The 287,213-nt window shown below is 47.7% G+C and overlaps 5 protein-coding genes across 7 annotated transcripts; 2 read left to right on the top strand and 3 right to left on the bottom strand.

Moving 5' to 3' along the window:
• Positions 1–19,511: 19,511 nt before the first annotated feature.
• Ezr (ezrin) lies at positions 19,512–59,283 on the top strand. Its single transcript, XM_048354378.1, has 13 exons — positions 19,512–19,652; positions 40,580–40,663; positions 44,582–44,677; positions 45,538–45,812; positions 46,101–46,184; positions 46,496–46,642; positions 51,362–51,458; positions 55,812–55,975; positions 56,106–56,236; positions 57,252–57,412; positions 57,740–57,832; positions 58,362–58,625; positions 58,741–59,283. Exons 1-13 carry the CDS (start codon positions 19,641–19,643, stop codon positions 58,903–58,905), a joined length of 1,773 nt encoding a protein of 590 aa, XP_048210335.1. The 5' UTR covers positions 19,512–19,640; the 3' UTR covers positions 58,906–59,283.
• Positions 59,284–60,376: 1,093 nt separating this feature from the next.
• On the bottom strand, positions 60,377–97,631 carry Sytl3 (synaptotagmin like 3). Its single transcript, XM_048354384.1, is given in 16 exon segments — positions 60,377–60,570; positions 61,276–61,410; positions 61,413–61,480; positions 62,450–62,546; positions 63,382–63,478; positions 64,313–64,483; positions 67,926–68,028; positions 70,676–70,854; positions 74,800–74,934; positions 75,540–75,664; positions 78,706–78,784; positions 80,677–80,746; positions 82,149–82,200; positions 89,561–89,625; positions 94,878–95,096; positions 97,144–97,631. Coding segments are annotated over 16 exon segments (1,818 nt in total). The 5' UTR covers positions 97,254–97,631; the 3' UTR covers positions 60,377–60,457.
• A 7,206-nt stretch (positions 97,632–104,837) lies between these two features.
• On the top strand, positions 104,838–109,119 carry Dynlt1 (dynein light chain Tctex-type 1). The gene is made up of 5 exons (XM_048354381.1): positions 104,838–104,933; positions 106,438–106,479; positions 107,930–108,053; positions 108,370–108,447; positions 108,692–109,119. The coding sequence occupies exons 1-5, from the start codon at positions 104,907–104,909 to the stop codon at positions 108,760–108,762; spliced, it is 342 nt and encodes a 113-aa protein (XP_048210338.1). The 5' UTR covers positions 104,838–104,906; the 3' UTR covers positions 108,763–109,119.
• Positions 105,358–146,209, bottom strand: Tmem181 (transmembrane protein 181). 2 transcript variants are annotated; one of them, XM_048354380.1, is made up of 18 exons: positions 146,156–146,209; positions 137,528–137,631; positions 135,770–135,825; positions 133,563–133,649; positions 131,882–132,013; positions 130,634–130,744; positions 123,687–123,767; positions 121,852–121,951; positions 121,223–121,353; positions 120,923–121,014; positions 119,541–119,598; positions 118,349–118,451; positions 117,976–118,027; positions 117,462–117,544; positions 115,470–115,559; positions 114,489–114,555; positions 114,033–114,128; positions 105,358–105,374 (listed from the first exon to the last, which is right to left on the bottom strand). In XM_048354380.1, exons 1-17 carry the CDS (start codon positions 146,161–146,163, stop codon positions 114,050–114,052), a joined length of 1,434 nt encoding a protein of 477 aa, XP_048210337.1. In that variant the 5' UTR covers positions 146,164–146,209; the 3' UTR covers positions 105,358–105,374; positions 114,033–114,049. The 2 variants fall into 2 exon arrangements, with proteins under 2 accessions (XP_048210337.1, XP_048210336.1); XM_048354379.1 differs by lacking the exon at positions 105,358–105,374 and having other exon boundaries at positions 113,644–114,128.
• Positions 146,210–162,113: 15,904 nt separating this feature from the next.
• On the bottom strand, positions 162,114–286,136 carry Tulp4 (TUB like protein 4). 2 transcript variants are annotated; one of them, XM_048354377.1, is made up of 15 exons: positions 286,086–286,136; positions 262,718–264,904; positions 219,059–219,187; positions 212,948–213,109; positions 201,651–201,831; positions 199,142–199,276; positions 193,176–193,342; positions 186,948–187,172; positions 185,127–185,361; positions 182,179–182,323; positions 175,838–175,982; positions 174,105–174,198; positions 170,849–170,992; positions 165,753–168,262; positions 162,114–163,863 (listed from the first exon to the last, which is right to left on the bottom strand). In XM_048354377.1, exons 2-15 carry the CDS (start codon positions 262,967–262,969, stop codon positions 163,747–163,749), a joined length of 4,641 nt encoding a protein of 1,546 aa, XP_048210334.1. In that variant the 5' UTR covers positions 262,970–264,904; positions 286,086–286,136; the 3' UTR covers positions 162,114–163,746. The 2 variants fall into 2 exon arrangements, with proteins under 2 accessions (XP_048210334.1, XP_048210333.1); XM_048354376.1 differs by lacking the exon at positions 286,086–286,136 and adding an exon at positions 271,176–272,635 and having other exon boundaries at positions 165,753–168,289.
• Between the last annotated feature and the right edge of the window lie 1,077 nt (positions 286,137–287,213).

Genomic DNA, 287,213 nt, shown 5'->3' with positions numbered 1-287,213 from the left:
CTCACCACTTTGAGCAAGAGCTCCACTACTGTTTTCTGGTGGTCAGCTGGAGATGAGAGACTCACAGACTTTCCTGCCCAGGTTGGCTTTGAACTGCAGTGCTCAGATCTCAGCCTCCTGAGTAGCTAGGATGACATGTGTGAGCCACCAGCACCTGGCACGCTTTCTTTTCAGGGTCGAAACTCATTGGTAAAACCCCAAGTTCTCTTCAAGGCCAGATCCATTTGGTGTCTCCACACCAAATGAGTTACCCCCCTCACTTTTAAATGTTGTGTGTAACAGAACCATTGGACACTGTGTTTGGAAGAGAGTTGCTAACCAACATTCTATAGAACAGAGTGTATTCAGAGATATGACTCACAGATAAATTGCTTCACCCTGCGGACCTCAAACTGGGTGTGCCATTTGCTGCCGATTGACTCAGGAATTAACCCTTCCAGGTATGGGAAATTCCACTTACCTCTCTCTCCACAAAGTCTCAAACACTTCTTAGTTGCCACAGGGTAACCCCGGAGAAGGAAAGCACCAGCCAGGAAAGAGGGCACTACACAGGCTGACTGTCCTATCTCAGGACATCATTCACTTGCTTTAACGAGTTTCAGCTAGCAAGAACACTGTGGCAAGTATTGGCAGTTCAGCAGTTAGACCTAAAGCCAGGAGTCACTCTACCCTCTCTAGTGATCTAGACACTTTTATATTCAACAAGAGCTCAATACCCCTTGATATTAAGCATGTCCTCCCATTCTACGCCATTTATTACTTTTTTTTTATGGTGCTGAAGATGGAGCCCAGGGCTTTACACATGCTAAGCAAGCACTTTACTATGAGTCTTCACTTCCAGTTCCTGCTACCCTTGTAAAAATACTCAACATGTGACTCTCCTTGTTAGCTTTCCAAGGTCTCAAAGCCCTCATGTTAAACAAAGGGCTGAATAAGAGGGAGAGATCTGTAGGCCCCGATCTGTGTATGTACATATTCCCACTAAGTGTGTATAAATATCTTCTTGTGCAAATGAGCAGTGACATCAATATAAATGCACTGAGCCTCAGTCATAAGGACACACTCCCCTAACTGCTTTGTGATTTGATGATGTGTCATTTTCTTCCACTCTTCTTTTCCTTTTGTTCAGATCACTTTTAGTTGGAGTGCAGTGACTCACCACAATAGTAAAGTCAAAAATATTCCAGCGAGGCTCTGAAATGTCGGTAGAGTATGAATGCTCCTCCCTGAGGGCTGATGATTTCTGTAAGAATTAGGAAGAATGTGGAGTCAAAGGCCAGCCTGAGAGATGAGGAGAGGCCTAAGGGTCAGTTCACACCCCACGACGGAGTGAGACTCCACCCCCTAGGACAGGTCCCCAGGCAGGGCGGAGGGGCTCAGGGCTAATAGGAGACCTGGCCTTGAAGATCTCCTGTGCTGTACCTTTCCTATCTATTGGCTTTTGGGCCAGTTACTTCGTATCAGTCATTCCCAGGTTTCTTTTCAATAAAGTGTAAAACCCTTAACAATCCCTACCTCTAAGGGCTGGGGATATAGCTTAGTGGTAGAGTAGTTGCCTGAGTAATTGCCTCTTATATAGAGAGGTCCTGGGTTCAATCCCCAGCACCACAAAAAAAAAATCATATTTACAATGCTTTTAGTACATGGCTTGTACTCAGAAATAATGGCTTGTTATTAATTAGTCATCCACAGCTTGAAATGATCAAGTAAACTCTTAACTTTCTGAATAGAAATGTTGGCCAACTTGGCTAGTATTTTAATCTGCTAGAGCCACTGTAACAAAAGACCACACACTGGGTAGCTGACACGATGGTTTTCTCATTGTTCTGCTACATAGAAGTCTGAGGTCAAGGTGTCAGCCAGGTTGGTGTCTTCCTGGGTCTCTGCGGGGCTTGTCCATGGCCAGCTTTCCCGCTGTGCGGTCACAGGTCTGCTCTCTTCCACAATCTGTGTCCACATGCTCTCTTCTTAGATGCGCACTAGCTAGACTAGAACACAGCCTGCCCTGAGGACCCCATGATAACTTCATCCCCAGTTTTCTGGCCTTATTTCCTAGATATAGTCACATCTGGAGCTTCAATGTACAACTCCCCCACCTCACCCCTGGCCCCGGGTGAGAGACATACTTCAACCTATAACAATGGGGAAACCCTATCAACGTTGGTTAGACCTCTTTTCCAGAAAACGAGATCATCTCTGAGACAATCTCAAATCTGCCACTCCATTTTCCAGGGAACTCGCTGGCACCTAGCACAGTTGCCTCGTGATTAAGCAAAGTCCTCTACCTCCCTCCAGATGCTGCCAAAGTGCACAGTGCACTGTGGTATCAGCTGAGCTATGCTCCCGAAATTCGTAAGTCAAAGCCCCAATACTTCTGGGTATGATCTATTTGGAGACAGTCTTCACAGAGGTAACAAAGTTCAACATGAGGTGGTTGGGGTGGGCTCCAGTCCCAAGGCTCACGTCAGAAAAGGGCAAATGCAGGCCCAGAAACACTCTTAGAAGAACTGCAAGTAAAAACACAGTAAGATGTCCAGAATCTGTAAGGCAAAAAAAAAAAAAAAAGGCCTGGAAAAGTCCCTTTTTCTCAGCTCTCAGGAAGCAAGGCTATCTGCACACTATCTGCACTCTTCCAGCCTCTTAAATGGTAAGAAGATTAATTTCTGTTATTGCAGCTATCCAGTCTGTGGTGCTTTGTGACAGTATCCCCAGAAAACGAATATTTGTTTATTTGTTTGTTTATTTGACAACCATTTAATCAGCAACTAGAGAGAGAGAGGAATAAGATATATCTCCTACCTTTAGGAAGATTAGAGGCTTTTGGAATGAGTTCTTTGGAGGGCACAATTACATTAAAAGTTGTTGGAGTTCAATGCGGCTGTTGTGTAATTGGTTCGAAGGCAGGAAACACGCTGTCAGCTTTTATGTGTAATGTGTGGCAAAGTACTGGATCTTGCTGAGAAGGAACCCTTCTTCTCAGGTTTGGGGGTGCTTTTAAGCCTCTCTCCTAGCTCTCCCACCTGACTACCTGGGTCCTCTAATTCTCCATCCCGTCCAGTGCCACCCCCCACGCCCTCTTAGATGAGAGAGCTGGCTGGTAGACTGATCAGCTCTCTACCACGCCCAATCCACGCTCAGCCCTCTCAGGCCCAGAGACAGCGTCCTGTTTCCTGAGGAGAAGGCAAACTCCTCCAGGGACTCCCGCCCGGCGTTCACCTGCCTCCTCCACACCAGCCTTCTCCCACCACGCTAGACTTCGGAGCTCCTCTTCCCTGCTTCCTTCACCTGCTTCCTCCACCACCCTCCAGACTTCATTACTCACCATCCTTTCCAGAGAGCCTTCCTTAGGGCAAATCCCCCTCCAGCCCTCACACGGCATATACGCCTTAGGGCGTCCCAAAGTTCTCATGCATTTATTTCATCTCTTAGTAACTTTAGGCTCCATGAAGGCAGGCTTATATTCATTCACTACAATAACAGGAAAAGTTGAGTGTTTGAATCAATGGATAAAAACATGAATGGAGCGACTCTGAGCCCAAGAAATTCCACCCTGAAAAACAGTTACAGTATTTGGGACACAGTAATGTATCAGTGAGTGCACACAAGGCCAACACATACTTGTTAGGTTTTTAAAGTAGGTAGCCAGTAAAGGAGAATGCCATGTGGTATTCAGGCAGAAGAGAAAGTTTATTACCAAACTGCTGGCCTGTGGCTGAGATGATCCATGGCCAGAGAGAAGGGAGAGAGAGAGAGACCCCCCACCCAGCCCCGCCTTATATCTAGGGCAGGGGCAAGGGGTGTGTCCAGGTGGATTAGGATGTGACCTCAGGGAAAAGAGAGGTAACTGCCTCCAGGTCTGCAGGTTACCCAGGTAACTGGGTGGAGACTTAATGAGGTGGGGGCATCTACATGGAGCCCTCAGGGAGAGGACCTAACATTACTTGAGTACAATTATAGAAGAAAAAACCCTTTCTGTATAGTTGCTTATCATTTATGAAGATCTCTTCATAAAAAATTAAATTTCTCTATCGCTCTCTAAATACATGTCTTGAATGTTTACTTTCAACTTTTTATCACTACAAAACCTCTCATTTGAGATCTTTAAGTAACTCTCATTCCCCCTTTTTCTTTAATAGCCAGAAACTAATCAGGCAGTGATACACTGTCAGATGTCATTGCTAGACTAAGGATTTTCTAGACTTTCCAGACTCGAGTTAAACTAATTGAATACTGAATAAAGATGAAGGATCTGTAGGACAAAGGTATCCTTTCCATGAGGTCCCTAATTGACCTATCAAACGTTCAGTGTGCTGAACTGGTGTAAAGAGGATTATGGGTCCAGAGGCCCAGCCCCGGAGGAGGCTGCAATCTGCCCAGGCACAGGTAAGTGCAAACAAATACTAACAGGGCAGCGAGATAAGTTAGCAGAGGAATGTGCAAAATGCTATCAGCTTCCCACAGCCAAAGGAAAACAGAAGACTTACACAAGTATCTCAGCCTCCCACCTTCTAGTAAGAACTAACACTCGGAGAAGGAAATAGACCAGATAGAGCCAGACCTAAGCCCAACAGCTCTCCATTAGCAGAACAACTAATTTCATTGAGATTTTGCTTGACATTTTAGACACAATAAGCTAGCCAGCTTCTACGCTGTCGTCTTTGGAGAGAAAAAGCACTTCTTTTTTCCTTATTTCTCTTCCGTTTTACATGCACTTTCATGGGTCTTCCATGATGGCTGTTTCATACGTGTATAGATGTACTTGGATCATACTCATCCCGCAACGGCCCTCCCTGGCTCCCTACACACCTGTCTAGTTCCGCTTCCCTTGTCCTTTCTCTTTCCACTCTGGGAAAACCCCCAAAATTTGTCTTTTTCCATTTGATTTCTTCCACTTCACCTGATGATCTCCAGTTCCATCCACTCTCCTGACAAGGATGTCATTTTATTCTTCTGTATGGGCAGACATAGCACAGTGTCTCCGTCCATTCATTGGTGTTGGGCGTTTAGACTGACTCCCTCGCGAGGCTGCGCGGTGAATTGTGCTGCCCTGGACATGGCTGTGCAGGTGTCTCCCAGCTCCTCCTTCAGGTGTGGCCCATCATCTCCTCCGCTCTTGCCAGCACCTTCCTTGTGCTCATCTCCACTCTGCCTCCTCCAAGGGTCTAATTCTTGTTTCACTTTATGGTTGGTCTTCTGGCACTACGTTTGAATGGCTACTCTTATTGTTTTTTCAGGCCAGTCCTAGGGCCTGAACTCTGGCCTGGGCGCTGTCCCTGAGCTTCTTGTGCTCGAGGCTAGTGCTCTACCCCACCTACCTCAGTTTCACTTTGAATTTTTCTGTAAGTGGAGATAAAGCCTCATGGACTTCCCTACCTGGCCTGGCTTTGAACTGTGATCCTCAGATCTTGGTCTTCTGGGTAGCTAATATTATAGGCGTGAGCCACCAGCACCTGGCTGATTCCAATTCTTTAAATTACAAAAAAAAAAAAAAAAATTAAGAAATTGTAGTGATAAGTGGGGCAGTCAGCACCCTAAGAGGAAAGCTCAACTTTTCACTTACATTTGGGGCATATATGATATAGTGATGATGTAAGCAACAAAGAAATCCAGGTCGGAAATATAAATGTTAATGCACTGCATGTTGATGCTCTTTGAGGTAAAAGTCTGAGGCTTTATTAACTGCTTTTCTTCTGAACTCATTTGGGAAAATTGACCTGTGGCGTCAAAACTCTTTTCTGCTAAAATCCCTTTTTTAAAATTCATCAATTAATTTCTGAAACAAGAGGTAAACTAAAGTATCAACTTCCATCCTTTCGGAGAAAGTAGAGTTTCTTGTTATGTTATTACTTTTAAAAATCACTTCTAAAAATCACAGCTATGCAAGTGTTCCAAAGGAACACACACTGTGACCAGAGACACTCCCTTTCTCAAGAGGAAGGTCGCTTGAGTCTGACAGATTGAGACCGGCTTGGGCAAAATAGGGACACTCCATCTCAAGGGAGAAGGAGTGGCTGGGGATATGGCCTAGTGGCAAGAGTGTTTGCCTTGTATACATGAGGCCCTGGGTTTGATTCCCCAGCACCACATATACAGAAAACGGCCAGAAGTGGCGCTGTGGCTCAAGTGGCAGAGTGCTAGCCTTGAGCAAGAAGAAGCCAGGGAAAGTGCTCAGGCCCTGAGTCCGAGGCCCAGGATTGGCCAAAAAAAACCAAAAAAAACAAAAATCAAGGGAGAAGGAGAGGGAGGGAGGGATGGAGGGGAGGAGGGAGGGAGGGGAGGAAGGAAGCAGAGGTTTGGAACCATGGAGATTTTTATAATATTACCTCTTAAGATCCCAGACTGGAAAGTCCCTCATCAAATGCACCTGTGTGACTCAAATGGCACCCTAACTTCCACAGCTTGAAGCAGTTACACTGTACAATGAGAGAATTTATGAGTGATTTTTTTTTCTTTTTAGTTTACTTCAGGCCACAGTGTTCTAACGAAGCCTAAAGGCTTGCTGTTGAAAATACATCAAGGTGGTTTTCTAATGATAATGTGGGGCTTCCTAAAATATCACTGTGGTATTTTACAAGTTTTATGGTGTGGGCAACTCCCAGCAGTAAGCGCTCGCCCTCGGCTGCCACCCAAACTATTACAGGTGCAGTATGAGGTGCTTTCTACTTCAAATTCAATGCTCTCCGTAGTCCCTACATTTCCCATATAGAATGTTGGTGAAATTATGGGATTGCTTTTGCCAATAATTATCTGAGTCTCTGAACTTAGATTTCGGCAGTTTTACATCATGTTCAAGTTGCATAGTTCATAGATCATTCCGTGTCATGCATTGCGGTTACCATGCCTGAATAAATGCAAAAGCAATAAATAAATAAATACAGTGCAAGAATGGAAACTTTTTTTTAAAAAAAAACAAAATTTTGCAACGTTGGCCAAGCTAGTAGTTGTTTTTATTTATAGAGCACTTGTTTAGGTAGGTTATGGGAATTGAACTCTGGGCCTAAGTGCTATCCCTGAGCTTTTCCACTCAAGTCTAGAGCTCTACCACTTTGAGCCACAGCACCACTTCCAGTTTCATGGTGGTTAATTGGAGGTAAGAATTTCACAGACTTTCCTGCTTAGGCTGGCTTTGAATTGTGATCCTCAGATCTCAGCCTCCAGAGTAGCTACAACTACAGGCGTGAGCCACTGGAACTCAGGCCAAGCTAGTCTTAACCTCCTGGTTTCAAAAAGATCCTCCTGTCTGAGCCTCCAAATATCCATGGAAAGTGAAGTAGCAATGAATCCATGAATTGGGGCCCTGCTCACTAGTTGGAGCTTGGTTACCACACGTTTCTTCTGTTCTTATTCCGCCCCCACAGCATGAGAACTTCTGGTACTCTCCTTACTGCCTCCAAGAATGTGAGTTCTTTATTCTTTGACCTCACACTTTCTACCACTCTCGAGTTATCTATGTGCATCTACTTCTGAGCTTTCACTGCTAGAGAAGAAGACTTAGATTCAACAGGAAACTGCCCGTGTTTGGCTGTGGGTCTCCATGACCACTGACGCCGTCTGTTTCTTATGCGTGTGGTTCCTGGATGAAATTCCATCACCATCTTGGAACTCGGCTTCCTCCTTTGGTATGTCTCCTTGAAAAACAGTTTCCCAGTACACCTCAAGGGGTTGAATGGTTTCTAGGGTAGAAGAATTCATCTTGCTCAAGGCCTAAGGAGAATATATGCCAAGTCAGACAAAGGAAAGGCAAAGAAAAGAAAGTCCTCAAAACAAAGGACTGTAACTGGGGAAGTTAGGAAATGTGGAAAGGATAATTTAAAGGCAGAGTTCTGTTTCAGAGCCAGGTCTCTAATTCCAGCTGCTGGAATTCCAACTGCAGTACCTTGGTCTCCACATAGAACAGGAAGCTACAGAACTGGAGGTCATGTTCCCGTGGCCATTATTTTTTTTTCAGTCTAGCCTAAGATTCATTGAGTCAGACGGATTCCTGGTTCCTCTGCCTCAGTCTTCCAGGCATGTATGCCTGTACATGCATTCACATACATGTGCAAGTGCACACACACACACACACACACACACACTTGGCCTCAGAGCATAGACACTAGGGCCTAAAATCCCTGCTTGCTCCGCTTTCCATTCCCACAGCGCCAGCCAGCAGCCAGACTCTCCCTGTGGGCAGGGCGGGGATGGGCCGGTCACACAGTGACTTCTGCAAGTCCCACGATCCTGGGGACAGGACAGGTTGTTTAGGAGTCCTCAGCCTCTGCTCAACAGCTCAGGGGTTTGCACTTGACAATTATAGAGGAATTTCTCCTGTGTTAGAGTGGCACTGACACATACTTATTCATTGAGTACCTGCTGTGCTCAACAGACAGCATAATAATAACCACAGTTTCCTGAGCACTCGTTGTATGGCTTGAAGGGACCCCAATAAACATTACAATAATTCTGGGTACTGTAGTAACCGACAGATTGCTTAGGGGTCTTGCTCAGGTAGATACAACAAAGGGATGCAAACCCACATGTACCTCGGTCTGAACCTCCAAGGTGTTGGTATCGTGAGAGATAAAACATTACATACAGCTAACTCTGAAGCCAGAGGCTGTGGGTTTCGTTATGCTGGAGTCCTAACCCCCAGTTGCTCAGAACACGCCTGTGGCAGCAATCAGGCCATGGCAAGTGGAATTGGTTAAGGTGAGATGAGGTTGCACCGGCGTGCGATGGGTCCTCAACCCAATGGGACTGGCATCCTTATAAAAGGAGAAGAGGGGGATGGGGGAAGATGTAACACAGGGAATTGAGGGATGCCCGTATAGGACCTGGGGCCACAGGAAGCCAAGAAGGCTATTCCTCCATAGTTTTCAGAGGGAACCTAGCCCGCTCTCATCCTTAGGCCCAGAATTTTAGCTTCTGGCACTGTGAACTCTTATGTTTCTGTTGCCTTTCCCGCCGTGGCCCTAGAGCCAGACAGGGGGTGAAATGAGCCGCGTCTCAGTAGAGGCCCCAGCCAGGGGAAGGAGGCTCAAGTAGATGGGAAAAGCTGCCAAAGGAGAAAGTTCTTGGTCTTCCAGGGACAGCAGCATTGGAGAAGTGAAGAGTCCAAATCTCAGGGGCTGGAGCGGCCGTGAGGGCGGGGTAATGGGCAGCAGCAGCAGGAGTGTCCACTCCGGCCTGGGAAAGGAAGAGGCAGGGTCTGCGGTGGGGAGTGTGAGAGAAAGAAGCAGTGCTGGCCCGGACACAGACGTGAACTCTCCCCGGAGAGTCCAGCAGGACTTGGGAGCTGGGTGGTTGTCAGGCTGCGTGCTCCTCAGCCTGGTTCAAGGGAGAAACCTTCCATTCATCCTGCCAGTCCTTCCCCTGGCCTAGACCTCGTGTCCTGGAGGGCCTGGGCCCAGGGCCAGCTCTCTGCTATCTTGTGCCCTGCACAGAATTGGCATTGAGTAAGAATGAAGAAGGCCTGCTTGAGAAAACAATGACCATGTTATTCTGCCATGAATGGCCAGGTCTAGGCTACTAGATGAAAACAAGAAGTGAAACATGAAGCTAAAAGAGACAGCTAGAGAATGGGCACAAACCTTTGCCAGCTTTGCATCTGACAAGGGCTTCATATCCACAATATACAAGGAGCTTAAAGAATGAAACCTCCAAAGAATCAATAACCCAATTAATAAACAAGCAAAGGTGTTAAATGGAGACTTTAGAAGTAAATGAAGAAATGTTCAACAGCTCTGTCCATAAAAGACGCAAATTAAGGGGCTGGGGATATGGCCTAGTGGCAAGAGAGCTTGCTTCGTATACATGAGGCCCTGGGTTCGATTCCCCAGCACCACATATACAGAAAACGGCCAGAAGTGGCGCTGTGGCTCAAGTGGCAGAGTGCTAGCCTTGAGCAAAAGGAAGCCAGGGACAGTGATCAGGCCCTGAGTCCAAGGCCCAGGACTGGCCAAAAAAAAACGCAAATTAAAACAACACCGAGATTCCATTTCGCCCCAGTAAGAATGGCCATCTTCAAGAAAACACACAATAACCAACCCTGATGAGGATATGAGAACACTGCTGGGGAAATATAAACGAGTGCAGCCATATGGAAGGAAAGCAGTGGTGAGTCTCTCACCCTTCCAGGGAATCCTTCAGCTGACCGTTCCAAAAGGTGATGGCCCGGCCTTCCGGGCCACAAAGGCAAAGGAAGGAGCACAGATGAGGTGGTGAGAATGACAGTCCTGAGCTCCGGAGATTCCTCAGACCCAGTCGGTCAACATTCCTGTGGACTTCGCCCCCTCCTCCGCCAGCCCATCCCCGCCCCCGCCTCAAGGAAGCCGAGAAAACCACTGCGCGGTGTGAAATGGTTAGAAGTGAGCTGCTTTTACCATAGCTTTCTTCAAGAGAATTGCCAAAGGGAGGCTCTGGAGAAGGGCTTGCTTGGGCCGGGGGTCCCCGCTTTGCTACAGGTAGAGGCAGGAAGAGAAACACACTGGCCCACAGGTAGGTGGGCCTTGCAAGGCAGCCAGGGGCCCAGCGTGGTGGGCGCTTGGCTCATGCTGTCATCCACCAGCTCGGAGCACGTTTTGCAGAGGACGCTAGGGCAGGTGGATGGGGTGCTGGGTGCTCAGTGCCCTGCACGGCTGTCTGGAGGCAGAATCCGGCTCTCCCAGCACGGAAGCGTGCAGAAAGACGGAGAAAGGCAGAGGACAGGGTTTGGACACCCAGCCCAGAGGGGGCCTGCTAGGAAGGAAGAGCCCTGGCTCGCCGTCCAGGGCTCTCTACAGCACAAACGAGGGGAAACTCCTTCCTCCACCATCCCTCACGACCAAGGCCTTCCCTTAGCAGCCGTGACAATCCCCCAAATAGAAAGTGCAACCACAGACCTGCCTTTGTGTGTGCAGAGAACAGGAGCGATGGGGCGGCCAGGCCTTCAGCCAGCACACGTGGCTCCTGCCGGCGCCCCATGCACACGCGGGCAGCCCCACCAAGCAAGCCAGGGGCTACACCGCACCCCACGCACAACAGATGCAAAAGCATGAGGTATGTGGCAGGCTGGGGGGGGGGCATATTCCAGTTTGAAGGCAGCCCTCCCCGCCACCCCAACTCTCCAGGATCCATGTGTCCTTTCGCGTGCCTGGGTCTGCCGTGATTGCCAGTCCTCACAGTTCATGGTGGAGCTGGGCCCGGAACCCCATCTTAAAGCCGCCGCCACCACCGGCCAATCACTCACGCATTTGTGCACTGCTTCATTCTCGGGGTCACCTGAGGACTTCATTTGAGGAATTGGCTTGGAACTGTGCATTGGCAAAGAGGCCACACTGACCCCATACAAATGCAAGGGATGTCCGCTACACCCCAGCCAGCCAAAGGCCAAATTTCTTTTCTTTTTTTTTTTTTTTTGTAATTTATTAATTAAAGAAATTTTTTTGACAAGGTGTTGTGCAAAAAGGGTACAGTTACATAGTAGGGCAGTGTGTACATTTCTTGTGATATCTTACGCCCTGTTTTTCTTTCCCTTCCCTAGGTTGGTAGACATATATACAATATACAATGTATCAAGATCATATACAGTAGCCACGTGGCCAAGGCCAGATTTCAATGAAGTGCAGACTGAGGGGCTCCTCAGAGGTCGCCTCCTGAGGAAGTCGATGCTCAAGGTGCAGAAGGAAGGATGCAGTGTACATTTCTGCAGAGGGTAAAGAACTGCCCAAGATGTCACATAGACGCATTTATCCTGGTGCAGGTCCTTTTGATATTCAGCTAAGATTCAACCAGGTCACAGACCATTCAGTGTATGCTACGGAAATGTTTTTACCTGGGTATTAAAAAAAATGTTTACTTTTGCCAGGCACATGTGGCTCACACCTATAATCCTAGCTTCTCAAAAGAGACTGAGCACTGAGGATCAAGGTTCAAAGGCAGCCCTGGCAGATAAGCCCAGGAGACTGTTATCTCCAGTTAAACAGGAAAAAAAAAGCCATAGGGGCTGGGAATATGGCCTAGTGGCAAGAGGGCTTGCCTCGTATACATGAAGCCCTGGGTTCGATTCCCCAGCACCACATATATAGAAAATGGCCAGAAGTGGCGCCGTGGCTCAAGTGGCAGAGTGCTAGCCTTGAGCAGGAAGAAGCCAGGGACAGCGCTAAGACCCAGGACTGGCAAAAAAACAAAACAAAACAAAAAGCCATAAATGACAGTGTGGCTCAAGTGACAGAGCACGCACACATGCACACAAAATATATGAAGATAAGCCAGGTATGGTGATGCATAGCGCTAATCCTAGCACTTAGAAGTTGATGCAAGAGGATTGAGAAACCCAGGCAAGACCCTATCTCGAAAACACCCAAGCAAACAAACAAAAATAACACCGAAGATAATGGCACCTACCACGTGTTAAATTAAGATGGTAGCTACCTAGTTGTCTGCTGAATTACGGCTGAAGACTGAAAACATCCTTTCCTTTTTTTTAATTACAGGGCAATGCGTTTGTGGCAGTGACAGCAGCCATCCATCTTTTCCGGAAGACACTATCTCTAGGAGGTCAGTCCACTCCCTGAGCTGTACCTTGCTCCCTCAGGCTCCTGAGGAATGCGCTGAGCGTACGTGACCCCAAGTCAGCCATTGCTTCTCACTGCCGGATCGTGCAGCCCCTCTTCCGCCAACCCCCAGCTGTTGAGTCACAGGAGAACGGCTCGTCACACTTGACAGAACTGCACGGAAAACTGCAATGCATGTCCTTTCATGAATGAGCCGAGACATAATACAGACACCAATGGTCATTACTAGGACTACTGCCATTGCTATTTGGGGTGTAGATGGTATTTCAGAAGGCTGGGGTTGCTAAATGAAAGACATCTTCCACTGAACCCCCGGTGGCTCACAGTGGGGGTCCTAGCTACTCAGGAGGCTGAGCCCCTGGGAGGGTGACAGTTTGAGATCAGTGTGGACAGAAAAGTCTGCTAGACTCCATTTGAACCAGACTTCCAGCCTGACTTTTGCAAATTCTTTTGGAGATGGAGTGCCCGCTAAGTAAGCAAGCCCAAACCTAAGATCCTGAGTTCAAACCCCGCTGCCAGCTTCTTTCAATGTCTTCATTATCATCCCCTGGACAGCAGTACAAAGTACAGAGCAGAAAACCAACCTGAGGGCCCAGCTCTGGTACCAACTGGTAGTGTTCATTCATCTGCTTGCTCAAGAAATACTGCTTTTCTTTTGGCTTGTGGTTTTGGTTTTTTTTGAGACAGGGTATTACTCTGTAGCCCCAGCTGGCCCCAAATTAGCCTTGAGCCCAGGCTGGCCCTGAACTTGTTCCTTCTCCCTCTGTTTCCTACGTGTTTGAGACTATAGGAGTGTATTGCCATGCTCGGCCAAGAAATATTTCTTGACTATGTACCGTACACAAGGCATGGTTTCAGTTGCGAGCCCAGAAGTGAGTAAGATAGCTAGGAGCTTCGATCCTTGTGGCGGAAGAGCAAAAAAGGAATAGGGAAATAATTAGAGAGATGGATGAGATCTAAAGTGGCGAATGAGGCGGGGTACGATGGGGAAAAGAGGTACTTCGGGTGGACAGCCCCAAAGTCTGTGGAAGGAGGAGGCCCATGGGCAGAGACCTGGAAGATAAGAAAGGGCCCGGCTGACCGAGCTGGGGCCGTGCCTTCTAGGCTGAGGGGTCATCAAACATGAGCTCTTGGGGCAGGCTTGGGGCTGATGTGTTCACCAAAGGGAACCTCGGGCCACGGGAGCTGAGTGGCCGAGTTGGGGATGGGTTGATGGGGTGACGAAGAGTAGATGCAGCTGGGGAAGGAAGTCGCTCTCAGGGCCAAGGAAGTTGGATTCCAAATTCCCGGCAGTGTGAGAAAGACTCAATCTGCTCTGTGAATTCAGGAAAGGAGGCTCTGAGATCGGCTACACAGAATACCTGGGGTAAGGGCAAAGTCGGGGGGGGGGGGGTCACAGGAAAGAGAACTTAAGGTTGACTCTGGAGTTAAACCACAGGACCTAGAGCAGGGCTGTGAAGGCCAGGACGGAGCCGCTTTCAAAGCAAGGAGCAGAGGTCAGGGCTGGGTGGGGAATGGAGCCTTGGGTAGGGATGAGGTGATACGGAAGGGAGAAGACAAAGGTAAAGGGCCCCAAACCTGGGCTGAGCGGGGGGGGGGGGGGGGGGCAGAGACTGGGCAGGAGAAACGGGAGGCCAGAGGCCGGAACACAGCCGTGCTAAGGGCAGAATGTGCCAAGGGGTCCGGGAGATGCCCTCGACTGTTTAGGAGAACAGATGGAGCAGGGAGTTTGGTCTCTGCATTCTGCAGAGCAGAGGGAATAGAAATATTGATGAGGGAATTCTGGATACAGGAATGAGACCAATCTACCTAATCACTTTCTCCATAAAATGAGGATAGCAAAACCCATGAGGCTTAAGATTCTGTCTACTACCTCATTCCGCCACATTGTTAAGCTAGAAAAAAAATTTTTTTCTACAAAAAAAAAGAAAAGTAAGGGATTAAAAAAAAAATCTAACCGAGGAAGCTATGCTATTTTGGAGCTGTTAGTCAAACACGTTGAGGGGTCACTAGTACTCTTTTACACACAAGAAAATAGTAACAATAGTTATGTAAACTGCTAAATAAGCCAAGGAAACAATTAGGACAGAAGATCCAGGACCCATATCCTTTGTAGCATGTCCCAGTTGTACCACGATATGCCCACGTGGCACACTGCCGAATGCCTAAAGCCACACGTACCATCTAAGGAAAAACAAGGGACTCTCCCTAGCTTGCTGCCCTGGAGAATCTCTTAACAATCATTTCTAGACACAGTGCATACCTGCAGACAGCTGAGTGGCAGCTACCAGGCTGTCTGAGACCTCCGTGTTTATACGCCTTCTCACCCCTTCCACAGTCACAGAAAAACCAACCAAAGACGGCAGGAATGTGCACACTGAGCGCACAGAACTCCCGAAGCGTCCATGAACTAGGTGTTTCTTGGGAACTCTGTCAAGAAAAGCTGACCCTAGCTTAAAATAAGTGTTTTAGACAGGTGCTGGACTCACACATGTCATCCTAGCTACTCAGGAGGCTGAGATCTGAGGATCATGGTTCAAAGCTAATATGGGAAACCTTATGTCCAACCTGAGAAACGCTTACGTCCAGCTAGAAAAAAAAAATGCCAGAAGTAGAGGTAGGACTCAAGTGGTAGAGCATCAGCTTTAGTCAAAGAGCTAAAAGGCCCTGAATTTAAGCTCCAGTACACACACACACACACACACACACACACACACACACAATCAATGAGCCTACCACTACAGATTGCTACAGACCACCACTTTGCTAAGTGTCACCCAGGCTGGTGGACGTTACCAGCCCGTGAGCCTTTCCGGCTGCCCCCGTCTCTGTCCCTAGATTCAGGCCTGTGTTGACTCTTCTTCCAAGGTCAAATGCTTACGTGTGACTAAGACCCTGGTCTTGCCAAGGGCACTTCACTCGCCTACGGTTCCCTACTGCATATTGACTGTTCTTTCAAAGCCAGGGAGGCTGGAGATTGTCACGCTATTTGTGGACTTTTTGTCACTGCTTGAGATTACCCTGGCACCGGTGTGGAGTCAGGCCGGGAGCTGATGTGATAGAGAGATTAGACTGTATCAGCAGATGTCACTGTCCCGTGAAATCGGGACACTGCTCCTAAAGCTGCCTGTCAGAAGGGTGGCCCCTCTCTATTTGCTTTAACCTTGCTGCAGGAACTCCGAGCAAGGTGCCAAGGGCCCTTTGTGTGGTCTACAAGGTAGATGTCGTTGCCCTCACGGAAAACCTGAAACTCTGAAAGGTGTCAGCCAAGGTCAGCAGTTAGGTTCACGGAGAGGAGGGTGGCCGCCAGCTCCCAGGCCTCCACTCTTCCTTCCAAGCCATTCAGCATCCTGCATTAGCAAAACCGTGACATGCAATTCAGGGAAAAGCTTTGCCAAGGAAGGGTGAGGAAAGCCCCAAGGTATGGACTGGGGGGAGGGGGGTCGCATCGCCTTCCCAAGTCATAAGTTCTCAGTCTGGTGTACATCTGCGGTTCCTAGGAACACAGATTGCAGGGGCTACTCCCCAGGACTCCTTGAGCCTTAATGTCTGGCGGGGGTGGGGGAGGGGCCTGTATGAGAGCTTAAGCTTCACGGCCCGTGTCTTAGACTCTCATAGACTTCCTTGAAATCTAGGCCTCTTCCGGTGCTGGGCAGAAGGGTTTAGCTTCTAAAGGCAGGTAAAAATAAACAATCCTTGGAGCACCCCCTACCACATCTATTTGCAGGGGCATGTGTATGCCCTGCTTAGTAACATAATTATAACATCTAGTGCTTATGAAAAATATGATAGAACACATACGTATATACGTGTGGGTGTATATATCTATGTATAGATTACATGACTCAGTGACACACGAATACAGTGAAACACGTATGGTCATCTCCTCTTCGCAGATGAAGCACAGGGGACAAAAGTGACATGCTTGCCCAAAGTGGCCAACTAGAAAATGCTGGAACCAGAATGCAGCCTTTGTCCAGTTTGCCTCTAACTGTGCCATCTTTTAATCTTAACTACACAGGGTAAAATGACCATAGATCATTTAGAATTCTCCTGCAGGGTAAAGTCCAAAAAATGCTCTAAAGTCTGGGGTCACTTGTATTTGAGAAGAGAATATACTCTAAACTGGGCAGGATTTTTTTTTTTTTAATGTATTACAGACAGGTGCTGCTGCCTCGTGCCTATGATCTTAGCTACTCACGAGGCTGAGATCTGAGGACCATGGTTCCCAACCAGCCCAGGCAGGAAAATCCCTGATACGCTTATCTCCAATTAACCACACACACACACACACACACACACACACACACACACACAGCTAGAAGCGGAGCTGTAGCACACAAGCGGTAGAGCACTAGCTTTGAGCACAAAAGCTCAGGGGCAGGGCTCAGCCCAGAGTTCAAGCCCCAAGACTGCCCCCCCTCCCAAAAAAAGATTAGCAATGTGCTCTATCAGCGGAGCTGAAAAGCCAACAAGTGGTGATAAAACAGTGGCGTGGGTGTGTCAGGAGGAATAAATCCAATCTGAAATGTTTTCTTCGTTGCAGGTCGCTTAAATATCTCCCATAGTTCCCTCCTGTTGTACTTAAATAAACATCTACATGGAGGTGGGAGGGCAGTTTAATACACTTTACTTCAGACATGAGAACACAACTACCAGACGTATCATTAGCTTACATATGGAACCGCAACTCCTCGGTACATCACCTTTACAATTAAAAAAGTACACAACTGTGAACGTGTGTGTCTGTGTCTGTGTGTGTGTGTGTGTGTGTGTGTGTGTGTGTGTGTGTGCTGGAGCTTGAAATCAGGACCAGCGCAATATCCCTCAGCTTTTTCAATCAAGGCTGGCATTCTACCACTTGAACAACAATCTCTCTTTCTGGCTTTTTTGCTGGCTAGTTGGAGATAAGAATCTTGCAGACTTTCCTGCCTGAGCTGGCTTCAAACCCTGGTCCTCAGATCTGAGACTCTTGAGTAGCTAGGATGACAGGTGTGAGCCACCAGCTCCTGTTAACTGTGAACCTTTCTTAGCCACTCACCACTTGCAAGAGCAAAAGGAGCAAATCTGTCCAATCAAATGACCGTTTATTCCATGGGATTTCTACATGATTCAACACCAAGTACCTTTTGTTCTGTTTTGTCATTTTAACCAGGTGATGGGAACACAAGCCGTCTACACACCATGCATTACAGGAGTCCTTTGGGGCAGGAAGGCAAATACTCAAGCTTTCTACAAACATGGTTCAAATTCAACTAAGCCCATGATGTCTGGATATTTTGAAGACCTTGAGAGTTATCCTGGACACAAGTAGAAAAACAAGCAGTAATATTTGTGACTAAGGAGAATGATCATTCACAGATGACGTTTAATTGTTATAGAAAAATTAATATATACTAATTATACTGACATATTAATGGTGCAAGGAGGGTTGTTATGACAATCCCATAGCTGGACATAATGTGCTTTGACTAAGTTCACTTTTCTGTTAAATTCCCTCTAACACCATTTCCTCCCATTCCTCATTTCCTTTCCAGTACTTGGCTAGTTTCATTAAACTAACTTTATAATATCCTTTAATACCATCTCTCCCCCCTCCAAATAAAATTCCCCCTTTTAGCCTAGGTCTCATTACTATTCCTCCTCCTCCTCCTCTTCATCATTTTAGATCTGGATTCCACTTGTGAGTAAACACACAACGTTTGCTTTTTCCTTTTGTGGGTCCTGGGGCTTGAACTCGGGGCCTGGGTGCTGTCCCTGGGCCTCTTTTTTTGCTCCAGGCTATAGCACGCTACCTGTGTCTCCATCTCACAGATTGGGAAAGCGAGACGGGGTTTCGAACTTTGCCAGAAATCACTGGAAATGTTCTGTCCCGGGGCAGCCGTGAGTACAGGCGTCTTACTCATCTAATCCTGGTGACAAGTCTAGGAGGCAGGGGCCATAAAACGAGTCAGTTTTACAGCCGAGGAAACTAAGAGCGCCAAAGGAATGGACGCACCCAGCTCCCACCAGGGGCCTGGCGGGGGGGGGGGCGGGGTCCGGCCTCAACCTTCACCCACCATCACCGTCGCCCGGCGCGGGTGGGGACCCCGGAGCCCCTCAGTGGAGGACTCTCCGCCACACCAGCACCCGTTTCAGGGACTCCGGAGCCGGGCCCCGTGGACGCCGCGCTCGGCGGGTCGCACGAGGCCGCGCGCGGAGCCCCCGCGCCAGGCCCGGCGGCCCCAGCTCTGCGCCGAGCGCGCGGGGACACCGCGGCCAGGCACGGCTTCCCCGGGCCGGGTTCGCGGTCCCGGCCCCAGGACGAGCCGGCAGCCACACCCCAAAACGTCCCAGCCGCAGCCGGACGTCCGCCCGTTGGGCCAGACTCATTTACATTTCCCCCGATCTCCCCCGGGCCGAGCTGGTGCGCTCGGGCCTCGACGCCCGGGCTCGGGGCAGACCCCCCTCCCCCCCCACATTGGGCAGTGCCCCTGTCGGGGGGGGCGGGGGCGCAGGGGGACCCGGGGTGCGGCCGTCTCGCGCGGGGCGCACTTCGCAGACCGGGCCGGGCGGGAAGGGGCGCGGCCCGGGATCCCAGCCCGCCGGGGGCCCGCGGGGCGCCCGGGGCGGGGGCGCTCGCTTGGACCCGGCGGCGGGGCCGAGGGGCGGGCGGGCTGTGCACGAGCCCGCGGGGGTGGGCTCGGGGTCCCGGGGTCCCGGGGCTCCGCGTGGCCCCGGTTCCGGGGCCGGTGCGCCCTGCCCTGCCCCTCGGCGCAGGTTTCTCCGGGGCTCGCGGTTCCAGCGCTGGGGCCGCGGTGGCCACGCAGAGCACATCGGGCCGCGGGCCGGCGGGGACCCCGGCGGACGCCCTCCCGCCCGGCCGGCCGGCCCCGCCCCGCCCCGCCCCGCGGCCCCGCGGCCCCGCCCCGCCGCCCCCGCGGGGTGGGCGGCGTCTGGCGCGGCGCCGCCCGGCCGCTTCTTAAGGCGGCGCGCAGAGCTCGGCGGGGCGCGCTGCGGGCTTCGCTCTGCCTCCGTCCGGGTCGGCCCCGTCCGAGCGCCTGCTGTTGCTGCGGATCCCAGCTTCCGGCGCGTCGAGGCCGCCCCCCCCCACCCCGGGAACCGAAGATGCCGAAGCCAGTAAGTGACCCCGGGCCGGGCCGCGCCGTCCGGCCGGAGCCACCTGCGCCCGGGGCGGGGCGACGCTCGGCCCCGCTCGGATCTCTTCCGAGGGGAGAGCCGCGCGGGAGCCCAGGCCGCGGGCTGGCGATCTGGTGGTGACGCCCCCCCCCCCCGGGTCCCCCTTCCCCACCATCGAGCGTGAAAAGCGGCGGAGTAAAGTGCCTGCGAGCGCAGCGCTCAAGTTCTGTTTCCGAGCGGAGCGCCGGGCGCCGGCGAGCGAGCGAGCGCCGAAACCACCGGCCGCCCGCACCTCCCCGGCGCCTCGACGGGCGCGGAGGGGCCCGCGGCCCGGGGCTCGGCCCCGCTCTCGGCCCCCCTGGCCGGGGCGGCCCGGCCCTGCCCGGCCCTGCCCGGCCCTGCCCTGCCCTGCTCGCCGGGGGAATTTGCTGTCCGCAGCAGGATCGCTATCTCGGGGAGGAGGAGTGGCCGCCGGGTCCGCCGGGGCAGCTCGATGGGGGGCACGGCGAGCCCCGCACCCCGTCCCCGGGGCCTCTCCGGGTCCAGATTGCGGGCCGGGGAGTCCGATCGGGAAGTGGCACGGCTTAGAAAGTTGCGCGCGCCCCATCGACGCCTGGGACGGGACGGGGGGGGGGGGGGAGGCTGCTGAAGGGGAGGGGAGGGGGGGTGTCGCTTCGAATCGAGGTTGTGCTCTCCAGGGCGCCCTTCACCCCAGGCCTTGCGATAGATAGGCAAGGTGAAAGCAGCACCCGGTCGGTAGGCTCACCGAGAACCCGTGGAGTTGGGGGGATCCGTCGTATCGTCGCCGGAACGCCTAGGCAGACTCGTTGGGCCCTACCCGAAAGTTCCTCCTGTCCGTGCCAAAGGTTCCTCCCAACTCAGCAACGCCCCTGGTGTCAAACCACCCTAGGAAGCCCGGCCCTGGCCGGTGCCCGGGGTACCCGGGGTGCCCGGGGTAGAGAATCGTTTCCTGCGTGCGCACCTTTCGTGGTTTCACCGGAAACGGCAGAGCTCCGCTGTTAAGACAAAACCCAGAAGCAGGGGAAAAAAACCCATCATGAGCCTGCGTGCCCTCCCGGCCTTTTCTTCTCCCTTCTTCCATCAACTGCAATCTTTATTATTATTATTATTATTATTCCTTTTCCTATGCTAGTAAAGTATAACTAACGTTAGCCATTTTAGGGGAACAGGTCAGTGATGTTACCTAGGGCAGAGTTAAACACCCATCCCCGCCAAGCCTCCCCTCCGTGGACCCGCACCCCTAGTCCACACCAGCTTCCCATACTCCGCCTTGTGGATGGAGCTCCTGCGCCTGAATCGCACAGGATTTATCCATCTAACTTGACAGGACTTGACTTAGTCTCGTTTGCCTTACAGCAGGTAATGTCTTCAGGGTTCATTCGTGTTTTCCCGTGTGGCCCTGTGTGTCAGAATTTCCGTTGCACTTTTAAGGCTCTTAGGGTGTGTGACAGCTATGTCTGAATGTAGTTGGTTGGTTAATTTTGTTCATTTCGATAACCCAGTAAGCATCCAGGAGTTGTTTTCTGCAAATGTCTGGAAGGTAAAGGCAGTTGTTCCCTTGAGGAAGGAGAGCCCTTGGCCATGTGTGGCTCAGTACCTTGGTAGCCAAGGTTACTTTTTGAAAGACTGTGTTATGTATAGCATTGCAAATCAGTTGTTGCAGATAGTTACAATTTGGAGACTTTGTTGAGAGTTCCCCTCTTAGGTAAGCCATGCCTGTGTCCTGCCCCAGGGCTGGCATGGGAGGGTGATGGTGTCTGAACCCCTCCACAGAGAGCAGCCCGGCTAGACAGTCCAAGGCGGCGAAGAGAGGCCAGTTTGCTGACTCGGTGTGGGCAGTTTGGGCTGGTTGGTTTTCCTGCCTCAATAAATGTCAAGTGGCTTCCGCCCAACAAGCCCTAAAGACGTGTCCTTTAAGCAAAGTGTTAGTGATTCCCATGAAGCCCAAACGAACCGTTTCATCGGGTGCTTCTGTGAGACTGGACATTTCACAGAGTGGAGGGCCAATCACAAGTGCAGCCCACTGGTCGGGGCTTTTGAGCTTCTGCCTGGTGACCGAGTTTCCTAAGCCGAACCTGTAGATGGCTTTATTCACAGACTAGTATACATGGAATAAACTCCGTCTTCTTGTAGTGCCACTTGTTAAGTAGATCTGCATTGATTCCTTCAGGAGGCTGGAGGGCGGCGGGCCCTGGCCTGGGGGTGGTGTCGGCGGGCCCTGGCCTGGGGGGGGGGGGGTCGGCGGGCCCTGGCCTGGGACGGCGGGCCCTGGCCTGGGGGGGGGCTTCCAGTCTGGAGGGAGGCAAGCAGTGCCCCCAGGAGCACAGCCAGGAGGGGCCAGGAAGGGCCCTGGGGGGGGGGGTCCTGCCCCTGAAGGGCCAGCTGTGGTCTGGTGTCTTGGGCCCCTCTGCAGCGGGGCTGGTGGACTTCTCAGGAGGCCAGTCTGGTGCTTTCTCAGCTCCTCTCCAGGGTGGGGTGCAGTAGGACCAGCTCTGGAGATGGAGGTGGGGCTGAACACCCGCCCCCCCCCAGGTGGTTCAGGAAGCCGATCTTGCCCCACCCCTTTTGGGCTGGGTGTTTTTGAAGCTCCGCCCTCTTCCCCCCTCCAGCCGGAAGTGAAAGGTGTTCCCTCACCAGCCAGTTCTCTGACCTGTGGACCCTGCACTGTGCTCCTCTACAGTGGTGTGTTTCTGATGTAAAAAGGAGGCTTCTCTTTCATTAGGAAAACACTGAATATGTGGTCTACCCCCTTGCCAAATGGGAAGGCATTCTTTTTCCTTTAGCTGTCATGGGGGTGAGGGTGGTACTGGAGACCAAGCCCAGGGACCCCCCCCCCCCCCACAAACACACCCTAGACCAGTGCTCCACCACGGAGCCAGTGTCATTTCTGAGATAACCTTGCCTCTTCGGGAGTAAGTACCCTTCCACGAAATACGTTCATGGGGACAGCGTGGACTGAATGCACTGATCCGCTTTAAGGCCCGCCCCTTCATTGAGGAGGGCTCCTGGGACGCCTTTCCACCCCACCCCTCCTTCCCCAAGGGCAGATGGTGAATTAAGTAGCTAAGATTTTGGCTGGCAGAGGGTGAGACACGCTGGCTAGGGTTACTGATCTGCCGTCACCCTGCTGTAAGGCATAATGAATATTCATAGCTCACCCATTCGTTCCAGCAGCGTTGGGGCACCCAAGTAGCCCTGGCATCGTGGATCTCGGCCTGGTTGTGGCACACACGTGAGTGAGGCCTGGTAAAAGCAGCCCTCTGGCTCTGGTAGTTGACAGGAGGTGGTGGGGGGCTGTTGGCAGGAGAGATTGCCAACCCCCTAAAGCATGAAGGGAAATGAAGTAGTGGGAGAGAGCAAGTCCAAGTGAGGGCACAGCAGGCTCGGCGGTAGGAGGAGTCAGGGTTCTACACCCGTGTGGCTGTAGAGAAAATCAGGTCAGGCCCAGCCATACTGGCATTTTTATCTTAACTCAGAGTCTGCCCTTCCAGAAAGCAAATCAGATTTGCCTTTTTGCAAACCTGACTGTCTTCTGTAATGTGAGAAGGCACCGGAGCAGGAGGTGGCGAGACTGCGGCCGGCCGTGGCCATGGCTTGGGCCAGCTTGGGCCAGCGGAGGTAAAACTGAGCAGGCCTGGTGGTTGATCGGATGCCCGGGACTGAGGGCCGTGTCCTTCTGCTTCCCGTTTCTGGCTTGCATAAGTGACTGAATGGTGGAGTCCTGGAAAAGGCCCGCTGTCAGGGACAGGGGAGTCCAGTTCTGTACGTAGTGATAAATGTGTGTCTGGTGAATGGAAGAAGGGCCCGTCTTCTTAAATGTCCAGCTTCGGCCCTAGGGTGCAGTTTACTGGTAGGTGGATTGGGATGAGATGGCAAAGGAAGACACAGCAGGGTCCTCAGAAACACAAGGCCCCAGATGGAAGGGGCCGCCATCTCTGGCTGGGGTTTCTTCTGCAGGGAGTGCCCTGGCTTTGATCAGCATGTCAAATGTTGGCTCTTTGGCTTTGTCTCTTGGTTTGGCTTTGGTTGGTGTTACTGCTTATGCCACGCTAAGGCTCACACTCAGGGCCTTACATTCTCGTCTGTTTTTGGTTGTTGTTGTTTTTCCCCAAGGCTTGTTTTCTACCACTTTCAGCTTCTTGGTTGCAAACTGGAGATCCAAGTCTCCTGGGCTTCTCATGCCTGGGCTTGCTTGGAACCACGATCCTCAGGTCTCAGCCTCCTGAGTCGCTAGGATGACAGGCGTGAACCACCGACACCTGATTCCCCTCTGTTTTTAAAGGGGAGAAATGACACCATTCCTCATTCCCCTCCTCTCTCCTGCCCTGTTCCGTCCACACCAGTCTTCTTGTTAGTCACTGCTCTAAGTAAGAATGCTGCCATTTCTAACCAAATTTTCAGTAGCTTGATTAATATCTGTAGTTTAGTGGGGTATAATTCTTCTTTCATTTTCCCTGGTTCTGGGGATTGAATCCGTGACCTCGTTTTTGTTAGGCAAGTGCTTCACCACTTGAGCCACTTCCTTGGCCCTCTTTAAAAACTATATTTTTTTTAACTTAAGCTTTTGTGTATTTTTGAAAAATTGGAGATTCGTAAGATGGTTCATTATTCCTACTTTCTTTTATTATTTACATGAGTCCACTCTGTAATTGGAGACAGTAAAATTCAGGTCTTCTCTCAAAATCAGGAATGCATATGAAGTTAGACCTTATGTTTTATTTCACTTGGTAGTAACTACGTTGGGACTCCTCAGCTACTCTAATTAATTTTTAATGCAAACATTATATGTCTGTGTGCTACCACAAATTAACTACACTGGGAGGTAGCATTATTTCCCTCCTAATATATGTATCATCCATGCCTGTTGACATAAGGAATGAAGATGTTATTCCAGGATTTTGTTTTGTTTTGCTAAAGAATCAAAGAAGCCAGGCACTGGTGACTCACTTCTATAATCCTAGATCTACTCAGGAGGCTGAGATCAGAAGGTTTCAATTTAAAGCCAACTTGGGCAGAAAAGTTTGTGAGACTCTTATCTCCAATTACCCAGCAAAAAAGCCAGAAGTAGAGGTGTCGTTTGTGTGGTAAGGCAACAGCTTTATGGAAGCAAAAAAGCTAAGGGTAAATGGGAGGCTTTGAGTTCAAGCCCAGTTCCTCCGGGGTGGGGGAGGGGAGGAACTGTTGTGCTATAATGTGACTTAGAAACTTTACTGAAATAAAATGTTTACTTGTAATGTACATTTTTCCAACTAAAACCACTAAGGACCCTAAAAGAGTAATTTCATAATGTACTGCGTGCGCCTGAGCAAGCCTTGTAGTATCTGTGAGTAGCAATTTGGGAAGTCAAAATGCTGAGTAAAAAGGACATCACAGGAACTAGGTGGAGGCGGTGCTCAGTTCTGTGAAGCCCGGCTTCTCTTCCATGCTGTGAGCGCTGTTGTCTGCATGCTTTTCCCCTACAGACTTCTCACTGTGACTTGTAGCACACACTTGAGTTTCTCTATAGCTATGTGAAGTTTATCCGTGGCCTTCACGGGAAAGAACATAATGACCGTATCTCTGTGGATCCTCGGCGTGTTCGAGCCATCACAATGCCTTTGTCACTCCCGGGCTTGATTCTCCTGAGTCAGAGCTGGGTCCCACCCTGTAGACTCATTCCTTGACCATCAGTACAAATGGCTTCCCCTTTAAGAAGTTCTCCGTCTAATGGAGGAGGTGAACGTGTAATCAAAGAACAGCAGTACAGCAAGAGGGACAGAAGCAGATGGAGTCCGCTGGACGGCCTGTTGCCAGAGAGCAGGTGAGACTTGCAATGGGCTTCCCAGGGCCAGAGGGCATCCCGGGCAGAAGTCTGCTCCATTTTCCTTTATTCCTGAAGCCCTTTTTATTACCTGCAGATACAATGGTAGTACTGTTTCAAAGAGAGAGGAAAACCTCATTAATATAGCTACCCTTTTAATCGAACAAACCTTAGAAGCAAAATACAAACGTTCTGACTTTGGCCCAACTTTTATTGATAAAAGTAAGAGAGAAGCCAGCATTGATGGCTCCTGCCTGAAATCCTTAGCAACGTGGGAGGCTGAGTTCTGACTGAGGATTGCAGTTCAAAGCTAGCTCGGGCAGGAAAGATGAGACGCTTACATCTAATTAACCAGCAAAAAAGCCAGAAGTGGTCAGGCACCAGTGGCTCACGCCGGTCATCCTAGCTACTCAGGAGACGGGGGTCTGTGGATACCCGTGAAGCCAGCCTGGGCAGGGAAGCCCATGAGGCTCTTACCTCCAGTTAATCACTAAAAAGCTCAGGTGGTAGAACACTGAGCAGAAAAGCTGAGACAGTGCGCAGGCCCTGAGTTCAAGCCCCAGAACGAACACAAAGCACGGAGGTGAGAACGGGACAGGTTACCCTCTGTGGGCAGACTGGGCGAGTCAGTATGGGGGTGTCAGACAACTCGGAAGTCACTTTGGGCCTAGCTAACTTCGTTTTGCATTTTTGCCCCGGAGAAGATCAGTTTGGCATCGGCCTGTCTGAGAGTGTAAATAACTGTTTTCCCTCATTGAAGGGGCAGGCAGCTAACTAACCTTGGGGCTCCCGTGGTGGTGGGCTTGTCTAGCAAGCACAAGCTCTGAGTTCAAACCCCAGTAATACCCAAAGGGCAAGAAAAAGACGTAGAGGAGGAGCAGGGACACTGTTACCAGCCAGGGTGACCCGGCTGTGACCCGCTTTTCTAATGTCTACTTGATAAGAGTATCATTTACGTTTTCAACGGATTGTTTTAAGGCCATACAACACAACAGACTTTAAGTTGGGGCTGGAAATATCTACTCTCTACTTCTTTACAGAATTTTTTTTTTTTTTTTTGCCAGACCCTGCTTTGAAAGTAAAGCAACTCTTGTTAAACCTTCATAGTAACCGCCTGTGTATTTTATAGGTAGGCTACTATTTGGAAGGAAAGTCACCCCATTTATTCCAGGATTTTGTTGTTTTGTTTTTTTCACCTGTTATCAAAGAACAAAGAATCTGTTTTGCTAGCCAGGGAGCTCCGTGCCTCCGAGTCCTGTCCTAAAATGTCTGTTGCACAAATTGTCACCTCGCAGCAGACATGGCTGACGCAGAGGTGATGTGTCTGACGAGGCTGCTGTCTGTGGCTCTTCTTTGTTACGTGGTGAAAGTGACAGTATCCTGTGTCACGCTTGCTAAGCCATCATCTGATGACAGATTTCTGGCATGTGCTAAATGCAATTTGTACCTGTATTGAGCAGAGAAGAGAGTGTTACACGAATGAGTTGCATTTTAATCACTGAAAGTGTAGAGTTATATTTTGATGTACTAATATATAAAGTATAATTAATATAACATAGTATATGAGTTTCTGGGTGCTTTGTAACTCAATCTTACGTTTTAGACAATCCATCTATTATCAAGCTCCGTCACTCTCTACCCTTTGCCCTTTCCGTTAACTTTACCTAACTTCTCTCTGCCTGTAGTAAAGTTTCATGCTTGTGTTTATTGGTACCCTGGCTTTCCTGGCTGCAAAGCAAGAGACCAGGTGGTTTTTGAAACATACGAGAAAAAAATGAAGGAAAGCTGGGTGTTTGTGGCTCCCTCCTGTCATCAGCTACTCAAGAGGCTGAGGTCTGAGGCGATCAAGGTTTGAAGCCAACCTGGGCAGACACATCGGAGAGACTCTTATCTCCAGTGAACTGGGCATGCCAGCCTTGATTTAAAAATCCCCACAAAACCACCAGGCCAAGAGCAGGAGGCCCTGAGTTCAAGCCACCATATTGACATAAAAAATTGTATTATCTGCTCCTAGAACAAACTTTGAACACTCCCCGCCTCTCCGGGTGATCGCCATGAGTTTCTGCCACACCGTCTGCCCCGCACCAGGCACCAGGGCTTGGCCTTGTGTCTGGCCATGGTGTTTTACTTGCCGCTACTGAGTTCTAATCTGATTAAGGGCTTTGCCATCCCATGCTAGTCATTCTTGGCCTCCAACTTAAGACAGCTTAACAAAGTAATGCAGGAAGTAGGTTGTGCCTCACTTTGTGTCCTCTGGCGCTGACACCCCTCCAGTGTATAGAGCACCCCTTTGCTGGTTTATAGGGCCTGGCGTTCACCAGTGAACTTTAGAGCCTATGAAGAGATTCCTACCCCCTTACACAGTCGTCTCAAGTGACAGCAGAACAGTTTCCAGCGTCCAGACTTACTTCACACCTCGATGATCAGGTCTCAGCCTCCTGAGTAGATAGGATCACAGGCGGAGCCACAGGTGCCTATGGTCAATGAGTTTAAATGCGCCAGCACAAACACTGTTGTGTTGACGAATGGTTTTCCTCCTTGAACTTGCTTGTACGTAGATTCGGCAGGCAAGGTAAGTTCCCACCCACCAGGCGCCCCGGTCGCTTGCATGGTTTTGTCGATGCTGCCAGGCACGGGCATTGACAGGGTTGTAGTCCGCCCATTGCTCCATTGCCGCACAGAATGTTTTAGAAGGAAAACCAAACCCAGACCAGAACTTGGGAGCATAAATGTTAGATTGACACCTGCCTTTCTGAAACACATGGCCATGTCTATTAGCTTTCTCATTAGGGTGCTGTATCGTCTTTGTTACATAAGGAAGGGCGTTCCAGCCTGCGTATTGACTTAGGCGATACATAGCTCTTTAAATGAGACTCTTTAATGGGGCTCAGACGGGGAGATATGGTGGGAAGATCTTACGAAGAATCTGGCTGCTCAGGGCACTATGCAAGCCTTACGATATAGGATCTGAAGAGATCATCTGTGAAAGGAAATTTTGGGTCAGGGGGAAGTGAATGAATATTGGCTGAGTTGTAAGCGTTAAGGAAATCGTCGTGTTGGCTGGGACAGTGGCATTAGATTAGGGCTGTTGGTGCCTAGCCCTGTTTGTGCCACCTACATGCTCACATTTTCACAAGGGAGATGTTAAAGCACAGCCTGAAAACATGTAAGCAAAGGAAGGTTTTGCAGACTGTAAAAAGGGCTAGAATAAGAAGAATGTGGGAGAAGCAGGCAGCTCAGGTACCTGGAGAGTCACTGTCGCGTTCTCCCTTGGTTTGTATGAGTTCTTCAAATGTCGTACAGTAGAGTGTGCTCGTTGAAAGCATTTTATAGGCCAGCTGGGTGTCCAGGGCTCATGTCTGTAATCCTACCTTACTTAGGAGGCTGAGATCTAATGGATGGTGGTTCGAAGCCAGCCCAAACAGTAAGTAAAGTCTGCAAGACTCCATCTCCAGTTAACCAACAAAATGCCAGACTGGAGGTGTGGCTCAAGTGGTAGAGCACCAGCTGTGATCAAGAGTGAGAGGCCATGAGTTTCTGCCTCCGTACTGCTGTGTACACACACACACACACACACACACACACACACACACACAGAATAAAACATATTAGAGGCGTACAAACACAAACTTGTTTTGTGCTTTATGAACTACACAGGGGCTCAGCAGGATGGAGTCCTTGATCTAAGGAGCCAGTGCCCTCTCTGGGGAATAGTGAGGGGTTCTCCTTGGGTCCCAGAATACTGGCACTAGAGAAGAATGTTTTCTGAGCAAAGGAGGAGCTGATCTAATCCCACCTGGGCCATCTCTCTCTCTCCTCTCTCTCTACACACACACACACACACACACACACACACACACACACACACACACACTTCTACTGAGTGGGATTTTAGGCAGCCATTTTGGGAGCCCCCCCACCCCCAGTGGGGGTCAGGGGAGAAGGAAGGGGAAGTGCTGTAGACCAGGCCGGCGGTGGGGGGGGGGGAGGGGGGTCATACCACCAAGTAGCTATGGACGTAATTGCAATCTCATCACCCATGAAACATAGAGCACTCGACTGGAACAAAGCATAAACAGAAGAGTTCTTTTTTTAAAATAATAGAACCAGCAACGGTGGTTTCCAAGTCATCTCGCTGGAGTTTGCTTATTCAAGCGAGTTTTGTAAGCTTATGAATTTAGTTTGGATTTAAACAAAATATAATAAAGCTATTGTGGCCTAACTCTCTAATTATTTTTGGTAGATGGCACAAGAAAGGACCACGAGCAAATTCAAATCAATCTTGTCTAAGCTCCTTGTAGGAGAAATGTTCTTTATTTAATATCACAGAATAACCCTGCTCACATGATCTTCACCGGATTTATCTCCGAAATAGCACTAGATTTAAGTCTGACTTATTTTCTGTGTGGCTGACACAACAGGTTAGCCATGGAATTCGGTGATGCTGACGTTGCCATTGTTTCTCAAGCTCCCTGCATCTCACTAGCCTGGACAAGAAAGTCTGCACAGACTTCTTAATTTACAAAGAAAACAGTGCACTGTGGGTGGGTGCTGAATTCAGTCTGCCTCCTCTACTTCCCTGTGTTTTGTGAGCCCGGAATGAAAAGCCATCATGGCGTGTAATAGCCGTCTTTGCCTTGCCCTTCATTTTTTTCTTGACAAGATCCTGAGTTTTGTGTATATAATCCACTCCACGTTTCAGTGCACCGAGTTGGCGTGAACCTTGTGTGGTACCCCCAGTAAAGCCGCCATCCAAGGTCACAGGGCCAAGATCACGTGACCTGGAGGCGGGGAGAGGAAGGTGTAGGTTGTGGATGTTTCTGGAAAGAGTAGCTTCTTTTGCAGGCCACAGTGTCCTTCATTTTCTTTCCCCTTTCCCTACGAACGATTCAAGGGAAGCTTCCGTGTCGGGTGTGCAAAGACGACGAATGTCGTTTCTAACGTGGAGGGAGTTAGACCAGAAAAGAGGGTTGGAAGTTAGCAGGCCTAAGTAGAGGGCAGCTCTGCAGCGCAGAACTGGGGGGTGCACTTGGGGTGCGCTCGGGGTGCAGCTTGCTTCTGGCAGCAGTGTCTGGCCCGGGACGGGGCAGCTCGCACCCCGGGATCAGCACCCGTTGCTCCCTGCCCGGCTGTGAGGAGGAGAGGATCTGACTCTGACGCGAATGCTCAGGAAGTTCCCTTCCGGGCCCAAGGTGGTGATTTTCTCTCATCCTAACGAGTACAAACAGGACTGGTTTGGTCGCGTTTTTGGGGTGTTAAGCCGCCGTGGTCGACAGGAAGAAGTGGGTCTGGGGGCAAGAAGCAGCTTATGGTCAGGGGCAGAAAGGAGCTGTGGAGGAGGACTTGAGGTCCCCTTGCACGTGCCTGAGTTCAGGCGATAGTGTTAGTCCGTTTGGACTCACAGACACACGTATGGAAGAGAAGTTCCCGTCATTTTCACTCTGCAATGTAGAAATGCCGACTTTCAGTTCAGACGTTCAGAACCGCTAAAGCTAAAACCTTAGGAATAGCACTAAGAGCTACACCAATGTTCAGTACTTTTGAGTGCCAGAAATTGAGACCGTTGTGCAACCCTTCCGGGCCCTCAGTTTCCTCATCCATTAAAAAGTGGGTTTCCCAGGTGCCTGTGGCAAACCCTACTGCTGCTGGGGAAGCTGAGAGCTGAGGATCGAGGTTCAAAGCCAGCCTGGGTAGAACAATCCATGAATCTATCTCAGCCTCGCCCAGTGCTGGGGGCTGGAGTGGCCAGCAGAGGTGGGGAAAGGAAGTGGTTGGAGCCTAGTGTCCGTTTCCATAGGTGAAGTTTCTCAAGGTACTTGTAGGCTTCCTATAACACGAAATGAATACCACTGTGATTCCCCAGGAAACTGTACCGGACGGGCCACCCCGTCATAGATTTTATTATTTTTTTTCGTTTTATTTACTTCATAATTAAATTGTTTATTAAATTAATTAGTTATTTTCTTTGTAATGGGAGAGAAGAACCTCATGAGGTTTTCACCCGGGCTGGCTTCGAACTGCGATCCTCAGATCTCAGCCTCCTTGAATAGCTTGGATGACAGGCCCAGGTTGCTGTGCTTTAGACCAAGGAGGAAAACAGGAAACGAGCTCGCCAGTTCACCAGTGTTCAGAGTGCATTTATAAATAACTGGATGTAAATGTGAATCCTGCAGAAATGCATTCCCCAGAACACCTTCCAGCAAACATTTGTGGAATTCAGTGACCTCCCGTTTTGCCAGACCTGCTGGCATTTAACAATTTGAGACAATGATTGTTCAGAGTTCCTTTTCGATTAAAGTTTATACTCACTATTTCCTAAAACTGCAGAAAGGACTCTGCTCCAGGGGACCTGAGAGGGTCTAGTTACAGCCGAGTAGCTTTTCAGGGAGTTAAGTTGGAGAAATGGCTTTTCATTAGTGATTAGCACCTGAGCAAATACAAATCACAGTGCTTCTAAATGCCTTCCTCTCAAGAAGAGGGGCATGGGGGTCAGTATAATAGGTGGGAGGATTGGTTTTTAATCCAGAAGGCTCTAAGCTGTGTTGAGTTGATTTAGTTTTGTGTGTGTGTACCCAGGCCGACTTTGAACCACCATCCTCAGATCTCAACCTCCTGAGTAGTTAGGATTGTAGGTTTGAGCCTCAATTGTTTGGAGATGTTGCTCCACTTAATGGAAAAGATGGATGGATTTCTTTGTTCCTCATCTTTTCTGTGTGATTTCCATCAACATCTTCAGCACAGCAGTTCCTACTTTGGCTCTTTCTAGAAAGAATAACATACAGCCAGAGGTATTAAAAGTGAATATTTAGGCCTAAACTTACTAGAAACCTTAATAATGTGAAACTTGGTCGGTGGTGTTCAAGTACCACTGGTTTATGTAATTTAGTTTCTTATATAAACAGCCATTACTGGTCGTAATCTTTCACATGTAACTTTTGAAAGACACCGTTTATTTGGGGGTAGTAGATAAAAAGTGGTTATCTTTTAAGAATTAAACCATTGCTCTTACATCCTCAAAAGGGAGGGGTGGTAATATGGAAGAAGAAGAGCAACAAAAATAAAGCAGCCCACAAACAGTCCACCTGCCAGCCACCAGGGTCTTCGGGCTCTTTGTTGACTGAATTCAAGGGTCTGCATTTCTGGACTGGGCCGGTTATGGTTTGCTGGGTTATTGGTAATGTTTCACAGAAGCTGGTTATTTGTTAGCCAGCCTTTGTGGAGAAAGACCACTGTGTGTTGTAAGAAGCCCTGATGACTGGTACATTGTTTGTAGAGATGGGGTTTCTGTCTTCCTTCAAGATTACCAGGAAATTAGGCTATAGAAGGCACTAGAATTGCCTGTCCGTTGTGGGTTTGGTGACAGAAAATGGTCTTTTAGAGCAATGCGTGGAAATTCAGGACACGCATGTCATTTTCCAGTGGTGGACCTTAAGGGTCAGCCATGAGCACTGGCCCACACAGCCGGAGTTGTGGCTTTTTCCAACCAGTCGCTTTCCCTCCAGCACTGGACTCGGTAGGTGTGAAGTTACAGCCCTTTTCCAACCGCTGCTCTTGAGCTGGGCCCAGGAAACAGTTTTAATGCGCCCTCCGTGCTCCAGTTTGAGCCCCAGAGGCCTGGAGGAGCACTGAGAGCTAGAGCCCGCCAGGTGTACGTGGTGGGGAGGGGGTGTGGCTGCCTCCTAACGCCCAGCTTTATCAAACACTTCGGGGGGTGGGGAGCGGGAACGTGGCCTAGCAGTAGAGTGCTTGCCTAGCATGCATGAAGCCCTGGGTTCAATTCCTCAGTACCACATACACAGATAAAGCTGGAAGTTGCACTGTGGCTCAAGTAGTGGTAGAGTCTGGAGCAAAAAGAAACCAGGGACAGTGCTCTGGCCCCAAGTTCAAGCCCCCCCCCCCAAGACTGGCAAAAAGAAATGAAAAGAAAACATGTCCCGGATGACACATGTCCTCTAGCAGCAGGAGCAAGGGCGCGTCTCTCTCTCTCTCTCTCTCTCTCTCTCTCTCTCTCTCTCTCTCTCTCTCTCTCTCTCTCTCTCTCTCTCTCTCTCTCTCTCCCTCCCTCCCTCCCTCCCTCTCCCTCTCTCTCAGTGTGATTGTTAGAGGAGAGGGTAGGGGTTGAGCCAAACAAGTGTAAGATATGAAGGAGGTGTTCAGATCAAAACAGCTTGTTAATTCAGTTGGGTGCTGCGGTGGAGTGCGGGCATGGCCGTGGTTCCGTGCGGAGTGCAGACCCTGGGTCCCCTCTGCTCTCTGGGGAGGGGTGGGGGCCGCAGGGAGGGTACTGAGAGTTCCTGGCCATCACCCCTGCTCTGGGCAGAGCTGCCCATTCAGGGTCACGACTGCTGCCCCCTCTCCCGCCTGGTAGCATGAGATGGGGGCCCCTGGGTTCAGCCAGCTTGTGCTCGTGTTGTTCATTCAAACAAGGCTATGGAAGCTCATGATTTTCAGCGGTATCTGTTTGCACCAAAGCAACAGGGAGCAAGTGAATAAACTGTGTAGCCCAGCATCCCTGAAGTGGCAGTGGATAGACAAGGCGGCTCTATCCACGCAGCCAAATCGTGTTTGGAAGAGAAAGGAGTCAAGAGCTGGTACAGGCTTTGAACATGGGTGGGCTTTGAAAATGTACTAAATGACAGAAGCCAGTCCATGAAAGACAACATATTGTAAGATTCCATTTATGTGAAACTCTTCATATTGGCAAATCCATGGAGCCAGAAAGTAGTAGGTGATTGGTTGCCAGGGCTTGGAGAATTATGAGTAATGGGGAAATGGCTGCCAGGGAGTGCCACATTTCCTTTGGGGGGTGACGAAATGTTCTAAAACTTGCAAGATATGGTGGCATATGCTTATAATCCTGGCACAAAGAAGACAGAGACAAGAGGACCAGGAATGCAAGGTCAGCCCGAGCTCCCTGGGAAGACCCTGCTGCAAAAGCAATAAAGCGAAGCAACACCAACAACCCAAACTACTCTAAGACTGGATAGTACTTTTGATTGCATAATCCTGTGATTTTTACCAAAAACCTCTGAGTTGTGCATTTGCAAGTGGGCAAATTTTATGATAGGTAAATTTTATTTCCACAAAGCCGTTGTACAGCAGAGTACGAATAACTCAGCATGAAAATGAAATGTCAGCATTGCCTCTAGTCTGTTGAGAGAGCCAAAACAGTATCTGGAAAAAGCTTTTTGTGATTGTGTAGTACTCCCTTTTGTGGGAGAACATTAATACATCGGCTTCCTAGTCAGAGCAGGTCTTAGCATTCGGATGACCTTATCTAAATATTTGAAAGCTGTTAAAAGTTGCTGAAGTGGCACCCGCGGAAGAAGGCTGGAACGTCGGAAAACAGCATTGACGTTTCACATGATAAAAGAAGGTCATGCTCCTGGTGTAATCTCAGCTGATTGGATAGTTCTACACAGACCAATTTTTGTGTGAATGCAGGTGTGATAAAGCAGGTGTGATAACATACGAGTGAACCTCTTATCACCGAATCCACTGCCTGAAATTCAAACATTCAAATGCTGCCATTCATATTTCCCTTTCTATTCCTGGTCCTTGAGTATGTGAGAAAGTCACTCCAACTCTTGTTTTTTAAGCTACTGAAGTTAAACCAGGTTCTCTGTGAGTCTGTGTCACTTCCTATAAGTTTGGGTCTTGGATTTGTCCCTTTCTCTCTGATCTTTTACTAAACTTTGCATTTATTCTGTCAAAATGTGGATGTAAAGAAGTCTTAAATGGAGTTCAAAGTCTTTCAGGAGGAAAAAAAATGACATTTCGAGAGGAAAACCTTAATGACTAGATTTATTTACCAAACATGAAAAAAAAATAAAGACAAAAACTTGAAGTTAACTTGACAGAGCCAAAATATAGCAGTGACACGGGCAGTATAATAGTTCATTTGTCAGGTTAGTCTCAGACCTTTGTGTCTCAGATTCTTAGAACCGTCTTAGTCACTTCACCCGAAGACTCAGCACTGCCGCTCACCAGCGTGGCTTCCGAGAAGTCCTGCTTCTGGGCTGTTCCGTGGAGAGCCCTCCGTGGGCCGCAGAGCCTGTGACGCCCATGCTGGCCCGCCCCTGCTGTCGGCCAGTGTCCCCCCCCCCCCCCCCCATGCAGCAGACCCAGGAGGAGAAGAGTCAAGAAAACCGGCACGGGAGGTGTGGCTCAGTTGGTAGATAGAGCGCTAGCCAGTGCGTGAGCGTGCGTGGTGCAAGTTTGAGGAGAAAACCCGGCCACAGATCTCCTGTCCCCGTGAAGGCCCCGTGGTCCTCTTTAGAACTTGTCACCGGGGAGACCCTCATTGCCCAGGTGGTTTCTGGCTGCTTCCTTTGTGCCTGGGGGTGGGGGGGGTGGGATGGGGTAGGAGGAGAAGGGGGGAGGGCCTTCCTTCCTCAACACCCCTTTGGCCTGGCCACAGGGGAAGCTGGGTTGATGTGGCTTTAACAGGACAAACAGTTACTCAGTTTATTAAAAAAAAAAAAAAAAACAGAATCGGATTGGGGTTTAAATGCAAGACCTCCGTTCTGGCAGTGTTCAGGTAGCTCGGCCTCCGCCGTCTTCATCTGTACCTGGAGATGCCTCCTTCTGGAAAATGGAGAACAGGCCTGGGCTCTTCTTTGTCCAGAACCCTGGCTGGCACCGACCTGCCCCCCCTTGCCCCCCAGCACAGTCCCCCATCTCGCACCTAGCTTCTCGAGACCCTCTTGTTTGCAGATCAGGTGGTGGAGGCCAGAGGCGGGGAGTGTCGTCTGCTTGGGGTCTCTAGTAGATTACACACCCTGCTTTTTACCCACCCAGGCCTTCGGGCCGCCATGTTCTTGCCACCGTTCCAGTCGCCCTTAAAGGTGACGTGCGCAGGAGCACTTGATGACTAAGAAATACGGATTCCTGGACGGAGGCCACACACCCCAGCGTCTGCAGAGCCGCCCCAGGGTACCGTGGTACCCTGTTGCGTGGTAGCTGTTGAAGCCCGTCCGCCTTTGTTCGTGGGTAACCTCTGGGCAGGGCAGGTCTAACTTCCCGGGGTGCCCCTCGCCCCGATGGGTTTGCCTGACGGAGCCCCAGGCCTTGGCCACCCCGCTTAGCAGGGCTTGGGCGGAGCTTTAGGGAGCAGGAATTACACGGTCTTCAGTGTAAAGCACTAGAGCTCTGTGCTCAGCAAAGCTAGAATAAGAACGACAGGTAACCTGTTTCTAAGATTAAGAAAGGGGTGGGTAGAGTATCATCAGATTCCCATCGACTTCATTAAGTAAGGCAAAGGCAGGTGTATGTGTTAAATCCTAAATAATATATGCTTTTATATATGCTTATGTTGCCGGGTGCAAATACCTATGGAAATTAGTCATTTTCAGTTTAGTTTTGTGTGTGTGTCCGCAAATTTGCTTAAGTTTTACATTAAAAAATGTTTACATTTTTTGTCTTAGAACTAAAATCTAAGCTTGTCTCTATTTTTGTTCATAGACTTTTCTTTAAAACATAGACCAGTAGCATACTCTTTTTTTAAAAAAAATATATTATTATTACTATTTTTTTAACATGAGAAACTCACCTTTCCTTCTGAAACAAAAAAATAACTAAGCTAGACTGCTATCTCGAGCCAGAAAAAAAAAATAGAAGCCTTTTTTGAGTTAAATATGGTCAATATAAAAAATGCACATGAGCTCATTAGAACCTCACTTTTTTACTTTTGAGGGGTTCAGGCATCTCCAGTTTTCCTGGCTTGGATCCAAGGCCAGCCGTTCTAAAATTCCAATCATAGATAGCTGTAGAAAGACTGCATCACATCTAGTTCCTCACGTATTTTCACACTATCACTCCAGCTGTGACCTGGCGTCTTAGCCTCAAACGGGACAGGGATTGGAAGGGAGACAAGAATCATTAAATTATCCTTAAGCGCCCTCCCAAGTATAGTTTTGGGATGGGGGTTGGGGGAGAACATGAGCAGAATGAAACTGTAATCATCACTATGACTTTCCCCAAACAGAGGTGTTCCCCAGTATTTTGGGGCAGCCCTGAGAGGTAGACTACCGTTTTTAGGGTAGGGTTCCAGTGACCGACTGCATACCATATGCTCAAACCCTAGTGTGTTGTGCTGCTTTCAGAACGGGCAGCTTGGTAACGGGAAATTGCCGAGATGATAAGCACTGGGGGCCTGGCGTTCTTGTCCAGTCTTGGCTTGTGGCTTGGATCTGTGGGCTGGTATTCGTTAAGCTGGTGGGCTTGCGTCCCTCGTGGGACCACCCTTACGTGTCAGAAACATAGTCTCGTTTTACTCGTGCCACTGTTTTACGTTTGTTTTTAACGGTCTTAGGGTTTAAAATCAGGTCCTCGCACCTGCCAGGAAGATGCTCTACCACTTGAGCCGTGGTCTCAGCCCAGTTTGTGACATTGGTCCAAGGGCAAGTGCCAGCTTGCATGCAGGTCCTCTGGGTTCTTTCTTTCCTTTTTTTAATTGCTGACCACGGAAACGGAATGCCAAAATACTAAAAAAGAGAGTTGAGATTTAGATGTGTTTCCTTGCTAAAACCTAATTTAACCCTCGTGCTGTGGTGTGTGTGTGTGTGTGTGTGTGCGTGTACGTGTGTGTGTATTAGGAAATGAGTAAATTGTGGAATGATCAGCCCCACTAAATAAAACTTGGCAAACATCACTCAAGATGTTATTGCTGCATTAAGTTCTTGCAGTAAAAGTGGATTTTTACACACTTCTATGCAGACGTCAGCAAGCTCAATTTTTAAGAAGTCCACTTTCTGGGTGGCTGCAGTCAACCTCAGTAAAAGCATCCTTTGTGTTCTTGCTTGCTTGCTTGTTTTTTTGTTTGTTTTAAGTTGTGTGAACTTTGCTTTCGCATCTCTCGGGGTTCAGCTCAGGGGCCTACGCTTGCTAGGTAAATGCTCTTCCGCTTAAGTCCTTTGGGTTTGCATTTTCAAACAAGGGGTCTGGCACGTTTGCCCGGGCAGTCCTCAGACCTCAATCCTCCTACCGTTGTTCTACCTCCCTGTGGCTGGAATTACAGGTGTGAACCCCCCTCCCCCCATCTTGGTGAGTTGGTTGTTTGGTTTGGTTTTTTATTGGTACTGGCGTTTGAACTCAAGGCTTCATGAGTACGCACTCTGCCACCTGAGCCATGCTCTCAGTCCTTCTTGCTTTCTTCGTTTGTCAGATAGGGTCTTGAGTTTGGGCCCAGGGCTGGCCTCTGACCAGAATCCTACTTCACTAGCTTGGATTACAGCTAGGTGCCACCATGCCTGGCCAAGTGTGTGAACTTGGAGTCAGATATGAACCCAATTCAGAACCTTCAGCTAATATATTTTATATCTCACTCTTCTTTTTTCTTTCTTCCCCCCCCCCCCCCCCGTGGGCATGGGGCTTGAACTCTGGGCCTGGGTGCTGTCCTGAGCACAAGGCTAGTGCTCTACCACTAATAGAGTTTCCTTCCTTATTAATGTGCTTGAGTTTGGAAAATGTTTGCTATTTGTCTTCTTAGGATAATTACCAGCTTTGGTTTTAGGAGATGATATTTGATCGCTGTCCTAAATTTGGCAGTGATGGAGATACAGTCTAAACTCTTTGTTTTAACCAGGCAGTGGCTTGTAGGTCAGTTGATGAGGTAGCCCTCTTTCTCAATGAGTGGAGAAAGACACGCACATTTGCCTGGCCTTCACGTCCCTCCCTCCTTGCGTGCTTGGTGCTTTCTCCTTGTTGGTTTCTGTACGCATGTGATTGGAGCTGGACGACTTGTTACTAAAATACTTGGCTGACACTGGCTGGCTTTCCCATTGAATGCATACCTCTGGAGACATCATGAAAACACGTCTAATCTGATTTTTCAGTAAACCTCAGTTGTTTACCATGGGAACTTGGGGAAAAGACTTTTTGTTTATAAAATACCTGGAAAATATTGCCTTTGCTCTCAATAGTGGTAATGCTAGAGAGTAAGCTGTTAAGGTACCTGGAAGTAGCTCTGTTCCTGAAATCGTTTTTTCTTTTGTGCCAGTACTGGGGCTTGAACTCATGGCCTGGGCACTGTCCCTTACCTGTACTGCGAGCTAAATACTCTACCACTTGAGCCACAGCTCCACTACTAGCTTTTTTGCTTGTTCATTAGTGATCAGAATTCCGCATACTTTTCCTGGGCTGACTTCCAGCTGCAGTCCCAGCCTCCTGAGTAGGAAAGACTGCAGGCATTGATGTCTTTCCAGCTCTGGCCTTCCCCCTGCTTGGCGGTGGAAGCACGCATCTCTTGATTTTAAGTGTGGCAGAACCCTGGTGTTCCCTTGGTTTGAGTGGTTTGCATTTGCTCAAAACAGTTCTGGGTTTTCTCAAGTGGGAAATTCAAACACTGCCTTGAAATCAGTTTTGCCTGTGGTTGTTGTAAGCGTTGAGGGGGTTGTTTGTGTTTTTTTATTTGGGACGTAAGAACCGTTTTGAAGGACCTCCTGCATGCTAGGATCGTGCCCTGCTTCCCTGCGATCTTTCCACCCCATGCTACTTCCGCTGTACATTCTCTCGTCGGGATGGATCGTGCATGTTTGCATTGCTAGAACGTGCACCATTTTGCTTTTTACTTCTTTTCATTTTAGAAGCAATTTTCCTCCCTTCCATTGTCCGTAACTACCATTTAAAAGAATACCTTTAATATATCTATAATAACGTAGCTGTACCTAATGATAGCCCGTATTGCCCATATCATACCATTTCCATCATGTCTCCTCCCCTTTGTGTCTGAGGCCTTGGGGACATTCCCCCCTGGACATTCCGGCGGTTTCTGAGGTTGTCCAAACTGGAGCACTCGCCAACTCCCCTCTCCTCCACTTCCCGCCTCCGTGTAAACGACACCCATGTGTCTCACTTCATATTGTGACGTTCGGGAAGTGGTGTGTGGAAAAACACATGGGCACATATCAAAGATGTCTTCCCAAGACCTAAGTGTGAGGGTGCTTTATTGTGCATTTGAACTTGACGCCCCCAGCCCGGGCCTGTGGCAGGGACCGCCCGGGTGGGGCGTGGAAGGGGAACGTCCACTTGCCACGCGGCTTTGAGCCCCTGCGGAAGTTCAGGTCGTCAGGGAAACGAGCGTGATGTGTTCTGTTCTGTCTTGCAGATCAACGTTCGCGTGACCACCATGGACGCCGAGCTGGAGTTTGCCATCCAGCCAAATACCACCGGGAAGCAGCTTTTCGACCAGGTTGGTCTCTAGCCTGGAGAGAGGGAAAACTTTGTGCCACCTCCAAATCGTTTGAGTTTGCTGAGTGACCCCTTGATTTGCTCACTTGATGCGATAGATGAAAAAAAAAAAAGCTGGAAAGGAAAAAGTGCTATTCTGTACTATATAGCATTACAGAACACCTTTAAAGGCCAGATACTTTTGCTCAATATTAAGATACTTGGTTTGTTTCCTAGCAGCAGCTGCTCCAAATGCAGTCATTTCGAATGGGCTCAGTCTTCCTGAAACCAAGTGGGTCAGAAAGCCACGATTCGTGCTTGTTTTTACAGCTTTGGGACACAAATCGGCAAACTTTTTTTCTGTAAAAGGCCAGACAGTCAAAATTTTTAGGCTCGCGGGCCATGGAGTGTCTGTCGGTTGTAACTGTTTAATCTTGCCATTGTAGTACTGAAAGCGGCCAGACGCTTGTGAATGAACGTGCGTGGCCGTGTTCCAGTAACCGGAGAGAGGGACACTGAATTTTAATGACCTCCCTCCTCCTCCCCCACCCTCTGCCATCGGAAAAATAGAAACCCATTCTTATCTCGCAAATAGTCAGCAGACCAGATTGGGCCCACACGCCCTTCCTGGCTGCCTCTGCTTTATTTAAAAACCGTCCATGTGGTTCAGCTCTGCTCGCACAGCACCGTGCGGTGGGCGGGCTCCAGGGGGGCACTGAGCCCTCGGGTCTCTCCTGTCCCTACGTTTGTTTGTTTCTGCTGATGCCAGGGCTTGAATTCAGGGCCTGGGCACCGTCCTTAAGCTTTGGTGCTCGAGGCTGGCACTCTGCCGCTTGAGTGATAGATAGCTCCACTTGTGGCTTGTTGGTGATTAATTGGAGCTCAGTCATCAACCCTGGATCCTCAGATCTCAGCCGCCGAAGCAGCCGGGTTGATAGGCACGCACCACCAGCATCTGGCTCCTGTTCCTCTCGCGAGACTCCGTTGTCTTTTCTGTGGTCTCTCTCAACCCCACCCTGGACATGGCCGGCTGTCCTGTGTCCTGCAGTGTGCTACGGAGCACCGGCCTGTGTTCAAGGAGCCCTCGCAGGGAGTGGTGCCGTGGCTCTCGCCGCAGAGTCGGTTTTAGGAACCCCAAACTTCCCTCCTGCCCTTTTGCCCCTTGCTCACCTTCCTGGAGTCAGAGACTGCAGACAGTGGCGAGGGAAATGCCACCGTGCTCTGCGCTGGCCAGGCAGCAGCTGGGGTCACGGGCGGACGCCAGCGCCAGGCACCTGCTCGGGTCCGCGTGGCCGGCGCCGCCTCCTCCCCGCCCCTCCCCTCCCCGAGCGAGCGGCAGAGTTTGAATAAGGACTGGGCCACCCGGAAGCCTCCGATGCTTTTCCACGCAGCTTCCCAGGCTCTGAGCGGCACCTGTTTTCCTAGGATAAGTCAGTTCTGCTCAGGGGCAAGAGTCCAGGGGGCAGCGGGCCAGAGGCGGCGGTGTCAAAGCCCGCTTCCCGGAGGGTCCTGCCGGCGGCCGCCACGCCTGCCTTCAGCCCCCAAACCGCCTGCGAAGGACTGGAAGCGGGAGAGCGGGGGCAGGAGTAATGTCAGCAGCATGTGCAGGGGCTCCAGGTGCCTGCATCCCTTCTCCACCCCATCTCCATCCCCTCCAGACAGGGAGCTCCTGGCTTCAGGGCAGCAGTTGCGGCTCCCATCGCTGCTGCTTCCAGGTTGCCCCCGGGTCTGCCTCCCCGAGCTGCTCCCCGGAGGCTGGATTCAGGGTAAACACCGCAGGTCTTTGCGGAAAGGCGATGCCAGACGCGTGGAGTGGAGCCTGCCGGGTGGAGGGGTGCGGGCCTGGCTTCCGGCCCCGGCTCTGACCCCCCCCACCCCACCCCCGGCCGGCAGGTCCCTGGACCATCCTCCCAGACAGCACTGCCGTTGTCTGTGAGTGAGTGAGTGAGTTGGGGGGACCCCCGAGGAGGAATGTTCCCCCAAAGCAGACAAGGAAACCGTAGGACACGAGGAAGGGCTAGGCCATAGTCACGGAGAAATGTGGTGGGCCAGGCTCCCCCAGGCTGCCTTGATAGAGCCGGGGGGGGGGTGGGGGTGGGGGTGGGGAAGCAGAGATTCTGGAAGTCATTCCCCTGCCCCCACCCCACCCACCCTCTTAGCACCCTGCACCAGGCCCTCCCTCCCCACCCAGCTTGAGCCCCCAGAGAGGCAGCCACCAGGTAGGACTCCAGGTTCCTTGTCCACTCAAAGGCCACGCAGGGGCCTAAACGGCCACCGGGCCTCCTGCCAAGCCAGGTGCGGCTGCTGCCCAGGTCACGTAGAGCCGGCGACCCCTGCCTTCCTCCTCTGATCCGTCCCCTAGACCTCTTGAGATGGAGCTGAGTGTTTCGCACCCCCCTCCCTGCCGTTGGAATGCTGGAAGGCAATGATAAAGGGGCGTTGTGTGGCCAGGTGGGGTCTCCCCTAAGGGAGGACCTCTGAGATGGTTTTTTAGGATGCATTGAAGAAAGGGCGGTTTTAATTTCCGCATGTCACTTTGAGGTTACCATGGTGATAGACTAGGGCTTAGGAACAGATAAGGAGGATAATTTCATGGGAAATAGGCGTGTGCTAGGGTAGAGGCGGGAGTTGGCTTTCCACCAGGAGGGTGAGATTTGTTCCGTCTTAGAGAACCCAATGGGCAGTAGGCGCTCCAAGGGCGATGGAGGGGTGACCAGATGGACGAGAGTTCTTCCCAGCTCCTTTGGGACGAGGCTGAGGCTTTGGGTGGATGCAAAGGAAGGACGATTCGAGCGGGCACCTGCTCGTGCAGGTGTTTGCAGGACTTGATTGTGCACGACGCGACGGCCTCCGATGACAAGGAGAGGGTTGGCAGGGAACAGGAAATATAAATACGCAGGATCAGGTAGGCCCGGTCTTTGCTCTCTCCCAGCTCGGCTGCCATGAACGCCAACAGCCTGGGAGCAGAGCGCTGCGGGTCTGGATTTCCTTCACATCACCCGAGGTGGAAGAATCCTGGGTGTAGTCCATCTCCCTGGAGGGGTGGGGGGGGGGTGAGTGGAAGGAGAGGTTGAACAAATCAACCCTTGGCATTGAATAAGAAGGCACTCACTCTAGGTCATGCGCTCACATCTGCCCCTGTGGATGGTGAAATAGGCCAGGCCAGGTGTTCGTTGAAGATTGCAGGGTTTACCGTAAGCAAATACCTCAAGTGTGGTTTCCTGTGTTCAGCCCTGTCGCTCCTTAAACGTCATATGTGAAGGATAGTCACGGTTAAACATTTTCTAGAGGATTTGCGTTATATGCCTTGGGATTTAAAATGGTGTGTGTGTCCGAGCGGGAGGACTCAACTTTCTGGTCTTCATTCCCAACTGTTGCTGTTTATTTCCAAGACACTCATGAGCACGACCAACAGCCGGTGGTCTCTGGAGTGTTCCACGGGACACTTTCCCGTGTATGGGGGGTGTAATGTAGGCCTGGGATCCACCACAGCTCTCCGGAGCTCCGTGGTCTCTGGTGTACATGCAGCCAAGCCGACCTCCCGCTTCCTGCCTTCCTTCCCCACTCCCAAGTCCAGTTCCTGTGGCCTGGGAGGCCCTAGCAGCCGCACAGGCTCAAGTGGGACACCGCTCCCTTCTGACCACTTCCCCTGTGGGCCTTTCTGGTGCGTGACGCGCCCTGCGCACACCGATGGCAGATGGGCCCCGTCCCAGGGTTCTGCGTGCCCGGCCACAGCTCACCCTGTGCTGTGCACGCCCAGGTTTGGAGGAGTAGACGTGAGAGTTAGCACGAGGGCCTTCACATCCATGATACCTCCGTGCGGCCAGTAGGCCGCGTGGGGTGGGGCGGGGTGGGGCGTGGCCAGCGGGTGCGGGCCTGCTCTTCTGGGGACTGCACGGTGGTGGTGGTGGCTCTCATGAGGGGCCTCTGTCTCCCACAGGTGGTTAAGACCATCGGCCTCCGGGAAGTGTGGTACTTTGGCCTCCAGTATACAGACAATAAGGGATTTCCTACCTGGTTGAAACTTGATAAAAAGGTAAGGTGGAGTTAACTATTTACAGGCTATTAATTGGAGTCGGGCTGCTCTGTGGACATGAAGACTGGAGCACCTTAACTCTTTTGTCTTTTGATTCCTCTTTATTTGCGTAAAAGTTTTTATAGACAGAAGGGCTGCAGGTTTCCCGTAAGCCAGGATAAGGGCTGGAAATTAGATCCGGGCCTTCCTCCTGGCTACACACACACACAGACACACACACACCCTCGGTCGATGGTTAACTGCCTCCCTTTTCGTTGACCTTAGGTTGGTTGTTTTTTCTCTTTTTCCAGTGAGATTAATCTTAGAAACCGTGAATCACCCTCTGTGTTGTAAGAACCTGTTATTGCTTTGCTTGAACCTGTGATAGATTATCTTCCAATTCCGAAGATTGAGTAATTCCGCTAACAATTATAAAGAGATGCCATCAGACAAAGCTATGCTCTTCATATGCTTTTGAAAACTGCTTTCTCTCAGCCCCCCCCACTCCCCCTCCACCCCTCGTGTCTCGAGAGGATCTGGAGGAAGTGTGGGTCAGTCCCAGAGTTCAAGGCCAGGCTGGCAGGTGGGCCGTTCCGGGACTCCAGACATCGAGAGGGGAGAGCTGCAGATCCGCGCTCTGCGGGACTGATAGGCCGGCCGGGAACCGGGGCTGGGAAGGACAGCCTGGCCCGCAGAGGTGTAGCCTTCCCATGGGAGGTGGCTGCCGGGTAGTACTGCTGTGTGCTAAAACGATGAATTTCAGCACAAATCCTATGAACCTGGGAAGCGGCACTGTCTCCTGAACACCGCGCCCAGGGCCCCTCGCGGTCGCGGTCGCTCCCTGGCCGTGTGTAACGAGAGCCGGCTTGTGTGTTGCACAGGTGTCTGCTCAGGAGGTCAGGAAGGAGAACCCTGTCCAGTTCAAGTTCAGGGCCAAGTTCTACCCCGAGGACGTGTCTGAGGAACTCATCCAGGACATCACCCAGAAGCTGTTCTTCCTCCAAGTGAAGGAGGGGATTCTCAGCGACGAGATCTACTGCCCCCCGGAGACGGCCGTGCTCCTGGGCTCCTACGCGGTGCAGGCCAAGTTCGGCGACTACAACAAAGAAATGCACAAGTCCGGGTATCTCAACTCAGAGCGGCTGATCCCGCAGAGGTGAGCGGAGGCGGCCTGGCCGGAGTGAGCGCCCGCCTCTCACCCCGGGGAGAGGGCTGTGGGGTTGAGAGCGTGACCGGAAGTGGAGGACTCTCAAGGTCACGAGCTCCTGTAGGCTGGGGCTTCCATTCATCTCCTAAGGGCTCTGGGCCTCGGAAGTACTGAGCCCCGGGCTCCTCCACGCGCTGATTATTCCACAGAGGGGACCCCCACCCCCCGCAGGTGACTCAGTCATCCGGCTTCTCACAGCCTGCCTGCTTAGCTCCGTGTCTTCCTCTTGCGATCCAGAGTCATGGACCAGCACAAGCTCACCAGGGACCAGTGGGAAGACCGGATCCAGGTGTGGCACGCGGAACACCGCGGGATGCTCAAGTGAGTGATGGCCGGAGAAGGCCCCCATGGCTCTTCGCAGAGCACTCCAGAGAGTACTTCCACAGAGGCCAGCCAGGGCCTGGACGGCAGGCAGGCAGGCAGGCCTAGTGTCTGCGGAGGTGCCCAGCCTGGCCACAGTTGGGGGGGGGGGCGGGGACAGCGACTTTGCCAGCGGGGAGGAAGTTGGTTTTGGTTTGGTTTGGTTTGGCTGGAAGCAGGTGAACGTCCAGGTTGGCGATTGGCGGAGGTTTAACTGTTTGGGGGCTGGAACGCGGCTCGCTGCTGCACTGTGTTTCCTCTTCCTTCCCTAGGGATAACGCGATGCTGGAGTACTTGAAGATCGCTCAGGACCTGGAGATGTACGGAATCAACTACTTTGAGATCAAAAACAAGAAAGGGACCGACCTCTGGCTGGGTGTTGACGCCCTTGGGCTGAATATTTATGAGAAAGATGACAAGTGAGTTGAAGTTTCTGTACCTGGTGGGGCAGCAGGCGGGGACACGGGATGCAGGTGGCCGAGATTGCTGGGGGGCGGAGGTGATTAATAGTTAATTGTAATTAGTTTATTTTCTGTTGGTCATGAGACTTGAACTCAGGGCTTGGGCACTGGGCCTGAGTTGTTTTTTTTTTTTTTCCCACTCAAGGATAGTGCTTTACGACTTGGGGCCACAGCGCCACATCTGGGTTTCTGGTGGGGTTCATTGGAGAGAAGAGTCTCCCGGACTTTGCTGCCCAGGCTGGCTTCGAAACACGATCCTCAGATCTCAGCCTCCTGAGTAGCTAGGATGGCAGGCCTGAGCCACGGGCACCCAGCTAGATATTTTATTCAGTGTTTTTTTTTTATTGTTATTGTAAAGGTGATATACAGAAGGGTTAGCGTTTCAGAAGTCAGGTGATGAGTTGCTTTCCTTTTGGACAGGGTCATCCCTGCCTTCACACTCTCCCAGTTAAAGGTGTCTATATATATTATATATTTTAAGGCTTTTAGACTGTGCCGCAGCCATTTTGGTGGGAGACCCAGAATTTTCCATCTGCCTCCTGACACAGAGTCTGCCTAGGCGCAGGAACCCTGGAGGATGGGCAGGACAGACCTAGGGATCCTTAGAGAAGAGAAGGGGGGAGAATCCATCGGGAGCAGACTCCCTCCCCTCCCCCCCCCCAGCTGCCGTAGGGCTCCGCGCATACCTGGCTCCTCCCCAAGCAGCTGGGCAAGGCCGACCCCTGGCTGCAGGCTAACCAACCAACCAAGACGTCTAGTGGGACCCGTAGCCCGGCTCGTGTGAGCTAGGCGCTCGGGCTCTGGGGCTTGCAGAAGGTGTCTGATTGCCTTGCCAAGCTATACCTTTGTCTGTCACGGTCAGCCGAGTGCAGAGCGGTTTGTGGAGGAGCCTCTGGCGCCGGGAGCCGCCCGCGCCGTGGCCACCGAGTCGGTGCCCGCGTCTTCCGTCTGCCAGGAAGCCCGTCCGCCTCCACGAGGACAAGTTTCCTCAGAGCAAAAGCCCGGATGAGCTCCCTGATTTACGCAGTAGGCACCAGGGTGGCCCTGCTGGCCTGAAATCCCAGCATTCAGGAGCCCGAGGCAGGAGGATAGCAAGTCCCAGGCCCGTGTGGTCCACAGGGCGAGAACCTGGCTCAAACCAACCAGACCGGGCAGCGGGACACTACCTCTTAGGAAGGACAAGGAGCCCCGGGGTCCCTGCTGTGAGTGTCTCTGTGAGCTTCCTCACCCCTCCACCCCTTCCCGGTTCCCTGACAGCCCCACGGTGGCTTAGGGACTGACAGGCAGCAGCAACCAATTAGGGTCTCAGCCCTGTGTCCTGGGATGTTCTGGAGCCTGTGACAGGCGGGCATCTCCTGTGTGTGTGTGTGTGTGTGTGTGTGTGTGTGTGTGTGTGTGTGTGTTGCTCTACCTCTTCAGCCACAGCTCCACGTCTAGCTTTTTTTTGGTGGTTCACTGGAAGTAAGAGTCTCACAGACTTTCCTGCCCCAGCTGGCTTCGAACCCGGCTCCCCACATCTCAGCCTCCCCAGTGGCCGGGGCTGTGACGCACATCCTGCTTCCCAGCCCAGCCTGTGCTGTCTCTTTGAGTGGCACTCCTCGGTCCCTCACGGTTCCAGATGTCTCTTCTCTCCTCCCCACACCTCGCATTCCCCATAAAACCTCCTCTGGGCAGTTACAGCTGGGGCTGGGGGGGGGGGCTGCCTCTGACGCAGCAGATCCGCGTGAAGAATGTGGGCGGGGGGTGGACGTGGCGGACGCAGGTGGCGAGGGAACCGCCGGCCCCCATCCTTCCTCGGGACCCCGATGGGGAGGAGGGGTGGGGGGGGCGGCCCGGGTGTCCTCTCGTCCTCTCGGGGGACGGGTGTGGGAAACTGCCTCGTCTTTGAACTCTGGCATGGCCAGCTTTTGTAACTGAGCCCGGCTGGCACTGTCCAAACAGGTTTTTCCAGCTGCGGGAGCGGCCGCTGGCAGGGCCCTGCTGAAGTCAGCCCGCAGCCGCCCCAGCCCCACAGAACCGGGAAACCTGAGCCCCTGGCTCCCGCCACCCCCACCCAGCTCGCCGCTGGCCGCCCCCCCATCCCCCACCGATCTTCACCCCACCGACAGACAGTGCTGGGCCCTGGGCAGCCCGCTCGCTCCAGGTCTGCCTCCCGCTCGCCCACCCCACCCTCTCTTCAGAGGAAAAGCCCTCAGGCCGACATGTAACCAGCCGTCAGCCCCCCTCCTCTCTGCACAGCCAGGCGTAAGCAGGAGAGTGTTCTAGAGGGCCCCAGAGCGCTCTGAACGCTCTGTCTGGGTGTTAAGTTGCTCTTGTTGCCAGTAGAGCTAATGGTGAGAATTAGACCGTCCTGTACATTGTTCACGGAGGAAATCGGATGCGTGGAGTGTGTATATTGAGCTATAAGACACGCCGTGCTCGCCGCAAATAAACCACTACGTCTTGATCGTGTCCTCTGTGGGATTCACCGGAGTGACTGGAAAATTCTCCTGGGGTCCTCCCTTCATGAAGTGTGTTCCCGTTCCTCCATAGTACGCAGGCCTCAGAGCGAGCATTTCCCCCTCCCCCCTCCCCCTCTAATCCCCCTCCCGGAGTGGACAGGTGCGCATACAGCGCCAGGAGAGGAAGTCCAGCTGGGCTGCATTGCAACTCTACCTGACACTCTCGCCCAAACAAGAACTGAAAGAACCGGATCCTGCCCCCGGGTTCACCAGTCCTCGGAACATTTTCCCCTCCGCCTGTCCTTCCTCAGGTTCACTCCCTCATCAAGTACTTGAAGTACTCGTGTAGGCGGCCATTCCTGAAGCCAGCCGGGGTTATGGGCTCTACAGACCCTTCGAGAGAGAGGGTGCTGGGATCTTGGGGTCAATGGGGACTAAGCTCCTAGCAGGTAGACAGGGAGGTACTCAGACTAGTACTCAGGCAAGTACTCAGCACAGTACTTAACTCCACATCACTGTAGCTCTCCCAACTTCTTATTAACACACCTCAGAGTAAATTGTGGCATCTGTGTGTGTTCCCCAAAAGGAGAACACAGAGCTTGCTCAGTAACTGTTGATGTAAAATTTAAACATGATGAAATACGATTTTAAGTATTTCTGTCCCCGGGCAAGTTACAGGGATTCCCTCTTTGGTTTATGGGTAGCCTCCCAAGGACCCTTAAAGAATAAATCCTAGGCAGACCATGTACATGTGGTATACATTGAATCTCTTAAAAAAGAAGAGGGAACCCTTGTGTTTCACCTATGGCTTAAGAATTAGTGGAAGTTTTAGTTACTGAGGAGGCGGAGATCGGAGGATCGCCGTTTGAAGCCAGCCCAGGCAGGAAAAGTCCCCAGGATGCTCTTACCTCCAATTAACCACTCAAAAACCAGGAGTGGCGCTGTGGCTCAAATGGTAGAGCACTAACCTAGAGCACAAGAAGGCTCAAGGACAGCACCCAGGTCCTAAGTTCAAGCTCTACTACTAACACGAAAGGAAGGGAGAGAAGGAAGGGAGGGAGGGAAGGAGGGAGGTAGGGAGGGAAGATTGATCAGTGGAAGTTCTCTAATCAGAAGTGAGTCCTAGCTGTCACGTTTAGCTCTCATCTTTTGCTACCGCAGCTGTGCGTGTGTGTGGCTGCCGGTTATTAGACGGGGTTTGAGAGACAGCCGGCTCACTTGTGCAATCCGTCCTGGCGACTACGCACAAAGCTGAGATCTAGAGGATCACAGTTCAAAGTTAACTTGGGCAGAAAAGCCCTCCATACACCGTCTCCAAAATAACCAGCCAGAATCCAGGCTGGGGGCATGGCGCGAGTGGTAGAAGACAAGCCACAAGCCAAGCCAGTGCAAGGCCCTGAGTTCAAACCCTGGTAATGGGGCGGGGGGGGGGGTCGCACTTTGCAGACCTCCTGGCGCGGTGGGAGTTGCAGTTGGCGTGGCCGTGTGTGTGTGTGGCCGTGGACTGGGCAGCAGTGGCTTGGTCCTCGGCTCCTCTGCGAGCAGAGCGTCGCCCTTGGAGTGCGCCAGGAAGCAGCTGCCTCCCGTGCTCCTCCTCCAGCCTTTCTGTGTGAGGCAGACATGGGCCTGAGAGCTAACTCGCTGTGCGCTCGTCGGACAGGGCCGCACGAGAGGCCTTGAGGGGTGAACCGGCCTGGCCCGCGCCCCGCGGGAGGCTGAGGCGGCCGGGCCCTCCAGGAACCACCTGCAGGCTGACGCGGCCTTCTGCGGCCTGGTTGTTACCTAGCCAGACCTGCCCGGCCCGTCGGCTTTCCTGCAACCCGTGGTTGGCCGGCGCCAGGCCCCTGCGCGCCCTGCTCTGTCCCGTGGCATGGCTTGTGGTGGTGTGGGCGTCTCTCCGTGCTGCTTCCCTGGTGACGCGCGCGTGTGTGCGTGTGTGTGCGCGTGTGTGTGTGTGTGTGTGTGTGAGACTGATTAGCAAGAGGTCAGCAGAGCCACGTGGCGGACCCCACATAAAGGGGAGACATTCCACGGTCACAGCCCCGAGGCAGCTGGGACTCTCCAGTTATAGTTTATCGTTTATTCTTCTTGGACTAGCTTTGTCTTTCTACAAATCGAGTTGATGGAAATGTGCGAGCCTTGCTTAGTCCGAACACACGTAGTACCTGTATCCATAGAAATCTAACCGTCCCACCCTTCCCCTCTCCACACTCTTCCTGTTTTTTTTTAACCTCAGGTTGACCCCAAAGATTGGCTTTCCCTGGAGTGAAATCAGGAACATCTCCTTCAACGACAAGAAGTTCGTCATTAAGCCCATCGACAAGAAGGCACCTGTGAGTCCACGCGGGTTCCCCACGGGGACTCCGGGGGGGGGCCGGGCTGGTGGTTCGTACAGCTGGAGTGGAAGAACAGTCAGATTCCTCTGTGCTGAGTGCTACCCAGAGTCCCCTGCGGCTGAGGGCCGGCTCCCCGGCCGCGGCCCCAGGAGGTCATGGGGGGGGAGGGGACAGCAAGGTGCAGTCACTGGAGACTCCAGGGGGAGAGGAGGGTTCTGAGTCACCGGCCTTTGCCGGTGGTGGTCATCCCACGCGGCTGAGGAAACGTCTGTGTGGGGAGCCGCCCCGCCCCTCCCCACGCCCCACTGGAGAACAGTGGGGACCCGCAAGTCTGGAGGAGCAGACTTGGACTCCGCGTGTACGTGTTTCATTTTGGGGCCGATACTGGGGCTTGAGACCCGAGCCGCAGCTCCGCTTCCAGCTTCCGCCAGTTCCTTGGGAGTGAGAGCCTCACAGACGTCCCTGCCCTGGCTGGCTTTGAACTTGAGCTCCTCAGATCGCAGTTTCCTGAGGAGCTCTGGGAGGACGGGTGGGGTCGTGGGTGCGTGGCTCAGAATGTGACTTTGAACTTGCCCGAGCGAAGAGACGTCCCACGCGTGACTGGCCCCCGGGGCTCCCTCTGTACCCCCACCCCTACTTTTCCTCTGTGGCCGCTGTGCCCTGTCACGCCATCCCCTGGCCGTCCACAAGGGAAGGGGCGTCTCGCTCACCCGAGACGGGCGGGAAGATTGCGAGGTGAGAGCTGCGCACACGCCAGGGCGTTCTGGAAGTCGGTTTCCCTTTTCTTCTGTCGGCACGCGAGCCGTTAGCCGTGGCAGCTGTGCGTGTAGGGTGTACGGATGAATGACTGGCACATGGTCAGAGGCAAAACCGGGCCTTAGAGCCTGCCCTGAAGTTTACCACAATTCGCTTCCCGGTGGTGACCCCGTGGATCGTCTGGCTTTCTCTCTCTCTCTCTCTCTCTCTCTCTCTCATGAAAGCATTGTCTTCTTTATTGAAATGTTGCCTGCTGTTGGTAAACGCCAGACGGCTCCTCCACCTGCGGCCGCGCAGTTCTTGAAGATTAACCTCGTACGTAGCACAGGCCCTGCAGCTCCATGGAAACGGCTCCCCAGAACCTGCAGCCCCCCCGGCTGGCGGGGGAGGGGGAGGGCATTGCGGGCTCGGATACCACCCCAGGCCGGGAGGCTGGCACGGGGGCCGAGGCAAGAGCACGCTGAAGCCGGTGGGCACGGCTCCCCGCTTTCCAGTGTGACGCTCCTCCGAACTTCAGTGTGTTAGAAAGGCAGCTGACGGGGGGATCCAGTTCTTTCTGGGGGAAACTGAGGGACAAGAGAAAGGGCCACCGGCTGCTGCCTCCCGGTGCCCGGCCGTGAGAACTGCCTACGAGGCCCAGACAGCCCCAGGCTTTCATGCCGGTGGAGGCAGAGAGTGAGAGGCCGGCGGATAGGAAGCTTCCTGCGGTCAACCTCACTGTACCTGCGGCAGGAGACGCACAGAATCTCACATTTCAACTGTGTGTGTGTGTGTGTGTGTGTGTACGTGCGTGCACATGATTGTGCCTTGAACTCAGGATCTGGGCACTGTCCCTTCGCTGTTTGACTCGGGCCTGGTGCTCTACCATTTGAACCACACCTCCATCACACCTTCCAGCTTCTTTTTTTTAGTAGTTAATCGGAGATAAGAGTCTTACAGACTTTCCTGCCCAGGCTGGTTTTGAACCAGGACCCTCAAGTCTCACTGGGATTACAGGTGTGAGCCGCCATCTCCGGGCAAGTTTAAACTCTTACATAACAGAGGGAGGAGGAGACCCCGACGGCGGAGGAGGGGGTCCCTTATCCGGTGCAGCCTCGCGGGGGGCAGCAGGTGTCCCGGCCAGCGCCCTCCTCTTGGAAAGGCAGCCTCTCTCTCCTATCACACAGCAGGCAGCGGGGGGCCGTTTTGTGACCTCCAGTTCCCCGGCCCTCCCTCCCAGCCTGCCCGCTGGCCTGCTGGACGCGGAGGCGGCCCCCCACCCCGGCCTTCGGGATGGGGCGGGCTCGCAGGCCGCTGCGTCCCTCACGTCTGAAGCGTTGGAACGCGGCTGGCCAGCCTTCTGCCCAGCTAGTTCCTCCAGAGCGGCCTTCTCCGGGCCCATCTCCCAGGGCTCCTGCCTGGACGCCGAGACAGGCCCTGTGGGGAAACTTCTAGAAGTTCCCCGCCCAGGTGGCAGAGAGCACGGCTTTCTTTGCACCTTCCCTGGTTTCCATGTGTAGGACGCAGGTTGCCAGCCAGTCTGGGAAGCCTGCCTGGCCTCTTCCTTTGCATTAGGAGGCGTAGTTTAGGACTTGGACTAAGAAGTCTTCGTGAGGTTGTTGGTTTGGGTTGGTTTTTTTTTGGGGGGGGGTGGAGAGGTTGTTTTCATTTTGTGCCATCCCTGGGGCTTGAATTCAAGGTCTGAGCACTGTCCCTGCACTTTTGTGCTCAAGACCAGCACTCTACCACTTTAACCAGAGCTCCACGTTTTGGTTTTCTGATTTCCCTGACCAGGCTGGCTTTGAACGGCAGTGGTCAAGATCTCAGCTTTGAACCGGCTGAGTGAGTGGCATTACCGGCGTGAGATCTCAGCCCCCTGAGTAGCTGGCATTACCGGCGTGAGATCTCAGCCCCGAGTAGCTGGCATTACAGGCGTGAGATCTCAGCCCCCTGAGTAGCTGGCATTACAGGCGTGAGATCTCCACCCCCCTGAGTAGCTGGCATTACAGGCACGAGATCTCAGCCCCCTGAGTAGCTGGCATTACAGGCGTGAGATCTCAGCCCCCCGAGTAGCTGGCATTACAGGCGTGAGATCTCAGCTCCGAGTAGCTGGCGTTACAGGCGCGAGATCTCAGCCCCCCGAGTAGCTGGCATTACAGGCGTGAGCCACAGCGCCCGGCCTCTTTGAGGGTTTTTATTTTGCCGTGAAGTCAGAAGCGGGGCTCCCTCCAAGGCCTCGGTCGCGGTGGCCCCCTCCACCGCCCAGCGGCTTTCCAGCAGTGTACAGGGAGGACGTGTCTCTCAGGCAGAGGAGGCAGGAAGCGTCTCAAGCTACCTTGCACTTCCAACCCTTGGCTCTTTCTGATTGATTTTTTTTTTTCCACCCTCCAAAAGAGGAGTGGGTGCGAATCAGCATTCCTCTGCACATCCCTGTGAGTCACCGGGGAACCGCACTGGGCCCTGCGCCTCTGAGGCCGGGAGACGAGGTGATTTTCTCTTGTGTAATGAGATAGGCGGGTCATAAAAACTCCTGTTTCTCCCAGCCCTGCAGACCCCTCCCTGGGAAACCTGATGACTTAATAACCAGTGTGTGAAACCAGAGGGGAGCCCCACCCAGGAAGTCCAGGGGTTCCAGCCTTGGCCTGGCCTCCCACCTCGGGCCTCTGGCGCTGATGAAAGGTTGGGGCGCTTCGTGGGCGCCCCTGGGGTGTGACCGGTCGAGCAGGCTCGGCTCTGGAGGCGACGGACGCTGCTGCTTTGCTCCGGCCCCTTTCCCCCCAGTCCACGTGGTTCCGCGCCGCTCCGCCTCCTCAGGAGGAAGCCCAGAGGCGTCTCGAACCCCAGGGAGCGCTTCTGCACCCTCATTGTCCTCCTGCCCCTTCACGGCGGCCAGGACGGGGCGCTGGGACCCTGACGGGGCCCAGTTCCTGCGCTGAACGGCGGTGACCGAGTTCCCGAGTGCCGTGTCCAGTCTCCCGTGGGGAGGACTCCTCCGGTAGAGGCTCACGGGGCCACTCTGGGCCCAGAAGAGTACGGCTGATAAAGCACGGCAGGAGCGGACCGTCTCACGGAGCGAGACGGCAGGTGGCGGCGGTGTAGGGACATGGCGGCACACAGTAGCAGCCGCCTGAGCCGGGAGAGCAGGCCCCAGGCGGGCCGCCGGGGGGCAGGGTTGGGGCAGGGACACCCCCAGGCGAGGCTGGGGAATCCAGAGCATTGGGCGTCAGCGTGGTGACTGGGCCCTGCCGGGGCTCACCGCAGTGCAGGAGGGGGAGGTTCCAGCAGAGGAGAGGAATGGGTGTGCGGGGCGGGAGCACTGAGCCCGAGAGGGCAAACACCAAACACCAGGCCCAGGAAGCCAGGAAGCCAGGCCGCAGCCAGTCACCCCGCCCCAGGCTTCCCAAGGCAGATGGAGCGTGTGTGTGCGCAACACAAAGGCCGTACACCACCCACCAGGCTGGCACGCCCTGCCACACCCGGACACACTCCCTCCCAGGTCATGAGAACGGGTATTTCTCGCCAGGGGGCCCCCTCGGCCATGTATGTCTGTTTAGAAAGGTCTAGAACCTGCCCGGGAAGGCGGCTGGGTCTGAGGCGCCCCGCTCTCTTCGGCAGGACTTCGTGTTCTACGCGCCCCGCCTGCGGATCAACAAGCGCATCCTGCAGCTGTGCATGGGGAACCACGAGCTGTACATGCGCCGCCGGAAGCCCGACACCATCGAGGTGCAGCAGATGAAGGCGCAGGCGCGGGAGGAGAAGCACCAGAAGCAGCTGGAGCGGTGAGCGGGGGGGGGGGGGGGGGGGGGGGCTTTCTGTGCCGCGTCTGGTGGGGTCAGAGGTCACCCCGTGGGCCCGCCGGGCCCGCCAGAGCCTAACCCCGCCCGTGCCTCGCTCTCCTCCCCGTACCAGGCAACAGCTGGAAACGGAGAAGAAGAGGAGGGAAACGGTGGAGAGGGAGAAGGAGCAGATGCTGCGGGAGAAGGAGGAGCTGATGCTGCGGCTGCAGGACTACGAGCAGAAGACCAAGAAGGCCGAGAAGGGTCAGGAGCTGTCCTGTCCTGTCACCGCACCCTGGGGCTGCTGTGGGGTCGGCGATCTGTCCCACCCAAGACCAGGCCGGCAGGCAGGCAGGGCCCAGACACAGCTGGGAGGGCGCTTCTTGAAGAGTGCATGCGTGTGCTTAACACGGCACCCCCAAACAAAGGCGTAGGACCGAGAAACAGTAAGGGGACATGGCCAGTGATTTGGGTTGGAAAGTGGTTCTGAGCCTGGCACCCGTGGCTCATACCTCGAATCCTAGCAGCTCGAGGGGCAGAGCACGGAGGACCTTGGTTCAGAGTCAGCCTGAGCGGTTAAGTCCGTGAGACAATCTCCAGTGAACCAAGTAAAGACAGGAAGTGGAGCTGTGGCTCAGGTGGTAGGGCACGAGCCCGGAGCAGAGAAGCTAAGGGGACAGCTGAGTTTGAGTCCCAGGAATGGTATGCGTGCACACGTACACAGACACACACATAGCAGTTGTGCACTTTATTCACTTCTGTGCAAGTTATTTGTAATTTTCCCACCTTTTGAAATGAGTACCGAATTGCCATCATTATCCCAATGAGAACATCAATAGGGCGCTGCCCAGCTATGTCTGCAATCAGCTAGGCTGAACCCCCTGGCCAGACCTCACCGCCCATTTACAGCTGCCCACGACCCAGCTGTGCCAGTCCAGGTCATGTGATCAGCCTGCCCCCAGGGGGCTTTCAGTGCGGCTGACTGCTGTCTGCTAGAGCCTGGCAAGGCCTGTGCTCGAACCAGTGTCCCAGTGATGTGGGAGCCCCGGGCAGACCTGGCCGGTGAAAGGGTGTCGGACCAGTTTCCAACCGTGTTGAGGAAGTTGTCATGGAAACATACAAGGACTCAGGTGTCCCTCCGGGAGGCTCACGACCCAGTGTCTCAGTCCAGTGATGGTGGTTCTCCAACCCTTCCCCCGTCCCGGGTGGGCATGGAAAGCCAGGCCTGTGAGTCCCTGGCCCGGGGGCCTGAGCAGTTCCGGCCTCCCCTTCTGCGCAGAACTCTCGGACCAGATCGAGAGAGCCCTGCAGCTGGAGGAGGAGAGGAAGCGCGCGCAGGAGGACGCGGAGCGGCTGGAGGCCGACCGGGTGGCCGCGCTGCGTGCCAAGGAGGAGCTGGAGAGACAGGCGCAGGATCAGATAAAGAGCCAGGAGCAGCTGGTGAGGACCGCCCGGGTTTCGGGGTGCTGAATTATGGAGAGGCCGGCGCTGGGATGGAAAAGGCGACACCTGCCTCGCCACGGCCTTGCTCCGCCACCGAAAGCAGATCTGCCGGGGCGGGGGGGGGGTGGGGGGGCGGGCGAAGGCACGGCCGCCGAGGACCCTCGGGGACCGAGAGTAGCCCGGATGGAACCCCATGGCTCCCCGTGGGGGCGAAGGGAGAGCGGCGTGTCCCAGGGAGGCCGTTCGCTGAGAATTCTCACTCGCAAATAGGCCCTGCCCCCAAGGATTCTGGAAAACACTTTGGCTTCTGCTTTTCCTTCCCAGGCCGCAGAACTCGCAGAGTACACGGCCAAGATCGCGCTCCTGGAGGAGGCGCGGCGGCGCAAGGAGGACGAGGTGGAGGAGTGGCAGCACCGGGTGAGCACCGGGCCGCGCACCGGGCCGCGCATGCGCCCTCGCACACGCCCCCTCGGGGCGTCTGGGCCTCCGCCCGGGCCAGGGCCGGAGGGCCGGGCTCCTTCCTGGCTAGGCAGGTCCCATCGGAGCCGCCACACCCCCAGCCCCCTTTGGCTAGGGTCTCGCGCTTTCGCACTGCCCGGCCTCAAACCCCACTCCTCCTCCCGTCACCTCGCGCCCAGCTCGGCTGTTGAGATCCAGGCTTGTGAACGTCTCGCCCAGCGGGCCGCGCGTGGCCACCCTCCCGAGTGGCTGAGGTTCCAGGCATCGGCCCTGACAGCCAGCTGTCCCCCCGCCATTCTTAGCCTACGCGGGCCTCATGAGCAGATGCAAGGGGAGAGGCGGCCTGACGAGATGCCCGGTCTTTGCCACGTCGCCTCTGAACCCCTCGGTCCTCCCAGGGGACCCCACTTCTCAGGGGAACCCCCCCTCACCCCGTGCCATGGCTGTGGAGAGGAGCTCACCTGTTGTGTCATTTGCTCCCCCAAAGGCCAAAGAAGCCCAGGACGACCTGGTGAAGACCAAGGAGGAGCTGCACCTGGTGATGACGGCGCCGCCGCCGCCGCCGCCGCCGGTGTACGAGCCGGTCAGCTACGCCGTGAGCTACCACGTGCAGGAGAGCCCGCAGGAGGAGGGCGCCGAGCCCACCGGCTACAGCGCCGAGCTGTCCAGCGAGGGCATCCGGGACGACCGCAACGAGGAGAAGCGCGTCACCGAGGCCGAGAAGAACGAGCGCGTGCAGCGCCAGCTGCTGGTGAGCGAGGCGGCCCAGCCTGGCCGCGGCCCGCCCCCGCCCCCGCCCCGGCCCACCCCCCCCCCCCCCCCCGCATCCCTGACCCCCTCGCCGCTCCCCTCCCCCCACCCCGCAGACCCTGAGCAACGAGCTGTCCCAGGCCAGAGATGAGAACAAGAGAACCCACAACGACCTCATCCACAACGAGAACATGCGGCAGGGCCGGGACAAGTACAAGACCCTGCGGCAGATCCGGCAGGGCAACACCAAGCAGCGCATCGACGAGTTCGAGGCCATGTAACGGCCGGGAACTGAGGGCGGAGGCCGCCGCGGGCTCCGCCGGGCGCCCCGGGCTTTAGGATCATTCAATCTAGAAACCCCTCCGTGTGGTCCAGGTCCCTGGCGGGCGGGCAGGCGGGCGGGCGGCGGAAGTGCTCCGGGCCGGAGCCTGTGGAAGGTTCCAGGCTTGCTCTCCCCACTTGTATCATAGTGCCAAATATAGGCCTGATTTTTCTGTTTGGAATTTTTTTTTTGAGTTATTGAATCCTTTCCTGCTTTCTGCTTGGGGCAGGACACACGGAATTGCGGTGCCTGTAAAAGTCTGAGTCACCTTTGCCGGCCCGCGCGGCCCGAGGTTCCGTATCATTAAAGAAAACCACGCGGTGCGTCCGTCTGTGCCCTCCTGCCTCTAGTTCTGAGACGAGCCGGAGCCCCTGAGCTCTGGATTCCTAGGAAGGCCCCCTCTGCCTGTTTCTGCTGTGAGGGGTGCAAATTATTTTGGAAATCTGAGCCTAACCCACTCTTCCACACGACGATTCCCTTCTTCCCACATCCGGTTCAGCAGTTCGAGTCTGCAGTGGCCTTTCACAGTGAACAGCGCAGGACTCAGACACTGCGCTGTTCATCTTGTTGGGCTTCTATACCCAACTCATTCATGATCAGCTCTAGGACATAGTATTTATATACGAGGGTTTGTAACATTAGTTTTTAAAAGGGAAAATTTTGTTCTGTATATTTTGTTACCTTTTACAGAATAAAAGAATTACATATTGAAAAAAAAAAACAAAACAAAACATGTAACCACGGCACTCCCTCTGAAATAAGGGCAGAACAGTACGCCAGTGCCTGAAGAAATCACAGCTGTACAAATTTTGTTTTTTCTACCGTCCTTTGTACATATAAACCAGACGCATCCATCTCCTAAGCTTCTTGTTCAGAACAGACGCACGCCGTTAGCTCATCCCGACTCCGGCTCTGAAGGGACTGTGACCTGCGTCCATTCGTCCACACGCCTGGGGGGCCGTGCAGCTGCTCCCCCGAGCCGCCGGCCGGTCCCCCTCGCCACCCACACGCCGCCTTGTCGGTCGTGATGTCCCGAGCAGATGCGCGCCACCCTGCGGCGGGTGTGCACAATAAACGCTCTCCTAGGCACTGCAGCAGTGGCTGTCTGCTTGTGTGGCGGGTGGGTGGGGGTGTCGGGGCCTTTCCGGGGTTCTATGCAGGGTCCCCAAGTCCTCTGGACCACCAGAGCTGACCGACCAGAAAGGGGAAGCCCGCCCCCCGCCTGGGCAGTTGGTGGGGGGGGAGGGGGAGGGGGGTCCGGAGGAGAGATGGAGCGCTCCTTTTTTTTTCTTTTTATCCCTCTGACGTGCACACGACAGAGCCATGATTTTCACTAGCGACGCGTGTGGCGATGGGGTAACTGCTGAACGTTTATTGAAATCTGGCCGCGTGATTGCTCTGGTCCTCCTTAAAAGTGCACCCTAGGTCCGTGACCCCTCGGGTCTTGTTCAGCGATACACCCCCCCCATGCCACCCACCTGCACCCCGGCAGGGCGGCCTGGAGCTTCGCCTCAGTGCAGGGGGAGTGTCAGGTCTGTCCATAAATTGGGGCTGGAAAGAACTCTGTGCCACTGAAGCGCTGACTGCGAGCGTGATGATCCCGGGTCTCCGGCGGCGCCTGCCTCTGCAATGAGACAAACCGGCGGTGGGGGGGAGGTGGGGGATGAAGACGCGGAGAATGACCCCCACGGCAGCCCCGCGGGTGGGAATGAGGAGGAGCACACGGGCATGGCTGAGAGGCCCCTGAGGCCTTGCCCGGCCTCCTCCGGGGGCGGGGAGTCAGCACCCAGCTGGGACCCACTCTGTGGGTGGAGGGGAGGAGGAGGAAGGGGCTGTGCTTGGCCAGGGTTCAGTGGTTCTCAGCGGGGGGTCAGCGGCCCCGCGTGCAGGTGTCTGGGATGTGGAGCGTGGGGGGCAGACGGCTACCCCCACAATGCCAGCCCGCCCCTGTGAGCGACACCCAACCGTCTGGCCTGCCCTCCAGGCCGTCCTTTCTAGTTGGTCGCCGGCTTGGGGTGCGGTATTTTCCTTTAAGGAACTAATCCTCTTAAGGTCGGCACCAGCCACCAAAGTACATTCTGTGCTTCCACAGATCTAAATCTGATTTAAATTGCCCAAATACTTGGCTGTGTTATAGCTCCGTGGCAGAGTTAAACCTGGACCTGGGAAGTCCCACTTAGGGCAGGTTAGGCAGCTTCAAAGCTAATTACGTCGCTGCCACCGTAGACTTGATTTTGTCCTCGTGGTGTTCGCCTAAGATGTCGGCTACGGACCGCAAAGCCGCGGCTCCTGTCGTTGGACCAGCACTGTGAACTCAACACGCACTTACTTGAGCCCAGTCTGGCTCCGCCCAGGAGGCGGTCATTCATCCCGAACACGGCCTGGTCCCAGACGGTGAGCTCCAAGCTGGACCGCCGTAGCTGGGACCGGGTCACGCCATCGAACACAAAGGAGTGTTTCCACTGGGGCAGGCTTGCTTCTTCAGCACTGGAGACCTCAGGCGCAGTTTTTGTTGGTCTGGCAGAGTGAGACAGCTGGAGATGGAACCCAAGAGCCCTTGAGATCAATGTCCAACAGCCTCCTTCCCCAGGGAGACCCAGGACCCGGCACGGACACGTCTAACGCAAAGTGGACGTTGCAAACCAGCCTGGAAAGTTCAAGGCCTGGCCTCCAGCCCTTACAGAATCCCTCTGGATTGAGATCAGCAGTTAAGGCCATTGGGATTCTGAGGCATTCCTTCTCATTCTCTCCTCAGCACCCGTTCAGTGGTGACACAGCCCGTGCGATGGGCACTGCCTGGGGAGACTTGTGGTTGCATTGTGTTCCCTTCTCCTTAGGCAAATACATTCAGGAAGGCTAAGGCTTAACACAGCAGCAACAAGGTTGGGACACATGCCTCTGTCGCATTACTTGCCGTTCTGACAGCACTTCAGCTACTGGTGCTTCCTTCTCCTTCAGAGAAGCCAGCAGGCCTGTCCCTACAGCAACCGAGAACGGAATGTAGAAGCCTGCGCTGGAGGCTTCCACCTGTAACCCTAGCTACACAGGGGGCTGAGATCTGAGGATGGAGGCTCAAAGCTAGCCCAGCCAGACAAGTGTGAGGTTCTCGTCTACAATAAGGGACCCAAAAAAGCCCAAGTGGGGCTGTGGCTCAAGCGGTAGAGCAAAAGAAGCTCAAGGACGGCACCCAAGCACTAAGTTCAAACCCCAGGACTAGGAAAAAAAATAAAAAGAAATGTGGATCCATCATAAAGCAGTTAATCCAAGAGAAAGCATTAAATAGGGAAATAGTGACTTGGACCCACTATTTTTCATACTTGATTTCAAAACTGATTACAAAAAGGATCTGAGTTTCTGGTTAAAATGTAATGGTGGATTTTCATAGGAGAGCTAAAGCAAGATGAAATTTAGAAATGCCCTATGCTTTCTGGTATTTTCTACAGGTTCTAGGGCTGGAGTAGATAATCGTCAGCAAGCCGTGTGTTACCTCTACTAACACTCACCCCTTAACGAATGAGTTTAAGGTCCCATCTGAGCGCACAGGTAAATTCTTGGCTCCCAGAACCACCAGACAGAGTTGACCATCAGGTGCCAGCTGATCTGTCCCCGGAAGGAAAGACCAGAACGTTCAGCCAGTGCGTTTCTCCTGACCCCTTGAGCAGGCAGTATCTGCTCCTCAAAGCTGGCTACTCTACCAGACGATTGCCCAGCCTCCACCCCAAGAGCAGGGGGAAGAGGCGCAGGTTTCGGGCAGGCTGGTGGGTCCTGCCTGCTCAGTGGCCGGGGCGATAAGAGGACAGAGGTTTCTAAAGCCCCGGGAGAGCAGGCGCTAGAGAGAGGGCTGGGACCCCATGGGGAGGAGAAGATGGGGAGGCTCTAGTCTGGCGGTAGCCAGCAGTCCTGCAAACTGAGCGCCGCAGGCTGCTTTCCGTGGGTCGGCCTGTGAGATCCGAAGCCGGCAGCGAGTCACCGAGCTGCGCAGGGGAGCCGCGCGCTCCCCGTCCTCCCGCTCGGTCCTCGTTCTCGGCTACGTCTCCGCAAGGTCCTGGAGCCCGGATCCCGCGTGCACTCGGCCCGCTGGCTTCCGCTCAGCCCTGGCGTCCCAGACCCTTGAAAACCCCCCTTGATGGCTGGAGAGCCAGCACCCCCACGTGTGGCCTTTCACTCCTGGCTGCCCCATCTGCCCCCCTTGGGGTCGGGGGGGGGACGGGGGGGGGCAGAAGCTCTCAGGCCTGCAAGAGCTCGCTCAGCCACGCCCCCTCACGCACTGGTTCTGGGGAGCCTCTCCCGGCTGCTCCCGGGGCATGCGGGGCGGGGGGGGGGGGGGGGGAACGCCTGCAAGCCCCACAAGCCTCGGCCCACCTCTACGCCCGCCGGGCTTTGGGAACTGAACCCGCGGCGGGGACGAGGGCTCCGCGGGCCTGAGGCCGCCTACCTCCCCCAGCCTCCCGGGGCCCCGCGGGGAGGACCAGCTTCGCCCGGACAGCAAGTTCTCCATTACTCCCAGGAGCACCGTCTTCGCATTTCTCGCCCTGTGGGAATGAGACGGACTTCAGAGCCTCCTGGCTGTTCCGGTTGTCCGTACCCCCCCTCCCCCCCCCCCCCCCCGCACACCAGGGATGCGGCGGGCAAGGAGGGGCACGGGGCGGGCTCTTTCTCCCTCTGTGGGCTCAGCCCCGCCATGCTCGCCACCCCCTGCAAGCCACGGCAGGCAGGTCTGAAGACAGCGAGTAAGATCTGGCTCCCCCTCCCCCTCCCCCCTCCACCCCCCCTCCCCCAGCGGTCCCCCTCCAGGTCATCAAGAACTCATGCCAAGGCTCCCCGTGAGCACTGCGGTCCGCGGAGGTCACGCTGTGCCCCAGCCCAGGACTGGGCCCACCGTTCCCCCGGCCATGGGTGTCTGGCAGTACCGTGTCCTGCCCCCCTACTGAGATCTGCCCCCACCCCACCCCCACCTTCTATTGAGGCGGCTTCTCTGGCCATGAGTCATTTTGCTCACAAGTAGAGAAGAAGAGCCCGGGAAGAGATGGCCCTGGGCCCAAGCAGTCCTCCCCCCTGGGGTGGGCACTGCGTGCTGAGGAGGACCTGGTAACCGGGGGTGGGGGGCCTGGTTCCCCGGGGGCCGTGGGGGTGGCCTGTGTCTGCACTGAAGCATCTCGGCCTGGTCTGAGATGCCAACTGAGACGCAGCCTCCGCTACCCTCAGTGTGGAGAGCTGGCACAGGGAAGGACGCGGAGGAGATCGGCACCCTCTGCTTCCGGCCTGCTGGCCAGAGGAGGCCCAGCCGGCCCTCCAGGCACGAGGGGAAGGAGGAGAGCGACTTGCGAAGGGAGCCACGGGGCCGCCCAGCCTCGCCCCCACCTCACCTTGGCCCGGAGGGAGTACCAGCAGAAAGCCCGCATGGCGCTGTCCTCGAAGTCCCACGCGGCCAGCGGCACGATCACCTCGCCCAGGAACGCCCGGCGGCCCAGCGCGCCCAGGTGCCACACGGACACCTGCAGCTTCCGGCTGGCCAGCTGGGGAAGGTCGATGCGATACTGCGGGGACAGGGCCGGAGGGAGGGCTGAGGGGCTGGGCCCCCACCCCCACCCCCACCCCGCCCCAAGAGCCCGCTGCCACCTGTGGGGGAGGGCGGGGGGGGAAGGGCACCCCCTCTGCCCAGTTCCCAAGTGTCCCAGGCTCCGCAGTCACCTGACGCCCTGCCCCAGGACCCACTTCTACAACAAGGATGGAAGCCACCACCCAGCCCTAAGATCTGAACTCGAACCTGGACCAAACCATACCCCACCAGGGCCGTCCTAAGGTAGTAAAAGCTAGATTTAAAAAAAAAAGATGTTTGTTGGAATCTGTGTGTTGGATTGTTTGTTTTGCTGGTGCTTGGGCTTGAACTCCTCAGCGCGTGAGCTCTGTCCCCTAGCTTTTTGCTCGAGGCTGACCCTCTACCACTTGAGCCACAGCTTCACTTCTGGATTTGGGGTGGTTAATCACCGACGAGTCTCACAGACTTTTCCTTCCCCGAGCTGGTTCTGAACCTTGGTCTTCAGATCTCGGCCGCCTGGGCGGTAGGCTGGGTAGCACCAGCGTGAGCCACGGGACCTGGGTATTCTGTTGGCGTCTTGAGGCCATCTCTGCCTGAGGCTGGCCTGGAACCTCCATCCTTCCAAACTCAGCTCCCGCAGTAGCGAGGGTTACAGGCAGGGGCCGACGGGGCCCCGCTCAGAGAGCTTTGGACGATCACTTCCGCCAGCTTCAACTTTCTCCCGCACCGTTCTCAGAACTGACTGGGCACCAGCGTCACCCAGCTAATGCCCACCTCAGACTGTACCAACATCCTGGGTGCCAAAGCCCGGGGAACTGGGAACTGCTGGCTTCTGCAAGGCCTTCAAATGATCCACTGGTTCCCTCATCCCTCAGCTTGTCCATCCTTTGTGAGTTCAAGTCTGACCTGTGTAGGGATGCTAGACTAGAGCCGTGATTCTTTCAAACTTCCTTGGCAAGTTTTCCAGGACTCCCAACTATTCACAACAGGCTGGATAAAACCCATGGGCAGAAAAGCGAAGCAAAACCAATTGTGGGGTGAACAAATGCAGCAGTAGTACTCACTAAACACTATGCTGAAAATGAACTTACAACCTGTAGGAGAGCATGGGAGGGAAAAACTGGGAGAGAGCAAGGGAAAGGGTGACACTGTTCCAAAAGAAATGTGCCCGTGACCAGACTTACACGACTCTACCTGTACACCCCCTTTATAAGAGTAAAAACACGTTAAATTGCGAGCTCCTTGGGCTTCCGTGTGCAACTGAAACAGGCTAGCTGGGGGTGAGGCTCGAGGGCCGGAGCATCTGCCGCCCAAGTGCAAAGCCCTGGTTCCAAACCACAGCAGTCAAAGGAAAAACTTACTCAGAAATACGTGCATGTAATACGAAACAAACCTCATGAAACTATGTCATTAAGTTCGTCTAAAATAGCCTTTGGAAACCTCTGTCTAGCATTTTAAAAATACCTCATTAAATGTTTAATGGTGGGACTGCAGACCGTGAGTGAAAACGCTGGCCGAGCCCCGGCCCCCCCAAATGTCTGACGAGTAATTGTAGGTAGCAGCTTCAAACGTGTGCGGTGACCTAGGCTGAGCGCGTTCCTCGCAGGCCATGGACGCGTGCAAAGCGGGCAGCAGAGCGGCCCGGACCCCGCCCGCAGCCGCTGAGCCGGGGCCCATCGCGGAAAGAACCTCCGAGGGGCTCGGGGGGGGGGCCCCAGCGAGGCCTCCACGCACCCGGGGTCCCGGCTCTGGGTGGCAAGCGAGCATTCCAATGGCTGCCTCCGTCTAGAGACAGCACTTGGCAACCGCAGGGACCCAGGAAGCAAACAATGGCCATTATTATTGCATGAACGCGGGCTCTGGGCCAGCCGCCCAGATGGTCCCTGGTTGCCGGTTCACAGCACCAAGGAGGACCGACAAAGGCCTCTCTTCTTGCCAGCTTCGGGCGGCAGGACTTGTGGGATGCCCAGCTCTGGCTGCGGCCCCGGGGCCGGGCTTCCCGTCTGGCTGGGGTTCCCACAGCCAGTCCTGTGCCCCGGCCCAGCCTCTGCGCCAGCCCCCCCCCCCCGCCCCCCCCCACCCCGGAGGAGCAGGAGGCCCTGGCTCCGCTCTAAACCTAATCAGATTTCTTAGCATCAAAGATGAAAAAGTCCTTTATAATTAAAAAACAAAAAAGTTTTCCCTCCTAGGTGGATGTTAGCTCTAAACGATAAGCTTATATGAAACCATATGCAGAGTCATAACAAAATGAAAAGCAAGAGGCTCGCGAACACACGCTGTTGGCGGAGGAGGTCAGGAGGAAGGGGGCACAGGAAGGGAGAGGCGGGGTAGGTAAATGCAGGCATAATATTCAGTGCACATATGTGAAAATGGAACCAGCTAAATTCAGGAGATAGGCTTGGGAGAGATGGCAAAAAGACAAGCGCAAAGACATTGGCCAAGATGCACTGAACTGGAATGTTAAATTGGAGCCACTTTGTACAACTAAAGATAATTAAAAAAAATTTTAAGCCGGGGCTGGGGATATAGCCTAGTGGGCAAGAGTGCCTGCCTCGGATACATGAGGCCCTAGGTTCGATTCCCCAGCACCACATATACAGAAAACGGCCAGAAGCGGCGCTGGGGCTCAAGTGGCAGAGTGCTAGCCTTGAGCGGGAAGAAGCCAGGGACAGTGCTCAGGCCCTGAGTCCAAGGCCCAGGACTGGCCCAAAAAAAAAAAAAAATTTAAGCCAGGTATTAATGGGTCACGCCTATAATCCTAACTACTCAGGAGGCTGAGATCTGAGGATCGCGGTTCAAAGCCAGCCCAGGCAGGAAAGCCCTTGACACTTTCATCCATAATTAATTTTAAAAATATATATATATATATCTCAGGAAGAGGAGTTGTGACTCAAGTGGTAGAGCAACAACAGCCTTGAACAAAAATCCAAATGAGAACATAAGACCTAGTGTTCAAGCCCCAGGATTGGCACCCCCCAAAATATATATATATATATATATATATATATATATATATAATTACTACAAGAGTTTTTCCAATATTGCAATCATGAAGCACTCGTGCTGAGACGGAAAGTCAGTGGTTTCATTTCTGGGGATCCCCACCTGACAGTGACTCAAATACTTAGACTTCTGACCCTTGTATGCAACAAGACAAACCAACTCTTGAGCCGCTCTGTTTCCGGGTGTTAGCTTGCGACTCAGAGGCAAGCAGCTTCCTTTTGGCCGTTTCCACGCGCTCAGTCATCGAAAGCCATTCTCCCCCCGGCAGAGCCCGCCTATCCCCGCACGGAGGCTGACCCCTGCTTGCTGGCAGCCGCCGCCACCTGACGGGGCCACGGAGGAACGCATCGGGTGTGAACTGAGCCTCGTGGGACTCTGACCCCGTGCCCAGCCCGGGCTGGGAGGACTCCGCTCAGGAATGTGTGCCCAGCAAGTACCTTCAAGGTCTCCTCGAAGGTTGGGTCTGTGGTGTTCCTTTGGACTCCAGTCTTGCGTTTTCCCCGGGCAGATCGGTCGGGCAGTAGGTAGGTTTTTACATACCTAGGGGCCAAATGCAGGGCAAATTCAGGGCTCAGCCCGGGACAGACAAAGGGTCGAGGGGCGCCCAGGGCGGGCGCACACCAGTGTTTGCTGCACTCTGCTTCCTGCTGGAGTTGGAGCGGCTGTACAATAGGACCCGGTGACCGCGGACGGCACGAGCTTCTGAGTCACATAGCTCGGCCAAAGGTTGGCTATGTGATCTTCTGGAATATTCCCTCCTCTCCTGCCATTCAGTGAAAACTAGGGGACAGAGTCTTCAATCTGTCTGGATGGTGGGCCCAAGGCACCAGCTCCCCTTCTCCCACCTCCAGCCCCCCAAAATGAAGAGGGGATGGAAGGCTCCTCAGGGAGCCCCCCAGCAGCCCCGCATATACTCCTCCTGACTACGGAGGGGCCTGAGCTTTGCCGGAGTTCTCTTTTGTTCCAGCATTAAGGTTTGAACTCGGGGCTTTCACTCGAGCCACGCCTCAAAATCACTCACGCGCATTCTTCTGTAACCTTTTTTCCTCAGTATAATACTGACATTCATTCCCAATGCTGTGTGTGGCTCCACTCATTTATAGTCCTATATATTATTCTGTGACGTGAGTATCACAATTCATTACCCTCCCCTGAGCCTTTTTGTCTGTGAGATGTTAAGTTTTTGCAATTACAAGCAAAGTCCTACATTCTAGTTATACCTGAACCAGAGTTTCTCCACGCACAAACCCAAGAATGAGAGGGCGCGTGCTTTCTGATTACATGGACAGTTCTGGGGACCTTGAACTCAGGACCTTGCGCACGCTGCGCAAGCCCCTGACCACTAAGCTACACCCCCAGCCCCTACCTGCACTTTCAACTCTGCTGGATCATGCCAAGTTACTAGTACAGCACAAGGCTCCATTTCACCTCCTATCAGCTCAGTTCATTTATTTATTTATAAGTGCCCATTTGCAGAACTGGAGTGAAAAGGGGTCCAGAGCCAAAAGAAAAAAAAGTTGCTTAGAGCAACAACCTATTGCTCTACCCACTGTCACTCTTTAGCTGGTAATTTAAAAAAGACAGGCAACGATGAGGTCCTTGCCTTAAAGCTGAAAGCAGAAAAATCCAATATGAAGGGAGCTCAATGTTTGTTTGCTTGGTGGTGGTACTGGGGTTTTGAACTCAGGGCCTCCCATGTAATAGGTAGACATTCCAAACTTCAGCCATTCTCTCGGCCTAAAAACAACAAAACTATCTTAGGAGAAAATAAGAGAACATATTCATCACCTTCTGGTGGCACTGCAATTCTATAGACACACACAAAAAAAGAGGTTGTCTTGTGTTAATTTTTGCTTTTTCGAAATGCAAGCTTCAACCCTCAAGCCTTGCACACAGTCGGCTTCTGGGGAAAAGGCCAGCAGGAATGGATTGTAAAGAAGAATGCTTGTAAATATGCTATTGTCAGATTCTCTGTAAGAAAAGTGATCATAAATAAGGAGTAGCTGGGATGGAGAGCCAATGAAGAAAATTTTTAAATCTATTTAAAGGGTTTTTAAAACATCTTCCTCAGTGGGGAGACAGGCATTGTCTGAATTTTCCTGAAAGTAAATGACAAACTAACTTAGAAAATGGAGCCAAACTCACAAAGGGGAACTTAAATGGTTGAAACACGGATGTAAAATGTTTGGTCCGGTGCTCATGGTTCATGGCTGTCATTCTAGCTACTCAGGAGGCTGAGATCTGAGGATTACAGTTCAAAGCCAGCTTGGGAAGGGAAGTCCATGACATTCTTCTCTCCAGTAAACTACTTAGAAAAGTCTGGGAGTGGCACAGTGGCTCAAGTGATAGAGCACTAGCTTTGAGCAAAAGAAATGCTCAGGGACAAAGCCCAGGCCCTGAGTTCAAGCCCCAGGACAAGCATCAAAAAAAAAAGTATGTCTGTGTTACTGATCAGGGAAATGGATATTTAAGTAGTAGTAGTATTTCATATTAGTTGGGGAACTATTTAGTGTATTTATGAATCATACATGAGGCAAGATTTTAATTTTGTTACTCTTGTATGGAAGTCTTTCAACTTTCCAACACCATTTTCCCGAAGCCCACCTTCTCCCCTCACCGGCTAGTAATAGCCCCTTGCTAGACTAAATGTTTATGTTCCCCTGAAGTTCACAAGTTGATGTTGAAGGCCCAGTGTGAAGGTCTTCAGCTCTGGGGTGATTGAGCCTTCAGGAATGGGATGAGGTCCTTTGTCAAAGAGTCCTCCAGTGAGGACAGAAACCAATGGCCCCTCGGAAACCAGGACCAGCCCGCAACCAACACCCAATCTGCCAGCACCTCAAACGTGCCAGCATCCACGACGGTGAGAAATAAACTCCTCTTATTTAAACCCACCCGGCCTGCAGACTTAGGTTACAATAAGCAAATGGTCTAAGACAACCCTCGGCCAATCCGCTCCCATGCAACCAAATCTGTAGCTGGATTCCTGATTCCCTTCTGCCTCCCTCTCCGTGTGTGGAGAACACAGAATGACTCGCTTTATTGAGACTGCCTTAAAGCAAGTCTTTTCTATTTTTGTTCTCTTATTATCATGTTAGATATTCTTGGACGTTCACTTTTCCATATAAACTTGAGCATCTGTTCATATATCACCTTGAACAAAACTTTCTGAAAAAGAGACAAAACTTACGGATTGCATTTTCTCTTCTTTTCCTCCCCATAAGCGAGATTCTTGCAGGTCCTGATGCATATTTCCAAAGAGTGGGTTTTAAAGCAGTAACGCATGGCAAATTCTATTTCTCCGGTGACATTAGCGTTGTCAAAAATACTCATCTCTGTACACGTGCTGCTGAGGCTAATTAAGCTTCCCTAGGATCAAAATGACAGATATAATAATGAGTACTTCACAGTTAGTGCAGTTTTTTGCAGTTCTGATTTCAAGATACCAAATACATCCCAAGTCACACAGAGCAAGCAATCTCACCAAAAGGCACCAGCTTGTACTTCGCCTAAGTGGCCACTTATTCTAACCTGAAGAGATGAGGTCTCCCTCGAGACGGCCTTTGCCTAGCAAAGTTGTACAAGCCCACTTGTTCACATGAATCCCTAGAGATCAGTCAGACCATCCTGTGCAGTTCTACACAAATGACCTCAGGACCAGACAGCATCCGTGGCAGGGCGTGGGACGGAACCGCTCGTGGAGCTACCGGCCGACACTGGGAACCACACAGACCGCAGTTCCAATGCCGGCTCATTAGCTGGGCCAGAGTCTTACTGGGAAAATTTATCCTCATCTCTCAGGGCGACGGTAAAGGATGGAGTGAGGTTTATACAATGTGCAGAGGTCACAATCAATTGTGTCTCAACTTTTATGGGGACCCAAAAATAAACCAGCAAAACTGCCACTGTAAATTGAGGCCCTTTAGGCTTAGGTGATAGGGTGGAGATAAGCAACACCAGATGTCTGTGCTTAAAAGATCAAATAAACCATCTTGTCACTAGTAAGTTTGCTTTAGCAACTGCGACCATTTGCGTGAGATCAATCTCAGTGCTGATCTTACAGGAGCAGAGAAGCCTAATTGGTTTCAAATGCCTAACCAGAGCCGCCACACTAGAAAACACCAAGGGAATAAACTGAGAAAGTCTCTGGCCAAGTGTCAAAACTGCTAAAGACAGACAGAGAAAGACAGAGAGGGGCGGGGGGGCAGGCAGAGGCGTGAAGAGAAAATACATGGAAAATATCTACATGGGAGAACAAGGAGAATAGAAAAGTGTGAGAAATATACTAGACATAAAAAGTGTGAAGAATCTGTGTGAAGATCTGAAGAATCACAAAGAATAAAAATGGGGCCATGATCTATTTAAAGAGATCATAGCTAAGAATTTTACAAAAACTAACAAGTGACAATGAGCCACAGGTTGAAAAATAAAAAATACGTTTTATAAAATGGAATGACACATAGGCCATCAGAGTAAGCGCACAGAAAATCAAAGACAGAGGAAATACTAATGGCAGAGTGGGGGAAAGATACATTACCTTTGACAGAAGAAGGCATATTACCTACTGCCCAAGAGAAATGGCAGAAACCAGAGAGATCGGACAAATCCCAAAGCAATCACTCGAAGAGGAAATGGAGACAGACCACAGATCAGGAGAAAAACAGATAAGAGGAAAAGTCAAAAGCAAGTAGGTAAGACAGATTTAATCCAGAATATATCAGTAGTTATTACAAAAAGACAAGTATTTCATAATAATAAAGGAGTCAACCTCCGTGAAAGCATTGACAAAACATATACAAACACAGGAAAAACTGACAAAGGAGAAATAGCTATTTTTAATACACTATTCTTATAGGTAAAATAGATAAAATTTGTTAGTCAAAGTATAATTGACTTTAAAAAAATACAATGCACCTTGACCTCATGTCCATTATAATATGTTCCTCACAGCAAATGAAGACTTATAGGTTCTCATAAACAAGTGTCATCGGGGTTTACATGGACTGAAACAATAATGTAGATGAAATTCTAAGCACAGCACCTACCTGACTCTGAAGCATTCTAATGAGGTCACTACTATCAGGACTTTGTTTTTATTGTTTGTTTTGCCAGTCCTGGGGCTTGAACTCAGAGCCTCGGCACTGCTCCTGAATACCCTGGGGGACTGGGCTAAGCTCCCACCACCCTAGGGCAGACTCCCACGGGGACAGGAGCCCCCCTCGTGGGGCAAGGTGGCCAGTGACCCAACCAGATGCTGAGACTCCCCCAAAGACTGTAAACTAGCCTCAAGCACTGTAAGGGGGTCCCACTTCCCGCTTTCTGACCCTGAAGAGTCTGCCTCCGGCTCCTCCCCTTCCTCTTCCTCTTTCTGCTGCTCCTCTTCACCCTCCTGTTCCCCTCCTCTCCCCTGCCCCACAAGCACGTGGACAAGCCCCTAGACGGCATGGGCCCGCCTCCCAGCTTGGAGAGCCGGGTGGGGGCTTGTACCAATCCACCACTAGCAAGAGGCTTTCTCTCCTCACGCTCCGTCTCCTTATGCTTCCAAATGAACTTTGCCTCCGTCCCCACGTCCCCGGCCTCAGAATTCTTTGCTTGGTGGAACGAAAGAAGCCTAGACGACATCAAGGTAGATTCTGAACTTAGGAGGATAAGGAACTGCAGCCTGCTGTTTCCCCCCCTCCTCTCTCTCGTGTTCCCTTTGCTCCCTGCAGTGGACGGTGAAGGGCAAGGCTGACACGGTGCTGGGGCGTGGAAAACGGGTTAACCAGAGGAACACATCGGGACATGCGCAGCACGGGGCGCATCTGGAGCCGGGACAGAGGAGGACAGACCTGCCCCCCCTCCCCACCACCACAAATGGAGGCCTCTGAGGACCTGGCCTGCCCTGCTGGGTGCCTTGCTCCCGGGGTGCACCGTGGTGAAGGTGCACGGCTGGGCTCCTCCACGTTGGCGCCCAGAATCCTCGAGCTTCCAGGAATCATCGCAGAGACTCACGGCGCCTCCACGAGTGGATGAACAGAGGTCAGGCCGGCCTGAAACACACCCAGCCGGCATGGCCGGACACAGCTGACTGGGCCGCGGGGGGAACCTCTGCTCCCACCCTTCCAGCCATGCCTCCGGGGCCCAGAGCGGGGAAGGGCTCTGCCCTCAGAGAAGGGGAGATGAGCAGGGTCAACTGAATTCCCTCTGAGAGAGCTAACAGTTCTCCCAGCAGGACCCCGCCAGCATTTCCGGCTCCCACCACCCAGAGCCAGCTCAGAATACTGGAGCAAACTGAGAATACACAACAGCCAACCGAGCCGATCCGGAGACTGGCCAGGAAGACCCGCAGGGAGCTCCGCCTGGTGGACTCCTGCCGGGGCCAGGGCCACGCTCTGTGTGTGCAGCCCCCGGGGCAGGCTGGGCACTGCACCCCGAGCTGAAGGTTGCAGGGCCCTTTCCTTTCAACGCTCGCAAAGCCCCGTGCCCTTTCACCTCACCAAAGCAGAAAACTGGAGCCAACTGGAACCACAGCTACATTTGCAAATAATAATGGAGACGAGTGGAGGTGGGAAAACACAGTCATTGTCCTCGGTGCACATATGTGTAAAAGCTATGAAACTTGAGGGTATGGTAGGGCTGGGGAAGATGAAGAATGATGGAGGGAGTAACATTGAGCAAGATGCACTGTGCTTACAGACACATGTGTTGAATTAAAACTCCTTGATACAACTGAAGATAGCTTAAAACGTTTTAAGAAATAAGAAAAATTAACAGTAAGGTGTGCACCGGTGGCTCACGCCTGTGTTCTTAGCTACTCAGAAGGCTGAGATCTGAAAACCGTGGTTTGTGGTTCGAAGCCAACCCAGGCAGAAAAGTCTCCATAGGAATCTTCTCTCCAACTAACCACTCAAAAACCTGATGTGGAACTGTGGCTCCATGTGGTAGAGCACCGGCCTTCAGCCAAAGAGCCCAAGGATAGCACCAGGCCCTGAGTTCAAGCCCCACAATCAACAAAGAATAAATGAATACATAACAATAAATCTTGAGAAGAACACATGAAAAAGTGTTCACAACAAAGTGTGTCAAAACCAGCCTGAAAGAAATACTACCAGTCTAAAAGAAATACGACATCTAAACTCCACGATCGTGTCCTAATTTCTCTCACAAGGCGACTGTTTATCCCTGTCCTTGCCTTTCAACCAAGTTTAATGCTTCTGGGCGTCAGACCCAGGGCCTTGGATGCTAGACCCATGCCCTAACTCTGAGCCGTGGCCCCGGCCTGTCCGACGTCCGCATGACCCATCATGGCGAGAGTATCAGGACAAGACTCACGTGTCTCGAGCCTCCAGAAAATAAAGTGTGGCGTGTTGGACTGGACGGAGGAGTCTTCTGCTTCAAAACGGGGCCCGTGGCGCATTTCGGATCTTCTTGATGGAGAGGTTTCAGAATGTCTGGCGAGCTGACCTTCTGCAGAGGAAAGGGCAGCATTTCTGTGACGGTGTGCCGTCATTCAACTATGGCAACTGCAGCAGGTACAGCCGGCGTGTGTGAGCGGACCTTACTGAGATGTAGAAAAGGAGGTGTGAACCCCACACCCCTGGGGCCTGGAGGCAGACATCAACCAAACGTGGGGCTGTTCATGAACTGGATGGGTCAGGTGAGTGATCTCTTAGTACAAGTCCTAAGGATCACACTTTAGCCTCAACCATGATACTGGCCAGTTCCTCACGTGAAGGAGCATATCCAGCCCAATGGATGGTTTGAGCTCAAATTTAAATGGCTGGAATACAATAAAACTCAGCTCCTCGGCTGCCCCCCCCCCCACCCGCGGGGTCTCACGGGATGCTTCCCAGCGCGCCGGCGGGCCGGGAACGCCCAGTGGCTTGGTTTTGCCGAAGTGTATCCTGGCTCGGGCGGCACGGGCGGGCCACAGAGGGGGACTGGACGCGGCCAGAGCGTGTGCGCAGGCGCAGAGGAGGCGGAAGGGCAGTGCGGGTCACGGGTGGAGCCCGTGGAAAGCTGTGGAAAGGCGTGAAGGTGGTTGGGGCAGAGGCCCAGAGGCCCCGGGGTACCCTGGAGGTGACGTGGACGGCAGTGTCTGACTGGCTCCGCCTCTCCGTCTGGCTCCCATCTTGCCCGGGGTTCGTGGCTAGAAGCTGCTTCTCAGAAGTCACATCATTCTGGGACTTGGAGAGTTCTAGAAGAAAAATCAGGGGATGGCAGCTGGGAGGTGAGTACGGCTGAGCCGTGGCGGGCCCGGCGTTCCTGACAAAGACCGGGCGCCTACGCGCCATTTCCCGGGACTCCAAGAAGGGGGGTGTCCCGCGAGCGTGCGAGCAAGCGCACCCCGAGGAGGGGATCTGTGTGCTTTGCTCCTGCATCCTCGCAGCGGTCTGGAGTAAAGAGGAAGGTGGACGGGCAGCAGAGGCCGCCGCCTCCGCACACGGCTTCTCCCCCCTCCCCAGGGTTTACACAGCCCTGCCGTCGACCCAGAGGCCGGATCAAGCCGCGCACCCGTGAGATTCGACCAGCCACGCGAGGAGAAGAGCCGGGCGGCCGCCTGCTGCTTCACGTAACACAACAGACTCTAAATACTATTCAAGCAAGTGCTCAGTACCAGAGTAACTGATATCACAGCCAAGTTGTTTGTTTTACACAAAGCCTCTGAAATCCGGCATGCATATAACCCAGAGATACCACATCTTCGGGGGGGCAAGGGAGCCCCAGTATTGGGGCTTAAATTCAAGGCCTCGTGCTTATGCTTAACTTTTTTTTTTTTTAACATAACTGGAGATAAAAGGTCTCATGGACTTTCCTGCTCGGGTTGGCTTTGAACCCTGATCCTCATATACTTCAGCCTCCTGAGAGGGTTATAAGTGTGAGCCACCAGTGCCCGGCGAAAACCCCACATCTGGCTGCTAGATTTCCGGAGTCCAGGAGGCTTCCGTGGGGGGCAGCGTGGCTCCCGGGCAGCCCTGCGTCTGGCTGAGGTTTCACCGCGTCCGTCTCTGGGTGGTTGTGGGCTCTCAGGCCTGCCCAGCCCCAAGAGGGGGGCCCTGTGCCTCTCTTCCTAGAGATCCCCACAGGGAGGCTACGGGCCTCTTCCCAGAAATGCTGACATGCCCCCCTCCCCCAAGCCTGCAGCCTCTCACCCCTGAAAGTCACACAGCCCTGCCCCTCAAGACCACCATCTGGAAGCCTCTCCAGAACCCTTCTCTGACTGCAGCTAGAAAGGACGCACATCTTCTTGTTCTCCAAATGACAACCCGAATGGCCCCTCTGTCAGGCCGGCCCGGGATGGGCTGGGCTGGGCTCTGGGCACCTCGCGCCCCGGCTTCGGTGGACTCCCCTTGTCCGAGAAGAGGCGCCGCTCCGCCTCTGGGGCTCCCCGGCCTCATTCCACCCGGGGAGGAGGGCTGGCCGTCCACGCCGGCACTGAGCGGGCAAGCCTCTGACACGGGGGCCCGTGTGCAGGAGAGGCTGCGGGCTCGCCGCGGCGTGCACCTGTGTGCACACCCGTGTGTGTGTGTGCGTGTGTGTGTGTGTGTGCAGGGCCAGAGGCCCAGGAAGGCGGGGTGCAGCGCCACCCCCAGCCGCCCCTGCCTCTCTGACCTCAGTGGCTGCGAATCCCAGGGGAGGGGTCGCTGCAGGGCACTGGCGCCACAGGGGCAGTGCAAGGGGGGCGGGTCACACAGGCACTGGATTGGGGGAGGATGCAGACAAGCCCCCCCCCCCACCATGGCAAGGCTGTGGTGGGAAGAGGCAACGGCCAGGACCCTGACGGGCGCCCCAGGGCGGGCCTGCCCGCGGCCTGTGGGGCTCCCCCTTCTGGGGAAAGGGACGGGCTGCTCATGGCTGCTGCTTCTCGCAAGAGTGGGGCTTTGATTTCAGTTGTCCTCTTGTGACAGGGCTTGAGTGGAATACAGATTGACTAACGGAAATCAGACCTTGAGATTGTCTCAGAGCCAGTACAACGAGAAGGCCACCCACAGACAGCTGCAGAGAAGAGGGTGAGAGGCCAAAGGGGGGCCCAGGACCAGGGCCATTTTATATATATATTATATGCATTCTACGTATATGTGTATTATATAAAAAATTACACAAAATTAACACTTAAATTAACAATGAAGAACAGCACTAAATTAAAACACTCTATTTTGTTTAGCTTTGGTAGAGATGGCTTTCAAATAACATTTATTTAGGATAAGGCTAGTTGCTTATTTAATTTTTTGCCCGTTTTGGGACATGGACTCAGGGCCTGAGCACTGTCCCTGGCTTCTTATTGCTCAAGGCCAGCACTCTGCCACTTGAGCCACAGCACCACCTCTGGCCGCTTCCTATATATGTGGCTCTGAGGAATCGAACCCAGGGCTTCATGCATGCTAGGCAAGCACGAGGCCATATTCCCAGCCCCAGGCTAGTTGTTTAAACTCCAGCAATCATCTATCTAATAGGTATGCTTTTTTTAGCTAACAAAATCTCTGCAATTTAAATCATCTTTTGCCATTTGGAACAAGACTTCACAAATGATTGCAAAAACTTTAGTGATGGGCCTGCTACAGGGACACATGCCTAGAATCTTCCCATTTGGGAGGCTGAGGCAGGAGGACCTTAAATTAGAGGTCAGCCTTGGCTACATAATGAGGTCCTGGAGAGAGAGAGACAGAGACAAGAGACAGAGGCAAAGAGCGTAGTGGTGATGCATGCTAGGCCTTTTGTTCTATAAAATCTAAGATACATAAATTAAGCTCCTCTGTAAGGACATTCTTCTAAACACCTAGCCAGCCTGGTGTCTTAGGAAGCGCAAGAGAAATCTGTCCTCTGGGATTTGCATAGTAACATAGACGGAGGGGGGAAAGGACACTGCAGCAAGCGCTGTGATTAGTTACAGGTGCAGAAGTACACGGTACCAGGGAGGAGAAGGAAATGCTCACAGACACTGGGCTCCTCGGGCTTGAACTGCGCTGACTGGGGATTCGCCGCAGCGAGTCTTTCTTTATGTTTCTTTGTGGGGCCTCTGGAGTGTGAATCTGCCAAGCTCCTTTGTGTCTGCTGCTGAGCTGGGCAGGTACAGGCGAGAAGGGGAGGAAGCCAGCCAGCTGCTGGGCTGAACCCACAGCCTCCCTCCCCACAAGGAGCCACAGGCTCTGAGGGTCCAGAGAGAAAGGCCTGGGTGCTGTCCGCGCTGCCCCTGGGGCCCCGGGGTGGCCCGCTGGAGCCGGGCAGAACTTCACTTACTTTTCATGTGGGTGGTGACAGACAGAAACAGATTTTCCACCGACTTATGAAATGCTTTAAACTGACCAAGGTCATGCAACTGAAACAGAAACAGGAGAGTGAGTTGAACAACCTGCATTTGTCCCCCAGTCCCCAGGCGCCCCCCCCCCAATCACTGCAGGTGCGTGGGGTGCTCAGGTGCGTATGAGTGAAAACAGGCATCTCTGCAGGTGGAGACAGCACAGCCCCTCCCCCCACCCCACCCCCCGCAAGGCGGGCATCCTCTTCCTTCCTCTCTGTATTTTGGCATCTTCATCAAAGGAAGAGCATTACCAAGGGGCTGTTCACAGATGACAGCTATGTCTTAGAGGTGAAAGGTTATGCTCACATAAACGACTTGCTTAACCTCCTTTTTTGTATGGCCACATCCCAACGCCACAGACAAGGGGCGCCCACGTGGGCAGGTGACATGAGAGCAGAGGGTGGGATACGACCCAAGATGACCAGGGTAGAGATCAGAAATTCCACCTCCCTCAGCAGGAGAGGAAACAGCAGAAAGATGCCCTCTTGCTCCAGATCTCAATCGACCGTGCATCCACTTGCCATCCATCCACCCATCCACTGTCCGTCCATCCAACCTCACGCTGACCACCCAACCACCCACCCACCCACAGCCAATCCACCTACCCAGTGTCCTCTACCGTCCATCATGCACCACGCATCATCCATTCACCCATAACCAACGCTCTACCCTCCCCAGTCACCTATCTCCTCCCACCCACCCATATACAATGACCCCCCAGCTACTCACCCACCCACACATCCACTGCCCATCCACTGTCCATTCACCCATCCACAGTCACCCTGACCATCCAACTATCCATCCATCATCCATTCTCCCCTGTACTATCCGTCCATCCAGTATCCATCCCACCATCCACCTATCCCTCATTCTCAGCCAGCCAGACACTCTCCATCCATCTACTCAGTGTGTCTCACACGCACAACCAGCTTTAGAGAATTTAAAACACGGGCTGGGAATATGGCCTAGTGGCAAGAGTGCTTGCCTTGTATACATGAGGCCCTGGGTTCGATTCCTCAGCACCACATATACAGAAAATGGCCAGAAGTGGCGCTGTGGCTCAAGTGGCAGAGTGCTAGCCTTGAGCAAAAAAGAAGCCAGGGACAGTGCTCAAGCTCTGAGTTCACAGCCCAGGACTGGCCAAAAACAAAAAAAAAAAAAAGAGAATTTAAAACACCAAGGAGAAACGAGAGCGACTGTGGAGGTCACCCCTCCCCCCAAGACTCAGTTGGAAATTAGAAAAGAATGTACACAATTTTCCCCCTCTTGCTGTTAGATAGGTACACTCTCCCATATGTGGGTGTAGGCAGTCCTTTCAATGACAGAATAATGAAAACAATTAACACCATCTGTTTTCCCGGCACTTTACGGCTTCCCAGTACCGCGGGGACAGTGTTGTTTGACTTCTTACAGCAGCCCTGAGAGACCAGGCAGGCAGGATGAACTCTTTCTGCCTTTCAGGTTAGTTACCCAGGTGACTCTTCCAAGATTTCAGGGCTAGTTTCTTTGGACAGGAACGGTGGTGATGCACTTTACACAAGGGCCCACAACCACGCAGGAGGCACACCGCCCTCTCCACAAGCACTCACACTCATGCACACCGGTACACAACCTGCAAGGTTCTGCATCCCAGCCAGCCAAGCCAGACATCCGAGGCACAGAGCTGATGACAGGAGTGGGCGGGGGGGGGGAGGGCGGAGGGCAGAGGAGGACCAGCTGACAATCGCCGTCACGCGTGGTCACAGACCAGGAGTGGAAGCGCTTCCCCGTCTCCAGCTGCACCTTTGCTTTCCTCCTCCCAGGGAGTCAAAGTCAGATTCCTGGGCTCCAAGGCTGTTAGGCCAACTCTGCACCGCCCTTCCCCCCTTCCCTGCCTGCTTCCCACGGGGACCCGCACACAGACACGTTACCCTGCTAGGGCTGCCACCGCAATGGTTCTCGCTGAGAGGTGGTGGAGTTGGAGGAACCACAGAAATTTTACTGCCAAGGAGAAACAGAGGGATAAGAAGTGGGAACCTGGGCAAGTTACTAGTTTATAAACACACAGATGTGCCGTTATTATAAATGAATCCAAATGTGCAGCCTTTGTCTGCTTATTTTTTTTTTAATTTTTTTATTTTTTGGCCAGTCCTGGGCCTTGGACTCAGGGCCTGAGCACTGTCCCTGGCTTCCTTTTGCTCAAGGCAAGCACTCTGCCACTTGAGCCACAGCGCCACTTCTGACCATTTTCTATATATGTGATGCTGGGGAATCGAACCCAGGGCCTCATGTATACAAGGCAAGCTCTCTTGCCACTAGGCCACCCCAGCCCCTTTGTCTGCTTATTTTAACTACTTCACTTTTTTTTTAAAAGAAAACTCCTAGGTGTGGGCCTGGTGGGCATCATTTCCCGGTGTTTAAGTGTGGGAGTGGGGACCCCCCCCCCACCCCAGCCACTCCAGCCGTGTTCTGAAACTGCGGGAAATCTGATGCCAGCCTCCTCACTAGGTTGGGGCCCCAGCTGGACCCCTGTGTTCTTTTATTACATACCACACCAGAGGAAGGATCAAGCATACTGTAGGTTTTTTTTTTTTTTAAATCAGGGAGGGGGTGGGGAAAGTGAGACAGTTCTAAGATAAGTTTCATCACATGTGGAAAAAACAGCACCCGGAAGAAGCTATCAGTAATACTTTCATAAGCTCAAGGCAATCCGATATGTGAATTATTGCCAGCTTCAGGGCTGGTGGGCTCCAGCATTTTGTGCAGAGAGACGTCCACATCTCCCAGACCAGTGTTCAACACCAGCAATGTAGACCCCACAAATACCTAAGGTATTGAACACTGGGTAAGGTGTCAGAGATACAAATGATTCATCAATGCTTGATTTAGCACATCATAGAATGTGCAAACAAAAATGATGTTTCCCCTGGTGCCAGTGGCTCACACCTGCCATCCTAGCTACTCAGGAGGCTGAGATCTGAGGATCAAGGTTCAAAGTCAGCCTGGGCAGAAACGTGTGTGAGAGACTCATCTCCAATTAATCACCAAAAACAAACAAACAAAAAACACCAAAAGTGGAGCTGTGGTTCAAGTAGTAGAGTTCCAGCCTTGAAGGAAAAGCTAAGGGACAGCACCCAAACCCTAGCACAAAGAAAATTCCATTTCCTTCGGCTATTTCAGGAAGTTTTGAGAAACTAAATAGAACATGGGGTGTGAAAGACAGTGGTGAGCAGAACGTTTCTCATGAGAATCTGCAGCCACCTCTGAATCTCCTCCAGGTGAGGTAGCATTAAAAAAAAAAGTTGCATTCCAACGCAGGGCCCTCTGAGCCGGGATCCGTGGGTTCTTTCGGGGCATCTGGCCCTGGCAGCCCAGAGGACGCCCTGTCCCGGCTAACACTCACCTCAGCCTCTGATAAGATTGCAGGAGCGCTGCCCCGACCGTCTCCCGGCTGCCTGCGGGAGAGATGGACGATCAAGGTCATTTCCCAGTGAGCACCAACCTGAGGTGACTCAAAGACAGGAAGCAGTCAGTTACAACTATTTTTTTCATATCACTTCTCATGATTAAAATGGAGATCCTTCGGGGATGATAGAAATACTCAAAACTAAGGTGCTGGGCTCTCAGTTTCATGAAAATCACTGGCTTGTGCATGTAATTAAATGATAAGTTATGGACAAATTCCACAAATTCCCTGTTGTTAATGTAATACAAAACACACACACACACACACACACACACACACACAGGTGGCAAGGGTTGGGAATGACTATTAGGCTTTATTTTTAATCATTGATGTGAAATTAGATGTTCTAAACCTGAGTAATTTGAACAAGTCTCCAAGCTTTGATTCATCCTTCGGAAACATTTCATAGTTTGAATGAATATGTTCTTCTCAATGTTCCTTGTGATGAAGATTAAAACAATCTCTTTTAAAAATGTAATCAGCTTATTTCTACTTGGAGTGGCTAATAATTTCCTAAAGCACACAGTACCTGACACATGACCCTTTGTTTCAAGGAAAGAGGTTTGTTTGCAGTAGCACTAAGACCTTGGGAATCAAACCCTGCCTGTCCTCAATTCTTGAGACCACAGGGTTTTTCCTGGCCTGCACACAGCAAGCCGGAGCTCCTGCTCAGAGAGGTTTCCAGAAGCCCAGACTCTGCCCTGGACACAGCCTGACATAGTAGGCCAGCAGGCTAGCTCTGCCCTCATCTGCCTAAGAGGTTTCCCTTCGTTCCAAAGAATGATCTAGTATTCGCACCATGTCCAAAGGACACAGGCAGGAAGAGCATGGGAATGAGCGGCACAGGGGGGCCTGTGGGGGAGAGGGAAGGCACACGTAGCGGGGAGCCCCTGAGACCAGCCGGGGCCCCACAGCACAGGGGAGCCCTAAGCAAGCCCTCCCCGCGCTGGAAACCCGGCCTGGAGAGGCATTTTCAGGGCTTCACGAGGGGTCTCCTTGATTCTGAAGCCTCCGCACCCCTTTACACACACACACACACACACACACACACCCCAGAATACTTCTCCCAGGCAGAAAAAGGCCTCGCCCCAAAGTGAGAGCTAAAGGAGTAGAACCAGCTGAGAGGCAGCACAGTCAAGAGCCGCCGCCCTGGGGTGAGGACAGAGGGAGGACAGTGGATTCCACGCGCCTGCCCGCCTGCGTGTCCGGCTCTCCACGGGCCTAGCGGGGCCTTGTTGTCCTGGATGGCTCTGGAAGTGTCCCCCGAGGCACGACCACTGAACACTGAACCCCCTCCCCCCCGCTGCGGCACCCCCCCACCGAGGCTCCCTCCCCACGGCCGCCTCGGGCCCCACGTGGCCCGGCATTGCCCCGGCCCTCCCCGCCCGCCCGGCAGGCTCTGCCCTCCCCACTCCAGCGATGCCAACTTGCTGCTTCTGATGGGTGTCCCCTGGCCTCTGCTCCAGACTTCACACCCTCCCCACCCCTCCTCCCCCTTGGACCGCTCTCCCGGGGAGTTCCTACCCCAGACCCCCCAGCTCACACCCTCCCCTAGAAAACCCCCACCTGGTGCCCCCCCTCCCTCCTCCCTCCCCGGCTCCGACCCCTACAGGTGACCTTGCCGTCGTGTGGCTCTCTGCTGCCCCCTTCTGGCTGTGGCAGGCTCTGTGTGAAAAGGCCGAACAGGAGGCGCGGTGGCACCCGCCTGCAGCCCGCGCTCCTCACGCTCCTCACGAGGCTGAGCTGGGAGGATGGGGCCCCAGGCCAGCCCAGGCAGGGAAGCCCACAGGCCTTTCCTCGAACCCACCACCCAGGAGCTGGACGTGGCAGCGTGCTAGCCTGGAGCAGAAAGGCCAAGCAAGAGCGCGAAGAGGCCCCGAGTCCCAGCCCCCGCCCGAGTGCACCAAAAGACGGGAGGACGGGAAGGAGGGACTTGGCGGCCCCCAGGACTGCGTTTAGCCGAGAGGCACCGGAGACCCTGGTCCCGCGGACCTGCCGAGCGCCGTGGCCTCCACCACACCCCCTGCCTGGCCTCTCCTCGGGGGCTGTGCACAGGGACACGGCACCCGTCCTCTCGTGTGTGGCGGCTGCACACACTTGCACTGAGCTTCCCCACCGGGCTGGACCACGCTCTGCCGTGCGTGTGTCTGTCTCCCGTCTGCCCCGCTCCCTGGATGTGATACCGCTGAGGTTGGGGGCCACATCTATGTGTCACAGTGTTCCCCCTACCCAGAAGGGGGGGCTTGGCAGGAGCCGGTGGCCGAAAATATACCCATAGTAATCGATACTATGTTTGTGTTGGTGCCATGAACTGAACTCAGGGCCTCGCACTCTTGCTCCGCTTTTGCACTTAGGAGTGGCACGTCACCACTTGAGGCACCCCTCCAGTCTGGCATTTTGCTGACGAACGGAGATAGAGTCTCTCACAGTTTTCTACTTGGGCTGGCTTTGAACTGCAATCCTCAGATCTCAGCCTCCTGAGGAGCTAGGCTTACAGGCGAGAGCCACTTGTGCCAGGCTAGCAACCAACAACAGTAAGCACCACCTCATTTAAGCCATTCAGCCAAGGCCGGATTCTCCACAGCTTAGTTCCTATGCCACTTCATCCGTTCACACGAACTGACTGTAATACACACGGGCTCTTCAACAGAGATAAGAATACGTGAGGCACAAGCTCTGCGCAAAGCAGGAGCTGGTGATGGTGGTGGAAGTCTCCACCCAAAGCAGTGGAGTACGCAGAGCAATCCACAGCTGGGGCTTTGTGTTCAAACCCAGCCCAAATCACTAGACAGCTACATGCCATTTTTCCATCTAAAGACACAGGCATAGATCTAGCACCGTGGCTCCAGCCTCTATCACCAGTGATGTAAGAAGCATAGGTAGGAAGACTGTGGTCCAAATTCAGAGGACTGTTTTTCTTTAAAATATTTTTGTTCTCCTATTCTATTTCATTTTATTTGATTATTTTTGGTACCCAAATGATGATCCCCTTCTCCTTCTTGTCCACCTCCCTTCTCTCCTTCCCTCCACTCCTCCCTCCCTCTCTTTTTTTCTTTTTCCTTGGCACTGGAGCTAGAACTCAGAGCCTTACACTCTTGCTCAGCTCTCTTGCTCAAGACTGGCGGTCTACCACCTGAACCAAGCCTCCATTTCTGGAATTTTGCTGGCTGAGTTGAGGGAGATAAGTCTTGGTTTGCCTTCCGGGCTGGTTCTGACCTGAGATGCTATCTCAGCCTCCTAAGTAGGCAGGAGACACCAGTGCCCAGCTCAGAGTAAGTTTCCAGCCTATTTTGGTCCTGGGAGAAGTTTTGTGCTACCACGGCACTGAGGCTGAGCCTGACGACAAGAGTGCTAGCTCCACTCAGAATCAGAAATTTGCTTTCAGGAGAGCAAAAGTGAACAAAGACAGATTTATAGCCTGTGGGTACACAGTATTCTTCATTCCCTGGCCCACTGGCACCAGGAATTCCCGGCTGCAGCGTGGAAAAGCACTGCTAACTAATTTTAATAGTGTCACCAAGAATATATGTCAGAGAAAAAGCCTCTTTAATAAATGGTACTGGGAAACCCATGTACACAAGAGGAAACTAGTCTCCTTTCTCTCACCAAATGAGAAAAATGAATCCAATATGGATCAATAACTTAAATGTAAAACCTGAAACTGAGAAATTACTAGAAGAAAACAGAGAAAAATACTTCCAAATAGTGGTCTGGACAGAGATTTTTTTTTTTTTGCATATGACCCCTAAAACACAGGCAACAAAAGCAAAAGCAAAAAATTAAATAAAAAGACAAGTGGGATCTTATCCAGTTAAAAAGCTTCTTCATAGCATAAGAAATACTCAGCAGAGTTCAGATACAACCTACAGAACCTACACACACACCGCAACTTGACTTCGTTTCTTTCACAAGGCTGAGTGTCCTCAAAATTCCTGGGACTCGATGGGTTATACCACGCTGCTCACGGAAGAAGATGGAACTGAAAAAATGGTCCTGGAAGGGGGAAAAGTTATTTTCCTTCATAATAATAGATAACCATCCTAGTTAGTTAGACCACTGGTAACTGAGAGAGCAGGGGCTATGTTAAGATTCGACCTTCCTAAGTTGGTTTATTTCCCCCCTTGTTCCTGGTAGAGTGAAAGCCTGAGTAGGTGGCTGGCATGCTACATTTAACCACGTTTAAACTTGAAAGGTATTAGTAGTAAATGTGTTACTATCATCATCTGTCTGACTTTTAAGCTTGAACAGTAGGAAATAAAATGTCAAAATTGTAAAAGAAAAAGACAGGAAGGAAGGAAAGAAAAAATAAACTATGTGCATTTGCTGCAACAAGCCAACAGAGGGCGCGATTCTATATGCTTAAGCAGGTGCCAAAAATAAAAAACATTTCTAGTTCCAGTTTTCTAGTTATTAAAAACCTAAAAAAAAAACAAACCGCAGCATAACTGCTTGTTAATTTGGCTTCCTCGCCAGTAGTTCTCAAATTTAGAGTGCATCAAAACAATTTCCTTGAGGGACCTGCTAGACATTCCCTCTTGAGTCAAGGCCTCGAACTGCAAGTCCAGGAAATTCTGGGGTTCCCTAGCACTGTGGGGTCCCGTAAAGTCCAATGCAGCACAGAGAAACTCCCACTGCAGCATATAAAGAATTGTCTTAAGGTCACAAACTTGAATGCATGATTAAAGCTCTTAGGAAAAACTCCAGTATATAACCAGTAAAAGAAACTTCTGCAAACTAACATATTTAAATGATTTTGTGCCCTCTCCCTGCAACATGGAAAATCAGGGCTCATTTTTGCTCATTCTCAAATGTTTATAATGGCTGGGAAATTAGCACAATAAATAATGCCACAATGAAGCTGGATGTCAGTGGTTCATACCTGTAATCCTAGCTATTCTGGAGTCTGAGATCTAAGGATCAACACTCAAAGTCAGCCTGGGCAGGAAAGTCTATGAGACTCTTATCTCCAGTTATCCAGCAAAAGGCCAGAATTGGAGGTGTGGTTCAAGTGGTAGAGTTCCAATCTTGAGCAGAAAAAAGCCAAGCAAGAGTACAAGACCCTGGATTCAAGCCCTAGTACCGACACATACACAGAAAAACACTGCCACAATTAATGTCTGTGATTTTTTTTTAACTGAACTATTACTTATCTCTGATCTCTGTCTACTTTCAGGGAAATTCTGGCAACATTTACCTACAACGGCACATCTCTAAGAGGACTATTAAAAGAGAAGTAGGAGAAACAATGAAAAGAGCAGAATGGTTCCCGGGATTACTTCAATCGACATTAAACTTAGCTCCAGCAAAAGGACTCTGGCCTGACATTTGTAGCGTACTCACTCAGTGCAAAGCTGACAAGTGGCCTCCTGCAGGGAACATCCTCTAAAGCACCAAATGTTCCCCCCGACACTTCAATCTCCTTCGGGATTAAATCAAGTCCGATTGCAACGGAAGAAAATGATTTTGGAGTACCGGGTGTGGTTTGACCAAGTTGACAAACTGGGGGGGGGGGGGAGTGTTTGTTTGTTTTTCGGGACATCACACTCGTTAAGGAATAGCCAGCCCCCCTGATGTGCTCCCGCTCTGGGGTGTGAACCTGGGTGTGAGCCAGGCCTTCACCAACCTGGAGCAGCCACTCCTCCCCGTGAGTAGCACACGCAGCTCACACTTCTCAACTTCCAAACGCATACAGGTTACTTGAGATTCCAAACAAAATCACAGCCCAGGAGTGGGGGGAGGAGGCAAAGTGGGGAAAGAAGGGAGAGAGGGGGAGAGAGAGAGGGAAAGGGAGAGGGAGGGGGAGGGAGGGAGGAGGACTCAGCAGCTGTAGGGAAGGTGGACAGGGCACGGGTGAACTAGTGGGGGGGAGGGAGGGGGAGGGGGTGTGGGTGAGCTAGTGGGAAGGAGCAAGGGTGGGTGGAGGGGGCTGTGGTGAGCTAGTGGGGGGAGGGGGGATGGGCAGGGCGTGGGTGAGCTAGTGGGAGGGAGCAAGGGTGGGTGGAGGGGGCTGTGGTGAGCTAGTGGGGGGGAGGGAGGGGAGAGGGGGTGTGGTGAGCTAGTGGAAGGGAGGGAGGGTGGGCAGGGCGTGGGTGAGCTAGTGGGAGGGAGGGAGGGTGGAGGGGGCGTGAGTGAGCTAGTGGGAGGGAGGGAGGGTGGAGGGGGCGTGGTGATCTAGTGGGAGGGAGGGAGGGGAGAGGGGGTGTGGTGAGCTAGTGGAAGGGAGGGAGGGTGGGCAGGGCGTGGGTGAGCTAGTGAGAGGTAGGGAGGGAGGGTGGAGGGGGCGTGGGTGATCTAGTGGGAGGGAGGTAGGGTAGAGGGGGCATGGGTGAGCTAGTGGGAGGGAGGGAGGGCGGGTCGTGGGTGAGCTAGTGGCGGGGAGGGGGGGAGGGCGCCCTCCGTGGGCTCAGTGGCGGGCGCGGTGCAGGGCGGGATTCCACGGTGTGCCTCCTCTGAACACCACGTGAATTCCAGGTCGCCGGAGGAGCCCGTGTGTGGAAGGGGGAGTCAGGGAGGGGGGCGGTGGGGCAGACAAATGGGGGAGGAGGGCTGGCGCATGCCTTCCTAACCGTCCATGGGCCTAGGTGACTATGGAGCTGTACACCGAGGGCGGAGGGGTGGAAGAGGCGGAGGGCGCGTGGGGTGGGGTGGGGGGCACCGATCGGGACGCTGTGCTCAGAAACGGCCGGGCTGCGCTGAACCCTGCGCGACGCCCTCGCGAGACCAGGTAGCGAGGACAGGCGGGTCAGTAAGAAGCCGGGGCCACCGGACAGCAGGCCTTCCTCCCCGCCGGCAGGCTGGGGGGCGGGAGCTGGACGGCCGAGTTCCCCGTCGCTCCCGCTGTGGGCGAGGAGAGCCGCCACGGGCCACGCGGCCCCCTCGGGAGCGCACCCTGGCCGTGTCCGGGCGGGGGCCACGCGTGCACACGGGCATCCGGCCGGCCAGAGCGCAGCCTGCTCTCTCCGTGGCTCGTCTCGACCTCTGAGCACTCATCACGCCGCGCTCACAGATCATTTATCAAGCTTATGATGCCAAGATCTCCGTGGCCTTCAATCATGACCGGAAAACGAGCTTCCGGAAGGGACCAGGTGTTAGCCAGCCGGCTTGCCTCCGACAACAGCGCTCTTCCCGTCTCCGCCTTACAACGCCCACTGTCCTGCTCTTCTGGGGGGGGGGCTACCCCAGTTCCCAAATCACAGTGAAAGCCAGCTGAGCCTGTAACTAAATGTGTTGTCTGAGTTTGCCTCTTGACAACTCGAAGCCCATAAAGTGTTTTCAAAATAATGTCTTAGCACCAAATACATTACAACTAGGAACCGTGCCGCTCGAGTCAAGGTTTGGAGGGCGCTCACCTTCCGTTGGAAATTTCTTGGCCCGTTCCTCAAAGAACCATTCTCCGGTTTTTATTTTCACATTTCTGAAAAGCAAGCGGAAAGGAAGCTTCAGACAGAGGAAACAGAAATTGCACTGTCTTTGGCTTCAAGAAATAGGGAGGTTATGTCACCAACTACGAGTCTTACATAGGACCAAAACCTTTCTGCATAGATTCCCCCAAGTCCCAGAGTCTCCGCTACTGGCCTAGTTTACCCCACACACAACACATGCTTGTGAATGCAAGCCTAGGGGTATATGCTTCTGCCTAAAGTAGCAAGTCTTGATATTTATGTGTCTATTTATTTTTGGCAGTACTAGGATTTGAACTCAAGGCCCATGCACTTGCTAGACAGGTGCTCTACCACTTGAGCCATGCTCCCAGCCCTTTTTCTTCATTTTTCAAGTAGGGCTTGGCTTTTCACACGACATAATGAAGACTAGGAGATGTGGCATCTAATAGAAAAACATTTTGGCCTCATTACTGTGACCAAGCAGTAAGCATGCTGGAATGCATTTGTGCATTGTTTTGCGTCCAGTGTATTTGTATCTGTAAGTGGCTGAGCTCGGTGCATCTGTACTTGGAGCCCTGAGAACAGTGAACATAATATTCCCACCATTCAACTGAGGAGAGGTAGACTATCAGTCTGACTAGTCAGGATTCCTCCTGTGCCTAAAGGACCATGTCTTTACAGACTCCAAAACCAACCAGGGTCCCAGGACATCTCCAGACCAGCTAAAGAGGGTCGAGGTGGCTCGTCAGACACAAGCTGCAAAAACACCAGACAACGCAGCGTGGAAAGCTGAGCGCAACACGCCTTCTTGGCTCTCGTTTGCCCAGCTGCTGGGTAAGTCGCAGTCAAAAGTCCTCCTCTGCTGGCTCCTGCCTGTAATTCTAGCTAATCAGGAGGCTGCAATCGGAGGCTCGAGATTCACGGTCAGCCCAGGCAGAAAGCTCTATGAGACTCAGATCTCCAGTTAACCAGCCAAGAGCCAGAAGCGGGCGTGTGGCTCAAGTGACAGGGCACCAACCAGCCTTGAGTGAAAAAGCCAAGTGAGAGCTAGAGGCCCTGAGTTCAAGCCCCATCACCAGCACAAAATAGACAAGTCCTGTGCACGGTACAGTTGAAACCATCACCCCTTCAGATAACCCTGCAGTGACGACAGCTAGCTGCTGGCGAGAGCAGCTTCCAGAATAAAATGGTGGGTTTTGTCACAAGAGCAGCTGACCCGATTTCAATGTTCTCACAGGAAAAGAAGACTGATCACTGAGATTAGATCCCCGGCGGCCGGGAGAGGAAGGGGGGATCAAGATGAAGATGAATGTTTATCAAGCTCCGGCCAGCGCGTCTTGCGAAACACTAACCGTCCCCCGCCACACACCTCGGAAAGAGAGCGCGCCCAAACGATCCCGATAAAACCTCGCAGGGGACAGAACGCCCAGGCCCCGGGGCCATCGGCAACCTGGTGGTCACTGGGCAGGCTGCGACGCTCAGTGTGTAACTGGGCAGTGAGAGCCAAGACATTTCGATGCAGCCTTGTGTAACGCCTCGACTCAGGAAACAAACAGGGTGAGAAGGAGTCAGGTGAGACGCTTTCCCAGAACGGGAGAAGAGAAACGACTGGAAACACGAAGGGGGCGGGCAGTGCCAACGGCGCCCAAGGCCGGCCTATCCGTCAGTAGTTCTTCTCTAAGCAGCCAGGACAGGTGGCACGCAAGAGTAACTGGAGGGAACGGAAGAAAACGGCAGGCAAACTCAAGGGGCCGAATGATCAGCTCCAAGTAATTTTCCTCATTTCATAAAAGTCGGTGTGGCGTAACTTCTCCCACACAAATATTAGACAGTGCTGTGTTTTTTTTAAACAACAATACACATTTCTAGTGCACAAAATCCAGGTGATTAAGAAAATTAAAAATAGTTTTAGGTGACTCTGGGTAATACCAAATTTCAAACGACAAGGATGTATTTGTTGAATGTCTTGTCTTTTTGGAAATACTGGAATTTGAACTCAGAGCCTTGAGCTTGCTAGGCTGGTGCTTTGCCACGCAAGCCATTCCTCCAGCCCTGTTTTTACCCGTTATTCTCAAGACAAGATCACATGGTCTTTTCTGCCTGAGCTGGCCTTCACCCACAATCCCTCCTTGGCTCTCAGCTAAGACTACCAGCATGAGTCACGGGATGGGCTGATTAAAGGCTGGGACCTAGGACTAAAACAAACCCAGTGAGGTTGTTACACCAGGGAAAGCCACTGGAAAGGGCTCCCAAGTGACACCGCGGCTTTGAAAGCGTGGCATTCCCATGGCCTTATCAGGAAACTATCCTGAGCCAGGTACGTTCATTCATTGAGAAATAAATTGCAGTAAAGACTTTATAAGCTGGGAAACCTTGGATGGGCAATAAGCCCTGGAGTTGGCTGAAAAGTAGAGTTGGTTTAGTACAATTAATTTATATTAGTAAACATAAAACGGGCATGAACACGCGGAAGGAGATGCTCTATAACACGGCAGGTGCACAGGGTGAGACTGGAAAACGGACACTGCGAGGTATCAAATGCTGCCTCTCAGTAAACCCCCTCCAAGGGCCACGTGGGCACTGTTCGTGTTTTCCCAGGGGTCCAGAACCCCACGCAGGTCCCCACGCAGCCAATCACCATTCACGAACTGCTTCTAACATCCAGTCAAGATCCGCTTCTAACATCGGCTCAGCTGTCTCCTTCCTACGAAGCAGCCCGCCATCTCCGTCTGACATTTGCCATTGACGTAGCGCTCCCGACCTGCCGTGCGCTCTCAGATCACCCCCACCCCCGCCCCCCGAAACCTTTGCGGGTTCTTCCTTGCCAGACCCTTGCTCGACTCTACCCATTCGCTGGGTGAAAGATCTCCTCACATCATCCGCTGCTCTAGCATGTAAAGAGCTCTAGAGCCGAGTATCCTCATCGTGCTTTTCCTTCGCTAAACACACTCCCTGCCTCGCCCCTAGCTCAGAATGGAGGTGAAGAAGCTTCTTCCTCTCAGTAGCCTCCCGGCCTGACCAGGCCCAACCGCACCCAAGGTTTCAGCCACCTCTTTGCAAATCAGATAGGAAGCCCCAGCGGGGGTAAGGCTCAAGTGGGAGGATGCCAGCCTTGAGCAAAATAGTCAAGTGAATGTTCAACGTCCCGAGTTCAAGTCCCAGTATCTGCCCCAAACCAACTAAAACAAAAGCCTTACGTCCCGTACTTTACTCAGGAAGAAGCTGGGGTATCGCAGACAGCATCAATATCCTTCCCTAGGTCCCAGAATGTAAGAGGGAAGAAAGCCTAAGCTTCTTTGTTGGGTTCTAAAATTGTATGGTGGCCTAGAAGGAACAAAGCTGGAGAGAAGACAGGGTCTGGGAAGCACGGGGAAGAGACAGAAAGCGTGTGGTTATAGGTGAGCTCTCCCCACTCAGCTTCCTGTGTTCATTCACTCGCAGTAGCCATGCAAATACCTGAAGCATTTTGAAAAGCATCCTTATTTCCAAATAAGGAAGCTGGGGCTTTAAAGACGACACTTGGGGTGCTTAGAAGGTGGAGTCGCACGGCTCGGGCACCGCGCCCTCCAGGTAGAGATTGCCACACGCCCCGCTTCCTGGGAGATTGCCACAGCCCATTCTCCTGCTCTGATTTTCAGTTCACAGTTAACTAACAGGAGAAGAAAACCGCGGAGGAATAACTTAATGCCTTTGTGGTAGGGTTTCTCCTTAGATCTCAAGTCGAGGCAGTTGAGAGAGAAGAAAGTCTTAAGACCTTTCTAGAAATGGTATGGAATCAGGATCCGCTTTCTGGAGAGTTCCGACCTGCATCAACACTCTGTGGTCAGGGCAGCTCACAGTTCTGCTTTGGGTTTTGCTTTCCAGCTAAGAAAGGTCTGAAGGGAACGGGCTCCAGAAAACCAGAGAAGCAAAGGCAACTGATTCGTCAGCGCAGCACGGAGCTGTTGCAGGCATGGGGCAGAGGGCGCAGGTAGAACCGCTTTTCTGGCTGAACGACTGAACTGGACTAAACTGCCGTAAGCCCTCCAAAGGGTCAGGAACCTAGGCGGATTAACGCCAAGCAGCCCTGGAGGTTTTGTGGGGAGAGAAGCTAACAGCCAACCTGCCTCTCCCTTTCTGCCCCTGAGCCTGACATGGCTCCAGCCACACTGAGAAGCTGCTTTCAGGCCTCAGAGTCTCTATTCCCAAGTCACGCTTGCCTTGTCTTCTTCCTCCCTTCTCTAAGCTGTGAGGTTCTCCTTTTTGTAGACCCCCTAACCAACAGAAATCCACCAGCAGCCCATTCTTGCTTTGCACAACGGGAGTGCAGGTCAAACGTGCTCCTTCGTTTAACACGGACGTCAGCGGGGCGTGCGGAAGGCGTCATTTCCGCGCGGGCGTCCCGAGTGGCCCAGCTGAACGTGGCCTCTCGCCTCCCTGGCCATCGGCCCCCGAGGCAGGTAAACTAAGTTCTAAGACAACAAAGGCACTCGTTGAGAGAGCCAAATGAGCCCACAGCCCAGAGTGAAGGGCATCACGACCATTACAAACCGGGAAGCTTAAAAATGTATTTACAGAATAAAACGTATTAGGGGGCTCGGGAAGGTGGCTTAGTGGTGGAGTGCTTGCCTAGCATGCATGAAGCCCTGGGTTCGATTCCTCGGCACCACATACACAGAAAGGGCCAGAAGTGGCGCTGTGGCTCAAGTGGTAGAGTGCTAGCCTTGAGCACAGAGGGGCTCAGGGACAGAGCCCAGGCCCCGAGTTCAAGCCCTAGAACACACACACACACACACACACACACACACACACACACACGCCATCTGTTTTCTAACAGATACCTAGAAACTGCTTTCGCTGGAAACCACTGACTTCTTTACTTGGACCCGTGAATTAGATAAATATAAACAGGATTAGAAAGAAACTTATCATCCAGCCTTTGCAATGAGGTTCATTCTCTCTCACCTCTTCCCCAACCTCCCTCCCTCCCTCTCTCCCTCCCTCCCTCCCTCTCTCCCTTCTTCCCACCCCCTCACCCCTGTTCCCACTCTGGGCTCCGGGAAGAAGAGGACCACCTGGTAACACCTTCACAAGGAAAGGAAGGGGAGCCCTGCAGGGCACCCCCGTGCCAGGCGGCAGTGGTTCTCCCCAGGAGCGAGGCCCTGACCCCCGACTCTCCCCACCGAGTGTCTGTGCTAGGGACTGATCGATACCCACCCCTCTCCCCCCCCAGATCTGCCCCCACCTCTCCCTTCCGATGAAGGCCGTGTGGGCGAGTGGAGCCCCGGCCCCCGGGGCAGCTCACCTGTCCTCGAAGCACACGGTGCACCTCCAGGCCCGCGCCCCCGGCGGGCACACGCGGCACGCGGTGCACACGCGGTGGCTGCAGCCCTGGCACACCGCCCCGCGGTGCCGCAGCAGCCCCAGCGGCAGCTGGCAGCGCGCGCAGCGCTGCTCCCGGGCCTCGGGGCTCCGGCGCGTCGCCCCTTTCCACCGGAGGTGCTGCAGCTGGGTGTTCAGCTTCCTGCGGCCGTGGAGGTGAAGGAGACACGAGTGGATGGGGTGCCAGCCTGCGGGGGGAAGCCTCACCAGGGACACCGCGGCCAGGGCTCCCCGCCCGCCTCTCGGGGCTTCTCTCGGGGGTGGAGGGGGGCTGCCTGCCCTGGGGGAGGCCCAGGACGGCCTGGGAAGGCAGGAGATTCTGACAGCGTTCTGCTGCTAAGATCCAAACCCAAACCGTCCCACTGGGTTTGCGTGTCGTTGGGCGCTGGCTGAGCCCAGGGCCTTTCGAGCCCCGCACCGGTGAGCTGCAGCCTCGGCCTTTGACTGGCTCCTTGCAGCTCATCTTGTCTATAAGCATCGGGATTTAAAGATGGGTCCTAGCAGGTGCTGGTGGCTCACATCTGTAATCCTCGTTCCTCAGGAGGCTGAGAGCTGAGCAGCAATCAAGTCCAGCTTGGGCAGAAAAGCCCACGAGACTCTTATCTCCAAGAAACCACCAAGAAAATGCTGGAAGGAGAGCTGTGGCTCTAGTGGTAAAGAGTTAGCCTTGAGCAAAGAAAGCTAAGCAAGCGCACGAGGCCCTGAAAACAGCTCATAGGAAACTAGGAGAGCAACCAAGATGCATTGTACTTAAAAAGTGACATGTGAATAGCAGCCTCTTCGTACAACTAAAGATAATTCTAAAAAATACAATAAATAAAATTAACAACAACAAAAAAATTGTGTGAGTTCATGCCCCAGAACCAGTATGAACAAAAATGAAAATAAGGGTCTTGCCAGCGAACCACAGTTAAATCTAGCACTGATTCCAAGTGTTCACACACCAGCAAGCTGCGGGCAAGAAAGAAGCGCCCTGTTCACACAGCAGTTAGAGAACAGGCTGAGCAGGTTCACAGTTTATGTTTTTCCTTAATGCCAAGGGGGAAGGAAAAAATGAACAAAGAAGGAAGACAGCCATGGACTCCATCAGATTTGCTGTTCTAAGCCTCCTTCTCTATGCCCTGATATGCCCTCAAAGGCAGGGCAGAAAAATTCAGAGCCTCCGGTCTTTCCCTTGTTGTTTTGGGGTGTTTTTTTTGGGGGGGTGGCTACCAGAAGCCTGAGGGTTTCCCTTCCATTCTTCCCCAAAGTAAGCAAATAGATAAACACACAAACGCTGCCAATTAAAGCAAATGACAAGGGCGGGCTCCCTTCCCCCAGTCTTCTGAGTTTCGTTCAACTGCAGAAACAATCTCCACCCGAAAGCCTTCATCCAGACCCTTCTCAGTCAGAAGCTAGCAGTGGGCGGTGGGCAGCCAGCAAGCAGGTAAGAAGCCAAGATGTAGCAGCTCCAGAGAAAAAGTCAGAGCCTGTGGACCTGCACCTCGAGAACAGCTCACCCCACTGAGGACAGCTCACTCCACCGAGGACAGCTCACCCCACTGAGGACCCCGCCACGGGCAGCTCACCCCACTGAGGAAAGCCCACCCCACTGAGGACAGCTCAGCCCGCTGAGGACAGCCCACCCCACTGAGGACAGCTCACCCCACTGAGGACACCGCCACAGGCAGCTCACCCCACTGAGGAAAGCCCACCCCACTGAGGACAGCTCAGCCTGCTGAGGACAGCCCACCCTATTGGGAACAGCTCACTCCACCGCGGACAGCTCACCCCACTGAGGACCCCATTGTGGACGGCCCACCCCACTGGGAACAGCTCACCCCACTGAGGATGGCCTGCCCACCCGAAGGCAGCTCACCCCACTGAGGACCCTGTGGACGGCCCGCCCCACTGAGGACAGCTCACCCCCGCTGCAGACAGCCCACCCCACTGCGGACAGCTCAGCCCACTGAGGACAGCCCACCCCACTGAGGACAGCCCACCCCACTGCGGACAGCCCACCCCGCTGAGGACAACCCTCCCCATTGTGGACAGCACACTCCACTGAGGACAGGGCGCCCTACCAGTGCAAGCACCTCGCTGAGGACAGCACACCCCACTGAGGACAGCCCACCCCTCTGAAGACAGCGTGCCTCACTGAGGACAGCGTGCCTCACTGAGGATCGCACACCCCACTGAGGACAGCTTACCGTATCCGTTCCTCCTCTATGCTCCGCAAAGCCCGGTCTCGGTACAGGACTTGAAGAACAACCTCGCGTTCTAACTCCTTAAGGGACTCCAGATCCACCTGGTGGGCCATTTTTTTCCACCCGAGTTGGAAGGCTCTCACTGCCCTGCAGACGAGCCCCAGACCAGCTGTAACCCTGTGCTCTTGAAGGAGCCCCTCTCCGATTTCACGGTGTGTTTGCGTGTGGTTCTTTTTTCCTTTCTGACTGTGTCATACTGCTCTGGAGAACGCGCCTAGTGGCTGCTCGTCTGTGGGAGTCACTGTCATCTGAAGAGCATTTTCACCAGCCTCCGCCACGGCCTCTGACATCTGCCTGAGACAAGAGCAGATCTTTTGCCAGAGATTGTTATAAATTATGCATGGCTTCTAGCAGATAATTTCTGTGAAGCAGAAGTAATCGCCACATTGAAGAAATTTGTAAGTAGCAGAAAGAAGAGTGCCGATTGCTAAGGGAAGTAACCCTTCCTCGAAGCCTAACCTGCTTAATACCTGTAGGAGAAAAATAAAATAGCATCAGTTTTCCCAGCTTGAGATCTTCACAGCTTTATAGACATTAAACCAGATAGACAAAGTGACCTACATAGTTAAATCTTTACCTTATCTGTGGTGATGATTACGTAAGTTGTTAAATTTCACAAAGTAAGGTTTGTTATATTCAAAATTTCCTAAAACATCCAAACTTAGATTTTCGTTCTTGTTGTTTGTTTTGTGCCAGGACTGGGGCTTGAACTCCACCTGTGTACTCTTTCTGAGCTTTTAAGGATAGCATTCTACCACTTACAACACAGCTACACTTCTGGCTTTTTACTGGTTACTTGGAGGTAAAAGTTTCACGAACCTTTCCTGCCTGAGCTGGCTTCAAATCATGATCTTCAAATTTCAGCCTCTAGAGCAGCTATGATACAGGCATAATCCAAAAGATTACAGTATTACCTCCAATTAGACAGCCTTGAGCAAAAAGATAAATGAGAGTGAGAGGTAATAAGTTCAAACCCCAGTGCTGGCACACACACACACACACACACACACACACACACACAATTCTGTGTGATCACCGATGTACGAAATAAAATCTAGACGTGATCTAAAGATGTCTATGGTTTCAAAATGGTATCAGTGTGAGCAGTATTTTGAGATACACGCAACACACAATGTGGTGTGCAAACACATATGCCTTCTATTGTGGACAAAATTACAAGTCCTGCTCATTCTACTATGGGTTTTGCCATAATTTAAGGAAATGCCAGGTTCTAGTTAAAAGCTAATTCAAATAATGTACTATTTCCCCACCTAAATTCACGGACCTGCCTCCTAAGGACCGGTGGCTTATGCGATTCCATCTTTGTTGTTTTCTCTATCATAAAATAAAGTTGAACTATATTGCTCACCCCAATTACAGAGGTTCTATGAACAGGAAAACCCAGAGTTCTGAAAAGAGATGATGTGTCTCCGGTATAATGCGCTGAAGTACCTTCTCTCCAAAGACTTCCTGCATAGACAGCAAGGAACCATGAGGTTGAGCTCTGACCAGACGGCCAGCACCTCTTGGTGGCCCAGAGGCAAAGCCTGGTGCCCCGGCTGAACATGCAGATGGGCAGGTCTTAGTTTCCTGAGGCTCTAAAGTTCTGGAAAAGCAGGAAGCAATCAAAGAGGAGCCAACGGCCAGGTGGTCAGGGGCACGTTATCCATCTTTTCACTGCCTTTTAAACTTGACTCTCAGCTCTTCTCGTTCTCTTATTTCTCCTCTCCTAAATATAGTTCTTGGTCATTTAAAGACTCGGGTACTCCAGACATTGGGTGCGAGCCCTGTGCTTTCTCTTCCTGGGGCGGTTGGAATTCTCTCTGCTCTCCAGCTCTTCACGAAGCCGGATACAGTAAGTGAGGTCCAACCTGGGAATCCTCCAAAGCTTCCTCCTCCGACGTCCAGCTCTTCTGCATTCCCAACACACAGGATCCAACAGCCACTGAGCACCCCACCTCCAACAGCCAGTACAAAACAAACACCGCTGAGCACCCCACCTCCAACAGCCAGTACAAAACACCCCTGAGCACCCCACCTCCAACAGCCAGTACAAAACACCCCTGAGCACCCCACCTCCAACAGCCAGTACAAAACACCGCTGAGCACCCCACCGCTCCAAGCCGATGGCCAAGGAAGGGCTCTCTCTATACGGATCGGGGAGCTCATGCTCCCCCTTGTGGACATCAACGTCTACTTACAGAAGAGAGATGAGTTTCTTTTCCAGATTACCATTTACAGACTGGGGGAGCCGGACCAAGGGGAGCTTCCTAGAGCAGAGGCGGCAACTTTGCCAGGAGATAGAAACCATCACCGTGGGCTGGGGATATGACCTAGTGGCAAGAGTGCTTGCCTCCTACACATGAAGCTCTCGGTTCGATTCCCCAGCACCACATATATGGAAAACGGCCAGAAGGGGCGCTGTGGCTCAGGGGGCAGAGTGCTAGCCTTGAGCGGGAAGAAGCCAGGGAAGGTGCTCAGGCCCTGAGTCCAAGGCCCAGGACTGGCAACAACAACAAAAAAATAATAATAATAAAAAAGAAACCATCCCCGTGTGTCTGTCAACACACTGCCAATCCAATGGTGCGGTCCCCCATACCCCCAGGGGTGAGCCCAAGCCCCTCTGTGTAAACACACTCAAACGTGTGCACAATGACGGTGTTCAGCGCCGCCCCGCTCAGCACACCTCCCTGAGGTGGTGTAACGACCCTGCTCTCCTCCGCCCGCCGGCTGAGAAGGAGAGGAGGACAGAGGTGGGCGAGAAGGGAGAGCTTCTCTCTCTCTCTCTCTCTCTCTCTCTCTCTCTCTCTTTGTTGTCAGTCCTGGGCCTTGGACTCAGGGCCTGAGCACTGTCCCTGGCTTCTTTTTGCTCAAGGCTAGCACTCTGCCACATGAGCCACAGCACCACTTCCGGCCGTTTTCTGTATATGTGGTGCTGGGGAATCGAACCCAGGGCTTCATGTGTACGAGGCGAGCTCGCTTGCCACTAGGCCATATCCCCAGCCCGGAGAGCTTCTCTTTCTGCAGATAATAATGTCCTCGCTGAGACTCAGCCAGGTGTGCGCTGTCTGTGCGCGGGCAGCCCCGTGAGCGAGGGGCAGGCCCTCCCCCCCTCCCCGTGCTGAGGGGCCCCACCGCGGGAGCCAGCAGCACCCCACGTTCACAGGAAACCCCGCACGCCCCCCCATCGCAGCGTCAGCGGCGCCCCCCGTGTGGCTCTCACCACAGCCGCTTCCTCCAGAAGCTTCTCCGTGGTAGGAGCCGCAGGCTTCTGCTTCCCACACAGAGGAGCCGAGCGACCCAACCTTTACCCCCAAAGGTCATCAGGTAGATTCTCGATGGAAACCTGTGACACCCCCAGAAAGTAGGGGCCCGCCACAGACAGGTGACAGAGAGCCACCCCCGCCTCTCCTTCCCACCCACCCGGGGCCCGGGCTTCGAAGATTCGTTTTACAACGCGGCACTAAAAGCAGACGGATTTTCTAAAAAGCCTGTGGGATCCGAGCTGTGCGTCCTCCAGGGACCAAGGCCCAGCCCCGCGGTGTGTTGGCTTCTGAGGTGTCCACATGCAATGTGCACGCATAGACACGCGTGTGAGCTGATCCACCCGGCCTCGGCGGGGATGGAGAGTCTGCACTCGGCGGAAGCCGGTGGCCCTTGTTGCCTGGGGAGACTCTTGACAGGAGCCCTGCTCCCCTTCCTCCCCGCCCCGCCCCCCCGTGCTATTTTAGAATCAAAGGAAAAAGTGACATAGAAAAAACAGTTATCGGGCTGGGAACATGGCCTAGGGGTGGAGTGCTCGCCTCGTATACATGAAGCCCTGGGTTTGATTCCTCGACATCACAGAAAAAGCCAGAAGCGGCGCCGTGGCGCAAGAGGTAGAGTGCTAGCCTTGAGCAAAGGAAACTCAGGGACAGCGCTCAGGCCCTGAGTTCAGGCCCCAGGACTGGCAAAAGAAAAAAGAGGGGGTTGGGGCTGGGGATATGGCCTAGTGGCAAGAGTGCTTGCCTCATATACATGAAGCCCTGGGTTCGATTCCCCAGCACCACATATATAGAAAACGACCAGAAGTGGCGCTGTGGCTCAAGTGGCAGAGTGCTAGCCTTGAGCAAAAAGAAGCCAGGGACAGTGCTCAGGCCCTGAGTCCAAGGCCCAGGACTGGCAAAAAAAATAAAAATAAAAAAAGAGGGGGTTATCTAGATCAAGGTGCATTGTGCTTCTAAATTGACATGAATGGTAACTCCTTTGCACAACTACTTAAAGATAATATTAAAAATCTAATTTTTTAAAAAGCAAAAGAGAAATCCATGATTCTCACAGGACTTCTTATAGAGGGCAAAATGATCGTTGATATTAACAGGAACTACTCATAGCTGCTATTACTAAAACATTCATGCCAGCAGGGCCTGGAGGTACACTGCTGTCATCCCAGCATCTAGAGGCTAAGTCAGAAGGTTTATAGGCTTGAGGCCAACTAGTTACTGAGAATAACTGTTTCAAATAAATAACTGGAGGTGGTGCTGTGGCTCACGCAGTAGAGCACTAGGCTCAAGTACAGTGTCCAGGCCCTGAGTTCAAGCCCCAGGACCAGCAAAAACAAAAACAAACTAATCAAGTAATCAGATAGCTCTTAAGTAGTGTTTTCAGTTTTCTTTTTCTAATGAATTCTGAAGTAGCCTCCTCATATCATTTAAATTATTATGACTGGTTTGGGGAAGGGGGGGTGTTTCATTTTGGTTTTGTAGGTATTGGGGTCTGAAACAAAGCCTCAGGCTTGTCAGGCTTACTTGCTGCCTTACTACTTCAGGTGCAACTCCAGCCCAGGTTTTTGCAGGTGAGAGATGGAATTTCTCAGAACTTTCTGTCCGGTCAAGCTTCAAACCTTGATCCTTCAGATCTCAGTCTCTTTATTGGCTAGAATTATCATTGGGAGCCAATTTTTAATGTATTTATTCTGTAAACTGACAAGTCTAATTTATTATTAGTTTTACTCCCTACCTTTTCAAAATTTCCAGTTTAAGGAAACTTAAAATAGCTACCCATCTTAGCCAGGTTCCGGTGGCTCACACCTGTAATCCTAGCTACTCAGGAGGGGGAGATCTGAGGATCATAGTTCAAAGCCCGTCAAGGCAGGAAAATCTGTGAGGCTCATCTCCAATTAACCGCCAGAAAACCAGAAGTGGTGCTGTGGCTCAAACTGGTAGAGTGCCAGCCTTGAGAGAAAAAGTTCAGGGACAGTGCTCAGGCCCTAGGTTCAAGCCCCAGGACTGACCACAAAAACAAAACAACTTATTTCGACCTGCCCCATCCCATCGGACCCTTCTCGGTCCGCGTCCTACCTTCACGTGCTCCCAGAGGCGGGAGGCTGCTCAGAGCCGCCGCTCCTCTCCACGGCAGAACCGGCCGGCCTCTCCTTCCTTCCTTCCTTCCTGTCAGGCGCTGGCAGAAGCGGGGCCTGTGGCCACGGGCTGCGTCACCGAGGACGGGGCAGCAGATCCACCCCCAAACCGCACCGGGAGCCCGGGGCGGCCAGCGGAAAGGCAGCTCATCTGACGACACCCTGTCCCGGTGAAGCTGTGCGCGCTGCGTCCCTGGACAGCCGCGCTGCTCACCACCAAGCAAGGGGTCCGATGGAATGTTTCATCCCCTGCCCAAGACACCCCCAGACCAGAGCGCCCCCCAAGGGGCCGCACACCGACCACCAGTGTCATGACAGCTCAGAGCATCTGCTCACTCACTGTTTGGCATACAGCACGCACACAGAATGTTATAGAAATCATAAGCACCGGGCTGTGGTTCGACTCCCAAGTCCTGGTTACAATGGGATCGCCTCTGTCGTAGCGTTGTATGAGGTGAGATCGTTCAGAGATGGTTAGACTAGGAGGTGGCACACCATGACATGACGGTGGAAAGGATGAGTTAGGTACCTCTCTCTCTCCTCTCCCTCCCTCCCCCTTCCTCTCTGCCCTCCCCCTCTTCCCTCCCAGATGCCTTGGACTTCCCAGTTTCAGGACAGTGAGAAATAGATGTTTATTCTTAATTTCGCTGTCTGTGTTTCCTGCTAGAGAAACACAAAATGGACAATAATATCCAGCTTAGCAAAGGCCTTCAGGTGTCCCCACCACAGCCCCTCAAGAAACAGGACACACACGAATAGCATCCCAGTAACCCCTCCCTTCTCCCAGCCCATCTTCCTCCCCAGGGGCAACTGTTACCATGACAACATCCCTTCTATGCTCTGTGTTTATGCTTTATCTCAATGGAATCACAGGATACAGACTCTCCCAGGCCTGGCCTTGGCTCGGCATTGTCTGTGAACACAGCGTGGTGTGTAGTTGCCATTCGTCCTCATTTCCACCTTGTTTTTCATTGGACTCACCTATAAAGTATTTCTCTGTGGTGCTGTGAAGGGCTGCTCCTGTGGTGACTTTGGAATTGCTCAGGATGGATATCTGCCCCCATTGGGGGTGTGTGGAGCGGAAGCCCCGGGTCCCAGGCTGTCCCCAAGAGCAGATGCCACCAAGCAGTCTGCCAAAGTGACTGCTCTCATTCACACCCCGGCCAGAGGCTGTCTGCCTTCCTGGCGGGTGCAGAACGGCCCACATTACAGTTTTAATACGCATTCCCCTAATGTTTACCGAAACTGAGCCTTTTGGACATCATTTTATAGTGAAACACCTAACCTAACAGCCGAGGGCCCCCTGGAGGTTTACCATGAGGGCCACCAGGAGTTTAGGAACGGAGAAGATACACTCCAGAAGCAAACTGTTAAATGGCGACACCCTGCTTTACAACCTACCCAGGTCCTGAACCCCCTGACTTTCACTTTGTTGAAATGAAGAGATAGGCCGCACATCTCCTGGTGGCTTGAGTTGTCTTCTCACCTGGCCGGTACCTAACCTCCTCATACGAACTAAGCATATGTAAAATTTGCAGTGTTTGCCTTTAAAACCCCGTTTAACTTCCCCTCAGGGCCAAGAGATGTCTTGGTGACAGCCACACGGCCCCTGACCTCCTCTGAAGGAAGGTTCCAGTCTTTGACCTGTCTTTATTCGGTGGGGTATCAGCCTCTGTACCACTGGTTTGCAGAAGTTCTTTAGGTAGTCAGAGTTCGAGTCCTTCTCGGGTGCCTATGTTACAGATGCGTTTATTCTGTGCTTTCTCATTCCCTAATGGGCCCTGGGGCGTGTGTGTGTGTGTGTGTGTGTGTGTGTGTCTCAGACTCACTCCTGGGGGTGAGCGCGTGCGTGCTCTCATCATGCCCAGTCCCCGATGGCTGGCACTAAGGTGCGCGGTGCGGATCTCGCGGCTTCTTCTCTCAGAGCCCACCCAGCCTCGGCGTCCTCATCTCCCCTCCAGGTCACTGGTGTTTAAACTCCTTCGCCCCGCCACGCCGCCGCACCGCGGGCGCTGCGGGGCGGGGCCGGCCCTGGGAAGAGGCGGGGCCACGGAGGCAGGGCCGGGGCTACGGCGGTGGCGGGCGGAGCCGTAGGTCGGCAGGGGCGGGGCCACGGCGGAGGTGGGCGGGGCCGTGCGGGCGTCAGGGGCGGGGCCGCAGAGGCGGTGGGCGGGGCCGTGCGGGAGGCAGGGGCGGGGCCGCAGAGGCGGTGGGCGGGGCCGTGCGGGAGGCAGGGGCGGGGCCTGGGCGCGCCTGCGCAGTCCGCTGTGCTCGCTTGGGGCGGCGGAAGCGACGCGCCGGGGTGAAGATGGAAGACTTCCAGGCTTCAGAGGAGGTAACTGCCGGGCGGGAGGGCGCGGACAGCCCCAGGCGTGGAGGCGCGGCCCTGCTCCGGGAGCGCCGACGGCCCTAGTCCCGGGCCGGAAGCTCGGAGGACAGCCCGTGCTGTGCCCGCCCCGGGCCGCGGGGGGCTGCGGCAGCTGCCCGCGGAGAGGGCGGAGGCCCGGGCTCGGCTCCTTGGCCCGGGCTGGCTGACATCACCCGCCCCTTGTTCCGTCGCGCCGACCGCAGCCCGCCCGGCCCGGCGGGAGGAGCCCGGGGCCCCGGAGCCGGCGTCCCGCCCGGGGTCTCCTCCCGCCGGTCCCGCACGCGCGCGCGCCCGCGCCCGCACCCGCCTTTGTCTCGGCCCGCGGCTCGGTCCCCACCCACCGGGCCCGCCGGCCGGGTGCTTGGGCGCGGGCGGGGGTGGGCACTGGCTCTCCCGGCCCCCGGCCCGGGAACGGGGAGGTGGGAGGGGGCCCCAGATCCCCACACCCTCCCCCCAGTCATCTCATCCGCTGTCACTGCGGGTGGGAGCCCGGGTACCACATCACAAATAACCCCACCCCACCCCCGATGCATCCCATAAAACTCAGAAGACCGGTCCCAGAGTTTCCGCTGTGACCTGGCCGGTGGCCTAACACAGCCTAACACAGAGTCAGGTCTCCTCGGCAACCCCTGGTGACCGCGTGTGCAAAGCCCAGGTTCGGGAGCCGCCCCCCCCACACACACACACCGCGGGCCAACTGTGTAACAGGGGGAGATGGCTAGGGTTAAAGTCACAACCAGTGAAACTTTAAATGGAGAAAAAAAAACAAAAGAAAAGCCATAACAAAGCAAAACAGAGGCGCCTTGGAAGAGGAAGGCCTCCCTGCTCATGTTCAGTGTTCCAGACCGCAGCGCGCACCTGACCGGCACCAAGGGGCCAGAGCTGTGCTGTGTTGGGTTTGAAGCCCCCGCTTAGAGCGCCCACCCAGCAGTCTCCATCCTCTCACTTGGTGGGGGGTTCTCCATCTTTATTGTGGGAGCGGGGACTGTCCCCCGCGTCCAGCAGAACTGCTCCTGTCCTGGGTCAGGGCCCCTGCTTTATTCGTGTATGACGGCACGGAATGCCACGCGGGGACTCTTCTTTATCCCCAGGATCATTACCTTCACCTGATGAATCCTTTTAACTTCCAGGAACGATACAACCTCTGATAGTGTGCATTTGGTTGTTTTTTTACAAATGTGTGTGTGTGCTGCCAGTTCTGGGGCTTGAACTTGGTGTCTGGTGCTATCCCTGAACTTTTGTGGCCAAAGCTAGCACTCTACCACTTGGGCAACAGCTCCACTTCCGCACGTTGGGTTCTGTCTGCGAGTGTGTGCCTTCCTGTGGCTGAGGAGGTGGCTTTGGGCAGAGCACGCCAGGGCCGCCGGGCAGAGAGAGCAGCCTGGCAGGAAGGAAGACCTGTTTGCTTTTCTTCTCGCCATGGAAGCAGTTCTAAACAAACGGCTTACCTCCTTTCCTTCCTTCCTTGCAGACTTCTTTTGTGGTTGACGAAGTGAGCAACATTGTCAAAGAGGTAAGAGGCAGCGTGCTTGCTGGTCTGTGTTGACAGCCCATGGGGGTGAGACCGCAGTGGGACTGAAATGTGTCTTCAGTTAACCTGGCAACTTGTTTTAACTGCGCAAGCTCTTTGTTATTGGGTCATAAAGTATCTTATGTGGTGCTGGGTTCAGGATTTGGCTGTTCTTCAGTTATCTGAAATCTGAAAAATCGAGGAATGTGTACAGAAAAAAGTAATTCATATTCTTAAAAACTGCCTCAGATTAGTTCCAGCAGTTATTGAGCCCTGTGTTTCAGCACTTCAGATAGCATTTTTACTTCGTGACTGTGTAGGTAAGAATGACTCCCATACTATATAAATAATGGGAAGTCAGGAAATTTCATGTGGCATTATTACCAGAAGTTCCCATGGTAGATTCCGTAACTGGCACAGAAGAAGAGCACGCGGACAGCTGTACACCTCGTAGGATCTGGTGGTCCACTTGACTTTTCAGTTACCCGTGCCAGCGACTCACCTAGCTGAAAGGCCACAGGGAGATAGATGTCTTCTTCATGGGTTCAGAAGGTACTCGATGAGCAGGGTGTGGTAGCTCATTTAAAGAATGCCAGCTATCTAGGAGAGGGAGGCCGAGGCAGGAGGATGGTGAGTTTGAGGCCAGCCTAGATTCTCCCTCAGAAACAAGACACAAAATATGAACAGTCGTGGCTCCAGTGGTAGAGTGCCTGGTGTGCCAGAGGCCCAGGGTTTATTCCCCAGATGAGGGAAGTGTGCTTAAGAGAGCACCGTGGGGTGCTGGCCTTCCTGGAGGTGATACAGTGTGTGTGTGGGGGGGGGGGGCGGGGGACAGATCACACACTCACTGGAATCTTAGCCTGCCCTTGCTGGGTGGTCAGCCCTGAAGGGGGAACACGGCCCCAGGTGGAATTAATAGCAGGCAAGGAGACCACTGTGGGTTATAGATGGCACGTGCAAAGGCGTGTAATACTCTCAGCTCCAATTCACCATCAGAAAGCTAGAAGTGGAGCTGTGGCTCAAGTGGTAGAGCACTAGCCTTGAACACAAACACCTAGGGACAGTATCCGGGCCCTTGGCTCAAGCCCTAGGAGTGGCACACACATACAAAATAAAATGGGGTTGGGGGCACATGGTAAAGTATAATATTTTCTGGTCTCAGTAAAAGAGTGTTGCTTATCTCTAGATTAAAATAGCAGTGAACATTAAGATCCAGCTGTTAGGTCGAAATATTAAACACATTTGACAGGCCCTTACATAAACTCCAGATCTTTTAGCCAGTATGGAGCTTACTCAAGTGCAATGTACACTGTTTAGAGATCTGCGAAAGAGTTCGTGATGGAGCATAAGCTCACACCATCCATGTTCCCGTTGTCAGCTCCTCGGGTGGGCGGTGGGGTTTGAGCTGGAAGGGGCCACGCGCCCCTGGGACCCCGTGTGCTTTCTTTTCTAGGCCATTGAAAGCGCCATTGGTGGTAATGCCTACCAGCACAGCAAGGTCAACCAGTGGACCACAAATGTCGTAGAGCAAACCTTAAGCCAACTCACCAAGCTGGGGAAGCCATTCAAGTACATCGGTAATGGGGCTTTGTTTCTGGCGGTTCCTTAAATACTATCCCCACACTTAGGAATTGGGTAGCCTCTGGGAGGTCCCTAGGTGGTGTGCGTTCCCGCACGCCGGGCCCGCGTGGCTGCAGGGTGCACGCCAGGCAGCACTGTCGGGCGTCTGCCGAGACGCTGTGTGAAGGAGGGTGGACTTGTCAGTAGGTAGGGAGTCCCCACCGCAGCGATTTTATTAGGAACGGCAGCCTTGCGGTTTATAGACATGCCCTAGATGCGAGCAGTGTGATTTGCTACTTAGATTCCTCTAATTACTGTTTGTTTTAATTGAAGTGACCTGTGTAATTATGCAAAAGAATGGCGCTGGGTTACACACAGCAAGCTCCTGCTTCTGGGACAGCTCCACTGACGGTATGCCTTCCCTGCTTCCCCCCGCGGCCCCCCGCCCTCGTGTTGCGGGGGTGCATCCTGTTGGGGCGCCTTCAGTGGCCTTCCTGGGCCACGCTGAGAGCGAGCGCTTTGTGCAACAGGGGCTTGGATGCGTTGCATCTTCAGATGTACTTCCCCAAAATTACGTCTTTCTTAGCGTGCGTTGGCTTGGTGTAGAAGCGGGGCTCCTTATTTCAGTGCTGACCTGTCTCCCCTGCACCCCCAGGGAGCTGCACCGTGCGATGGGAGAACAAGACCATGTACTGCATCGTCAGTGCCTTTGGGCTGTCCATCTGACCCCCACGCCCAGCCGTAGGCCTCCTATGTCACGTTTCTACCCCGCCTTCTAACCGCCAGGTGCGATTCAGCGAACACCTTCCTCCTCTTTGTGTGTGTCGTGGCACTCTTCAAACCTGTAGAGAAATAAACCAAATGACTGTCCTGCTATACACACCGCACCGTCCAGTCAGTCAGTAGTTCTCTGTAGTCGCCAGCAGCCTGTATTGCCACGTCTTAACTCTGTATTTCTTTTCAAAGGTGCTAAAAACCGAAATCTGCTAGTGGGAAACTTTCTCTCCTTTCTGAAATGATTCAAATACACTAATTTTCCATACTTTATACTTTTGTTAGAATAATAAATTATTCAAATTTAAACTTTGTGTGGGTCTTCAAAGCCTATAGAGTATCCTAACTCAATTCTGTCCAGTTGCTTCTGAATCTATAAACACAGCCAGTCAAACTCCGTTCTTCCGTGCTGCCTCCTTGCCCTAAGGAAGCATGGAACCCGTGGCCCCCAGTCCCTGGAGCATCAACAAGACAGAGGAGGGTGGCCAGGCCAGCCCTCGCTAGGCCTGCTTCTCGCAGTGACAGGAGAGCAGCCGTGCTCGTGAGCCTCATGGGTTCGAAGTGTGGAGACCTCATCTCCCATCCCAAACCACAGGTGTGGTTTTCCTGTACTGACGCCCTGGCTGGCACCGTGGAGTAAGAAGTAGAGAGAAACAAGAGGGAAGAGCCTAGAACCTCGTAGGGATGTGATACAAACAAATCAGTGCCTTCGTGGAAAAGAGTTTCACTGCTGCTGCGTCCTGTCCAGCAGGATGACTTGCTGACTGCCCCGTGGGGTAGAGCCTACCTCTTAGCTGAGCACCCTACCCTTCATTTCCTCCTGGAAGCTTAAGGGATAGCAAGTGAGCAAGCCGGAAGCTCTTAACACACACTTGGCCCAAGGCAGTGACTCTGTTTAGTCCTCTGTTACCTTTGAGACACAGTCACACATCATTTTGGTACTCTATGATATATAAGATGCTTTCACAATTGTTCACTTTATGTGTATATAAACCATAATTGCTTGAAAAAAAAAACGGGCTGGGAATACGGCCTAGTGGTAAAAGTACTTGCCTTGTATACATGAAGCCCTGGGTTCGATTCCTGAGCACCACATATATAGAAAAAAGCCGGAAGTGGCGCTGTGGCTCAAGTGGTAGAGTGCAAGCTTTGAGTAAAAAGAAGCCAGGGATAGTGCTCAGGCCCTAAGTTCAAGCCCCAAGACTGGCAAAAAAACAAGAAAAAAATCAGTAACATCTGCCCTGCCCTGCACCCCTCAGTGAGACCCTGCATTTGTGGTGTGCCCCTGGATTTCCCACGGGACTCATCCTGCTCCACAGTGAGTCTATGCATGCCCTATGCAGCTGAAAGTCACGGGAGCAGTCCTGGGTGCCAGGGGTGACATGCCCAGGTCCCACCTAAGTCCACAGGCCTCCAGGGACTGCCCAACTGAGCCCAGGCCTCACCCGGATGGCCTGGCAAGGTCAAGTTCAGGTAGACAAGGGGCAAATAATAGGAAGGGCTTTGAGGATGGCCACACGGAGAAGAGGCCGCTCTGCGGAGCTCATCGGGTCACCCAGTCAGAGCTGCGCAGAGCCCTGGGGCCAGACCATAACACATCAGACTCCCTGACTGCCTGTCCACTTACCTTACCAGGGAGATATCAACCGTCACTGTGAAGAACAAATGTGTTGATAGGCATAAAGTGCCATGCCTCAAAAAACAAGATACCACCAGGTGAAGGTCACCAATCCCCCTGGGTCAGTGGAGAGGGGGAGGCAGAGGCTGGTTCTGTGGTCCCCGTGGGTCTTCCCCGTGGGTCTTCCCCGTGCTGCTGTATACCTGCCGAATGCACAGCCCGCTTGCCTCCACGGCCATTTCCAAAGCACTGGCGAGGCCGCGAGAATGCCGCGGGCAAAGGGCAAACAAGTGAGCATGCGTACCAGAGTCGACATGTTGACACTTACTGGAAAGGAAGTGAAAGAATGAAGTAACGTTCTTGGTTCGCGTCTCACGGTGCTATGTGGGAAGAGGTGGCAGGTGCAGGAGGAGAGACCAACTGGGAGTCCCTAGGTCACTGGAGGTGCGCTTGGGAGGCGGCTCCTGCCCTGGCCCCTTTCTGGCCACCATGAGATGAGCAACTTTGTTCCACTGCTACCCTTGCTGCCAGCACACCCCACCTCCTCGAGGCCCACAGCACGAACCGCTTCCTGACACCTCGGACAAGCTGCCATCCTTCACAAGGTCCTCTCGGGCTTGGGTCATGGAGACGATGCTCTGACACAGAAGCCATGGTTTGCTACAAACATTTATTTACTTCCTCCTGATTGATTACAACAGCCCCCTTCAAGTGGTGCTGTCCTGTAGTGGCAGACTAATTCATAATGCCAGCTTTCCCTCTGGGCAGAAAGCTTATTTTACAAAGATTTACAGTCTTTTTGTAAAAAGGTAGTTTTCAGTAGCAGAAAATCCCTCTATTTCATAGGACAGTATTACATTTCCCAGTACATCCAAACCGCATCAAGATAAATTATTTAACAAGATGTCACAGATAAAGTTATTTCCTTTTGGCCTGGGGAGCAGATTTCTGCCCCCTCCCAATCTAACCTGTAAGGCAACTGGCTTCTAACCCACCCTCAAACACAGAAATATACTTCATTGTTTTTAGTCTACTCTTTAGTGTTCATTTTCCCTTTTATGAGTGCTTGTTTTTCCTGTGAGAAAGATTCAGGAAATAAGTTGCTGGCTAAACTGTAACTTATTTATCATAGCTGTGCCTTTAATAAATAGTTCAGAAAATACTTTACAGGGGACACTTGTCTTACAACCTTTCCATTTAGTGCATTGAGTTTACATAATGTGTCTGAATTTACTGCAATCTGTATGTACAATGACCATCTTCCAAGCCTTGAAAACAGTATATATATATATATGTATATACATATATGTACACACATATATGTATGTATATGTGTGTATATATCCATACACACATACATATCCATCCTCTAGACTTTTAGATGGGGCTTAAAGGCACCACTTCACTGTTGTAATGATTTAATAATAAATCAAGCGGACCAATTATCCACATGGATAATGAAGCACTCCCTAGGGAAGCTATGAAATGTCTCCAGGTCCTCCATGACTGGACCGATATTAAAATTATCCCAAAGGTGATGCTAATCAAGCCTTTACCAGAAAGAACTAAAGCCAGCCCTTCGAACTTACAATTTAAGGTTGCAAAATTTAGACTCAAAGCAAAACAATTTTCTTGTTTTGGTAGACTTTCTGCCAGCTTCTGGCAGACATTAGTGTTTTTACCTACTACCTGTGGCACATATTCTACAGCTAAACGCTATGTACTGTAAGCAAATTTTTACATGGAGTATATATTATGTTTCTGCATGAAACAAGACAAATTAAAAACATGATTAAATAAAGAATTATTTCCCCTTAAGTACTTTCATTGAAATATTTTTGTTTCCGACAAAAAAATACTCCTATACTTTTCATTTCATTGGTGCCATAAAGAATCAAAGTATAAAGACTCTAGTGATCAGTTTATGAGTATATTATTCGGGACAGACAGGTGTTCAAAAGTTCTAGTCTATGGCTAATGCCCCACCTATCTTACACTTAGTGATAAATAACAGCATCTGAATCATAGGCAACTCTTTCATGATGATTAAAACATATAAACTATATTACATATTAGAATGTTTTTCAGCACAAGCCAGTCTTTATCAGTGTATACATAAAACTACGTTGGAGTAGTCTTATTAGAAGTTGAAAATTTTGGTAACAAAACCTTTTTCAATATCTCAATGTCGCTGAGTGCATGAAATCAGTCATCACAGCATTGCAAATGTAAAATTCATGTAAACTTGAGTTACCCTTGCAGTCTCCTGGTTTTCATCCAGTCGCTCGTATGTACAGGGTTTCTAAGCGAATGGAATGGAATCCATACTGAAGCCCGCTGTAAGTCATGGTGACTCCCGAAGCATCGCTGGGTCTCGGTGGGTACCAGGCGAGGGGCGGGACCAGCAGCTCTAAGGAGTCGTCCGAGCACTGGTGCGGAGATGAGGAGGCCGCAGGCACTGCCTGAAAGTGGGACCGCCTCACCGAGATGGCAGCAGAGAGGAGGACGGGCTACCACACGTTAACCGGCAGGGCTGCAGGCGGCTGGGCGCAGAGGACGCATCCACCCGGACGCCGTCCACAACGCTGGCGGAGGAACGGGGCTCGGAGCAATGCGTCTGGCTCACCCGACCACGGCGGGGCGTGCCAGCAACGGGGAGTGACCCCCCACGAGCTACCTGGACCTCCGGCAAGGTTTCCCTCACTTTACACGCCTTACTTTCTCTTCAAATAGTTCCCAAATCTGAAACTGAAAACCTTTTTGGCTACAAAGGCATCCATCATAGAGCAGTCTTTGGGGGGGCTTCCGTGGGGCTCCTGTTAAGCCGAGTTGAGGACCTACTACTGACTGAGGCGAGGCACACGGACGCCCGGACAGCACCACGGCTCGAGGCCTCTCCAGGGCTGGCAATGGACAAAGCCGCCTTTCTGCCTCGCCAGCTCCCCACCCCTCGGAACTCGCAGCCCCCGCTTCCGCTCCGGTGCTGGGGGCAGGCTGGCTCCAGAGGCCTGCTCGCCAGCCCTGGACAGCCCTGGGGGGACGCCACCCGGCCACAGACACGCTGCCTGCAGGGCCGCCGCAGGGAAGGGAGGGGTGCAAGGGAGAATTTTTTTTTTTATGCCAGTCCTGGGGCTTGAACTCCGGGCCTGGGCACTGTCTCTGAGCTTCTTTTGCTCAAAGCTAGTGCTCTGCCACTTGTATCACAGTGGCACTTCCAGCCTTTTCTGTTTATGTGGTGCTGGGGACTTGAACCCGGGGCTTCGCGCATGCTGGGCAAGCACTCTACCACTGAGCCATGTTCCCAGCCAGGAGAACTTTTTAAAAAGAAAATACATAATTCTTTCTCCTAAAAATAAAGGTACCTTCTCACCATTAAAAACATTCTGTCATTTGACATCTTTGTAAAGCGGATTTGGCCTCTTCTCTCCTCAGGTAATGCGGCCACCCTGATGATGTTTCTTGGCTCCACACTGAAATCTGCTCTCAGTTTTGGTTTTTCTTTTAACAATATGTAAACAAATAAGGAACAGGAAACCTTTGCTTACGAGAAACGAGTGGACATAGGCAGGTAGCAGGCCAGGCCGCGCCCCCGGCCTCCAGACCGCTGCCCAAGGCCAGGGCTCAGTCGCTGTCAGACTCCTCCTTGTACTTGGCCCGAATGGCCTGGCCGTTCTGCAGGGGCATTTCTTCACAGTCGCTCCTGTGGTGATGAGATGGCGCTGGCGACTCCTTCCCACGCCCCACCCTCCCAGCTCCCCGGGAGGCCCACCCCGCCCATTCCCAAGACGTCAGCCCAGGGAGAACCACGGCATCCTGCACGACAGAGTACCACTACACCTAGCCACTACACGCCATAGGTGATCTGCACAACCAAGTATCACTACCTGGTCACTACGTGCTGCTGGTGTTCTGCACACTAGAGTACCACCACATCTAGGCCTGAACCATGGGAAAGTGAATGCTGTGGAACTCCAGGGCGTCCCTGCACCCAGCCCAGAGAATGGTCTTTACAGAACATGGTCTTCCAGCGGGCCACAGTGCTCCTGGGGACATGACTTACCCATAGATCACTTCGTCGTCAGAGTCATTCAGCATAGAAAATGCAGGATTATCCTTCAGCTGGGACTCTGAAAACCAACAGAGAAGCCTTTCTAACGTTGTGAGCCCATGCAGAATCCCACAAACTATGTGTTTGTCTGTATGCACCTGAAAGGGCCGCCTCCTGCATCGACTGTCTCAGTTGTGACCTGGGCCACTGTGCACGACTGTAGGAACGAGCAGGGAGCCACAGCCAAGTCCCCAGAGCAACAAGGCAGAAACAGAGCCCCCAGAGGTCCAGCTCACCCCGTTTTTCCCTCTCTATAATGGGGTTGTGCCTTTGTCATAGGCCAAAGGTGCGCAGAAAAGGAAGGCTGAGGCACTGTTTCCTGTCAGACACACTTTGCCCCCCTCAATCCCATTCCCCTTGTGAGCCTCTTGTTTTGGAGGGGCTGTTTTTACAGTGTGAGCTCCCCTTTGCATGGCTATGACATTTTTTTTTTTTTTTTTTTTTGGCCAGTCCTGGGCCTTGGACTCAGGGCCTGAGCACTGTCCCTGGCTTCTTCCCGCTAAGGCTAGCACTCTGCCACTTGAGCCACAGCGCCGCTTCTGGCCGTTTTCTGTATATGTGGTGCTGGGGAATCGAACCTAGGGCCTCGTGTATCTGAGGCAGGCACTCTTGCCACTAGGCTATATCCCCAGCCCCGGCTATGACATTTTACTTCATAGGGCTGGCAGGCACAGAGCTTGTGGCAGGACCCACTAACCAACTAAGCTTGGTTAGCATGTGCTGCGATGCATGGCACAATGCATGACACGATGTAGCGCTGCGGTGCTGTAAGGTTCCCCGGTCTTGGATTAACTCTCTGGTATCTCTGTGCCCCAAGAGAAGCCACTGAAAGCACAGTGCCCAGCATCTGTGGAGAACCCGCCAGTGGGCTCTGAACCAACAGGCTTCTGTTTCAGCTGCCTGGCCAGCAACCTGGAGCCCAGGGTGACTTACCATACAGCGCATTCTTTGATGGAGAATACACAAAGGCCAAAGTGTAGAGATAAAAGTTCAGCAGGCCATAGAACGACAAGAACTCAGCTGGTGATGCCAGTCAAGGGAGGAATGAGGGTTCTGACACATCGGCTGGTGCCTCTGCCTCCCCCCAACCACCAGCAGCCCTTTCGAGTGCTAGCCCAGACTGGCAAGGATCCAAACCCTGGACACAGGATGCCAGGGTTCAAGCTCACTGCCTGAGGCCACAGTAACCTTTCCGGCTCACAGGGAGTAACAGGTGACTTGTGACCTTTCCTCCCAGGGGGAAGTGGCAGACTTCACCGCACAGCAAAGGGAGCTAGGGGCGGGAGGCTCACGAGTTAGAGGACAGCATGGGCTACACAGGGAGACCCTGTCTCAAAAAACAAAACAAAACAAAACAAAAAAATAAACAACAATGACAAAAAAAAAAACCTGAAATAAGCTCAAAGCAGTCCTAATCTCTGGATTGCAAACATCTGTGAGGATCTGACAAAAAAAAAAAAAAAAGCTTGGTATGCAATTCAGCCACAAAAACTGAGAAATTGTGCATGAGTTCTGAGGACACAGAGGCTCCAAATTCAAGATTAACTCCCCAGGCAGGCAGGCCCACGCGAGGAGCGTGGGAGGAGCAGGCGGCTGACCCACACCACCAGGATGGAGGCCGGCCCTTCTAACATCCACAGACCAGACAACGCCCGGGCGCATTCGGTGACGCTAAGATGGCCGCTACCCACAATTCACAATAGCCAAAATATGGAAACAACCCAGATGCCCCTCCACAGACGAATGGATCCAAAAAATATGGTACCTATACACAATGGAATACTACATAGCGATTAGGAATGGTGAAATATTGTTATTCGCAGGGAAATGGTCAGAACTCGAACAAATAATGTTGAGCGAGACAAGCCTAGAACACAGAAAACAAAGGGGCATGATCTCCCTGATATATGACTGTTAAGAAAGGGAGACGGAGAGACAGTAGAGACCAGGTCTGTGAAACCAAAAACTGCTTGTCAAATAGTATTTCCCACAGGATTGGGGCAGCGGCCCAACAGTATGTAACTAAAACCAAACAATTACTCAACACATAAAGGTCAAAAATTGACCTCTCAGTGGAATACAATATAGCTCAAAAGCTATGTATGTACGTTCATATAAGACTATTGTCGACATATTGTCTAATGTCGACATTACATTTAAAGCCCTAGGCGAATTTTCTTGGGCTTGGCCACGTGGCTACTGTATATGTTCTTGATACATTGTATATTGTATATATGTCTACCTAACCTAGAGAAGGGAAAGAAAAACAGGGCGTAAGATATCACAAGAAATGTACACACTGCCCTACTATGTAACTGTACCCTTTTTGCACAACACCTTGTCAAAAAAATTTGTGTTCAATTAATAAATAAATTAAAAAAAAAAAAAGATGGCCGCTGCCAGGAGAGGGCACACGGACCAGCCTGTGGGCTCCTCGGTGCTCTGCTGGGTGGGAGAGGGCACACGGACCAGCCCATGGGCTCCTTGGTGCTCTGCTGGGTGGGAGAGGGCACACGGACCAGCCCGTGGGCTCCTTGGTGCTCTGCTGGGAAGCCGCAGCTCCAGACAGACCCCAGGTCACTCAGCCGCACAGTCCTGCCCCACTGAAGGAGCAGCGCTACAGGGGTGACAGCTCAGGGCACGGCAGTCCTGTCTGGCTCCAGGCTGTGCCACAGTGTGACTACTCCCACAGTGCTCTCCAGCTTCCTGCCCGCCGAGGGGCACACAGAGCCGACCCTTCCCAGAGCTGACCTAAGGCCAGAAGCAAGGGCGACAGTCACCACTCAGCACAGACTGGGCGATGAGGCCCCAAGGCCAATGGAGCCTAGGTCATGAGGCACAGACCTGTCTCCTGCAGCATCTAAACCTAAGGTGCTAGCACCACCCGCAGGCGCCCCAAGGCCCTGCCGCTGGTGAGAAGGATATAGTTCTGGTAGTGAGTGGACAGTTCTGCTACAAAGTTGTCTTCTAAAACTTGTGCTCCAAACCTCAAGTAGAGGATGACGATGCTGGAAATAGAGAGGACAGAGAGGGCTATAAAAGCAGACAGCGGCATTCGCGTCACCTCACTTGTAGTCACTCTGTCACTGCCTAGTCGAGTCACTCGTATTTCTGCACTGAGATTTTGACACAAAACCCCTGCCTCAACTCCCACTGCAGTACTCCACACGGAGGGGCGGGCCGGGGAGCCGGCATGCCGCCTGGCACGCCTTCATTCTCTGGTTGCACACGGCACGTTGCACCGTGAGGCAGGCAAGGGCTCTGCACACACAAGCCCCGTCCTCTCCGCACACGGCACACTCAGCTGCCCCATCTTTGGGCTCAGGCACTGTGATGGGAGGAATGGGGCCAAAGTACCCTGAAGTGGCTCCACAAGAGCGACTGGACACTCAGGGCAGTGACAGGGCAGTGCAGCGTGGTTCTGGAAATATAATCTTACCTAATGACAAGCACTACAAAGGTCAACGCGGTCAAAAACTTTAACCTGAGATCTGAAAGGAAAAACAAAAAAAGTACCTCTGTGAGCAAGTGTCCTTCTCACCTCAGACCCTGAGAACCAAAGCAAGCCCTCCCTCACTCAGGACTCCCAGCCTCTGCCTGACCCCAGGGAAATGCCCGGCTCAGATGGGAGCTTAGCCTGACCAAGGAAGAGGGTGCAGTCCCAGAAGGTCCCAGGCCGTGTTCACTGCTGGCTTCCACACAAAGGCTCCCTCTCGAGGACCAGGCACCATGGGGCCTCCTGTGGCTCCTCTGGAGAGCCCTTGCTTGGGAGAATGCAGTCTCCACCCCTGGAGCGCCTGCAGAGCACTCACCCACGTAAGGCATGTGCCGGAGCTCGGAACACGCCCGCACGATCAGGAACAAGAGGTATAAGATGTACACAGCTGCCACCACCATGAAGAAGACCTTCATGCCCTGGAATCAACATGACGGAGCCTTGTAAGAGCAGGCCTCGAAGTCATCTCCTCCAGTACCCGAGGGGGCCCCCAGTGAGACCAGAAGGGACCCCAGCAGAGTCAGGAGGCCCACCCAAGGGCATTCCCAGCCCAATGGACCACGGGAGTAGGCAGCAATCTTCCTCAGTGGCGTGCCACTGCTGGCTGCCCCAGGGCCTGGGGCTGGGGGTACTCAGCACCTGGGGGTGGCCAAAGCTTTTCTCCCTGGGCTGGGGCCCAGGCTCTGCCCCACCAGTGAAGATGGGGCTTGTGCCTGACAGGTCCCACACAGGACTGGGCTATGCAGTTCTGGGCAAGGCTCAGCTGCCCTGGACCCGGCTCCCATCTGCGAGATGAAGATGTGCTGAGGAGGCCTCGGGTCCACAAGCAGCAATGCCACAGCCTGACGCAGGAAAGCCACCTCAGAGGGCAAAGGCCAGCAGCTCTGGCCAAGGCCAGTCCCCTGCAAGGGTGAGCGCTCTCCTCGCCGGGCCTCCCTCCAGGGGTCCTACTCTGACCCGGCTGGGCTTCCATTCCTCCTCTTCCCTCTTCCTGTACTGGAACCCTTCTCCTTCTCTGGCCAGGCACTTCCACCAGGCAGTCAAGACCTAGGGTATGTGTGTGTGCATGTGTGTGGGGGGGGGGCATGTCCACCAGGCAGTCAAGAGTGTGTGTGTGCATGCATGTGTGTGTGTGTATACTGACTGGTCCTGAGTTTTGGTGCACAAGGCTAACGCTCTACTTCTTGAGTCAAGATTTCACTTCTGGCGCTCTGCTGGTTAATTGGAGAGAAGACTCTCACAGACTTTCCTGCCCAGGCTGACTCTGAACTGCAATCTTCACACCTCAGCCTCTGGAGTAGCTAGGATTACAGGTGGTGTGAGCCACATAGTTTTAAAAGTTTATTTTTCATATTGCTCAAAATTTTTTCCTCAAATTTTCTACCTTTGAACTCTCTCCCAAATAGCCAGTTAGCAAGATCATGCCAAAAGCACAATTTAAGTTACAAAATCCAGTTATTTCATAAAATGGCACCTAAAAAACAATTCTCAGGCTTCACAGTTCTCACCTGAAAATTTCCGGTGTCAACTCGGTACTGGTACATGGGATCATGTAATTCATTAGCTCTTTAAAAAAGATGTTTAAAACAAAATTAGTGACAAGCTTCACATTTTACACTTTGCTCACTCAGCATTTTCACCTTACTAAAGTACTTGCTATCAACAATGAAGGATTTTTAAAAAGCAATCTTATGGAAAAAAACTAGGTTAAGGAAGTCAGGCCAGAGAGACAAAGGATGCATATTTTCCCTTTATGTAGAAGCTAGATTTAGCTTATAAATTCATAAGTAAATACATTAGGTGGTATGTGAGTATATACAAATGTATTAACTGAAACATGGCAGATTCAAGGAAGCACTCGAATAATGTAATTCCTTAGAAAGGCAAAATCAAAGTTTAACAAAATAAAATACCAAAAAATGGGTATTCAAAGGGGGAGGGGTGGGGTCAAGGGGCAAAGCAAGGATGGGGTGGACAAATGAGGGAAGGGAGGGATGGGTAAGAATGTTGAAAGGGGTGACATTAATTAAGATATATAAGATTCATAAACTGCTTTGTTAAATGGCACCTCCACTGTACAACTACTTAAAGACAATAGAAGAAAAAAAGAAGTCCTAAAAAAAGGCAATCATAAATTTCACAGTCAAAAGTGCTCAATACTGCTCTTCCCTATTCCTTACCAGTATGGCAAGAGTTGCAGTGCTTTTTTTCTTATAAAATTCCCTATCACCATTCTTCCTTAAGAGTTGTTGTGTTTTTATTAACTTATATTATTTGTACCATGGGGTGGGGGGGTGATTTCATTGTTAGATCTCCACATGCTTACACTGTGTTCAGAGTTGCTCTGCTGGCACACCTGGGCACTATGAAGTAGATAAATATAACCTTCCATGAGATTCACTTTTGAGCCACCAGGGGGGCAGGGATGGGAGAGGAGGTAGACGAGGGTCAGGTCCTGTCAGCACGGGGGCCACTGTGACAGAGGGGGCATCCAGCCAGAAGGCACTGGGACAGGACAGGAGTTGCCCCAGGAGAAGCCCTCTGGAGGGTCAGGCTGCGACCCGGGCTCTGTGGCAGTGACCGTTCTGACAAGAATAAGCCCTGTTGCTCATGTGAGGAGGCACGGGGAACCAGATCTGCTGAGCAGTCCTGGGCGCCAGCAGAACCTCATCTCTACCGAGGAGAAACGTAAAGCCCACTGGGTGTTCTCACGTGCCATCCTAGACTAGTAGCCACTCAAGCACAACTGACTTCCTCACAGTTCCAGTCATCTGACTGCCCGGGACACAGGCGCTCTCTTTCCTCCTGCGTGAGGCCACACAGAGTCAAGTCTGGTCTGCCCACCGGTCAAGCTTTGTGGGGCTGTTTCACACAGAACAGGATTACTCACGTTTGCCATATTCCCAGGGTAACAGAAGCCAGCCACAAGAGTCCAACAATGAGGAATTTTGGCAAATAGAAAGTCAAACACTTCCTTTCTCCCTGAAAAAAAAAAGTAAGAAATACAGAAAACAGTAATTCTTAGAAAGACTCCCTCGAGTGGAGTCTATGAGACCACAGATTCCAAACCATTCTTACACAGCATGCACTCTGCTGGCCCCGCGGGAGGCGGAGGAAGGCTTCCGGGGCTGCGCTCATTGAGGACTGCCGTCGGCGTGTGGAGCACAAGGCAGGTCTTTCTCTGGCTTACCTGGACACGTATTCCATGGTAGGCGCACAGCCAGAAGAGCAGCAAGGCACACAGAAACACAGACTGGAAGAAATCATCCAGCATCCCTGGGAACCAGCTGTTCACCAGGAAGGAGAGGGGGAAGAAGGGGTCTGGAAGGCAAAGGACAGACACACGCTGAGGGCAGGGCTGGCCAGCACCCCGCACAGAGCCACGCGCTCCTATGCACTGGCAGCTCGCAAAGGAGGGGCAGTGAACCCAATGCCTGCAAGCCACTGTGCAGACCGCCGCAGGGGTCGCAGCAGAGCACTGTCGGCCCTGGGCCATCTGCTCCCATGGGAGGAGGCCGGGGAACTCTAAACATGGAGTTCAGGCGGCAAACGCCTTCTGGAGCAGAGACAGCCATGCCAGCACCTTCTGCCAAGTCCCAGGACTGCTGCGTCTGTCGCTCATCCAAGTTTTAACTATGGAAGCACTGCTGTTTGTTACAGACCCAGGCCTGTGCCATGGCCTGTGCAACACAACGCCCGGGGAGCAGGAGCCTGCCGTAGCCAGCAGGCTCTTCTGGGGCAATCGGGCCAGGCCACCTCGGAGATGCCTGCCAGTTTTAAAGAGGAGAGGGGAAAGTTCCAGAGAAAAGTTGCACCTACCATTGTACAACAGCAGCAGTGGCAGGAGGAGAGACATCCACTTCTGCTCGATGCCCCAGTCTCTCATGGAAAATTTGCGCAGGGAATGTGCAAACAGGCACTGCAAAGTAAACAGGCCCGGCCCCTCACCTCCTGTGCCCCAGTAGGGTCACTGAGTCCCCCATTGGATCTGCTGGGTTAGGTCCTGGCGGAACTAACTACTGAGATCCTGGAAGCTGTCAGGACAACAGGATGAGATGGGTGACCGATGCAGGAGGCCACAGATAAGGTGGGTCCCAGCTGTTCCCACAGGAGCACGAGATGACCGGGGGGGGGGGGGGGGGTGGAAGGACACCCATCCCTCTGCCCCCCCCCCCCCCGGCAGGCTGCTTCTGTCAGGCCTGAGGGCGGATGGCCCTCCTAGAACTCCTAGGGGCACAGGAACATCTGTGGACGCTGCCAGGAGGCCACAGCTCTATGGTCAGCTCTCACAGAGGGGTAGCACCGGCTTCAGAGGACAGGGCTGGGTTCCCTGAGGAACAGTGACGAGACAAGGCTTGTGCCAATAGTCAAAAGCTGAGTTTACTCTCAGGTCCCTCCCTGGAAAAGATATGGGGATCCTGGAAGGGCCCCTGCTGAAGCTGCATTCAAACTCTGTACAATGTGCCACGTTCAAGCCTGAAATTTGAGGGCCTAAACATGGCACATCGTGTTTTTCTATACTCCAACACAAACCAATGGTTTTCTATACAACCTGGTTTCCCAGCTTACTGTCCACTTTCCCTAGTCCAGAATCTGGGCAGGGCTCAGGCCCAGTTCCCTCTGTTCGGACTGCCTGAGGGTCCACACGTGCCAGACCTTGGGCCCCAAAACAGAGCAGGAAAACCCCAGGTAGTAGATAGTCCTCAGGAAACAATGAGGACTTCCCACAGACGAACCGTGAATGCCAGCAGCCCCTTAACCAGTATGGTTCCTAGGGGAACTCGGGGAGTCTCTGGGGCTCCAGGCTCCACACAGACCCCCAGCCCAGCCCCTGACCAATTCCGGAGTTGTGTCTTACTTCCAGCCCCATACCTCTCACACGCTCAGCACATGCCACGTTCTCCGCCACTGGGGAGTCTTCCAAGTACCCAGGGTGCCTAGATGGCAGCTACAGGGGCCATCACAGCCAAGAGGGGACACATCTAAATGTCATGCCCTCCCCACCGGCCTCCGGGTGAAGCTCTGGAGAGGGCAGAAGGCCCTTCAGGTGGTCCTCAGACACAGAACACACCACTCTCCCTCGTCTCCAGTTTCGAAATCTCCTTCTCCACAGATAGGCTCTCCTGGGCACCTCTGTCTCTAGGGTCATTCCCTAAATCAAGATGCTTGTGGATGCAATCTTCAGGCCCCAAACCAGCCAAAAGCTTGCATTTCCAAAACCATTTCTCTGTAGCCTATTTCTGAATGGCCCAAAGTCAGAGAGGTTCCTAAACATAAAAAAATCCAAGAGAGTGCTGTTCTGAGTGCTGTCCTGATCCAGAGCAGGTCCCTCAGGTAGGGCAGAATCCCTTACACACAGGTGAAATGGAGTTTTCATTGCATCACGGTGACATTTTATTTAAAAGACAGTGATCTGCCACACTACTCCTTATTGAAGGATAGTGTACTACTTTTTAAACCACAGCATCTCTGTACACGCGGACTGCTTAGGGAAATAGGGTGGACCACTGGGCAGCATGTCTCAGTGTCCGGGACAGACCTCCATGACACTAGCAACTACACACACACACACACACACACACACACACACACACACACACGAGCTCTGCCCTGACTTGCCCTTGGGTACAGTGTGCCAGGCCCAGAGTACTCACAGTGACGATGAAGGTGAGCACCACAAACACAAAGCGGAACCAAATCTCCAGTTTAGAAAACGTAGGGTTATAGGTCTTCCACTGAAACGACAAGTGGGAGGATGATGAGAAGACGTGCAGCTCAAAGGCCGTCACCAGACGTCTGGGAACAGTCCTGACTCGATGTGAGGCCACAGTAGCTCGAAAGGCTGCCCCGTGTACTGGCTCATGTGCTGTCAAACTCTACCACAGTACTTTTATGGAAGCGGGGCACCAGGGGCTCATGCTTGTAATTCTGGCTGTTCAGGAGGCTGAGATCTGAACAATCAAAAGTCTGAAGCCAATCTGAGTAGAAAAGTCCTCTAGACTCTGGCTCCCAAATAATAAGCAAAATGTAGGGCCAGAAATATAACTCAAGTGGTAGAGCGCCAGGCCTAGCAAGTATGCACAAGGACCTGAGGTCAAGTCTTGATGCTGTCAAAATAAATAAATAAAGCAACATAGACGTACTACCAATAACTGAAAATAGGGTTTTTTTTTTGTTTTTTGTTTTTTTTGCCAGTCTTGGGGCTTGAATTCAGGGCCTGAGCACTGTCCCTGGCTTCTTTTTGCTCAAGGCTAGCACTCTACTACTTGAGCCACAGTGCCTCTTCTGTTTTTTTTCTGTGTATGTGGTGCTGAGAAAATTGAACCCAGGGTTTCATGCATTCTAGTCAAGCACTCTACCGCTAAGCCACATTCCTAGCACTGAAAATAGTTTTTAAATGGTGAATTTGACACAGTTAAATTATTCTATAGTTATAACACAGGTATTTGTATTTTAAGTCTCATTTCAAAAGCCATCCTTTTCATTCTCTTCATTAGTAAAAAGCTCACTTCTCAATGTGCATGTGTGTATGTTTATAGAACATTGTGCCAATTAATTCTGTATAATGCAACTCCTGGCTACCTTTTTCCAAAGCTGACAGCATATCTAAACTTCTAAAAATTCACATATGTGTAGGTGTATATGCATATATATGCCAACAATAGCAGTACACTATGCACTAATAGCAGCATCAGTTCTTCCAGGGACTGAAGCCATGAGTGCAAAGTTATAAAGCAAGTAAGAGACATTTTACTTTCACTGAATGTTGTTTTGGCATGGGCCTTGCTAACTTTGGCCCTGGACTTGTGATCCGCCTGCCTCTCAGCCTCCTACTTTAAGTAGCTGGAATCACAGATACATACAACCATGCCCAGCAAAGTAAATACGTTCTATAACGTGCCTAAGTATAAGTTACATTTTTTTAAAGTAACATATATATGAATTTGAAGCCACAGAGGTAATTTACAGTTTAGTGGTCAACTGCAGTGATTGAGTGGATCCTGGTTTCTATCACAGGCTGAGGCTGCAGGCGCCACCTTCTGGCAGCAGGGCAGAAGGCATGCAGCCCTTCAATCCTAGTCAGAGGCAAATTCATAACCAGACCCCAGCACGGGATATTCCACTGGGTTACTGTACCCCATCATTCTGAGGCACTGAATTGAAATAATTCATGTAGAGTAAAATAGAGTGTGGTCCCAAAACATACATCCATCAACATCAAGAAGAGTCTAAGACACTGGACTGAGAAGAGGCGGGGTGGGCACAAATCTCTGGCTGCTGAGAAACAAAGACCGAGTCACAGAGACCTAAGCAGAGGGGAAGGGCCAGTCTCAGTGGTGGATACACAGCAGGCCAGTGCTGGACAAGAGGCGCTATGGACAACAGCCCAACAAGTGCCAAGGCCACCCCTCACATCTACATCCGAATACCAACCCGGACATAGCGCATGTCCCCCAGCACAGGGAACAACCCCCCGCAGGACTAGCTGCCAGCACATGTGGAGCCAGCAATGGTGCCAGTTCCCAAGAAAGAGCAAACTCAAAATGCACATGCTCTTGCCTAAATGGCAGAAAGTCAAAGTCATGATGCTACTTGGGCTCCACTCAGCAGTTTAACAGCAAGGCCTAAAAAGATCAAGTCATTTTGCAGTTATAAACAACATCCCAGGGCTGGGAATAAGGCCTAGGGGTAGAGTGCTCGTATACACGAAGCCCTGGGTTGATTCCTCAGCACCACATATATAGAATAGGCCAGAAGTGGCGCTGTGGCTCAAGTGGCAGAGTGCTAGCCTTGAGCAAAAAGAAGACAGGGACAGTGCTCAGGCCCTGAGTCCAAGCCCCAGGACTGGCAAAATAATAATAATAATAATAATAATAATAATTTGAAAATAATAATAATCCTAGAACAAAGCCCAGGACACATATAAGAAGCTGGGGTGGTGAGAAGCAGGCACAAGTGCCATCCTGGAATTCAGGAGGTAAGAGGGTTGTCAGTTTGCAGTCAGCCTGGGCTATAGAGCAACATCTTGCTTTAAAAAAAAAAAAAGAAAAAGACTTGTGGAAACACAAGGTCTAGCAATCAACCATCAATGGCTTCACTGAATAAAAAAAATGCCAGACATTAATAAAATTTTTAAAGTTAAGAAAAATGGTTCTCACCTATAATCCTGGCTACTCAGGAGGCTGAGATCTGAGATCACACTTTGAAGCCAGCCCAGGCAAGAAACTCTGTAAGACTCTTACTTCCAATTAATCACCAAAAACAAAATAAAGGGCGGGGGGGGAGCTATGCTCAAGTGGCAGAGCAAGGGACCATCCCCAGTCCCTCAGTTCAAGCCCCAGTACTGGCATTCAAAAAAAAACAGAGAGAGGGGCTGGGAATATGGCCTAGTGGCAAGAGTGTTTGCCTTGTATACATGAAGCCTTGGATTCAATTCCCCAGCACCACATATGTAGAAAATGGCCAGAAGTAGTGCTGTGGCTCAAGTGGCAGAGTGCTAGCCTTGAGCAAAGAGAAGCCAGGGACAGTGCTCAGGCCCTGAGTCCAGTGCTCAGGCCCTGAGTCCAAGCCCCAGGACTGGCTAAATAAATAACAGAGAGAGAGAGAGAGAGAGAGAGAGAGAGAGAGAGAGAGAGAGAGAGAGAGAGAGAGAAGACTAGTGGGCCCGTGGAAAAGGACACAGAGATGCCAGCGAGTTTACTGCTGTGCGGCGCAGCACGAGCAGTGGATTAGACACACTGGTGACTGTGAAGACATGGGTGGAGCCTGCCAAGGACAGAGAGGAGGACAAGGAGGATAGGCAGAGCCTCGGGATGCAGTGGGACACCTCGAGAGGCCTTGCAAATGTGTTCAGAGTCCCTGAATTTGAGGGGAGGGGAAGAGGACAGAAAAATATATTTAAAGAAATTGTGGTCAGATTTTTTTTTCCTAAAATTTGATGAAAAACTATAAACTCACAAACCCAGGAAGCTCAATGAACTCCAAGCACAAAGAACATAGAGAAGCACACAAATCAAATCCGTCAAAAAAGTAAACAAGGGGGCTGGGAATATGGCCTAGTGGCAAGAGTGCTTGTCTCATATACATGAAGCCCTGGGTTCAATTCCCCAGCACCACATATATAGAAAACAGCCAGAAGTGGTGCTGTGGCTCAGGTGACAGAGTGCTGGCCTTGAGCAGGAAGAAGCCAGGGACGGTGCTCAGGCCCTGAGTCCAAGGCCCAGGACTGGCCAAAAAAAAAAAAAAAAGAAAGAAGAAAAAAGTAAACAAGGGAAATGTTAAAAGAAGGTGTGGTGAGAGAACAGTAGTTCAGAGGGCAAAGACAGAGACAAAGATCAGGAAGATAGATTTTTTTTCCCTCTTGTCAGAAAAACGCAAAGCCAGAAGGCAGTGGTCAGCATTTAAGTACTGTGAGTTAACACCATGATGCCACTCTTGGGAGATGGAAAAGCTTGACAGATTGGAAAGCCGGACCCTGCTGATTATGTATGGCCCACAGTACTACTGGTGGGGATGTAGGTCATGATGTAAACTTCCAGCTGCCTTACCTCGCACCTAGCCCACCCTGGGACTAATGCTGGCCCAAGACAAATGAGAACTATGTCCACACAAAGATCCATACACAAAGGTCCACAGGGCTTCTATTTAAAAACCCCAAACAGGAAACAACCAAATGCCCATCATAGACAAATGAATACCAAAAGTACTAGACCCACATGGTGGAATATTACTCGGGAACAAAAAAGAAATAAACTATGGATACAGCCAATGTTAGCAATCAGCCTCAAAAGAATTACACTGAGGGGCTGGGGATATGGCCTAGTGGCAAGAGTGCTTGCCCTCGTATACATGAGGCCCTAGGTTCGATTCCCCAGCACCACATATACAGAAAATGGCCAGAAGTGGCACTGTGGCTCAAGTGGAAGAGTGCTAGCCTTGAGCAAGAAGAAGCCAGGGACAGTGCTCAGGCCCTGAGTCCAAGCCCCAGGACTGGCCAAAAAAAAAAAAAAAAAAAAAAAGAATTACACTGAAAGAATCTCAATATATTGAACAAGTATATTATTGTATTACTTCATTAGTTTAGGTTCTAAAAGAATGCAAACAAATCTGCAACAATGTAGTGCAGTGGTGGCCTGGGATGAGGAGGGACAGGAGGAAGTGGAGAAAAGATGTCCAGGAGTGACAGGTGGTACGCTCCACATCTTGATTATGAGACCAATTTCCCAGCTCTGACATGTCATATGAGATGAGTCACATCTTATATTTTTAAATATGTGTTCAGAATACGTCAATAAAGTTGCCAAGGTAATTTACAAAGGGGTTAGCAGGAAGTGACGACTGGACAGGCGAATTTTGAAGTCCGAATCTCAGGTCCAAACCCCAGTTCCCCCAATCCCTTAATCTCCCTAAGTCACAGTTTCTCTCCACAAAGTGGGGATGCTGTTACCAACTTCACAGAATTACAATGATGTCTGTATGACACACAGCAAAAGTTATCACAGTAACTAGTAAAAGGCAAACATTTGGTAAATGAGCAAGTCTAAAATGTAACTATTATGGTTGCTATTATGGTTAGGTTTGTATTTCGTGACAGGACTGTGTCCTTCAGATGATCACAGTGACATGGGGGGCGGGGGAAGATGGGAGGCCAGGAGTGTCTATCTCAATGACTCAATGAGAAGAGCAGGAAACACAGGAGACAGATGCGGTAGTGTGACTGTAAGCCCGGGAGGGGGCAGTGCTGAGGCAAGTGCAACACTCATAGCAAATGCCAGGTACACGTCTTGGCAGACGAGCCCTACTCTAGGCCACAACCTGGACGAGAAGGAGGGGACCAGGAACGTGGACTGTTTTAACCTCACCCAGTCCAGGTCATGGCTGAGAGAGAAAAAGGGAGAAGATGAGGCATGCGGAGCTGTGTCACTCAGGCTTGTCCCAGAGGGGGCACTTCATTAGGGGCAAATGCCCAGGAGCTAAGGAAGACCACAGCTGTGGTGTGAAGAAACGGCAGGCAGAGATCAGGTGATGCGCACGGTGTCAGAGCAGTGCTGCACGGCATGACCAAGGCAGCAGCAGCCCCCATCCCAACCTCACTCCCCTCCCCCACCAATCACAGCTCAAAAATATCACATGGAAACTTCCAGCAACAAACAACTCAGAAGTGTTTTAGTTCACAAACTATTCTCACATTGTCCTGCTCTGTCCTGCCCGGGGTGTAAAACATCCCTTCACCCAGAGAGTCTGCACTATTATACATGTGTGTGTATATACACATCATTTACCATATACATATATGTACATAGATATATAAACATACCATATATACCATGCTATAGATATACCATATACTATATGGTATGCTAAATAACATACGCATGTGAAACAACCCAAACACCTGACACTGGTGAGTGGATAAACCAAATGTGACTTGTCCATCAATGAAATAGCATTCAACAAAATAAACAGATAAGGCTGGGAATATGGCCTAGTGGCAAGTGTGCTTGCCTAGCATGCATGAAGCCCTGGGTTCGATTCCTCAGTACCACATACACAGAAAAGGCTGGAAGTGGTGTTGTGGCTCAAGAGGTAGAGTGTTAGCCTTGAGCAAAAAGAAGCTCAGGGACAGTGCTCAGGCCCTGAGTCCAAGCCCCAGGACTAGCAAATAAATAAATAAATAAATTTTAAAAAATAAACAGATAAAGAATGGTGTGCTAATGCCATCAACAAGCTGGACAGACCTTGCAAAGGTCATGTTAAGTGAAAACAGCCAGTCACTAAAGACCACACATTATAAAATTCCATTTCCATGAAGTGTCCAGAACAGGTAAGTCCAGAGACGCAGAATGCAGATGGTGACGGCCAGGGACTGTGAGGAAGAAAGTGGGAAGGACGGTTGACAGGGTTCTTCTGAGAGATGACTGCTCTGAATTAAGGCTGTGGTGCTGGCTACACAATGGTGAATACACTAGAAGTCACTGAACCATACAGGTTAGCAGGCAGGTTTCATCACAATGACTATCTAAGTAAGTGAAGCACTTTTAAGTATCTATTATTAATTTCATTACTCTGAGATATGGCCTAGCGGCAAGAGTGCTTGCCTCATATACATGAGGCCCTGGGTTCGATTCCTCAGCACCACATATACAGAAAATGGCCAGAAATGGCACTGTGGCTCAAGTGGCAGAGTGCTAGCCTTGAGCAAAAAGGAAGCCAGGGACAGTGCTCAGGCCCTGAGTCCAAGCTCCAGGACTGGCCAAAAAAAAAAAAAAAAAAGATAAGGAAATTGAGGCTCAACAAAGTCAGACCAATAGAAACTGATGGAGCCAGGACCTGTGGGACCCAAGTCACTCCGCCAGTTGTACTGGCTCAGAAGGAGCAGAAGGAACAGGGGACAGGTTTCAAGTAGGCATGGGATTGCTCTATTTTAAATCTCGGAGCACCTAAGAGTTCTCCCATTTCTATGCTGCCTTCTACACTTTTCTTAGTTGTGCATACTGAGGAAATTGTGGTTTTGCTGTGCCAAATAACCTTGCTAAAGGCCGTGATATGTTTCCATCACTCAACAAAGGAGCCATGAGATGGGGCACAGGCTGGTACTTACCGTAAAGTTCAACTCCTTGATGGGGAGCTTCAGGTGCTCGAGCCCCACAGACACCGTGTACTGCGTGTAATTCAAGTAGCCGAGGTGAGCCACAATAATCTCTGTGCATTTCTGCAAACACAAGGAAGAGCCATGTCTTCTTCAAAGCAAGACAGAAGACCCTCCCACACGTAAGAGACACATTTGGACAATGGCAGCAGAACTTGTCATCTCCAGGGAGCTTGCCAAAAGTCCAGAAGAATCAGATGCCAGCCAAAAGGTTCCTAGAAAGTACCAACTGGGTATTTCTGGAACCATAATGCATGACTTAACGTAATTAGGCTTGTCCTGCTTTGGATGACTGAAAATGATACAGCACCTACCTAAAAAACAAAGACAGCCAGGTAACAACACAGACCTGCCATTTCTGCAAACACAGGACCGCACACAACAACTACAGGTTACAACACAGAGGACTGGACGGTGCAGCCTGACTTGTCCTTCTGGGTCCATCGTTACAGCTGTCATAACTATACCCCCAGTGGGACCACACTTTATCTGTGCTTAGTCACGATTCCCTATGCAGAACCCCTCCCCCCCAGCATCAAAACTGAGCGGCCTCAAGGGCATCACAGGATGCAAATGCTCAAAGGTGTGCTGGAGGTCACGTTTGGCTCCGTAGAGTGGAAAGCCTATCATCCCCCATCTCCTCTATGTGGCTGTCCTCTTCAGAAGTGGTAAGAATGAGCAACAGGTAAAGATCTGGTCCAGCCCTGCCTCTGAGGCCAACAGGCCCTGAATGTCACTCTGTCACCCAAGCAGGCGTGCGACGTACTTCCTGGTGCCACAACAATCAAGCTGCTGCCCCTAGAATTTCTGTGCCTTTCTGGGTGGCACCTGCTCTTATTGTGGCTCTGAACAGAACAATCAGCCCTACAGTTAGTTGATCAGAAGGTCCTCAAGACAGGAAGAAAGTGGACTTGGCTCCATGATTGGAGGAAGGATGAGGGCCTGCTTCCCCTAGTGCTGTTCACCTAAGGGACAGGAAGGAAAGCAGGGGGAGTGTTGCAGGGCCTAAAGGGGTGTGAAGGACCCAAGTCTCAGACATGATCCTCGGATCCCAGCCTCCTGAGAAGCTAGGATTATAAGTGTAAGCCTGACCATTTTTCTTGAAGGCTCTACCTTTCTGAAGGACCCTGCTTCCTATGATGGAGAAGCAGAGTGTGCAGATACACAATGACAGTGTTTGTCACTGGTTAAAACACTTACCTTTCCTGCACTGCAGGTGAGGGTCCTTGTCCGGTTGTGAACCTTGTTATGAATGTATGGTGTGGTCCCATCTTGAGCCACACCATCGAGTTTCACAGTCATGGGAAAGCTGGTCTGAATGGAAGTTTCTATGAAAGAAAAATTCGGGGTCAGAGACCACGCCAGGTGCCTCCTAGGGGCTGAGCCTAGCCTTGGAGGCAGGAGCACCCCAGCCACGCGCCTCTGAGCCATTTCACTTCCCCAGGCTGGAAAAGCCCCCATTTTCTAACAGGAAGCTTCTCCAGCAGAGCCTATGCCCACTTCACTGGTGGAAACCTACATTTCAGAGTTATTCGTTTCATTTTGCAAACAGAAATAAGCATTTTGTGACTAATGAGATTCTATTTTTAAATATCCCACATAATTTTTATTAAATTTTATGTCAAAACACAAATAATTTCTAGTTCTTGATTATAATTTATTTTTCTAATTATATTCTAATTATAAATGAAGAGAACAAAAATATAAAGATGGCACTAAACGCAATCCTACAGGTAAATGTAATTAACATTTTTGTTTCTATTGTTCCAGACCAGTTTTTAAGCACATAAACATACGGTGATATAGTATTTATTTTTGGCAGTATGGGGATTTGAACTCAGGGCCTTGACAGTACCTACCAAGCACTCTACCACTTGAACCATGGGGTGTGTGTGTGTGTGTTGACCAGGTGTGTGCGTGTGTGCGTGCGTGCGTGCGTGCGTGCGTGCGTGTGTGTGTGTGTGTGTGTGTGTTGACCAGGGCTTGTGGAATTTAGGTACCTTGAACTTTATTTTTTTGCCAGTCCTGGGCCTTGAACTCTGGGCCCAGGCACTGTCCCTCAGCTCCTTTTTTCAGTTACCATTCTACCACTTGAGCTATAGCACCACTTCTAACTTTTTATGTGATTAACTGGAGATAAGAGTCCCTGCCTGGTCTGGCTTTAGAGAGCATTCCTTGGATCTCAGCCTCCTGAGTAGCTAGGCAGCCTTGAACTCTTAAGCCTTTTCAGATCAAGGCTGGTGTTCTACCACCACTTCTAGCTTTTTGGTGGTTAAGGACATAAAGAATCTCACAGACTTTTCTGTTCAGGCTGGCTTGAAATCAAGATCCTCAGATCTCAGCCTCCTGAGCAGCTAGGATTACAGGCATGAGCCTCAGGCACTCAGAAACATAGTGTGGCTTTTTAAATGTATTTTTTGCCTAGGCTGGCCTTGGACCTCTACCTGATGAGTGGTTGAAATTACAGGGAAAATGGTGCCACTTTACATGACTAGAAGCTAATCATGATTCTTTGGACATTAGGGCAGGGTTTCACAGCCCTGTACCATTGGTGATCTGGGCTGGGGAAGTCCTTGTTGAGGCCCTCCTCCTGTGTTCTGTAAGATGTTTTGTGGCACCCCTTGCTGTTACTTGTAAATGCCAGTCATACTCCCTCATCCTAGTGACAAGCCTGTGTCCCTGAGGAGTAGAAGGCTGCTTCAGGGTATCAGCATACAACCCTCTCCAGCTCCGTAGCTCAGGTGGCCATACCTGCAAGAGGTGCTCCTGCACGCTGTCTATTAGAGCAATGGGCTTCCCTCTACACTTAGCTTTTTTAAGTCCCTCTTAAATATGACAGCTTACACCAGAAAAATCATCCCAAAATGCCAGGCTGCTTACCTGATTGTTCCAACTCAATCACACACGTCAGCCACAGCTGCTGATTATATGTAGACAAAGGATTTGAACGGATTTGAACTGGCTCTAGCTAAAAAAGGGGGAAAGAAATCCATAATCCGTGTGACCTTTTTATTGAGTCTACCAAATAGCTCATAACTCATCTTTCTTCTTTCCTTTTTAGTAGTTCAATGTGAATGTACGGCCTCTCTCCCTCTTTTGCTCTGCTTGATTGCTCACCTGGTGTCTGCCACTTGAGCCATGACACCAATTCAGAAAGGGAACTTAGCAGACTTTTCTGCCATAAACCACAATCCCCTAGATCTTAGCCTTTTTTTTTACTTTTTACTTTTTTAAATTAAATTTTTATTGTCAAACTGAGGTACAGAGAGGTTACAGTTTCATACATTAGGCATTGGATACATTTCTTGTACTGTTTGTTACCTCCTCCCTCATTCCCCCCTCCCCTCCCCTCCCTCTTTCCCTTTCCCCCCCATGAGTTGTTCAGTTCATTTACACCAAACAGTTTTGCAAGTATTGCTTTTGTAGTAGTTTGTCTTTTTTTGATCTTAGCCTCTTGAGTAGCTAGGATTACAGGCATAAGCCACAGGTGTCTAGCTCCAAATACCTCATCTTAACATATAAAATTTACACTTAGCAAAAGAGATTTTAGTATTGGTTCTGAAACAGAAGCATGAGCACTATTCTTTCCAGAAGAAAGGGCCAACTTCCAGCTGCAATTCATTTCTATCTGTCCAAACTTTCAGCAGGCCACCGCCACCACTTTGGATGATATACCTACTGAAGTGCCAAGAAAAACTCATCTTCAAGAAGGAAAAGGAAAGAGCAGAATGATGATGAGATGTGACATAACAGAGGACATAAAGACACTTCCATATTCAAGGACAGTGTGTCCCAATACTTCTTTAGCCCCAGTAGGCTAGACCCCGTTGACATTTTTTACTTAGGGCTTTATTAGTCTTAAAGTCCCTGGAGAGGAAAAAGTGGAGGACTATGCTGCCAATGAGTCTTCGACCTTGTCTTCCGAAAAATATCCTATTGGTGTCTCCTAGCAATGGAGCGGTGAGAGCTGTTTATGGCAACCATCTGCAGTTGCAGTGAAAAGCACTACCTTTGATTTCGCATTTGCATGCTCTGCCAGGGACCGCACACTTCCTAAAAAGCCACAGGAGGAATGAAATCTTCCAGAGAATAGGATACAGTCTCTCTGAAGGGAAGATGGTGTCTTGGAAGCAAGTCAGTTCAGTGGAACAACTGCTGCTTTCACTGTTCAACAGAGCCATTTACACAGAAATGATAGACCAACTACTGTGGAGAAAAGCCATATTGCACATGTCCAATTCAGACCACCAGCCCAAAGGTAAAGATAAAGGACCGCTAAGAAAACGTGAAGGACAGCCAAACAGAGGGCCTTTCAAACTAGCAGCAGCAAGGGCTGGGGGCTGGCCCCAGTGGGACAGGCCTGCCCTGCCTGAGGGCACAGCTAGGGTACCACCAGAAACAGTAAGAAAAGGGTGCATGTTACAGGGCATGTTTCTTCTTGTGTCCTTTTGGGGCAGTGGGGAGCAGAGAGAAGGGGTCTGGGGCAGACAGGCTGCACGCTAGGATGCTGAGTTGCGATAGCTGTACTCTGAACATGGACAAGGAGTATGTCGGACACATAGGTCAGTCCTCTGGGTTCTGGGTTGTATTTATTTACTACAGAAACCAAAAGTCTGCAGCTAGAAGGCCCTCCATTTCCTCTAAAGATGGTGGAGAACCAGGCACATTTAAAAAAGAGAAAAGAAAAAAAAAGAGAAGAGATTTTTCATTTAAACGGAGATCATGAGAAGAATACCAACAATCAATAAACAGAGTATTGCAAGTAGAAGCCTGACACAGAGAACAAGTCCAAACTTGGATAAATATGGGAAGAAAGGGTTAGATACCTAAATAATTATTGTTACAACTTGTCATCTACTAGAACTTCTGCATGTGAGGAGCCAGGATGAATTAATCCTCCTTTAGAGTTAGGCTGGGTCTCCCTAGGAAGTGACACCTTAGAAAAGATAAGAACAGCTGCCGGCTGAGAGCCTCCAGCAGAGGAGCAAGCCCAGTCTGCCTCCCAGACCTTCTAAACAGGCCCACCTCTGTGACTCTGAAGTTCCTTCTGATAATGCCACACCAGCTGCCATTTATACCCAGCCTTACCTTTTTGCTATTGTTTTGTGAAAAATTAGCTGCAGAAGTCTGAATCACTTTGGGTCCTAAAGTACGCAAAGGAGAGAAGGGGAAAGTGGGTTACAACTCTAGTCATAACTCATTTTTTTCCAAATGCCAATAAAAACTCATGCATTCTACAGAGATTATCTTATTTATTACCTGGCCTTTCTTTAAAGAGTGTATATATGTAGGCAAAACACACAAACACAGAGTATTCACTCCTACTGTGCATCACAACTTCCTGACATAGGTCAAGGTAGAATCTTTTTTTTTTTTTTTTGGCCAGTCCTGGGCCTTGGACTCAGGGCCTGAGCACTGTCCCTGGCTTCTTTTTGCTCAAGGCTAGCATTCTACCACCTGAGCCACAGCACCACTTCTGGCCGTTTTCTATATATGTGGTGCTGGGAAATCGAACCCAGGGCTTCATTTATGTAAGCCAGGCGCTCTTGCCACTAGGCCATATTCCCAGCCCCTCAAGGTAGAATCTTACACACATAGGTACACATATGCACACATGTACACACACACACACACACACACACACACACACAGAGCTGGGATTCCCACAGGAAACTTCTAATACTTTCAGTGAGGGCTCTCTATAGTGTATGGGGGACATTTCTGTACAGATAGTCCTACATATTTTGGAAAGTGTAAAGCTAGGTATGGTGGTGCAGGCTGGACTTGGGAGGCTGAGGCAGGAGGATTCCAAGTTCGAGCTCCATTCACTGCATCAAGATTTTCACATGGCCTATCTCCCCTCCTATAGCACACGGACTTGATGGAAATGTTTGCATGAGTGGACATGATGTAATCCCTGCACTAGGGAGGTAGAGATAGGAGGATCACAAACTCAAGGCCAGCTTGAGCTCGATATTAAGTTCTAGACCAGCCTGAACTACACAGAAGGATCAAGTCTTAAAAAACAACAAGCCAGGTGCCAGTGGTTCACGTCTATAATCCTAGCTATTCAGAAGGTAGAGATCTGAGGACTGCAGTTCAAAGCTAGCCTGGGCAGGAAAGTTCATGAGACTCTTATCTCCAATTAACCACCAAATAACTGGAAGTGGCTCTGTGGTTAAAAGTGGTAGAGCACTACCCTTGAGCTAAAAAAGTTCAGGGATAGAGCCCAGGCCCCTAAATCCAAGCCCTGTGACAAAAAAAAAAAAAAAAAAGAGTAATAACAAACATAGAACATGGGGATGATGATAAAAAGGGTAGCATTGAGCAAGATGCTTTGTATTCATAAGCTGACTTGTTGTACAACTCCTTTGGATAACTACTTAAAAGTAATAAAAATACAATTTTTGAAATAGGAACAAATGTTTGAGTGGCCAATAAAAAACAGATGATCAAGGCTGCTAGAATAGTCAAACTGACCTGAGGCCCCAGCAGCTGATAGGGTCCTGCTCACCACACCTCCCCGAGGTACAGGGCCAGAACCCCCTCACCGCCCCAGCCCTGGGGCTCAGGGAGAAGTGACAGACTTCCTCTATCCCAGGACTCTCAGTGGGAGCGAGGGAGTGCAGCTGAGCTGGCTGAGACGGAACAGTGTGGCTATACATGGTAAAATGACCAAAGGATGACAAACTGAACTTTAAGCCGGGCACAGTGGCTCACATATAATTCCAGCTACTCAGGAGGTGAAGATCTATGGAGACCGTATTTGAAAATGAACCAAAGGAAAAAAAAAAATTAATGTCCTCCTAGCATGTGTGAAGCTCTGAATTCAAACCCTGATCTCACCTTTGATTCCAACGAGGACAGTCAGGCCAAAGCAGATGAAGAAGACGACAAACACGAGGACAAAGTGGCGCTTGGAGAGCGTGTAGAGCCGCATGGGGGCCAGCCTGAAGAGCAGAAGCCAGGAATGAGGGACAGATGGAGAGACACGTGGGCCCACATGCACCGTGCCCTGCCCAGGCCAGTCATGCCCCGCATCCCCAGCCGCAGTCCTCGACTCACAAGTGGACCTGCTCCAAAACCGTGTGACCACCCTCAACAGTCGGTCCCAATGACCTTGGTGACCTCTGCAGGGAGTGGAGCATTCCTGTGCCTTCTGGGCCAGGTCCTCTGATGCTATCAGTACCCAGCCCTGGTGGCAACAGAATGGGCTATGCTCCATGCCCACGAGGGCCATGCATGCCACAGTGGTGGCCCAAGTTTCCTTCACACCCTCCCTTCCCCTCCCCTGACCGCCAGACTCATCAGGACACCACTGAGGAGCCTGACTCGGTCACACTCAAGTACATGGCTGCAGCCATGCCTGGGGCCCACCATCACAGAGCCCCTCAGCTCAGCCAGACAGCCTGGGCCAGAGCAGCCCGCTCTCCACAAAACACGCAGGCCCAGCACCCTGCCCTCCGAAGAAAATGCAGGCAAGGACTCCCTGCCTGGCCAAGGCTTTGCAGCCCATGGGCTGTGCCTTTCCAAGTGAGCAAGGTGTCACAGACACTCCAGTGTGTCTCTGTTCCAAAAGGAGGTGCAGGCAAGGGTGGGTCCACTGTATCTGCACCCTAAAGAGGTGGTCCCAACCTGAGGGGGGCACCAGCCTGGGCTTGCTTGGCTGCAGGCTCTTCCTGCTCTTGGGAGCCAGGGAGGCAACAGGACTCTTGACTCTCTCCACCCGGACGTGGGCGTGGCCCGACAACTCCACAAAGGTTGTTGACTCTGGTGCAAAATGCACACCTTCCTTTACATGCCCGGCCAAGACTGCAGCTCCAGGGCAGAAGTCAGCCTCAGGCTGGGCAGCCCCGGGGTGAAGGTGAGGCCCTGGAGCCACCACTGCTCTGACGTGGCCCTGAAGAGTCACCTGTGGGCACACTCGCCCAGTGGACCTTGAGACCAATGTCAGTAGGTCCAACGAATGACACAAGTGCTGAAGCCTGCCGTTTCCTTGTGACTCTGCTCCATGAGAGGGTACACTAGTAAGTAAGTGACTGGTCCCAAAACAGATGTGGGCCCGGAGAGCTTTAGCTGTCCAAGCTGGACATGGCCTCTGGGATGGGGCCATCTCCAGCTTACACTGATGGGGAAGCCAAAGTCAGAAGGCAACAGACTCGCCCAGGCTTCATAGCCTTGCCCATAGTGGCACTTGCTCCTCCTGGAGGGAGTCCTAGGAAGTAGGCCCCAGCTCCTTACTGCTCTTCTGGAAAAGTCCAGCGGAATACAAGGCCCAGCAAGAGATGGGAATCCCCTTTGCCCCTTCTCTGTGACCCACACATCCAGTCTATTGCTTGGTTTCTTTACACAACATGTTTTAGTACATTCTTGTTTTAATACTCTAAAAAAGGGTAGATTTCCAGGCTATTGCAGAGGACATTTCCATGATGACAAAATGTATACAAAGCTAAGTGTACTAGCAGATGATACGGGCAGCTTTGACCAATGAGCCAGGTGACATGAGATGCTAACACCAGGGGAGGCTGATAAACAGTGTGTATGCAAACACTTTGCTGTCTTTGCCACTATCCTCTGAATGTTAAACTGAAGAAATTACGCTGAACTATTCATGAGTTTTTCCATGATTCTCAGGGTGACCTACCTCCCCCAAGCAGGTCTGTCCAGAGACAAAGCAGCTCCCCAAACAGACACGAAGCAGGAAAGACAGGATATTATATTTTAAATTGTTAAAAAATATATATACTATTGACATCTTAAAATCAGATTTCTTAGCAGATTATCTGAATAAAGGATGAATAAAGAGACATTTAAAAAGGGATGAAGACTGGAGTGGTAGTGCATGCCTGTAATCTCAGCTTCGTGGGAGAAAAGAGGCAGATAGATCACAAGTTCCAGGCCAGCCCAGGCAAGTTATCATGAGACTCTATCTCAAAGACAAGATATGAACCAAAAGGCTAGGGCCATGGCTGGAAAGAGGCAGAGTATTTACTAGACATGTGTGAGGCCCTGGGTTTAATTCCCAGTAACTCAACGTAAAAAAAAGGAAGGGCATGACAGCAAAGGTCAAATCTAAACAACAGTATCACTGTGCCACTGTGCTCTTCCGAAGACTTCCCTTGCCTTGAACCCAGTATTGGAAAATGTCCAGGTTCCACAAGCAAGTCAATGGAAAGAAGCCTTGGAGTGTACAGCCAGCACCACACTGGGCTCTGCTGGATGGAGAAGGGTGAGCCCAGGTCTGACCTTCCACTGTCCTCCTGTCCTGACAAGCGGCAACCTTCTCAGATCCCTGTTCTGGGAGGCTGGGGTCTTCAGCCTGCAGAACCACGATGGGCTGGGGAGAATGCCCAGACAGAATGCTTCCAACCACCCCACAGTGCTCTCTGTTCTCAGCACCCCCACCTAAAAGCTTTGATCTTGTGAAAGCTCAGAAACCTCTCACTATGTAAGATAAATCAAAAGTCTGACTGCTCAGAGCAAAATAAGAAAATGTAAGGACAGAAGAAGTGAAAGTCTTTGCTATAACTGGCCCAGCTGGGACCAGTTTGATGTCCAGGATGGACACCACCGACCATGGACTCTCCAAACACTAGCTATCTGCTCCTCCCTATCTTTCCTACCTTCAAAAACCCTTCACCAGCCCCCGCCCAGGGCGATCCCACTCTGAAGCAGCAACTCATGGGTCATTCCTAAGACATTTCACGCACAAGTCCTACAGCACTTCACGGGCAATGCATTTAAAACTGAGCTCACTGAAAGACACGTCGACATAAATGAAAACATAGTGGATGCTCCCTCGCGTCAGTCCCACACGAGCCATCTGTGAGGATGAGGTGGGTCCCAGCCTTCCTGGTTCTCTCCATTCCCGACACACCAGCCCAGCGTCGTCCCACCTCCCCACCTGCCTCTGTGGCCACTGCCTCCCTATGAACAGACAGGTGGGTCAGGCACAACTGGGGGTGCGGGCCCAGCACATAGGAGACCTGGACGCTATCCCAGTAACAAACCAAAACCCAGTTAGGCGAATGGCGGAGGTCACAAAGCCACTTACGGGCAGCATTCAAATGCAAACCTCCATCACCCGGCCCACCCCCAGGGATCCTGCCCACTCCAGCTCGGCCCACTCACTCAGTGCTCTCCACCTGAGACTCAAGCCAACCAAACGTGTCCCACCTCCCTGCCGGTCAGGGCAGGCCACATCTCTGCCATCACAACAACTGTGTCTGCACTGTGTGGCTGAGGATCTAGAGACGGGCATCCTCCAGCCCGCATGGACACCGGGCATGGCAAGGGCAGCATCCAAAAAGCTTCCCAGCTCCATGGTAGCCCATGCTGAAAGCTGTGGCATTCCCACAAGTTGGAGGTGAGATGCAGGCAGAGGAAGGGACTCCAGCTAGCCAGGGTAGCGAGACTTCTACAACACTGCCAGCTCTCGGCAGTCCTTATTCTTCAAGGGCCACACTCTCAACCCTTTTTTTTTTTTAAAGATACTTTCCAGATTGAGTTTCACACTTTTGCCCCAGACAGCTTCAGGCCACAATCTTCCTACCTAAGCTTTCCATGTCACTGGGACTACAGGGATGAAACATTATTCTTGGTTAGTATGTTGAGATGAGATTCCTGGTAAGTTTTTACCCAGGATGAAGTAGAACAGTGATCCTCCCAATCTTGGCCTTTTCAATAGCTTTGATTATAGGTATGAGTCATTACATTTGGCTTTTTTTTTTTTAAAGCAACACTTGGTCCATGATGCCAGGATTGGTTTTTATTATTTCTCCCCTTTGATTTTTATTAGCATATATTAATTGTACAAAGGAGTTTCAGTGTTGTATTTCCATACAAGCATAGGATGCACTTTGATCGATACTCTCTGTTCTTTCTTATCCCCCTTTTGAAACAACTTTAATGGGTTTCATCATTCTTTTTTTCATATATGTGTATAAAGTACTTTGATCATGCCCCCCCTTGCTCTCTCCTCTCACCTTCTTCCCTCCCCCACACTGTTTTACACTTGTATTGTTCATCTATTTTTTAGGTCTAGATTATGCCCGTTATCTTTTCACAATAGGGGTCTACGAGGCACTGTCTAAAGCCCATGCCCAGTTGGTGCCCCAGGCAGACAAGAGCTAGGATGCAATGCAAGTATGTGGCCCCTGGACTCTCCAGGCTCCTAAACTAATCTCAGTTCCACGGTGCTTTAAAACATCATGGACATTTGTCTCTTAGAGAAAGCCCAGTCCCAAACCGCAGCCATCCACATGTGGAAGCCTTCTCGCTCCCCGCTCCCCGTTCCCCGTTCCCCCCACTTCCCACAGAACAGGAGAATCCAGGTGAGAACCCAACCACTGCCCTGGGCGGCTCCCCAGCTCTCCGCCTTCAAACGCCCGCTGCTAGCAGGGTGACATCCACTTCTTGTTGCTCCCTGCCTCAGCCCTAAGGTATGAGCAGGCTCCCTTACCTCCAGCCCCTCATTAAACCACCCGCTTGCCACCGCAAACCTACCTCCCCTACCCTTCCCCACTGCCTAGTTGCTCGGGCCCCAACCTGGAGGCGCCGCGAGAGCCTGCTGTGCAGGCTGGCCAAGTCCACTGGGACCTGGCGCCACGGAGCTGAGCCTGGCAGTGTCCACCTCGACTTCTGGACAGCTGAGACCTGGGGACAGCCCCCGTGGGCCAAGCCCACTTCCCGAGCCAGTCGACCAACCCAAAAGCTTCACGTGGCCTGCCTCAGAGACACGATGCCACCCAAGGTGATGCCCTGCCTTCCTGCTGCCCCCGAGTGGGGGCCCCAGTCTCCCCTCCACCCTGGGATGTTACCCTGGTGGTCCACTGGGCACCATACCCACATCCTCCCAACCCCAAGCTGTCCTCACCCTAGTGCCACCCAGCTACAAATGTGAACGCCCCACAAGAATTACTCAATATTCCCGGTCTTCCATTTTCCCTGTCCTAACATGTGCATACTGTGATAAATGTAGCTATCTTCTCCCAATCATTCCTTTCTGGTGCCTGTGGCTCTGGCTTTGTCCCTTACATCTGAGGATGTACAGGACATGCCACTTTAGGCCAATCACCACAGTTCCCGAGCCAGCCGCAAAGACCCCCATCCCTACTAGCCTGTCTTAGTGCCTCAGCCCCTGCAGCTGCCACTAGGCACCCACTAAGCACTTCTCCCTCCCATGGGGCTCCTGGCCCATAACAGCTCTGGAAAGAGGGCAGGGGCCAGGACTTGGGCACCTGACTTCAGGGGAGTGACCCCAAGATGAGCAGGACTGAGCTGACAGAGACTGTGAGCGAGTACTTCAGGGTGCCAGCCTTAGCAGGAGGGGAAACCTAGCACCACTAGGGTCTCTACAGCACCCCAATGCCAGCTAGCTAGGCCTGAGCCATCATCCAAGAGGCACGTTTGATCTCACCAAGCCACTAAGATGCTGGCTAGACAAGACTGAAAATACTTCAGTGCAAACAGCTTGCTCCCTGGCTTTTCCCTAAAATACAGATCTGAACAGAGGAAAGGGACTGGAAATCTACCCACTCTCTCATTTTAGCTAAGATTTTTTTCCCCCCACTACTGACATAAAAATAATCTTTGATTCCTGGTGCGGGCTTGCTGCCTCTCATTTGGTTTCTTACTTTCTATTCTGTGCCTCTGGCCCAGTGAAGCCCTCCCAGTGCCTGTTTTCTCCTTTGCAACAAAACAGATTAATACTAACAGGGTTGTTGGGAATGTGAGTGAAATGGAAATAAAGTATCTAGAATAGTGCGCAAGAAGGTGGCAAGAACTCCATCAGGTTAGTTGTTAGTAGCAATAAATGAGCACTGTTGCTTATTTGTTTGTTTATTGCCAGCACTAGGGTGTGATACTCAGGGCCTCAAGTTCTAGGCTTTCTCACTTAAGGCTAACCAATTGAGCCATATCTCCATTTCTGACTCTTTGCTGGTTAATTGGAATAAAACTCTCACAAATTTGTCTGCCTGGGCTGGCTTTGAATGAGAAGAACACTCAGATCTCAGCAGCTTAAGTAGCTAAAATTATAGGCAAGAGCCACCAGTACCCTACACTTGTTTTTTCTTTTTCCTTTTCTTTCTTTCTTTTTGTTTTTTAAGCAGAACCTCACTCTGCAGTCCAAGTTGGCCTCAAACTCCAGGGCTCAACTGATCCTCCTGCCTCTGCCTCCTGAGGAACTATGCCCAAACAGTTTTAGTCTTGTTTGCATAGTACTGCCCAAGACCCACCGTGCAGGGCTGGCAATGTGGCTCAAGTGGCAGAGCACTTGCCTGGCATGTGAAGTCTGGGTTCAAAGCCAGTACTGAGGCGGGACTGATCCAGGAAAATGAGGGGGGGGGGGGAAAGCAGCCAGGAATTCAGTTTTAAACACTGTATTAATGAGTCAGTTTAAGCTTCTCTGCCTTAAGTCATGCATCTCCTCAATAAGCACCAAAAATTAGTAAAACCATAAAAGGGGGAGCAGCTCTTTGTCTGACCTTGCCCACTTGCCCAAATGATTGGCACACTCGGGGATGGAGCGAAGGCATCATAAAGAATAACAGCCTAGAAAAAGAAAGTGAAGAAGCAATTTTAAAACATTTGGGAAAATGAAAAGTATCTATTTCAAGAATGTACACCTAGGGCTGGGAATGCAGCTCAGTGGCAGAATGCTTGCCTAGCATGCATGAAAGCCCTGGGTTTGATTCCTCAGTACCACATACGTGGAGAAGGCTGGAAAGGGTGCTGTGGCTTAAGTAGTAGAGCGGTGGTAGCCTTGAGCAAAAAGAAGCCGGGGACAGTGTTCAGATCCTAAGCTCAAGACCCAAGACTGGGGAAAAAAAGCAAAAAAGCATGTATACCAATCTTGAAGGGAACATCTGACAGAACCCACCCTCTGTTTAGAGGGAGGTTTGGGCACTCCTGCCATTATAAAGCAGTGTGACTGCACCAATGAAGGAACATACTCGATGTCAGATCACAGGGGCGCATTCATCCCAGAGTAAATTACAGTCAAACCCCAACTCACCTCTCCCACTAGCACTAGTGGTGCCTCCGCACTCTTCGCACCTGTATCAGATGTGCCCGCACCTGGGTCTGGGCTGTGCACTATCTATTTTTCCTTCCCTATGCTTTGCTCAAGAGTTCTGGCATTCTCAAAGAGGACAGAGGGGCCAGAAACTCTAGAAATGGTACTCTCCTTTGACAACAATCTTTCTGCTTTTTAAAGTAAAGCAGGCTGGGCCCGAGATCAACATTTGCACTGGGGCTACCACCAGCCCCTAAGCGGTGGGTCTAGGTGCCCCTGCTCCTCCCATTCCCTCCCACCCCTCCTTCTCATCCCTGACAGTACTCTGATCCTACCGGGCGCCCAAGTCCAGGGCACACTAAAGATGAAGTGCGTCGTAATATTGGACTCCAGTAGCACTTCATTTTCTGCCAAAAAAACTTCTGCGGTTCCCAGGTCAGTGCCATTCGGAAGGCCGCTGACCTCCAGAAATGCTCCACCCCATTCCCTGACCAACAGGGCGGTGGGAACCTCTCCTGGAGAGCTAGAGAGCCAAGTGATCCCGCCTGGCCGGCAGCACTGTGGGCCGCGGTCCCTCGGTCAAGCTGTCTGTCACACGGCGTCCTTTTGGTCTAATTCCCACTCTTGTGACGGGCAGTGCAGGGGAGAGGGGAAGACCTGCCCCTGGCATCCCACAGCAGGCGGCGGGGGAGCAGACCCCGTGGAGGCCTGTGACGGGACACTCTTGGAGAAGGCCCTCTGCCACTCGGCCACGACCCCGGGGGCACGGGGGGGGGACACCCCCACGTGGAGGCCGCCCCAGGAGCCGCACAGAGGCCACGCGAACTCGCCACTCCCCGGCTTTGGAGCTTGCGAGGCCGCTTTAAACCGCGCACCCGGGCCTGGCATCGCACGCCCGCCCGCCCGCCCGCCCGCGGGGATTCCTCGAACGCGGCTTCGTGACCCAAGTCCAACTCCGGGAGAGGAGAGGGGGCGTCCCGCGCCGCCGCTGGGGTCGACACGGAGAGGACCCTCGGGGAACGCCGCCCCCCCCCCAGCAGGCACGGTCCCGCCGAGGCCTCCCTCGAGCCCCGGGCGCGGGGACCCCGGGGACCCCGCGCACGCACTCGGGTGGCTGCCGCGTGAAAAGCAGGTTGGGGACGGGGAGGGGGTGGGGTGGCTCCGCACGGGGAACCCGGCCCCAAAGTCAGCAGATGGCAGAACTCAGAGAACTCGGCATCGCACCGGACCCAGCCGGGCCGGGCCGGCTCCCGCGGGCCCACGTCACCAAGCGCCGGCGGAGGGCGCCGGCCCCGGGGAGGGGCGGCCCCGCGGGCCCCGCCACGACCCGCCACCGGTCCGCTCCGCCAAACCCCCCACAGGTCCCCCACGGATGAGGAGCCCACCCCCCCGCGGCGGCGCGCCCGGAAGCCCGGGACCCCCCCCCAAGACCCCGCGCCGCCCGCCCCAGCACTCACGGTTCCATCGTGACGTCTCCCGGCCTGGGCCCCGGCCCGCGCGCCCCGAGCCCTCCCGACGCCGCGCTGCAGCCGCCTCAGCCGCTTCAGCCGCCGCCTCAGCCGCCGCCGCCACCGCCACCGCCGCAGCCCGAGCGACGGCGGCCGCCGAGCCGCCGGCCACGGGAAGCGCCACAGCGCACGACGCGCGGTCACGTGCGCGGAAGCGGGGGCCCGGGGGCGGGGCGAGCTGGCAAAGGGCGGGGCGAGCTGGCGAGGGGCGGGGCTGGAGGCGGGGCGAGCTGGCGAGGGGCGGGGCGAGCTGGCGGGGGCGGGGCTGGAGGCGGGGCGAGGAGACGGCCTGGCACTCGGCGCTGAGCAAGGCTCACCCCCGCGGCTGCGATTGCGGGTCCTCGGCGAAGGGACCCGGGCACGAATCCGGAGGAGGCGGGCAGGGAGTCTTTGGAGAGAGTGCGGAGGTTCCTATGCAAACGTAACGTTGGCTTACTGTCTAAGGCGAGATTATCTACGCACAGGACGTTCCGAATCACTTGAAAGTTTGCTGTTGTGCTAAGGCGTGCACTTGTTTCCTTGTGTGACCTTAACAACCATTAAAACAAATGCTCTCCTCTTCCTTAGCACCCGCTGGTTTCTGGGGTTAGCAATCAAGAAGTCTGGCCTTGGGCCCTGCATCCCTAGTCCTGGCTCCTTGGATCCTGTCGCTTTCAAGTTGTTTCTTTCCTTTAGGATAACCAACCACCTGTCCTGAGTTTTCTGGAACCGAGGGGTTTCCTGGGAAACGATATTCAATGCTGAAGCCAGAATGAATTAGTCACTCTCTCTTTGACCTTTCAGCCCAGAGCCAGACTCACTCAACCAGAGGGCTGACAGAGACTGCTTTCTTTGCATTGGGTCCACACCCTCCTGCACCCACATACCCAAGAGTGTGCACATGTGGGCACACACACACACACGACCCTCTTTCAGGTGCCAAACCTCCAGTCACTTCTGCAGATAGGGCAGAGGATGGATTTGGGTTACCAGCCTCCAATTCACAGGCCCAGGAGCACCTGGACCGAAGCCTGCTAACCAGGTTTAGAAGCAGGAGGGCTCTGAGACTGTTCCATGAGATGTGGGGATCACCTTCCAAGTGCAGTGACTGAGCCCAGCCAACACTCCCGGTTTGTCCTCATTTGCTCTACAGACATGCCACTGCTGCTTCGGGCCTAAATCCTGTATGTAGATTGACTTGAGTCTCCAGGAAGGTGTCGGGGCATGACTCCAGTACCTGGGGGTGTGCCCTTGTTTGGAACAGAAAAACAAAGTCTTTGCAGATAATCTAGTCAGTTTTCTTAATACTGGGATTTGAACTCCAGGTCTTGCATTTGCTAGGCAGGCACTCTGCCTCTTGAGCCACACCTTCCAGCCAAAGGGCACCGTTAGGACACCGTTAGGACCAAGGCAACTGCAAAAATGGGGAACCTGGATACAGAGATAGCAGGGATAAACAGCTGGACAAGGACAGAGATAAGACAGAGGGAAGATACAGTGAAGACCCAGAGGGAGGAAGGCCATCTACAAACCAAGGGACCCCCGAGGCCACCAGAAACCAGGAGAGAGGTTGGAACACAGTCTCCATCATGGTACTCAGGGAGTTACAACTTCACCTAGCCTTGATATTTCAGGCATGAGGCCCATTTCAAGTTCCAGGTGCCCTGCCCCAGCCTCGAGGCCTGCTCCCAGCTGGCAAATGATGCTTTCTCAGAAGGCAGAGTGAGTCAGCACTGGGTCCAATGAGGGCCAGAGTCCCAGGAGAGCAGATGTGGTACTCACACCTGCTCTGCTCTCCAGGAAATCAATCCTTTTCATTTCCTCTCTCAAGCCCAGTGCGAGGCACAGCTGTAAGAAGAGAGAGTAGCAACTCTGCTCACCCTTAGGTATACCAGATCCAATTAGGCCGGGGCAGCCCTTCCACTGCTGAGGTTCTGGGGGCCATACCAGCCCAGAGGACTAGCTGGAGGCATTTTGGGTGTGCTTTATAGTACAGAGTGGTGCAACCTGGAAGGAAACACTATGAAAGAGGCCAGGTGGGGCTGGGAATGTGCCTTAGTGGTAGAGTGCTTGTCTTGCATGCATGAAGCTCTGGGTTTGATTCCTCGGTACCACATAAACAGAAAAGGCCAGAAGTGGCACTGTGGCTCAAGTAGTAGAGGCTAGCCTTGAGCAAAAGGACCTCAGGAACAGTGCCCAGGCCCTGAGTTCAAGCCCCAGGACTGGCAAAGAAAAAAAAAAAAGAAGAGGACAGGTGGGTGCTGTGTTTTAGGCCAAGCTTAATTACACACTGCTCTTCTTTCCAAGGAAGGAAAATGACACTTGGTAACATGTAGTGCCCACAATTCACACCAAGATTTTTCCAGGATATTGAATGGTGCTATTTGATTTGAATAAATGAAGGGTCCATTTAAATTTACATAGTAACAAGAAGAGACCCTGTCAAGGGGGTAAGAACCAGAGAAAAGACTATCACTGAAGCCAAGCGATAAAAAGTGCTTCAAGATCCTAGCTCGGGATTAGTGTGAGGCTTGAAAGGAGCCACTGACCTTGGACTTAGAGGTCACCAGTGACCTGGAAGGAGCAGGACATGTGTGGCAGCTGGAGGCCTTTGTCTGATGGGAAACGGCAGGAGAGATGGTGAAACAGCACACTCAACTTTTCTGGGTGCTCAGGAAACAAAGTCTCAGCAGGAGATACTCAGAGACAGTTGAGGGCAAGTCCCAAGAGGAAAGGAGAGGTACTGGATGGGGTGCTTATGGTTTGGGTGCCATCACTTAGCAAAACAGGGGATGGTCCCTGAATCAGATAGCAGTTAGCAGTTCATCTTTGTGAATCACAGGGTTTATCTAGCAGGTGTTGGTGCCCTTTCACAGAGTAGACAAGCAAGCAGACCTTCAATGGTGTTGAAAATCCCCACTTATTAAGCGTGGCCATGTGGGATCTGAGTTGATATCCATAAGCTTTGAGCTAACAGTCCAGGCTTACTGTACAGAAAAACAGGACATGAGAGTTGATAGGAAGGGTCCATATTTAACCCAGTATATGGGGAAGTTGAGGAAAAGCCCGACTTTCAGATGTAGAAGCATGGCTGCTTCTAAAGGAGGCTGGACAAAGGAAGTTTGGACAAAAATTGTAAGCAGACAGGGAGGATTCAGATTGAGACATAAGAGCCATGAGAATAATTGATTTAGCAAGAGTCCAGCTGTGTGCAGGACCGGGCGTAGCTGTGAGACGTGGATGTGTGGCGTCTCCAATCCTAGCCTGGTGAGTAGCTAGGATTGCTCTTGTGAGTCACCAGCGCCAGCTGGTTGGGTTGTGTACTTGTTATGTTAATGGGATCTAGCAATATGGACTCTTTAGCTTCTCTTGACTTTCTGGTGTGTTGTGTGCAGTTGTGAAAGGTTTAATTGATTGTTGTATAATATTTAGCTCTATAAGTAGACAAATGTATCCGTCCTACTGGTTGTTTGTGTTTCCTTTGTTGTTGTTAATTGGGTTTTCTTTTCCAGTACTGGGGTTTCAGAGCAGGGCCTCAAGCTTGCTAGGCAAGTGCTTTACCACTTAAAGTACAATTTTTGCATGCGCCAGTCTCAACTGTGATTCTCTCATTCTGCCTCCCCAGTAGCTGGGATCACAGGCATGATCACCATGCCCCATTTTCTTGTTTAGATGAGGTCTCAAGCCTTTTGCTCAGGCTAGCCTCAAATCATGATCCTCCTGCTCTCTGTCTCCTGAATTGGTAGGATTACAGGGAAATCCATTGCACTTGATCTCCTATGGGTCTTTTGATGGACATCTACGTGCATTTTTTAGGGTACACACCTGAGAGGAAATGCTGGGTCATATAAAACACATATGTGCAACTCCAGTAGCTACTGGTAAATGGTTTTTGTCACAAGTCATACCCATTTTACCCCATCTCAGGGTAGGAAGTTCCCAGGCCCTATCAACACCTCTGGCTTCTGCCCTATTATTGTTTGATGGGGATTGTAGAGGAGATTCAATGAATTTGGCTGTAGAATTCAAGTTATTCCTTCTCCTTCTGAGAAAGTCATAGGAAGCCAGCTACTTCTCTCTACGGATATGCAGGAGAAGCAACAGTGCAGCGGTTATTAGCAGTCAATGGCAGCAAATCGCTACCAAGTTAAAAAGAAAGGTGATTAACATCACTAGCACTGGATCAACAACAACTTGGTCCACTGCTCTATTATTTAGGCTTGTTTGTTCTGGTGAGCTGTTGCCAGTGGCTGAAAACATCTTCTGTTATCTTCACAAAGCCCTTGTAATTTATATCCTTCTCGTGAAAGAAGTCTAATAAGCTGCTGTTAGAGGACAAGAGTAACACGCCTTACTTCTCTAATGTAGAAACTGACCGTTTGGTGAATCCAATGATTCTCTCATGGTTGGAGAGCTGGGGAGGACTGAGCTGTACTTCAATGCAAGGATTTCAGCTCCCCAGCAACTACTTTCCCTCCTTCCTTTCCTGTCAGGGTGTGTAACTGTCATAACTTGCTTTGTTTAGTGGAAATGACTGTGAGTCTTGGGAAGGGAGTCCTGCAGATTGCCAGCATTGGCAGGTTAGGTAATGGCCAGCACAAGGCTGTACCAGCATCGGAGGGCTGGCTACCTTTTGAAAATGGATCCTTAACAGCTGTGTTCGTGCCTTAGCCTGTGATGAGAACACTGTGAGCCATGTGAAGTTAGCCCCTGGTCCTCCAGGGAGAAAAGGGCTGGTGCATTTTAGTCATAAATCATGGAAGAAGAAAAGGCGATGGTGAGAAGGGCAGGAATGAACAGCGTAGTAGCACGTTTGCCTCGCAGGAAGGCAGCTGTGACTGTCAGCTTTCCTGTCCAAAGCCCAAGAGCATTTATTTCACCTGGTGTAAAGGAAAGGCCCATTGATATACAGCCTCGGTGGAGCATCTGAGGCGAGTTCAGTGACCTAAAACACAACCTCGCTATGAAAGTCTCTGTGATCCAGTCCAACTTCTCTTGTCTACACAAAACTCTGTAAAATGCACCCTACAGGCCGCTTGATCTCTTGGCAGGAGGCAAAATTCACTCCTGCCTTTTTTTTCCAGCTGTGGCAAATTGGTCTTCAAGGATCTAACTCAGCTGATGAAGCTGCTTCTGAGCAAAGATTCACGAGCTTGCTGCAGGACAGGCAGGCAAATTGCTCGGGTCACTTTCCCCCAGTTAGTGTCCCCCTGCAAGTCTACTAGCTTCCCAGGACATGCTGTGGCTCTCCTCCACCAGACCCTGCCTGTCTCTCTGACCACCATGCTCTACACTTTCTTCTGTCTGCTTCTCAGTCAGACCATGTTTGTACGGCCTTCAAAGACCTTGCCTTTCTCCTTCCTTTTCTTGAAATTTCCTCTCATCTCATTGTCCAATACTGCTGTGTCGTTATCAAACAAATGTCACCTCAAAGAGCCTTCCTTGAGCACCTGCTGATGTACTTACTACCCACCACCATCATGCCTCCAGATTTACAAGCTTGCCAGCATTCATCACATTATGACTATTTGTCATCAGCAGTCCCTGACGGCAGAGACCTGACTCTCTTGCTCACAGCTAGAATAACATCAGGAACACAGGAGATGTCCAACAATAATTAACTGAAATGGATACATGAGCAGTAGAGGACTCAGTCAGAGATCAGCCAGTGTGGCACAAGTTGTTCTCTTCAATCTGTATTCACTGGGGCAACTTTCCTATTCACCAGCCCCTTTGCCAAAGAAATGAAAGAGGGGATCAGAGTGGATGAAGTGACTAGGAATGGAAATTGGAAATGATCTTACTTCACCAACATAATGTGAAACTATCTGTGGGTTCCTTTACCTGTCAGGCCTCCCAGGAGGCTTCATCAGCCACAGTGCAGGGCCAATCCCAAATCTCCAGCATAGGACCTTGGCAATATAGTTCTTAAAAATTGTCAGGAACCTCCCCAAAGTTGATGCCCCAATTAATAAATGGGAAAAGGGGCTAAGTAGAGATGTCTCAGAATGGCCAATAAACACACGAGGAAATGCTCAAATCCTGACCATAAAGGAAATGCAAATCAAAACAACATTGAGATTCTACCTCACCCCAGTAAGATTGGCCAATATGGAGAATACAAACAACAGCAAATACTGGAGGGGATGTAGGGAAACTCTATTACACTGTTGGTGTGAATGTAAACTAGTAAGTACAACAACCACTCTGGAAGGTGGTTTAGAGATTCCTCAAAAAACTAACTGCAGAACTACCCTATCCAGGGTTGGGAATGTAGCTTAGTGGTAGAGTGCTTGCCTAGCATGCATGAAGCCCTGGGTTCAACTCCTCATTACCACATAAACAGAAAAAGCCAGAAGTAGCTCTGTGGCTCATGTGGTAGAGCGCTAGCCTTGAGCAAAGAGAAGCCAGGGACTGCACTCACGCCCTGAGCTCAGGCCCCAGGTATGGAAAAAAAAAAAAAAAAAGAACTATCTTCTACATTATCCAATCATACCACTCTTGGGCATCTGCCCAGATCATTGCAAGTCAGAAAACAGTAAAGACATTTGTACAACCATGTTCATTGCTGCACTATTCGCGATAGCCAAGTTATGGAAACATCCCAGATGCCATACAATAGATGAGTGGATCAAAAAATGTACCTATTCACAATGAATTTTCCTCACCCATCAGAAAGAATAATATTATGTCATTTTCAAGGAAGTGGATAGACAGAAAATTTCAGTTCAGTGAATATCAGGAAAACATGTATGGGGGGGAGGGAAAAGAGGAGACGCAAGAATGGAGGGAGGAAGGGTGAGTAAACGCAGTCATTGAACTCAATGTACACTATATATGTATGTATGTATGTATATGTTTATGTATACTATGCAACAAATGAACTGTGTAACTCGAGGTAGGGATGGGAGGGGGGAAGTGGGGAGAATGAAAGAAGGGGTGACATCGCCCAAGAAGCAGTGTCCTCATAACATGACTTAGGAAACCCTAAACCTCTTTCTACAACTCCTTAATAAAATCTTAAAAGTGGTCCCCGGTCAAGGCCGTGGTGCATTCCTGGTCTGCCCCCTTGGGATGTCATTAGGCCTTTGAGGATGCTTCATGATCCGTGACCCATCAGGGCGTGGATGTATCACCGTGAGCGCGGGGGGGGGGGGGTGGCGCGCACAGGACCCCCACCACTCCCGAGGCGGCAGGCGGAGCGCGTGCCGCTCCTGGGCGACTTCTCCCCCTCGGGGGAGTTGGTACAAGCTCCCCGTTGTCCAGGTGCAGTTGGGCTCGGGGGTCTGTCACGGAGCTAGTGAGCAACAGAAGCAGTGTGGGGTCCAGAGTCCCTTGTGCACACCTCCCTGCGGGGGGCGCAGAGCCCAGGGCCCGGGGCCACCGACCGACCGACCGATGGACCGACCGACCGACCGACCAACCGATGGACCGACCGACCGACCGCTCGGGCCTCGGCCTCAGGAGGCCCAGACCAACCGCCGCGCGGGCGCCGTCACGCGCTCACCAGGGGAGGAGGCCCGGCCCTGCTTCCGCACGCGGGAGGGGGATGAGGGCCCCACATCCCAGGCCCGAGAGGTGGGTGGGGAGAAGGGCCGAGGAAGCCGGGGACGGGGGGGGGGGGGGGGGGAGAGCCAGGCCGGGACGCCGCCGCAGCCTCTCTCCGGAGCCGCGCATCTCCGGGTGCTGGGGATGGGAAAAGGGCCTTGGCCCCGGCTGCCGGGACCTGCCCTGGACCCCCCTCCCCGGCCCCCCAGAGCACACATCCCGGGAGCCGGCCCCCCCCCGGCTCAGCGCCCCCCCTCCCCGGCCCCCCAGAGCTCACATCCCGGGAGCCGGGCCCCCCCTCCCGGCTCAGCACCCCCCTTCCCCGGCCCCCCAGAGCTCACATCCCGGGAGCCGGGCCCCCCCTCCCGGCTCAGCACCCCCCTTCCCCGGCCCCCCAGAGCACACATCCCGGGAGCCGGCCCCCCCCCGGCTCAGCGCCCCCCCTCCCCGGCCCCCCAGAGCACACATCCCGGGTGCCGGCCCCCCCACAGCTCAGCGCCCCCCCCCCAGAGCACACATCCCGGGAGCCGGCCCCCCCTCCCGGCTCAGCACCCCCCTTCCCCGGCCCCCCAGAGCACACATCCCGGGAGCCGGCCCCCCCCCCGGCTCAGCGCCCCCCCCCAGCACACATCCCGGGAGCCGGGCCCCCCCCCAGCTCAGCGCCCCCCCCCGCAGCTCAGCGCCCCCTCCCCAGCACACATCCCGGGGAGCCGGCCCCCCCCGGCTCAGCGCCCCCCCTCCCCGGCCCTCCAGCGCACACATCCCGGGAGCCTGCTCCCCCGCCCCCCCCCGGTTCAGCGCCCCCCCCCCAGCTCCGCGTCCCCGGGGCTGGCCGGGTGGCCGGGTGCCCGGGCGGAGGGGAGGGCGGCCCGGCCCGGGGCGCAGCGCCTACCTGTAGTAGCGGTCATCCTTGAGCGGCGCCAGGTCCTCCTTCAGCTCCCGGTAGGCCTCGTGCAGCCGCCGGCACAGGTGCTTGAGCTCGCCGCACAGCGGGGGCTCCAGGGCCGGGTACTCGTCGTCGTCCATGCCGGCGCCCCGCTCCGCCCCGCCGCCGCCCGAGCGCCCCGCTCGCCCCCGCCGCGCCGCCCGCGGGCACCGCGGCCGCCCGCCCGCCACCGACCGCGAGCGGGGCGGGACCGGAGGAGGGAAGGGGCGCCGGGAGCCCGCCGGGCTCGGGCTCGCGCCTGCAAGCGCGCGCGCGCGCGGGGATGGGGCGGGGGGGGGGGTGAGAGTGGAGAGGGGGTGGTCGCGGGGTGGGGCTCCCGGGAGGAGGGCGGGGGGGGGGGCGGAGAGCGAGCCCGGCGCCACGTCCTCCGCTGCCCAGGCCTGGCCTCCGCGGGCCGCCCTGGCCGGGCCCAGCACTGGCACGGGGAGCCGGGCCTGGAGGGGATGCGCCCGGGCGCGGGAGCGGGCCCGAGCCCCTTCCTGCCTGCCGGGAAGGAAGGCCAAAGGCTGCGCCGGCCCCGGCTCAGCACCGCGGACAGCTCCTGCGCGGGCCCAGGCTTCTCGGGTTACCCTCGGCCTAAGGCATTAGGGAGGGGGCTCCTGCCTGTAACCCCAACTACTCAAAATCTGAGGTTCGAAGCTAGCCTGCGACTCTTATTTCTAATTAATGAGCAAAGAAAGAAGTGGAGCTGTGACTCCAGTGAGAGCATCGGCCTTGAACAAACAAACAAAAAAAGATAAAGGATGGCTAGTGCCCAGGTGTTGAATCCAAGCCCCAGGACGGTCATTATAAAGACAAGGGCTTTCATATTTAAACTAAACCTATTATGGTCAGGTAATACCAAACACAGTTTTGTGTTTTTTGGATTTTTTTTAATGAGAATAGAATCATACATCCGAGGAGGATATCTCTTCCCATCAAAAAATGAGTAATGGGGCTGGGGATATAGCCTAGTGGCAAGAGTGCCTGCCTCGGATACACGAGGCCCTAGGTTCGATTCCCCAGCACCACATATACAGAAAACGGCCAGAAGCGGCGCTGTGGCTCAAGTGGCAGAGTGCTAGCCTTGAGCAAAAAGAAGCCAGGGACAGTGCTCAGGCCCTGAGTCCAAGGCCCAGGACTGGCCAAAAAAAAAAAAAAAAAAAAAAAAATGAGTAATGGAGTCTCCTCCTGTAAGGGCTGGACTCTGGTGTACGGCAGAAAAAAACCCAAAATAACTCATTCCCTGTGGGACTACTCAAAAAAATGTACTCTTGTAATTACATGTTCTCAAGACGCTGAGGTGGGACGCACATCTACATTGTTACCTCTTATGCTACAAACAACTAGAAATGTGAGATAAAGTAGCACGCACACACATTCATCCAGAGTGTAAATAGGGGGCTGGGAATGTGGCCTAGTGGTAGAGTGCTTGCCTCGTATACATGAAGCCCTGCGTTCGGTTCCTCAGCACCATATATATAGAAAAAGCCAGAAGTGGCGCTGTGGCTCAAGTGGTAGAGTGCTAGCCTTGAGCAAAAAAGAAGCCAGGGACCGTGCTCAGGCCCTGAGTTCAAGCCCCAGGACTGGCAACAAAAAAATAAAGTGCAATTACTGGAGTTTTAAGGATTTTCCTGCTTTGGCTGGCTTTGAATCTTGATCCTCAGATCTCAGCCTCTTGAGTAGCTAGGATTACAGGCAGCACCCAGGTAGTAATGCACTTTCACAGTTCTGAAATTTCCAAGAGCTCTAGCCCTGTGGAAATCCAGAAGGAAGCAGAACTGTTGAGGCAGCACCATTTTCTATACCTAGAGCCGGGCGGGTGTGGGCTGCAGCTGGTTCCTGCGCCACACCAAATACCTTCTTCATCTGAAACGATCAGTCCGGCCGGAACTGGCGGGAGATCCAAGAAACTAGACTGCTCTCCACATGACTTCTTCCCCGGCCCCCACTCCTGGGGCTTGAATTTGGGGCCTGGGTGCTGTCCCTGAGCTTCTCTGTGCTCAAGGCTAGTGCTCTACCACATGAGCCTCAGCACTACTTCCAGCCTTTTCTGAGTAGTTCATTGGAGCTAAGAGTCACAGAGCTTTCTGCCTGGGCTGGCTTTGAACCATGATCCACAGATATGTCTTCTGAGTAGCTAGGAGCTAGGAGTAGCTGAGTAGCTGAGCGCTAGCCACTAGCGCTCCGTGGCTTCACATTCTTTAATGCAACAACAACAACAAAAGTTTCTCAGATGTGCAGAAATCAAATACAGAGACTTGTGCCAAGTAATATAGCCTGTGAGCCAAGACTTCTGTCTTTTGAGAGTTTAAAAGTACTCACCCAAGTACTCACACTGACTACAAGGAGCTGATGAACTCACCAGAGGAACAGCAAGGGTAGCCTATTTCTAATCCCTCTTTTCACAGATGACTAACTGTAAGCAGCTCATAACAATGTATAGGCAAGTCATTATTACACCAGTGAAAACCTGGGAATAAACTAGGTCTATTTATTAATGTGACCCAGAAACCTTGGCTTCTATTTCAGGATTGGTTGTCTATGGAATTCAGAAATGATTTCAATTTCTCAATGTTCCAATTGTCTCCAGAAAGAAAGGGAGGCAGAAGGCAGATACTTCATAATGACGTCAGATTTTGTTGTGATATGTTTGCATCCTCAGAAAACTGCAATACTATTTGCATGAGGTAGCCATTTCTCTTCTACATTGAGGTTTAGGGTAATTGATTCTTTATTAAATTGATTCTTTATTCTTGTAATGTTGCCAGAAGTTATAATAAAAATAGGATGCATCCTTTCGAAAATAAATTTGGAGAAGAAAAGGGACTTGTCAAATTCTTTTCCCAGGCCTTTAAAAATAAATCCTATCTGGGAACACTGACTTGCGCAAAATGGTTCCCAAACTGACAGCTGTCTTGTTGGGTGGAGGGGATGGCTGTGGACAAGGAGCCTTCCCACAGTTCCAGATATGAACAGATTGTTAAGAGCTTGATGGTTACTGCTTTTGTTATTTTTGGCAGGGGTGGGAAGGGGTGGTTGAGGAGGTGGGTCTATCTTTGGTTGGGTCTCTCTGCTGCCTGGCTTAAGTGATGAAGATGTTACAAATATCACTCAATGCTCATTAAATGCCCATAATAAAAAGAGATACATTTTGATATTAAACCCAATGCTTCTTTACCATTTAAGTTGCCCTTTTAGGCATCAAACTCACGATCTTCTCTGCTTCTACCTTTTGAGTAGTTGGGGTTTATAGGCATGAAGCAATAATCTTGGCTGTATTTTAATTCTTATGCAAAATTCAAGAGCAATCTATGACTATTCCAAGATTTATAATCCCATAATTACTTAAAATGTTTCATTAAGGGGGCTGGGAATGTGGCCTAATGGCAAGAGCGCTTGCCTCATATACATGAAGTCCTGGGATCGATTCCTCAGCACCACATATATAGAAAAAGCCAGAAGTGGCATTGTGGCTCAAGTGGTAGAGTGCTAGCCTTGAGCAAAAAGAAGCCAGGGATAGTGCTCAGGCCCTGAGTCCAAGCCCCAGGGACTGGCCAAAAAAAAAAAAAAAGCTTAATTAAAACTTCATTAGGATTGACAGTAGTTTGAGTTCTACTGTCTCCTACAGCCTGAGTGGTTACATGTCTTTTCTCACCTTGAAAAAAGATTAAAAGGGAAGTTCTGTAACCATATGTATAAAGTGCTTACAGATATGAATCCTAGGGCTGGGGATATAGCCTAGTGGCAAGAGTGCCTGCCTCATATACACGAGGCCCTAGGTTCGATTCCCCAGCACCACATATACAGAAAACGGCCAGAAGCGGCGCTGTGGCTCAAGTGTCAGAGTGCTAGCCTTGAGCGGGAAGAAGCCAGGGACAGTGCTCAGGCCCTGAGTCCAAGGCCCAGGACTGGCCAAAAATAAAAAAAAAAAAAATACAACAGATATGAATCCTATGTTCAGCTTTCTGCCTCACCTAGTCCTAGGAAAACTTCAGGCAAAGGACTTGCAAGCACTCAGTAATAAGAACCATCATGTTAGCACTTTATAGCTGAATTGGTTCTAATACACTGCTTACAAAGTAACAAAGGTGTTTTCTTTTTGGTGGTTTTTGTTTTTTTTTTTTTTTGGCCAGTCCTGGGGCTTAAACTCAGGGCCTGAACACTGTCCCTGGCTTCTTTTTGCTCAAGGCTAGCACTCTACCACTTGAGCCACAGCGCCACTTCTGGCTTTTTCTATATATGTGGTGCTGAGGAATCGAACCCAGGGCTCCATGTATACGAGGCGAGCACTTTTACCACTAAGCCATATTCCCAGCCCCCAAAAAGGTGCTAGCCATTTACCACCACTATCTTCAGGTACTATACAGGTGCCTTCTTAACTGTACCCTCTTAAAAAAAAAAAAAGTAAAAAGAAAAAGAAACCCAAACCAATCAGTCAAGCAGCAGTCTCTGACCTCTTGGAAGGACAACACAATGACAGGAACCTCAGGGTCTCTAGTTCCCAGGGGACCCCTGAAGCAACTGATAGATAACAAGTCATATCTCTGGTCTGAAGTGATTTCTACCTAAAGGGTGTAAGACCCACAGTCTGAATTAGGCACAGAAGCAATTGATTTCTTTTTGATCTGCAAAATTTTATTAAGCAATAGCTGGACAACTCTTACAATTTTAAATCATCAAGAAAAAAAATAAGATTATTCATCTCAATAATAAAGACAAAATATTTTGGACAAACCACATCATTTTGAATGCAAACCATTAATGCCTTCTAGAATACCTCCTGCACAGTCAAATACACAAAATACATAAGAAGATAGGCAAATAAGAGAGCTCATTGAAATGCAATCAGGAGTCACAACAGATCATGTTTGGAAACTAAGACAAAGTAGGATGCTGAATTTAACAAGAAACCAACAGCAGAGGAACTGGTATGCACGAAGAGTGCATGCCAAGCCCAAGGTTTGGACACTAGCATGCTGCTGGTGGTGTTCAGTCTGGAGCCTGTGCACCTGCATTGCACTCTTATGGGAATAATAAAAGAAAGAAAACAGTAGTGATAAATGCAGAAATTACATCCAAATTTACAGTACCAAAATAATGCATTTATAAACAAATGCAAAAACAATACCCCCTTTGGTAAATAACACAGTGCCTTTTCCATCCAAATGTATAATCCATGCTTTTCCACAACACAGGAAAAAAAATATCTACAATAAATGAGCTTAGAATCCTACCCCTCCCCTTAAAAGGAAATTATAAACAAAAAAAATATAGGTGTAAGGAAAGCTACAAGAAATTGCACAAAGCCAAAGAAAGTGGAAATTATGTACGCCGCAATCCTTCAGGGTTTATCAACTAGAAATATGGAAAATGCATAAAGGATGCAGAGTTCTGGTTGTGAGAATAAATTCCAGGAACTCAAGGACAGTTCTGACCCATTTTTGTCTCAGATAACTGTGCTACAACCCACTGACTTGAGCAAGTGATCCACAGCCCAGACAGGGGCGCTCGGGTTCCTTTCTCACAAGTCCCCTTTCAAGTGACCTTTGAGTCTGAGGATAGTGCTAACAAGTGAGGACAGGAACACACTAAAAATCCAAGTCAGCCTGGGTCCTCACTCCATTGTTCTTTTTGGATCCATTGTTTTGGGGACAAGTGATATTTTATTATGGGGTTGTTCTTGAAGGTGCCCACCGAGCAGGGTATACTTATGGGGGTCTCTTCCATCCTGCTTATAATTGTTTGAGAACAAGTACGATCCCAAGTCCATTTAGAGATGAACTTTCTGAAGATAATATGCTAAACGCATTAGTAACGTGTTCAGTAGACAGCTCACAGATACAGGAAAAGAAACATGTCAGCATAAAAAGGCAATGTTTTGCTGGGGGCTCACAGCTGTAATCCTAGCTCCTTAGGAGGCTGAGATCTGAGGATCACAGTTCAAAGCCATCCCAGGCAGGAAAAGTCTTATTTCTAAATAACGATCAGAAAAACTACAAGTGGTGCTGTGGCTCAAAGTGGTAGAGCGCTACGCCCCGAGCAAAAGCACTCAGGGACAGCACCCAAACCCGGAGTTCAAGCCCCACAACCAATCAAAAAAAAAAAAAAGGCAATGTTTTGAAACACTTTCACTCTCCTGAAGTGAGAAGCTGAAGCTGTACCCTCCTTTGATGTTTTTATGTCCTTTTCATTTTACAAATGGACACAAGGAAGCTAAGATCACCCTCCAAGCCTGTAGGAGAGCAAGGCTTGAGATTGGGCCTCCTCAGCAGCCATTATTACTGATCATTACATGCTTCTGAACATCCTTAGCCAGAGTGGAACCCAGCAATCTGCACACGACCAGCCTTTTTTTTTTTTTTTTTACACTGCCATTACAGCTTTGAGTTTTCTGCTTCTTTGGTCTCAATTTTTGTCAGGATATACATTCAATGAGTATTTTGTACATGTCTATGGCCTTTGGTCTGATGAGGTTAGAGCCAAGTAAATTAAAACTGATTTTATATTTATTACTTGAATGCTTTCCATGCCTTCTTTGGGTGAGGTGGGGGGAGAAAGTAGGAGTAGTAGGGTTTAAACTCGGGGTCCGGAGCTTGCTAGGCAAGCACACTACCTACTACTTGAGCCACACCTCCAGCTCAACAAAAACCTTTATGTAGTTGACATTTTATTAGTTCAATGTTTTAGGAAGCCAATGAGATATCTAGACACTGACACATTGCTGTTGATAAACACGAAGTATCTAGAATTCTGCTACACAAAGTCCTGATTTTGGTAGTACATAATCAACTAAGCCTGCAAAATAAAGCCACTACTGTGGCTTTAAAAGAGCATATCTCAAGTGCTCCAGCCGGCAGCGGCTGGGGTCCAGTCAGGCCACAGGGGCTGTGTGCTCCTTGTCCGCAGACTCTCACTGCTAAGCATTGCCATGTGGGAAAATAGCTTTTGGGGACTAATTGCCTTTGCTTGTTCTTTCTTAAAAAAAAAAAAAAAGTTTAAAAAATCTACTGTTTTTGTGGCCTTTCTATCTGGAGAAACAATCCAAATTTAAAAAGCTGATGCGGATTCCTAAGGATCCCTCCTTTTACTACTCATCTCATAGATACTCACTTCCCCCGATTTCCTGCTATTCTTGCCTTCAATTAAATATAAACATTCCAAAATAAAGGAAATATTATTTTAAGATATGTTATCTCAAAGAAATACTCTCCTCTGTATAAAACCACTACCATGAAATAAAAATGAATTCTTTTTGTTGGTTTTTTTTTTGCCAGTCCTGGCCCTTGGACTCAGGGCCTGAGCACTGTCCCTGGCTTCCTTTTGCTCAAGGCTAGCACTCTGCCACTTGAGATACAGCGCCACTTCTGGCCATTTTCTATATATGTGGTACTTGGGACTCGAACCCAGGGCTTCCGGCTTCATGTATACGAAGCAAGCACTCTTGCTACTAGGCCATATTCCCAGCCCAAAAATGAATTATTTTTAAAGGGCCAATAGGACTTTTAGCCAATTAGAAAAAGTTACAAATTATCTGGAAAAGCATCTTCTGTCATGTTCTCTTTTATTTCCTGCAGCAAAATAACTGCTATCAAATAAGTCTTTACAAAGACACCATTTTTTTCTAAATAAATAATGGGCATAACTCACAAACACATAGAAACAGAAGAACTCACAAAATACTATGAAAAACAAGATAAATAATTACCTTCTGGACAAGCAAAACAGAGGAATTACATTTAAACCATTTCGAGATCTGTCTACAAACCATTATTGCACTACTAAAAATAAACAATGAAATGCCATATCAAGCTATAAATACACAAGTAAAAAACTAGGGAACTCTGAACACAGCACTAATTTCTTTCTGGAAGAATTTACCCACAAAAGAACCTATCTCCACACATTTAAGTATACACTGGGAACTCCAGTATTCGCTGGAAGATGTCCTTTACCATACTTAAAAAAACCTAGTCAGTATTTATTTGGAATTTGGAAAAAGAATGGTGAGTAATTTAGCAAAGGAATAGGCCAGTTTCTTTCCTAATTCTCCAACCGAAGAAAAATGTAGTTTCAAATCAAGTCTCATCCACACTTTTAGAAAGCGAAATGACACATCAATATGATATCTAATGAGAAGTATGTTTCCAGTAATGTGCATAGAGAGAATACCGTCTTGCTCAGTAAGTATGGGCTCCCCTGACCGCCACACCCTCCATCAGACAGAATCCCCGGGCTGGGATCTTTCCACTGTTGACTGGCCTTCGGTACATCTTACTCAACAATAATCACTGATCCTATGCAACTCCCACGGACAGCGAAACGTCTGATATCATAGATGATGTTCATCTTGAGGTCTTCTGGAAGAGAAGTAGAGTCCTTACACAAATCGCACCACCGAGTCCCCCAGGTGTTTGTCTACACGTGCACATTGTTCTGCCCTAGCACCGCTTCTTTGACACCAAACCACATTCACCTTGGTGATAGTACCTCTGCACAGACCTACTTTTGTAAGTGGAACACAATGCACTTGTCCTCATATCCTTCATTCATCAAGTCATCTTTTGGGGAGTACCACAATGTATGTGTATTAAATGCTGCCCCCTCCCCACAAAAGAGCCTGAATCTTCAGGATTGGGGTTATTTTATTTTTAGAAATTTATGTTTTGCATTAGTGATAATGTTGGAGGAGTAATAAAGGCAGATGTTGTGGAAAATGAACACTAATACACACTCTCTATGTCTAAAATAGCAGGCAGGCTAGAAGGCAGTCTGTCTTCTCTCCAAAGGCCCTTGTCCCAGTCACTGAGAAGCAAACTCAGCAGAGCATTTTCTGCAGCCACTAAACACTGTCTGAAAAAACACCAGTCATTTCACACCCTTGGCTTCCAAACACCACTTTACTTAAAGAAGAAAAGAAAGACAGATGATAAAGGATAATGGAATAAATGACAAGCCAAAAGGCCAGTGCCTTCCTGGCTTGAGGGGCTCTTCCAGTTCTGCTGTTGTCTCCAGTCCTCCGGGCTAGCAGCAGCATGGGCTCTACCTCTGAAGGCTCTGTGGCATCTTTCTTCCTGCACTGGTCTCTTCATTTGAGGCGCTGAGTCACGTTGGCCAGGGCAACAGCAAAGGCTTGCACAGCTGAGAAGGGGTATTGGAAGTCTAGGATGTATGCATTGCCATCAATCCGTCCAAACTGCATCACCTAGGGAAGGTGCAAGAAGCAAAGCCATTAAAGAAAAAACAAGGTGGGAAAGAGATACCCAGAGCTGCCAGCTTCCTGAGAAGTAGAGAGCAGTCCACAAGAGCGGACTGAATCTAATTGACCCAGCTCTAACTACTAATTTGTAGGAAAGGGGACAAAGGAACATGTGAAATGATGAAAGAGGAGACAGTGAGTGTGATTCGGAACAAAGGAACCCATACAGCTCAAATGAAATGGGTTCATCACTGAGGAAGGAGAAAGAGAGAAAAAGAAAAGAGAATTGACAGGCTAACAGACTTCAGAGAAGTGTCTACTTTAAATGTCCAATGTCTCTTTGTTGGCCACTCTTCTAGAACACTGTACCTCCTTTCCACCATGCTCTGTCTCCTCCACTTCCTGTGGCTCTAGAACATGAGAGTATTTCATTATGTTGTAGGATATATAATTTGTGTTCTCTCTCTCACTTGAGGAAGCGTTGCGATGATGGTGACTTCTGTTTTACTTCAATGCTCTAGTTTCCCACTTAGAGTAGGAGTTGGTAAGCCTTCAATACAGGTTTGACAATACACATTTTAAGATTTGTGGGTTATATGTTCTGCAACAACCACTTGGCTATGTTTGTGTCAGACGAAAGCTGGAGATAACACACCTAAGTGAATAAGGGGGGTTGCACCTCAAGAAAACTTTATTTACAAACAGAGGGCAGTGGGCTAGAAGGATCCATGTGCCAGTCTGCTTATCCCTAGCTTAGAGGACTGCCAGATACACCGCAGGTACTCAATAGATATTTTATGAGTAAATTAATGAAAATGCAAATTTAAAGGTGAGTGGAGAAGGGGATTCCCAGGGTGGTAAAGCAGGTTGGAGCAGGAAACCCTTACCAGTCATCCACAGTGCTGAGGTGCTCCAAGAGGAGACTTAACTTTACAGCCAGAGTGCTATGGAGGGCAATAAGTTCATTAAAAAAATAAGCAAACAAAGAAAATCCAAGCGGTTGGTAAGTCTAGAAAAAAACTGTAATACTACACTCATACAAGGTTCAGGTGTAAACCCTACTCATGGACAGAACAAGGCCACTGATAACTGTCGCTGTAGCCAGCAAAGGGGGAGGATAGCAGGGATAAAGAAAACAAATACCCTCAAACAGAAGGCAACGCACAACTGGAACAGATACTGGAAGTCTAGAATGTAAGCACTGTCATCAAGTGGTCTATCACCTGCGAGAAACAGGATGGTGGAGAAGCAGAGACATGAAGGGAAAAGAAGGTGGGACAGTACCTGTTCCTGATGGAATTAGACAGCATGGCTATAGAGTTCCTCAGGAAAAATACTTGATGGCAAAATAGAAACACCAATAAAGAAAAATATAAACGTATTCTTACATGCTTTGCAAGGATGATGGCAAGCAGATTCCAGGGAAACTTACACTTCCATGAGAGTAATGGGGAAGGGGGCTGGAACTATGCCTTACAAATTGCATTTGACTGTCAATGTGTACATTACTTGGTTAAAAAAAATACAAGAGGGGCTGGGGATATGGCCTAGTGGCAAGAGAGCTTGCCTCGTATACATGAGGCCCTGGGTTTGATTCCCCAGCACCACACATACAGAAAACGGCCAGAAGTGGCGCTGTGGCTCAAGTGGCAGAGTGCTATTGAGCAAAAGGAAGCCAGGGACAGTGCTCAGGCCCTGAGTCCAAGGCCCAGGACTGGCCAAAAAATAAAAAATAAAAAATAAAAAAAATACAAGACAGTGGTGGGAACACTGAGAATTGCAAGCCCTCTGGGGTCCACCTAAGAGAAATGAACTATTTCTCCCCTTTTGAAGACGTGCTCCTGGAGGCCGAAGCAGACCTTCATTCAGCAGCTTCAAGGTCGCAGCTTCCTTACCTGCCGCCCCTCCAACTCGATCTGGAAGTTCTTGGCCGACTCCTGGGTCACCCGTCCTCCAAAATCCAGCTGGTACACCTGTGTGGCCTCGTTCCACAGAGGCTGCTTATTGGCCATCACATACACAAAGCCTTGGCTGCCTAGCCGTCCGTCATCCTTCTCGCTGGCTTTGCGGCATTTGAACTCCTCCAGCTCACTGGCTGTCCGGAGACTCCTCTTGCTCTTCCACCCCTTCTTGCTGCCCTGGCTCTGGTTCATCAGCTCGTCCCCACTGATGAACAGCTCGGGCTCACTCTCGGAGCTGTCCTGGAACTCGTTTGTCTTGTTCAACTTCTTTGACTTCAGTTGGTCTTTCTGACTCTTCACTTTCTTCTTCTCTCTCCCCAAGCGGGGGCTGGAGATGAGAGAATTAAAGTCACTCAGAGTTCTAGCCTCCTTCTTCATTTTGCCCTCAGTGATGGCCTGCACACTTCCTTCCTCTGCTCGGCTGTCCAGGCGCTTCCGGTTCTTCTTCCCAAACTTTTCTGTCCTCTGGGGGACTGGGCTTTCCGTCAGGGAGAGGACTTCTTGAAAGTTGTCGGCAGTCTCTACCATCACCTCTGTGCCCACGTGGCTCTGGAGGTCAGCAGGTGGCGGGGACACGAGGGGCTTCTCCACCACTAAATGGGGGTTAGAGGGGAGAGTACTCTGGGGGTTTTGCACAGGTGGGCAGGTGCTGTAGGAATTCCAAGGGTGCAAGGCGATGGGTGGCAGCTGTAAACTGGAGCACGTGCTGCTTCCTGGGTATGTGGGGGGCAGGGTGCAGTAGGAGAGGCTAGGCGGATATGCTGGCTGAAGGACGACAGTGGACTCCTGGTGTGCAAACTGTGCCGGGGACAGGGCATCTTTGGGGGAGCAGGGAGCCTGCACTCCGGGCAAAGGGGGGTTGTTATAGCTTCCTGGATATGGCACTCCCATCCCATAGCTTGTCTGGAAGGTGGCAGTGGGACTGGCAGGGGGCTTTGGGGAGACAAATGGCACTCGAGCCACGTCCAGGTGCTGGCCCTGCCCTAGCATCAGGGGGGACAGTTTCAAGGGGTTGGGCACTGCAGGTTGTGCTGTCCTTTCCTGAGGAACCCAAACATCCTCACCCAGCACAGGGTCCCACTGGTACGGGGGCGGCCTCTTCACGGTGACAGTGGCTTCAGGCAGTGGGGGATGTCTCAGGGGCTTCTCAAGCTGACAGTGGGGGGACAGGGCCTCATCCTCCGTGAAGGCGGAGTTGACGTAGTCGGTGCGATCACGGGTGCTGTCGGGTGGGCTCAGGAGGTTGTAGGAGGACTGGGAGGTCAGGGGGGAGGTGCTGATGGCATGAGCCAGGACCGTGCCTGCCTGTGCGCTGGGCCCTGCGCCGCTGCACTGGCTGCAGGTGTACAGGGCTGGTGGGGGCCGTGCTGGCAGCTGTGCCACGGCCCCGCCAGGGCCACCCTTGGGCTTGGCCAAGGGCTGCAGGGGGGCCCGGGAACTGTCGGCCAGCTGGGCCATTTTCAGTGCCACCTCTCGGTTGTTCCTCCGCAGGGTGGCATGAATGAGGCTGCTGTCCAGCCTCTGGGTAGCACCCCGCCCCTGGGCTAGCTGACTGGCGATTTCAGGATATGGGGGTGGGTCTCCTGTGGGGATAGAGTAGCGAGGGACAGTCAGGCGGTTCAGGGTGGCACTGGTGCAGGGCTGAGGGACCTTCTTCTCAGTGGCTGTGAGCCTCAAGGTGGCTGAGCTACCTGGGCCAGGAAGGGTGTAGGTGTTCTGGGAACAGAGCATCCTGGTGCGAGGCCGGCACACTTCCTCCACGTTGCCGCTGCTGTCAAAGGTGGTGATCCGCTCATAGCCCAGGGGAGGCTGGTAATGTGCTGCCGTGGGGTAGAGGGAGAAGTCGCCCTTCTTTAAGCACACGTCCACCGGGGGCTGTGGTGGTGGCAAAGGAGGCGGGGGTGCTGCTGTGGTGGGGGCAGCAGGAATGGTTCCCGGGTAGGGAGGTGGGGGGTTCATCTTTGTCACCTGGACCTCCTGGGGGGCACTGAAAACCACAGCCTCCCCATCGGCCGCCAGCTGGGGCACTGGCCGCAAGGTCTTGCTGGACTTCTGCAGGTGTTCGTGGTCTCGTTCTCCGTGGTCCATGACAGACATCGGCACAGCTCCTTGTGGTGGTGGTGGTGGTGGTGGCAAGGGCAATTGAGGAGGGTTCTGAATAATGCGGCCCATATCCGCACCTCCGAAAATCACCTGTCCTGGGTTGGAATACCGGTTGGAAACTGGATACTGCGTGGTACTGTCTCCTGCATGTTCTACTGCCCCCACAGCTGTTGTCTGATTGGTCAGGACATCCAGCTGCACATTCTGATTGGCGAGCAGAGACTGTACCAGCCCTATGCTCTGCGTGGGGGACATGGCTTGAGCAGAGCTGTGGATTGGTGCAATAGGGATGTTCACGGTGCAAGGTGGGTTGTTCTCAGGGACACCAGATGCTCCTGTCACTGGAAGGAAATTAGGAAAAGGATCTCCTTGCAAAGCAAGGAGATGTCATGAAATTGGGTCAGAATAGGCAATATATCTGGATTCACATTATCTTTTGCATGCAATATACAATGACTTGAATCTGAGGTGTTAGGAGATCGCTGCATCATTTACACAGCTGCTCTAATGTCTCTGAAAGAATACATAGACACTTGGCCAGTGTGTGTGTGCGTGCGTGCGCGCGCGCCTGCCTGCCTGCCTGCCTGTCTGTCTGTCTGTGAGGGGGTGTCTGTAAGGGTATGTGCCTGTTAAACATGAGTATTGTCAGAGCCTTTTAATGAAAATGTTTAAGTCTTTTGTGCCCCGCTAGTACCATCACAAATAATTAGATCTCTAAAGAACTTGTTTTACTGCCAATATTCATAAAATGCCCATCCTTCTATTCAAGAGAGTGGTGGTATAATGAAGAATTCTGCTGAGGACTACAATGCTTAATCTAAGCAAGTTTATTAATGGGTTTGTATTCTTTTTGTGTGTGTGTGTGTGCCAGTCCTGGGGCTTGGACTCAGGGCCTGAGCACTGTCCTTGAGCTTCTTTTGCTCAAGGCTAGCACTCTACCACTGAGCAACAGCACCACTTCCAGCTTTTTTCTGTGTATGTGGTACTGAGGAATCAAACCCAGGGCTTCATGCATGCTAGGCAAGCACCCTACCACTAAGCCACATTCCTAGCCCTTGGTTTTATATTCTTTAGTGTGCTAAGTCTCATGAAATGTGTATCTGAAACACGTACTATGAACTTGTACTTGAAAATGCATAGAACCATGCAAAATATAGTAACAAAACCATTAGATAAGAATCTAGCAAATGTGCATATTAGTGGAAGGATCACATCCTAATTTGTCTACTTTGTAGCATTTCCAACAATACATAAGACAGAGTTTGCTAAATGCCAGTGGCTCATGCCTGTAATCCTAGCTACTCAGAAAGCTGAGATCTGAGGATCATGGTTTGAAGCTAGCCTGGGCAGGAAAAGTCCGTGAGACTCTTATTTTAATAAACTACTCAGAAAAAGCTGGAAGTGGTGCTATGGCTCAAATGTTTGAGGGCTAAGCCTTGAGCACAGAAAGGCTTGGGGGCAGAGCCCAGGCCCTGATTTCAAGCCCCAGGAAAGCGTCGGGGGTGGGAGGAAGAACCATACTGAAGAAAACCCTGTAAATATTCCCTACTTACAGAGACTGGGGATTTCATGGACTGTGTGTATGAATAGTAACTTGCCGGAGTGCACTTAAGAGCCTAGTCTGTGCCTACCAAGCACTCCAGCAATTTTGCTCCTGAGCCCTTCCAGCCAGTGTAGCTTTCCTGAGACCCCAAAGGCCTGAAACCTGGTGCTGAGTGCTAAGTGGCAATGACTACTTAGACAATAAGATCTAACAGGTTTGTTGTTCAGGCTGTCTGACCTGACACCAGCCAGACTCAGGCATCTGGAATCCTGTTTTAGAATCTGGCTGAATGTCAGAGTTAAACCCACCCTTGGGCTATCATCTGGCCACAATGATCTGAGTTCTATCTCGTTTTCCATTGCTTCTATGCAGATCTAACATCCAGATATTCTCTAGTCTGCAGGGAACACTGGCAACAGGAGGAGTCTCTGTGGAGTCACCATAATCACATGTGAGGCCGAGACAGCATATTCCAACCTCTAAACTGGGAACCACAGCCACTGATGACACCACAGCATCAAATGAAGGCTGAAAACAGTTATATTCATCACATATGGGCAGAACGGGAAGGGAATGTACACACTTCTAAACCTAAGATTCTGAAACACTAAGGGAGGGGCTATCAAGACCAAGTGTGTAAAGCTTTAATCACCAAACTGAGAACACTGATGTTGAAAGTAGAGCAACTTCTGTACCTTTGAAATTACAAAAGGACTTTTTGCTTAGAAAAGCAAAAGTGCCCTCAAGTAATTGAGAATAGTAGCATATAACGATTCGAAAAAATTCTGATCTATTAATCAAAATAAAATCCTCTTAGGATTCCCCCACTAGGAAATTAATTTGCTACCAATATTAATTTGTAAAATGCAATTTTAAAACTGTGCACCAGTTTAACTCAGGCCAGTTCTCCACACAGAGTCAGGTACCATAAGATAAAAGAACATTTAAATGCAAAGGCTCTGTGTCTTCAACATGGGGCAGATAAGAAGCTCAGTTCTGTGGGTACCATAGGCCACTGAAGAGAGGTGTTCTCAAAGCAAGGATGGAAAGACTAGCCTCTACCAAGATGGGGTTTTAGTCCTTCTAATTCATCTTTATCTGGCATAGGATCCTGAAAGTTGCTATGAGGATAAAAAGAGATGGAAGACATGCTCTGTGAGCTGTCATTGCCTCATTAATCACTCATACTCTGGTGGCTTCCCTCCTCCAAGTGGGTGTCTATGTGTGACCTTTCTCCCAGGACTTAGCACAGTGTCCATCAGATTACTAAGGCAGATGTGTGCCTTTTCCAAACCAAGGCAGAATGCTATACTTGTCAATGACTTACCACTCTCCCTACCCCGACTGTGTGAGGAACAAACAAGCCTATGTCATGTGAACACACCTGGTAAATCATCTTCATCTTCACTGAAAACATTTGGGTTGAAGACAGGTAAATTAATATAGTCCATGGAAATCTTCCGAACTTCTGGGAGATAAATGGTCATCTGCCGCGGCTGAAGATGCAGCAGGCTGGTTTTATAGATTACTGGCGGGGAGGAAGAAGGGCACAGTTAATAGAGACACATCAGAGGAGAGCCAAAGTGTCAACAGAGGTGTAAGAAGAGAAATGGGGTGCCGTGGATCTCTGCCATCAAAAGACAGACCTGCACGGCGGGGCCAAGAGCTTCATAGGAACTGTTCATCTCTCCTAGTACATATGCCGGCCATGCCAGCATGGTTTTCCCTCTCTGCTTCCTCTCATTTCTCTCCCTTCCTTCTTTCCCTCTCCCCTCTCTCCCTCCTTCTCTCTGTCTCTCCCTCCCTCCCTCCCTTCCTTTTGGTACTGGGAGTTGAACTCAGGGCCTCCCTCACCCAGTTTTCTTGCTTGTAACGGGTGCTCTGAAAATTAAGGTACACCTCAAGCCCGGCATTTTGCCCATTAACTGGAGTTGGGAGTCTGACAGAATTTTCTATCTGAAATGGCTTTGAACACAGTCTTCCAAGTCTTAGCCTCCTAAGTGGCTAGGATTACAGACATATGCCATTGGCACCTGGACGCTTTGGGGTTTTGTTTTGTTTTGTTTTTGGTTGTGGGGCTTGAACTCTGGGCCTAGGCACTGTCCCTGAGCTCTTCAGCTCAAGGCTAGCTAGCACTCTACCTCTTGGGCCACAGCACCACTTCTGGTTTTCTGGTGGTTACAGGTAAGAGTCCCATGGACTTTTCTGCCAGGGGATATAGCTCTGAACCAGAATCCCCAGGACTTTTCTGTCAAGGACTGGCTTTGAACCATGATCCCCAGTGTGAGCCATGGACACCTGGCAAAAACTTTTCTTTAATAATTCACTTGCAACCAGAGGATAATTTAGTGAAAATAGTAGTGACAACGAGAATGTCACCCCCAGGGGAATCTTTAACAATCAAGGCACTGCTTGAAAGCAATAGAAAGAAAATAGGTGACAGGTGTCAAGCTGGCAAAGAAACTCTGTCAAGGATTGAAGTATTTTCTTATTGACTTACTTTTTTTATTTTATTAATTAAATTTTGTTGACAAGGTGTTGTGCAAAAGGGGTAGTTACATAATAAGGCAGTGAGTACATTTCTTGTGACTTCTAATTTCAGTGATCAGAAGAGGGATATCTAGAAACTTCCAAGGTGTTGTGTGTTGTTGTTGTTTTTAATACCATTTAGCTTACTAAATGTTGAAAATGTGACTGAAATACATTAGAAGAGACAAAATAAATTTAAAAATTGTGAATCTTTAGCAGTATGTTAAACATGAAAGGCCCTGTCAAATCTCTTTTATGTTTCTTGTTCCTATTATTTCAATTTACTTGTGTTTACTCAGACTTGCTGTATAACCTAGGATATGATCTATCTTGGAGAAAGTCCCATGGGCTGCGAGAAGAATGTGTGTTATATGGCTATTGTGAGAAATACTCTATGAATATGTTAATTCTGAGGTTTCTTGGCTGATTTTTTTGTTTGGATGACCTATCTACTAGTAGGAGTGTGGTGTTGAAGTCTCCCAAGATTGTGTTGGTGTCCATCAGTGCTCTAAGTCCAGAAGTGTTTTTGTCTGATGAAAACAGTGTGCTGCATATATATTATTATACGTGTGTGTGCACGTGTATATATATTAACAACTGTAATTTCTTCTTTACAGATCAACTAATAATAGAGACTTTTTCTCTTTTAATCTTAGCTTGAAGCCTACTTTATCAGGTATTAGTATGGCTACCCACGAATGCTTTTGGATCGTTTCTTGGGGTCTTTTTCTATCCTTTCAACCTAAACATGCATTTGTCAGTGATGCTATCCTTGAGCTTTCATGCTCAAGACTAGCACTTGACAACTTGAGCCATAGCGTCACTTCTGGATTTTTGGTAACTACCTGGAGGTAAGAGTCTCATGGCCTTTCTTGCCCAGGTTGGCTTTGAATCACAGTCCTCAGATCTCAGCCTCCTGAGTAGCTAGGATTACAGGTGTGAGCCACCAGTACCTGGCCCATCAGTTAATATTTTATAATTTGATTTGAAAAAAAAATAGTTTACAAGATCTATGTTGAAAACAACTCTCATAGACAGATCCAGAATTTATGAGAAACAAATTTAAGTAGGCTGCAGAGTGCATATATAAAAAAGGAATACAGCCTCTACCTGGCCTCATTGGCCTCCTAGAGAGCTATGTATAGTGGGAAATGAGAAGATAATCAAGGAAGGTGGGTAATGGGGGGAGAGGGGAAAGGTGAGCCACATAGCTCTCTTACCTAAATGAGAATCCATTTAGCAGAGGAAAGTTAATCTGAAAAGGATCTTCTGCTGTTTTCATTTGTTAAGGAACTACCACTATTCACTTGGGCAGAAATGTAAATGAGAACCCAAGTCTAGGTTCTGACTCAGCCTTTTACTCCCTCGGTTCAATTTACCTTTGTCTCAAATGTGTCATGGGCAAGATGTCTATCTGGTACTGGAAAATAAAATATGTGGGTATATACCAGCTGGCCAACATCTTATAGGCTTTAGTGTTTTGGGTTTTTTTTGGTCCTCTTCCCTTTCTTCACACGTTTCTTGTGATTCAAGAACCCAGAGGACGGGCTGGGGATATAGCCTAGTGGCAAGAGTGCCTGCCTCGGATACACGAGGCCCTAGGTTCGATTCCCCAGCACCACATATACAGAAAACGGCCAGAAGCGGCGCTGTGGCTCAAGTGGCAGAGTGCTAGCCTTGAGCGGGAAGAAGCCAGGGACAGTGCTCAGGCCCTGAGTCCAAGGCCCAGGACTGGCCAAAAAAAAAAAAAAAAAAAAAAAAAAAAAAAGAACCCAGAGGACGCTACCCAAATCTGCCCAGAAAGACCTAAATATTTAGAAACATTTGAGAGCTTTATCCAAGATCTTGGATATTTCTTTCACCTTTGTATTGCTATTATTTTAAAAGCCAGAGCTTATAAAAAAAAATAAAAATGCCAGTGACAAAAACCAATTTGAGTGAGGATTCTAATTTTTCTGAAATCATAGTGGCTGGAGTCAAATCACAGTGGCTTATTATACACATACTAATCTTGTGCTGTGTTTTTCTATTTTCAGCTGCTAAAGGTTGAAATTAGATTTTTTAAATGTATTTCCAAAGTCAGACAGTAAGAAAACAGATTGAGTTTTTACCTGCACCGAGGTTGGTTGGCAGGAAAGCAGCCAAGCCCACAATCTTAAATTTGGTTCCCCAGATATTGGATGTGACCTGAGCAAGATAGCTGTGCTGTGGAAGAAACGGGGGGAAAAGGAAGAATCTCAGTCTATTTCCACATTTTCTATTGGTTACTTTTTAAAACCAAAAATCCCAAGGTGCCCTGTCAGAAATATTAATACCTTCCCTTATTCTGTCACTTGTTTTGGTACTGGGGCTTGAACCCTAACACTGGAGTCATGCTCCATTTCCTTTCTGCTCTGATTGTTTTTCAGGTATGTCTTGCTATCTGTCCAGGCCAGCCTGGATCATTAACCACCCAAATTTATGCTTTTAGTTGTAGCTACAATGGTAAGGCACACATCACTGTGCCCAGCCTTGATAGGAGTCTCACAAAATTTTTTGTTATGTAGTTTTATTTATTTATTTATTTATTTGTTTGTTTGTTTAATTTGCCAGTCCTGGGCCTTGGACTCAGAGCCTGAGCACTGTCCCTGGCTTCTTTTTGCTCAAGGCTAGCACTCTACCACTTGAGCCACAGCGCCACTTCTGGCCATTTTCTATATATGTGGTGCTGGGGAATCGAACCCAGAGCTTCATGTATACAAAGCAAGCACTCTTGCCACTAGGCCATATTCCCAGCCTGGTTATGTAGTTTTAAAAAGCCAATAAAGGTCATGGAAGGACATGCCTATCATCCCTGGTACTCAGGGGACTCAGACAAGTGGATCCCCTGAGTCCATGAGTTTAAATCTAGACTGTACAACACAGAGATCTCTATCTCAAATAAATAAGCAAATAGCTAGCTAGCTGAATAAAGTCAGGTATGACAGTCTATTGTCCAAACAATTGGGAGGCTGGGGCAGGAAGATCTCAAGGCCCAGGCCATCCTCAGCTATACAGTAAGACTGTCTCAAATAAAATACATATATTTTTAGAATTTACAAATAACATAAAAAGGCTACTGTGGTGATTTGAGCATATTCTCTTCCCTTCTTCTTTCTCTCAACCACTTAACTAGAGAGGTACCCTAGTTCTGAATCCACTTTTATCCTTGACATTTCTCCCGGAGACATCAGTTAGTTACATTGATACCATTATAATCCTTCAACTACTCAATTATCTTCTCAATTTAAAAAGTTACCAAGGTGTATGTGTGGGCACAAATGTGTGCGTGTATAGCATAAAAGGGCAAAAAATATAGCTCCTCAAGCATCTTATAACCTAATAGAGAGATAAAGCCTTTAGTGATATCAGTCCTTGAGGAACATCAGGAGAGGGTAAGATATCAAATGCGCTATCACACTGGTGCCTGTGCCAAGGGCAGGAACCCTTCACAATGGAGGTGACACTGAGTTAGGTCTGGACATGGGAGCAGAAAGGAGGATGCCAAGGAGGACTGGACAAGCGAGGCCTAACAAAGGGCAAGGAAGAGACAGTATCCAGGGACTTGGGTTGTCATTGGGTGGGGAGGCAGGCAGACCAAGCTTGGGGGAAGGGGGTGGTCATGACTAGGGTTGATAAGGGTCTCCCCACAGACACTGGGAGTCTGCAGGAAATTCTGGGGCAGAGTGGCACAAGAAGCAGAGCCAGCCAGCCTGCATACAGGCCTGGCAATAAGCGGTCAGGCAAGAAGGGAAGAAAGCTGGTGATTCCAGGCAGCTGAGGGTTCACCCACATTGAGGCTGCTCTGTTGGATGTGTGGCATTACCTGAGTGATGTCTTCAAAAGGAAACTCTCTGCGCGTCAGGCTGGGTGAGCCGATGGAGGGCTTGCGCATGGGCAACCGGGGAGACCGGGAGATCTCTTGAGCAGCCCGGGGAAGCTTGGGAGACTTGCGGGCCTCAATGCTGATCCTGCAGAGACAAAGGGGTCGGGTCAGGTACGCACAGAGGAGTGCAGCTGGACCAGCATCTTCTTCCCCTCTAGATGCTCAGCCGGGAGGTTGATTCTTGGTGGTCAGAACCCTATTGCTCTCACTTTTGCTCTAAGAACATGAGAAATGAATGACAACTACAATTTGAAAATATACACAATACTTTAAAGTATATTGAATTTGGATCAAGTATCTCATTTTAAGAAACCTCACATAATAAACTGTCACTTTCTAGTGACTTATAGTAAGTTTGGAAAAGCCAGCATACTTTTTGCCAGGTGTTTGCACAATCAGTCTTGTGAAAAATGGCAGGAGGGAATAATAATTTCGTATCCTAAGACCACTATGTTTTAAAAATCCCTTCTATGTTAATTTGGATTTTAACAGATTTATTTAACACTTCACCACCTGCAATATTTAAGCCAAATCATCACTAAGGCGTTTCTTATGTCTTTTGATCCATGTTCTATTTGTTCCTTTTTTATAACAAGACGACATATATATATATATATGTGTGTGTGTGTGTGTGTATATATATATACATATATATGTGTATATATATATATTCATGTCAGTCTACACTAAAGCGGATGGAATAAAGTCCCATGTATACTGCTTTTAAGCTTTAGGAGAAGCTTTGGGCTCCTTAGTGGGAGGATGGGGGACTGAGCTAAGTCAAGCAGTGGGCTAGGACCAGCAGCTTGACTGCTGCGTAGATGGGGTATAAAGTGGGAAAAGGAGGAGGAATAGAGTACAGAGCCACAAAGAGGCAGTGGTCTAACAAGGTCACCAACAGGCAAAGATTTAGGTGTATGTGGTAAATGCTCTCTCTATGTAAGTAACAGAAAAAGCTAAAGCAGTGTGGAAGTGTTAGAAAAGGTATAATTTTGCACACAACGTTTCATGAGGTTTAGAATAAAGATGAGAAAATAAATCAATTACTTTACTGGAGCAATTGGCTATCTGTACTGGAAAAAATGTAACCTCTAATTTATACCATACCCCAAAATTAATCTGGAGGTAAAGATAATCTAAAATATAGTGAGAAAGTTAAAGCTCTAGTTCTGAGGGAAGAGAAGATTACAGCCAAGGCCTTAGAATAGACAAAGATTTCCTAAACAGGACATGTAAGGCACTGGTCAAAAAAGATTTCATATACTGGATTATCAGGCAATAACTCTATGAGGGGAAACCCAAAATGAAAGGGCAAAACACTTGGACAGACACGTCACAGGAAAAGATAACCAAATGGCTTATAAACATGTGAAAGGCGCCCAGCCTCATCTATCATCAGACAGTAGAGTTAACATGGTACAAGGTATCACAACACAACCACCAGAATGGATGGACTATTTTATACACACAAACACACACGGAGTTTTAGGGTCTTGGGCCTGTTTGTTCAGTTCGCTTGCTCAACTGGTGCTCTACTACTTCAGCCATGTCTCCAGCCCAGCTTTTTGCTAGTTATTTTGGAGATAGTGTCGCACACTCTTCTGCTTAGGATGTCCATGAACCAAACCACAATCCTCCAGACCTCAGCCTTCTGGGACAGAGAAATAAATCCTAAAATTCACGTGGAAATACTAATGGTGCTGAATAGTCAAAGCAATACCGAGCAAAAAAGGGAAATGCTGAAGGTGTCAGAATTCTAGAGCTCAAACTATACTACAGAGATAAAATAACAAAAACTGCATAGTACTGACACAGAAACAGATCAGAAGACCAATGAAACAGGGTAGAAGACTCAGAAATGAACTCAGATACCTATAGCAATCAAATTTCTGACAAAGGAGCCCCCCAAACAAATGTCAGGGGGAAAAAAAAGACAGCCTCTTCAATAAATGGGGATCAGAAAACTGGATATTCACATATACAATACTGAAATTAGATCCTTGGATCCCTGTCTTCACCCTGTACTAATACCAATTCTAAGTGGATCGAAGATTTTAACACCTTAAACTTTGAAACTGCTACAGGAAAGAATAGGAAAATGCTAAAATTTATTGGCATAGGCAGGAACTTCCTGAATCAAACTTCAGTGGCTCAGCAAATAAGAGAATTAACAAATGAGATTGCATCAAGCTAAAAATCTGTATAGCAAAAGATGTAGTAACTAGGCTGAAAAGTCAACTGTGTGACAAGGGTCTAATAAGATTATTCATACATCTTATAAACTAGCCCCCAACCCCCACCCCCACTGGATGATGAAAGACAAAAAAATACATTTGGACATGATAAATTACACAGGTCTCTAGACATTCACACAGTGAGACCAAAGGAGGATATTCTTAGGAGAGGATAATAAAAGCTCAATAGCTATGTACATATGACCATATAACATATTTATAGAAATGAACTCCAGGAAATGGAAACAAAAAGATTTTTTCCCTTTGTTGCTGTTTTTGTTTTCTTTTCCTTTTGTGTTGTTTGTTCATTTATCCATTTTTGGGAAGGACAAAGGATGAACAAATGCAGCAATGATACTCACCTGACACTACACTGAAAATGGGCTATAAAACTTAGGGGGGGTGGACGATGAGAGGGAAAAACTGTGAGAAAGCAAGGGAAGGGGTGTCACAATTCAAAAAGGAATGTACTCATTACCTGACTTGTGTAACTGTAACCCCTCTGTATAATACCTTTAAAATAACAATAAAAATACTCTCACCACATTAATAACCCAGTTGATAAACTAGCTGAACAGACATTTCAAATATAAATAGCCAATAAAGTATATGAAGAAATGCTCAATATCCCTTGTCATAAAGGAAATGCAAATCAAATGACACTGAGATTCTATCTCACTCTAGTCAGGATGGTCATCATCAAGAACAGAACAACAGATGCTGGCAAGGATGTAGGGGTAGGGAGAGGAACCTTACTACACTTCTGGTGGGACCACAAACTAGTACAGCCACCGTGGAAATCAGTATGGAGGTTTCTCAGTAAACTAAAAATAGGCGGGCACTGGTGACTCATGCCTGTAATCCACTACCCAGGAGGCTGAGATCTAAGGATAGCAGTTCAAAGCCAGCCTGGGCAGGAAAGTCCGTGAGACTCTTATCTCTAACCACTAGAAAAAACAGAAGTGGCACTGTGGCTCAAAGTGGTAGTGAGTGAAAGAGCTGAGGGACAACACCCAGGCCCTGAGTTCAAGACCCACAGCCAACAAAAAATGAACCAAACAAAACAACAACAAACCCCCCCTAAAACGAGAACTACCACATAAGCCAGCAATACTATTCTTGGTCATTTACTTAAAGGAATATAAGTCAGGATATAATAGAGACACTTGCTCATCCATGTTCATTGAAACACTACAGTAACTATGTAAACAGCCCAGATGCTCTAAAACTGATAAATGTATTAAGAAAATGTGGTATATATATACTATGGAATATTATTCAACCATAAAGAGAGAATTATGTTCTTTTCAAGAAAATGGATGGACTGATTGTAGAGTTGAAGTAAACCCCATTTTTGAGGCAGTAGCCATTTTGTTATCTGTTTAAACTTTGAGTAACCCAGGCCACCAATTATCCTGGCTAGCAGAACAAGCTTATTAGGGCCTAGCCAGTCAGGAAACTCCCTGCTTAATTCTAACCGCCCCGAATGCCTCGAGCCCTGAGCCAATCAGATTTGTTCCCGTATCCTAATCTTGCTTGAACATCTGATGGCTGTAACTTTGTGGTTTTTTGCCTTTATAAGCTCTGTGAAATTTCAGCTCGGGCCTTCCTCCTAACCTCTGCTGTGTCGGAGTGTAGGACGAGGCCCGAGCTGCAGCTCGCCTGAATAAAGCCTTGCTTTTGCATTTCGGAACGTCAGGCTCTCGGTGGTCTTCTTGGTAGTCATCTTGCGACTTGGGCATGACACTGATAAACCATCATATTAAGTGAAGTAAATGAAATCAGGCTCAGAAGGACAAAGAACACATACTCTCACTGTATTTGTATCTTTGACATAAAATATAAATATGAACATAAGGACATATAGGAGTCGTGTGTGTGTGTGTGTGTGCGTGTGATCAATCTGAAGTATGATGGTATATGCATACTAAAGACAAAATAATGAAACTCCTCTAAACAACATGCACTTTAACAAAAACTACTAGGAAGTTAAAATCCTTTTTTGTCTGGGGCAGAGGGGAAGATAAATGGGGAAGTGTTGAGAGAAAATATAAATGAAATTCATTATATACGTGTATGAAAATGGAACAAGACAACTTGATGAGACTGGTTTGTGAAGGGGGTAGAAGAGAACAACAGTAGAGGGGAGATTATTGTCGGCTCATGTCGTCTCTCCCGGCGTGGGGATCAAGGCTCAGCTAGGGTTCTCGCCACCCACTTTTCTCATCCTCTCTCCTGGACACCCAGCCGGCAGATAGCCAGGATGGGACGGAGGGGTCAGAACCGACCTCACGTGCGCGCGGCCTAACAAGAACACATGTCCACCTCCTTACCGGTAAAGAAAGCCAGGCGTACGCGAGTCTCGGAGAAAGCTTCCAGAGCAATCTGATTTATTAAGGCGGGTGTAAAGGGAAATGATAGCGAGAGAAGGCGATCGGCTAGGACGCCGATAGGCTGAGAGCTATCACATGATCCCCTTGAGCTAACGTCACTCGAAAGCGCCCAGCCAGGGCGAGACTGGGAGGCGCCTGGGCTGGCTGGCAAGAGAGTTGGGGGCTGGGTGCAAAGCCGGTTCTTCTGGTTCCGGACCCAGAGAACCGTAGCCTGCTTCCCCATTCCCCTAGGGCTGGGGGAGGGGTGTCAAGTCCCCCGTCAAGTCCAAAGGCTGGACCCCAACAGATTATAATCAAGAAACACTGTATATATAAAAGTACTAGTTAAAATGAACGTCTCTTGTACAACTAATTGAGGTCAATAAAAAAGGTTCATAATGAGCTTATTCAAAATAGTTCAAACTGGAAACTGCTAAATACCTATTGATTGGCAAGAAGGATAAACACAGTAATGTTTATTACAATGAAATCTTTTTATACAGAGCAATAAAGATAAACCACTGCAAATAAGTTCAAAATCATTATATTGAACAAAAAAGCTAGGTTAATAAATGTACATATTATTTGATACAGTCATATGAAGCTCAAGAGCAAGCAAGACTAATCTATAGTGACAGAGAAATCTTATGGAATGGAAGAAGGACAAGACTGGGAGAAAGTTGGGTCAACTGCTTAATAAGTCAACTTTTTAAGAGTTGAGTATTTGTGCATGTGTATATCTATAGGAAAATTACACCTTAATTTTGCATGACACTATAGAATTATAAAGCTAGCAGGGACCTTAATGAGGCTCAACCTTTAATATCCACAGGTGAGAAAACTCTCATATTCATCCAAGATCACACAGCTGTGATAACAGCAGAGGAGGACGGTGGTGTTCTTACCTGGGGTGACTCTGTTCCTTCCATCTTTTCTTAGTGTTTTGTCTTTAGGAACCATGTTTCTGGGTTTTTTCTTTCTTTTTTTGGTTGTTGTTTTAAGTTTTACTATTATTTCCCCAATTATAGCATTATAGGCTTCTTTCTTTCTTTCTTTCTTTCTTTCTTTCTTTCTTTCTTTCTTTCTTTCTTTCTTTCTTTCTTTCTTTCTTTCTTTCTTTCGCAGTACTAGGGTTTGAACTCAGGGCCTTGCACTTGCTAAGCAGGTGATCTATTACTTAAGTCACACTTCAAGCATTTAATTTGACATTCTCTTCAACATATTATCTACATAAAGCCTTTTTCTTCCTTAAATTGAAAGAAAAAACAAACCTGGGAGATAGAGCCAAAACTAGATTGGTTATTTTCCTTGCTAAAATCTAAAGAAGTCTTGAGGTCTTGGCAAACTTTCTAAGTGTCTTTCATAGATCCCAAATGGGGAACAAAGAAACTGTAATTTTATTCCAGGCAGAGTCTTCCTGAAAAAAGGGTGATCCTGCTACTGTACAAGGGGAGTAATTGTCCACTTCTCTCTTTCCCTCCCTCCCTTTTATCTCTTCCTTCCTTCTAATATAACAAAATGTATTTAAATGTATTTAAGCAAGAAAAGGTTTCAGAACTGGCAGCATTCAGGGCTCAAGATGATTCAGAATCCCCACTGGTGTCAGGTTCGACGGGACTCTGTACAAGACAGGTCAGAAGCACATAAAGGGAAATGTCCTGAAGACTAGGATTACCTTGGGAGTTTGGGGGATTTGCTAGCTCTGGAAATTTTGGGAGATTTCTTGGCAGCCCAGTCATCACTCAATTCAATATCACTGGAGTCTGAGCAGTTGCAGCTGTCAATCACAGTAGAAATCAAGCTGTTCCCATAGATCTCATCTGTAAGACACCGAGAAGCAAATTTAAAGGAAGCTAAGTGAATTAGACTCAACAACAGTTACTGTTATAAACTAAAGGACAGACTGGCTTTATAGTCAATCATTTTAACTTTACAAGTTAAATTAAGAGCTTGGCAGTATTTTTTCTTTCATAACACACAGGTGTCTACCTGTGCTTGTATAGCTTTCAGGTGACTGGGAGCACTTCTGACTTTGGAAGGCCATGGTTGGTTCAGGCCTGCTGGGATTACAGTCCTGACAGCTGAGTCTGCACCAAGGTGTCCCAGGAGTTCTTCTGGAATTCCACTGGAATTGTTAGAAGGTGGTCTGGGGGCATGGCAATTGCACCTGGTGCCTCTGTTTACCAGTAAAACCAGCGGCTTAAGAGAACACTGCAGGGTGGGAACTTTCAGTGGTAACTTTAGGTTGTTCTGTGGTTATTTTGTATGAACTTTGCCATCTGGCCAATTAGGATGAAGATTAGAAGCCCCAAGGCAGAAGATAATAGGATGTGCTGAGCGTAGGCCAATAACTGCACAATAGACATTCATCTTCCTGAAACCCTGTTTCTTTTTAACCTCCTTACCATCACCTCCCAACTCTCACATCCCTCACTCAATCCCCACAGTTCTGATCCAAGTCTACCCTCAATGTAAGTACTTCATTCTTCAGATTTCCTTTGTTTTGCTGACTAAAACGTCATTTTCTCAAGGCATCAAGATCCTTGCAAACCCCTAATAAAAAAGTTGATTCATTCAATCACAACAAAATAATTCAGAGAATATGAATGATTTCACCATTTAAAATGGCTTTTGGCATTTTAAAGAATGGGTTTGTTAATATACCTCAGAGTTTCTGAGCACATGGAGATGTGTGTCTATGAACAGGCTTCTCTGGGGACAAAAACTGCTTGGCCTGCTACTTCAAAGGATGTTTCTGCTGGGTAATTTCATAAAACTTGTTCAAATGACACACTCCAGTCACATCTTTAGTGTTCTCTTCAGAATGTGCTTTCTCGTGTCTTGCAATATTGACATACTGAGAATTGTCAATCTTCCCATTCTGGATTCTTTCAGGTTAACAACTCCTGCAATCTCTCCCCTCTCCCCTCTCCCCTCTCCCTCTCTCTCTCTCTCTCTCTCTCTCTCTCTCTCTCTCTCTCTCTCTCTCTCTCTCTCTCTCTCTCCCTCTCTCTCTCCCTCTCTCCCTCTCCCTCTCTCTCTCACTCACTCTCTCTCTCTCTCTCTCTCCTCCCTCCCCTCCTATCCTCTCCTCTCCCTGACCCCCCACTCCCACCTCTTTCCCCAGTGCTGAGGCTTGAACTCTGGGTCTGGGCACTGTCCCTGAGCTTTTTTTGTGCAAGGCTACTGCTTGATCACTTGAGCCACAGCTACATTTCCACTTTTTTTGGTAGTTAATTAGAGGTAAGAGTCTCATGGACTTTCCTGCCCAGGATGGCTTTGCACCCAGATCCTCAGATCTCAGCCTCTTGAGTATCTAGAATTACAGGAGTGAGCCACCAGCACTGGCCCCATTTCTTTCCTTTTGCATGTAAGCAGTTAGGAGGAACCAAGCTAATCTGTCAACATTTTGCTTCTATAAAATACTCTCAGGGACTGGGGATATGGCCTAGTGGCAAGAGCGCTTGCCTCCTATACATGAAGCCCTGGGTTCAATTCCCCAGCACCATATATACAGAAAATGGCCAGAAGTGGCGCTGTGGCTCAAGTGGTAGAGTGCTAGCCTTGAGCAGAAAGAAGCCAGGGTCAGTGCTCCCAACCTGAGTCCAAGGCCCAGGACTGGCCAAAAAAAAAAACCTAAAAATACTCTCAGGGGGCTGGGGAATATGGCCTAGTGGTAAAGTGCTCACCTGGTATACATGAAGCCCTGGGTTCAATTCCTCAGCACCACATATATAGAAAAAAGCCAGAAGTAGCGCTGTGGCTCAAGTGGCAGAGTGCTAGCCTTGAGCAAAAAAAGCCAGGGACAGTGCTTAGGCCCTGAGTCCACGCCCCAGGACTGGCAACAAAAACAAAACAAATAAACAAAAAATACCCTCAGCTAAATATTCAGTTTGATCTCTTGAACATTATGTTCCCTCTTTCACACAACACTAGAACACAGTTTGGCCAACTTCTTTGCCCCATTGTATCTACAAGTTTTCAATGATATAGTCATTTTCATCTAATATGTTTCTTTTCTTAGTAATACTGAGATTTGTCCTCAGGACCTTACATTTCCCGGACAAGTGTTCAACCAGTTGAGGCATGCCCACAACCCTTTTGGTTTTATTTATTGAATGCATGTGTTTCCGCTGGAATTCAGAGCCTGAGCGCTGTCCAGTTTATTTACTCTTTCACTTGAGCCACAGCTCCACTTTCAGCTTTTTTACCTGATTGGTCCACAATCTTCAAATCTTAGCCTGAGCAGCTTAGTCTTATAGGCTTGATACACCAGTGCCCGGCTGGCTTATTTTTTTAAATAGGGTCTTGTAATTTTATAGGGCAGGCCTCTGCATCCCAAGTAGCTAGAATTACAGACCTTTCCCCATCATGCTCAGCCTTCTTCCTCTTCTTCTATGATCACCAATTCTATCAGATCTGGTCTTCACTCTGCAGCTTTCCTTTGGAAGTTAATGTTTGTCAGCCCTACTTATCTGATGCCTTATGCCTTATTGCTTAAGCAGTATTCTATGTCAGCTACCACAGCCTCCCGTTTCATAAACTGGCATACTTTTTGAATGGCTCTACAGAATAGAGAACAAGGTGAGAACACGGTGTCAGTCCCTCTAGCATGGAGTCTACCTGATTTGCTGTCTGTCCGTGGGTCCATGATGACAAACTCAGGCCGCAGCTTGCTGATGCGCCGCCCTTTAAGGATGGGCACAAGCCCACCCAGGTACTCTAGATAAAGCGTGTAGCATGGGCCGCCCACCTCTGGGTCATCCTCAGTGCGCTTCATGGTGCAGTGCAGACGCTCGTTGCCCGCTGAAGGGTAGCTGACAAAGTCTCGCATGTTGTTGGGGTCTGGAATTGGGGGCTAGAGGTAGGAGATGGGCAGAAAAGGCAAAGCTGGGACTCCAGATATATACAGAGGAAGAGAGGGCATGGAACAGGCTGGCTATACAAAATCACTGTCACTCTGACAGAAGAGAGGATACTAGCATGACAGGCTTAACTATATAGTGTGAAACTCTGTTCACAAGTGGGTGCTTTTAAATAATGTCTAAACCAGGTCCCACCTTATAAAATTGAAGTACAATCTCTGTCTGGGTGCCTGGGCATCTATTTTTCACTACAACATAATTTACCAGGGTTGAGAATTGCTGGTGTAGAATCAATACCATGAGGCAACTTAGAAAAAAAATCAGGAGATGCACTAAAATTCTGATATATCAGGTGAAAATCAACAAACTCTTTAATCTGACAGTTAAAAGTAGATAGACTACAGAAAAGGACTTAGGGTAAGAAGAGCCTGAGGTTAAGGGGAAGCCTAATTCTGAGCAGCAACTGGCAGGTCTGTTCTACATGCTACCATCAGTAGCAGTTCCTGGAGTTTCATACAATCAGTATAAAAGATGGCTTGTGCCAGGCATTGGTGGCTTACATCTGTAATCCTAACTACTCAGGAGACTGAGTTCTGAGGGTCATGGCTCAAAGCCAGCTTGGACAGGAAAATGTGTGAGACACTTACATCAAATAATCTTCCAAAAAAGCTGGACAGTGCCCAATCCCTGAGTTCAAGCCCCAGGGGTGACAAAAAAAAAGTGTGTGTGTGTGTGTGTGTGTGTGTGTGTGTGTGTGTGTCTCATAGTTACACGGTTTATAGAGAGTATAAGAGCAGACCCAAGTATTAGAATGGGTCCAATTCTGACTAGTCTTCCAACTAGTTACTATAAAGTTACTTTATATCTACAAACTTGTTTCCTGCTTTATCACATGAAAATAATGTCAGGGTTTGTGCAATAGCCAATATATAGGAAGCACTAAATAAATGTGCACCCCCCCCTTTTTTTTTTTTGCCAGTCCTGGGGCTTGGATTCAGGGCCCGAGCACTGTCCCTGGCTTCTTTTTGCTCAAGGCTGGCACTCTGCCACTTGAGCCACAGCGCGACTTCTGGCCATTTTCTGTATATGTGGTGCTGGGAAACTGAACCCAGGGCCTCACGTATACGAGGCAAGCACTCTTGCCACTAGGCCATATCCCCAGCCGACCCTTTTTTGGTCATCAGGATGACAAACCCAGAATCAAGCTGGCAACAAGTGAAGCAAATCTCATATGGATACTAATGGGAATGCTCAGAGTGGGATGCAGGCTTGAAGAACATGGTGGGAAGGGAAGGGATAGCAAGACTGACAAGAAATGTACTCATCACCTTACATATGTAACTGTAACCCCTCTGAACATCACCTTGTCAATAAAATAAAATAAAATAAAATGAACGACGTGGTGGGACTCTGCCTAGCCATAAGCCGCCATCCCTAAGTACTCTGCTAGAGTGACTATGCCCACCACTCTGGGAAAGAAGCAGAGGAGACCCTCTGTACTTTCCCTGTTACTCCCTATCCCCCCAATCTCTCCTGTGTCTATGGCAGAGAGGCAAGGGAAGGATGAGGGGCTCTTTACCTTGATGGTGGGAATGAAGGCGGTGGAGAGGTAGGAGCAGAGGCGTGGGGGTAGGTTCAGCTTGCTGACATCCTTGTCTTCTCGCAGGTTACTAGCAATGGCCTGCTGGCACAGCAGCTGTAGGCTGGAGACTCGGTGCTCCACACGCACCACGTACAGGGCTGGTCCTGACGCCATCAGCAGCCGTGAGTCCCGGTGGCCCCAGCATATGGAAATGATAGGACGCTGCAGGGAGGTGAAATAAAGATAGTGCTTCAGCTTTGCTCTTTTTTTTTTTTAAACGAAGAAATAGAATGCATATTTGTCTCAGCAATATAATGTGAACTAACAGTTTTTTTTTAAAGATTAGTTAAACAGGGGTTTTTCATTTTGAAATCCCATACATGTATATAATGTATCCTGACAAATTCATCCCATCTATCATTCTCTCGTTCCCATATCCTTTCCTAAAACAATTTTAACAGGTATAACTGTTTTATTTATTTATTTTCATACATGCAAATAAACTATTTCAACCATATCCATCCTCATTCATTCTCTTTTACCTTCCCAATTCCCGCTAATCCCCACTCCCAACAGAGCCCGTTTTACTTTCCTGGAGCTGATGGTATAAAGAATATTGGTTTTCAAAGTAAAATGATATTGACTTGACTATTTTACAGATAAGTAGTTAGATGTCCAGGAAAGAGAACAAATAAAAGACTAGTTTTAGGACATTAATTTGATGCTCTAAATCTTAACTTTGCATGATGGCATTTCTAGTAGTGGAGACTATGGTTCTTAGTCACTCATATTCTTTCTTGGAAGCTCTGGCCAGCTAGAACCTCAAATTACCCAGCAGTGGTACCCATGGCTCAAGGAAGTAGTGAGGGGGTAGACCAGATGGCTCTACTCTTCCAACCCAACAAGCAGCACTTCCAAGTCAAGTCAGTACTGACAAGGGTCCTCAACTATATGAGTGAGGGACTAATCCATGGCTGGAAGTGTCCCACTTTTCTCATGAGTCAAATGGCAATGATCTAAAGATTAAAAATGCTGCTACAATAGTACTTCTGAAATCTTTCACAGGCTTTAAGTTGGGTATTTCTGCGTGGTGTGTGTGTGTGTGTGTGAGCATGCATGCATGTGCGTGTGCAGTTGTGTGTACATGTACATGCATACATGCTAGTTTAGGGCCTAGGCACTGTTCCTTAGCTTTTGTTGCTCAAGGCCAAGGCTCTACTCCTTGGGCTACATTTCCACTTCTGGATTTTTGATGGTTAACTGGAAGTAAGAGTCACGTGGACCTTCATACCCTGGCAGACTTTGAACCATAATCCTCATATCTGAGCCTCCTGAGTAGCTAGGATTACAGGTGTGGGCCACCGGAGCCTGGCTACAACCCAGGTATTAAGTCATACTTGAAGCTATGGGAGGTAAGAAAAAACTATGTGAGGCTAGGGGAATGGAGTTTGTGTGGTGACGTCACCAAAGGGTTTGTGGTCATCATGTTTTTTGAAAAGACAGGCTGAAATCCAAATAGTGTCTTCTTATACTGGGAGAAAAACCCTCAAAACTCAAGAGTACCATCTAAGCAAGATCATCCAAGCAAAGAAGAAAAAAGTAGAGGACAGTAATGGAGACACAGGGAGGGATTTGTTCATCCTAATCCAGGCAGATGGAGGACAAACATGGTGAGGTCACAGGTGTGGAGAGTGCTGCTGTTTCAGCGAGCAGCAGTGGCCATGCTGGCCAGATCTTTAATGTGAATGACAGGAACAGAACTGTCACAACACTTTAATGACAAGCATCCAGATAAAAGTAGCACATGAAGACACTTTCTTAATATAGCTTCGAGGGTCAGTTAATCCTGGTCTCAACTTCAAAGCAAAAAGCAAGGCTGAAAATGAACTCATCTTGCATTTCTCCCTGTCAGGCTAGGCACAGACAGGGTGAGATGATGACCAGAGCTTCCCCACCATGGAAGATCATGACTTTGTTGACTATGGACCCTGGAACTTAAGGCAGGGCCTTCTGGAACACTTCCATGCTGGGGCTCTACATGAGATGATCTCAACAAAGGGCAGACCTACTAATTCGCAGTAGGAAAGACTCACTGCTAAAGACAGGGTAGAGCAACATACAGAAAAATAGAAAAATTTCCTCTGGTATCATCAAGCTCCCATCGTCTCCCATACACAAAGCCCTGGGTTCAATTCCCCAGCACCACATATATAGAAAACGGCCAGAAGTGGCACTGTTGCTCAAGTGGCAGAGTGCTAGCCTTGAGCAAAAAGAGGCCAGGGACAGTGCTCAGGCCCTGAGTCCAAGGCCCAGGACTGGCAAAAACAAAAACACATCTTCAAGACTCACTATATTTCCAGTGCCACATTAAGTCCTCATACATATGACCTCATATAGTCCTGTCTATCACACAGGTCATTATTCCTTCTTTTTTTGGGGGCCAGTCCTGAGCCTTGGACTCAGGGCCTGAGCACTATCCCTGGCTTCCTTTTGCTCAAGGCTAGCACTGTGCCACTTGAGCCACAGTGCCACTTCTGGCCGTTTTCTATATATGTGGTGCTGGGGAATTGAACCCAGGGCCTCATGTATACGAAGCAAGCTCTCTTGCCACTAGGCCATATCCCCAGCCCCATTATTATTCCTTCTTAACATCTGTGAAACTCTGGCTTAAAGGCTAGTTCTTAGTTACAGGTAGTATCATTAGTAGGTGAACAGGGAACAGCTGTAGAATCATGTCTGGATGGCAAGGAAAGACTGCTGTACACCAAGCTGTGCATGAGATGATTACAAAAAAGAATTCTTAGGCAAATTGGAGTGAAGGGCATAAAAGAAAACTGAAAAACAGAGAAGGCTGAAATTATTTAGCTTCTGGAATCTATAGTCTCAAAGAAATTACTATTATCTGGAGCAAGATTATTAAAAAAAATTCCTTCTAAGAAACAGGAAAAAATATGAACAGGTATGTACACATGAAATTAATTTGGGTGCAGCAATATTTACTTGTCCAAGTCAGTGGCAGTGGGAGGGGAATACATTAATTTAAATTAGCTTCATAATACATACTCTATAAAACATGAAAAAGTAGCAAAATCTATGCAATAGTTTTGCCACAAAAATTTTGAAGGTATATTAGAAAAAAAAACAGGAGGAATTTTTCAAATAATAAAAGTTGTCACACTTCTCTGAAGACGTTGGGGTGCTATCAATGTGGGAAAAATTAGTTATGATTACCATTTAGTAAGAGTCATGACTTTTCAGAATCCCCTAAATCCTGTAAGTCCACAGAAAGTACCTTTATATGTCACCATACTTTCTGATATTAAGATTTCCTGTGCTCCTCATTGGTACCTCAACCCACAAGTCCACAGCTACAAATATCCTGACTTTTTGGAAGGAACCAGAATGCATGCCATTGGTATCGGTGGGGGCATTCAGTAAAGGTAAGCCTTGATTTGGCAGATGCACAGACATGGATTTTCATCACTTTATCTTCTGGGCTCAGCCATGCGGGTAGAACATGAGTCCTTCTGTCTGCTCACCATATAGACTATCCTTCCTTCAGAGGCATTTCTACCTATTCAGGATGAACTGCTGAAGTTCATGTTCAAATCCAATAAGCCTTGACACATACATTGACCATAAATTCTTAACTGAACAGCTGCTGTCTGCTAAAGAAAACTCAACTATAAGATCGTGGACTTAACCTCTTTTTCAAATCACATAAAATGACTACTTTTAGAACCGAGAGCTAGAATTGGTAAGTTGAAATATTCAAGCTCAATTTACATAGAGAGGGGCACATATTTTGCACATCTAAGTCTCAGATAAAAGGGTAAGAAAATGACCAGCACTTTAGGGAATATGGTGGAAATCTGGTGCTTTTGTGACCAGTTTTTTCATCAGAGAGTGATTACTCAAGAGGGTAGTTTGAGGATGTGGTTAGGGGAGTCAAGTTGCTCCACTCGGTAGCTTTCTCTCTGAATGCTCCATGTTGAACCCTGTAAGGAACAGGCTTTAGTTTGCTCTTACTCATGTCCCCTGGACAGTCCACAATCAGCGAGAGACCACTTTCAGCTCCTTATTACAGCACCTCATTTCCTGCTAGTGTATAGCACACGCTCTGTGACAATCCACCCATTTATTCATCTATTGTATCACTGATCAGTATTTTATATAGATTTGTTCAATGTATAGAATGTACCATTCTAAGTATTAGACGACTGAGGTTTAATAAGAAATGTCTGGGGCTGGGGATATAGCCTAGTGGCAAGAGTGCCTGCCTCGGATACACGAGGCCCTAGGTTTGATTCCCCAGCACCACATATACAGAAAACGGCCAGAAGCGGCGCTGTGGCTCAAGTGGCAGAGTGCTAGCCTTGAGCGGGAAGAAGCCAGGGATGGTGCTTGGGCCCTGAGTCCAAGGCCCAGGACTGGCCAAAAAAAAAAGAAATGTCTGCTCCCATGAAGCTTAGCTTCTGAGATGGAAGGGAAATAAGTATCGTAAATGGCTTTGACAACTACTACCCGATTATGCCAGGTAGTAAAATACTATGAAGCAAAGAAGGGTAGGTTAAAAGATTACTGCAGACAGGGGACTCGAGATGGCTATTCCAAAGAGATAGTTTGGACACAAGCCTAAAAGATGTTCTATTACTCTTGAGTCAGGCATCCACTGCTTTTTGCTTGGGCTAGCCTGTGCCACAATCCTATTTGTTTCTTTTGTACCTGGGTTTATATTCTAGGCATAGTGAAGGTTACAAAACTGAGAATGTTCTATTCACTAGGCTTTCAAATGAATATTTTATTTAGGCCACTGAGCTTTTTTTTGTCTAGTCCTGAGGCTTGAATCCAGAGCCTGAGCACTGTCCCTGGCTTATTTTTGCTCAAGGCTAGCACTCTGCCACGTGAGCCACAGAGCCACTTGTTTTTTTCTATATATGTGGTGCTGGGGAATCGAACCCAGGGCTTCATGTATAGGAGGCAAGCACTCTACCAGTAGGCCATATTCCCAGCCCCAGGCCACTGAGCTCTTTATTTCCAGGACTCCACTTTGTTTTGCAAGATGTCTATATCTCTATTGATTTCCTCTTTCACACCTTGCATTGCTTTCTTTGTTTTATTCAACTGTTTTCTTGTGTTCTCTGGTTGTATGAATCCTCGTTGAACTGGCTTAGCTGTTTAAACATTACTTCTTTTACTTCGTAAATTCATCATTTTTGACATTATTTTACTGCATTTGAGCTTTCTTCCTCTTCATTATCACTTTTGTTCTTTCTTGCGGAGTTGTTGACTTTAAAGGGAGACATGTTGCCTTGATTGCTCATAAACTTGTGATTTTTAGTAGGATTTGTATATCTGGAGTGCAGTCTTGACAATTTCACTTTTCTGTGTCCTTTTAGTTGTTGATCTCGCAGATTATTCAAGACTGGGTAAATGGCAGAGCTAAGGTGGATTTTCCTGCTTTTACATTAGAGGAGTGGGTCTCTGTTGTCAGTCAATTCCGGTGCTTGAGACACATGTGGAGAACTCTTCCCCACTTAGGGTAAATAAGCTTGGCCACTGCATTTATTGCACATGTTAAACCAGAGCCTTGTGTCTGAGGTATGAAGACCAGTAATGAAGACAAATCATCTCTACTGCTCCAATTTTAGATAAATATTGAAGTAAAGATGTCTCTTTGTGCTTCAGGAAGATCTTGGTTAACCAGGATGGTTACCAGAAGATACTAACTAGGGTTTTTGGTTTTTACTATAGAGAAGGAAAGGATGGTGGCTAGGCCCTAGGAGATGTTACAGAGAGTAAGTAAGGTGAATCCATAGTAAAATCTGGCTAATGTTGTTGTGTTAGAACAGGGAAGGGAAGTACAAATGAAAAGAACTGAACAGGTAAACACACAGAGACAACAAAAACAAGATAACTGAAAGAGTTTTGCAAAGGAAAAGCAATAAGAAAAAAAAATGAAAGAGGCAACTTAAAAGATGCTGCCTGTAAATTAACTCTTCCAGCTTAATATCTGTACACTTTGATCTGACCTCTGCTGCAATTTCTGCTTTCCTTTCTCTTTCTCCTGGTTTATGCACAATTCAATCAAGAAACAAAAGAGGTTAAAATAAGGGGTGTCAAAGGTAAGTACAATGAATAATGACTCCCTTAGTATAACCAACTAAGGGTATTTTACCAAGACTGGGTGTACACTAACCTGTGGCATTTCCTGAGTGTCCTTACCTGCACAAGCGTGTCCAGTGTGAAAATGTGCTCCCCTCGGACATTGTAGAACTTAACCATGGCACTCTTCAGAAGAGGACCGTTGGGGAGCTCGCTGAGCTGGGCCTGCCGCTCCATCCCAGCGACAGCTAGCAAGTCTCCCTGCGTGCACCACTGGGCCACCACCTCTAAAACCACACAGAAGAGACAGTTAGCACAAAGACTCAGCCCTCCTGTCACTCAGCTATGCCATGAATGATTTCAGTAGCTTAAAACAGAAATCCTAAGCAAATATAATAGCGACTCTTCCCCTGGATATGAACGATCTATTTATATGCAGACGATATAATCCTATTAAAAGCAGGTATATGTACATGGATAGGGGTTGAAATTTCCCTCAAACCTAAATAAAATGAAACAGAACCCTGATTGTGCCAGACCAGAGGAAAGTTGGTATGTTGAAGCTAGACATAACAGTATAGACTGTAATCTCAGCTATCAGCTACTTGGGAGACTGAAACACGATTTGAATTTGAGACCAGCCTGGGCCATGTAGAGATTTTTCATTTTAAGAAAAGTCAGCATGATAATATCTACTCCTATGACTAGCATTTCTATAATAAAATTGTGGAGCTTTAGAAAAGCAAGTAAGATAATGAGACCAGTGATTCACCCACAGGGGACTTGAAAGTTCATAAATGCTCAAAAAGAAAAGAAAAGCCCAAGTTCATTCATCTGTCTGGCAACACTGAGTAGATGAAGTACGAGGGCAGTGGAGTTTTATTTGACACGGGATGGTGATATATATACATATATGTGTGTGTGTGTGTGTATATACATACATATATATGCATATATATATATATATATATGGGTTTACTAAAGAAGAAAGCTAATCCTGCTGTGTGGCAGATAGTATTGAGAGAGAAAATTTTACACTAGAGATTCAATGTCCACTTACAAGTTATCTACTACCTAACAAACGGTTACTAAATGGTCTGTTTTATCCCACTGTGGGCAATCATTTCCTACCAGTTGAAAAAAAAATTATTAGTACCAATAAGATTCATAGTACTTTTTTCTCCTTCAAAACCCTAAAACCTGGGCTGGGAATATGGCCCAGTGGCAAGAGTGTTTGCCTCTTATACATGAAGCCCTAAATTCGATTCCTTAGCACCACATAAAAAGAAAACAGCCAGAAGTGGCACTGTGGCTCAAGTGGTAGCCTTGAGCAAAAAGAAGCCAGGGACAGGGCTCAGGCCCTGAGTCCAAGGCCCAGGACTGGCAAAAAAAAACAAAACATCAATCTAGGCAAGTAGTCTACTGCTTGAACTGCAAACCATGTCCTAAGACTTTATCTCAAAAAATAAGGCTGGTGTGGTGATGTGCACCTATAATCCCAATTATGTAGAAAGTTGATGTAGGAAGACTGGCACTGGAAAGAAGCAAGAGATTCTATTTAAAAAATATAACAGAATTGGGGAGGGAGTGGGAGAAAAATGAAGGAAGGGATAACAAGTTTGACAAGAAATGTACTCACTACCTTACAAATATAACTGTAACCCCTCTGTACATCACCTTAAATTTTTTTTTTAAGAAAAATATAACAGAAGCAAAAGGACTGTAGGTGTGGTTCAACTGGTAGAGTACTGACTAGTAAACAGAAGGCCATGAGTTCAGCACTCCAGCACTTCAAGAAAAAAAATATCTCTAGCTACCCAGAGTGATTGATGAAATGATAAAAAGAGAAAATTATATGAAAGGAAGGAACAATAGCCCTATGGGCTAAGTACATTTATCTGTGGTGATACACGGGACACAATGAGAGATGCCTTTGACACCAGGCTTTGCCAGAGAGAAGTTCACTGGCCTGGTCAGAGAATTTCTAAATGCATGACTCAACCATTTTTCATCAAGAGAATAAAAGTCACACCAAAAGATAACTCCTACAGTGGAGTTGCTTGTTCATATCACATATAAGTTACAAGTCCTTAAAATATTCTTTTAAGGCAGGAAAGAGAAATATTGTGACATTAAGACAGGTACCTGTTGGATGGTACTAGTTCTCTTCAACTTAAATCATTCTATTGGGCAATGAGTAGATGTTTCTAAGGCTGAGTTACTCAGCAGACTTCTTCCCAAAGCAGAACTTCCTCAGCAATAGCTGAGCCAGCCCATCCCCCTCAGGAATCCACAGGTAAAACAAGAATGGCACAGAAGAACACTGGTCACAGGGTCTAGGAATGATTCTTTTCTGCACATGACAGTAGCCAAGAACCAGTAGTTCAGGCCTGCAATCCTAGCTACTCAGGAGGCTGAAATCTTACAATGGAGGTTCAAAGCCATCCAGGGCAGCAAAGTCAGGGAGAAGAACGACAGTTGTAAGTAAAAGAACTTAAAGCGAGCATGGGGCCCTGAGTTCAAGCCCAGTGCGCACACACAGACAGAGACAGACAGAACTGGAGATAAATGGGTATAATAAATCACCTTCTTCTGAACCTTCTGCTTGTATTTCCTGATGTAGCCCATAAGATAAAAAATAATTCAAAAACAAAACTTTTCTTTATTCATACCACACACAAGTTCAAGTCTTTAAAATATTACGACATGAAAGAAATATTCTGACAGGAAAGAACAATTACCCACATAAGGCGAAAGACACAGTATAGACACATCTTCTTTCTTGTAACTTTAGTGAAAGTAATTGAAAACATTTCAGAATAGATTTAGATTTCCACTAAGAAAATGACTAGAATATTAATGTTAAATTTGTCTTAATTCTTGGATAGCAACTCAAAGCAGAAAAATTTCACATTTGTGAGGGTCACATTCCCAGGTGAATGGATATAGGAGAATATGAATATATCACCACATTTCACATTTGGTGGGGATGTGTTACAAGTGTAGTGTTAATGCAATGTAATTTGACATAGTACAAAATAATGTATTACAAAAAAATAAGCTTGGGGCTGGGAATACGGCCTAGTAGTAAAGTGCTTGGCTCGTATACATGAAGCCCTGGGTTTGATTCCTCAGCACCATATATATAGAAAAAGCCGGAAGTGGCGCTGTGACTCAAGTGGTAGAGTGCTAACCTTGAGCAAAAAGAAGCCAGGGACAGTGCTCAGTCCCTGAGTTCAAGCCCCAGGACTGGCAAAAAAAAAAAAAAAAGCTTCCATAAGCATGGTTGCAAAGTATTAGAAAAATCTACTCTGTAAAGAATAAAAAGGCAGGGGCTGGGGATATAGCCTAGTGGCAAGAGTGCCTGCCTCGGATACACGAGGCCCTAGGTTCGATTCCCCAGCACCACATATACAGAAAACGGCCAGAAGCGGCGCTGTGGCTCAAGAGGCAGAGTGCTAGCCTTGAGCGGGAAGAAGCCAGGGATAGTGCTCAGGCCCTGAGTCCAAGGCCCAGGACTGGCCAAAAAAAAAAAAAAAAAAAATAGTAAACATTAAAAAAAAAAAAAGAATAAAAAGGCATTGGGTGGTTATTCCATTATTTTGAGCTTTAATCAGATATGGGATAGAGGAAAAAAATCAGGATTCCACAACTAGAAGCAGATTCTCAAGAAATTAATAAACTTAATTAATTAATAAACGGTTTAAAATTCCAATCTTTCTTTCCTCCTCCCCTTCCTTCCTTCCTTTCTTTCTGGCTGGTCCTAAGGCTTGAACTGAGGGCCTAGGCCCCATCCCTGAGCCTCTTTATGCTCAAGGCTAGCATTCTACCACTTGAGCCACTGCAGTACTTTCAGCTTTTTCTGAGTAGTTTATTGGAAACAAGAGTCTCACAGACTTTGCTGCCTAGGCTGGCTTCGAATTGCAATCCTCAGATCTCAGCCTCCTGAGTAGCTGTGATTACAGGCATGAGCCACCAGCATCTAGCTGAAAATTCCAATTTTGAAACAATAATAGAATGTCGATTATTCTATCTATGAAGGAATTTATGCTGACCATTCCTATACATTAGTTCCATAAAAGTCAAAATATTCAGGAAATAATTTACAGAACAGCACAGTAATTTAAACTTATCAACACAAAAATACTCAGCTTCTAATGAGGCCTATTTGTGGTACTAAGAAAGATTTCTACATGGTTTCTGTCTCATAGTTTATGGACTAAATTATTCCTTACAGGTACAGCTCTAAAATAGCAGAATGGATACCCAAGAGGGAGTATAATTTGGTGCAAAAATATTCCAGTTTAAAAATAAAATTAAGTGCTTGCGAAATATGCAGACAGGTACCATATGTTCCTGCCAACCAACAGCTACATATATGGACCTCATTCCCCCTGTCACCACCCCTGCTGACCTGGTTCCCATTCTGGGACTTGAACTCAGGGTCTGGGCACTGTTCTTGGCTTTTGTGTTCAATGCTAGCACTCTACCATTTGAGCCACAGCTTCATTTTTGGCTTTTTGGTGGTTGACTGGAGAAAAGAGTGTCATGGCTTTTCTTTGTTTGATCTGGCTTTGAACTGTGATCCTCAGAGCTCAGCCTCCTTAGTAGCTAGGATGACAGGCCTGAGCCACCTGTGCCCAGCGGAACCTCATTCTCTTTATAGCTGTAGTTCCTGAAGAAACCAGGCAGGAACACAAGGTGATGTCTGTCTAAGCTATGGCTTTTTTTTTCTTTTTTCTTTTTCTGTCGGTCATGGGGCTCGAACTACGGGCCTGGGCTCTGTCCCGGAGCTCTTAGAGCTCTACCACTTGAGCCACAGAGCCACTTCTGGTTTTCTGGTGGTTAACTGGAGATAAGAGTCTCATGGACTGGTTTTGAACTGCTGTCCTCAGATCTGGGTCTTCTCAGTAGCTAGGATTACAGACATGGGCATTGGTGCCTGGCTTATGGTTTTGGCTATTTTTAAGTAACAGTAACTGGTTGCACAGTTGGACTTAATATAGTAAGTCCCCGTAACATCAAAGACCAGAGCCAGCACAGGAAAGGAATTTTGAAATCTCTCCTCATTGCACCACTCCACCTTGAGTCAATATCTGTTTGTTCAAAGAACCCATCAGGGTCACATCATGGATGAAACGCAAAATTCAAAACACTCTCAATATTTTTGTGCACTAATTTTGCTTACATTTCGAAATGTCTGCTAGGAAGGCACCAGTACTCGACTGCTATCCTTCACATCCATGTGAGCACTGTGGAACCTCTCTCTAAGTTTTCAAGGTAACTTTAGTATACAATAATCAGTCCCATGAGATGCTTCCCTAAATGCCTCTCCATAAATGATGACTTGAGCACTACCTACTACTTCAGGAGCAGCAGGGGCTCTTGTCTAAGTACAGTGCAGCCACAGTGTCAGCTGGATACAAACCACTCCAGGTAATTATTGTCAGGGAAGTAACCGGTAGAGGCAAGACCAAGTCAGGGTGCGGGCTCACTCCTATAACCCTAGCTACTCAGGAGACTGAGATCTGAGGATCACAATGAAAAGCTGGTCCAGAGCAGACAAACCCAAGAGATTCTTAATCTCCATTTAGCCAGGAAAATGCCGAGACTGCCTGCCTAACAAGAATGAGGCCCCTAATTCAATCACCAGCATGGTCAACAAAAAAGAATGTATGTCAGGAGCCCTTGGTCTAGATAAGACCAAGTATTGATTTATCAATAAACCAGAGGGTCTTTTGGACCCCATAAGCCAGAAGAGTCTGTCACAAGAGATAAGAATCAGGCTAGGAATGTGGCTTAGTGGTAGAGTGCTTACCTAGCATGCATGAAGCCCTGGGTTCGATTCCTCAGCACCACATACACAGAAAAAGCCAGAAGTGGCGCTGTGGCTCAAGTGGTAGAGTGCTAGCCTTGAGCAAAAAGAAGCTCAGGACAGTGTCCAGGCCCTGAGTTCAAATCCCAGGACTGGCAAAAGAAGAAAAAAAAAAGACAAGAATCAATAGATACTGGTGTATGGCACCAGACTGGAAGGCAGATGTGTACAGGGCTGATCTGCAGGGATGGGGCATGGCAGTGTTTTGTACCTTTCAGCCCTGAACGGATGACAGTGGGGGACAAATCATCGTAGTTATTCATTAAGCTGATATCTCCTGAGGTGAAGCTGACGGTAAGCAGAGGCTTGATGTTCTGCACAGGGATGGGGTATGCTGCAGGACCATCTGTGGAAATACAAGTGCTGAGTGAGAAGCAGGCAATGAGCATACAACTCAGTGTAAGTGCCCAAGGCTAGACTTGTGTGTTTCTCCCCAAAATTGCTTGACAGGGTAGCAATTACACTAAGAAACAGCACTACACCACTCAGGAGTCACACACATGGGTGACCAGTAGCGTTTTATCAGAGAGAGAAGACGTGGAATATGTAGCCCTAGAGGCAACTACAGGGTGGCCAGAATCTGTGGGCTACGTTTATCAATGTGTTTCTAATACGGTAAATGCAAATTACTTTAATGTCATATAACATAAAGGATGGTAGGAAGAGAGAAAAGTGTTCTAGTTCTGTTCCAATGCACAGAATACTAAATGCTCTCTTACTGAGTGGTACAGGCAATGAGCAGCCATAGTAGCTACTATTTGTTTCTCTCTAAGTTTTTACCAGAAGAGACAGCAAATTTAGAGAGAATGTTAAGGTACATACATAAAGCACTCTATATCTGCAGAGCACAGCCAGCCTAGTGAGCACCAGGGGCACTTGTGTGTGATAGGTCAGGAACTAACTCTTTCACGTGGTTACGTCAAAGTCCTCTGCACACTGGGGCAACTGGGGCTCCCCAGAGGTTCTGTAGGTGTCACAGCCGTGCTGAGCACATCTCCAGCAGCTACATGGGGTGGTCCATCTGACATCCACCTTCAGGGAAAACCCCAGTGTTGCTCTCCTTTACATCACTTCACTGTACTACTACCCTATGCTCAAACTCCATGGCATATACCAAGGAGAACGCAGTATCTCTGACACGTGAATATCTGTCACCTCTGAAGCATCCCATTGCTTCTGAGAAGAGCAACTGGTCATAGGAGCATCAGGGCCAAACTGCTGCCTTAGACCAGCTCTCCATTTGCTTTGTGAACTCAGTCTCTGAACCCCATTTCTTTTGATAATAAAATAGAATGAGTAAATCTAGATTCCACCCAACTCCTATACAGGAGTTCTGTTTTAAAATATGTCAAGTGCATTTTTTTCTTTCTGCCAGTCACAGGGCTTGAATCTGGGCCTGAGCACTATCTCTGAGCTTTTGTGTTCAAGGTTTGTACTCTACCTCTTGAGCAACAGCTGCTTTGTTTGTAGTTTAGTGGAGATAAGAGTCTCGTGAACTTTCCTGCCTGAACTGCAATCCTCAGCTCACAGCTTCCTGAGTAGCTAGGATTACAGGTGTAAGCCACCAGTGCCTGGCTTCCAAGTGCATTTTATTGACATGGACTTCATTAGTATGGGGTTGTAGAAATATGGCCTATACTTCTTTTGAAGCTGGTGTCCTATTAAGAAAGGGATGGTCGCTACCCAAATGAATTTATGGATACTAGCAACTCTCCCTCCTAGAGTGATCCTGAAACCCTTCAACCAATCTCCATTTGTTCATGTATGAAGCACAGGTCTTCTATACACACATATAGAGAAAGTGTTCATATAGTGTATACATATTTTTTGCTCATGTCCCCAAGAAGCAAAAGTATCATCTGTCTCTGTGATAAGAGGGAGAAGACAAGAAGTTCTGGGAGGCAGATAATGATGGGGTGGGCGGGATACTTTCACACTGTCCCCTGGACCAGCCCTTCACAGGATGACATTCCCTAGGATGGGGGGAAAAAAGGAGGAACTCTCCAGCCCTCACTGAAGAGCACGTAGCAACATATACACATCTGGGTGACTAAGCCTCACTCAAGAGCACGTAGCAACGTATACACATCTGGGTGACTAAGATCCAGTTTGCACCAGTGATTCCTTCTAAACAAGGAGCATTCGCCTCCACCCTTTCATAATTCATAAAAAAACAAAAAACAGCAGGTCTTTTATATTAGGGGCACTGCCTGCTTTTTGTGTGTGTGTGTGTGTGTGTGTGTGTGTGTGTGTGTGTGTGTGTGTGTGTGTGTATTATTCATGGGACTCAAGTTAAATTTCAATGATGAAAAAGAAGTTCCTCTTCAAGCAGACTCGGAAAAACACTGTATCACATATTAAGTTATACTAATAGCACAGAATTTTTATTCGTGCTAAATAGTAAAGCCCACAGCACCTTAGGAGACACAGGAAGAGTCATGTATCTCATTTTATATCTACAAAAACCTAAGCCCATGGAGCACAGTCTACTTCATCAGTGAACTTGACAAAGGGACGGCAGAGAGGAGACAGTTATTTTAAGAAAGACCACGCCAGTCCTGTTTGGCATTTTAGTTTAAAAGAAGTCTTCCCAATAAATGAGAGAGGTGTATAGACAGCAGGTCTTGACCCTTCTTTCTCTAAATTGGCTCACTCTCCCTCAAGACTCCTGTGTTCTTTTCTGTTAAATGGCCAAAATGAGGGGCTGGTGAGCTGGCTACCTTGGGGAGGAGAGTAGTCATCAGAGTCTGTGTCACTCTCGCTGCTGTCTTCCACCAAGAAGATGGGGTAGTTCCAGGACATGCTGAGGATGCCATCGGACTCGTGCAGGAGGACGTGGGCCAGCATTCTGCCGTGGCAGTCCATGACAATCACCTGCCCATCCGCTGTGCCAAACAGCACCTGCAACCAAGGACCAGGACCCTTGACTCAGGGGGAGTAAGTCTCTGTCTCAATTTGTTCCATGAAAATAAAATGTAGTTAGAACTAAAAACAACAACAACAATAACAACACATCTCCCAATTAGGTAACCTTTGGGTAGCAGTAGTAGAAACTAGTTGGCTATTATTTTAAGAATCTTAGATCTCTAATATTGAAATGTGACTATCAGCACAATGAACATATATTGAGATTCCAAATAAGACCAGCAAAATCCATTTCATTTTTTGTATTATTTTGTTTTGTATTTGGATGAGAGAATAGGGGTTAAATGGTAACATTCATTTACTTTTGTGGAAAATAAAGATGTAACAGAGATTCACTATGATGATTTTCTCAAATTTAGAAGAGAATGTTTGGTTACATAAGCATGTTACCTAATCATAGGTGGAAAACAAGATGATCTTGAACTAGTTTTATCTCTAATGTTTAATTTATAAGTTGTATTTTGTGGTAAATGAGAATGGCATTGAGTTTAACTAATAATGAAATGTTGTATGAAAGGCATTAACACATTCACTTAGTGGTAACTTTGTACTAATAAGCAAAATCCTAAAACCTTTACCTCCTTAATTACACCAGACACCAACACTAGTGTAATCTCCCTCTTACTTCCTGAGCGCCACCCTCAGGTAGGACTGATGCATGACTATCCTGAGAGTCTTTCCTGGGAACTTTTCCTTGGCTTTAAGAGGTCTCAGAAAACACACAAGAACATGGACACACTATCTGAGATAAAGAACGCTAAGGGAATGTTGCAGGGGTGTCAACCTTCCCATGAGTGTGAGAACAGAATGGGATAGCTGCTGGAAGTTTCCCTTGATATGAGTGTATCCTGGGAGGATGTCCCTAGAGGAACCTTGAGACCTGGGAAGCAGGACTGGCATTACCATCTGCTTTGTGTGATGGTCTCTGGAGCTTCCTGTACCTACTGCCATTAAAACCTTCCATAGTTTATGCCTAACGTGATCTGTCTACCAGCATTCCATTGTAACAATAACAAAAAAAAAACACATTATTTCCTTTTCACAGACACAAACAACTTAGGAGAGACTAAGTTGACAAACCCTAGAAATGGTCAAATCAGGGATGTCTGATTAGAAAAGGCTACACTTTATACACAGGGCAACTTACTCTATTCTGGCTTACTTTTGAGATTTTTATGTTAAGCTACCTGGAAGCAGACCCTGAATAGCTATTTCCTGGCACCTGACAAAGCTCTAGGGATACAGTAGGCACATAAGTGTCCCCTGTGGGCACTGGGTGCCACCCTAAGCCTTGAAGAACGGCAGTGCAAGAACACAGGAAAGGCAGTCATCAGAAGTAGGAAGGGGACTGGAGATATGGCCTAGTGGCAAGAGTGCTTGCCTGTATACATGAGGCCCTGGGTTCAATTCCCCAGCACCACATATACAGAAAAAGGCCAGAAGTGGCGCTGTGGCTCAAGTGGCAGAGTGCTAGCCTTGAGCAAAAAGAAGCCAGGGACAATGCTCAGGCCCTGAGTCCAAGCCCCAGGACTGGCCAAAAAAAAAGAAGTAGGAAGGGATGCCTCTCCAGGAGCCAAACTGACTGTACCTTAACCTTGAGGTTTCCAGCCTCTAAAATTGTGAGAAAGCAACATCTGTTGTTCCAGCCACCCAGTCTGTGGTATGCTGTTACAGCAGCCTGAGCTGAAACTTGAACCATGTGAGCTTTGCCTACCAGTATTTCCCAAGGACCTGTCACAGTGTAGGATGCCCAGCCAAGTGTTGTGAAAGAAAGAAGGCCATGTCTCTGCACTGGATAATGCACTTTTCCATTTTGGAGAACAGATAGCAGACAGAAAAACTGACATAAAATTACCGAATAAAAGACTACTGACGCAACAAGTTATGTGTTCAGCATCACACGAAAGCAATACAGAACAAAGCTTAAGTCTCAAGTTTGCTGCTATTAATCCATGCCAGCCACAGCTCCCACAGGAAGACAGTCCACTATTGAGATGGGAAGAAAGGAGAAAGAGGCAAATCACAATATGGCTGTCAGCCAGGATGGAGGGGGCAACTGTGTTTTGGAACAAGTATGTCACAAATAACTGAAGAACATGGATACAACATGAATTCAGAGTTTAAGAAATCTCTTTCATTTTAAGTTCTTTTCATGTCTAATCACTTCCAATGAAATAAAGCTTATGAAAGCAAAAGACTTCAGGAGAACAAGACAGCCTAATAGTAATGAATATGAATATGTCAAAGGCATCGATCTCTGCTGCTACTACTCCCATGCTTTGGCCAAGCAACACATATTCTGGGGACCCTTTTCTAGACATAACCTTAACTCCAGGTTCCTTCCTGGCTTGTTCCTAGGGTTGGTCTTAGCCTTTTCTCTCTTAGAGACCACAATCACACCCACAGACTCAGAGAATGTATTGTTTATAGCCAAGCTCTTGCCATGTCTCTCACCCAGTCCCCCAATTCATACATCCAACTGTCTACCTGCTATTTTCCCTGGGTGTGCTAAGTCAACCCTTCCAACTAAACCTGCCCAAGAAGAAATGCATGCTTGAGTCCTTCAATATTAAACATATTGAAAATATATTGAGGACCAATTTCATGAGGATTTGCACATTGATTTCTAGTTTTTCCTTTTTTATTTCTAGCTTAAAGAAGAAAGAAGTTACCCTTTCATTTGTAGCAAAACTGGCAAAAGTCAAAGATTGGGATAGGAGTTTTTTAACCGTCACTGATTATACCTTTGTGATGGCACCATGAGACAGTGTAGAAGTTAGGTTAGAGTACTGTGGAGGCATGGTAGGAGGGAGATTAATTTTGGGTGTTGAATCCCCAAGCCTCTGTACAAGAGATCTAAACATCTGTTAGGTGTCAGACCAAGTGCTAGACTGACAAATTAACCGGGAGTGACCTGGTTGTATGTACTTTTCAATGAACGCATATGCAAATTTCTATCCTGTTCCTTCTTCCTGTGGCTTTTAAGCTTTAGGAATGCAGGTAAAGTGTACACCAACACCAAGACCTGTAGGTGGGGCTATTCTAGTTCAGTGCTTTCTTTGTGTTTAATTCACTTTTAGCTTTGAATATACCCTGAGGGTGTTGTTGTTTTTTAAGATGATGTACAGAAGAGTTACATACTTAAGGTAGTGAGCACATTTCCTGTCACACTTGTTACCCCTCTCCTTACTTTTCTCCTACCTTCCCTCCCCCAGCTCCCCCCGTCACGCTTTCATCATTTTTTTTTAACCTTCACAATGAGGGACATCGTCATTCTAGTCTACAATGCTTGTGAGGTAAAGAATATAAGGTCCTTTAAATACTGTAAGACTAATTAAGAAGAGGTCCTTTGTTTCCTCGTCTTTGGAATTCTTTTCAGTCTATATATTATTTTAGGTATAAAGCAGTGTTTGGGCCTTCTTGGTACGTTTCTCTGAGGGTAGTTTTTAATAATGCAATTACAGTATCTATAAGCAAAACCTTCATTTCAATATAATCCCTTTACAACTATTTTTAGAAGTAATTATTTCTAAGTAAAAACAATTATTACCAGTAGTTTGAAATGAGCCAAACCACATGCAAGTGGAAGAGTACCAGTCTCAAGAGAAAACAGCTAAGAGACAAGGACTAGGCCCTGAGTTCAAACCCTAGAACAAGTGCAAGCACACGTACGCACAGGCACGCATGCACACACACACACACACACACACAAATAAAACTAAGCCAAGCCACAAAACAAAGTGTGATGAGAGAACATGAAATTATTTAAAAGATTTATACTTTGAAAATATTACATCTCATCTAGGTTTTTCAAGAAAAATACTATAAAATTTCACTTTAAAAGTACATGCTTCCAAGAGCTACAAGTTCACTCTTTTGTAACGGGGTTGTAATTACCAGCATTGGGACCAGTACCTGAAGGAGATGACTCCTCCCATTTGCTTTATGATATTAAACTTGGAAACAGATAAAAACTAATGCCAAATTCCTCCTGGAAAGCATAGCACTGCTGATGGCAGACATCTGAATGGCTGCTGAGGACAGAAATGAAAAGGGCAGCCAATGACAATCCCTTTTTCTTCAGAAGGAGGATGTGTTCTGCTATGCTGCTGAGGCACATTTTTCTCAATCATCTTTCTGGTAGGTTTCAGAATATTGGACTTCAAAGGGGCTTGAAGGCCAGATATGAATACTTTGCAACTAAAAAAATAGTCACTGATGGGGCGCTGGTGGCTCATGCCTGTAATACTAGCTATTCAGAAGGCTGAGATCTGAGGATTGCAGTTTGAAGCCAGAAAAGTCCCTGTGAGAGAGACTCTTACTTCCAATTAACCATTCAAAACTGGAAGTGGTGCTGTGGCTCAAGTGGTACAGCCTTTAGCACAAAGATGCTCAGGGACAGCACTCAGTCCCTGAGTTCAAGTTCCACAATGGACAAATAAAATAAAATAAAAGTTAATGAAATCAACAACTGCAACCACAAAACTGCTCACCTGATAGAATAGTTCCCTTTTTTTTTTAAGACATGAAAGGCAATTTCACAGTTGACTGAAACAACCATTTCTAAAACCATACCTTAAGAGTAAATATGTAATTGTGACATCATCCCAACTCTTCACTAAAGGATAATCACTTCTAAACTAACTCATAAAGATAAGTGGCTCTTCTATATTTATAAAGATTTCAAAGGAGATATTCTATCTGCCTTAGGCCTCAAAACATGTATGCTTTGATATTAAATAATCTCTATCACTAGAATATTTCCCAACAAATCTTTAGGCCCTTCTAAAATCCACCCACATAGTGACTGCTGGGGGAGAAGAGGAAAACTCTAACCATAGGGTGGATAAAGATGCATCTAGCAGAACTGCTCCAGAAGAGGACACAAGTAACAGCTCTGGGGAGAACTAGCTGACCTGAGGAGAGAGGAGGGGGTCTGCTCATCACATATACTTTTAGCTTCATACAATGTGGATATAACATAAAAAATACATTTAAAATATACTTTGTTGTTTGTTTGTTTTTCAAATTTTTATTATCAAACTGATTTACAGAGAGGTTACAGTTTTATACGTTAGGCATTGGATACATTTCTTTTAAAATATACTTTGAACTAGGAGAAAGAAATGTTTTCAGAATACAACCCTATGCCAGGCCTTTGAATCAAGACATAAATGCTCGGGGTGGCCAGTTATCAAGAGGGATGTTCACTTTTGTTTCACGGAAGATACCAAATGATGCTAGAATCTGTTTAGCTTATTCAGTGTGGATGGGTTACTGGGGAAAGATTCAGGACAGAAGTCAGCTTATGGCTGGGTTAGGTCTATCATGACTAGAAACTATCTAGTAACAGTGCTCATTTGGTCTCCCTGAGTGCCAGTCTCTCTATAAGCAATGATGTTGCTTTAAAGTTACTTATTTCAAACCGTATCTCAATATGTACTTAACTATGATGAAACTAGTTCTTCTTCCCCCCAACTACCAGTAAACTTCCTCACCAAAAGCTTCACATCTGCGAAGAAATAGCAGTCACTACAGCCTTGGGGCCAAGGCCCAATAACACAGTTAAAAGAGGAAGGACAGATTTTAATTTATTTGTTGTTTTTTTTTTAATTGCCAGTCCTGGGTTATGGACTCAGGGCCTGGGCACTGTTCCTGGCTCTTTTTTTTGCTCAAGGCTAGCACTCTACCTCTTGAGCCACAGCACCACTTCTGGCTTTTTCTACATATGTGGTGCTGAGGAATCAAACCCAGGGCTTCATGTATACAAGGTGAGCACTTTACCACCCGGCCATATTCCCATCCCAGGACAGATTTTAATTGGCAATACCTATCATGGCTGGGATGAGTTCACTGTGAACCAAACTCTACCTGCACCTGTGTAGAAGTGACTGAATTTTAAGGGGAAAAAAATGAGGAAGATTCGTTTCCCGGTCAGGGAACCAAGAAAAAAAAAAGAAAGAAAGAAATGAGGAAGAAGGGGGTATGTTGGGGTTTAAGTAGAATAGAAAAAAGAAGAAAAGTTAGAAAGTCTGTTACTGTGACTTCTGGGTCTACTTATACCATTAGAACCCTCCATGCCCCCAAAACCTGGAGATGGACCTTATATCTTTGGGTTAGAGCTGGGACAATCAGCTCCCCTGAGCTTTCCTAGATAAGAACTTAAGTAGCAGTGTCATCATCATCCAAGGAGCACAGCCCTGAGATGTTAGAAACAATGCCAATGTTCGTTTAAGTCTCTTAGTATGTGGAAAAGGCAAAGGGGCACAGATGACACCATGTGTGCTGCAATTCTGTGGTTTTCATAGACCCGGGTTAGGTACAGGTCATATGAGGGCTATAGTCAAGGAAATACCATCCCAGTAACAGACATGTGTTAAATGCAGCATGCATCTTAACTTCTCCCAACACGGCACAGGATGCCCTTAATGCCATGACTCCAAAGGCATGTGACTCGGAACCCTGTGGATGATCCTACGGTTCAGCCATCTGGCCAAACACTGGCACTCAGACAAGATCTCTGAATCAAAACCAAGGCTAAGGCACTAATGAAGGCATGTGAAGAAAGTCTAACCCCAGACAAAAAGAAATCAAGTTTAAGAAGGCATATATAATAAAAGACAGTATGTATTAGTAATTCCATTTCATGTTCTATTCTTAACCTAATTTGTTCAATGTAAACGTCAAGAGAGGTGTTCATGTAGTGCATTTTATGATTCACATATACAGAGTCCTTCCCAAGTGACTTAGCAATTACCTGAGTCAGATATATTATTAACTGGATTTCTAAACTTTTTTTTTTTCAGGGGCGGGGGAGACAAAGCCTGGGATGGTCATCTCAAAGTAGTGATTATTCTGTCTCAGCTTCCCAAGTGATGAGATCACAGGTTGAATCACTATTCCCAGCTTTGGATTTTTCAAACATCTTAACTGCCACTGTCAATAACCAAAACAATGCTGACCAAAAAAAAAAAATGAAAGTACAAATATAGTAGCTGTACATCTTTCTGTTAAAGGAATACACTATTTTCCGTGAAAAAGTTCAATAAAATATCCAGAATCTATGCACAAACAACTATAATCAAAACAGCACAATCCCTAAAGATAGCCAGGAAAGGATGTGGGGGAGTCCCATCTTCACATTTCTTTTTCACTCTTTGCTTTAATTGTGATGATTCATGTATTCCTTGTCAACTTTGGCAAAGACCATTCCTATATAGGCTCGTTTCAGTGCTGAAAATAAAAATGGGCTTCCCTTTTGCAGTAATGCACTACTACAAAGTCCTGCAAAGATCTATAGGATGGGGCGAGAGGAGAATCAGCCAGTGGTTTATCTCATAGGTCCTCAAAACATGGTAATAGCTCACTCCTCACCAGCAAGGGCTTTCAGTAGAGGCACAGCTCCCTAAGGTTTGACTCTACTGGGTTTGTACTTTTTTTTTTTTTTAACAACAAGCTAGAATCTCATTCAAGAGCCTGAGTGAGACATTAGCAAGTATGTTTTGTGTTGGGTAGCGCTTGCCAGCTTTTGAGCTTTTCCAGGAAAACTGAAGCCCTGCAGAATGTAGAGCATGAGGCTCTAGAGAAGGTAAATGAAGTGATAGGGAGAATGGACGGGGGGGAGGCCAGCTTTCAAGCCCAACAGGGAAATCTTTCCTTACAGTGGATGAAACATCAATGCAAATAATGAATCATGACTCTTACTTGGCTTTTATAAGTATGACTTTTCTTTCTACCAAAGAGGAGTCCTCTTCTTTGTGTTAGCCATTTCCTGTGTATCAAATCCAGCTAACTACCTTTCATTTAGCAAACTCTTTATAGCTGAAAAAGCAAAGGATTGTACTACTTTTTTAAGTTCCAAGTGTAAGTCCTTTCCTATCTGTGGTGCAAGACAAAGCAAGGACTCAGGAAGAACACCACACTTTGATCCTTAGTCACTCCTCTCAAGTCATGGCGTACCCAAGTCCACAATGCTTATTTCAAGATAAGAACCTTATTGGAGGGATGTGATCAAACAAAAAAACAACCAGAAAGAACCCACTGAGATTAGAAGGGAAATGCCACATCCTGCAGAGATTACACCAAGAGTATCTGTGTGAACTGACATGCCACTGGAATTGGCTTTAAAAACACAATTAGTAGTAGAGTGCTAGTACTTCAAGCCCTGGATTAGAGCTCCAGCATGCATAGATAGATGGATGGATGAATAAATGGATGGATGGATAGAATAAAATAATATGTGGGTTTATACCATTTGTTACTGAATTTTTTTTTTTTGGCCAGTCCTGGGCCTTGGACTCAGGGCCTGAGCACTGTCCCTGGCTTCTTTTTGCTCAAGGCTAGCACTCTGCCACTTGAGCCACAGCGCCACTTCTGGCCGTTTTCTGTATATGTGGTGCTGGGGAATTGAACCCAGGGCCTCAAGTATACGAGGCAAGCACTCTTGCCACTAGGCCATATCCCCAGCCCCTGTTACTGAAATTTTTGTGAACTAAAAAAGTTATTATCTTTAAGTAGTTGTACAAAGGAGGTGCCATTTAACAAAGCAGTTTATGAATACAATGTATCGTGATCCATGTCACCCCTGCCCCACAACATTCTTACCTCCCTTCAACATACCCCCTCCCTTACTTTTCCTAATTTTGTGGTATACACAATGAATTCATGACTGCATCCACCCCATTTGCCCCCCATCATTCATCTACCCCTCTCTGCTTGGTCCCATTCCCCCCACAAGTACCTATATCCTAGTGCTTATTTTGTTGAACTTCAACCTAGTCTTTCTAAAATATTATACTATTTGAGTTCTCAATAGAGTCTATTTAGACTTCAGTTAAATTTGATACAAGTTTAAAATATTTAGTTCAGATTTTAGGCAGACGCTGGTGGCTCATGCTATACATTCAACTTCTTGAGAGGCTGAGATTGGGAAGAATGTGGTTCCAGCCTTGCTTGCACCCCGCTAGAATGGGAAGCCTAACATGGCCAATGTAGCCTAGGTGAATGATCAGGCAGGCAGGAAGATCTTATCTCAAAAATCACCAGCAATAACCAGGGAGGGCTGGAGGCGTAAAGGCAAGATGCCTTACCTAGTAAGCATGAGCACTCAAGCTCAAACCCCAGTTCTGCCAAACAAACCAACAAAAAGAGACATTTAATTTACATTTTAAGAAGAAAAATACACAATGAAAAAATCCCTACAGAGTCCCTTATTATTTAAACTATTTTTGAGGAAGAAGCAGCATATTTCCTTGAATGCTAATCTGGTACTTCAGTCGTTACCTTATATTTTCAAAGTGTGTATTATTTTCACCTCACCAAATGTGTTACATGTGCATATGAGTACAAGTGACAGTTTCTTTTTCTCATTTCTTTCTTCTTTAATTTTTATTGTTGTTTTTGCTGGGTATTTTTGGAGACACAGTCTCCCAAAGCCAAGTCTGTGGTGTCACAAATGAGACAAGAAGAGTGCTCATGATCTCTGTTCTTATTTGCTATAGAACTTGGATTTCCTAACGAGAGCAATAAAGTAAGAGAAAGGAAAGGGACACAAAGGGAAAAAAAAAAAAGCGTATGTCTACCAGTTTGCAAATGATAAAATGATATGATTCTATAATTAAGGACCCTAAAGGCTCCACCACAAAACTCTTAGTAGCAGGATACAAAAGGAACACATCAGTTGCTTTTTATGCCCTAACAACAAAAAGGTTGAAAAAGAAATAAGAAAGCAATTCTACCCACAAAGAGGCTAAAAAAGTAATAAAATATCTAGACATAAATTTATCTAAGAAGGTGAGGGCAGGTGCTGATGGCTCACACCTGTTATCCTACCTGTTCAAGAGGCTGAGATCTGAGGACCATAGTTCAAATCTAGCTCAGGCAGGAAAACTTGTAAGATTCTTATCTACAGTCAAGTATCAAAAGCTAGAAGTGAGGGCTGGGGATATAGCCTAGTGGCAAGAGTGCATGCCTCGGATACACGAGGCCCTAGGTTCGATTCCCCAGCACCACATATACAGAAAACGGCTAGAAGCGGCGCTGTGGCTCAAGTGGCAGAGTGCTAGCCTTGAGCAAAAAAAAGAAGCCAGGGACAGTGCTCAGGTCCTGAGTCCAAGGCCCAGGACTGGCCAAAAAAAAAAAAAAAAGCTAGAAGTGAAGCTTTGGTTTAAGTGGTAGAGCACTAGTCTTGAGCAAGAAAGCTCAGGGACAGCGCCCAGACCTGAGTTCAAGCCTCAGGACAGAAGAAGGAGAATAGGAAGAGGAGGGGGGAGAGGAAGAAGACTAGCAAGAGGAAAAAGAGGAAGGAGAAGAGGAAGAGGAGGAAGAGGAGAAGGAGGAAGAAGAGAAGAGAGGGGAGGAAGAAGAGAAAGAAAGGAGGAAAAGAAAGAAGAGAAAGAAGAAAAAAGAAGAGGAGGAAAAGGAAGAAGAGGAATAAGGAGAAGAGTAAGGAAAAGGAAGAAGGAAGGAAGAAAGGAAGTAGGTAAAAGGCCTCTACAATAAAAACTATAAAACACTGAAGATTGGAAAAGGCACTGGAATATGGAAATAATTCCATGTTCATGGATTGGCAGCATTAACATTGTGAAAACAGTATATTACTGAATGCCATCTATATATTCAATGCAATCTTGATAAAAATCTCCATGTCATTCTTCAGAGAATTAGAAAAATTAATCAAAATGTATATGGAAGCATAAAAGACCCTGAATAACCAAAGCAATACTGTGCAAAAAGAAAAACATCAGAGGTATCACAACACCTGACTTCAAATTTTACTTCAGAATCATAATAAAATGCAGAGCACAAAAACAGACCCAAAGACCAATGCGATAAAATAAATGATCCAGAAATAAACTCTCATATCTGCGGCCATCTGATTTTTGTCAAAGGAGTCAAATAGACATACTGGAGGGAAAGGCACTTTTTTCAATAAATGCTGTTGGAAAAAGTACATACCACAGGTACAAGACTGAGAAAAGACCTCTATCTGGCACACTCTGATTCTCTAAGAGGCCTTTGCAGCTCCTCTCCTGCCCTCGCCTCCCTTCCCAGCCCCAGGTAACATTGCATCCTCACGCTCTAGAAGCATTACCTGCTGGTCATCAGGAGTCCATATGCCACATGTGATTTGACTTTCCAAGTTGATCTCAGATGACCAGTGCCTTTGTCCACTGACAGAACCAACCAGGACAAACCCATCTCGATACGAAATAAGCGCTTGAGTTCCATCGTGGCTCCACGTGAAATCACTCACCTTTAAGATAGAGAAGAAACATCAGTTCATAGCTAGAAAGGGAAAACATTTACCAAGGTCACAGCTCTAAACTTTTATGTCTGGAATAGCCTTGAACTTGGATCTGCCAATCTCTGTCTCCTAAGTAGCAGGATTACAATCTTGAGGTACCATGTCGGCCAAGCTTTATGTTTTAACTGGTGAATTTAGTCCATTTATATTTCTTCTTCTTCTTCTTTTTTTTTTTTTTTTGACAATTCTGGGGCTTGGACTCAGGGGTCCCTGGCTTCTTTTCACTCAACGCTAGCACTCTACCACTTAAGACAAAGCGCCACTTCCAGCCTTTTCTGTTTATGTGATGCTGAGGAATAGAACCCAGCCAGGAATTGATGCATGGAAAGAAAGCGCTCTACCACTAAGCCACATTCCCAACCCCATTTACATTTAGGCTAACTAGCTTTATTTATGAAATGTCTCTATGGTGACAATGGCATCAATCAAGGAGCCAGCTCTTAGACACAGCTCTGAGGTTACTGAGGAAGGCTGTTTCCTCAGGTAAAACAGAACCAGTTTCTTGTGTATCATGTTCCAACCAATTAAGTTACACCATTTAGTTTTTCTTAAAATTTTTAAACAACATCCTTTCAGAGAGAACACATTATATTCTTCAATAAAATTGAAAAGTTCTTTCATTTTACAAACACATACATTTTAACTATGCATCATGGAACACTCTCTGGCTTTTGATAACCATTATTCTATGAGATCAACTTTCTCAGAATCCATATAATGAGTAAGATCATGGAGTAATTGTTTTCTCTGTGCCAGGCTTATTTCACTTAACATAATGATATCCAATTTTATCCATGTTGTTACAAATGACGGAATTTCTGTTTCTCTCTCTCTCTCTCTCTCTCTCTCTCTCTCTCTCTCTCTCTCTCTCTCTCTCTCTCTCTCTCTCTCTCTCTCGAGCCTGGGCACTACCCCTGAACTTCTTTTGCTCAAGGATAGCGGTCTACTACCTGAGCTACAGCACCACTTCCAGCTTTTTCTGTTTATGTGGTGCTGAGGAATCAAAGCTAGGGCTTCATGCATGCTAGGCAAGCACTCTATCACTAAGCCACATTCCCAGATCCCAAATTTCATTTTTTTATGACTGGATTTCTTGTGTATGTTGGTTCCTAATTTTGTTTACCTGTGCATTAGTAATTAGATGGTGGATCACATGAGGAGCTTCTATACTGTTTTTCATGTCTGTACAAATTTAAACTCCCACCAACGGTGTTTCTCCACATCTCTACCAGAACTTGTTACACCTTTGTCTGATAAGAGCCAGTCTAACAAGAGTGAAGTAGTATCTTACTGTGGTTAGATTGGCACTTTCTTGATGAATAGTGAAGTTGAGCACTTTTCCATATACCTGTTGGAGATTTCTGGGTTTTGTTTTGTTTTGTTTGAGAATGTCAATTTAGGTATATTGCGCAGATTTTAGCTGGTTCACTTGGGTTGGTTAGCCTGGAACACGAATATATGACAACTGGCCAGGCATAGTAGTGCATGAATTACTCCCAGCATTCAGAGACAGAGGAGGGAGGAACATGCATTTCAAGGCAAGACATTGTCTGAAAAGAAAAACAAGGCTAGAGGATGTAACTCAGTGGTCGAATGTTTTCCAAGTAAAGGGTCCAATCCAAAACACTGTAAACATATACACGCATAACTGCACAAACAAAAATAGAAACCAAGTGTTAGAAAAAATTTTTAAAAATTAAAAAGAGCATAAATCCCCCCCTTGATAGTTGTTTTTTTTTTTTTCAACTGCAGAGGGTGGGTTGTGATTCTGTTGGTTTACTAAAGAGTTGTTCAGACACGGAATCATTGAAGCTGAGCAGCAGCCTGACTGCACCATTGCCTAGAGCAGGCTTCCATCCTTGTCTCCAAGTGTACGTGCCTGGCACGGCCGTCCTCAGTGACTCACGCTGTGAAACAGCGCTTGCCACTCGTCCAGTCTCGCTTTGGAGTAAGATTCATGATCGATTCCCGAGAAAGCCAGTGTTAAATTATCACTTAGCTTTTGCCAAATACTTGTGACAATGAAAGACATGCTCTACCCTAAGCAACGCCTATCATTCCTTTCGGAAAGCAGTGATTTTCTCTGAGGTGGTTTCAGAGATGCTCTTCCTCCAAGCCACAGGATCACTCTTGCACTAGCACTATTTCCAAAGGTACACAGCACCACAACCTTGCCACGTATGGTGTGTCTTAACTCATATAACATCTGATTCCCAATAATTTAACACTAACCCCCCCGCCCAAATGCCAGTGTTTAATGATGACAGTGGCTCGATGTGTTTAAATTTTAGCGATCCCGCTTCAAATAGCAAAATTACATAAAACATGGAATGAGGCCACAAGACACAGTGATTACTTCAGTGGCACATGGCACGCACAGGCACTTGTGAGGCTCTAGTGGCTGCCAAACGTTCTGTGGTCCACCCAGCTTGTTTACCTCCAGGCTGACTTCATCTACCTTTCTCACTGCAAGCATGCTTGTCTGCTCCAAACTCTACGGGAAGAAGCAGGGAGGGATGTGCCAGGTGGTTGTGGTCACGCAACTGCCATATGGAGGAGATGGGGGGGGGGGGCCCTGCTCAGACAGGCTGGTGACAGCAGAAAGCCATGTGGTGCTGGCTCTGTTTGGCTAGGGTAGGCCTTTCAAACAAATAAAGTCTGAGCATTTTTGGATATACTATAAATATAGGGATTTCCTCCAAAAGAGAGAGAGAAAAAAAAAGGGTTTTGTCTGGGAACAGTGTAGTAGAGTGTTACAGATTAAAACTAGGCTTTTTGGGGGCTGGGGATATGCCCTAGTGGCAAGAGTGCTTGTCTCGTACACATGAGGCCCTGGGTTCAATTCCCCAGCACCACATAATAGAAAATGGCCAGAAGTGGCCCTGTGGCTCAAGTGGCAGAGTGCTAGCCTTGAGCAAAAAGAAGCCAGGGACAGTGCTCAGGCCCTGAGTCCAAGCCCCAGGACTGGCCAAAAAAAAACTAGGCTTTTTGATTCTAGCTTCACCAATCATGAAACTCCTTGAGTAAGTTACTAGATCTCTCTCCCCTTCCTCCTTTCCCTCTCTCTTGGTCACTCCCATGCACATGCACGCGCGCGCGCACACACATACACACATCCCTTCACCAGCACTGGAGCTTGCCTTTACTCGAGCCCAGAGCACGCTCAGTTTCTTCTCTCAAGGCTGGTGCTCTACCACTTGAGTCACAGCTCCACTTCCAGCATTTGAGGGGATATTTGGAGGTTAAGTGTCCCATGAACTTTCTTGCCCAAGATAGCTTGGAACCATGATCCTCAGATCTCACCCTCCTCAGTAGCTGAGATTAAAGGCATGAACCACCAGTGCCCAGATGAATATTTCTCATATCAAATAAGAATAACACCATTTTCAGAATACAGTCGGGATGAAGTTCTTACACGGTGAGAGGAATAAGTCATTTAAAAAACTCAAGCACTTAGTGGGCATGCTTCTGAGTTCCTCTATCCTTTTATCCTGAGCAATGATGTAAAGTGTTCTTGCCATCCTAAATCTGAAGGCAAATCTCACTCTCACTGGACCATACTATGGAAAATGTCTTCTGCTTTGGGTAGTTGGAGAAAACAGCATTTTAGAGACTTGATGGACAACCTCACATAAGTGTCCACTTCAGAGAAACCATAAACATTTTTTACTCCAGGCCGTGAACTTGTCTTTGGGAATGACATACAGCTGCTGGTCAGAAGGTTACTCTGAGCTACAGACTATGAGGCAATAGTTGTACAAACCACTGAAGGAACCAGGGTTATATACACAGTGACAGCTGCTACCTGAAAACGAGGGTAGAAGTACTTTTCTCACAGAAGCCTCACGGTGAGGCAGGGGCCATTATTGTCCCTGTATTACAGATAAGAATAAGCACAGAAGTGGTGACATTGCTTAAAAAAAAAAGAAAAGTACTCATTACCTGACTCATGTAACTTTACCTCCTCTGTATATCACCATTATAGTAGCAATTAAAAATAGAAAATAAATTTTGAAAAATAAGCACAGAGACCTATCTCTATACACAAGTCTGGGAGTGAGATTTTTGACCTGTGCTGTCTGACTCTAGAGCTTGTGTTCTTGACCACAATATCCCTGCTTAAAGTGAAATGCATAGACATCACTGCACTTGCAGCTTCTCTTTAAAAAGGCTGGTCTTCCTTTTCCCACTTTGCGGAGACATGCATGAAATTGATGTGGCTTTATCAGAGTCAATATCACTATGTTTTCTCCACTAAATAAACTCACAAATAATGTTCTGTTTTCAGAAAGGTAGGTTTGTCTTCCATGATGACTTCTGTGAGACCTCAGCTTGCTAAGACTCACTGATGATAATACCTTCATGCCTTGCAATTTTAGATCACTTAACTAGCCTGTGTCTATTACACTTCAGAAGCCCATAGAGCTCATTTAAGAAATAGAAAAGGAAAAATGAAAATCTAGTCCCTTAGAAATAAATGGCAAGGCAATCACGAAAATGGTAGTGGGTGAGTTAAAATAGTTCAAGAAACCCTTCATCAATAAACATTTTCTGAGAACTCAGATCCTATTGTCATAGTTTTGTCAAATTGACAGGACAAGAACCACCTGCCCTGGCCTGTTGTAAAATATATGAGAGGAGGCAGGCCAAGTGGCCCATTCCAGGAGGACTGTACCACAAACCCACACAACTGTGGAGTGGTTCTAGAAATAGCACAGCTCAGCAGGGTGTCCATGGAGCAAGTGTTTTCTTCAGAGGGAAGACAAATTGTATCAGAAAGAGCTAAAAATGACAACAGGTGGTGATACTAATTGAAACCTGACAGAATCCTGTATTAAAAGCTCTTCATTTGTGGGAAATAATCACAGAGCTCTCAGTGAGAAACATGTAAAGATGATAGTACTAGGGAAATTCCTTCTAAAAGGGAGCAACAAAGGGATATGCCAAAAGCACTTCAGAGGATCCAAAGTTAATACGTAATCCCAACACCGAACAGTACGTGATTCACAGATCACTTCCCCTGACAGAGTTCTCCCAGCTGCAGCCTGGCTGACCAGAAGGTCTCCCATGCTCTCTCCAGAGTGACTTAATCACGCAGGGCCAAAGGCAAGATTCTCATTTGTTTATTTCTTCTTTACTCCATTCAGAAAGTTTGGGGGCAGGGCAGGGGGGCTCAAGTGGCAGAGTGTCTGCCTAGCAAGCTCAAGGTTGAGTACAAAATCTACTGCTGAAAAGAAATTTTTTGAAACCAAAAACAAGGGCCAGGGCTGGGAATGTGGCCTCGTGGCAAGAGTGCTTGCCTCCTACACATGAAGCTCTAGGTTCGATTCCCCAGCACCACATATATGGAAAACGGCCAGAAGGGGCGCTGTGGCTCAGGTGGCAGAGTGCTAGCCTTGAGCAAAAAGAAGCCAGGGACAGTGAGTGCTCAGGCTCTGAGTCCAAGGCCCAGGACTGGGCAAAAAAACAAAACAAAACAAAAAAAACAAGGGCCAACAGCATTTGAGCTTAGCGCTGGGGGTTCAGCTGATGGTTCCTTTAATGCTCACTACTTGGGAAGCTGTGACAGGGACACACGTTTTGAGGTCAACCTGGAAAATAGTTCATAACACCCCTTTTCTTGATCAATAGCTGTATGTGGTGGTACATATTTGGGAAGCTAAAATATGAAGACTGAAAGCAAAGAAGCCAGACCATCTAAAAAACAGCCAGTGCAAACAAAATGAGACATGACTCGGCAGTAGAACAGCTGCCTACCAACCATGAAGCCCTGAGTTCAAACTAATATGTAAGAGTGCAAGCAAGCAAGCAAACTTTTCAGTGCTTTTCAATGTGAATACTGTTGTTCTAGGACACTTGCTGCGGTCTTTCATTGGCAGTAGTTTGCTGGCTACTCACCTGAGCCCCGCGGTCATTTACCAGCTCCACAGACCACCTGCCTTCATACTGAATCCACACAAATATTCCCCCATCCGCATCACACGTGGCCAGCTTCTGGTATGGCTCATTCCACCTCACTAGGACCACCTAGAAAACCAACAGAAAAAGATTTACTATAGGAGAAAAACCAGAACTATAGGAAAGAAACAGAGTATAGACAGGCACAAGAAAAGGTTAGGGAAGGATTAGTGGAGGGACTGAGAGGCAGATTGGAGAGTCCACACACAAAGTCTCACTTGGATCCACAAATACTTGATATAGATTCCAAGAAAGCAGCAGACATCTGGACAAATAATACAATACAAATGCACACTTAGCTATAAAAACAGAGAACTCATACAACTCAGCACCTGCCTCGCACAGGTGTGCAGTGATCCCACATATGGTGGTCCTGTGTTTTTCAATCAGTTATTTCATTTAGTACAGAAAAAGAATGGAGATGAGATTTAATTTCATTTTTGTCCAGAAGTGAAACATTTTTTTCCCTACACTACACCTTATTTCTAAATAGTCCAATATCTACACATGGCCAACTTGAAAATACACAGTTGAAATATCTAGGTTATTTAGGATTTATCATAGCAACACTGAGTATAAGAGCCTCAGGTTTATCATGGTGAGTATTCCCCAAGGCTGTTCCCAGCAGGCCCATCCTAATGACGGCGATGAATTGATTCAGTCAGGCATTTGGCACTTATTTATTATGCTGATTTTATGTAGCTAATGTTGAGATGGAGGATATAAAGCATTCCTACTGCCTTCAGGAAGATAAAAATTGAGCTGGAACGCCAGAACATTCACAGACACTGTTCACTGTCCTGTGTTGATAAAAGAGGACTATCTCCATTAGTAGGAGCATTCCTGCTATTCATCAAGGCACGAGCCCCATTTCCTTCTAGCATTCTGTGCATAATAATAAACACATAGTGACTTTTGTGTATAGAAGACAGCAATGTAAACAGTTGCCAAATTCTCACATACATTTTGAAGTAGAAAGTGCATCTGAGAACTCACCACAAGGCCCACACTCTTTGCATACCCACCTATCCGTCCAAAGCTTGCTTCATGTTTTCAGACCAACATACAAATCCCATAAATTCTCAAAGTCATGCAATGGATATACCTGATTTGTGGGTCTTTGAATGTGCTTCCAGGTTAATAAAGGGTTAGGAGAAGCCCCAAGAACGGTCTGGTTTAGTCTGCCAGAGCCACATGGTAGTATCAACATTCATAAGATGTATAAAATCCTCAACATTTTCAAGAAAGAATTGTTTTCCTAAAACTCTGCAAAAATTGAATGAAGCTGTGATCTTTGGAGACCTGTCAATCACTAGTTAAATCTCAGTTGTATCCCATCTTGAGTTCCCTTGTTCTTGGCCCATCTCTGCAGGTCCAGTGCTGACAAAATCCAGCATAGCTATCAGCTTGTAAACATAGATCTGTACCACTGAGGAAAAGGACATCTTTAAACATGGACATAGCAAATTTGAATCTGTTTTGCAAATTATAATATGCAATTACAATTTTTGTAAAACTATATTCTTGAACTATACTATTAAAAACTATGTCTATTAGGTTATTTTAAACTTCCAAATGCATTTTTTTTTTTTTTTTTTTGCCAGTCCTGGGGCTTGGACTCAGGGCCTGAGCACTGTCCCTGGCTTCTTTTTGCTCAAGGCTAGCACTCTGCCACTTGAGCCACAGCGCCACTTCTGGCTGTTTTCTGTATATGTGGTGCTGGGGAATCAAACCCAGGGCTTCATGCATATGAGGCAAGCACTCTTGCCACTAGGCTATATTCCCAGCCACTCCAAATGCATTTTAATAACACTGTCTGACTATGATGAGACAGATACTGTTAGGTGATAAGGAGAGAGATGAAGACATCTTTGGCTCCATAGTCAAATACTGTGCTCTATACACAATTACAGTCAATGAACACACACATAATGATCCACAGATAGTTAAGAGGACAACAAAGATTCACTTATGTAAGCCAGTTTTCTCTATTTAAATTACAGATTTAATTTTGCTTCAAAAAGCCAAATCAATAGCAATGGAAATCTTTAAATGACAATGTGTTGGAAAATTAAGAGTTTCCAAATACTCAATAAGGCCAGCTTCATATGTTCCTTTCAGATGCATCATTGTGGGCTGGGAATATGGCCTAGTGGTAAAGTGCTCGCCTCATATACATGAAGCCCTGGGTTCGATTCCTCAGCACCACATATATAGAAAAAGCCAGAAGTAGCCCAGTGGCTCAAGTGGTAGAGTAGCTAGCCTTGAACAAAAAGAAGCCAGGGACAGTGCTCAGGCCCTGAGTTCAAGCCCTGGGACTAGCAAAAAAACAAAGCAAGGGCTGGGGATATAGCCTAGTGGCAAGAGTGCCTGCCTCGGATACACGAGGCCCTAGGTTCGATTCCCCAGCACCACATATACAGAAAATGGCCAGAAGCGGCGCTGTGGCTCAAGTGGCAGAGTGCTAGCCTTGAGCGGGAAGAAGCCAGGGACAGTGCTCAGGCCCTGAGTCCAAGGCCCAGGACTGGCAAAAAAAAAAAAAAAGCAAAATCAAATGCATCAGTGATTTGACCTAAACACTATAATCTACAACTATGCATTCAGTTACAGTCTGGTATCTAAAGATCATTAATTATAGAATCCCACACTCATTACAACTCTTCAGAATGGTGTCACAGAATGGCTGCCACAAAGTAGAATATGGCAAACAAAAAGATGACACTCATGTCTAACTAGTTTTTAGATTATTTTCTTAGATTAACATAGTGAGCATTCATCTACTAGGAGCTTCTCTGTAAGACAGTATCTAACAATGTTAGTTACATCATTTCTATTTCTGCCTTCTCTCCTTGATCATGCACTACCATACATAGTTGCATAGTCAGTTAACATCAACAGTAAAACCCATCTTCTTCATGAAATTAGCCTGCACAATCACAGATGACACAAACACAAAAGACCAGGAAAAAGATACTTCTCAATGATTTCTAATACCAAATTATCTTAAGACAATTATCCTGTTTAACATTTGTTAAACAAAACCTCCAAAGACTCAATTTCATCCTTCTGTAATTCTTCATCAGATGAGATACAGTGTGACCTGAAATATGATTCCAATCAAGTCCTTCTTCACTTGAGCTCTATCTAGTATAACTAAGCAGGCAGTCAGTGCCCCTGAATTGGGGACAGAGTTCTTCCAATGATACTTGGTATAAAAATGAATTGGAACGGGGCTGGGGATATAGCCTAGTGGCAAGAGTGCCTGCCTCGGATACACGAGGCCCTAGGTTCGATTCCCCAGCACCACATATACAGAAAACGGCCAGAAGCGGCGCTGTGGCTCAAGCGGCAGAGTGCTAGCCTTGAGCGGGAAGAAGCCAGGGACCGTGCTCAGGCCCTGAGTCCAAGGCCCATGACTGGCCAAAAAAAAAAAAAAAAAAAAAAAATGAATTGGAACTAACAATATTGTTTTCTTGGACTAATATTCATTCTTATTTCCGCTCCTGTCTACAGTGCATAGTTGCCAATCTTATCTCCCAAGAGCTTATTTCCTGTTCTCCAAATCCTTCCAGCCTACTTGGCACTGTTAGGACATACCAGAGTGCTGAGGGATTACCAGCCAGGGGGACCACCTGGGTTCTTCGTCATCCAAATCATGCATTAGTGTACAGTGGATCTGCCCAATCCTACAGTACAACTCTCTAGCCCTTTAAGAGGAAAATGGGAATCTCATTTATTCTAAGCAACAAAGAAGGTTCACATTTAGGATGGTAAAGTATGCACTCTTCTACTAAGAAGAGGATGAGCAAAGTATTGACCTATGCTGTCAATTTTTTTAAATGTCAGCCTGTTATTATTTTAGTGTTATTGTTATCAATAAATATTTATTCAGAGCTACTAATGGAAACTTGCAACAAAAACACAGGGCAGAACTGCTGAAAGTCTATTTGCACTATAATCTAATCTACAATCTAGATGAGCAGCTTCATTTAATACACCTAGAATTATTTTTTATTTTTTTTATTTTTATTTTTTGGCCAGTCCTGGGGCTTGGACTCAGGGCCTGAGCACTGTCCCTGGCTTCTTTTTGCTCAAGGCTAGCACTCTGTCACTTGAGCTACAGCGCCACTTCTGGTCATTTTCTGTATATGTGGTGCTGGGGAATCGAACCCAGGGCCTCATGTATATGAGGCAGGCACTCTTGCCACTAGGCCATATCCCCATCCCCTAGAATTATTTTTAAGAAGAAAAAAACAAGTGCTAGTAACTGAGGATGTTCATTTATTGAGGTAAGAAAACCTTCCAGATAATGTTGACATACAAGTTCTTAGGAAACCACAGGGAAAAGCCATATTACCAATATTCAAAAAAGTTCCCTCAATCAAAAAAGAAGAACTTTGAATAAACATTAAGTACAACTAGTTGAAAGGAACCCCTATGAGTAGCATCATTCTGTAATGTATCAAAAAAATTAAAGTAAGTTCAAATGTAAAGAAAAAATGATGGCTAGGTTTTTAGATGCATTTAGAAATTTTACAAAAACACCCAGAGCAACTTAAAACAGAGGCTGGAAGACATTCAACAAAAACAATGGTTTTACAGTTGCTGCACCATCAAGGGGCAATGAAAAGGCACATATGGAGGAAGGCAGGAACTGAGCCCTGGTCTTGCTACATGACTGCCATCTGCTAGGCTGTGGGAAACCTTGGGACCTTGTTTTTTTCCCTTGCTCCTCATTTGCCAAGGAGGGGTGATTGCAACACACCTTTGGCCTTGTCATTGTGAGGAGCATGAAAAAGGCTCTTAGGACACACGAGGAAATGCTTATCATCCCTGGCCATAAAGGAAATGCAAATCAACACAACTCTGAGATTCTATCTCACTGTTAGGTTGGCTAACATCATAAATTCAAAAAACAACAAATGTTATGGGTATTGTAGGGGGAAAGGAACCCTACTGCACTGTTGGTGGGAATGTACAGTAGCACAACCACTCTGGATAGCAGTCTAGAGGTTCCTCAAAAAACTAAACATAGCTCTTCCCTACAACCCAGCCATACCACTCCTAGGCATCTACCCAAAACGTCACAATCCAGGATACCATAAAGACACTTGCACAACCATGTTCTTTACTATTCACAATAGTTAAACTATGGAAACAGCTCAGATGCCCTACAATAGACGAGTGGATCAAAAAATGAGGTATCTATACATAATGGACTTTTACACAGCCATTACAAAGAACATTATGTCATTTGCAGAGAAATGGATGGCCCTAGAACAAATCATGTTAAGTGAGGTAAGCTCAGAGAGACATTGTATGTTTTCTCTCATATATGGAAACTAGTCATAAAATATACACGAACATGATAAATTATACAGGACTCTAGGCATTCACACACAGTGAGGCAGAAGGAGGATAGCCTTAGAGAGGAACACAAAGGAGCAATGCCTGTGTGCCTCTGATCGTATTAAATCATATTTACAGAAATGAACTTCAGGAAAGACAAACTGTTAGCATTTCCTCCACCTTAGGTCCTCGGCCCCTCCTACCAGCCCCCAGCTCCACCCAGACTGAACTCCTCCCCGCCCTACCTGCCTCCCCTCTAGCCCAAGAGTTACAAGTGACCATCTGGATAAGGTGCAGAAGCCATCTTGCTCCCTCTCCCTTGGGAGATATGGCCCCACTAATAAGCCTCCCTATAAATACCTACTCCTGTCCTTGACTATCGCTGCGTGGTCCCCTGGGATGTCTGGGATGGATTCTTTCAGAAACAAGGGTTTTTGTTTTTTCTTTGCTGCTGTTTTTCTTTTTGTCTTGGTTGTTCCTCTATTTGTCTCTGGGAGGGTGGGGGAACACAGAAATGGAGAGAAAAGGGTAAGCAAATGTAGCAGTGGTACTCACTAGACCCTATGTTAAAAATGAATTATACAACTTGTGGACAAGGGTGGAAGAGAGCAAGGGAAGGGGTGACATTATCAAAAAAGAAATGTACTCTTGGGGCCGGGAATATGGCTGAGTGGTAAAGTGCTCGCCTCGTATACAATGAAGCCCTGGGTTCGATTCCTCAGCACCACATATATAGAAAACGCCCAGAAGTGGCCCTGTGGCTCAAGTGGCAGAGTGCTAGCATTGAGCTAAAAAAAGCCATGGACAGTGCTCAGGCCCTGAATTCAAGCCCCAGGACTGGCAAAAAACAAAACAAAAAAAGAAATGTACTCTTTACCTGACTTATGTAACTGTAACCCCTTTGTATATAACCTTTATAATAACTTTTTTAAATTAAAAGAAAAAGGCTCTTGGAATAGTGGCAGATACCTCTATATCATTCATCACTATTCTATGAACCCAAAGTTAGCAAAGATGGACAATGGTTCAGCACAGTATTTACATGCAATGTTCTCTTCTTTAGCACAAGATAGTTTTAGAGTCAACTCTTATCAGTTATACCCCCCATCTACCTCTGGGCCTAGAAGACCAGCCTCACCACTTCCTCTACATCTCAGCATCAAGTATTTCTGTCATTATGCCTAGTGAGAAGCTTGCCCAGGCCTCCCAAACACGCCTTCTTGCAGTGACTATGGCACCTTCTATTCACAGCCTGGTCATTCAAGACTGATGATTCCAATTTTCTCACCAGTCTTCTCTTCTTTTGTTGTCAGTGCCCAGCACTTAGCAGACATCCAAGAAATCTTAGTAAATTGAATTGCTCTGGCTAGATGATTAACCATGTTTCTGTAGAATTCTACAATATGTCCTAGTGCTCAACACTGAGATGTTAAATCTGGTTCAAATGGGCTGGGAATATGGCCTAGTGGTAAAGTGCTCACTTCGTATACATGAAGCCCTGGGTTCAAGTCCTACCTACTACAAATGAGTGTACCAATTTCTATACATTCTCTTCAATGGAGGCTATTTTCCTCTCTTTGCTTATCATAGCCATTCTAGCGAGTATGGAGTAGTTTATGTTTCTCAGATGGTTAATGATAGATACGGAATATCCTTTTAGGCGCTTCTTGGCCATTTATGTTCATCTTTTAGAGAAATGTCTACTCAGATTCTTTGCTCATCTTAAATAGATTGTTTTCTTTATTATGAAATTTCAGGATTTCTCATCTTTTTTTTTTTTTTTTTTGTCAGTCCTGGGGCTTGAACTCAGGGCCTGAGCACTGTCCTGGGCTTCATTTTGCTCAAGGCTAACACTCTGCCACTTGAGCCACAGCGCCACTTCTGGCCATTTTCTATATATGTGGTGCTGAGGAATCAAACCCAGGAATTCATGTATAGGAGGCGAGCACTCTTGCCACTAGGCCATATTCCCAGCCCAAGCCACCTCATCTTAAACACTGACTACATTTGCAAAAAAACATTAAATTCTATTGCTAGGGAGTCCAATTTATTTTTTATTTAAATATTTGTAAATCCAGTCCGCAGCCATTCATTCATTCATTCAAGTCAATTTGTTGATAAGAACTCCACAGGCAAAATCATCTAGAGACAATGAAAGAATTCAGAAAACACAGCTCTACAGTCAGAACTCTGAACCAAGGGACCAAGGGGCCTCTATAGGACTTTTGACCTAAACATATTGGGGGGTGAATTTGCAGTCTCACTCTTTTCAGGATACCTCCTAGGAAGCTGTTGGAAAAGAATATATCTTCCTATATTATCTGGCATGGCTGAGTTAGAAAAAGAGAACGTTATAAGTCTTTGAGATGATTATGAAACTACCACTCCAATCATTTTGTCTGCCGAGTATCAGCAAGACTCCTCCATTCAAGCAAATTAAAGCATCTGAATAGCTACATTATTACACCTATAGTCTGGCTTGATGCTTGCTGGTGGCTCACACATATAATTATCAGGAGGCTGAAATCCTAAGATTGTATAGATGGTTCTACGCCAGCTCAGGCAGATAAATCCCTGAGACTCTGTCTTCAAAATAAACAGCAAAAAACTGGGTTGGACGTGTGGCTGATATGGTGGGTATCTCATCTGAGTGAGCAGCAAGATAAACATGCACAAGATCCTCAGTTGAAACCCCTGTACCCACTCTCACAAAAAAGTCACAATGGCTTGAAATGCCAGTGAGGGTGGTGGGGACAATGGAAACTCACTGAGTACTGGAGAACTATCCAACTAGAAGACTGAAAAATAATAGTTTCCTCTAAAATGTTTATAATCTTAAAAGATAAGATATGTTTCTTGTTAAATGCCATTAGTTCTTTAAGGACTACGTGTAAACTGAGTTTCTTTCTTTACTCCTTTTTCTGAATGAAGAAATGCCATCAGTACAAATATAAACAAACCATAAAGCACTAGCACGAATAAATTACTATCTGTCATAACAAACAGGTGGCAATCCAACATCTGGTTGACAGCCTATTGAAGGAGACAACAGCTTATATTCCCATGGTAGCGAAAGCACTGACAGGTGAAGGGGACCAGCTGCAAGTCTCCTCAAGGATACAGAAGAGACATGCAATCTGATGCTCTTCAGTCAGATGGAAACTCTCAAAATCTAGAGTAATGAAAGAAAAGAACTTTCCATTTCTAGAGGGGTGTCATGGAGGAAGAAAGGTTTTTGTTTTGTCAGTCATCTTCTGGCAGAAAGGGTTAGTTGTTTTGATTTGAAGGGTCCATTACGCTTTACTGACTTTTCTGAAGCTCTGCTGAGAGTTCTCAAAGCCTTTCTAAAGGCAGCTTTAGGTAAGGCTGGTGGACACTGAATGTGCCGGGCCTCGCTCTAGCGCCCCCCATCTGCGTGGGGGGTGGGGTTCCTGGGCTTGTCTGCTTCTTCCGTGTGGGATCCATACTCGCTCTCTCGCGGGAGAGGGGTCCCAATGCAGCCTCGGTTCTCGTGTGGTTGCGAGACCCCATGCCCGCCAGCCCAAAGAAAGACAGGAGCACGTGGTGGTCTCGGAGAATACCTCTGGGGCGTTCTGATTTATTCAAATGAGGAGCCAACAGATATACCCCCAAGGGCGGGCACAAGAGAGGGACTACAGGTTGGCCACAAGGGCTGTCCTTCAGGTGATGTCAGGGGACTTCCTTTGTGGGCGGAGACCCAGCCCCCCAAGGATTGGGTTCTGGGGTCCCCTGCCATCAGACAGGAGCTCGCCCCTGGAGGCGGGGGCTTCTCTTCCTGTGGAAGGCGGAAGGCAGAAGAAGAGGGGACGGGCCAAAGCCAGCTGTGGCCTCTTAAAGGCACAGCTGTCTCCAACATGAATGTGTTGTTAACATGTAATACTGAAACCTGAGATGATCTACTTAAGCCTTTTGATAGATCAGAATACAGCTTCAACACATTTTTAGGAGCTATAATGGCATATGATACTCTACTTTCCTTATCGACAATGATTAGAATAGTCATCCTGTACTACTTTAAGAGTAAATTGAGAGTGATATTTTAAATTGAATTTCTTTGCATTACTGCACATTACCTATGATACTTAATTTTATGTGTCAATTGGACAGGCCCTCTTTGGATTTCAGAGCAACATATCCCTTAATAGGATGCATTTACTCCAGCATATTTACTGAGTGACTCCCTCCAGAACTGATCCTTTTGAGCATGGCCCAGAACAAGAGAAGGCTGTGCAACAAACAGTCCAGGTTGCTGTATAAGCTGCTCTACCACATAGGCCACAGAGTCTAGCAGAACCAGACTGCTTGCAGCAGCGATACCAAGGCAGGAAAGCCCTGAGGTCACTCAGAGTTAGGCTTCGGGAGTCTTGTTTTTTTTTTTTTTTGGCCAGTCCTAGGCCTTGGACTCAGGGCCTGAGCACTGTCCCTGGCTTCTTCCCGCTCAAGGCTAGCACTCTGCCACTTGAGCCACAGCGCCCGAGTCTTGTTTTTTCTTTTAAACTTATAAAGTTTAAAGTAGCTCAAAGGAATTCTGTTAAATGTATCTTCATAGTATCTTTGGGAACCTTTGGGCGCATTTTGCATATAAGACAACACACACGGGGCTGAGGATATAGCCTAGTGGCAAGAGCGCTTGCCTCGTATACATGAAGCCCTGGGTTCGTTTCCCCAGCACCACATATACAGAAAATGGCCAGAAGTGGTGCTGTGACTCAAGTGGCAGAGTGCTAGCCTTGAGCAAAAAGAAGCCAGAAACAGTGCTCAGGCCCTGAGTCCAAGGCCCAGGACTGGCAAAAAAAAAAAAAAAAGACAACACACACAAAGGTTTTTGTTGTTGGTAGTAGTCATGGGGCTTGAACTCTGGGCCTGGGTGCTGTCCCTGAGCTCTTAAGCTTAAGGCTAGTGTTCTATCACTTGAGCTACAGCACCACTTTCTGTTTTCTGGTGGTTAATTGGAGATGAGTCTCTTGGACTTTCCTGCCTGGGCTGGCTTTGAACTGTGATCTTCAGATCTCAGCCTCCTGAGCAGCTAGGATTACAGGCCTGAGCCAATGGCATCTGGCCAAACACAAAAGTTTTATCTAGAACCTTCCATTACTTATTAGTAGAACTAGAACTTAGATTCAGGCTCTTAAACAGCAGTCACAACAATTTCAATCTCATTAAGGTACAGATTTGAAGCATCTTATAAAATCCACACAGTCAAAGCGATAAAGGAGCTATCTACATTTAAAAAATACAAGGAAGAGAATGAGGAGGTATGTTTCCTCTACTGTGCTGATTGCAAGTAGATACTAATCAGAAGAACGAAAGGCACAAGAGGCACAGGCCAAGTAAGTCACAAACTTGGACAAGTGGTCTATAGGTCACTGAAAGCTGACTCGTAGGCTGGCCGTGATGCCTCCTGCCTGTAATTTTAGCTACTAAGGAGGTGGAGACAAGAGGACTTACAATACAAGGCTAGCTTATCTCCCTTCCCCCCTAAAAAGTTAGCAAACCTCTCACATTTTTTTAAAAAAAATGGCAGGAGTAAGTAGTGTTGTGTACCTGTAATCTCAGCTTGGCAGGAGGTCATAGGTAGAAGGACAATGAGACAGGCCTCAGGCAAAAGCTTGAGACCTTACATGAAAAAAATAGAGAAAAAAAGGGATGAAAGTATAGCTTAAATGATAAGACTACTTGCCTAGCAAGTGCAAGGATCTGAGTTCAAGCCCCAGGAGCCCCTTTTCCCCCCAGGAAAGCAAGCCCAACTGGCTAGGGCTGGACAGAGCTCCTTCATCCCACCTAGGCCCTCCGCAGAGATGCCAGGGGAAGAGGCTTGGTATGGTCCATTTTTTGTTCCTAACCACCACTAACATTTACTTTCACTGCTTGGATTGTGAATCACTTTACAGGTTGATTCAGAGTATGTTCAAAACATAAAAACAAACACTGCGTGTGTACACATTCACTATGTTTTATGCGACTCTTGAGAAGTGCCAGGAGAAAACTGCTTCATAAAAGATCAACTGGGAACTGTCTACCGGTTATTAACTTTGCAACCCAGAGGCTTTATTTCCTGCTGGCTCCGGCGCATAGCCTGTACCATGGGGGCCTAGATTAGTGGTCCTGTGTTTAAGGACTGAAATGCCATCATTCTTTAAAGTTATTTGTTGTGATGTCAATAAAAATGTGAAAAATAAACAGGAATTATAGGAGGGGAAGGATTATACGTCTTTCTCATCACATCTAGTTATGATTCTCTTCATATTACGAAAAGATCAATATTAAATCCTAGAGATCACTCTACACCATTACCAACACGACAAACTTTTCCAGCCAATTCAACTATTTACTGAAGTACTGTGTTGTCTAGACTACAAGATTAATAAGTAACAATGCGATAAATTGCAATTAAAATGTAAAAGAGATACTAGAGATCACTTAAGTATTTCTTACATTGCTAAGAATTTACCATGTGCCAGATGCCACGCGAGTGCCAAAGCCACAGCTAAATGTGGCACTTTATCATGCACCCACCAAGTGCTCAGGACGGGAGGAAACAGGCAGGTGAGTGATGACCTCAGTGCAATGCCTGAGATCACTGCCAAGGGCCCCAGAGCAACGTAGAGTATCGGAGCTCCCCGAGAAGGAAAGGCTTTTTTCTGCAAACATCAGGAAAAGGGGAACTTTAGCACTCCTGCTGGAATGCAAACTACTGAAAAATGCCATCAATAATCCCCCAACTTCCTCTCTGTCATCCACATATGCTTTTAGTTATGCCTATTTATTAAAACTCAGTTTTTCATCACATTGACTCACTAGTCCCTCATATCTGCAGTCTGTTGGCAGATGCACGGTGATTTTTTTCAAAAGTAATGATCAGGGGCTGGGAATATGACCTAGTGGCAAGAGTGCTTGTCTTGTATAGATTAAGCCCTAGGTTCGATTCTTCAGCACCACATATATAGAAAATGGCCAGAAGTGGCGCTGTGGCTAAAGTGGCAGAGTGCTAGCCTTGAGCAAAAGGAAAACAGGGACAGTGCTCAGGCCCTGAGTCCAAAGCCCAGGACTGGCAAAAAAAAAAAAAAAAAAAAAAAAAAAAAAAAAAAAAAACAAGTAATGATCAAAGCCAGCAATAAACTGTAAAATCAGGCGTCAATTGTATTTTCTTATCAGTAGTATCAGAAATGGGACACATTATTCACTAGGCAACTTCAGTTAGTTACTTAGCTTCTATAAAGGGGCTACTGAATCTCAATGCCCTAACCTGTAAATGGATACAGCTCTTAACTAACTATATTGTTGCAAAAAGTATGCTTTTAAAGACTGTAGTGATTACAATCTTTATAGATTAACATTTCCAGCTTTTCACATATACTATTGTGCTTAATCCTTCTGCAAATCCTCAATGAGGTAATTAGAACAATCTCTTTTACAGATGCTCACAAACTTGCCCCAAATCTCCTAGAAAGAAGAGAGAGTCAGGGATCAGCCCTTGCATTGACCAGACCTCAAAGCCTGTGCTCTTTATTGCCTCCTTACTCTGGGAGATAATGCAAGAATCACCACTGACTACCACCTAAGAAACAAGCCCCAAGAAACAACATCCACATCAGTGACCCCTATTACTAAATGGCTAATTTTCCAGATGTTCTTGAGAAATCCTCAACTAAGACAGCTACCTGGCCATTTTGTATTTTCATCATCATACAAAAGTTGAGTCTCTTCCTTTTGGATCCACTATATAACACTCTCATTCTCTTCCCGCCTGCTTTGATTGCTGGACTGGAAATCCCACCCTGACATGAGAGTATTCCCAAGCATCTGTCCTCTGCTGCATTCAAAGAGCAGCTTGCCCAGAAATGACACACATACTAGAACAGCATCTGAAGCTAGTGTCTGAGGACTCCAGAATCTAAGCTCTTTCTGATACACTGTATTTCTTATTGTGAGCAAAATCTGTGTTTGTGAGCTATTGTCAATCCTATGGCACAACCTAAAAGGGCACCAAGATAGAATTCCTTATAGACATGCATTGCATATGCAACCAGGTGCAACAGATAATCAGTAAGAGTGGTCTTACACTTTTTTGCCTGGAATGAACTGTCACAATAAGTCCAACTGATATTCTGATACATTGAGTCAGTATTGCAATCCTGAGGAATAGAGAGCTAGAAAGTCAATAAGTGATCACGTACTTTTTCTATATTCTTGTTACTGAGTGGTACAACAATCAGACAGGTTCACAACAGTAACACACTAAGGCAGATGAGAGCAACTCCTTTCCAGATGAAAGTTTATTTTAGTCACCTCAGAAGCCTGTCTTTGGGGTTGGGAATATAATAATATGGCATTAAGTTCAGACTTTCTAAAGCCGCTTCTGGGAAGTTTTCCTAGCAGATCATTGATTTGTGATCACTTTGCATTAAGCACATACCAAATATTTGATTATCCCTTGACTATCCTCTAAACCAACAACCACCTCCATCCTGCAAACTTAGAACAAACATCTTGTTCTTTAAGTCTCAACTACAACCACATTCAAGCTAGATACATTAGACTCATGTGGAGTCACTATTATAATGCCATCTCAACCCAGTTTAGACAGCTAGATACTCACTCCCTTGTCAAACAATTCAAATACTTGGCCTGAAAAAAGAATCAACCACCACCAACATATTTTCAACAATAAAAATAAATGATTAACAGACATGAAGTTTTAAAATTAAAAATCAGGTTTCTAGCAAGGTACAGTGCTGTCTATCTATAGATTCACCTACTTGGGTGCTAAGGAAGAAGACAAGATAAATTTCTGAATTAACTTGTTACAATACATACCAATATACATTAATAGTATATACACAACAGGAATAAAAAGAGATGAAAAGAATGAGCTTTATATGCTAGACAACTTAGCATTTGGAATACCTGATATAAGTAATTTAGAAGGCTAGTAGAGATGTCATAGACTTCACTATTCTCCCCCATCCCATCAACCTGACTTCAGTAGCTACTGAAAGACCCACTTCTCTATCCAGTCTTAGGATAATGTCTGGTTCTTTGGCATAAAACCTCAGCCACTTATTTCTTTACAAATTCAACATCTTGGGGCTGGGAATATGGCAAGAGTGCTTGCCTCGTATACATGAAGCCCTGGGTTTGATTCCCCAGCACCACATATATAGAAATGGCCAGAAGTGGCGCTGTGGCTCAAGTGGCAGAGTGCTAGCCTTGAGCAAAAAAAAGAAGCTAGGGACAGTGCTCAGGCCCTGAGTTCAAGGCCCAACACTAGAAAAAAAAATTCAACATCTTCACTGACTTACTTCATACTAAAACAGCTTACAAAACACACTGAACTCCTAGAGGACAATGACTTCCCTTGGGGGGAACTGTCAAATGTGTTCATCTAATCATCCCTGCTACAAGCACACACCAAATTGCAGAGATCATATGCAAATCTTCTCTGCTGGACTGCAGTTACTACACTACCTCCCTTCATTTCCACATGCTTAGGGAGACCCAGACTTTGGGTCCCTCTCAGCTTGATATTCACACTCAGAATGGTCTGCAGTGTTCTTCTATATCCCTAAAGGTCTTTTATATCCAGCTCAAAGCACAGTTCCCAGTCAGACTGGGGTAAGTTTGCTATTCATCCTAGAAGCTTAATGGCACAATTCTATCCACCTTTATCAGTTTCATCTCCTTACAGCTCCTTACATCTGTGACTTTATAGCTAAATACATACATCATTAGTTGTTATACATACAACTTTTACTCTTATCATTTCATTATAATCATCCCAACAGCATTGAGGCAGATATAATCCTCAGCATGGAAGATAATCTACAGCACAAAACTAGAGACAAGGTTTTATTGAACTTACACAGTACAGCAGTACTTTCATCAACCTTGAAACCTACTGGAATGGAACAGTAGGATGGCAGAGACAAGAATGATCCTGGGTCCAGAGCATGCATATAAATGCCCAAGGGACTTTAAGTGAGGTGCTAAGCAAAATGGGTTGAATTTAGCCTTCAACGAAACAAACTTCCACCAAATAGTTCTTATAACCCACTAGCAGCAAAATTGGCTATGGCCTCGATCCTTGATCTTGAGTTCTCTATTCTGTTTTTGGCAAAGCCTCTTTTTTTTCTTACTACCCAAGATTAATAGCATTTGTTATGTTGGTTGATTCAATTTATGTAAAAATGCTATTGCTGTAATTAATATAATCAACTCTTGCTATAATGAGAGCTTAATTTTTCAAGAAATTCCCAAGTTAATGATCCTTAAACTTCATGACTTACAAAGGGATCTCCAGTGATGAGATAGGCATTACCATTTGGCCAGGCTTACCCTATGCCATGTTACCGAAAGTATCTCATTTTATCCTTACTGCATACCTCTAAGGTAGATCTCATCTATTAATTACCATCATTCAGAAGTGAGAAGCTGGCTCAAAGATAAGTGAAATTAAAAAGGGCAAAAAACATCAAGGTCTGGCATACTCCAAAGCTTTCTTACTCTCTGTTAAACTTTAAGAGCACAGCAAATTGGAGGGACAAGGAAGGATTCCACAACTACCTATGGGAAGACAGCTACAATGCTGGAAGTTTTGTTTCTCCATTCAAAGAAGCAGTTCTCATTGTCTCACAGGGCACCGAAGTGAATCCCCTTCCCCCACTTCTCAAGGAGAAGGAAGATGAGATCGGGAGGCACATGGAGTAGACTTCCTGAACAGAGCCCAAAGTGAAACAAACAGGCATATATTTAGTATGAGATCCTAATGACACCTCTGGAGGCTTCTGAAGAACATGGGACATCATGGGACCCACATACCAAGAATGATAACCCCATCTCCTCTCCACAGCCCTGCTTTATTGCAGTTATGTATCACATGAATATCCATGATGCCAGAGATAAAATGAAGTTGTGTTCACTACCTGAAAAAAGCTTACTGCCCACCAAGGAAGGCATAAATAATCATTACATTGACCATAATTAGATGTTCCAAATCCAAGTGAATGCAAATGATTGAGGCAGTTCATTGTACTGAAGAGTATTCATAATCTGAGCTTTTAGCAATATAATTAGAGTATTTATAATATGAACTTTCAGAAACATAGATGAATACTTAAAAGTATTCATAATCTGAGCTGTCAGAAACATACACAAAACTCTATAATTCATTTTTAGTGAATAAATATAGCTAAACTGGTCTTCTTGACCGGTAGCTATTTACTTCTATAGGTCAGAATAAGGAATCCATCTTCCACAGCAGGTCAGAAATGCAGTCAATCTTACCCCACAACTCTAAAGACCATTAAGACCATAAAGGGAAAAAGAAAACAGAGCTCTATGTGTGGAATGAGTCCATCATCACTTGTTAATAATGATTATAAAATCTCTGAAAACTGAGTATTTTCCACCAATTTATTCAATAACAAAGCCTAAACTGTCTTGACCCTACAATCTGTCCTAAAGAGTCACAAAGTTCAACTAAGCCTCACTTTATCCTATTTACTGAGCTTTGATAAATGTTGTTTGATGACGGGAGCTTTTTAGGCGCTATGGTATGTTCTAAAATCCAAAGTACTCAGTAATCAAGAACAAGTTCAAATACAATTATGGTACTGTATCACAGGTACCCTATTTTGAGAGAGAAAACTCATTGCCAAGTTAAAAAAAAAAATTCTCTTGCCTGAAGCCATTTTCCTCAAACTACCCAAATGAGAGCAAAATGTCTAGGTAAACATGCTTCCCTTTTGTAAAGGTGGGTGAACCTGCCGGACCCCTCCATCTGTTACAGGCATTGTGCCACCTCTGTCCATTCCATGACTGTCTGCCACATTGCCAAGAGCCCCCAGGAAACAGTAAGTTTAGGAACTTTTTTCATAGCAACATAAATTTATAACTAGGTCAATAATAATAATAATTTTTGAGAGACAAGTGAGAAACATTTATTACAGAACAGATCATACATGTGAATACATGACAGGACAGATATGTGTTTTCATGAGCTACCTATGGCCCATCTGCCAGTATTGTGATGGCTTAGATAACAAAGTCAAGTAGACCGGGAGTGCACACGGTCCAAAAGTGTTAATCAGGAGATGATGAAATGAGATTCAATGAGATGAGGCCTCATGATGGTTTTGTTGATGACCTTGTCTCTGATGACTGGTAATGACAACTGTCCGAACTCTTTGTTGACACTGACAATAACGACAATCAAATTTTTATTCACATGTTCTCAATTAACAATCCTCACAAAAACTGAATCTCAGATGAGTGCTAAGGAAAGTATGGTACACAGATAATACCTCAAAAATTGATAACAGGAATGTTAAGATATGTTTCAAACCAACCCAAGATGCAATATTAGGACAGTGATCAAAGTGAAATAAATGAGTTGCTGGTGACAATAAAGCTTAGTGGTGTGACATCTACAAATGACAACCACAAAGAAAAGCTGGTACAGTGTTGATCTTTCCAGGAAAAATGGACAAGTGATTAATGAAAAGAAAAAGCAAACTTGTTTGTGGCAATGCGTTAGCAGTTAAAAAAAAATCTGGAACATCATTACAGCATGGAACATGCTAAACTCAATAAATTGGAAGACCAAATTCGCACAGGTAAAATCTATGCCCTTCATCACTGTTTGGAATCAGAAGAAGTTGTTTCATCAAGCCTCACTGTGACACAGACAACAATATTCTGAAAAGTTATGTAGTGAGCAAATTAATTACAAAGAGACTGAGGAAGAGTCTGCAAAAGAATACAGGATGGATATTGTGGAGTTGATAGCACCAAAGTAAAAGTGTTTCAGTTGTTTCAGTGTTAAGTTTATAATGGAGAACCCTAGCAGTTCACATTACTGACTTAACACAAGATACTGAAAAAACAGTGGAGGATTCTGTAGGTGATTTATTTTTTCTCTTTGGCTTGTAATGAGATAATAGATATAACAAATTTTGTCCAATTGGCCATTTTCAATAATAGAATAATTGTAAAGTTTGACATACGAGAAACTGCTATTACTAGAAGCCATGTATTTGTGCCACAGTAAGAGATGAACAAACGCTTGTTTGACAGACTTGTTTTATCAATGAAAATACCTGAGCTTCCATTTGAAAAGTTAAGTGGTCTCGCTACAGCTAGAGTGCCAGTTACAGATGGAATGCCACTACAGCTGGCTTACAAAAAGGGTTAGTTGTTGCTGGCACTGGTGGTTCATACCTGTAATCCTACCTAGTCAAGAGGCTGAGATCTGGGGCTGGGGATATGGCCTAGTGGCAAGAGTGCTTGCCTCGTATACATGAGGCCCTGGGTTCGATTCCCCAGCACCACATATACAGAAAATAGCCAGAAGTGGCGCTGTGGCTCAAGTGGCAGAGTGCTAGCCTTGAGCAAAAAAGAAGCCAGGGATAGTGCTCAGGCCCTGAGTTCATGGCCCAGGACTGGCCAAAAAATAAATAAATAAAATAAAATAAAATTTTAAAATGGCCAAAAAAAAATCCAAGAGGCCGAGATCTGAGAATCATAGTTCAAAGCCAGCCCAAGCAAGATAGTCCATGAGACTCTTATCTCCAATTAACCACCAGCAAACTGGAAGTGGAGCTGTGGCTCAAAGAGGTAGAGCACGAGCTTTGAACACAAAAGCTCAGGGACAACACCCAAGGCCCAGAGTTAAAAGTCCCATGACCAACAAAAAGAAAGTTAACTGCCTTTATCAAGAAAGAACTGAATAAATCACATCATTCTTATTCCAAGTAATTTAATTATATAAATCAAGAAAGTCTCAGTGCGGTCATAATGGCTCAACAATGTGATATCCACATTAGTGTCATATATAGACTTTTGTCAAAAGCAGAAGGTTTAACAGTGTTAATTTACGGAGTTGCTGAATGAGCTTGACTCTAAGTAAGTATGGTGATCATGTTTATTGCTGTGAAATGTGGTGGCTGAGTCACAGGAACAAGCTCATGAAGTTTTAGGAACTGCAGGATAAAGTCAAGCAGTTCACAGGTAAGAAAGCAAAACCTGTCAGAGAACCCAATGATTATTAAATGGCTGTATGAACTTGAATTCATGGTAGAGAAATTACCAAATATCTTTCAGAGCTGCCAGGCCCCAACCAGCTTCTCAGCAACCTATTTTCCAATTTGAGATCATTTCAAGCTAAGTTAAAGTTAGGGGAAGTGCAACTGGAAAGGAATAACAACAGTACACCTTTCTACTCTGGAAGGATAAAAGCCTTCTATGACACTTGAATATGATAAATGTGCAAAACTAGTTGAAGCACTTACTGGAAGATATGGGGATATGAAAAGTAAACCAATGGAATCAAATATCTTTGCTACACCTTTCGATATGGAACCAGCAATGTGCTTGATACCCTACAACACAAAATCATTCAACCGCAAAGCAATGATGTGTTGAAAGCTAGGTACCACTTGCTATTGCCTGAGTTCTGCAAATGTTACATAAGAAAATGATGAATTCCCTACTTTGCAGAGACGTGCACTGAAATATGTATCAGCTTTTGGAACAATTTACTGCTGTCAGCATTTTTTAAAAAACATTATAGAGTCGACTGCACTCCAGACTCACCAAGACAAACCTGGAAAAGCAGTTATAAGTAGCAACATCATTTCAGCCATCATATTAAGGCTGAGTTATTTGTGTCTGGCCAAATATAGCAGGCTAATTTTTAAATTGATAACTTTGTATGGTCTGCAAATGTTATAAATATCGAAATAGCCCTTTTAAGTCTCACTGAGCTAGATATACATTTTTGTGAAGAAACTCAGGACAAATTGAAAATGTGGCCACAGACTGACCTTCTGCCTTGCAATGTGACTTCGCAGCTCATCTCATCAAGAAGTGGGACCTATTTTGCCATTTCTTGAAATTTGGCTTTGGCCAAAAAAATGCTGCAGAAGAGAGGCAATGCCAGTGCCAAGGCTAAGATTTGAGACCTTAAATGTTTGTGCTCTCTTGGAATCCTGTCCAGATGCCATGAAACAAGAATAGGTTAGTGTGCTGGTAAAGAGAGACATATGGTTTGGTTACCCTGACATTCACAATGACAACTTGCCATCTTGGAGCTAACTGTCAGCTAATCAGAGATACATGAATAATTCTACTAAGATCAGAAGAACTGCCTAGCTCAACCTAGGTCAACTATGATTCACAATATCTTGAGCTAAATAAAGTTGTTTCAAGTATTAAGTTTTGGAATGGTTTGCTATGCTACCATACATAACAAATATTACAAAATTTAACTTTATGGGTTTAAAAATGTCTTAGCACATAGAAGGCCTTCAGTAAACATTTTGTGTCATTCCAAATATGGGCACGCCAGAATTGGCCACCTCACTAGCTTTCACAAGAACAGGGATACTATTATGCTCATTGTCACAGTCTCAACACCCAGCACAGTCTAGTACGAATGCAGAAGCTCAACATTTTTATTTAAGCTAAATGGCATGTAAATATTTACAAAATCTGTACTTTTAGGGTGAATTCCTTTTATAGTTAAAATGCAATACCTTGTAATTAAACTTAGCATGCTACCCTAGTCCCTTCTACCCCCAATCCTCCCCTCCCCTCCCCCCCCTCCTGCCAGTGCTTAGGCACTGTCTCTGGACTTTTGTGCTCAAGGCTAGTGCTCTACCACTTGAGCCACAGTGCCACTTCTGCTTTTTCAGTGATTAATTGGAGATAAGAGTCTCACAGCTTTCCCTGTCCCAGCTGGCTTCAAACCACAACCCTCAGATCTCAGCTTACCAAGTAGCTAGGATTATCGGTGTGAGCCACAAGTGCCCAGCAACCCTGCTTTTCTAACTGTCTCATCATCTGTAAAACAACTAAGAACAGCTTCCTCAAGTAATGAAGTTTAAAAGTAATAATTCATGTTATGTACTCAGCATAAAAAAGCCATGTTTCTGCTGGAGTTACTATTACCCATTTGCTTTGCTCCTTCCAAGTAAATGCAAGTTATTTTAGTCATGGTAATGTTACTTTGTGCATAAAACAGGACTGAGAATATAGTATAAACATGCTATGTACTTCCTTAGCAAACTAATTACACTATACAAGAAGCTCTTTCCCACTGCTCATCACAATTACCCTTTTTGCACTAGCAATAATTTAAAAATTCTTAAGGAAGCGAAGCAGAAAGGCCATACAAGCCCAGGAGCTCAATACCAGCCTGAACAACTCAGAAGGACCCTGTCTCAAAACAAACAAAAACAAAACCTTACCATCTCATCCAACACATATTATTTAATATCATGTATCAACAGGAAGGTATCTCTATATGCAACAGAATCCTGAGTAACAGCAGCTCAGACAAGGAGAGGATTTACTTTCCCACAAGACTAGAAGTCTACAGCCAGGCATATATTCTCATTTGTCTATGGCTGTCAAACAATCAGAGCCAGACTCTCCTGTTCTCCTAGCCTCTCCCTCATGGCCACCGAATACTGCCACAGACCCTTGGCCTAACAACCACACTCAATAGGCTAAGTATGAGGCAATACTTGTCATGCCTGTGACTGTTACATCAGCCAGTTGGCTTCTTGTTATAGCTCATTCATGTTTCACAAGGAGCTTTTAAGAAAGCAAGCAGGGGCTGGGGATATAGCCTAGCGGCAAGAGTGCCTGCCTCGGATACACGAGGCCCTAGGTTCGATTCCCCAGCACCACATATACAGAAAGCGGCCAGAAGCGGCGCTGTGGCTCAAGTGGCAGAGTGCTAGCCTTGAGCGGGAAGAAGCCAGGGACAGTGCTCAGGCCCTGAGTCCAAGGCCCACGACTGGCCCAAAAAAAAAAAAAGAAAGCAAGCAGTTAGCTCTTTCAGCCCTTGTGTTGTGGTAGACTACACTTTCCAAAGATGGCTCCATGAGCACATCTCATGCCACATGTTTTTCATAAACTGCAACACTGAAACTACTCCAGGAAGAGGGATCTGGGTTCCTTCCTTTGAAACCTGGGCAGGCTTTGGGGCAACAGTGGAGGTGATTCAGTGGGCTTTAGGTGATGTGACAAAAGATAAACTTCCACTTGCCCTTATTTCGCTTTCCCTTAGACTTAATAACTTTGAAGTCTGAAGCTCCAAGTCAAGAGTCTGGCTGTGCTGCACAAGACAGCACAGGGTGCTGAAAGGGCTGGTCAGGCCTAGGCAGTAGATGTTGTGAAGAGAGCCTTTGGGCCCACACCAGCACCCCACCACTCGACAGTGGACTCATGACAAACCTCACCTAGAACTACCAAGTGAGTATGCCCCCAAGCCACCACCAATGAATGATTCCTGTGGTTATATTTCCAGGGTTAACTGGTAAGTTGCAACAGGAGTTGAGGCAGGCTTTCAAGAGCTGTGGTGTGCGAAAGGAGGCTGGGTTATCCAGGGTCAGGCACTGCCACCTGGGCCCATCTGTCCATCAGCTGTTGTCCTCAGCACTGTGGGACTCCAAGCTATTTCTGGCCTCCAGCTTCTACTCATCCTTTGCTGGATTCTAGAACTGGCTAGCAAAGCAGAGGTTTCCTCTGCTCATTATCCAGTCTCATTACTTCCATTAAGCTATATCCATCCTCCTTATTTCTGCCTGAGACAGACTTTTTAAATTTTACTTTACTGTTATTCAGAAGTGATGTGCAGAGGGATTACAATTACAGGAGTCAAGTAATGAGTATGTTTCCTTTTATATCGTGTCCTCTGTGCCCTCATTACCTCTCAGTCCCTCCCTCCCATCTCCACCCACAAGCTGTATAGTTCACTTTCATCAATGTCTAGTGAGCTCCACTGCTGGACTTTTTCCACCCTTTTTCCCTCCAGTTCTGTACCCTCCCCCGACCCTCCTGAAGATATACATGTGGATACACCATACACAAGGTAAAGAAGACCAAATCATCAAAAATGAAATAAAAAGGGCTGGGAATATGGCCTAGTGGCAAGAGTGCTTGCCTCCTACACATGAAGCTCTCAGTTCGATTCCCCAGCACCACATATATGGAAAATGGCCAGAAGGGGCGCTGTGGCTCAGGTGGCAGAGTGCTAGCCTTGAGTGGGAAGAATCCAGGGAAGGTGCTCAGGCCCTGAGTCCAAGGCCCAGGACTGGCCAAAAAAAAAGAAAGAAAAAGTCTTTTTTTTTTCCATATCTTGGAGTTTCAGTATGTCTATTATTTTATATAAATATGAAGAGGCACTTAGGCATTGTGCCTTTCTCCTAAGAGTATCTTCTCACTGTACGTGAGTATCTAGAATCCTGTATAATTTGTCATATCCCAGTGCACTTTAGATCTAACTTCCACATGGCAGAGAGCACATGTGCTGTTTCTCTCTCTGACCTTGGTTCACCTCACGTAACATGATTTGTTCTAGGTCCATCCATTTCCCTGCAAATGACATTATTCTTTCTAAAGGCTGTGTAAAATTCCATTGTACCTATAGGTAATATTTCTTTTTTTGGCCCACTCATTTATTGTGGGGCTTCTGGGCTGTTTCCATATCTTGGCTATTGTGAGTAAGATGGCAATGAACATGGATGTCCAGGTGTCCTTGTCATATGTTCAGGGTAGATGCCTACGAGTGGTATGGTTGGGTCATAGGGAAGGTCTAGGTTTAGTTTTTTGAGGAACTTCCAGACTGCTATCCAGAATGGCTGTACTTGTTTATATTCCCACCAGCAGTGCAGTAAGGTTCCTTTTTGGGACAGATATTTTTAATTTGCTTACACTGAGTCACGTTTTTCTTTTCCCCAGATATTTTGGTTTCTTTAATTTAGTATGAGTTGTTGTTGGTAGAGATCTCAACGAAGTCCAACATTGTATACATTAATTTAGAGCTGACTATGGTGACTTGCAACTATAATCCCAGCTTTTCAGAGGCCTGAAGCAAATGTACACAGCGCTAGTTCAAGGCCAGCCTGGGTAACATAGGGAAATACTGTCATGGAAAAGAAAAAAACAAAAAAGGAAGAGAGAAGGGAGAAAGGGGAAGGAAAGAAATACATTAAAATTTTAAAGTCATCTGTTTAACTTATATTTGAGAACTTGCTTTTTTATTGGTACCAAGACTCAAACTCAGAATCTTACAACTGCTCAGCTTTTTGGCTCATTGCTGATACTATAACACTTGAGCCATGCCTCCTGCCTAGCTTTTTGTTGGTTTACTGAAGACAGAGTCTCGTGGACTTTTCTGCCTACTCTCCTTCAAGCCACAATCTTTCAGGTTTCAGCCTTCTGAGAAGCTAGGATTACAGGCAGGAGCCACCAGCACCCAGCTGAGAACCTGACTACTTTCACACTTAAGTTTATGTAAGCATAGCAAGGCCACGGCCACAGTTTTAAAGAGAGGAATTAACACCCCATAAGTATGAAAAAAATGAAAAATATATCCTTAATAAGCTAATTTTCAGAAAATGTCACATCTCGGACCTGTTTTAAAACAAAACTATAATGATTCCTAAGAGGTACTACTCATGAATAAATTCACTGTTGAAACGCTGACACCATGAATGCTTACACAATGGCAGTTAGCAGAGTACTACCCATATTACTATTGTTGGAAAAGGCGCAATGTTCTTATAAGCAATGCTGACTATCTCTAAGATAATTTAAAGAAATGAATCTTTCAGTGTATGGTGAATGAAGAGATAGGTTGTGCTGTCTAAGCTGTCTAACTTGCGTCTAAGGGTGAAAGTGGAACCCGAGACTCACCCCTCTTCTCTCCACCAGGCAGCGCTAACATGAGAGAACACAAAATGGCGAGCAGATCCTACAAAATGAATGAGGTAGTTATCTTCTTTGAATTTCATAACTCTTCTTTAGTTTCTTTCCATTCCTGGAAAAATCACTCTAACTTACTAATACTACCCACATGTGCAATACACGTATGCACATTTATAATTCACTCCTGGAAAATCTCTGCTGCTTACTTCTGATTAGCACTGCTTCCAAGCAGACCTCTGCACGTTGTTACTAATAGTTTCTTCATGGCACAACTATAACAAGAGAAAGCCTGCAGTCAAAGCTCCCAAATAGCAAGATGTATCAATATGGACATTTGCCGGTTCCCTAGTGTGGAAAGCTTTTCCAAAGAAAAACAAACCCTTCTCATACCCATCTTGGAAAAACTACAATCCTGCATACCCTACACTCATTGGTAAAGCCTTCCAAACTCGCTGACCGTTTGGAATCTACCTAGTCTCCGTGGACCAGTTTATTTCTAAATCTACGTCTCCTTCTACTGATATACAATAGGTGTTCAATAGGCATCTGCTGAATACATTGGCAATAAAACAGTAATAATAAACCTCTAAAAATATATCATGTTACAACACAAACGATAAACTAGTGTTGTGGATAATTCCTTAAGAAAATCTATTTTAAGACAAGTTAAAAAGAAAGCTTTCTCTCTTTTTTATAATCTCTTAAACTTATTTGTATTTTTTGAACTTCAGAAGGTTGTACGAGGCTGTTACAATTTTAAATGTCCACCTAAATGTCTATGACTTCTGGATCCATCACCCCTTCCATCATTCTCCCCCATCCCATCTGTTTTCTCCCTCCCAACTCATTTTACATTTCCTACTTCCTTTACCACACATGCATAGTGAGTGTTCTTGCTGTATTTGTGCCTGGCTCTCTCTTTCATTCATCCACCCTTTGCACTAGGGTGGATGATGGGAATCTGCTTCTTTCTCCTAATTCCATGTTGCTCCCAAGGCCCACTGACCACCCTCCCCCATGGACTCCTCTTAATTCTCAGGAATAACTTCACCCCTGACCTTATCTGAAAGTGCAAGACTGTTGGCACCAGAAGGATATCATAAATCCTAAATAGACTAGGACAAAGACATTCCAAAGGACATCTCAACCTCAAATGTATAAAAACCTTAAGCCCCACCCCCTCCTCGTTTCTCCGACCATTTGGTGTTCCATGGAGTCCCTCTGCAGCAATGACTGAAGCCTGTTCAGATCTGTTGAGGTCTCTGCCTTCTTTCTCTCCTTCGGTCTGCTACTAGTCCTTTGCTTGCAATCTAGTTTCAGCTTCCTGATATTTGTTTTGCTAACCTGTTAATTGTTTGAAAGGTTTGCTGCACAGAATTTCACTACTGCATATGCCATGCTTTAGTCAAGTAAATCGTGCATCTAAGCTTGGAGTGCGCCTCGCAGTAGCCCCTGAGGCTGCCATAACCAGATCGATCCAAATGCCCTTTCTTTGCAAAACATTAATTTCATACAGAGGCTAACTCTGTGAACTGCAAGTTGAACTGAACATATTGCTATGTAAGTCTGGTCCAGGCACAAGCAATGTGGGATGAAGCCCCCTCCTTGTGATAACTGTGCAGGCTGCTGTCTCACTGGCAGCAATCTCCATGGCTCCTCAAAGGAACACTGGGCCAGGAGGCAGGAGAGCTGGTGGAGAGGGCCAGCTTGGCTAAGCTGCTCTGCCACTGGGATCTTCCTGATAAAGCTCCTGCTTCACAGAGCTGTTAGGGCTCAACAGGCTAATATATAAAATACACAAAATACACTGCACAGAAGATGGCCTAGAACACAGTATGATTATAGAAGTGTAAACTAGTTTTGCTGTAATTTGCTGTAATTGCCATCATTATTACTAGACTCAATGCTTCTACTCACACTGAAGAACTTTATCTGTGAAACCTGACTTAGTATTTCCTTACAGTTCAGCTCCCACTCTACTCTTATCCATTACCTACTTTCACCTGCACGTTCTTTCTGGGCAGAGCCAAAAACATCAGATCAGGTCTTGCTCAGTATTTACAACATACACACTGACAGAAAATGCTACTGAGAGACAGGCACAGTGGCTCAAGTTTGTAATCCCAACTACTTGAGAGGTAGAGATAAGAAGAACCACTGTTCCAGGTCAGTCTGGGGAAAAGATTAGTGAGACTCCCTCATCTCAATAAGCTGGGCATGGCGTTATGCATCTGTGATCCCAGCTACAAGAAAGACAAGTTTATGGAAGTGGAGCTGTGGCTAAAAGTGATAGAGGGCTAGCCTTGAGAGAAAGAGCTCAGGGACAGCACCCAGGCCCAGAGCTCAAGCCCCAAGACCAACAAAAGAAGAAAGCAAAGAAGGAAGAAAAGTGTCTTATAAAAAAAAAAAAAAAAAAAGGGAGGGCTGGGAATATGGCCTAGTGGCAAGAGCGCTTGCCTCCTACACATGAAGCTCTCGGTTCGATTCCCCAGCACCACATATATGGAAAACGGCCAGCAGGGACGCTGTGGCTCAGGTGGCAGAGTGCTAGCCTTGAGCGGGAAGAAGCCAGGGACAGTGCTCAGGCCCTGAGTCCAAGGCCCAGGACTGGCCAAAAAAAAAAAGGGGGGGGGGACAAATTTATGACATTCTATTCAAAACAATTAAAGCAAAAAAGGGCTAAGAGCATAGCTCACCTGGCCTAGCAAGTATGAGTTCAAACCCCAAGAACACCTTCCAAGAAAGATACCAATAGGTTCCATTACTACTGCATGAAATAATCTAAATATCAACTTGATTTCCTAGTTCATTATAATTATGCTTAATCTTTTCTGACTAATTGCTGTGGTACTACTTTTTCAGAATATGAAAATTAAACAGCAAGAAATAAAAACAAACATTGCATATTCCATGACTGACAATAAAATGATAACATGGTGTCTAGGGTAAAAGAACCAGAAAAAAATCCCAGAGGAAAAACGATTGCTGACAGATGGTGCCTTGAGCTCCATATGCACTGATAATAATTTTGTTTTAAAAGTTAGACTAGCTAGAGGGTAAAATGGTTGTCATTTTAGGGTTCATACTATTGTTGAGAACAATGATTCTAAACCATTACTAAAGCCATTTGGAAACTTTCAATCATCTTATGCTATTCAAATTCTTCAAATTAGGAACTAAACATTTTTGTCATATTTCTCTTGCAAGGTAGATATGGTGGTACAAACCTTTAAGTCCAACACTCAAGGCTAAAGGAAAGGTTATAACATAAACTACACTGGCCTCACTACAGTGAGACCTATTGTAAAAAACAATGAAGACAGACAATCCCTCTCTCTCTCCTGCTCCCTTCACACATCCCCTTCTTCCTTTTTGTGCTGGTATTGGGGATGGGACTGAGAGCCTGGCACTGTTCCTTAGTTTCTTCTCTCAAGACTTGAGCCACAGCTCCACTTGTGGCTTTAGTTAACTGGAGATAGAGTCTCACAGACTTCCCTGCTAGGGCTGGCTCTGAACTACAATCCTCAGATCTCAACTTCCTAAGTAGCTAGGATTACAGGTATGAGCCACACATACCAAACCAGACAGCTCTTTTGAAGCATCTACTCTGATTTAGAATACACTACTGTTAGTAAAATGTGAGGTAGACTTCTGACTAAAATTACCAATGAGTGCTTTCTAGGTGGGGTTTGAACTGAGGGACGCCTGCAGACAGGCAATTCTATGGCTTGAAGCATGCCCTTCTCCTTTGGTTATTATTTTTTTTTTTAAGATAAGATCTAGCCACTGAGGGTGGTCACCTTCCTATTTATGCTTTACTACTTAGCCAGGATGAAAGGCATGTGTCACCACATTCAGCTTCTTCAGTTGAGATGGAGTCTTGTCATTATTTACTTATTTTTGCCCAGAAAGGAACTTCAGTCCTTTCATCTCAACCTCCCACATAGCTGTCAGGCATACATTATCATGTCCAGCTATTGGTTGATAAAGGGTCTTGTGAGCTTTTACTGACTGGCCGCGAACCACAATTCTCTCAGTCTTAGCTTCCCAAGTAGCTAGGATTACAGGCGTGAGCCATTTCCCTAGCTTGAGATGTATTAGTCATATGGTATGACATGTGTCAGTTGGCACTCTGACTTTGGACACATAGGATGGGAAACTAGAGGCCAAAGTGAACTTATCAGCTGCCACAATGAGGAATCCAGTGAGTCATGATGAGCTTTGGCTGTGGCCCAGGCCTGGCCCAAACAGGGTCACAAAGATACCACAAGGCTCAGTGCTCTAGGCTCTCCACACTGGCCTCTTCTGACTCCTCATGCTAGAATACAGGTGCTGCAACACCATACTTCACATTTCCTGTCATTCAAGTCCAGTGGGGGAAGAAACAGAGCTTTTATTCATCAATGTATAATTTTGCTTTATCTCTCTGCTCTGACACAGTCATGATCCCATTTCACAATTGCTGGGGCATAGAAAGCTGAGGTCTAGGTCAGAGTCTCACAGACTTTACTGCCTGGGTTGGCTTCGAACCGTGATCCTCAGATCTCACTCAGCCTCGTGAGTAGCTAGGATTACAGGCATGAACCACACTGGTGCCCGGCTTGTCTAGCCGTTCTGTAGGCCTAGCTTGTAAAGTGGATCCATCCATACCTCTAGTTCCAAACAGATACCATATGGCTTCTTCCTTGCTAGCTTGCTTTTTAAAACTGTTAGCTGCAATTTTGGCAGTTCTTTACTAAACATTATTCATAAAACATAAATAAATAGCTCCAACAATTATCCACAACAGACTTCAGGAGCCTGTGTAAAAGTGAATTCTACCTCCTTTTTACATAAAATGATCCCAACTCCTTTTCCTCCAGGACACGAGCCCCTTTAGTTAATAGTCATTGTTCAACATCAACTATACCTTCTCTGGGAAAATGAAAACAAGCCCTTAGTTCCCAGGAAGCTGTTTCTGGGAACATCCAGGTCTTTGAAGTCACCCAAGGGAAAACAGATGGAAGTGGAAGAAAGAAAAGGAGGTGGTGGCCTGCTTCATTCCCACAGATACCATTTTGTTGGGCCAATAAGAACAAGCCAAGTCAATATTCTTGTGGCTTATTTTTCCCTGGCAAAAACTAGCCTGGAAAACACTGGGAAGAAAAAATGAACTGGAAGAACTTCAACTGAGGCCACAATCCTTTGGCTTTCTTTCTTTATTGGCCCAGTCTCATTACATAGCTTAGGCTGATCTTGAACTTGCTATCTTTCTGACACAGCCTCCCAAATGTTGGGATTACAGGCACAAGTCATCATGCCCAGCTACTTTTGCACAAGCGTTGAGCAAATGATTCACCATCTTGTTTGGCCCAGTTCTATCAGTCAATGAAAGTACAAAGGTGATAACATGCCCAATGCCCAGCTTCACTAGTAACTTCTCTCTGGGAAGATAACATGTGGAACCTTAAGGAACCTTAAGGAACCTTAAAGGGACCTTTAAGATAACTCAGTAGAGATGGAAAAAAAAAAATGAAGAAACCTGGGAAGAATACTTTTTGGATCAAAGGTTTTAATACTACTTATTCCAATCCAAATGACAGTAATGTCAGGTAACTTCTAGGAGAAAAGAATCAGGTTTATAAAAGACTCATAAAACAACAGAGAGAAGTCACAGCTCGGTGGTTCAGAAACTAGGAGAGCCCAGCAGTGAAACCAACAATCAAAGGTGCACACCAGAGGCTGGCTACGAGAAGTCAAATGGATTCTGCCCATTAGCCATTACTTTTTGTTTATTTGTTTTGTTTTTGTTGCCAGTCCTGGGATGTGGACTCAGGGCCTGAGCACTGTCCCTGGCTTCTTTTTGCTCAAGGCTAGCACTCTACCAATTGAGCCACAGCGCCACTTCTGGCTTTTATCTATATATGTGGTGCTGAGGAATCGAACCCAGGGCTTCATGTATATGAAGTGAGCACTCTACCACTAGGCCATTACTTTTTTATCTTTTTGGGGTTTTTTTGGCCAGTCCTGGGCCTTGAACTCAGGGCCTGAGCATTGTCCCTGGCTTCTTTTTGCTCAAGGCTAGCACTCTGCCACTTGAGCCACAGCGCCACTTCTGGCCGCTTTCTGTATATGTGGTACTGGTGAATCAAACCCAGGGCCTCATGTGTACACGGCAAGCACTCTTGCCACTAGGCCATATCCCCAGCCCCTAGCCATTACTTTTTAAAAAGAAGTTAAAAAGCCTTCTTTGGCCACTGCCTACAGCCATGGCTGAGATAAAGCCACATGCCTGGAGTAGTAGGAGCAGCAGAAAGGGGCTGTATGTCTAGGAACCCCAAGATAAGAACAGGGTCCAAAGAGGAGCCCAAGAAAAGTTGAGACAATCAGAAACTACCACATGGAGAGAGGCAAGGACATGGAGAGTGACAATGACCATCAAAAGAGTTAAAGCCCCAAACTCCCACAGGAAACTAATTTCAAGAAAGTCTTACAAATCCAGGTGCTGGTGACTCACAATTCTAATCCTAGCTACTCAGGAGATGGAGATCTGAGAATCACTGTTTGGAGCCAGCCCAGACAGAAAAGTTTGCAAGACTCCATCTCCAAAAGAACCAGTAAAAAGTCCTGTTAAGAGTTATGGCTCGGCGTTGGTGGTAGTAGTTAGTACACATCTAGGGTAGTCATAGCAGAAGATCACAATAGCTCAATAGTTATATACATGCGAACACATAAGATGATGCTAAGCGAAATGAACTGTAAGTTATGGAAACAAGTGGTTTATCAATGTTGTTATGTTCAACATACCATGTGAAATTATGCCATTTTCTTTTGTCCTTCTTCCCCATGGTTTTACCCCTGATGCCACTGTAACTGATTTTGGTACCCTGGGTATTGTATATAGATGTATCAGAAGTAGGGAAGGGAAGGGGAACATCAAAATGGAGAGACAAAGGTAAAAGGCTAACCAATTCAATAGCAATACTTACAAAACTATATGCTCTAAACCAACTGTAAAACTAGGGAGGAAGGTAGGAGAAAAATGAGGGAAGGAGGTAACAAGTTTGATAAGAAATGTACTCACGGCCTAATACATGAAACCGTAACCCCTCTGTACAATAAAAATGAATAAATACATACTTTGACAATAAATAAATCAATTAAAACAAAAACAAGAGTTATGGCTCAGGCTGGGAATGTGGCTTAGTGGTAAAGTACTTGCTTAGCATGCACGAAGCCCTGGGTTTGATTCCTTAGTACCACATACACAGAAAAAGCCAGAGGTAGAGCTGTGGCTCAAGTGGTACAGTGCTAGCCTTGAGCAAAAAATAAGTACAGGGGCAGTGTCCAGGCTGAGTTGAAGCCCCAGGACTAACAACAACAACAACAAAAAAAAAAAAAAAAAAAAAAAAAAAACAAGAAAAGAGTTATGCCTCAAGAGGCAGAGTATCAGCTAGTCCGGGGCTTGACTCAGGGTCTGGGTGCTATCCTTGAGCAGCTTTTGTTGCTCAGAGGTTAGCACTCTGCACCACTTAAGCCACAACTCCATTTCTGGCTTTCTGATAGTTAACTGGAGATGATAATCTCAGACCTTTCTGCCCAGTCTGTCTAGGATTACAGGTGTGAGCCACCAGTGCCCAGATGTTTATATTTATCTTCACTCTTACTGTTCACTGCAGAAAGCCTGGAAGTAATCATTTACTGAGAATCTTCTTGAGGGCCAAATACCTGGTATACCAGGTATTTTCATCTATGAGATAAACATATATTACCCTACTTAACCTTCACACAGTCCTGTAGGGTTTTATATCCCTGCTTTATAGCTAGAGAAGTATGCTAGAGTCTATACAGCTAGTGGTTATAGCACTATGTATCAACTCAAAGTCTGATTTAAAATTCTATGTTCAGGCAGGGTCGGTGGCACATGCATATAATCCTGGCTACATAGGATCGCAAGTCAAAGCCAGCCCAGGCAGGATAGTCCAAGAGACTCTCCAATTAACCATCAGAAAACCAGAATTGACACTGCAGTTCAAAGTACTAGAACACTAGCCTTGAGTAAAAAATCTCAGGGACAGGGCCCTCAAACCACCACCCCCCCCTACCGCTGCTAATCTTTTTTATCTGCCCTTCCAAAGGGTCAAAAAACATGAGTAACTGAACTGAGTATATAGTTCTATATTATCACTTTAAAATATCAATGTAGGGTTGTGGGCATGGTTTACGTCGTAGAGATTTACCTAGCACTCTTGAGGCCCTGGGTTCAATTCCCAGTATAACCCAAAAAAGTATCATTGCTAAATCTAAGACACATATCATTAGCTGTTTCAGTATTCTAAGAACCTTTCAAGTTTATGCTACACCAACTTGGCTATGTAGTTATGTTCTTGAATAGATCTGCCCATGAAATTACTTTTCCTCCACAAGCATCAGAGGCTTATAAACAAACACTAATTTTCAGGATTCAGATCTAAAGTATGTGTAAATGAACAAGAAAGAAAAGATGTGACTCATGTCAATAAACATGGCATGCTTATGTAAACTGATCATTCCGAAGTACAGATTCTTAGGCATGCTTTTAAATCAGATAAAGCCTTAAAAGCCAGTAATAAGCCTTTTAATCGTGCGTCATCTCTGCTATCTTTTGGTTCTGCTCAGCAGTCCCACAAAAGCTCTAACTCAAATAACAAGAGAATAAAAATATGCATATGTTCCTAAGAAATAATAGAAGGCAGTAAGTTATCCACCCCAACAAGCTGGTACGAGCATGAATAATACTGAAGCTGGAGGGTAATCTAGAGCCATTGGATCCAAAAGCTTAGGCATTTCATGAAAAAGACAAAGCCAAGTAGAGCCACATTTTCTTCTGGTAAGTCTGAGGGGGAGAAGGCACACGTGAGATGAGAACTCCAGATGGGAAAGCAGGAGGATAAAAGAACACCTTCATCCAGGCCTAGTACTGGATGTGTTCTTGGTGCCTGCTCTGGGAAATGTATTCAGTCAACTATGCTCTCCAGAGCAGAGGTGGCGACTCTTTTCATTCCCTTTCTCTGTCAGATCACAGAAGGCCCTCAAAATCATCTAGTGTATGACATAAATGCTTCTTACATGCTTTTTATCAACTTCCCTAAACTATCTGCCTGCAATGATAGTTTTGTAAGGCCTGTGAATATTGATATAAATATCCAAATGGCCCTCAGCAGAAAAAAAGGCTGCTTACCTCTGCTTTGGAGGAAGAATGCCAGTGAAAATATTGTTAATCGATTGTGCGCCACACATCCAGTCCCATACAAGAATGTATCAAGGGGCTGGGGATATAGCCTAGCGGCAAGAGTGCCAGCCTCGGATACACGAGGCCCTAGGTTCGATTCCCCAGCACCACATATACAGAAAACGGCCAGAAGCGGCGCTGTGGCTCAAGTGGCAGAGTGCTAGCCTTGAGCGGGAAGAAGCCAGGGACAGTGCTCAGGCCCTGAGTCCAAGGCCCAGGACTGGCAAAAAAAAAAAAAAAAAAAAAAAAAATTGGAAGGGGAACTGTGACTCAGTGGTATAATGCTAGCCTTGAGCAAAAGTGCTCAGGGACAGCACCCAGGCCCTGAGTTCAAACCTTACAACTGACCAAAAAATAAATTAAAAAAAAACTTAAGATCACAACACCTTTTATATATTTTTATCTTAAACAACAGCAATAGTAAAACAATCACAACTCATAACTACTAGAAAAAATGGAAAAGTTGAATTTCCTGGCATATTTACATTCTAGAAAATAAGCCTTTAATTTATAGTAGTTACTATAAATCTTAAACGAATTTCAGATTACATGAAAATCTTTATAGCACTGCAGATGATTCTCAGATTCTCCAATTGAGGCAGGCCAAAGAAAGGAAGAAACATGGGGTTGGGAATGTGGCCTAGTGGCAAGAGCGCTTGCCTCGTATACCTGAAGCCCTAGGTTCGATTCCCCAGCACCACATATATAGAAAATGGCCAGAAGTGGCACTGTGGCTCAAGTGGCAGAGTGCTAGCCTTGAGCAAAAAGAAGCCAAGGTCAGTGCTCAGGCCCTGAGTCCAAGGCCCAGGACTGGCAAAAAAAAAGAAACCAGGTAAGGATGGAGATCACATTTATTTAAAGCTCTCTGCCCATATCACTAGCAGCAACAATGGCAGCAGCCCATAATATGGTGGCATACTGTTCACTGCCCATCCCAGCACAGACTCACAGACAGCCAAACAGCACCAGCTTCATTCTGTTCAAAGGGTCACGTTCTGTCCATCAGGACAACCTTTTCACCTGTCCCCTAGCAGCAGTTCATCATAACACTCTGTCCTTCAGTGATGGCACACTGTCCAACAGTGGCAGTTCATCATTGCTTCCTATTCTTCAGTGGCTTGTTTATACTCTCTCTAGATAAAAGTGGCATTTGGCCAAAGATGGCCATACTTGCACACCTAGTCTCAAGGATTACCTAAGCGAATGCATGTGTACATGATACAAGGATAGATGATTATGCTCAACCAGCTGAATCCCAGTCCTTGGGAAGTGATAACTAAAGTCTGCTGAGATTACAGCAAGAGAAGCCTGACTGACTCCATTTTACCCTTCACTTGGCATTTCCTTCAAGATTAAGCTAATAAATCCATGGTACTACTGACTGCCAAGTGGCAATAGGAAATGTTTTCTTTTTAAGATATAATTTTGTTATTATTAAAGTGTTATACAGAAGGGTTACTGTTTCATAAGTCAGGTAATGAGTACACTTCTTTTTGGACAATGTCACTCCTTCCTTCGCTTTCCCCCCGTTTCCCCTGCATGTCTCTGCCCTTAAGTTGCATAGTTCACGTTCCACATAGTGTGTTTTCTGTTGTGATCACTACAACGAGTCATGGGCTATCAAGAGAACACCTGGCTATGGATCATCATATCTTTGAAAACTTAAATGGCTATATTTAAATTAGCTGCTCAACAACAGGGACAACAGGTTGAGAACAGAAGATCATAATAGGGAAGGGTGTCTTGATATAGCACATGGATTCAACATAAACTCATTACTATATGCTATGTTATTTTTCCAAGTTGTAGGGATAAATACAAGAGGACCAAGTGACACTTTCAGCCAATTCTTTCTGTAGCCAACAATGGATTTCTATGACTTTTGGCCATAGTTACAGAAGGTAAATTTTAGGGGCCATGAAAGAAAGCCAAATTACTTGTCTATATACCTAAATAAACCTAAAATAGTAAAGATACCTCAATGTCACCAAAGACCTAGAAATGATTTCCTTTCTAGGACTAACTCCAAGTAGAAGTACGTCTTTTATTTTAAAATGTAAATGCAAAGTCTCTGTTCTCGTGGAGTTTACAGTCAAAGTGGAATAACAAAGTGTCAAATATACTCAGTACCAATCAACTTACCAGACCAATATATTTAGAATTAAATGTATTCAAAAAGAATTTTGAAAGCCAGGAACATGTAACTCACACCTGTAATCCTAACCACTTGAGGCTTAGACACAGGATCACAGCTTGAGGCTAGCCTGAGAAAAAAAGTCCACAAGACTCCATTTCCAAAAATAACCAGCAAGGGGCTGAGGATATGGCCTAGTGGCAAGAGCGCTTGCCTCATATACATGAAGCCCTGGGTTTGATTCCTCAGCACCACATATATATACAGAAAACGGCCAGAAGAGGTGCTGTGGCTCAAGTGGCAGAGTGCTAGCCTTGAGCAAAAAGAAGCCAGGGACAGTGCTCAGGTCCTGAGGCCAAAAAAAAAAAAGAAAAAAAGAAAAAAAGAAATACTTACAAGACAAAAATAACCAGCAAAAAAATCAATCTGGAAATATGGCTCAAGTGGTAGTGCCAGCCTACTAAAAAGCTAGGAGTGTGAGGCCTTGAGTTCAAACCCTGATACTATTGAAGAAAAAGGAAGAAAATGAAGGAGAGAGGGAAGGAATTTGTAGAAGGCAGTGAACACTAAAAAGAAAACCTTTAAAATGCTAATTAAGCACTTTGGAGACTGTAACAAATACTATAGTAAAAGTAGGAAATAAATTAGAAGAATGTAGAACCTTAAAAACTGAGTAGTTCTGAAAAACTACCCCCACTTTTTTTTCTCAGTTGTACACAGGCTTGAACTCAGGGTCTAGGAGCTGTACCTCGAGCTTCTTTTGTTCAAGGTTATCAATCTACCACTTGAGCCACAGCTCCACTCCAGTTTTCTGGTGGTTAATTGAAATAAGAGTCTCATGGACTCATGGACACTGTCTGTGTTGGCTTTGAACCTCAATTCTCAGATCTCAGCCTCCTGAGTAGTTAGGATTACAGGTGTGAGCCACAGCACCTGGCCTAACTTTTAAGAGTAAGAAATTTACTGTGAGTGGGTACAGGAGGGAAAAACTGGGAGAGATAAAAGGAAGGATGTCACTGTCCAAAAAGAAATGTAGTCGTGCCAGGCACTGGTGGCTCATGCTTGCAATCCTAGATATTCAGGAGGCTGAGATCTGAGGATCCCAGTTCAAAGCTAGCCTGGGCAGGAAAGGCCGTGAGACTCTTTATCTCCAATTAACCACCAGAAAGCCAGAAGTAGAGCTGTAGCTCAAAGTGGCAGAGTGCTAGCTTTGAGCAAAAAAGCTCAGGGACAGTGTCCAAGTCCTGAGTTCAAACTCCATGACTGACAAAAAAAAAAAAAAGAAAAAGAAATGTACTCATTTCTTATATATCTACTTATATAACTGCAACCCCTCTATATATCACCTTTATAATAAAAAGTAAAAAAGAAAGAAATATGAAGATCAGAAAATAGTCGACTGGAGGTCACCAACCCAGTAACTAAAAGCTGGATCTTCACTTCCAATGCAGGAGACTTAAAGTAACTAGAGTTCAACATCAAACATTGCTCTCTGAACCTTGGCATCATTTTTGAATTATGTATCTTTCAAAACATCAAATGAATCACTACAGCATTTTCAATTTTCCACCTGCAGAGGAAAACCTGCTCTATCCCGAATCTTGGTAGGGATTAGCTCATTGGCAGAGGTGAGTCTTTCACACATCTCTTGAGCATAGAGGTATTTGTGTATCTATTTCTCATTGTTGAACCTGATTTCCACATAGATGTATGCACTTATCTCCTTGTTACATTTTGAATATGAAATGTCCTCTACAAGCACATACACTGAAGACAACTGGTGGGGCTATTTTGGAAGTGCTGAGAACTTTTAGGAGATGGAGCATAGCTGTAGAAAGCAGATCACTGGGGTAGTGTACCTGGATTATGTCTTCTCAAGTTTCTTCCTGAAGAGCTTTCAATATGGTTTTTCCCACTATGGAATATGTATTGTGTTACATTTTCTTTTGCTGGTAGGATCTCACTATGTAGCTCAAACTTTAGGTACTCTAGTCTCAGCCTCCTGACAGCTTTACTAATAAAGCTAGCATAAAAAATCGAAACATCCATCCAACTCTACTGGATACATTTAATTTACTTAAATTCCTTTCTAGGAGCAGGGCATCAGTGGCTCTCCTGTAATCCTACTCAGGAGGCTGATATCTGAGGATCTCAGTTTGAAACCAGCCTGGCAGGAAAGTCCCTGAGACTTTCATCTCCAATTAACCACCAAAAAGCCAAAAATGGAGCTGTGGCTCAAGTGGTAGAGCACTAGCCTTGAATAAAAAAGCTCAGGATAGTATGTAGGCCACAAGTTCAAATTTTTTCCTTTCTAGAATATAAAATTAGGTAAGTTTCCATTTTTTCACTCAGTACAGTTAAATTTATCTGCAAAAGTACAAGAAAGTCTGATTTTGAAATTCATATCTTTAAGCATTATACAATTTATAAATCTGATCACATTACCAAAACCATAATCAATACTACCAACAAAATCATATCAAACCATAATCAATACTGCAACCCCTACTGCCTTGTGTTCTTACTACCTGGAGGTGATCGACCCAAAGCACCCTCTCTGAATATGAGCACCATTGTAAAGCAGGTGTCTAGTAATGGAATACATTAAAGCATGACAGCTAAGGTCACCTAGCAAGCTAAAATAAATTCATATACCAGAGAGCCATATACAACTACTAATAACAAGTCATTAACAAACTATCTTTAACTCAATAAATCATAAACACATGATTATATACCTTCTCAAGTTTAACTACAACCATATCCTGAATACTTAAGACACAGAAAGTCTTATATGAGTGCCTATATAAGTCAAAATTAATTAAAGAAGCATTCTAGTTAAGCCTGCGCCATTGAAATTAATCAAAGTACAACTTATACAAATGAATAAAATCCCCATTATAAACTACACACATTTCAAAGCAAAGTTGAAACATGTAAAGAGCATTACTAAGTAGTTCATGCCTATTATGCTAGCTGCTCAAGAGGTAGAGATGGAATAGATCATGGTTTTAGGGCAACCAAGACCAGAGAGAGAGAAAGAGAGAGAGAGAGAGAGCACTCATATCAATCAATAAAAATCTCAGTGCAGTCATATGTGCCTCTCATAGCCACACAAAAAACATAAATAGGGAGAATGATCCAGGCTGGCTTAGGCAAAAAGTAAAACCCTATTTTTAAAAAAAACAGCACAAAAAGGAATAGATGCATAGCTCAAGTGGTATAAAATACATGCCTAGCAAGCACAAGAGGCCCTGAGTTCAAACACTAAGACTGGAAGAAAAAAGCATTCATGGCTCCAGCCAACATAAGAATATTAGTTGAGTATGGTGGCTCATGCTTTAACCCTAGCTATTCAGGAGGCAGGAGAATGGCAATTCAAGGCACTCTTGAGCATAAACTAAGCAGGACTCCATCTCAACAAATAGAACTTATGTATGGTAGCATGTACTTGCAATTTCATCTACTTAAGAGGCACAAATAGGAGAATTACAGATCAGGTTGGCCTACACATAAACATGAGACTATCTCAAAAATCAAGTAGAACAGGTTGGGAATGTGGCTCAAATGAAAGGCCTTGAGTTCAGACTTCAGTATTTCCCCCCAAAAGGGAAGATTACTATCTATTCAACAAGGGTTGTTTTTGTTCCAAGCAAAAAACAGATAGGTCTTTGTCCAACAGGCTCTACTCTGACATCACCTTCCTGCAGATGCCAGAACCTGATCTGACAAGAATAGGTACATGCTAGGGTAGAGTCAAGGAGAAATGGTACCCTTTGCTTCTCACAGAAAGGAGAAACTACTTCTCTGAAGACAAAATTTGGCTTAGTCTTCTTTCCTCACTAAAACAAATACTGTTGAAATTCTATTCTTGTTCCAAGATCTTCACTACAAAATCTCTAATTATATTCATCCTTAATTTCTTAAAGGACCACAGATTCTTTTTGTCTTAGCTGAAAAATAAATGCAGGAAGAGATTTCCAGGTACACACCTCACTTTCAGTGCTAGAAGACAGAATCCATGAGTTCTTTGGGGTTTCTTTGGTCCCAGAGTGCCAAACTATATACAGAACTTAGATTAATTACTTACTGAATGTATATGTTCTCAAACATAAATTGTGAACCAAATTAAAAAATACTGTCTCTGACCCTCTGAGTCAGAACAGGAAATTCTCGGTACCAAGTAATAGCATATGGACTGTAAGGTAAGAAGTAAATAGAGTATGAGGGCCATTCATATCACTTATGAACACAGCACTTCCATCATTTTGGCAGTCCTTTCTTAAAATATATTATCTCATAGATTATTACTACTCTGGAAGAAAAGAATTACTACTTCAATTTAACTATAAGTACATTACTTCAATGACTTGGAAAAACCACAGTTGCCATCTAAATGGTAGATCCTGAACTTCCTAGAATTAAGATATACAAAAGGAGAACAAGGAAAAGGAACAGGCCATCACTAATAAAAAACGAAACAAGCCCAGGGCTGGTGGCTCACACCAGTGGCTCAAACCTACTCAGGAGGCTGAGATCTGAGGATCGTGGTTCAAAGCCAGCCACGGCAGGAAACTCCGTGAGACTCTTAGCTCCAATAAATTACTCAGAAAGAGCTGGAAGTAGCGCTGTGGCTCAAGTGATGGAACACTAGCCTTGAGCACAAAGAAGCTCAGGGACAGTACCCAGGCCCTGAGTTCAAGCCCTGGGGCGAGGAAAAAAGAAATCATCAAGGTGCTATGAGGTAAATATTTGCAAGAAATTATCAGCCATGGCTTTCTTTTAAATGCAGTGTCTAATGTAAACATATATCAAAACAAATGTTGGTTAAATTTTACATACAATGCCATTGCCTGTGTTTCTTACCAGACCAAGGCTTGCACTCATGTCTGTAATCATAGGTACTCTGGAGATTGACATTACTTAGGAGGTAGAACCTCCTAAAGCTCCTCAGGAGGATCATGATTCAAGGCCAGTCAATCAACAGGTAGCCAATAGGTAGGTATAGTGGTATGTGCCTGTCAGCCAGCTATGTGACAGACTGAGATTGAGGCAAAAAGCCTGAAATGTCCTGTATCTATAGGAAAAGCTGGGCACTGGCTGGAAATGCGGCTTAGTGGTAGAGTCCTTGCCTAGCATGCATGAAAACCTGGGTTTGGTTCCTCAGTACCACATAAACAGAAAAGGCCAGAAGTGGCTCAAGTGGTAGAGTGCTAGCCTTGAGAAGAAGAAAAAAAAAAAAAAAACCTCAGGGACAGTGCCCAGGCCCTGAGTTCAAGTCAAGTCCCAGGACTGGCAAAAAAGAAAAAAAGAAAAAGAGAAAAAGCCAGGCACAAAGATGCACACCTGTCATCCCAGATACAGTGGGAAATATATGCAGGAGATTAAAGTTCAGGCCTACCCAGCCCAAAAGCGAGTCCCTAAAGGGGCTGGAGGCTTGGCTCAAGTGGTAATCAGGCTAATAAGAGAAAATCCCTGAGCTCAAATCCCACTACTATTTGTGTGTGTGTGTGTGTGTGTGTGTGTGTGTGTGTGTGTGTGTTTGGAGTTTTTTTTGTTTGTTTTCTTCTTTTGGCCATCCCTGGAGCTTGCGTCAGGGCCTGAGCACTGTCCCTGGCTTCTTTTTGCTCAAGGCTAGCACTCTGCCACTTGAACCACAGTGCCACTTCTGGCCATTTTCTATATATGTGGTGCTGGGGAATTGAACCCAGGGCTTCATGTATATGAGGCGAGTACTCTTGCCACTATGCCATATCCCCAGCCCCTATATATATATGTTTTTTTAAATAGGTAGAAAAGGCCAAGTGTGGCAGCACATACTATAATCCCAGGCACTCTCGGGGCCAACAGCTGGCTGAAAAAAGTAGCCCTTAAATAGAAAATATGAAAAGACACTCAGGGCTGGGAATATGGCCTAGTGGCAAGAGCACTTGCCTCCTACACATGAAGCTCTCGGTTCGATTCCCCAGCACCACATATATGGAAAACGGCCAGAAGGGGCGCTGTGGCTCAGGTGGCAGAGTGCTAGCCTTGAGCAGGAAGAAGCCAGGGACAGTGCTCAGGCCCTGAGTCCAAGGCCCAGGACTGGCAAAAAAAAAAAAGACAAGACACTCAATTTTGCTCATATTAATAGTTAATACAAATTAAAACCATACTAACGTGTCATTTCTATAAGATTTGCAAAATTTCAAATGCTTGAAAATACATTCTGTTGATGAAGTTATGGAAGGAAAAGTTATTCTAATATACTGCTGGTAGGAACTGAATCAACAGTAGAGTGCTTGCTGAGCAAACATAAAGCCCCAAGTTCAAACCCAGTATCACTCATTCACACACACACACACACACACACACACACACACACACACACACAAACACACACACATGCAAAAGACCATAACCAGAAACATCTATATAGGCAAATATACAACATAATACAATAGACCCTAGAGATGTGAAAAGCTATGGCTCTACTGAATTAATGACTTCTTTCATCTCTCAGTACAAGGTAGGTAGGCGTTAAAGCATTATTTAAGAATTGCAGATGTTAGCTAAGTAAGATGATAGTAGCAGCATTTTGATTTTTACACTGTTGGTCTTAGGCAGGCAACTCTCTGCTATAGTGGCCAGGAGCTTAGGAGGTGGTTAAGATTATCTAGGGTGATTGGGGGGAGGGAAGGTGGGAGAAAATGAGGGAGGGAGTAACAAGTATGACAAGAAATGTACTCACTACCTTATGTATATAACTGTAACCCTCTGTACATCACCTTGACAATAAAATTAAATTAAAAAAAAAGATCATCTAGTCCAAAAGCACTCTGGCCTCCATACCACTGGGAATCTTTCAAATTCCAGGACCTTTCAGACAGGCAGAGGCAAGGAAGAGGACAACAAGGATATAAGGGACAAATGACCCAGATGCGGAGGACAGGCTCCTGTAGACTGTCACCTTAGCATCTTTGCCCTTGGGACATGAGAAATTGTATGTCAAGTCTCCACAACAGCAAGTCTAAGAAACTGAAGCAAAGGAAATTTAAGTGGTGGGATGGGGTGGGGGGGAAGGAGAGACAGAGCTGTGCTCAACGAATGGAAGTGACCACACAAAAATCAAAACAAAATCACAGCTGACCTCACTGTTGTGGCCTCGCAGGTTGAAGTTTATCCTCTGTGGAGTACTCCTGTCTCGGCGGCAGTGACTTGAGGTGAAAGTCACCCCCACCACGCCGCGCCCATTGCCAGTGGCCAGCCAGCCTTCCTCATAGTATCGCCTCCGGCACACAGGCTTCTCCTTCTCGCTCTTGGGGACTCGCCCCTTCCAGGACAAGCAGAGGATGTTGGAGTCACTGCAAAGCACAGGCCCATGTTCCACGGCAGCATACATACTTCTTTCAATAAATTATTTCACTTAAAAAGTACAGTTTAGTACTGAAAATTCTGAAACAATTTTTTGTTTACTTTATCTTTGTGATTGGCTTCTGTTGCTTTCCCCCCTTTAATTAAGACTGACCTAGAACTAATTAGGAGGCCAGAATGTTATAAAGATCCACCAAATGCATAGTGAAAAAATTCCTCTATAAAAGATGATGGCAGTCTGCTAAGAAAAGGGAATGCCTAAAAAAACATGAGCTCCATTTTTATTTATTTTCAAGTCGTAAAAGAGGAAGAACGTGCTGATCCTTTGGAGAAAGAGCTTTGTCAGTAAGCGATGGTCAAGAAACAGAGTTCTCTTCTTTTTTTTTAATACAACTTCTCATTCAGCCTGAGATTCCAGTTTTGTGTAATGTGATTCCAGAGACAAAGGGTTGCAAATACATAGATTTCAAGTAACTTAAGGCTTTAAGAATCCCTCTAGCTGGAGTTTTCTATTCAAAAGTTCAGCTACAGAACACACAGGATCTTCCTTCTGGAGCCACCCGCTGGCATGTTTTCCAAACTAGACAAATTTCTGCTGCTACAGCTGAAAAAGATTGCATAAGGGGGGAAAAAGGCACACAAACCGTGCAAAACAGACCAAAGTTTGTGCAGACAGCAGTCCAAATTTTAGGAAGAAAAGCAGTTTCCCTATGGTTCAGAATCAGAAACTTCCGGTCTCAAAGCTGGGCCCTGTGTCCCCGTGGAACGCGGGGCTTCCTAGGACGGCCCTTCCACTGGCGGGCACACTCCTCCATGGCACAGAAGCTAGAAAGCTCGCCAGCCCTTCTCCTCCGCCGAGGCAGAGGCTAAAGCTATTGAAGGCGACCAAGTCTTTGTCTTGGGTGAGTCCTAAATTCTCTTGCTGACAAGAATTACACCGTAAGATTTTCTCTTTCCTGACTCCTTTTTCACTTCCTATTTACTTCCACTTTTCTGCTCCTAAAGGTCATGTATTTTACTATTTTAATGAAAAAAACAAAACTGTAACCTCAGAGTTAAATCTATCAAGTAATCTTCTTATATGCAGCCTTCCTCATCTCAAGAAGATTAACAATCCCCTTTTAGCACACACCCAGGCCACCATCAGAGTTCTTCAGACTGTACCATCTCCCAAGAGGATCACCGTGCTTCAATAACAAACGTCTTCATGTCCACATTCAAGGCCTGTTTCCACACCTTTAGTCCAAGGAAAAAGAAGCTTTTTGTTTTCCTTGGTATTTATTTTGTAACTATCAGTTCCAACTGTTCTTTTAAGATACTGTCCTAAAGATGCAAAAAAGGAGAAGCCAAAAAATTAAATTAAAATTCCTCAAATATAGTTAAATGAAAAGAGCAAAGGAATTAGTTCATTGTTCAAAATTGTATCATCACACCTAAATTTGTTTGCCTGAAGCCACAGGAAGAGCAAAAGTTACTTTTCTGTCCAGAATTTTAAAGTCTGTCCAAGTCACAAATCTAATAAAAAAATAAAGTGCAAAAACCACTGCATAATCCCACCTGCAATGTTTGAATTCACACTTCTCTACTCATATTCCTTCTTTAAATTGCAGAGGTATTTCTGAGGCTTAATCTGTGCAATGTTTTTCTTCTTTTTGCAAACTTTCTTTACCCGTGAATACCATATGGAAAATTGGCCGTTAGTTATATATGTTTCTCGCAAGGCTGAGCCTTGTAGTGTCAAGTTGCTCCATCTGATTTTTAAATTAATTTTCATCAGTGGTAAAACTCTCAAATGGCATAAGAATGAGCTTGTCTTCTCGTGTAAATCATATGTATAGAGAGGATTTTAAATATACACGGATACAATCTTCAACCAGCACTTGTACTTGAAGTACTTGCTTTCTCAGCAACTTCAGGAATCATCAGATTAATCACCGTTTGAAGACCCTGGAGCCTTACAAATCTGTAAAACAAAAAGGATGAACAAAAGAACTTTAAAATACTAAAGAATAAAGGTTCTAACAAAATAATTGCTACAGTTGAGATTAGAAACCCATCTTCATAAGCATCTATTGAGCACAGATTACATTGCTAAAACAGGTAGCAAAAGAATATACCACATGAACTTTGAGAACACATACAACATGGAGAATTTGACTAGCATAGACCATTTTGTTAGATCTGTCAGTAGCTAGTTTTATCTGGATAAAATCATTGCTCTACTCTTCTGCATTGCCACTGTCCTTTCTAAAACTCTGGTCCTTGGATGTGAGACTTCAAGAGTACTGAGAATCTGCTCATTGTTTAAGCAAACATTCTTTTAAAGGAGACTCAAGAGACTCAGGTAAATTACTTGAATTAATTTTCTCACCATCTGTAAAATAATCCCTAATGACAGAAAGCAGTAAGGACTTTTAAAAGCTCAGATAGCAGGCAACAGAGCAAAGCACAACTGTTTTCTCACCTTTTAAGTTGCTGACTATCAATAAAGTTCTAGAGAATCTATCTCTAGTAAATCTAGCCTATCCCTCTTCCTATTACCTGACAAGCAGGCCCACAACACATCCTCCGCAGAAGTTGAAAAAGCCTGTCTAAAATTTCCCCACCCTGCCCCCATCCAAGGGGCCCTCAAAGTGATCTTTCAGAAGTGTAGTAATTAATTTCTCCAGACACTGAAGAGCAAGGCCAGGATGTCTGCATTTCTAATATGTTTCCATGAAATACTAATTCTGCCATTCAGGGGAACAACTGGCTGATAGGATCAAGTTCCTGCAAGATCCTCTTAAGAAAACTAATAATAATATAAGGCCATTCTTTCATTTGTACCAACGGTAAAAGCCAACAGTAGCCAAACTGCTAACTCTAAGCAAGTTTTTTACATGTCTAGGACCTACAATATTGTTATTATGCTATGCATTTCCACATACAGATTACTCTAGTTATCATCACTGTGTGTATGTATGTGTGTGTTACCAAAAGTCAGCTTCTGACCAATGTGAAGGATGCTGCTATAACTATCTGTATATATCTAGATCCTGCAAGAACTGTGAGAAAGGTGTCCAGTGCATACACTCAGGTGTAGAATTACTATCTGAGGATTGTTCATTCACATCTGTAACGTTACTAAATCAGTGGAGAGGTATCAACTGTACCAGCAGAACAAGGATTTCTTTTCCAGAGTGGGTCATGGAGTTTGAACTCAGGGCCTCATGCTTGCTAGGGAGGCATTCTTAATCCACTCTCCAGCCCTATATTGCTTTACTCATAACTGGGGATAACTTTAGACTATTACCCTACCTGACCTCTCCCAGAGCTAGGATAACAGGCAGACTAGGCAACTACATCTTTCTTATTGAGATAGTACCTCACTTTTTTTTTTTTTTTGGCCAAGGCTGACCACAAACCATGACCTCCTAATATTTATTTCCCCAACAAATGGGATTACAGGTACAGGTCACTGTACCCACCTAGTTCATGAATTTTTTTTATTTATTCATTTTGGTCATAAGGCTTGAAAACTCTGGGCCTAGGCTCTGTCTCTGAGCTCTTCAGCTCAAGGTTACTACTCTACAGATAAGAGTCTCCTGGACTTTCCTGCCTGGGCTGGCTTTGAACGGCAATCAGCCTCCTAAGTAGCTAGGATTACAGGGGTAAACCACGGGTGCCTGGCTCCATGGGTTTTGTTTGTTTGTTTTTAAATTAACTTCACTATAGAATGTCCTTAATCCAGCAGTTAAAAAGAAATTAGGCCAAGTGGTAGCTCAAGCCTGTAATCCTAGCTACTTGGGAGTCAGAAATCTAGATCATCACAGTTCAAAGTCAGCTCAGGCAGACAAGTCTCTAAGATTCCATCTCCAAATGAACAAAAAAAAAAAATCAAGGCTTGAGGTTTGGCTCAAGTAGTAGAGCACCAGAACAAGCACAATCAAGTGATTATTTGTTAAGGATAACTCATAATTCAATGAGTATAACAGGATGAAAACAGTGCCTGATACACACTAGCAGCTATAGTAATCAATTACAATTACTACTGCTATTATTACCATGAACCTCATGGTACATTGTTAGGACTAAATAAATTGTGTTAGCTATTCTTTTAACTTTTTGTAGTAGTATCGGAGGCTGAACCCTGGGCCACATGCTGGACAAGTGCTCTACTACTGAGTTCTACACAATCTATGTTATACTTTGAAGACAGTGCCTACCATGTAATAAACTCTCAGTGTCAGCTAGTCTTGTTATGAATAGTTCCCAGTTGATGAAAAGGGATAGATGGGGGAGTTGTTACAACAGACCCAGAGGGCCTATGATTTCATAGGTTCCATTCAGGATATTAAGTTTTCCATGCCTGGGAGACATCCAATAGTAAGCAGCAGGGTAAATTAGAAGCTAAACATCTGAATCTGAACATCCAAGAAGTTTGGTCTAAATACTAACTGAAATCATTGATGGGCTGGGAATATGGCTTAGTGGTAGAGAGCTTGCCTTAGCATGCATGAAGCCCTGGATTCAATTCCTCAGTAACACATAAACAGTGACTCAAGTGCTAGCCTTGAGCAAAAAAACTTAGGGACAGTACCCAGGCCCTGAGTTTAAGCCAGAGGAAGAGGGGGAGGAGGAGGGGGAGGGGAAGGGGGGAGAGGAGGGGAGGGGGAGGAGGAGGGGGAGGGAGAGAGAATGAGAGAGAGAGAAAAAAAGAAAAGAAAGAAATTATTGACATAAAGATGAGTTAGTTGGCCAGAAAAAGAATTCAGAGAGAGAAAGGAAGACAATGGAAGAAAGAACTTAGTGGTGAACCCTATAGAACCCCAACATCTGATGTCAGATAGGGTTGGCGGAGCCAGCTAAGAAGACTGACAGGAGGAATGAAAAGGAAGTAGGAAATGAAGGGAAGTAGGAAACCTAAGCAGAAAGCAGGTCCCATCTGAGACATATGAATAAAGACATTGGATGTGGCTGAGGGCTATAGTCTTGATAAAGACATTTTTAGCACCTCATGTACTGGTTTCAACTAGGTCTCTATGTCTATCTCCCTCTCTCTCTTTTACCCCTCCCTCTTTTCTTTCTGCCAATACCAGACTTTGAACTCAGGGTCTCATGCTTGTTTAGCTTGCTTGCTTTCCTGGTGTCCTACCATTTGAATCATGTTTCCAAATAGCTTTTTGCTGGTTAAATGAAAATGGAGTCTCTCAGACTTATATGCCCAGGCTGGCTTCCAAACCTGATCCTGCAAGTGTCAGCCTCTCAAGTAGCTAGAATTACAGGCATGAACCTTCAACACCCAGCTTAGACCTAACTTTCTTACAGACCTAACTTTTTTACAACATTGCTTTCCAAGGACATCATAGAACAATGGAAAACACTTTTCACATCAAAGGCAAAAGATCCAAGATCAAGTACCAATGAGGTCCTGAGTAAGCCCCTAAATAAGAGTCCTATTTTCTCCACAGACAAAAAAAAAAAGTTAGACTAGATTCCCAAAGCCAAGTCCTAGGTTTCCTAGGCATCTGTAAACTCAATAAAGGTCCCTAAGTTCTTTGTCAATATTTCAAACATGCATCTATTGACTATAGCTTAGTCAAAGATAAAATAGGCAGTAACTATGCACTTACCATAGTAAAGTTACACAAACTGAACTGTCTCATTCCTGTTTTTGATCAAAGCTACAAACCTGGGAAGCAGCTATGGCTGAGAAGCGAGATCTGGAAGCTGATTGCCTGACTTCAAATTCCAGCCCTATGACTTCATACTTCCTGCATGACAGGAGCTGTTATTTACCACGCAAGGTCTCAGTTTGACCATCTGCAAAATGAGGATTGTTACAAAATCTATCTCAGAGAGCTGTTGGGATGGGAGGTATGATAAATGTGTGTTAGCTTACACACATTCAGCTACTTGGAAGGCAGAGGCCACCCTGAGCAGAGTCAAGACCTTATCTCAAAAACAAAACTTAAAGGGCTGGAAGCATAGTTGAAATGGCTGAGTGTTTGCCTAACAAATTTGAGACCCTGAGTTCAATCCCAGTGGCATAAACAAACAAAAACATCTTTGTAAGCTCTCTTCAGGATCTCTCTGTTGGTTCTTCCTTCCTTCCCTTCTTTCCTTCTCCCTCTCCTTCCTACTGGTTTTTCCCAGATACTTTTCTCTCTACCTACATCCTTTCCCTCACTAAGCTCATCACTAAGCACAGTGTACAAAAGTATTGAACAATACGAGCCATGAATATCATTATCTCTTTTGTTATCAATAGTCATAGTCATTATTTAAATAATAATAAATATAATTACATTATATATTTACAGTAGGCTGCTATATAAACTCTGAGACAAAAGTAAAGGCAATCTGATTCACAGTTATCATATTTAAACACAGTGGAAACCTGGAATAGACTATTGTCTAATTCTGGAATGATTTCATCAGTAAAGGATCCAGAACTTCAGGTAGAAATGTTGATGGGATTGGAAAAATGTCTCAGTTCATAGAGCACCAGTCTGAGCAAAAGTGTTAGGTACTGAGATTGAGTCTAGGTCCTGGACAAAAAAAAGAAGTACTGAAAGCTTAAAGAAGGCTCAAAAAGGACAAGAATCAAATCAATAGATGATATGTGGTAATTTTAGATGTAACAGCCCACTGCAGCAAAAAAGCTCAGTGTGAAATGAGGAAAGAAACAAAGAGGCACTTAAGAGGTACTCAGTGCCCAAGCACTGAGCTGGGCACTAACAATGCCCAGCTTCATGAAGTCCAATCCCTGGCCCCGAGGAGGACCCAAAAGAGTGGGAGAAGACCAGCTGAGCAGATAAATTTTAATATTGTAAAGCAGATGCTGTAACCAATAGCCAACAAGTACTTGAGGAGAGCTGTGGGAATCTTGATGGAAGGACGGGGTTCTTGGCAGCACAAAACCAATGTAGAATCGAGAGAATACACAATAGCAAAACAAATAAAGAAAAAACAACCTTGAGCCAAAGGAAGGAGAATTTAATGACAAGAATTTTATGGCTAAGAATGACTACTAGCTGGGTACCAGTGGCTCACACCCATAATCCTAGTTACTCAGGAGGCTGAGATCTGAGGATCACAATTCAAAGCCAGCCCAGGCAGGAAAATCCATGAGACTCTTATCTCCAATTAACCACCTGAAAACCAGATGTGGTGCTGTGGCTCAAAGTGGTAATGTGCCAGCCTTGAGCAAAATACCTCAGGGACAGTGCCCAGGCCTTGAGTTCAAGCCCTACAACCAACAACAACAAAAAAAGAGATGGACAGATGGAAGGAAGGAAGGGAGGGAGGGAGGGAGGGAGGGAGGAAGGGAAGAAGGAAGGAAGCGAGGGGAAGGAAGCGAGGGGAAGGAAGGAAGGAAGGAAGGAAGGAAGGAAGGAAGGAAGGAAGGAAGGAAGGAAGGAAGGAAGGAAGGAAGGAAGGAGAGAGAGAGACAGAGAAACAGAGAGAATAGGGGATGAGAATAAAAATCATCTCTGTTAAAATTAAAGTCTAAGGCCCACTGCAGTGGTTTACACAAGCAGAAATGGGAAAATCATGGTTCAAAGCCAGCTCTGGTAACAAGTTATCAAGTCCTTAACTTAAACAAGCCAGACATGGAACACAACTGTAATCGCAGATACACATAAGTATAGGTAGGTAGACTGAAGTTCAAAGACAGTCAGAGCCAAGAGTAAAACCCTGTCTAAAAAAAAAATAATAATAATAACTAAAGCAAAAAGGAATTAAGGGGCATGGCTCATGTATCAAAGAACTTGAAGGTCCTGAAATCAAACCCCAGAACTGCTAAAATAAGTAAGTAAAGCCTAAATATTTCTTGCTAAATGGCCTTACACTGCTAATGAATCACTGGGGAGAGAATAAGTAAGAACTAAGGATCTCTGCACTGCTAGGAGCCCGCTGCACAGCTGACTCCACATTCACAAGTCCTAGGGAGAAGGTAAAAAGCCTTATTCTACCAATACTTAAGCCAATGCTCAGAGAAGTTAAATAAGTTTATCAAGACTTACCAAGCCAGGGTACTTACAAACTGATTTGTTGAATTGAAACTCCTCTGTACAACTAAAGATTTTTTTAATCCCTAAAAAAACTTAGCAGGCTAATCCTGGATGGAGGGGTGGTTCAAATGGTAAAAGTGTCTAGCACGCACTAGACCGAGTTCAAATTCCAGTTCTAGAAAAACAAAACATTTCACCAGGCTATTAAAGAACTAAGGTTAACAGTCTGATACACACCTGTAATCACACTAGGGAGACTGAGGTAGAAGGATTATAAGTTCAAGGTCAGCCTAGGCTACACAGTGAGACTCTGCCTCCAAAAAACAAACAAGAAAGATTAACAGCAACAATTTTTCATTCTATAGCTGTCTTGCTTTGGAATAGAGAAGAGAAAATAAACTACGTGATTAATGAGAACAAAATGAAGTATAAATCCAGGCCAACTGTCTGTTCTCAGACTCCAGGATTTCTAGAGGATATGACAAATGACCAAACTGAAATTAAATTTCAAAAGGACAGAACCACAAATCTGGAAGAGACTTTGCAGTTCTCCAGTACTTAGCATGTGCAGATGAGGAGTGCTCTCCAATTCTAGTATTTCCAGAAAGCAACTTGGCAATACGCAGAAAATGACTAAAACTAATAGCACTAACAGCTACAATGATGATTAAGCCAAGGATGTTCACAATGTGTTTCTCAGTATCATTCCTACACCCTATATGCAACGGTAGGGCTCTTGGTCTGTAAATCCTTCCAAACAGTAGAAAAATTTTCCTCCTTTAAGGCAAGGGTCTAGTGGGGCAGCCTTTCATGGGCAAGCATCTTCTACCAATGATATTTATTCAGGGGCTAACCTGCCCCCCAATTCCAGCTACATTCTCCTGGGAGAAAAAAGAAATCAGCTTTAAGTATATTAGTAAGTCAAATGAATAAAAAAACTCCCCTATGTACAAACAAAGTAGATCTTGGACATTTGAGAATACAACAAACACATACATACCAATTCCCAAGTTTTCAAATGATACAATTTCCCAGCATCATTAAAGCAATCCTTCCTCAGTGGAGGCCTCCATCTTGGTCATTCCACATGAACCTTTGCTCACCCCAACAGGGCATTTACTTCTTAGGTGCCAAGTTCTTATGAAATAGCTCCACAATCAGGGCCCTTCAGGGACTATGGGTGGACAGTTCAAGGCCAGACTACTAAATCCAAGAATGCTGAATGTTTCATGTACTCATTGTTGAAAGGCTTAACAAAAGAGCTTGTGTCAACACACAAGTATCTCTAGCAGAAATTCCAGCAGGTTTCTGAAGTAACATGGACAATTAACATATCCTTTTACTTCTTGGCTCTCAACTTCCATATAATACATGACATTATTATTACTAATGACAGGGTAACATTTTTTAAAGATCATGCATGTATTCACACAAAACTTACAACAGTCCATGCAACTCCCTCTTCACAGGAGAAACATATGAAGCTAGAGAGAAGTGATTCTGAAGTGACACTGCTAGTGAGAGACAGAACTGAAAACCCAGCGGAGCAATGCTTGACTCAAATAACTTTTTCAAAAGCAAAACAACTGCAAATCTCCACAACTATCTACTCCTGAAAAGCAAGGTGACTTCATACCCAAATGTTGCCATTAAGGGACAGCTTGCCTCACTTTCATACTTTCCATTCTGACTCATTCATAAATCTGTACATGCGGGCTGGGAATATGGCCTAGTGGCAAGAGTGCTCGCCTTGTAATACATGAAGCCCTGGGTTCAATTCCCCAGCACCACATATATAGAAAATGGCCAGAATTGGCTCTGTGGCTCAAGTGCCAGAGTGCTAGCCTTGAGCATAAAGAAGCCAGGGACAGTGCTCAGGCCCTGAGTCCAAGGCCCAGGACTGGCCAATAAATAAATAAATAAATAAATAAATAAATCTGTACATGCTTCCTAGAACCACCACCTTCTAGCCTTCTCTCAAATGATTCTGAATCCTTACTGAAAAGGACTAAGAGAATGGAATGGAATGAGTTAAATTCCTTTTAAAACTAGAAAATCAGTACCATAAGCTCCTGCAAGGTCAAGGAACCCATCTGCCTGTGCCTCCATGTATCCACAGCACCAGTACAGTCCCTGAAAAGGGTAAGTTACTGGTGGGCCTGAAGCCTAGGTGGGCTGAGATACTACACTGGGAATCTGCCTCTGGAAACTTGCCTCCAGAAACTTACCACTGATGCATGTATTCTCCTTGGGAACATTTAGAGATGTGCTAGTCTTGTTACCACTGCCTTGAACCTAAAGAGCAAGAAGTCCACAACTAGGGTCTCTAGAATGCTCTGAGAACCAAAGTGGGGGGATGAAGGGGGCCTTGTAAAGTTGGGCAAATGTACCAGGCTTTTCAGAAAAGCCTGTGGATGCCAATGAACAATGGTGCAGTGTCTATGGCAGCAGGTGCTTTTCCAGACAGGATGCCAGGAACCAGAGAACTGGAGTCTCTCTCCTCTGGGTGAGGTCCCACCCTTTCCCCACCCTGGCACAGATTGCTAGCCTGAATGCTAATACACTTGTATTGATAATGGATTATCTGAAGTATGGTATTTATAGGGAAGAATTCAGATGGTGTAACTTCTTAGGGAGTTGCTGAACTAAACACTCACCTTCTGAATTTAGTAGTAACAAAAACTCACTCCACATAATCTACTTCCCTTAACTTGCCCAGTAATTTTAAAGACCTGATCAGCACAGTCCTAACATTACTATTTCCTAAATATTTCAATATAAAGGGAACAGCTCTTCATTCCTCAGAAACCACTGCTGATTTCTATCAGCCACAAACAGATGGTAACTCAGAAGAGTCCTGTTCCCATTATGCCAACCTGGCAGGAGGCTCACCTGCTACCACCTGAAACACCAATTCCTCCCACCTTTACACAGAAGGCTCCAGAACACAACTAAAATCCTACCTAGATGCCCACTGATTAGCATCCTCAAGCTGATAGGGGGAGGCAGTCCCATTACAACTCCACTAATTAATAAACATCACATTCTAATATAACTACAGGAATAATGTAGCTTTTCATTGCAGTTCCACTCATGGTTCAGACAAGCTCCCTGCCTGATTACACTGGGATGGAATCCAGTTTTGCTAATATATCCACATGTATAAGAATCAGAGCAGATCATATTATATCCAACCTCGAGGAAACTTTTAAAGATGCTAAAATTTCAATTTGAGATATATTAATACATCCTTAAAATGTTATATACAATGACAGTATGTACCTTGTCATTATAACCTTACAATAAATGTGTTTCCTACAATTTTTTCAATTTAAATAATCTCAAGATCAGGAAAATGACGGACCATTCACAAATTACTCTAAGGTGGAAAGCATAAAAACTGCCTCCAACACACACGTACACATACACGACATGCACATACACAGAATAAGATGTTTACCTGACAGAACTTCAAGAGAAGATACTTCTGTGCTTTCTCGACACACTTGCCAATCACCAAGTCCTTAATTACCTATTATTACCTGCTTGGCAAGTCCAACTGAACTCTAGAAGCTGAGCCAAGGTTTTCTTTAGCAGTGGCAGTTTGATTTCAGCTTGCTAGTCATGGCATACCCAGTATTAAGCCCTTAAATAACTCTGCTCTTGCTTCAAAATCTTCATACCTAGGACATATGGCCCAGAAAAAAAAGTGATTGTTCTCACCAACATCTCAGCATTTCCTCTCTGATACACCACGGGAAGACACTTTCTAAGAAACCATGAAAGGAATGATGAAAGGGATGATACTCAAAAACCAGAAGTGGAGTTCTGGCTCAGTGGTATGGGGATAACCTTGAGTAAAAAAGCTCAGAGACAGAGCCTAGGCCTAGAGTTCAAGCCCCAGGACCTAACAAAAAAAAACAAAAACAAACAAACAAAAAGCCTTGAGTTCGAACTCCAGGACTAAGAAAATAGTAGTAATATTAGTATATTAGTAATATTAGTCATATGGTACTAAGAATTAAGAAGTAGAAATTAAAAAGCAGATGACATTGAAAGTGACACACAGAACAATATAGAAGCTGAGAAACAAAGTACTTTTTAGACAGAACAATGTATAGCTACAATTAACCCTCTAAACTAAAAATTCACTAGCTAAAGTTTACATTTCAGTTTATTATCTTCTTCCAAAACATTAAGCAAATCTATGCTATAAGCTAATCTGCTTACAAAATAACATTAAATTGTAACAGATGATATTTAAGGCCAAGTAGAACCAAAACAAAGAAAAAGGAAGTGAACCATATCTTACTTGGAGTAGCTCATTCATGCTCTAATTTGTGAATGAGTGCAGACTCCACAGACTCCGCTCCTCCTTCTTCAGACATCTCACCTTGGGGTCTACTTTACTTCTCATTAGCACTGAAGGAGGTCTAACTCAAACCAATTTTGCTAGTCATTAACAATCTAGTAAAAGGTTTGATAATAACTGACTAAAATTAAAAGGTTAAAGTAATTGGTTTAAAGTGACCTCCAGAGATTACAGGTATCATTTACCTGAGAGTACCTGCCCCGTTTCCCACAAGTCTTTGACTACCTGGTATACAACAGAGAAATCAGTTCCCCAAAGCCAAGTATGTGTCACCTTTTTGGGTCACACAGAGGAAAAAAAGGCAGGAACCATCTGAACACAAGCAAAGGACCACCAAAGAGAATCCATTTACATGATTACCAGCAGATACAAGTAATTTTTAAAATCTAGAAAGCCAAGAAAGAGAAGAAAATGTGATACTCCAAGGCTGTTAACAGTTGGAAAGGGTGGGTAAGGGAGGGATGGATTATAGAAAGGGGTGACACTGATCAAGATATACTGTATTCATAAACTGCTTTGTTAAATGGCAACTCCTTTATACAACTACTTAAATTTAGAAAAAAAACAAATAGTCACACCATTTCTAAACCATTAGGTCAACCTTCAGATACTTCAACTTTACAATAAACTACATTAAAATTTATAGAAAGGTGATTTCAAAATACTTCACATTACTGTTTCTTTATATACCTCAGGAAAGAGACATTCCAAAATAAGTGGCAATGACACATGCCTATAATCCTAGTTACTCAGGAGGCTGAGACCTAGAAGATCCAAGCTATGATCTCTCAGAGAAGTCTAAGAGACTCTACCTCCAATTAATCAACAAAACGCAGGGCTGGAGGCATGGGTCAAGTAGCAAAATACCAGCCAGGCAAGCACAAGGAACTAAGTTCAAGCCCTGGTACTAGGAACAACAACAACAACAAAGTATTTTAGCCTATGAGGAGTTCATACTAATATTTATTATTTTACATACACTATTCTGGCACACAAAACTGTACTTTAGATACAATCTCATTCATTATGACTTCTATATTGTGTGACAAAATCTTTTAAAGCCACACTTTAACTGATCAAAACTTTAAAATATATTCCCTGTAGCAATGGAATCAGGTAGCTTGCTTATGTCCAGAAAGGATATAGTAAGTCATTTGCTAAAGATGCCATTAGATAAAACTGGATTATTATACAGTAATAACTTGTGGACCTCACATTCCAACACTTTGCTCTTCACTGAAAACAGACCCCGGGAGGGAGATGTAAAAAGAAAGAAAAAGAAAAAAAAAGGGGGGAGGAAAAGTGAGTCTCTAATAACTACAATGGATGAATATGGGTAAAGCTCCCCAGTCCTATATTCTGCTTAATTTATTCCCAAGTCTCTCAGAACCCTTGCTAGTAAGAAGACACAAGAGAAGGCATACCACCTTCATTCTCACATCTGTCACAGCAGTAAAACTTATTACTAATGGTACAGATAAGTGAGCTTTCTGTCTTTTTTGGGGGGTGAGTGTGAGGGTGGGGCTTGAACTCAAGGCCTGGGCACTGTCCCTGAGCCTTTGTGTTCAAAGCTAGGGCTCTACCACTTTGAGCCACAGCACCACTTCTGGTTTTCTAGTGGTTAACTGGAGATAAGAATCTCACAGACTTTCCTGTCTAGGGTGGCTCTGAACCTTAATCCTCAGATGTCAGGCTCCTGAGTAGCTAGAATTTCAGGCGTGAGCCACCAGTACCCAGACTGCTTTCTATCTTTTATTAGTTTAGTTCATACATTTCAGATATTACAGGATTTATTTCATTAAATTTCCTACATACAAAACACTAGCCTGGGGCTGGGGATATGGCCTAGTGGCAAGAGTGCTTGTCTCGTATACATGAGGCCCTGGGTTCAATTCCCCAGCACCACATATATAGAAAATGGCCAGAAGTGGCGCTGTGGCTCAAGTGGTAGGGTGCTTTTTGCTTCAGCAAAAAGAAGCCAGGGACAGTGCTCAGGCCCTGAGTCCAAGCCCCAGGACTGGCCAAAAAAACAAAACAAAACAAAAACACTAGCCTGAATTTTTCAGCTCATGGGGAAAGGACCAATATAAAATAAAGTAAGATCAAATTACCTGTAGGGGTTGGAAAATGTGATCTGAGTATCCAAACACCTTCATCCACCTGGCTCTCCCCAGACCCAACCTCTTTAAATCTTTCCCAGGTGTAGCACACCCAAATAATACTTTTTGAAGACATTTTATTTTTCTATTTTGGCAAATGTTAACACACAATCAAAGTTTATGATTATTTAACAGTTATACCCTAATTCTGGCTACCTAAGTGCAGATATAGCATAAGTCTAATTTCTTATAAAGTATGTTTCCATTTTCTAACACCAGGTACTACACTGAGAAAGGTATTTGTAGCTGAGGAAACTGATGATGTGTGCAGCAGTAATCCTGATTACACTCAGCACTTGGGATCCTCACTGTTCATCCATTTTGCATGGACATTTAAACTGCTACAGCACTAACAGCTCAGTATACCCCAGCATTTCTTAAGAAAAATAAAAAATACACTAATGTATTTTTTAAAAAAACAAAAAACAGTGGAAAAGTAGCCCTGGGCTGAAAAGGTTTTCTAAGATCCCTCGACTTCCTTAACAAGGGACTGAAAATTATATATACATGCAAAGCAAGAGTAACTGTCACAAGTTTAAACTAATCTTCCTTTCGTTGCTAGAGAGAAACTGGAAAAAAGGACATCCAAACATCCAACTTAGAAAACTCATCTAGGAGGATGAGAAACTTATGAACCCAGTATTAACTTTTGAGAGGAAGTTGAAAACACTAAGCAATAGTTTTAGATACAGATGTATGTTTAGAATCCAGTGTGTGACATAAAAGTGAGACACAGAAGTTACTCACTGAAAGAGCCAAAGTCTTCTTTTTAAAAGAACTTGTGGCTGGGGATATGCCCTAGTGGGCAAGAGTGCTTGCCTCGTATACATGAGGCCCTGGGTTCAATTCCCCAGAACCACATATACAGAAAACGGCCAGAAGTGGCGCTGTGGCTCAAGTGAGCAAAAAGAAGCCAGGGACAGTGCTCAGGCCCTGAGTCCAAGCCCCAGGACTGGCCAAAAATAAAAAAATAAAATAAAATAAAAATAAAAATAAATAAAAGAACTTGTGTTTGAACTCAGGACCTCGCATTAGCTAGGCAAGCACTCTACCATTTGAGCCACACACATCTCTAGCCCTTTTCAGATAGGGGACTGAACTGTGTGCCAGGGACAACCTAGCACATGATCGTCCTACCTAGCCTGAAGCATAGCTGGGATTACAAACAAGCATTACCAAGACCAGCTTGCTGGTTCACACCAGGTCTTGCTTGCTATCTTTATATCTGGGCTGGCTTCAAACCATAATCCTGATGATCTCCCAAGAAGCTGAGACTACAGGAGTAATCATACCCAATTTTCTTTTTTTTTTGGGGGGGGGGGTAGGGGGACAATCCTAGGCTTTGGACTCAGGGCCTGAGCACTGTCCCTGGCTTCTTCACGCTCAAGGCTAGCACTCTGCCACCTGAGCCACAGCACCCCTTCTGGCCGTTTTCCATATATGTGGTGCTGGGGAATGGAACCGAGAGCTTCATGTGTAGGAGGCAAGCACTCTTGCCACTAGGCCATTTTCCCAGCCCTAATCATACCCAATTTAAATGACCAAATCCTTATCCTTGGGCTGGGAATATGGCCTAGTGGTAAAGTGCTCGTCTCCCATACACAAAGCCCTGGGTTCAATTCCTCAGCACCACATATATAGAAAAAGCCAGAAGTGGCACTGTGGCTCAAGTGGCAGAGTGCTAGCCTTGAGCAAAAAGAAGCCAGGGACAGTGCTCAGGCCCTGAGGTCAAGCCCCAGGACTGGCAAAAAAAATAAAAAAATTCTTATCCTTAACCATAGCATAGTAGATCTGATACGATAAAAACAAATATACACACACACAAAAATAAACTTTAACCCAGTAGCTATAATATGTCCATTCCAAACTGGGAAAAGATACCCATATATTAAGATTATCAAAAGAAGCAGCAGTGGAAATAATCTAATGCCTCATGTAATGTGGTTCCAAATCCTTTTATACTATGATATAAATCATTTAATTTTGTAAAAGTGAGAAATACTTTTCATAGTAGCATCTGTTTTCTTTTCCAAAACTCTCTCATGTCCATTTGCCTCTAATTGTGCCTCTGATTAAAGAGGACAATGAGAAAGGTATTCAACTAAGTGTACATTACCTACCTGCACAGTACCTCTACACACCTATAGAATCATTTTCTATGTCCTACTGCACCATTATTGTCCAAGGCTGTCCATAAACATATATTTTAATTTTATTTTTTGAAGGTGAGGAGTGCAGTCCTGGGGCTTGAACTCATACATGGCTTGGGTGCTGTCCCTGAGCTTCTTTTGCTCATGGCTACTAGCATTCTATCACTGGAGCCACAGCTCCACTTTGGGCATTTGGGGCAGCTAATTAGAGATAAGGATCTCATGAACTGTCCTACACAGGCTGGCTCGAACCCTGATACTCAGAGCTCAGTCTCCTGAGTAGCTAGGATTATAGGCAGGAGCCACCAGCTCCCAACTTTTAATTTTATTCTTAAAATACTCTTTCTCAAGGATATCTTGACAACACATAATTACAAAGACTACCACTCCTACCTACTGACACCAGAAAACATATAACTGGTTCTAAATTGGTCATATTTAAGGGGAGAAACAGCATGACTTTTAGATCTATAATCAAAATTGTAATTCTGACCAATCATTTTCTATGCAAGAAGTGAAACAGAGATGACAAACATGGTATGGTATAAGTCCTAACATGCTAAAGGGGGAATACCCAAGTTTATCTGTTAGCAGCAATTTTATGGAGATGATGTACTTAATTCAACATTATTGAACTAATAATGTATTTAATTTTAACTAAACAGTGGTTATCTATTTCCTGGTCCTCCTGAACTGTCTTCCCCTTTCTTTCTAAAATGCTTCAACTCTCCTTGTGACTCTTTCCTCATTCTGTAGTCTTAAGACAATGTTAATTTAAGAGCAAAGCTACACACACAATGAAAAGTAAGCAAATTACCCAAACTAGACCAATCATATACTTTCTTCAGAAAATCTGAATCAGATGACAGAAGGATGAAACCTGTTAGTTCAGACTTTGAGACATAGTAACCTAAAAAGACTATCCATGAAGCCATCCATAAAACCTAGATTCTACAGGCTTAGCTTCCAGTCTGGTTTGTTCAGCATTTTCTACTTTTACAGTCTAAGTCCATGCCAACAGTTCCATAACTTGCCTTTTCTACTCAATAATACATCATGAGTGTCTTTCTAAGCTGGTTAATATAAATGCATTATCATTTTCAATAGGTACATGCAATGAACCTGTCATAATCCAATCCATGTCCAGTTCTTTACTATGCATGTGTAGCATTGCAAACTTTCCTATTACTTGTTTTGGCTAAATTCCTTCTAAATGTAAACTTTCTGAGTCAAAGGTTACATGCATTTTGTATTTGGTGCCTGATAGCAGCCATCTAGCATGATATATTAATTTTTACCTCTACTGTGTCTTGCGAATATACTTCCCTCCATTTGCACCAGATTGGAGATTACAATCATCCTAATTCATTTCCGCCCTGGCAGCTGCCTAAATATTAAGATTAGCAAAGCAAAGAATAGAAATCATCAAACTACCATGCTTTATATGAAGCTTTACCAAGTCAATTGATATCCGGTCTATACTGTCAATATAGTAACTAAAAAAATGGCATCTTAGTTTGGCCAGGCTGGCTGTGTAACAAAATACAATTGTCGGGCTGGGGATATAGCCTAGTGGCAAGAGTGCCTGCCTCGGATACACGAGGCCCTAGGTTCGATTCCCCAGCACCACATATACAGAAAACGGCCAGAAGGGGCGCTGTGGCTCAAGTGGCAGAGTGCTAGCCTTGAGCGGGAAGAAGCCAGGGACAGTGCTCAGGCCCTGAGTCCAAGGCCCAGGACTGGCCAAAAAAAAAAAAAAAAAAAACAAACAAAATACAATTGTCCTTTGTATCTGTGGGAGACCGGTTCCGGCATCCACAGATATTCAAACCATTACATAAAATCGTGTATTATTTGTACATAACTAAACACATCTTCCCATACATTTTTAAATCATCTCTAGATTACTTTCAGCATCTAAATACAATGCAAATGCTATGTAAAAGTACTGTTCAGTGAATAAGTAAAAAATTACCATTTAAAAATAACTCATAATTTTATAAATTTAAAAATTTATAATTTTTCCCTTTTTCCTCAATCTGCAACTGGTTGAACCTGTGGATACATAGATTGGGTTCTTAAACAATGGAAATTTATTTCTCAAAGTTCTGGAGGCAAGAAGCCAAAGATCAGGGGCCACCAAGGTAAATTTCACTCTTGATCTGCAGGCTGTACCATCTGAAGGCATGCTCACATGATTTCCTCTTGAGAGGGGAAGTGGGCTATAGGAGAAGAGAGCAAACTCTCTGATGACTTTTCTGATAAAGGCACTAATACTACTACTGGGAGGGCTCTTCTCTCACAACCTTGTCTAATTACCTACTAAAGGCTCCACCATCTCTAAATACCGTAACATTGGCAGTTGGGGTTTCTACTGAAGAATTTGGGTAGAAGGAAACAAGTATTCCGCTCATAAAAAATAATATTTTGCTTCTAATTTCATTTAATGACTACTGAAACTAAGTATTTAATACACTGGACATTAACTTTTAGTATTTTTCTTTTTGAAAGGTCTATTCTAGGTTGGGGATGTAACTCTGTGGTACTAGATTGCCTGGCACATACAAGGCTTGGGGTTCAGTCACCAACAAACAATGCAAAGGGGAGGGGGACAGAAGAGAGGAGGAAAAAGGAGTTCTACTCTGATTTCAAATCTGAAACAGGAAGTATACAGGATGACCCTGAAACATCTCATCTCATAATACCAGAAAACAAGGAAGCTATTAAATTGCTTGAGACAAAGCAGAAGAACTCAGTCACTAACCTGAATATGCCCTCTCGGCCCCAAAATGGAGTAATTGGTGCACCAAAAGACAACAACTGCGATGGACTGAAACATGTCATATATACTAACATAAGGGAATTCAGAAAGACATTAAAAAAAAAAAAGGAAAAAATCCTCAGGACCACTGGAAGATGCTGGGAACTAGTTCTGACTTTGAAAATGATAAACTAAAAAAACACCCATTTTTTCATGCATTTCCTAATCTACACTTCAAGGTAACCAAATAATTGTGAGAGGTTCTACTTACATATTTCACCTAATAATTAAAAAGGGAAAGACGAAATAAAACAACCAAATTGTAATCCTTATGAATCAAGATGATTGGGAGTAATTGCTAATATACAAAATAAATAAATAATTCTACTCAGAAGAAAAAGAAGTGAAATCCACGCTGGAGGTGGTGCTTAGCATGCACCAAGACCCTAGGTGGAATACTCAGCATCTAAACAAACCTCATTCTTCTCACAGGATGTATATAAACTACCAATATATAGGAAACACAAGAAATAAAGGAACATACAGGGTTACAAGCAGCAAAACTCAGATTCTTCAATAAAGTTATACAAAAAAAAGATGGAAGGTATATGAGTTAAGAGAATGTAAACAAACTGTGCAGTTGCAATATATGGCCTTTACTTGGATCTTGATTGTGTGTGTTTGTGTGAGTGAGAAACAGACAGAGAGAGAGATTCCACAACAAAAAGTTCAAATTCAAAGAAAAAAATAGGGGCTAGGAATATGGCTTAGTGGCTGGGAATATGGCTTACCTCAAAGAAAAAAAATACCTTTAGTCCACACAGCTTGGGAGTAATGACTGAATATTTGGAGATATTGAGAATATTTAATTTTGGTTGCTTTTTTATGGTGCCAGGGACAGAACCCAGAGCTTCACATACACGAGGTAAGCATTCTATCACTAAACTACATCCCAGTCTGAAATGATCGTTTTAAGGTAGAATAATAATATTTTATTATCTAAGAAGATTTTTTTCTTATTTATAGACAAAATTATAAGACAATTTCCTTTATTTTAAGGTAATCTAATGGTAAAGGAGAGGAAGTATCCCTCAAATAAGACTGGCAACATTTTCTAACTGTTAATGATGGGTGACATAAAACACTTCGCTCATACTGGTCTCTATATTTTGGGGGACAGGAGTATTCAGACAGGATCTCGCTATGTAGTCTGGGAGAGATGTGAACTCAAGATCCTCCTGCTTCAGCCTTCTGAGTGCTGGGATGGCAGACGTGCCACCAATTCACCTGGTTTAAGGATGGGGGATAGAGCAGTCAGTACTGGGGTCTGAACTTTGGGTGGAATGTGGCCTGAAGAAAGGCTGCTGTCTCTACTATTCTTGACTTACTTGGTATCTCACTGTCAACACTGAATGATTCAATTTAGAACAAGCATTTAATATACCACCCATCATTAAAATGTTTTCAAAAAATCAGTTTTAAGCAGGGACGACTGTAAGATTATCCCCAATTTACCACTAAGAAGCTGGACATGGAGCTGTGACTCAAGTGGTAGAGTGCTATTATTGCGCAAAAAAACTCAGACAGCACCCAGATCCCGAGTACAAGTCCCAGTATTGGTGCACAGACGCATACATAGTACACATAGTACACATACACATGCACACACAGGCGCGCGCACATACAAATCAGTTCTATCTAGTAGGAAAAAAAGTGTAAATAACCAAACTGACACTCTTATAGTTCCATGTGAACATCAGAATGTTCAATACAATGAACACATCCTTTCTAAAGTAATAAGTACATTTTATTTTCAGGAACATAAGTGATCATGGTTTTCTATGCTTCCATGTCTGAAAACTCCATTGTGTTTTTTTCTTAATCGCCCTATATAACTCCCTCTAACTCAGTGCTAAATACTTATACAAGTCTCCCACCAGTGACCAGCACAACCCTTATAAAAACAAACAAAACTCTTTTAACATACAAATTGCTGTTTTCTAAGAGGAGCTAATTCCATTTGGCTACTCATAAAGCATCATACAATCATTTCCCCTACAATTAACTACCATGAAAAAAGAGGAAGGGGGGCTGGGGATATGGCCTAGTGGCAAGAGTGCTTGCCTTGTATACTAGAGGCCCTGGGTTCGATTCCCCAGCACCACATATACAGAAACCGGCCAGAAGTGGTGCTGTGGCTCAAGTGGCAGAGTGCTAGCCTTGAGCAAAAGGAAGCCAGGGACAGTGCTCAGGCCCTGAGTCTAAGCCCCAGGACTGGCAAAAAAAAAAAAAAAAAAAAGAAAGAAAGAAAAAAAAGAGAGGAAGGATGTGACTACCATTCTGAAAGGAGCCATCAGCTCCTAATCGCCCCACCTGAGGGCCAGGAGTCCAGGTCTGGCTCTCTTGAATAGCAGTATGGCTTCCCGCAAGGCGCATGTCACTTCATACCCATCTCAACCTCCAATGCTGGGCCCCTTGCTTACAAAAACTAAACTCTTAGACACACAGCCAGAAGCACAAAGAATCCCAGAACAGGTTTTTATTTTCTTCCAAACCTTAGGAACCGATTCCTCTGCTAAGACCAGCCCACTAAGAGGACTTAATGGACACACTGAAGGTGCTCAAGTACCATAGAAAAGAGGTGGACCCCAAACATACAGAAACAGAACAGAGTGTCCAGGGGATTGATTACCCCAAGGGGAGAAGTCTCGCGGACCTCCTGATCAGCGGGGTGGGTGGGCTGGAAGGACGGCATCCACCCCCCCCCCTCCCAGAAAGGGCTGTAAACCCCCATTTCCTTCCACGAGGCTCCAGGGCCCCTAACCTTCCCAACCTTGAAGTGGTGTCGTGACGGACGGACGCGGGCGCTCCGGGGCCCGGGCGGGTGGGGCGGGTGGAACTTCGCCGGGCATCACGCAGCGGGCCCGGAGCGGGGCTGGGGCCGGGAGCGGAACCGCCGGGATTCGCCGGAGGAGGAAGCGGCACAGCCTCCAGACGGCAGGAGCGCCGGGATTTCCGAGCAGCTGCCACGACAGGTGACCGGGCCGCGGTGCAGACGCCCCGCTCGCCCGCGGGGCTCGGCCGCCCAAGGTGGGGCGGGCGGGCAGGCGGGCGGGCGGGAGGGAGGGAGGGAGGGAGGGGAGGCCGGGGCGCTCCATCCCGACGGCCGCCGGGGAGGACCGGGGAGCACAACTCCGGGGCCCCGGGGAGAAGCCGTTTTGAGGGATTTTTCTGTCCCCACGATTCAGAGGAAATAAAATGGCTCCAAGCCAAACGCCTCCTGGTTTTTTACACACGCGCGCGCGCACACACGCACACACTCACAGACGCACGCACACCCAGCGCCCCGGTCGCCCCATCTTCCCACACGCCGAAACAAAAGGCAGAAGAGCCGAGCGGCCGTCACGGCCGCCGCGGGAGCCCGGGGTCGGACGCCCGCCCTGCGGGCGCCGCGCCCTCCTCGGGAGCCCGGCGGCGGCGGCCCCCCACCCCCGCCCGCCCGCCCGCGTCCCGGCCACGGCCGCCGCGCCCACCGCGCCCGCACCGGGCCCGCCGACAGCGACGCGCGCCCCACCGGCCCCGAAGGCGCCCCGGCCCGGCGCTCCGCCGGCCCCTCCCTCCCGCCCGCCCGCCCGCCCCACCGCGCCGACCCCGGCCCGCGGCGGCCCGTGACAGCCGCCCCCCCGCCGCGCCGCGCCGCCTCACCTCGCCTCGCCTCCCCGGCGGCCGTGGCGGCGGCCCCCGCGGCTCTCCGCGCCTCTCCGCCTCCGCCGCCTCCAGCAGCCCCGCGCCGCCGCCGCCGCCGCCGCCGCCGCCTCCCCCCCCTCGCGTCTCGGCCGAGTCTCCGCCCCCCTCGGCGGCCGCCCGCCCGGCTGCGCGTCACGTGATCGAGACACGTGACCCCGCGCGGCCGGCGGCGCCTTCCCCGCCCGGCCGACCGCCGGGCCGACCGCGCGGGCGGGCCACGGGCTTGGGGGGTGGGGTGGGGTGGGGGGCCCTGACCTCGGCGTCACTTCGCCGCGGGCCCGAGTCGTCGCGGGCGTGGGGTGGGGCGTCCCCCGGCGTCGGTCACCTCGGCCCCGCCGCCCGCTCCCTTCGGACCGCGGCCTCCACACCGGCGGCACCTCGAGGGGCCTCGCCCGCGGGAGGCGCCCAGGGACCCCGCGGGGTGCGGAGCCCAGGCCGCCCGGAAGTGGGCGTCACGCCCGCCGTGTCTGCGGCGGAGCCCCGGGGAGCACGGACGCCCGAGCCCCGGCGCCGGTCATCGCCCCTGCGTTGTCATCGAGGCGGAGAACCAGCACTGCTGGTGTTGGAAGTACTCACGGATGGGCATTTCAAAACGAAGAGGCGATGGAGACCGGCATCCCCCCCCCCCTGAGTTGAGTCACAGTTAAAAATAGTAGCCCCCACCCCAGTGCCTCGCTGAGGCCTGTCATCCCAGCTGCCCAGGAGGCTGAGGTCTGAGGAGCCCGGTTCGAAGCCAGCCCGGACCAGAAAAGCAGAAGTGGTGCTGTGGCTCAAAGTGGTAGAGAGCTAGCCGTGGGGCTGCATTGCCCAAGAGCAGTGTACAGTCCCCGAGTTCAAGCCCCCAGGACCGAATGAGGAAGACTCAGAAAGAGGGACCCTTCCACTGGTCTTGTAACCGGTTCAATAATTGTCATTTTATTATGCTTCGGATGCTTTTTCAATATTCGAATCTGTGGCAACATGCTCGAAGAAATTAGACCAATGCATAGTAATTGCTGAATGGTAATTACTATCAAAAAAAAAAAAAACCAACAACGACCCTCATTATTACTAACTCTATTAACTAGCTGCCCTTTGGCTCTAGGT

Source organism: Perognathus longimembris, chromosome 9 (assembly GCF_023159225.1).
Source record: "Perognathus longimembris pacificus isolate PPM17 chromosome 9, ASM2315922v1, whole genome shotgun sequence".
Taxonomy (NCBI): domain Eukaryota; kingdom Metazoa; phylum Chordata; class Mammalia; order Rodentia; family Heteromyidae; genus Perognathus; species Perognathus longimembris.
Note: the sequence above shows the minus strand (reverse complement) of the source record. Positions and strands in the feature narration are given on the sequence as shown.

What these genes read in the sequence shown, in the direction of transcription:
- Ezr (XM_048354378.1), top strand. An exon ending in GGAAGCAGCTTTTCGACCAG is followed by an intron (nt 40,664 to 44,581) that starts GTTGGTCTCTAG and finishes TGTCTCCCACAG; the next exon opens with GTGGTTAAGACCATCGGCCT. An exon ending in GCGTGCAGCGCCAGCTGCTG is followed by an intron (nt 58,626 to 58,740) that starts GTGAGCGAGGCG and finishes CCCACCCCGCAG; the next exon opens with ACCCTGAGCAACGAGCTGTC.
- Tulp4 (XM_048354376.1), bottom strand. Translation starts at nt 262,969, where the DNA reads ATGTATGCTGCCGTGGAACATGGGCCTGTGCTTTGCAGTGACTCCAAC. An exon ending in GGACTCCTGATGACCAGCAG is followed by an intron (nt 201,832 to 212,947) that starts GTAATGCTTCTA and finishes CCTTGGTTGCAG; the next exon opens with GTGCTGTTTGGCACAGCGGA. An exon ending in CACTGGACACGCTTGTGCAG is followed by an intron (nt 187,173 to 193,175) that starts GTAAGGACACTC and finishes ACCTCCCTGCAG; the next exon opens with CGTCCTATCATTTCCATATG.
- Dynlt1 (XM_048354381.1), top strand. Translation starts at nt 104,907, where the DNA reads ATGGAAGACTTCCAGGCTTCAGAGGAG. An exon ending in ACTTCCAGGCTTCAGAGGAG is followed by an intron (nt 104,934 to 106,437) that starts GTAACTGCCGGG and finishes CCTTCCTTGCAG; the next exon opens with ACTTCTTTTGTGGTTGACGA. An exon ending in GAAGCCATTCAAGTACATCG is followed by an intron (nt 108,054 to 108,369) that starts GTAATGGGGCTT and finishes TTTTAATTGAAG; the next exon opens with TGACCTGTGTAATTATGCAA.
- Tmem181 (XM_048354380.1), bottom strand. An exon ending in TCAAGGAGTTGAACTTTACG is followed by an intron (nt 123,768 to 130,633) that starts GTAAGTACCAGC and finishes TTGTCGTTTCAG; the next exon opens with TGGAAGACCTATAACCCTAC. An exon ending in CCGGCACATGCCTTACGTGG is followed by an intron (nt 118,028 to 118,348) that starts GTGAGTGCTCTG and finishes TTTTCCTTTCAG; the next exon opens with ATCTCAGGTTAAAGTTTTTG.